Source organism: Rhinopithecus roxellana, chromosome 21 (assembly GCF_007565055.1).
Source record: "Rhinopithecus roxellana isolate Shanxi Qingling chromosome 21, ASM756505v1, whole genome shotgun sequence".
Taxonomy (NCBI): domain Eukaryota; kingdom Metazoa; phylum Chordata; class Mammalia; order Primates; family Cercopithecidae; genus Rhinopithecus; species Rhinopithecus roxellana.
In genome coordinates, this window is record NC_044569.1 from 64988610 (window position 1) to 65276967 (window position 288358).

Consider the following 288358-nt stretch of genomic DNA (forward strand, 5'->3'; position numbering starts at 1 on the left):
GATCCACTGACAGCTTGCACCATGTGCCTGGAAAAGCCACAGACACTCAAGGGCAGCCTGTGAAAGCAGCTAGGAGGGGGCCTGTACCCTGCAAAGCCACAGGGGTGGAGTTGCCCAAGACCATGGGAGCTCACCTCTTGCATTAGAGTGCTTTAGATGTGAGACATGGAGTCAAAGGAAATCATTTTGGAGCTTTAAGATTTAATGACTACCCCATTGGATTTCAGACATGCAAGGAGCTTGTAGCCCCTTAGTATTGAGCAATTTCTCCCATTTGGAATGGGAGCATTTATCCAATGCCTGTACCCCCATTATATCTTGGAAGTAACTAACTTGCTTTTGATTTTACAGACTCCTAGGTGGATTGGACTTGCCATGTCTCAGATGAGACTTTGTTTGAACTGGGACTTCTGGGTTAATGCTGAAATGAGTTAAGGCTTTGGGTGACTGTTGGGAAGGCATGATTGGTTTTGAAACGTGAGGACATGAGATTTGGGAGGGATCAGAGGTGGAATAATATGGTTGGGCTTTGTGTTCCCACCAACTCTCATCTTGAATTGTAATCCCCATAATCTCGCATTCCAAGGGAAAGACCTAGTGGGAGGTGATTGGATCACGGAGGTGGTGTCCCCCATGCTGCTCTTACGATAATGAGTGAGTTCTTATAAGATCTGATGGTTTTATAAGTGTCTGACAGTTCCTCCTTCACACACTCACTCTCTCTTACCTACTGCCATGCAAGATGTGTTTCTTCCCCTTCTGTCATGATTGTAAGTTTCCTGAGGCCTACCCAGCCATGGGGAAATGTGAGTCAATTAAAATTCTTTTCTTTACAAGTTACCCAGTCTTGAGCAATTCTTTACAGCAGTGTGAGAACAGACTAATACAACCAGCATTGGTATATTAAATTATTTTCTAAAGCAGGAGAAAGAAAATGCAAAATGATTTCAGCCTTACTATTGAAAAAAGATCCTTCCATATGCCTCTTCCCTGAATAAACCAATCATTAGTTCATTTTTCCAGGGATGCCATCCGTTTCCTCTGTCCCAGACTATATCTGAAACCATTTCAGTTTTTAGTCACTAATAGCCTCTACTATTATTGCAGGAGTATAGCTTATCCAACCCAGATAACCGGATATGTTCATGTAACAATTCTAACTTTAGTGCAATTTCCAAAGTAAGAACTGAAGGTTGAGAGAAAAACTGGTTCTGCTCTTGAATTTTTGAATATCTGGTTTAGAAGGCACCATGATTCTCTGGAATTGGTCTATACCTGGGCAAATTTCAATAGATTAAGGTTTCACTGTTAGGCTTCTATTAAACTAATAACAATCTCTCTATTAATTCCCACTGCTTATAGGTGGTGAGTTTGTTTAAAAAAAATCTAGGGTCTTGAGTAACCAAAATAGATAAAGGAGGCAACCAATATATTTCCTTATCATTAATCAATTTTCTCATTTACTAATGAAGGAGCTTCTAAGATAAAATCTAGTCCTTTATTGTTCCCGCCTTCCACCATCCACAGGATTCTGATGGTCAGACTCTGACAAACAGGTATTTAATTCTAAATACAGTGAATTCTGTGAACTTGCTTCTTTGCACTTTTTCTGTATCTTAAAGCAAAGACTCACATTTTATACTAAAAATAGAAAAGGAGTTACCAGAGAGAAAAATAATATTGGTACAATTGCATACATCCATGTTTGATACTTCACAGAATTAAAATGCTCAATGAAGATTACAAGAGAGGTCAGATAGTTTAGCTTTGATACAAGAAACCATTTTAAAATTCTAATTAGATGAAAAAAGAATATAGTTTTATAAATTAAATTCTGTAATCACTTCAGTTTAAATTTCCCTTCTGTTAATTTTTTTAAAGCAAGAAAACCATATGCAGTATGTTAATACTGATACTGTACTTTTTTATCTACTAAGTTCCAAACAACTGCTGATTAAAAGAATAAAATCTCATCATAAGAGGGAAATTTAATGAGTTCTCATGAACAATTAAAAAGATTATTTGCATATTTTTAGCCTATTGGAGGAAAAAATACCAAGCAGGAAAGGTTTAGCAATAATCACATGCTGAGAAGGAGTGGAGAGGGAAACATTAAATGGTTTTCTTATTCCTCCTGAAGCCATGGATAGCATTTCAGGAGGCTTATTAACATGCACATTTCAGTGACCTGGTTTACCAGTTCTCTGCACTTAGACAGGTGTTTATTACAGGTGTTCTATCTTTGGTATTTTTATCCCTCCAAGAAAAATTAGGAATCCAGAGAAGACTCATGCCTGATTATGTTCACAGCAGTAGATATTACAACTAAGGGCAGAGGCAAATTCAACCCAAAGCAAGGCTTGAAAAACATTTGATAAGCTCTCTTTGAGAGCCTATTCTATGACATTTACTCTGTCATTCAGCCTATCATACACTGGAATTATGAAAACATCTGTCTGTGAAGTCAAGGTAGCAAAAGTTAGGATCTAAAAAGAATATATATAGGCTTTAGATTCAGAACTGATGAGCCACTTATTACCAAATGATCTCAAACAAGCAACTTTTCTCTATATCTCCATAAGTTATACATGTGTAAACATTGTAATAACATCTATCTCTTAGAGTTGTTATATTGATCAGGGAGAATGTCTTTTTCCAGTTTCCTGTATATAGAAGACACTCGTTGCTTGGCAGCTAGGGACATAAAACGTTTAAATAATAATAAACATCCATTAGCAGCAGTCTAGCAGCACATGATTAATGGAGGGAATACTCAAGATAATATATAAAGTACAAAAATAATATAGTCAATGGAGTCATCTTTGGTTGATACTAAAGACGAGTGACAATTTATGTTACAGTGTATCTTTTGTCTATGCCTTTAATGAACCCTGACACTGGAATATACTTCTTTCAATATGGAACAGACAAACTGAAAACACTGGCACATTCCTTTAATATTTATTTTACTCTTGTTGCCCCACATCTCATCCTCTCATTTTCATTTCAGTCTTAGCTCTGGTGAGCTGTGGTGACTCATGCTGACACTGCTTCACCCAAAGGCATGCCACGCTATCTGTTTTTCTGCCTCAAAGCTGTTTGAGGAGCCACAGCATCCCTCTTAGATTACATAAGCACAACCTATAAATGCAAGATGATAGGGGTTGGAGGGTAAAGTTACTGAATCAGGTGACTTTCAGTTGATGGTAACAGAAGGCAGGGGATAAATTTGATAGTCCCCTCTACTTTGTAAGGAAAATTCTAGAAAATTCCTCATGTTTCTCAGAGATCCTATCTAAATTGAGCCCATTGCATGCAGCAAGGAACTTGATAATTATAAGTGACTTCTCCTCTTTTTTTTTTTTTTTTTGTCTTAGTCCATTTTCTAATGCTATAACAGAATAACTGAGACTGGGTAATATATTTTTAAAAACAGATGTTCTTTTTTTTTAGCTCACAATTCTGGAGACTGGGAAGTTCAAACTCAAGCAGTTACATCTGATGGGGGCCTCATGCTGCTTTATAGCATGGTGGACAAGCAGAAGGCAGGAAAGGGGCATTCACAAGAAAGAAAAGAGGGCCAGATTCTCAAGATAGCTAACCCATTCCTGCAAAAAAGACATTAATCCCTCTTAATTACTTAATCACTTCTTAAAGATTCCACCTTCTAACACTGCTGCAATAACAATCAAATTTCAACATGAATTTTGGAAAAGTAAAACGATATTCAAACCAGAGCTCTCCCTCCCTGACTCCATTTTTACCTGGCTGGGATCATCTACCAAAGAAACTGTTTCAGGCTCTATTTTGGAGGGTGCTCCGACTAAGACACTTACCAAAAATTGGATGGATACCCATTGAAACTAGTCCTAGACTACTCAAAATGTACAAACCTTATAACTTGGTATATTGTAATTTGAATAAATAGTAATAGTCTTCATAATTTTCTCATACATATGGAAAATTGATATACAATAGGAGAGGTGACAGCTTATTTGTTAGGGGGAAAACATTTTGGAAGTAACAATACATAACTCAATTATGTAGTACCTCATATTCATTTTACTTGGTCTTATGTAAATAAAGATAATAAACTCTTAAAATATCTGAGAGATTAAAATGTGGAAGCCAATCTTGGTTGAAGCTAGTTTTTATTTTTTTCATGTAATACACTCAAGGATGAATTTTATTTCAGCATGGTAAGTGTGATTGGCTAACACCTACACCATTGAAACCAGACTTTTAAACTTTTGTTATGACAAATTTCTGAGATATACAGAATATAAAGAATAATATAATAAGTCCCCATGTAACCACCACCCAATTTCAACTATTATCAACATTTTACCATTCTTGTTTTATTTATTCCCCTACATTTTTCTTGAGTATTTTAAAGCACTGCTAAGGCATAATTTTATCTATAAACGGTTCGGTATGCATCTCTACCAAATAAAGATATTATTTTTAACATAATCATGATACTATTATCATACCTGAAAAATTAACATGAATAATGTTATCTAAGATCCAGTCATTTTTAAATGTTATCCAACTATCTTAAATTTTTATTTTTATTTAATGAATTTGGATCAAGGCCTCTTAAATCATTTGTGATTTATTATAGCTCTTTCACTTTAAAAATTTATTGATGTTTAATTGATACAATAAAACACACAGATTATCAATTGTAGAGTCCCATGAGTTTTATAAGTGTACATCTCAATATAACCACTACCTCAAACAATGTGCAGAATATTTTTATAACCTTATAATGTTCTCTAATGTTTTGTTGTAGGCCATCCCATCCCACCACAACTAACAAGACAACCATTGTTAAAATTATTAACATCATAGCTTAGTTCCACTATTTCAGAACTACATATAAATAAAATAACAAGATGTATACATTTTTGTGACTGGATATTTTCTTTAAACATAATGTTACTGAGATTTGTTCATGTTGTTGTTTGTATTAGTATTGCTACTGGAGAATAGTATGCTATTAAATAAATATGTCACTGTTTGTTTTACTATTCATCTCTTGATAAGTAGCTTCCACTTTTCTTTGGTGAAATAAAGCTACATTTGATCATTCTTGTACAGGTATTTTTGTGGACTTTGGATCATGTTTTTTCAATTTCCCCTGAACAATACCTAGCAGAAAGGTTTCTGGGTCATGTGGTAAATATAGGTCTTAATTTTATTTAGAAAAAAACACAAAACTATTTTTGTGAGGTAAATGTATGCTTTCGAACTTATACTACCAATGCCTAAGAGTTCCTGCTGTATACTCTCATCAAATTTGGTGTTTCATCTTTTAAAAATTTTGGCCATTCTAATGGGAGTCTAGTGGCATTACATATATTTTTAAATAGTTATTTCTGTGGTTACTAGTGATGTTGAGTGTCTTTTTATGTATTTATTAATCATTTTTGTTTTTTCTAAATTATCTATTGAATTTTTTTGTCCATTTTTATTGTATCTGTCTTATTAATTTGGTATAGAAGTTGTTTATATATATTTGATATAAGCCCTTACTGAGATATTTGTTTTGCAAAAATTGCCACCCAGTTTGTGGCTTGCCTATTCATTTTCTTAATTTTTGAGAGTCAATAGTTAAACTGTGATGAAATACAATTTATGAATGTTTTCTTTATTAATTATAGTGCTTTATGCCTTGCTTTAAAAATAATTGCCAATTTTCAGTCACAAACACAGTCTTCTATATCTTCATATAAATTTTGTAATTTCAGCTTTTATATTCAGATCTGTAGTCTGTCTGAAATTAAATTTCAGTATATAGTGTAAGATAAAAATTGAAGTTTTTTTTTTTTTTTTAATAGCCAGTTTCTTCAGAACCGTTGGTCGAAAAGACTATCTTCTTTCCCACTGAATTATCTTTCTGTCACTGTAAAAATCAATTGAATGGATATATGTGGGTTTTTTTCTGAACTCTCATTTCTGTTGCATTGATCTATTTATTTCCATGAATACTAGTACTTAAATTGCTTTAATCACTGTTAATGTATATTAATTTTTGAAATGGGGTTGTTCAATTTCTCAGTTTTTAATGTCAACATTTTTTTGACTATTTAAGTTCTTTTTAAAATTTTCTTTTGACTGTTTTTTTATTTTTTGGCTATTTACATGTCCATATTAATATGAAATCAGCTTGTTAATTTCTACCAAAAAATACCTACCAAAAATTTTATTGGGGTTTTAGTGAATATAAACAGATCAATTTAGGTAGAATTGATATCTGAATGTTAATATTTAATCTGTTTGTCCATGAACATGGTATATCAGTTTATTCAGGTCTTTTAAATTTTATTTTAGCCATGTTTTGTAGTTTCCAGTATTTGTGTGTCTTGCACACATTTTATTAACTTTACTTAAAAGTATTTAACGTTTTGCTATTTATAAATTATGTGTTATTGTATTTTTCAATTAATTGTTGATTGTATATTATACAGTTGTTTTTTGTACATTAGGCTAGTGTACTGCAACCTTGCCAAATTCACTCATTTATTCTAGTGTGGTTTTATTTGTTTTTGTAAATTTGTTTTGGATTTCCCAACATACCCAAAAAATGCATATGCAATTTTCATTGTTCTCAGATGTTATTAATATAAATGAACAAAGAACGGAGAAATCACATTGTTGATTTATTATTATTAAATGATTAAATAATGTAGAGCATATTTTTCCCAAGGCATTTTCTTTTATAACACTACACAGATATGCCAGATTTTAAATATACATTCAAACGAGCATGGTGTAGTGGCGAGCATGGTGTAGTGCCGAGCATGGTGTAGTGCTATTTGACTCAAACTTAATTGCCTTGGATGGTATTTTAATTATTTGTATTTTCTATTTATTCCCAAGTGAGTAATAGTAATGTTACTTCATTGCCAGTCATAAAATATGTGATAAGGACTAGACAATGACTTATATAAAAAAGAGGATATTCTCCACCCAGACTCACATTGACAGAATGTTGAAGCACACATCATGCATTATTTCAGTTGTCAATAATTTCTACAGAGCTGCTTCTGTGTCAGAAATAAAGTATCTGATTTGAAAGATTTAACAACTACCAGAGGAAGTTTCTCATTAGTTGTCGATTCAGATAAATATTGGAAAATAAAAAATTGGTCCTGTAGAGATTATGTAATTTCCTTCTTGAAAGATGTTAGATGACATTCATATGAATTGCTTTGAGCTTGTCATAAATCCTAGCTATCAAGCCTTTAAGTCAATGAAATACACATTCCCTGTCATTACATGGGCCAAGTTGCTCCTTTTAAAAAGTACATCTCCAGATAAATCTTGCTAGTGTCAAGTTTTGTCCTGATTACCAAATAAACCAAGTCACAGTGTGTCCTCTATGACCAATGTCCCAGCAAGAAGTGTATGTGATGTTCACTATTAATCTCTCTGTTATTTGAAAGAATGACATTGATGTAACATTGAGAATTATTGGCTTCAGAAAGGAAAACATGTACAATATTTCAAACATTTTTTAGTGCTCTGAATTTTATTCATTCTGTGGTGGTATTATTTGAAACGATTCCCAGTTTGAGGGTACTCACAAGGGAGAGACACAACCAAAGATGTAAATTTTCCTACGTTAAATTATGAAAGGTATGCACACTATCTGCTGCCCGCTTGATTTGGAAAGATATGTGGGCAATTAATTTGTAGAAGTGTGAAAAAAAATCATCCTATTCCAGTACTGTAGAAAGTAAAACAGGACAGAAATTTTGTATATTATTTTTTAAACAATGTTAACAATTAGCATCATCTACAATGGTAAAGCAAACAAAGGGATAGTAAATTGTTTTCTCTCTTTCTCTCCCAGGAGCAACACCATTTTAGTAGTGCTTGATACATGAAATAAACAGCAGATGTATCATGAATGGAAAAATGATTAATAGCTGGATTAATACACAAGACACCTAAAGTCTGACCTAGTATTTTTTTTCTTATATTTAAGAGATGAGGTTTATCTAAACTATGAAGACTAACAATAGAATAAACTAAACACTCCTCAGCTTAACAAATACAACATTATTAATAATTTATGAGCTCCTAGTGAGCCTTTTGCGATTCAAGACCTAGCCTCCCTTCCTGAATTTCAGGTTCATACTTCTCTTGCTGTATACATATTTATCTATTCCTAAAAATGTATTATTCAATCATGAAGTGTTTTGAACTTCATATAAATGTTATACTTGCTGTGAATCATTCTGCATAATTTTCAAAGATTTTGTGAGATTTATTTGTCTCAATACATGCAGCTGTATTTGATCTGTTGTCACTGTTGCATAGTATTCTAAAACTTGAATCTGGCCAGGCGTGGTGGCTCACATCTGTAATGCCAGCACTTTGGGAGATCGAGGCGGTGGTTCACCTGAGGTCAGGAGTTTGAGACAAGCCTGGCCAAAATGGGAAAACCTCGTCTCTACTAAAAATACAAAAATTAGCTGAGCTTGGTGGTGCACGCTTGTAGTCCGAGCTACTCAGGAGGCTGAGGCAGAAGAATTGCTCGAACCCAGGAGGTGGAAGTTGCAGTGAGCCGAGATCCCACCACTGCACTCCAGCCTAGGTGACAGAGCGAGACTCCATCTCAAAAATAAATAAATAAACTAGAATCCATAACAATGTCTTCATCTCCCCTTCTTCAGTGGGCATTTTACTTGTTTCTCATTTTCTTGCTACTACAAAGCAAGCTATACACACTTCATTACATTTCTCCTGTAGAACATGCACAAAAATTGCATTTGGGTATAAAATTTTTGGTCATTGTAAACTTCAGTGCCTCACATTAATTAGTTTCCAAAATGGGGGTGAAGACTATGAACGGACAATTCTCAAAAGAAGACATTCATGCAGCCAACAAACATATGAAGAAAAAGCTCATCCTCACCGTTCATTAGAGAAATACAAATCAAAACCACAGTGAGATACCATCTCATGCCAGTTAGAATGGCGATCATTAAAAAGTAAGGAAACAACAGATGCTGGAGAGGATGTAGAGAAATAAGAATGCTTTTACGCTGCTGGTGGGAGTGCAAATTAGTTCAACCATTGTGGAAGACAGTGTGCTGATCCCTCAAGGATCTAGAACCAGAATTACCATTTGCCCCAGCAATCCCATTACTGGGTATATACCCAAAGACTTATAAATCATTCTACTATAAAGACACATGCACACATATGCTTATTGCAGCACTGTTCACAATAGCAAAGACTTCGAACCAACGTAAATGCCTATCAATGTTAGACTGGATAAAGAAAATGTGGCACATACACACTGTGGAATACTATGCAGCCATAAAAATGATGAGTTCATGTCCTTTGCAGAAAAATGGATGAAGCTGGAAACCATCATTATTAGCAAACTAACACAGGAACAGAAAACCAAATACCACATGTTCTCACTCATAAGTGGGAGTTGAAAAATGAGAAGACATGGATACAGGGAGGGGAACATCACACACTGGGGCCTGTCGGTGGGTGGGGGCCTAGGGGAGGGATAGCATTAGCAGAATACCCAATGTAGATGACGGGTAGATGGGTGTAGCAAACCACATGGCATGTATATACCTATGTAGCAAACCTGCATGTTCTGCACATGTATCCCAGAACTTAAAGTATAATTTTAAAAAATGACATTCTTATGGTTTATTAATCCAATAACTATATTTCATAAATATATAAAGAAAAAGCGAGCTTGACATAAAAAAATTTCTAGAGCTACTAATAAACTTACATTTATGAAATAATTAATAAAATATTCCTCTGGGTTGTACAAGGATGGGGACAGGGACCAGGGACAAGACATGGTATTTGGTATTAATGAGACTTGACTTCTTTCTCTCTCATTTCATCAAATGCTGGACTCTCCTCGGTTTTCAAATCACCATTTTCTGCAGGTAGATCTTCTTTAGTTTCTTGGTGAGCCATGTCACCCTGTTTTCCCTTTGAACCGTTTTTTTCCCCTTTTCTTTGTACTTTTTTGTCTAAAGATTTATTCTCTCCTGTTTTCTTTTTTGGCTTCATTTCTACTTTCGCAGCAGCAGGTTTAACAGACAACTGGGCTGATGTCCTCTTGGGCTCATCCTTCACCGCCTCTTCTGCTGAGCTGACCATCCTCTTGGGCACCTTAGTGGCAGGGAGTGCGTTTGCTGGGTGCCTGCAAGACCTGAGATGCTGAGAGCCTCTGTGAAGCTGGGCTGCCTGGCCACTGCTGCTCCTCCCACTGCCTGAGGTGCTGAGCAAATTTTTTGTAGAAATGGAGTCTCTGCCACTTTGCCCAGGCTGGTCTCAAACTCCTAGCCTTAAGCATTTCTCCGACTTTGACCTTCCAAAGTGTTTGGATTACAGGCATAAGCCAGGCACTCTGACACATTTATTGATTGATTGATTTTTATCCTTAGAAGTTGTCACATTTTACTGATCTTTTGTAAGTGTACTGTGTCAACTCTGTGGCGTGGATTTTGCTAGAGAATATTGAAACTTCTATTTTACTAGATAATCTGTCCAGTTAGGTACAGATCATGACTTTTTTCTTTCTTTCTTTTTCTGCTGTGGTTTAAAGCTCAATTCAGTTCACCAGTCTTTCTTCTACTGGTTTGGAGAGGCCTCCTTTATATGTAGATTGGTTATGAGACTGAGCCTTCTGTAGGTTCATACACAAGATTAGAGCAAATGGCTTGCTCTCATTTGGGCTTGCCCCATATTCCATCTAATCCAACTCTGTCAGGTACCTCTGTCCAAAATGACAATCTTTTCACAGATATTTAGCCAGATCTTTCATCACGATTGCCTGCTTCCCATGACAAGAGCTCACACTGCAGGCAAAATTGTATTATGAATCAACAACAGGAGCAACCTAAGTGCCCAGTGAGAAATAAATGGACAAAGAAAATGTGATATATATATGAATCAGAAAAAAATAAGGAAATGCTGTCATTTGTGACAAAATGGATGAAACTAGAGAACATGTTAAGTGAAATAAGCTAGGCACAGAAAGACAAATATGTAATCACACTTATATCTAGAATCTTAAAAAGTCAAACTTACAGAAGCAGAGAATAGAATCGTGGCTGACATGGGTTACAGGTTGAGGGAAATGAAGAGATGTTGCTCAAACGGAACAAAGTTTCAGTTTTGCAGGATTAATACATTCTGGAGCTCTAATATACAGCATGTTGACTACAGTTAATAGTACTGTATTGTACACTTGAAACTAGCTAAAGGGTAGATCTTAAATTTTCTTACTACACACACACACACACGAAGTGTAACTATATGAGATGTAAGTATGAAATTTTTATCTGTCAATTATACTTCAACAAAGCTAGAAAAAATATGCAAGAAATACTATAAGACATTCTAATGAAAAATTTAAAAGACATAAGTAATGAGCTATACTATGATCAAAAAATGTGAGACACAATATTGTTAAGAAGACAATTTGCCCAAATGATTTATAGATTCAATGCAATTCCAGTAAAATTTTCTGCATGCCTTTTTTTGTAAAAATTGGCAAGCTGATTCTCAATTTGTATTAAATAAAAATAAAGTATATTATTCAAAGTAACTTTGAGAAAGAATAAAAGAATTGGAATATATCAGTTATCTGATTTCAAGGCTTACTGTTAAGTTACCTAATCAAGACCATGTGGAATTAGCAAAAATACACATATATAGATTAATAAAACAGAATAGAATGTTCAGAAATAGAATGATGTATTTATGAACAGATTTTTTTTACAAAATTGCCATGGCACTGAATGTGAAGAAAAACTCTTTCCCACTAATAATACTGTAACAAATACATTTCTATATGCATCAACTTTTATACAATATCTAAAATGTAACTGGAAATATATCATAAATGTAAACATAAATGCTAATAGTATAAATATTCCTGAAGAAACCACAGGGGAAATTTTTTTAACATTGGATTAGTAATATTTTCTTAGGTCACAAAAGGCATGAACTATGAAAAACTTAATAAAAATTGGACTTTAAAAATTATAGTATTTTTATCTTCAAAAGACAACATTAAAAAATCAAAATGGCCAGTCTCAGGAGGGGAAAATATTCAATGTATTTTTTTCTTATGATAAATCTGAATCTAAAAAATACAAATAATTCTTACAACTCAATATTAAGAAAAACATTTAATAAATAATAGGGAAAAGATTCAAACATATATTTCACAAGGTATAAAAATGGCTAACAAGCACATGAAAAAATGTTCAAAATTATTAGTCAAAAAGGAAATGCAAACAAAAGTCATAATGAAATACCACTTCCTGCTCCCCAGAAAGGCTAAAACTTATTTTGAAAGACTAAAACATTCGATTGTTGTTCTGCATGTAGAGCCACTGGAATTCTTATACACTGCAGGTGGAAATGTAAAATGGTACTACTACTTTAGAAAATCATTTGCCAGATTCTTAAAAATTTAAGCTCACATTTACCATGTACTACTCTCTAAATCCTTATGTGGAGTGAAGGAAGCTAGATACATAAAAATGTGCATACTTTACAATTCTGTTAATACAAAATTCTAGAAAAGAAAAAATAGTCTATAATGACAAATGTGGATCAGTTGTTATGTGGGGCTGTGTTTTATGATGGATATATTCACTATTTTGATTGTGTAGTGGTTTCATAGATGTGTACACCTATCAAAGTTCATTATATTGTATACTTTTAATGGATGTGGTTTAAATAAATTTATTTCTCAATAAATTAATAACATAATATGTATGTCAGTTCAAGACAACTTTATAAGTTAATCTTTCAAAGTGCAAATCTCATAGTTCAGTAACATTTGGCAGGATTAATTCTTAAAATGTAGAGTCATTAGGCAGGATTGGCCCTTATCAATTTACCAGACTCTGTCTTAATTTGTTTTCACCTCCATAGGGCATCACATACACATGTATGCTTCACTAATCTTTAATCTATTGCCTTCACCTGGAATCTTCTTCCTTTCTCTGTATGTCCTTAGAATTGCCACTCATTCTTTAAGAACTGGCTATAGGGCATCCTTTTTCTAATCTTTTCCTTTATACTACTTGAATGCTAATAGCTCCTGCCTATAAAATCTTTGATTCTTTGTGTGTCCCTCTCTCACTGCATTTTTTCTTTGCATGTATTCTAGAGGTCATTGTGTGAATGTCTGTCTTCCTCACTAGACTCTAAGCTTATCGAAATCTAATTCCCTTAGGCCTTGAAACAAGGCCTATAACCTAACAGGCAGCTGTTAAAAGTACATTAGAATGGAATTAAACTTAATCAAGTAAAAATTTAGCTAATTTTTAAACTGGCCAATTTTTTTTTCCCCGTTATAAGCCCCTCTCTATTTTCTTCATGGGGAAACCATGGACAGCAGTGTAAGCTGTTAAGGCTAAAGAGAAATATCCGTGGAGAAGGAGATTTCAGAGAGAAAGTTCACATACAATTTACATGACATAAGACATTTTTTTTCTTCCCTCAATTAAGAGGAACTATTCTTAGTTTCAGCCTAATTTAATTCAGTTCTGAATAAGAGGGGCTTACCAAAAAATTAAACTATTTGCTCATTAATTAGTGTAGAGACATTCAGTCTTCTTAGAATTTCTGCAATTTTTTTAAATTTCAGAAGTGCTTTATAAACATTTTGGTTTTGCTAATGTGTGGATATTAGTCAATGAAAAATTTCACCACAGTTAAACATGAAAGGAAGACTTTATACAAGGCTATCACAATAGAGGGGAGAAACCAGAATCCGGTCTGAGCTTTTAGGAGTTAAAGAAAATCTTATGACAGCTGTTTGCTAATTGGCCTTACCCAAATGAAAGTAAAGCATTCCTATATACAAATAATAGAGAAGCAGAAAGCCAAATCATGAGTGAACTCCCATTCACAATTGCTACAAAGAGAATAAAATACCTAGGAATACAACTTACAAGGGACGGGAAGGACCTCTTCAAGAAGAACTACAAACCACTGCTTAGGGAAATAAGAGAGGAGACAAACAAATGGAAAAAAAAAAAATTCCATGCTCATGGATAGGAAGAATCAATACCATGAAAATGGCCAAAGTAATTTATAGATTCAATGCTATTCCCATCAAGCTACCATTGACTTTTCTTCACAGAATTAGAAAAAAAAAAAAAAACTACTTTAAATTTCATATGGAACCAAAAAAGAGCCTATATAGCCAAGACAATAATAAGCAAAAAGGACAAAGCTGAAGGCATCATGCTACCTGACTTGAAACTATGCTACAAGGCTACAGTAACCAAAACAGCATGGTACTGGTACCAAAACAGAGATACAGACCAATGGAACAGAAAAGGGCCTTAGAAATAATACCACACATCTACAACCATCTGATCTTTGACAAACCTGACAAAAACAAGCAATGGAGAAAGGATTCCCTATTTAATAAATGGTGCTGGGAAAACTGGCTAGCCATACGCAGAAAACAGAAACTGAACTCCTTCCTTACACCTTATACAAAAATTAGCTCAAGATGGATTAAAGACTTAAATGTAAAACTTAAAACCATATAAACCCTAGAAGAAAACCTAGGAAATACCATTCAGGACATAGGCAGGGGCAAAGACTTCATGACTAAAATGCCAAAAGCAATGGCAACAAAAGCCAGAATTGACAAATAGGATCTAATTAAACTAAAGAGCTTCTGCACAGCAAAAGAAACTATCATCAGAGTGAACAGGCAACCTACAGAACAGGAGAAAATTTTTGCAATCTACCCATCTGACAAAGGTCTAACATCCAGAATCTACAAGGAACTTAAACAAATTTACAAGAAAAAAAAATCCCATCAAAAACTAAGTGAAGGATATGAACAGACAATTCTCAAAAGAAGACATTTATGTGCCCAACAAACATATGAAAAAAAGCTCATCATCACTGGTCATCAGAGAAATGCAAATGAAAACCACAATGAGACACATCTCACACCATTTAGAATCGTGATCATTAAAAAGTCAGGAAACAACAGATGCTGGCGAGGCTGTGGAAAAATAGGAATGCTTTTACACTCTTGGTGGGAGTGTAAATTAGTTCAACCATTGTGGAAGACAGTGTGCTGATCCCTCAAGGATCTAGAACCAGAATTACCATTTGACCTAGCAATCCCATTACTGGATATATACCCAAAGAATTATAACATTCTACTATAAAGACACACGCACACGTATGTTTATTGTGGCACTATTCACAACAGCAAAGACTTGGAACCAACCCAAATGTCCATCAATGATAGACTGGATAAAGAAAATGTGGCACATATACACCATGGAATACGATGCAGCCATTAAAAAGAATGAGTTCACGTCCATTGCAGGGACATAGAGGAAGCTGGAAACCATCATTGTTAGCAAACTAACACAGGAACAGAAAACCAAATACCACATGTTCTTACTCATAAGCGGAAGTTGAACAATGAGAACACATGGACACAGGGAGGGGAACGTCACACCATGTAGCCTGTCAGGGGGTGGGGGCAAGGGGAGGGAGAGCATTAGGACAAATACCTAATGCATGCGGGGCTTAAAACCTAGATGACAGGTTGACAGGTGCAGCAAACCACCATGGCACATGCATACCTATGTAACAAACCTGCACGATCTGCATATGTATCCCAGAACTAAAGTAAAACAAGAAAAAAAAAAGTAAACTTTCTTTGTATCTTCATGGCAGGAGAAGTTTTACACCTAGGGCAAAGGGCCCACCAGAAAGAAGTTAGGACCCTATTCTGCCAGGGACACTAGAAAATAGGAGTGCTATTTCCCTTAATGATTACACTTCAAAAGGATAGATCTCAGGTCCTTGTAAAAACTGTCAACAGCCTTTTAAAAGGATTTACATCCTGAAAGGGGAAAAGAAAGATTTTACAATTACAACTTTTTTAACGTAAATGATCTAAGAAAAGAGAGTAAAGCGACCCTGTGGTTAGGCCATCTGGATTCTGTAAGGGCCTGCATGAGAAGCAGTTCGGGGACTTAGAGGCAGGAAGCAGCCTGTGTATAGTCTACCTGAGGGAAATGTTAAGACTTTCTTGGGTTTTTTTTGTCACTACCTTCTTTTGCTAATTATTTCATGTTTCTAACATTCCGCCTTTAGCCTTGGCTTTGCCGCAACACCATGGAAATTGTCCGTAAGCAGACAACTGGTCTCTTGATTTGCAAATACAGGGGGTTTCATGATATATCATTTTGTACTCTGCCAAGCTGAATGTGAATGACAATATATGGTTTTCTTCCAATGCTTCAAGGCCAGAGCAAGGATAAAACAACTTCAAGTGGCCCTGCTATAGCTGTACAATAGTACTTTAATAGGCATACTTTTTTTTCTAATTGATCAAGGAAATGCATCTTTCCTCTAATAGGAATGAAAATAGAATTGATAATGCTTGCTGTACTCTAACTTAGATCTTTACCATACTGTTTGTCCAAAACCATGCGGCACACATATTATTTTGGGAGCAGAGAGGTTGAATTTAATCAGTGCCTTTTGTTTTCTTGCTACTTGCTTTGATTGCAGCAGTTTAGCTGTTTTGCTCTGTTTAGTCATTATCTGTTCCTCCCCCTCCTTCCTTCCTTCTCTGTTTCATTAGCATCTTCATTGTATAATTTCTTTATTGTTTGAGCTGTGGTTCTCAGTGTTTAAATGACTGTTTTGTTTCTAAATTCCTTTTTTTCATCAGAAACTTACTTTAAACAAAAGTAGTTTGAACAAATCTGGCATAAGCCCTTGAATTATATTTATTTATATATCTGTGAGAAAATTCGTATCATACTTTTGGATTACTTGGATACATATGCAAGTTAGCATAGTGCCGTTTAGGTAGACTGTACTACATTGATCGTACCAGTTAATGGCTTCACTGTCTCCTTGAGCCTTGTAATGGGACTGCTGCTTCTCTTATCAAGAGGTATAGTCTATTTTTCCACTTTTGAATTTGGGCTGGGCTGTGACTTGTTATGGTCAATAGAATGAAGCAGAGGAGGCTTTTGCTAGTTCCAAGCCTAGAAATTTTAGTGGATGACTGCACATTACGGAGAATAAGCCTGGACTAACCGATGGGAAGATTAGAGAACACGCTGAAAAGATGTAAGTTCTCAGTTGAGGATATCCTATATCAGCCAGATCTCAGCTAACCCACAAACTGACTACAAGTGCATGATCACATCTAGTCAAGATCAACCACATCTTTTAATATTAGCAGAACATCTTCATTGAGCCATAGACTGAAAGCAAAACTAGATTTATATATTTCCACAATACCAGTAAGGTATTGCCATTGTTATGTTACAAAACACTATTTGGGTATTAAGTATATACTTTTCCCCATCATGTACTTTTCCCCATCATATATACTTTTCTCCATCATACACTTTTCCCCACCATATATATAAGTATATACTTTTAAAGTATATAATTTTCCCCATCATGTACTCTTCCCTAACAAATCATATTTTAAACATCTGTTGAGTACCATAATATATACCAAGATACTGAGGTAAGTACTAGTGGCATAGAAACAAATGTCAACAACAACTCTCTCAGTTGACATGCTCACGTGGAAGACAGAAAAATCAGTCTATATTACAATATAGTATGATATATCAGATTTTTTAAAAGCAATTGAAGTCAACTGACAAAGCTTTCCTAAAAATAGGATCCCAGAATATCATGGCTTCCAGTGGAACCAAGATATTGCAATCGTTCATGTTTTACATTCTGCAATAGTGTCTGCCTACTGAATTTGTGACACGGGGATATAAAAGCAAAGAAAATGAAGCAGGATGGAAAGAAAATGATGACTTTATGCTTAACTAAACTAGGTGGGGATAAAATTGATAACCTTTATGGTTTGAATTCATAAGCCCATTTTACCCTCAATTTAGTTTTATGTCTTCAAAAGCTCCTGTCCAATTTTACAGATTTCATAAAAGAAATTATTTTATCTTGAAATTTCAGAATTGCTTTTTGGTTCAATTAAACCTTGATGCCAGGGCAACTGAAGCTGTTACCAGTTGACTGTCCTGCATATCTTGGCCAAGTGAATACATTCTGCATTTTTCCTTTATCTCCCTTGGATGAATTATTCATTGATTGAACTCACATTTCTAGGAACACAGATGGAAAATAGTTTTAAAAATGTACCCTTTAATAGAGTGCTCTATTTTCTTTTCTCATTAAATGTCTTTGTATAGTCAACTATTGCTTCCAACCAACCACAGCTATGCCCTTGTGGCTCCTTGTCAATCTAGGTTCTTTTACTCTCCCACAATATTCTTTTCTCTGTACCTGAGTTTGCTATTTCAGAAATACCTCTGCCATCCTCATAGTTGGAATAATATATTTATGCTCTTTCCTCTGCCAAATGAAAAATATAAAATGCAATACATGTCATTGAGTGAAATGCTGAATTTCCTTTCTACCCTCCCTTCTTTGTTTCCTGCCTTCTTTCCTTCCTTCGCTGTCCACTTTTCTCCTTTTTGTTCCCTTCCTTCATTTTTTTCACAATACAGTTATTATTTATACATTGTTTATCAGCATGACTTTGTAAAGGATTTATTCTTGAACTTCCTTTATCTTTTGAGTCCATAGAGCTTATATATATTTGACTTAAAGTTTGCTAAGTAAAAAGAGAAGCAATTTGAAGTCATTCATTTGTATTTTTAATCCAGGCTGCATCACGTTCTTGCTAAGAAATGAGTCAAATAACCTGAATGATTCTTACTACATTGTGTATAAAATAAGGTAAATAATCTTACATTAGAAGAGTGATGCAAAAGTCAATCTAATTGTGTACATGTTAAAATAAAACCTTTCTGAATAGGTGACACTCTAAAAATCATCGTAGAATTGTTTGGGGATGCTGACACAGCAAAAAGTATAGTAAGTTTCTAAAATGTATTGAAGTAGAGAACAGCTTTTCTTGGACTTAGAATTTTAAATGACCCTTGAAGTGTCATAAAAATTGTTAATTTTAAGGAGGAAGAGCTTTTCCAGGAAGAAATTTTCCAAATATCTGGGTTCCTAATGACTACTTCTTAAGTCTTGTGAATACTCAAAATAGAAACTTTTGCATTTTTATGATTAATCTATCTCTTATGTTCTAAGCCTGAGATCATATCTATCTATCTATCGTTTATCTATCTCACTACACACACACACACACACACACACACACACACACTTCAGTAGGTAGCAGCAAAGGCTTTCTCTTTCATTGTGGTATTTTAACTTTCATAAGAGAACAGTTGTCTTACTATAGAAAGAATATATTTTCCATTCCATGTTCACAGTTTTTCTTTAATTATCATATTTTTTAACCACATTTTTCACTTCATAAACTTGGCATACATGTTATTTAAGAAAGTTTAAAGTATGATCGGAAGTGCAAAGTAATATATATTTCAAAAAGATATTAAGTAGGCACAAAGATTAATTTGCTTTCTGTTCATCTCATCCTCTATTTTTCCCTTCATTAACACTTATTTCTCTGCTCTTTGGTAACTGGGAAAGACATAGTGAGTAAATTTTAAGGGGAAAAAACCTCATTACTTCATGAAAACATGCACCATAAGGTCAAATTAAGAAACCAGCATAACCCTTCCCTGTTAGTTGTGCTACTTATGTGTTAGTTATTGCAAAAGTAAAAGATATAGTTTATTTTCCAACTTGTAGCGTTAAACATTTTAAATACTAAAGATGATAGAAAAACTAGGTTTGCATTGTCCTTTTGTGGACTCCAGAGGGCAGCATGCATTCTTTCAATGTCATAAAAGGTTAATAGCTATCCATCTGTCTCTTTGTCGTCTCTCTCTCTCTCTCTCTCTCTCTCTCTCTCTCTTCCATTGACTTTATATCTGTATTACTGGGTAGAGACAAGTAGACCTCAATAAAAAGAAGAGCTGAGAGAAAAACAGAAATATATATATATATATATATATATATATATATATATATATATTCTTAATTATTAGATACTTTCTTTGCATTTCCAAATGAAAAAACACAATGTGGTTAACTAAGCAGAATAAATCTTTCTGGACCTTTCAATAATGGTAAATATAAACTAAACATTATTTTACTTTCATTTTAAAAACTATTTAATTTTATAAAAATTCAGCTTTTGAATAGATGCTGAAAATTACTCCATTCCTTACATAACCAACAAAACAAGCCTAGAAAAGTAAAACTGACTTTCACCAGGACAAATAATGACTTTTCCTAAGAATAAAGGATGATATAGTAGCACATTCTGGACAACTTTTAGATCTCTGGATATACAGCAAGGAAAACTTAGATACTCCCTGTGTAAAGGGCTATCTTGTGCATTTACTTACCTAGACTTTTAATAGGTCAAGACCATTCAGTGACCATTTATAAGGTGCTGGCATTATTCTAATTATAGAAGAAGTGTGTAATATATAACTCTAGGGGGTGTGGAAAGACAAGTCAGTGTTTTCAACTAATGATGCTTTTAATGACCTCTCCTCACAAGCTACTCAATGAACAATTTAGAAGAAGGTAAAGAGAGCTTTATTCTAATTAATTCTCTCTTAATTTCATATTTTGGCTTGTTTTAATCAAGAAAAAAATGGGACAAAATAATCATTTCACAGATAAAACTTTAGTTAATTACATAGAGGAAAGAATATCAATCTTGAATTGAGCATTGAACATTTGAAGCACCTGGGGGAGATTCTGCTTACAGAGAGAATGGGGACAATAAACGAAGACCATGGAAAAGGTAAAAGTGGCATTTTACTAATAATTATACATAAAATTATGGCGATTACATTTATTTTCCACAAAATTAAAACAAAACAAAGTTGCAACTAATGTTTAATAATGCAAGAAATGGAAAATGCATTACTTTGATATGAGATACATGCCTGCTTAGATTTGTCTCTGGTTGTTTGCAGGACCTGGTCACATAAACTTTCACAATGGTATTTTTTGTTTTTTGTTTTTTTAATGGAAGGGAAGCCCAAGTTCCTTATTTCTACTTGCAAGAAAATTAACACTTGGGAGAAAGTGCACAATGATTGAAAGATGATCCTAACAAATCATTACATTTTTCTTTTCAGCCTTAACAAGTAGAAATAAAGCTACATCTATGGGATTCTTTAACATGAGCACTGTAATTTACATGCAAAATAAATTCAGGTGGAGCTATTCCGGGAGACTAGGTATAGCAGGATCACCATTTGTCAGAGATTATTACTCTAGAAGGCTCCCTAGGAGAGGCATAAATTTGTCCTGAAATAACACGTTGCATAATAACAGCAAGGAACTTGTCTCTGCACTTCTCACAGGCTGCACACCTGTTCAGAGAGACCTTCCCACTGAGCCTATCAAGCCAACCTGCTCATTCATGTGGCAATCCCAGCCCTTAGTTAGGAACTACTAAAGCAATCACAGAACCATCAATGTAGCCACTAACACGTTGTTTTTGAAACATAACGGGGAAAGATCTATTTCATTTGAAATCCTAAATGTTTTAAGAAAGACTGGATTAGTAGGAAGATACCAAACATTGGATTTAAGTAATTCTAAGTAAAAAAAGAAAAAAAAACCTCAATAGTTTGGCTCATTCATTAACTATGAAGATCAGTGTCCTCATATCTAAACTGAGAATAATAAAGTCCTCATCAGAGGATTATTGTGGTGATGATAATTGCTTTAGGCAAAGTGTCTAGCGCAGTGCCTAGAATAATTGAGCATCTCTGCTTGTGTTGGAATCAGGGGGCCTATAATATTACAAATTCAGATCTTGTCCTTCATGAAAGATGACAGCATCCACAGCACAACCCCATGCTCTGAACACTAGCATTGACCCATTTGTGTTATGTGTCCCTACCCACAATTAACTTATGGATTCTGGTCATCCAAGACTGGGTGAAATATAGAGTGGTTCTGGATACTCTAGCCACGAGACTGTAAAGAGCTAAGTGGCCATACATGGAGTCACGCTTTGCGCTCATTCAGCACTGAGTTCCAAATAGCACCTTTCTATCTAACTAGTCCTTCAGCCACTTGTAAGGAAACTTTAATGCAAACATATCCTTTTGAAAGTGGGAGCAAATCTTCTTAGTATTGAGTACTTATTTAGTTAATTGAATGATTAAGCCTTTGGAACTTCATCCATTTATAGTTCCACTGTCATTTTGTTGTTTTGGAAGAGTGATATGAGGGAGTATACTCATTTACCAAGCCTACACTAATAGTTGGTAAAGGTGGTTGTGCTTAAACTTAAACGAAAAGCTAAATTCAGCAATTTAATTCAAATAACGAGCTACCAATTATTTTCAGGATCTTAGAGCTCCTTTTGGTTATAAATTGCTGTTTGCAGATAGCAACTAGTCAATCATTTCACCACAAAGCCTCTTATTAAGTAAAATGATTTTAATCGTTAAAAGTGTTTGGAGTTTTAGAAAGTCAGACAGCACAAAAATACGTAATAATACACTCTAAGCCTCCTACAATGAATTTCAACTTTATCTGGCTCCAAAGAGAAAACTGACTAAAATATTTTTGGTGGATGAGTATCAGTGGATTTCCACTGCATGTGTTATTTCAAACAGGGATAAGTGTATGATTAAGCAGAAAAAGAACTAACTGATTTGATTAAAAGTATTTTTAATAGAAAACCTTAAATAGACATCCCATAGAGAAACATGGTAAGACTCTCCAACATACCATAATCTATAAGGCATATATGAATATATACATAGCTATATACTTATAGCTATACATGCATGGAGCTAACATAATAGGCGTCTCATAGAGAAATAACACCGTAAAATATGATTTTGACCCTCATTAGAGCATCTTCCTTAAATAAATAAGAGCTGTTTTCTTTATAAAATATCATTTTTATTATCCACCTAAAATATCCCACCAATCAGCAGTGGGATTTGGTTCATCACAAACAAACTTGAAAATAATTTTTTAAAAAACATAAATTACTTAGAGATGATGCCCTAATCCCAAAAAATAATCAGTAGGCACATTTTCTAGAACTAGTTTTGGCTAATGTAAAAATTCACCAGTTCAAGACAAGAGAGAGTTTTAAGGCTATTTAGTGTATGTTCACATTCTATGCCTTCAGCCATCCTGGGGTCAAGATTGCCAACATGCATAACACCAGAATGTCATAGTTCATCCTATTAAACTAAAAGCCTATAAAAGACACAATTTGCTCACAAAAACAGGCTGAAGTTAAGTCGATTATGAAACAACAAGGAGCTCATCTTCTTCAAGAGATGGGAAAAGCTCAAATATAAAGCATAAAAATTTCAAGGGAATGTTAGGATCGACCTATGTAACTAATTCTTATTCTAGCTAGATGCCAAGCTCTTTATGAGGAGCCAGTAAGTCATTGCATTGTTCAAAACATGTTTTTTAAAAGATTTCTTATTTTTATTTATTTATGCAAAGACAGTATCAGCAATAGGTAGTGAAGACATATTCTTAAGTTTAAAATTAATTTCCCATTTTGAAAGGTTCAGGTCTGTCTCTTCTTTCTACCTTACTCTTTTAAGTACTTCACCCCAACAAAGTAGCAAAGAAAGTTTATTCCTTTAGTTTTTCTTAATGCTATATTGGGATACTTACAATTGGCTCTTTAAAATTTAGGTACCATTTATAGTTAAGCTAGATACTTAATTACAGAGTGATACATACAAGAATGTTATAGCACCACAAAAACCACAAAGAATTTTTAAAAGTAAAATTTCAGGGCAATTCTGAGGTGTATTAAAGTCCTCCTGGGGATTCTTAAGTTGAAAGACTCTTCTTTTCACATTCAGAATAAAAATTACTAGGAATTTTACAGCACGATGCACACTGGTAATATGGCCCATAGTAGTTACATTAGGTGAATATGGAATCTCCATGTTTTAGGAACAATGTAATTGGAAGAAAGGCCAGGAAGCCTCTGTAAACTCATATCTATGGCTGGTCAAATGATACTGACACAACTGTTTCCCTTAAAAAGGTATTATCCCTTTGCTTCCTTTCCAGGGATTAGCCCTTGGAGTTCTTATACAGCTACTTCCCTTCTTTACATCACCAGTTCTAGGAGCAAACCTCCTGAAAGCATGGTAATATCGACTGGAAAATCAAGACTGTGGGTGCAGCAAACAGGCCCTGATGCTCTAGTTGTTTGTCATTTACAATGTACAATGAAGAGAGCAGCTAATCTAGAAACACTGTTAACTCTGTCTCTAGCACATTCTTGGGATACATGTAGTAAGCAATTTTTGTGGTTTAGAAATACCTAAACTACCTATGTTGATTCTTCTGGACATAGAGCCAACTAGCAGACACTCTCTAGGTGCTGAAACTATAACACTGAACAAAAGTCAATGTTTACATGAAATTATTCTAATGATGAAAATAGACAATGGACACAGAACGAATTATGTCATATAATACCACATGGTGTTAAGTGCTATGAGAAAAACATAAAGCAGCATAAGGGTAAAGAGAGTGGTGAGATTGCTCTTTCAGACAAAGTGGGCAGGGAAAGCCTCTCTAAGAAGGTGAATTTTGACTACTAAATTAAAGAAAGTGAGGGAAACCGTTGGGCGCGGTAGCTCACGCCTGTAATACCGGAACTTTGGGAGGCCGAGGCGGGTGGATCACGAGGTCAGGAGATCGAGACCATCCTGGCCAACACAGTGAAACCCCGTTTCTACTAAACACACAAAAAATTAGCCGGGCCTGGTGGCGGGCGCCTGTAGTCCCAGCTACTCGGGAGGCTGAGGCTGGAGAATGGCGGGAACCTGAGAGGCGGAGCTTGCAGTGAGCCGAGATCTGGCCACAGCACTCCAGCCTGGGCGACAGAGCGGGACTCCATCTCAAAAAAAAAAGAAAAAAGAAAAAGAGGAAAGAAAGAAAAAAGAAAGTGAAGGAAACCATCTAGCTAATATTTAGGGGAGGGGCACTCCAAGTCTGTATACAATGGCAAGTACAACGGTACCAATGTGGAAATATAGTTGGCATTGTCACAGAACCTGAAGACCAGTGTGGGTAGGCACAGCGGAATTAAAGGAAAGTGCAGTAGAAATGAAATACATGAGCAATAAATGTGCCAGGCTGTATAAGGACTTGGATTTTATTTTGTGAGGTGAAAGCATTTGTGGATTTATCCAGAAGAGAAAGATGATCTGACAGGTTGTTAAAGGATCAGTATGACTGTTGTGGTTTAAATTTATAGAAAGATCAGTCAGCAATGTTTGTCACTTTTCTGCAGCCAAGTTCAACTACAAAGATTTATGGAATTATTTTGATTTTTATACATTATTATAATTTTACCAGGCAAGAGAGTTGATGATCAGGGTACATTTTAAAAATTGTAATTGTAGAGTAATTGTAATTGTAGAGTTTAATGTCATTAAACTTAATGTCATTAAGAACACACTGTTGTACAACGATCACCACTATCCATCTCCAGAGCTTTTCCCCTTCCCAAACTAAAACTCTACCCATTAAATTAAAACTTCCCACTCTTCCCTCCCCCAACCCCTGTCTACCACCATTCTACTTTCCATCTCTGTGAATTTGACTAGTCTAGATACCTCATATAAGTAGAATAACACAATATTTTTCATTTTCATTTGGCTTATTTCAGTTAGCACAATGTCTTCAAGCTTTATCTATGGTGTGCATGTGCCAGAATTTTATTCCTTTTTAAGGCTGAATAATATTCCATTGTGTGTATATACCACATTTTATTCATCCATTCATCCACTAATGAACAGTGGGTTGTTTCTATTTTTTTTGGCTATTGTCAACAATGCTCCTATGAATATGAGTGTACAAATACCTGTTTAAGTCTCTGCTTTCACTTCTTTTGAGCATATACCCAGAAGTGTATTTGCTGGATCATATGGTAATTCTATGTTTAATTTTGGAAGAATAGCCATCTTTTCCCACAAGAACTGCACCATTTTACATTTTCTACCACTGGTGCACAAGGGTTCTAATTTCTCCACATTATTGCCAATACGTGTCATTTCCTGTTTTATATTTTAAAATAGCAATTCTAAAGGGTATGAAGTAGTATTTCTTAGTGCTTTGATTTGCATTTCCTTGATGATTAGTTATACTGAGCATTATTTCATATGTTTATTGGACATTTATATACCTCTTTTGGAGAAATGTCTATTTAAATCTTTTGGCCATAAGACACAACAACAACAACAACAAAAAGAAAACTATAAGGCAATATCTCTGATGAATATAGATGCAAAAATCCTCAACAGAATACTAGCAAATCAAATCCAGTAGCACATCAAAAAGCAAATCCATCATGATCAAGTAGGCTTTATTCTTGGAATTCAAGGTTGTTTCAATATAAACAAATTAATAAATTTGATTCACCATATAAAATAATCAAAAACAAAAAATACACAATCATCTCAATTAATGTGAAAAAAATGCATTTGATGAAAAGCTTTTCATAATAAAAACCCTCAACAAATTAGGCATTGAAGGAACATACCTCAAAATAGCAAGAACCATCAATGACAAACATACAGCCATAATATTGAATGGGCAAAAGCAGGAAGCGTTACCCTTAAGAAACTGAACAAGGCAAGGATGCCTACCCTTGTGACTTCAAAATGGTACTGGAAATTCTAGCCAAGAGAAATAAATAAAAGGCATACAAATAGTAAAAGAAATCAAACTATTTCTCTTCACTGATAATATGATTCTGTACCTAGAAAACCCTAAAGACTCCACCAAAAGTCTCCTAGAATTGATAAATGACCTCAGTTAAGTTTCAGAATACAAAATCAGTGTAGAAAAACCAGTCACATTTCCATACACCAACAACGTTCAAGCAGAGAGCCAAATTGAGAATTCAGTATTGTTTATGATAGTCAGAAATAATAAACTAAAACACCTAGAAATACAGCTAATCAAGAATGTAAATGATCTCTACAAGGAGAACTTCAAAACACTGCTGCAAGAAATCATAGATAACCAAAACAAATAGAAAACGATTTCATGCTCATGGAATGGAAGAATCAGTATCTATAAAATGGTCATACTGCCCAAAGCAATCTATAAATTCAACGCTGTCACTATCAAACTTCCAACATCATCTTTCACAGAATTAGAAAAATATGTTCTAGAATTTATAGAGATCTGAAAAAGAGCCTGAATAGCCAAAGCAATCCTAAGCAGAAATAACAAAGCTGGAGGCATCACATTACCTGACGTCAAACTATACTATAAGGCTACAGTAACCAAAACAGCATAGTAAGGGTAAAAAAAAAAATACATACAGACCAGAGGAACAGGTTACAGAATGCAGAACTAAAGCCAGCCACATACAGCCATCTGACCTTTGACAAAGTTGACAAAAATAAGTGATGGGGAAAGGACTCCCTATTCAACAAATGGTGCTGTCATTACTGGCTAGCCCTATGCAGAACAAAACTGGACCCTTACCTTTCACTATATACAAAAATTAAATCAAGATGGATTAAATATTTAAAAGTATACTTCAAACTATAAGAATCCTAGAAGAAAATGGACAAAAATACCCTTGTGGACATTGGCTTTAGGAATTTTGTCAAACGCTCTTTCGGAATCAATTGAGATGATTATGTAATTTTTGTTCTTCATTCAGTTAATGTGGGGCATCACATCTATGGATTTCTGTGTATTAAATCATCTTTGTATTTATATACTAAGTGAGAATAAATCCCACTTAGCCATTGATCCTTTTAATGTGCTGCTGAATTCTGTTTGCTAGTATTTTGCTGGAGACTTTTGCATCAAAATTCATAAAAGACATTGGTCTGTAGTTTTATTTTCTTTTAGTGTTTTTGTGCCCTTTAGTATCAGCATGATGCTGTCTTCGTATAATGCATCAGGCAGTATTACCTTCTCTTTCATTTTTTGGAAGAGTTTGAGAGAGATTGGTATTATTATTTAAAGGATTGTTAAAACTGAGCAGTGAAGCCCATCTAGTCCCGGGCTTGTCTTTGCTAGGAGGTTTATAATTACTGACTCAATACCTTTATTTCTTATAATTCTGTTCGGGTTTTCTATTTCTTTTTGAGTCAGTTTTATAGGATGTGTTTTTAGTATTTTATTTCATCTGTGTAACCCACATGAAATGAACAAATTTGTTCATTTATTTGCATAATTTGTTGGCATACAATTGTTTATAATACTCTCTTATAGTCCTTTCTACTTTTGTAAAATTTTTGGCAATATGCTCAATTTAATTTATTATTTTAGTTATTTGAGTTTTCTCTTTTTTCTTAGATAATCCAGCTAAATTTTGTCAATTTTATTGATTTTGTGAAGAACCAGCTGTTGGTTTCATTAATTTTATCCATTATTTTTCTATTTATCTCTTCTAATTTTTATCATTTCCCTTTTTCCTCTTTCTATCCTCTTAAGGCTTAAAGTTAGATTGTTTATTTGAGAGCTTTTTTCTTTTTAATTAAGCGTTTATAGCTGTGAATGTTCCTTTTAACACTGCTTTTGCTATATCCCATAAGTTTTGTTATCTTGTGTTTCCACAATATTTATCTCAAGCTATTTTCTAATTTCTTGTGAAATTTATTCTTTAGTTTATTGTTTGTTTAAGGATGTGTCATTTAATTTCCACTTTTTTAAATTTTCCAGTTTTCCTTCTGCTATTTATTTTTAGTTTCATTTCATTGTGACTGAAAAATATAATTTATATAATTTCAATACTTTAAAAAAATTTTAAGTCACACCAGTTAGAATGGCAATCATTAAGAAGTCAGGAAACAACAGGTGTTGGAGAGGATGTGGAGAAATAGGAACACTTTTACACTGTTGGTGGGACTGTAAACTAGTTCAACCATTATGGAAAACAGTATGGCAATTCCTCAAGGATCTAGAACTAGATGTACCATATGACCCAGCCATCCCACTACTGGGTATATACCCAAAGGATTATAAATTATTCTACTACAAAGACACATGTACACGTATGTTTATTGCGGCACTATTCACAATAGCAAAGACTTGGAATCAACCCAAATGTCCATCTGTGACAGACTGGATTAAGAAAATGTGGCACATATACACCATGGAATACTATGCAGCCATAAAAAAGGATGAGTTTGAGTCCTTTGTAGGGACATGGATGCAGCTGGAAACCATCATTCTTAGCAAACTATCACAAGAACAGAAAACCAAACACCGCATGTTCTCATAGGTGGGAACTGAACAATGAGATCACTTGGACTCGGGAAGGGGAACATCACGCACTGGGGCCTATCATGGGGAGGGGGAGGGGGGAGGAGGGAGGGATTGCATTGGGGAGTTATACATGATATAAATGATGAATTGATGGGTGCTGACGAATTGATGGGTGCAGCACACCAACATGGCATAAGTATACATATGTAACAAACCTGCACGGTATGCACATGTACCCTAGAACTTAAAGTATAATAATAAAAAAAAAAAAAATTTAAGTCATTTTATAGCCCAACATATGAATTATCCTGGGAAATATTTCACACACCTGAGAAAACTGTATATTAGGTTGTTAGATGCAGTGTCCTTAAACGTCTCTTAGATCCAATTAGTCTATAGTGTTATTCGAGTCCTCTATTGTGTTATTAATCTACTGATTGTTCTAGGAGAGCTTTTAATCATGAGCCATAAAATATATGTTGCATAAGAAGGGACATAAAGATATGAAAGAGATAAAAAATATTATTCTGGAATGATGGAACAATTGTTAGAATCCAGTTACGAGAGATAAAAAATGGAAAGAGACTTTGGGCTGAGACGATGATTAATTCAAGATGGATTAGAGACTTAAATGTTAGACCTAATACCATAAAAACCCTAGAAGAAAATCTAGGTAGTACCATTCAGGACATAGGCATGGCCAAGGACTTCATGTCTAAAACACCAAAAGCAACGGCAGCAAAAGCCAAAATTGACAAATGGGATCTAATTAAACTAAAGAGCTTTTGCACAGCAAAAGAAACTACCATCAGAGTGAACAGGCAACCTACAGAATGGGAGAAAATTTTTGCAATCTACTCATCTGACAAAGGGCTAATATCCAGAATCTACAAAGAACTCAAACAAATATACAAGAAAAAAACAAACAACCCCATCAAAAAGTGGGGAAAGGATATGAACAGATATTTCTCAAAAGAAGACATTCATACAGCCAACAGACACATGAAAAAATGCTCATCATCACTCGCCATCAGAGAAATGCAAATCAAAACCACAATGAGATACCATCTCACACCAGTTAGAATGGCAATCATTAAAAAATCAGGAAACAACAGGTGTTGGAGAGGATGTGGAGAAATAGGAACACTTTTACACTGTTGGTGGGATTGTAAACTAGTTCAACCATTATGGAAAACAGTATGGCAATTCCTCAAGGATCTAGAACTAGATGTACCATAGGACCCAGCCATCCCACTACTGGGTATATACCCAAAGGATTATAAATTATTCTACTACAAAGACACATGCACACGTATGTTTATTGCGGCACTATTCACAATAGCAAAGACTTGGAATCAACCCGAATGTCCATCTGTGACAGACTGGATTAAGAAAATGTGGCACATATACACCATGGAATACTATGCAGCCATAAAAAAGGATGAGTTTGAGTCCTTTGTAGGGACATGGATGCAGCTGGAAACCATCATTCTTAGCAAACTATCACAAGAACAGAAAACCAAACACCGCATGTTCTCACTCATAGGTGGGAAGTGAACAATGAGATCACTTGGACTCGGGAAGGGGAACATCACACACCGGGGCCTATCATGGGGAGCGGGGAGAGGGGAGGGATTGCATTGGGGAGTTATACATGATATAAATGATGAATTGATGGGTGCTGATGAGTTGATGGGTGCAGCACACCAACACGGCACAAATATACATATGTAACAAACCTGCACGTTATGCACATGTACCCTAGAACTTAAAGTATAATAAAAAAAAAAAAAAAAAAAAAAAAAAAGGAAAGAAAGCACACAGTTGTTGAAAGCAGGGTGGCTGAAATATAGCTCATGACAAGTTATCATTACCGGTCGAGTGCAGGGTGTGACCATGTGAGTGGTAAGTTGACATAGGCAGGACAATGTGGAGGAAGTGAGAAGGCTAAGAAAGGCTAAGAAATTGATAATTAGGTTGGATTAATGATCCTAAGGAGTTAATCAGAATGAGGGCTAGAAAATGGTGAGAATAAATGCATTGAACCAAAATGCTAATATCTTCAAGGGGATATGGGGAATGTCAGCAAAGAAAATAGATTACAGCACTCTGAAAAGTACGTGAAGTAGTCTGATTCCATAGGCTTCAAGGGAAATTGCTCTTTATAGGCTGATCTAGAAATGATAATGAGAAGCCTGCATCCAGGACTATTGGTATAAGATGTGTGTGAGAGTAAATTGCCATTATTTGAGAGGACAGCAAGAGCAATTATATCTCTAGAAAATAAATAGATTTCAATTACAGCAATAACTTTTGTCAAAGAGATTGAAAAAATAAAAGATGCTTATGAGTTGATTGTGAGTTGCAAAGTGTCCAGTAGAAGGATTTGCATGTGCCAGTGTGAGAAGGTGAGAAAGGAATACACACGGATGCACAGAGCATGGCTTTGTGGGGTGACAGCAGGAATGGGGAGGACTATCTAGAAGACATGCATTTCTTACTGAGTAGAGGCAAACAGAAAGGTAGAACATGACATAATGAATCTAAGAGTGGAAGCACAAAATCATTTCTCATGTAGCTCACTTCTCTCAGAACAATGGTCTGTATTTTTTTTCTTGTAATGTTTGTCTAGTTTTGTATCAGGGTAAAATAGAACAAAAAGAGTAACAATGGAGCATTTGTACAGGCAAGGGTGGTCTCACCAGAAGCAGGTAAACTTTACAAGCCTACCCTTTTAACTATGTTCTGTGAGAATCACTATAAGACAGATTCCTAAAGGAAAACTTACTGGATAAAAATGTATAAGCATTTTTTAAGATGTGACTATCATTTCTGTAAAACTATGTCTTTTGATAATTACGTAACTTGGATAAAGCAAAAACAGAGAAAAAACGACACAAATCCCACCATTCAGAAAATAAGTTCCTTAAATAATAGATACATTTTTAAAAGATCTATTTACAAGCTGACATAAAAACAGAATGTTTTATAAAATACTGTAATATTTCTTCATAGGTTATATTTTAATTTTTAAAAGCTACATGTTATTTCATCAATTTAAAATAAAAGGATTGTGAAATAAAACAGAGGAAGCTAAAACTTACAATAAATATTTTATATAGAATATAGATTATTTCCTAAAAGATTGCACTAGCTAATAACAATGATTAACACAAACATTATAATGTTGGACTCACTACATTTTAGGTACACGTTTGAATTTTAGACACTGTTTACTTGCTACCAAGAATGATGAAAAATTTAACTTTTCAACAATTTTTTCTTCCTCAGTTACCCCAAATCTCTTCTATTTATTATATTATTTTTCATAGTAAGGTTTATAATATTTGTATGTCCTGTCAACACATTTCAGAGTTTTTTCCTCTTACTTTCATATTCATATAGACAATGTTAATTATTTCTTTTTTTTTTTTAACCAAAGCTTGTCAATTCCTCAGTCATTTGGATTTGTATAATGGATGGCTTGATGTCATCATCAAGTGATATTTTTTAAAAATATTCACAAAAATTAAATTCTCCAAGTCCTTGCATAATTCTGAATATATGCTTTATCTTCACATAGAATAGAATCTTGCCTGGATGTGACATTCTGAAGGACATTTTCTTTTATTCAGTACTTTGTAAGCATTACTCTAACATAGTCTAATACTGAAGGTCCCCACAGAAAAAGATAATGTCAAACATATTTCCCCCGCTCAGGGGCTGACTAGCATTTTCTGCCTAGAATTTTCTTCCATCACTTTAATAGCTTACCTAGGATATGACTTGGTGTCAATTGCTATGTGACATTTTTTCCTCAGGATAAGAGTCGTTTCAAACTGTGGGTTCACAATTTTTTCAATTAGGTGGATTTTTATTACTATCACTTTAAAAAATTATTACAAGTTGAGTGAAAAAATATTTTTCTTTGTTTTCTTCTTTTTAATTTATTTTTTATTTAAATAGGTTTTGGGGGAACAGGTGGTATTTGGTTACATGAATAAGTTCTTTGGCAGTGAATTCTGAGATTTTGTTGCACTCATCACCCAAGCAGTGTACACTGTACCCATATGTATTCTTTTATCCCTCACCCTCTCCCACCCTTTCTCTAGTCCCCAAAGTCTATTGTATCACTCTTATGCCTTTGTGTCCCCTAACTTAGCTCCCACTTGTGAGTAAGAACACATGATGTTCGGTTTTCCATTCCTGAGTTACTTCATTTAGAATAATAGTTTACAATTCCAGCCAGGTTGCTGCGAGCGCCATCATTTCATTCCTTTTTATCGGTGAGTAGTATTCCACGGTGTATATATGTGTGTGTATATATACATACATATATTATATATATTAATTACATTATATATTACATATATATTATATTAATAATTATATTATATATTATATAATATTAACATGTTATTAATTATATATGTACATATATTATATGTACATATGTGTACATATGCATACATATATGTTGTGTGTGTATATATATATATCACATGTTCTTTATCCACTCATTGATTGATGGGCATTTGGACCAGTTTCATATTTTTGTAGTTGAAAATTGTGAACTCCCAGCGCGAGCGACACAGAAGACCGGTGATTTCTGCATTTTCAACTGAGGTACTGGGGTCATCTCACTAGGGAGTGCCGGACAATCGGTGCTGGTCAGCTGCTGCAGCCTGACCAGCGAGAGCTGAAGCAGGGTGAGGCATCGCCTCACCTGGAAGCGCAAGGGGGAAGGGGATCCGTTTTCCTAGCCAGGGGAACTGAGACACACAACACCTGGAAAATCGGGTAACTCCCACCCCAATACTGCGCTGTAAGCATACAGGCACACCAGGAGAATATATCCCACACCTGGCCGGGAGGGTCCCACGCCCACGGAGCCTCCCTCACTGCTAACACAGCAGTCTGCGGTGATCTATCCCCAAGGCAGCAGCGAGGCTGGGGGAGGGGCACCCGCCATTGCTGAGGCTTAAGTAGGTAAACAAAGCCGCTGGGAAGCTCGAACTGGGTGGAGCTCACAGCAGCTCAAGGAAGCCTGCCTGTCTCTGTAGACTCCACCTCTGGGGACAGCGCACAGCTGAAGACCAACAGGGGAAGTAGCGGGAGCCGGTGCAGACGCGAACGACTCCGTCTGACAGCTTTGGGGAGAGCTGTGGATCTCCCAACGCGGAGGTTGAGATCTGAGAACGGACAGACTGCCTGCTCAGGTGTGTCCCTGACCCCTGAGTAGCCTAGCTGGGAGAAATCCCCCACTAGGGGCAGTCTGACACCCCACACCTCACAGGGTGGAGTACACCACTGAGAGGAAACTTCCAAAGGAAGAATCAGACAGGTACACTCGCTGTTCAGCAATATTCTATCTTCGGCAACCTCTGCTGCTGATACCCAGGCAAACAGGGTCTGGAGTGGACCTCAAGCAATCTCCAACAGACCAACAGACAGTCCTTCTGACTGTCAGAAGGAAAACTATCAAACAGGAAGGACACCTATACCAAAACCCCATCAGTACGTCACCACCATCAAAGACCAGAGACAGATAAAACAACAAAGATGGGGAAGAAGCAGGGCAGAAAAGCTGGAAATTCAAAAAATAAGAGCGCATCTCCCCCTGCAAAGGAGCGCAGCCCATCGCCAGCAACGGATCAAAGCTGGTCAGAGAATGACTTGGACAAGAGGAGAGAAGAAGGCTTCAGTCCATCAAACTTCTCAGAGCTAAAGGAGGAATTACGTACCCAGCGCAAAGAAATTAAAAATCTTGAAAAAAGAGTGGAAGAATTGACAGCTAGACTAATTAATGCAGAGAAGATCATAAACGAAATGACAGAGATGAAAACCATGACACGAGAAATACGTGACAAATGCACAAGCTTCAGTAACCGACTCGATCAATTGGAAGAAAGAGTATCAGCGATTGAAGATCAAATGAATGAAATGAAGCGAGAAGAGAAACCAAAAGAAAAAAGAAGAAAAAGAAATGAGCAAAGCCTGCAAGAAGTATGGGATTACGTAAAAAGACCAAATCTACGTCTGATTGGGGTGCCTGAAAGTGAGGGGGAAAATGGAACCAAGTTGGAAAACACTCTTCAGGATATCATCCAGGAGAACTTCCCCAACCTAGTAGGGCAGGCCAACATTCAAATTCAGGAAATACAGAGAACGCCACAAAGATACTCCTCCAGAAGAGCAACTCCAAGACACATAATTGCCAGATTCACCAAAGTTGAAATGAAGGAAAAAATCTTAAGGGCAGCCAGAGAGAAAGGTCGGGTTACACACAAAGGGAAGCCCATCAGACTAACAGCAGATCTCTCGGCAGAAACTCTACAAGCCAGAAGAGAGTGGGGGCCAATATTCAACGTTCTTAAAGAAAAGAATTTTAAACCCAGAATTTCATATCCAGCCAAACTAAGTTTCATAAGTGAAGGAGAAATAAAATCCTTTACAGATAAGCAAATGCTTAGAGATTTTGTCACCACCAGGCCTGCCTTACAAGAGACCCTGAAGGAAGCCCTAAACATGGAAAGGAACAACTGGTACCAGCCATCGCAAAAACATGCCAAAATTTAAAGACCATCGAGGCTAGGAAGAAACTGCATCAACTAACGAGCAAAATAACCAGTTAATATCATAATGGCAGGATCAAGTTCACACATAACAATATTAACCTTAAATGTTAATGGACTAAATGCTCCAATTAAAAGACACAGACTGGCAAACTGGATAAAGAGTCAAGACCCATCAGTCTGCTGTATTCAGGAGACCCATCTCACATGCAGAGACATACATAGGCTCAAAATAAAGGGATGGAGGAAGATCTACCAAGCAAATGGAGAACAAAAAAAAGCAGGGGTTGCAATCCTTGTCTCTGATAAAACAGACTTGAAACCATCAAAGATCAAAAGAGACAAAGAAGGCCATTACATAATGGTAAAGGGATCAATTCAACAGGAAGAGCTAACTCTCCTAAATATATATGCACCCAATACAGGAGCACCCAGATTCATAAAGCAAGTCCTTAGAGACTTACAAAGAGACTTAGACTCCCATACAATAATAATGGGAGACTTCAACACTCCACTGTCAACATTAGACAGATCAACGAGACAGAAAGTTAACAAGGATATCCAGGAATTGAACTCATCTCTGCACCAAGCGGACCTAATAGATATCTATAGAACTCTCCACCCCAAATCAACAGAATATACATTCTTCTCAGCACCACATCGTACTTATTCCAAAATTGACCACATAATTGGAAGTAAAGCACCCCTCAGCAAATGTAAAAGAACAGAAATTATAACAAACTGTCTCTCAGACCACAGTGCAATCAAACTAGAACTCAGGACTAAGAAACTCAATCAAAACCGCTCAACTACATGGAAACTGAACAACCTGCTCCTGAATGACTACTGGGTACATAACGAAATGAAAGCGGAAATAAAGATGATCTTTGAAACCAATGAGAACAAAGATACAACATACCAGAATCTCTGGGACACATTTAAAGCAGTGTGTAGAGGGAAATTTATAGCACTAAATGCCCACAAGAGAAAGCAGGAAAGATCTAAAATGGACACTCTAACATCACAATTAAAAGAACTAGAGAGGCAAGAGCAAACACATTCAAAAGCTAGCAGAAGGCAAGAAATAACTAAGATCAGAGCCGAACTGAAGGAGATAGAGACACAAAAAACCCTCCAAAAAATCAATGAATCTAGGAGTTGGTTTTTTGAAAAGATCAACAAAATTGACAGACCGCTAGCAAGGCTAATAAAGAAGAAAAGAGAGAGGAATCAAATAGATGCAATAAAAAATGATAAAGGGGATATCACCACTGACCCCACAGAAATACAAACTACCATCAGAGAATACTATAAACGCCTCTACGCAAATCAACTAGAAAATCTAGAAGAAATGGATAAATTCCTGGACACTTACACTCTCCCAAGGCTAAACCAGGAAGAAGTTGAATCCCTGAATAGACCAATAGCAGGCTCTGAAATTGAGGCAACAATTAATAGCCTACCCACCAAAAAAAGTCCAGGACCAGATGGATTCACAGCTGAATTCTACCAGAGGTACAAGGAGGAGCTGGTACCATTCCTTCTGAAACTATTCCAATCAATAGAAAAAGAGGGAATCCTCCCTAACTCATTTTATGAGGCCAACATCATCCTGATACCAAAGCCTGGCAGAGACACAACAAAAAAAGAGAATTTTAGACCAATATCCCTGATGAACATTGATGCAAAAATCCTCAATAACACACTGGCAAACCGGATTCAGCAGCACATCAAAAAGCTTATCCACCATGATCAAGTGGGCTTCATCCCTGGGATGCAAGGCTGGTTCAACATTCGCAAATCAATAAACGTAATCCAGCATATAAACAGAACCAAAGACAGGAACCACATGATTGTCTCAATAGATGCAGAAAAGGCTTTTGACAAAATTCAACAGCCCTTCATGCTAAAAACGCTCAATAAATTCGGTATTGATGGAACGTAACTCAAAATAATAAGAGCTATTTATGACAAACCCACAGCTAATATCATACTGAATGGGCAAAAACTGGAAAAATTCCCTTTGAAAACTGGCACAAGACAGGGATGCCCTCTCTCACCACTCCTATTCAACATAGTGTTGGAAGTTCTGGCTAGGGCAATCAGGCAAGAGAAAGAAATCAAGGGTATCCAGTTAGGAAAAGAAGAAGTCAAATTGTCCCTGTTTGCAGATGATATGATTGTATATTTAGAAAACCCCATCGTCTCAGCCTAAAATCTCCTTAAGCTGATAAGCAACTTCAGCAAAGTCTCAGGATACAAAATTAATGTGCAAAAATCACAAGCATTCTTATACACCAGTAACAGACAAGCAGAGAGCCAAATCAGGAATGAACTTCCATTCACAATTGCTTCAAAGAGAATAAAATACCTAGGAATCCAGCTTACAAGGGATGTAAAGCACCTCTTCAAGGAGAACTACAAACCACTGCTCAGTGAAATAAAAGAGGACACAAACAAATGGAAGAACATACCATGCTCATGGATAGGAAGAATCAATATCGTGAAAATGGCCATACTCCCCAAGGTTATTTATAGATTCAATGCCATCCCCATCAAGCTACCAATGAGTTTCTTCACAGAATTGGAAAAAACTGCTTTAAAGTTCATATGGAACCAAAAAAGAGCCCGCATTGCCAAGACAATCCTAAGTCAAAAGGACAAAGCTGGAGGCGTCACGCTTCCTGACTTCAAACTATACTACAAGGCTACAGTAACCAAAACAGCATGGTACTGGTACCAAAACAGAGATATAGACCAATGGAACAGAACAGAGTCCTCAGAAATAATACTGCACATCTACAGCCATCTGATCTTTGACAAACCTGAGAGAAACAAGAAATGGGGAAAGGATTCCCTATTTAATAAATGGTGCTGGGAAAATTGGCTAGCCATAAGTAGAAAGCTGAAACTGGATCCTTTCCTTACCCCTTATACGAAGATTAATTCAAGATGGATTAGAGACTTAAATGTTAGACCTAATACCATAAAAACCCTAGAAGAAAACCTAGGTAGTACCATTCAGGACATAGGCATGGGCAAGGACTTCATGTCTAAAACACCAAAAGCAACGGCAGCAAAAGCAAAAATTGACAAATGGGATCTAATTAAACTAAAGAGCTTTTGCACAGCAAAAGAAACTACCATCAGAGTGAACAGGCAACCTACAGAATGGGAGAAAATTTTTGCAACCTACTCATCTGACAAAGGGCTAATATCCAGAATCTACAAAGAACTCAAACAAATATACGAGAAAAAAACAAACAACCCCATCAAAAAGTGGGGAAAGGATATGAACAGACATTTCTCAAAAGAAGATATTCATACAGCCAACAGACACATGAAAAAATGCTCATCATCACTCGCCATCAGAGAAATGCAAATCAAAACCACAATGAGATACCATCTCACACCAGTTAGAATGACAATCATTAAGAAGTCAGGAAACAACAGGTGTTGGAGAGGATGTGGAGAAATAGGAACACTTTTACACTGTTGGTGGGATTGTAAACTAGTTCAACCATTATGGAAAACAGTATGGCAATTCCTCAAGGATCTAGAACTAGATGTACCATATGACCCAGCCATCCCACTACTGGGTATATACCCAAAGGATTATAAATTATTCTACTACAAAGACACATGTACACGTATGTTTATTGCGGCACTATTCACAATAGCAAAGACTTGGAATCAACCCAAATGTCCATCTGTGACAGACTGGATTAAGAAAATGTGGCACATATACACCATGGAATACTATGCAGCCATAAAAAAGGATGAGTTTGCGTCCTTTGTAGGGACATGGATGCAGCTGGAAACCATCATTCTTAGCAAACTATCACAAGAACAGAAAACCAAACACTGCATGTTCTCACTCATAGGTGGGAACTGAACAATGAGATCACTTGGACTCGGGAAGGGGAACATCACGCACTGGGGCCTATCATGGGGAGGGGGGAGGGGGGAGGTGGGAGGGATTGCATTGGGGAGTTATACATGACATAAATGATGAATTGATGGGTGCTGACGAGTTGATGGGTGCAGCACACCAACATGGCAAAGTATACATATGTAACAAACCTGCACGTTATGCACATGTACCCTAGAACTTAAAGTATAATGAAAAAAAAAAAAAGAAAAAAGAAAAAAAAAAAAAAAGAAAATTGTGCTGCTATAAACATGCATGTGCAAGTGTCTTTTTTATATGACTTCTTTTTCTTTGGATAAATACCCAGTTGTGCGACTGCTAGAATGAATGGTAGTTCTACTTTAGTTTTTTAGTTATTTAAAGAATCTCCATAGTTTTCCATAGTGATTGTACTAGTTTACATTCCCACCAGCAGTGTAAAAGTGTTCCCTTTTCGCTACATCCAGGACAACATCTACTATTTCTTTGTTTTTTGATTATGACCATTCTTGCAGGAATAAGGTGGTATCGCATTTTTGTTTTCATTTGCACTTCCCTGATGATCAGTGGTGTTCAGCATTTTTCTATATGCTTGTTGGCTATCTGTGTATCTTCTTTGGAGAATTGTCTATTCATGTTCTTAGCTGAGTTTTTGATGGGATTGTTTGTATTTTTCTTTTCTGATTTGAGCTTGTTGTAGATTATGGATATTAGTCCTTTGTCAGATGTGTATATTGTGAAGATTTTCTCCCACTCTGTGGGTTGTCTGTTAACTCTGACGATTATCTCTTTTGCTGTGCAGAAGCCTTTTAGTTTAAGTCAGTCCTGTCTACTTCTCTTTGTTTTTGTTGCATTTGCTTTTGGGTTCTTGGTCATGAAGTCGTTGCCGAAGCCTATGTCTAGAAGAGGTTTTCCTAAGTTATCTTTGGAAAGTATTTTTATTGTTTCAGGGCTTAGATTTAAGTCTTTGATCCATCTTGAGTTGATTTTTGTATAAAGTGAGAGATAAGGATCCAGTTTCATTCTCCTACATTTGACTTGCCAATTATCCCAGCACCATTTGTTGAATAGGCTGTTCTTTCCCCACTTCATGTTTTTGTTTGCTTTGTTGAAGATCAGTTGGCTGTATGTATTTGGCTTTATTTCTGGGTTCTCTATTTCATTTCATTGGTCTATTTTTATGCCAGTACCATGTTGTTTTGGTGACTATAACCTTATAGTTTGAAGTTGGGTAATATGCCTCCAGATTTGTTCTTTTTGCTTGGTCCTGCTTTGGTGATGCAGGGTCTTTTATGGTTCCATACGAATTTTAGGATTGTTTTTTCAAGTTCTGTGAAGAATGATGGTCGTATTTTAATGAGAATTTCCTTGAATTTGCCTAATGTTTTTGGCAGTATGGCCATTTTAACAGTATTGACTCTATCTGTCAATGATCATGGGATGTGTTTCCATTTGTTTGCGTCATCTATGATTTCTTTCAGCAGTGTTTTGTAGTTTTCCTGTAGAGGTCTTTCACCTCCTTGGTTAGATATATTCCTAAGTATTTTATTGTTTTTGCAGCTGAAAGATAATACTTTTAAACTGTATGCATGGTACACAGTTTGACACAGATTAAGAATGAAAATGCTTCTATTAGCCGTATATATGTCCTCTGTGTGCCCCTGAGTCTTCCTCCTTTCTCCCTCTTTAGAAATAACCACTGCCACGAATTTCATGTTAGTCATCTTTGGGACTTAAAAAAATACTATTTTCATTCATATTGTTTCCCCTGAACAATAGGATGTTTAGTTTTGCATGTTTTTAAGTTTCTCTAAGTGATTATATCTTATGTTTTTGTCAACTTATATTTTTATGCAATATTATTTTTCAGTGATCCAGTCATGGCACTAAACGTGACTATATTTAATTTCACTATTCTAAAATTAATAATATTTGATTTATTTTCAGTTAGAAGCTATTAGGAGCAATACTGCTGTGGATCATCTGGTACATGGCTTCAGGCACACGAATACAGCTTATCTAAACCCAAGTGTAGAATTGCTGAATCATAGATTTTAGACATCTTCAACTTTACTATCTAATGCCAATTTTTTTCCAAATTGCTTGTAAAAATCCATACTCTCAATAACTTGTATAAGAGTTCAGGTTACTAGACATCATAACTCCCACTCATAATCCTCAAATTTTAACTGTTATCATTTTGTCAGCTGTGAAACCACAGCTGATCACATTTACCATAAGCAATTCCCTGAGCTTGCAGTTGGCATCTGCCCTTTAATGTGTTATTTTCTGTAAAATGCTTTTTTATAATCTGTGCTCATTTTAAATTGAGTTGCTTGTTTTTGGATTATTGAGTTAGAGAAATTCTTTGTATATTTTGGATACAAATTCTTAATCAGATCTATTTTTACATATACTCTCTCCCAGTTCATAAATTATGTGTCTTGTTCTTACACTTTCTCTGTGGGGTCTTTTCATGAACAGATGTCATTCATTTAATGTAGGAAAATTACTGCCTTTTCCTTGATGTTTTGTGAATTTTGTGAGTTTTCTAAATTATAAATAACTTATGCCATAAATCATAAGATTTGTATAGGTTTGTCTCTTACATTTAATCTTTATTCTATTTCAAATATATTGTTTTTGTCCTTTTATTGTGAGTTATGTCAGACACATAAAATGATAGTTCTTAATATCATATTTTAATGCAACTGGGTCTCTAATTTTTCATTTTTGTATATGGGATTTTTTGCCATCCCTCTTATCAGTATATTAAACACCTTGTCTTGAAAAGTATTTCTTACATTGTATTATTTAAAATATTTGATAAACAACTTAAATGAGGAGAGACAGAAGATGGCTAACAAGACACAGCCAGGACACACTGTTCCCCCTGGGAGTGACCAAACTATCGAGTAAACCAACACACTTAGAACACTTAGAACACACTTCAGAGAGGAAACACCAAGTGTCAGTGCAGAGGTGACACAGACACAAAGGCAAAAGAGGGAGGAAGCTGGGAGCCCTGCGAGGGGTTGCTGAATGCTAGGGTTGGTTCCTGGCCCTGAGTGGCTCTGAGGCAAGGGGTAAGGAAAGGAAAGGTAGGGCAGTCCACTCTTGCCACAGACTTCTGGGATTCTACATGCAAGAGATCCCATGTCCCCCATAGACATTTGAACTGTCAGAGAGATCTGCCCAATGAGTAGGCAGAGACAGAGCTCCAGGAGGGACAGAGTTCCAGCCTGCTCAGAACACAGAGACTTTTGTGTGCAGGAAAGCTGCAGCAGAATGTGGCCATAGGTACCTATCCCCAAGGTTCCCCATATTCCTCTGAGATGCTCATACCCCACCTGACCTCAGGGCCAAGAGAGAGCAGCGCTGACTTTCTCAGGGGACTAGGTCATGTCTATTCTGCAGGGCTTCCTGCCTGATAGCCCCTCCCCAAACCCCTGCCTGGCCACTCCCACAGGAGCATGTGCACAGCACCACCTCTGCTGCTCATCCTGGGTGCTTTGCTGGTGGCCACACCTGAGTACTTCCCAGTGGCCTGGGAAAACTTTAGATCTCCCAGCACTGCTGGTGCCTGACCCTGACAGGCCAGATGATGGAGCTATGAGCTGGTCCCAATGCCCTAGGGCTGCTGTGCACAGGTCAGGACTGTCTAGCAGAGATCTGTGGTTGATGCTTAAGCATGAGAGGAGTCTTCACTCTCAGAGCACTGCAAGGGGGAAGAGGCATGGGATTCCGGGTTGATGCAAGAATAGGGTGTGTCTCCTGCCACAGGGTTGGTCCTGGAAGGGTGGCTTTTGCCTGAGGAATTCGTGTGTGTCCATTTTTTCACTGCTATAAAGAAATACCTGAAACTGGGTAATTTGTAAAGGAAAGAGGTTTAATTGACTCACAGTTCTGCATGGCTGGGGAGGCTTTAGGAAACTTACAGTTATGGCAGAAGGCAAAGGGGACGCAGTCACCTTCACAGGGTGTCAGGAGAGAGAAGGATCAAGAAGGGGAAATACCAGACACTTATCAAACAAACAAATCTCATGAGAACTCCCTCACTACCATGAGAACAGCATGAGAGAAACCACCCCCATGATCCAATCACCTCCCACTAGGTCCCTTCCTCGACACGTGGGGATTATAATTCTAAATGAGATTTGGGTGGGGACACAGAGCCAAACTATATCACTGTTGCATGGAACATTTAACAAAGGAAACACAGGTATGGTGCCAGTGATTGGAGGGAGCTTACCCAATGCCCAGGAGTGAATATGATGAGGAGGTCACTTCTTTCCCCATCTCCCACCATTGAGTGCTGCTGCAAATGTGCTGGAATACAAAAGAACTGCATAGCTGAGTAACAGCATATCTGTTGGCCATCACTCTTAAGCATCATCTACTGGTTCACAGCCCAAATTACAACAGCAAAAATATTCTGCCAATAGGTATTACCTGTGAAACCCAGGGAACTAATTCACCCACAAATATAGACTCTGTAGAGAGTCTTGGCCTTCTGAAAACACTGAAAAGTGAAGTCAGTTGACTATACTCAACTTATTCCACAGTTGTCTCAGATGTGAAAGAATTAGTGCAGGAAATGTGGCAATTCAAAAAGCTAGCAGAAGAAAAGAAATAATGAAATCAGAGAATAACTGAATGAAATTGAGATGCAAAAATCTATAAAAAGCAATGAAACCAGTAATTGATTTTTCAAAAGAATAAATAAGATTGATAGACTATTAGCTAGATTAATGGAAATAAATCCAAATAAACACAATCATAAATGACAAATATGATATTACAGTCAATACTACAGAAATACAAGATATTTTCAGAGACTATTATGAACACCTCTGTGCACAAAAGTTAGAAAATCCAGAGGAAATGGATAAATTCCTGGAAATACACAACCCTCCAAGATTAAACCAGGAAGAAAATGAATACTTGAACAGGCCAATGAAAAGTTCCCAAATTGAATCAGTCACAAAAAGCCTACCAACCAAGAAAAAGCCCTGGACCAGATGGATTCATAGCCAAATTCTACCAGATGTATACAGAATGGTTCCATCTTTCTGAAACTATTCAAAAAAATATCAAAAAGTAGGGGCCCCTCTCTAACTCATTCTCTGAAGCCAGCATCAGCTTGATACCAAAAGCTGGTAGAAAAATGACAACAAAAAGGAAAATTCAGGCCAATTTCTCTGATGAACATAAATGCAAAAATCCTCAATAAAATACTGGCAAACCAAATCCAGTGACATATTATAAAGTTAATTTACCATGATTAAGTTGGTTTTATGCCTGGGATGCAAGGTTGGTTCAACATATGCAAATAAATAAATGTGATTCACAACATAAACATAATTAAAAACAAAAACATAATTATCTCAATAGATTCAGAAAAAGCTTTTCATAAAATCCAATATTCCTTCATGATAAAAACCCTCAACAGATTAGGCATCAAATGAATATACCTCAAAATAAAAAGAGCCACCTATGAAAAGCCAACAGCCAAAATCTTATTGTACCCTTCCCCTTAAGGACTGAGAAGGATACCAACTTCTCAGTTGGATAGCAACTCTCACCACTCCTATTCAATGTAGTCCTGGAAGCCCTAGCCAAAGCAATCAAGCACAAGAAAGAAATAAGAGGCACCTAAACAGGAAAAAAGAAGTCAAATTATCTCTTTTAACTGATGATATGATATTATACCTAGAAAATCCTAAAGATTCCACCAAAAGTATCCTACAACTGATATATAATTTCAGTAAGGTTTCAGGATACAAAATCAATGTACAAAAATATCAGTAGCATTTCTAGGCACCAGTAACCACCAAGGTGAGAGCCAAATCAGAAATGCAATCCTATTCACAATAGTCAAAAAAAGAATAAAATACTAGGAATACAGCTAACCAAAAAGGTAAAAGATCTCTACAGAGAATTACAAAATACTGCTGGAAGAAATCAGAGACAACACAGACAAATGGAAAAATATTCTAGGCTAGTGGATAGAAAGAATCAATATTATTATAATAGCCATACAGCCCAAAGCACTTTATAGATTCAATGATATTTCTATCAAATTACCAAAGGCATTATTTACAGGATTAGAAAAACTATTTTAAAATTCATATGGAAACAAGAAGGATCCTGAATGACCAAGACAATCCTAAACAAAAAGAACAAAGCTGGAGGGATTATGTTACCCAACTTCAAACTATATTACAAGGCTACAGTAACCAAAATAGCAAGGTACTGGTAAAAAAGAAACACATAGCCCAGTTGAACAGAATGGAAAGCCCACAATTAATGCTGCACACCTACAGCAACATGATCTTTGACAAAGTCAACTAAAACAAGCAATGTGGGAAAGACCCTTTATTCAATAAATGGTGCCAGAATAACTGGTTAGCCATATGCAGAAGATTGAAACTGGACACCTTCCTTATACCATATATAGAAATCAACTCAAGAGGAATTAAAGACTTAAATGTAAAACCCAAAACTATTAAAAACCCTAGAAGATAAACTAGTAAATACCATTCTGGACATAGAAACGGGCAAAGATCTCATGATGAAGATGCCAAAATCCATTGCAACAAAAACAAAATTGACAAATAGGACCTAATTAAACTAAAGAGCTTCTGCACAGCAAAAGAAATTGTCAACAGAGTAAGCAGACAACCTACAGAATGTGAGAAGACTTTTGCAAACGTTGCATCTGACCAATGTCTAAAATCCAGGATCTATGAGGAACTTAAACAAATTTACAAGCAAAATCAAACAACCCCATTAAAAAGTGGGCAAAGGACATGAACAGATGCTCTTCAAAAAAAGATATACATGCAGCCAATAAAAATTAAAAAGTGCTCAGCATTATGAATCATTAGAGAAATGCAAATCAAAACCACAATGAGATATCATCTCACACTAGCCAGAAAGGCTGTTGTTAAAAACTAAAAAAATAGGTGCTGGTGAGGTTGTAGAGAAAAGGGAATACTTATACATTGCTGAGGGGACTGCAAATTAGTTCAGCCATTGTGGAAAGCAGCATGGTGATTCCTCAAAGAACTTGAAACAGAATTACCATTTGACCCAGAAATCCCATTATTGGATATATGCCCCCAAAATATAAATCATTCTACCATAAAGACATATACACAAGTTACGTTCATTGCAGCACTAATATCATAGCAAAAATATGGAATCAATCTAAATGCCCATCAATGAAAAACTGAATCTCAAAAAGTGGTACATATGCACCATGGAATACTATGCAGCCATAGAAAAGCAATGAGATCATGTTCTCTGCAGGAACATGAATGGAGCTGGAGGCCATTATCCTCAGCAAACTAACACAGTAACAGAAAACCAGCTGATCAGAATATCAGCTTTACTTTTGATAAAGCTGTTTATAGAATACAGGTTTAATAATTAGGAGTGTCCTAGTTTGGGCTTCTATAACAGAATAACAGACTGGGTGGCTTAAATAATAGAAATGTATTTCTCATAGTTCTGGAGACAGGGAAGTCCAAGATTAAGGTTCTGGCAGATTCAGCATCTGGTGAGGGCATGAGTGCCGGTTTCTAGATGATGTTCTTCCTGTATCCTCATGACAGAGAGCAGAAAGAGAGAGAACAAGCTCTCTCATGTCTTTTGTTTTTATTATAACTTTTATTTTAGGTTCAGGGGTACATATGCAGGTTTGTTACATTGGTAAACTGCGTGTCTCAGGGCTTTGGTGTACAGCTTATTTCATCACCCAGGTAATAAGCATAGTACCCAATAGGAATTGTTTCCAATCCTCTCCCTCCTTCCACCCTTCACTCTCAAGTAAATTCCAGTATCTGTTGTTCCCCTCCTTGTCTCCATGTGTTGTCATTGTTTAGCTCCCATTTATAAGTGAGAACATGTGGTATTAATGCATCCAATTCAGTCCTCAGTTTTCCTTTCAGTTGGTTCCATACCCAGGTGTAAAATACAAACTTACTATTTCTTTCCTCCCAAATTAAATCTTTCCAATGCTTCTCTAACATCCCCTTATCCAAATAAAATCTAGTCTTCAACTTCTTTGAGATCGTGGGAACCAGGGTCCAACTGTATTTTCCAACATTACTATTCTTGTCTTCACTATCCTAAACCTCATACCCTGTTTCAATCATTCCCTCACTTGAGACCTAATTTCTGACCCTGCTGTCTTTTCATTATACTAAAGAGCAAATCCTAATCCTGTCTAACTTCTTTCCTCCTATACCTAGATTGCTCAATTTTATGCAACTCAAAAAGGGCACTCGATGTCTTCTAACAATCCATTTATGAATCCATAGTCAGTTCTGTCATTTTATATAATCAAACCTTTACTCTTCTCCTCCTGCATCTCCTCTTCAACCCCCTAATTCCTCCAGTTACATTAGAAGAGGTATCCATCTCACTTCTATTAATTGAATGAATTAATTAGAATCTCTAGCAACATAGGCATTCAGTGGGCAAATAGTAAACATTTGACAGAAATATTCTGAATGAACAATTCTTTCATGTATGCAATTATAGCTTGTCAGATCTTCTAAATTTAAAATAAAAAATCCTAACTTGGAAAAAAAATAAGGAGCTTCTGCACAGTAAAAGAAAATATCAGTGCAGCAAATCGTCAACCTATTAGAAGGGTAGAAAACATTCACAAACTATGCCTCTGACATAGGTCTAATATCCAGAATCTATAAGAAACGTAAATCAGCAAGCAAGAAACAAAGTAATCCCCTTAAAAATGGACAAAGGACAGGAACAAATACTTCTTAGTGGACACACACACGACCAACAAACATACGAAAAAGTGCTCATTATCACTAATCATCAGAGATATGCATATCAAAACCACAGTCAGAATGGTTGTTATTAAAATGTTAAAGAATCACAGATGCTGGCAAGGCTACAGAGAAAAGATAACACTTCTACACTGTTGGTAGAAATGTAAATTCACTCATCCACTATGGAAAGCAGTTTAGAGATTTCTGAAATAACTCAAAACAGAACTATCATTCAATCCAGCAATCAGATCACTGTGTATAAATCCAAAAGAAAATAAATTTGTTCTACCAACAAGACACCTACACTAATACATTTGTCACAGCACTATTCACAATAGCAAAGACATGGAATCAATCTAAATGCCTATCAATGGCAGATTGAAGCAAGAAAATGTGGTACATATATACCATCAAACATTGTGCAATCATAAAAAGGAATGAAATCATGTCCCCCAGCAACACTGATGTAGCTGGGGACTATTATCCTAAACAAGTTAATGCAGAAACAGAAAACCAATTACTGCATCTTCTCACTTAGTGGGAGCTAAACATTGAGTATACCCAGACATAAAGATGGGAACAAGAGATACTGAGGACTATTAGGCAGTGGGGGTGTAGACTAAAAACTACCTATCAGTTACTATGTTCACTACCTGGGTGAAGGGTCACCCATATTCCAAACCTTACCATCACACAATATACCCATGTAAAAACCTACACTTGCACTCCTTGAACCTAAAATAGAATTTGAAATTAAATCAAAGAGAGATAAACAATTATTTTACAGCACTACTGAACCAAATGTGGTGTGATTGGAAATAGGTTTAGGTAGGTAAAAGCAGGTGGAAAATAGTGTACTTCACTGATTTGAAATTATCTCCATGACAGCTTTCTAACACAGGGAATCTGCTTTGGCATGATAGCTCCTTTTACACCAGGCCATCACAGTACTAATCATGGTATTCTGTTTCTGTTGATAATTTAAACTCCTTGAAAGAGATGTTCTTACAAGAGAAGGTGATATACTCTTCATATCTCAACAACTGACACATCTTCTCCCATGTACTAGGCTCTAAATTAATATTTGTTAAATATATTTTTAAAACACAGTAAAAAAATCTTGCTGTAAACACACTCTATATTGTAATTGCTATATACTACTTCTAGGGAATGAGATGTAAAAGCATAAACTTCTCATCCTAAGCATTTGTTAATTTTCATTCATATTTTTAGTAGCATTTTTATATCATAAAAACCAATGAGTACAATTGTGCAACCTTTCTCTCAAGGAGAAAAGGGAATCTTACTAGAATAACAGACAAGTTGAAAATAGTTTAAATCTCATTTGTTGTTGTTTATCAAAGGACCTGAGGGATAAATGGGTCTTCAACAACTTCAACAAAATCCTCGTAAAATGGAAAACGGTAAAAATCTTCAAGCAAACTGCCTAAGAATTCTGTAAGTACCCCAGCCACACTCTTTGCAGCTGAAGAACCTAGTTGAGATTAAGGAATCTCACACAAAATTTATGGAAAAGATCATTTTAGTTATACTTTGAAAGATTAGTAGAAGGTAATTGCATCAGTAATCTATGAAAAGATGGTCCAATAATTCCAAGAATGTGGGATAAAGTGTCATATATTCAAGGATTTTACACTGAAGAAAATGGAGGACCACTGACTAATTTTAAACAGGTATTAAGGAATGTCATGATCAGATTTGTGATTTAAAAGGTATTGCCCTGGAATCAGCATGAAAATATTTAAGAGATAGGTGGAAAATAGAAGGAAGAAAACAATTTAGAAAGCTATTAGAGTAGTTCAGGTGAGAAATAATTCAAAGGGACTCAACTAGAACAATTACAAAGATGAAAGAGAAGAGTACGCATAACTGACAGATTAATAAACTGAAAACGATTTGGTTTATTATTAATTTTTAGGTGAAAGAGAGTCATAAAAGTAAAAAACAACTAATAGGTTTTAGCTATCTATGATTCCTCCCTGAGAAATTTCATTTCTGGCTTCATGGAGAAATTAAATAGAATGATAGATTCCTGATCTACCATGCCTCCTTGAGGAATTTCAGTTTTGGCTTCATGGAGAAATAAATATAAACAACTTTCCATTTTATAATACCTAGGAAGTACACTGATAATGATTTTCACAACAATTTTCACAAGAATTTAATTCACAAGTGAATGAAGTAATTACTTTTGAACAAATGAGGGTGTTTTCCATTTTGAACATATTGAGTTTGAGTTTTTTGTGTAATAGCTACTGAAAGTTTCAGTTGATAAAGAATATAAAACTTAGAAATATGTCATTGTACATGAAAAATAACATATTCCAACCTGCATGAGTTTGTAATATGAAAAATAAATTATAGATTATGTTTATGTATTGGAAGACTGAATATTACACAGTTGCCAATTCTTCCAAAATCAATCTGGACAGCCTATGTAATTTATTGATGTTTCCAAAATGTATATGGAAATACAAAGGGCAAGAAGAGGAAAGACACTCTCAAAGGAGAATAACAAGGTGGAAGGCTTGCTCTATAAGGTGTAAGAAATATTACTTAGCTGGAGTAATTACGAATTTCAAACTGGGTTCAAAGAAAGACAAATAGAAAAACTGATTTATTAGAATGTTGCCACTGAAGATCAGTAGGGAAAGAAAATTTTTAAGTAATTGTGCTAGGTCAACACGTAAACAATAATGCAAATCCTTATATTCGTTTTCTATTGCTGCTGAAGAAATTACCACAAACTTAGAAGCCTAATACAATAGCCATTCATTAGCTCAGAGCTCTGTAAGCCAGAAATCTAGCACAGTGTACCTGGGTCCTCTGCTCAGGGTACCATACAGCTGAAATCAAGTCGTAGATTGGACTGAGTTCTTTTCTGGACCTCTGGAAAAACATATAATTCCAAGTTTATTCTTATTGCTGAGAAAATTCAGTTTTTGCAGCTATAGGACTGAAGTTCTCATTTCCATGCTTTCTGGTCTCAACTCCTAGAAGCCACCCACATTCCATGCCACATGGCCCCCTCTGTCTTCAATGTGAGTAATAGAGAATCCTGCTCAGGATGAATGTCCCTGAATTCCCTGTTACTGATCTATAAATCCAGCACTAAAGGGTTTGTGATTAGGTCAGATTACCTACATAATATCTTTATCTTAAACTCAACTGATTTGGCATCTTAATTATATCTGCCATAACCCTTTATAGCAATACCTACATAATGTTCCACTAAATAACTAGAAGATGTGTATACACTAGGAGCTGAGAACTTAGGGGTCATCTAAGAATCCTGACTACCACAGTCCCAACCCCTGCATATTCAATTATCATTTACAAAAGAATTGTGGAGGCCCACGTAACAGGAAAAATACCGACACTTTTTGCTAAATACACAGATGCATATATTTTATATTTTTGGCATATATAAAAATATAGACTTATTAAATAGGACATAAAGACTTATTAAATAGGACACAAAGCGTTGGCACACTAATGGGAAAACTGATGAATTAGACTACTTTATAAATAAGAATCATTAGGGTAGCAGAGTGGAGAGGGGAATATGTAGGTCAAATGATACAAAGAACCAAATATGTAGGATGAACAAACCTAGAGAGACAATATATAGCATGAGAGGTATAGTTAATAAAATTGTATTGGGGATTTTTGTCAAATAAATAAATTTAAGCTTCTGTTGTTATAAAAAAGTAACTACGTGAGATAACAGATACGTTAATTTGCTTCACCACAGTAACCATTTTACTATCTATATGTATCTCACAACATTGTGTTATAAATCTCAAACATACACAGTAAAATTAATTTTAAAAAAGAACTTCATCGAAGCATGCCATTTAGAGAGTAAAAAGGCAAGCCATGGAGTAGCAGAAGATAGTGGCAAGACATACATCCAACAAAGGATACATATCCAGTATATAAAAATAAGTGCTGAAAATCAATAAGAAAAAGACAATAACCTAAGAGAAAAAGGCAAGTGACTTAAATAGAGACTTCAGAAAGAGGGAATTCAGATGTCTACTCATCATATTAAAAGATACTCAGTTGTTAGTTATCAGGAAAATTTAGACAAAACCCACAATGATATATCATTGCACAACCACAATACTTAAAATTGTACAGATTGACAATGTTGAATTTTAACAAGGATATGGAGTAGCTGGATTGCGTGCACAATGCTGTGTGAGTATAAATTATTACAGCCATGTTAAACTGTTTGGCATTACAGTTGCCTTAGCAGTGCCATTCCTATGCATATAGATAGCAAAACACGTGCACCTAGTAAAAGGTATAAGCATATTCTTAGTAACATTATTCATAACAGCCAAAAATGCAAAAGCCCCAAATGTCCAGCAACAGTAGAACAGACAAATTTCCTTAGCAGAGTCAAACAATGTAGACACTATGCAACAGTGAAAACAGGTGAATCATAGCCACATGCAACAACATGGATGAATTTTATAATCTAATGCAGAATACAATCATCCTGGCAAAAATAGTATTTTACGAGTCTATTTTTATAAACTTTAAAAGGTGCAGCACACCAACATGGCATAAGTATACATATGTAACAAACCTGCACGTTACGCACATGTACCCTAGAACTTAAAATATAATAAAAAAAATAAAAATAAAAAAATAAAAATAAAAAAAAAAGAAAAAAAGAAAAAAAAAGAAAAAAAAAAAAAAAGCAAAAGTAAATGTTGTGTTAGAAGTTAGAATCGCATTTAACTTTGGGGAGGAGAGGTGGTACCACTTGGGCCTCAGAGGATTTCTGTGCTGTGGATAATAGTCTATTTCTTTATCAAAATGGTAGTCAAATAAGTGCTTCCTTTGTGATAATAATTCAATAAGCCATATATTTATATTTTCTACATTTTCTGTTTAATACTGCAATCACAAAAAGGGTAGAAATACCAGGCTCAAATGGTTTTCTAAATGATTTCTAACATACATTTAAGAATACATTTTAAGAAACTCTTATACAGTGCTGAAAATGGAACTATTTCCCTACCATATAAACCTAATTAAGGATCATATAATGTCATAAATACAGGTGGAAAAAATCCTAAATAAAATATTGACAAACAAAATCCCCAAAAAATACGCAAAACATGCTAAGCTGGGTTTATTTTGGGATCACAAAATTGTTTTAACATTAGGAAATCGTTCAATATATTTCATGACATTAACAGATTAAAGACTTAAAACCATATGATTATTTCAGTAGACGTATATGAACAATTTCCTAATGGCATTATCTTAGGAATGATATTTTTATGTTTTGAAACTTGGTTTTCCTTACTGTCAAATGAGAAAAAAAATTTAGAAATGTAAATTATTTTTTAGAAGATAGAAAATAACTATATACAATATATTGGATCCTCACATACTTACTTCTGACATTTATGGGAAACTTAAAGCAACAAATTTACTATGTTTAAGCAAATCCATTTCAATTTCAGTTTTAATCCTAGCTCAGAGAGAATTTTTAAATTATGTATTGAACTTTATTCAATGTTTATTTTTTAATTACAAAACTCATAATTTTTTAAATAATATTTTCTTTTATGACAATAAATATGATATTTTGGGATAAGTCAGGAGACATTTTATGATCGTTCACTGATAATCAGTCACACAGGAGGATTAATTTTTAAAGTCATAACTTTGCTAATGCTGAACTTCGACTTAACAAATGCATTTGTATCTAATCCATATATTTCTATTGAAGTTAATTATTTTTATGTAGATCTAATTGGAAAATTATCAGTCACAATTTAAACTTCTATGAACAGAAAACCCAGTTCATTTTTCCTTAAATGTGCACATGTTTATATAGACAAGATAGCTCATAGGCTTTAGAGAAATCTCATCTTTCAAAAATATCGTGGTAGGCTTTAGTCTATATAAAAAAGGAAACTACAGTATACTACAGATGTTTTTTAGCTACAATTATCAAATATTGTTTTTCACTGAACAAAACTACTTTGTACAAGTCTACTTGTTAATTCCAAAGATGAATAAAAGTGAATAAATAATTTGAATCTTTCAACTGCACTTACTGACATGTCCATCTTCAAATTAGATGATGTTTTATGATTTCTACAACGGCGTCTACAGATGGGGTCAGGAATTGACAGATTTTTTTAAACTGACTTCAGAACATTTTACTTTTTAAAATGTCTGGCACACAAAATATGTCTCTTCTTTCATTTCTAATCAACATTTATTTTTACATTCCATTGGTAAATTTAGCGTATTTCTTATTTTATACCATTTTTAATTTTTATTTTAATTTTTATTTTTTTGAATAATGAATATCAATTTTAATTGACTATTATTATCCTGGTTTCATCACTTATATATCTTTTGAGAGTCCCTAATTTTTTTTAAAAATTTCTTTATTATTATTATTATACTTTAAGTTCTAGGGTACATGTGCATAACATGCAGGTTTGTTACATATGTATACTTGTGCCATGTTGGTGTGCTGCACCCATCAACTCGTCAACACCCATCAATTCCTCATTTACATCAGGTATAACTCCCAATGCAATCCCTCCCCCCTCCCCTACCCCATGATAGGCCCCGGTGTGTGATGTTCCCCTTCCCGAGTCCAAGTGATCTCATTGTTCAGTTCCCAACTATGAGTGAGAACATGCGGTGTCTGGTTTTCTGTTCTTGTGATAGTTTGCTAAGAATGATGGTTTCCAGCTGCATCCATGTCCCTACAAAGGACACAAACTCATCCTTTTTTATGGCTGCATAGTATTCCATGGTGTATATGTGCCACATTTTCTTAATCCAGTCTGTCACAGATGGACATTTGGGTTGATTCCAAGTCTTTGCTATTGTGAATAGTGCCGCAATAAACATACGTGTGCATGTGTCTTTATAGCAGCATGATTTATAATCCTTTGGGTATATACCCAGTAATGGGATGGCTGGGTCCTATGGTACATCTAGTTCTAGATCCTTGAGGAATTGCCATACTGTTTTCCATAATGGTTGAACTAGTTTACAGTCCCACCAACAGTGTAAAAGTGTTCCTATTTCTCCACATCCTCTCCAGCACCTGTTGTTTCCTGACTTTTGAATGATTGCCATTCTAACTGGTGTGAGATGGTATCTCATTGTGGTTTTGATTTGCATTTCTCTGATGGCCAGTGATGACGAGCATTTTTTCATGTGTCTGTTGGCTGTATGAATGTCTTCTTTTGAGAAATGTCTGTTCATATCCTTTGCCCACTTTTGGATGGGGTGTTTGTTTTTTTCTTGCAAATTTGTTTGAGTTCTTTGTAGGTTCTGGATATTAGCCCTTTGTCAGATGAGTAGATTGCCAAAATTTTCTCCCATTCTGTAGGTTGCCTGTTCACTCTGATGTAGTTTCTTTTGCTGTGCAGAAGCTCTTTAGTTTAATGAGATCCCATTTGTCAATTTTGGTTTTTGTTGCCATTGCTTTTGGTGTTTTAGACATGAAGTCCTTGCCCATGCCTATGTCCTGAATGGTACTACCTAGGTATTCTTCTAGGGTTTTTATGATATTAGGTCTAACATTTAAGTCTCTAAGCCATCTTGAATTAATTTTCGTATAAGGAGTAAGAAAGGATCCAGTTTCAGCTTTCTACTTATGGCTAGCCAATTTTCCCAGCACCATTTATTAAATAGGGAATCCTTTCCCCATTTCTTGTTTCCCTCAGGTTTATCAAAGATCAGATGGCTGTAGATGTGTGGTATTATTTCTGAGGACTCTGTTCTGTTCCATTGGTCTATATCTCTGTTTTGGTACCAGTACCACGCTGTTTTGGTTATTGTAGCCTTGTAGTATAGTTTGAAGTCAGGTATCATGATAACTCCAGCTTTGTTCTTTTGACTTAGGATTGTCTTGGCAATGCGGGCTCTTTTTTGATTCCATATGAACTTTAAAGCAGTTTCTTCCAATTCTGTGAAGAAAGTCATTGGTAGCTTAATGGGGATGGCATTGAATCTATAAATAACCTTGGGCAGTATAGAGACTTCTGATTAATGAAAGAGGCCAATAGGTGATGTGATTCTCAACAGTTATACAGCAATGACAGAGCATTGGTTTCCACCCAGAGCCCCTATGATCATCCTAAGCCTTGATTTTATGATGTGTTCTCCACATTCGTTCAGCCTGAATTGGCCCATCTGTAAGATTTTAAGTGACTTACTATTTGCACTGCTGATATGAAAAAAAAAAAAAAAAACTTGGAAAATTAGAATTAATCTTTCTCATGTTATCAGGTTTTCCTATAGCATTATATTCAAGAACCTGAACTCTGGAATATGATGAATCTAAATTCAAATGCTGGTTCTTCTGACAGTCACTTCATCTTTCAAATTTCACCTGTAAAATGATGAAAATAGTAGCCAGTTCATGAGTTCATTATGTGAATTAAATGGGATACTGCATATAGGACACTTAGCCCAGTAACTCACAATTAATATTAGCTGTAAGTATTATCTCAGAGGTGGAAGCAAGCAACACCAAGGGTCCTGGGTGTTTATGTTTTGAGAGCCAAGGCAAAAGTTCACAGACTCAGTAAACAGACAACATGAGTAATAAGGGTAAATCAACTAAGAAAGGAGAAGGTAACAGATGCATACAAAAGTGGATACACAGAGAAAAACATGTAGATGAGCAATTTTAAAAAGCGAGACTTTCTAAAATCTGGTTTTCTGATTTTATATTGAAGAATAATTTGCTTACAGTAAAGTACATAAATCCTAAATGTTGAGTTCAATGAATTTTTATATGTATCTACCTCTATAACTACCATACAAATTAGAATATAAGACATTTATAGCCCCCTAGAAGGCTCTCATAGTTCATCTCAGTCAACAATCACCCTCTGAAGGTAACTACTAGTGTGATCCCTGTCTTGAACTACATACAAATGAAATGATATCATATGCATTCTTTAGTGTCTAACTTCTTTAATTCAACATAATAACTATGAGAAGTATTTATGCTGTCTTTTTTCTGTTATTGTAAGAATGTGCCACAGTTCGTTTATCCTTTTATTGGACTTTTAGACTGCTCCATTTTGGGGCTATTATAAATCAAACTTCTGTAAGTTGTTTTCAAGTTTGTATGCACATCTTTTAATAGAAATAAACACTCATTGGTATTTGATATATACCTAAGAGTGGAATTGCTGAGTTACAAGATTGATAAAAGACATATTCATTTGACTTTAGACATTGCCAGTTAATTTCATATGTTATAGACAGAATTTATTCTCCCACCTGCCAATATCAAATCTCCAGTTGAGCCACACCCTCCCTTGGCAACATTTAATACTGGCCATTGTTTGATTTTTAGCCAATTTGATAGGAGTTTAAATTATATTTATTGTGATTTTAATTAGCATTCCATGGGGGCTAATAAACTTGAGCACCATTTTATACGCACCTGGGCTAGTTGGATATTTTTTTCCCCTGAGGTGACTATTGAAGCATTGTGGCCATTTTTTAAGAAACTGAATTGCATGTTTACTTATGTATGTGTTTGTCTTTCACATTAACAGACCATCATTCGTTTCAAATTTTGCTTATGATATAAGGTCAGAATCAGGGTTCACATTTTAAAAATTCCTACACAAATATCCTTTTTATATGCCACCATTTATTGCATTGCATTGGTGCCTTTGCTATATATCAGGTGTGCAGGTCTGTTTCTGGGCTCTTTATGCTAATCTGTTGAGTGATTTATCTTTTCTTCTACCAATATGCTTATGTGTCTTTATTTTTGTATCTTTACGGTAAAGATATTTGATGATATAAATCCTCCAAACTGTTTTTCTTTCTCAAGAATATCTAGGCAACTCTAGTTCTCTCGGATTTTGACATCGATTTTACACTCAGTCAGGTACATTTTCTAAATCATTCTTTCCCTCTGTAACACTGAGAAAAGAGTAATTATTGAGAGCTGTAATCTATAATGAAAATGTCCTCAGTTATTATTTAAATCCCTTAAAATATGTTTCAAACCTATTATCCAACCTTATTTTCCAACTACTTCTCTGTATTAACCTCTCACTGTCCCCAAGTGTTTATTTAAATTTCCTGCATCTGTCATTTGACAGCTGTTTCCCCAGCTGGAATGGTCCTCCAAGTGCTTTCTGTACATCCACATTTTATTTCTGTTTCTGGAAGTTTCTATTTCCAGATTCAAAACCCACTTTCCCAAAGCAGCTTTCTTCCCTCCCTCTAACTGTCACTGAACTCTGCATCATCTGACCTCCTGCTGTAGTTGTTTCTTGAACTAAAAATATTTTGAACTAATCACGTATAGCCTTCTGTTTTTAGTTATTCTTTCATGGGGCAACTTTTGGCAGAAACCTTAGCTTCAAATATTTTTTTACCCTTCACAACCCTTAACAGGCTGCTTGTATATAGAAGATGCTAAATAAATGACTAAATGACCAACATTATTTGACTGATGAGCTTTTAAAATGACAATACTGGAATCAACACTTGCACCATAGTATAAGAAACCACATTGTGAAGTTAAAATATATTTGACTACTTGGGAAACATATTTGGCTACTTGGGAAATATACAGCCAATATAAGGGGGGAAAAAAACCCTCCATGCCCACCAATGGATGAATGGATAAAGAAAATGTGGCATATATATGTACACACAATGGAATATTATTCCTCCTTAAAAAAGGAGACCCTATCGTTTGCAACAACATGGATAAGCCTAGAGGACATAATGCTAAGTGAAATAAGTCACACATCGATAGAAAAATATTACAGGATCACATTTACATGCGAAATTTTATAAAGAGCTGAAATATACAGAGATAGAGAACGAAAGAATACTGTGCAGTGGGGGAAGAAGGAATAGAAAGACATAGGGCAAAGGACACAAACTAGCAAATATGTAGAATGAGCAAATCTAGAAACCTAAGGTACAACATGAAGACTAAAGTTAGTAAAATTGTATTGAGTTAGGGATTTTTGTTCAAGAGATTTTAGTTGCTCTTGTTAACACAAAAAAGTTACTACTATATGTGAGATGATAGTCATGTTAATGTGCTTTACTAATCATTGCATCATCTATAGGTATATATATCCATATGTGTATATATATATACATATATATCCATATGTATTTCATAATACCATGTTGCAAACTTCAAATATATGCAATAAAATTCATGTTTAAAACTACATTGAAGTGCAGTATAAATATCTTTTTTCTTACTAGTAAGTCTACAGTCCCCATGATTCAAGAGGATAAGTGTTAATTCTAAAAATATACTTTAATTAACAAGGCTCTCTTAAAATTTACTTTCGTTAAAATTAGACCACAGATATCTGAATAGTACTATGCATTAGAACCGAATAATATGGTTTAAAAATAGGCGTCGTCTTCTGTCTTATGAGGAAAATATAAGATTGAGTAAGGATAATCTGCTCATTGTCAAATAACCCAAGTAAATAGCTACATTAAGAATGATTGTAATGTCATGTATCCTCAGGTAAATAAGAGTCGCTTAAGGTCAAAGGATTATATGTGGCACTGTTCTTGTTTTTTGCTTTACTGGAACTTACTGCTAAAAAAATCCCCACCTAGCTCAGTAATAAGTAAAGTTTTATTAAAGTTACTTTAGCACCTGGAAACATATTTCTTAAATATAATTTTTAACAAAGTAATATTTGGCAATTCTTAAAAATTTTATTATAACTTTGCCATAAAAGCTTTTACAATAACAAGACTTAAGAACTGACTTTAAAAGAGGAATCAGGGTGAACAAACCCTGGTCTCAAAGATGAGAGGCTTAGTCATCTGTCAGTAAAGAAAATATTTAACTCAGCGTTTCCCCCCAAAATGTGGGAATTTAAAAACATAAATAAACCAATTTGAGGAAATAACAGACCAAGATTCATAAACAAGAACATGCATGATACACAGAAGTATTATTAAAAATCTTAGTTTGTTGATTAATCCACAAGGTCACACATTTAATACTCAAAAAGTTTGCAAAAATCTTATCTTTTGCTTTCATTGCAATTGTGTCTTTACTATGATCACTCAAGAATATATGATTGTTCTTGCCAGCCTCTTATAAAAACAATTCTTTTCCAATGGAAAAATGTAATTAGATAGTGGAATTGAATCACATCAGTTTTTGTAACCATTCTTCAGGTCAACTGTGGTCTAATATGACAATAGATGCAGTACACTTGAATTGACACACAACTTTTTCTAGCCCTGTATATACATCATCTTATAGACCTGGATTATGTACAAGACATGAAGGATAAACAATTAAATTTACTTACTGAACGCCTATTGGGTTAGATGTTTTAGAGAATAAGGCACAATTAGCCACGTATAAGTTAAGGAAGAGCAAGATGACGAAAAGGAAGATAACAAAAAACTAAAATATACTACCTAGCAGAATGAGATAAATGCCATAATGGAGACAGAAATCAAATTCAAGGAGAGGTATAGGAAGAAAGACAGCATACAGAGAGAAACAGAATGTGTATTTCAAAGTGTCTTGGGGAAACTGATGTAGAAAAAGAGGGTTTGGTTTTGTTTTAATAAGGATAAGATCATGGCAGGATACAGTGAAGGAGAAGAATGTTGCTTCTACAGCTCTGTGTTCATGAGGATTTGATTCTGGTTTATATATAAATATGGTGCATTGCTAGTTATTATTAATTATCAGTAAGAAAACATACAAACTAGGCTGTGGGATGGTTGGCAAGCTGATTAGCAAACTGACTATCTGATATTATTTTATAGCCTAACCATTGATTTTAATGTGATGTTATTTATTGTTCAAAAATATTGTTTCACTGCATAATTTAGACTTTTGTTCACTTGTTGACTTCTGTTGTATATGATACCATTGACCTCTACAAAAGTGGAAATTCCAAAAGCTTTTATTATTTATGTATTTGCTTTTCAAAACAGTGTCTAGGCCAGAGCTAAAACAAACCCCCAAATTATGGAAGTAACATGCCTAGAAAAACATAATGTCAGTGTAGTAAACACCCAAGAGATTCTTAGCCTTATTGAAGTGGGGATGGTTGGGTGGTGCAGTTATTGAAGTGGCATGGGGGTTCATTTCACCTTTCTCATCATTGTGAGTGTTTCTCATCTGTAATTATTGAATATAAGTCAGAGAGTAATGGGGACACTTGTAGAACAGTTGACATAAATAAAACTGCTGAAGTTTGTTTAAGTACAAAATCTACCCCATCAACGCATATAAATAATCAACCCGAGGTTGCAGTGGAGAAAAGGTTAATGATATAAGTTCTTTCTTTGCTTTCCTTTACTATACATTATCTTTCTAAGAAATACTTTTCTTCTTTTGTATAAGAGATGACAACCTTTTTTTTCTATTCCATATGATGAATGAAAGGATTGATGAAACATCTGTTATCAGCAGACATGGTGCTGGGTACTATGGCTAAAAATGTCCTCAAAAAAGTTCATGCCATCATATGGTTCACTTTGGCTGTGATTTTGTTTGATTGGCCTATACAGCCATGATAACTAGAAGAAAAAATGTACTCTGTTAAAATATTCTCCCATATGAAGAGTTCAGAATATGCTTAATAAAACAATGAACTGTAAATATTTCTGAATTATGGCCCGAACACTGTGCTAGATAAATAAGATGGATTGATCTCCTTTCAGGGAGTCCATTATTTATCACCTTGCTATAACCTGGGTCAATTAAAAATGAAACAGAACAACAAAAAGGTCCACTGTATTTCACAATGTATGATTACTGGTGCCCCTTAGGTTTTGGGCAGTACTGACTAAGCTTATGGGTTATTACAACCAAAAGAGAATAGATTTAAGTATTATTTGATGTGGTCAATTTGTAACAGGAAAATCTCTGTTTTGGAAAGTGGCTATAAAAGGACAGTTGCACATAAAATTGTAGGTTTTAGGGATATATATCGGATCTACAGAATGAAAGTCCTAACAGGCTTGCATCTGGGTTGGGAAACAGGATCACACACAGTAATGTCAGGCAAAGGTTGTGCCACTGAGAACCCATAACCAGTGAGTGATTCATCTCCCAAAACAGAGGACCTGACACAATTTGAAGGAAATAGGTTTTCAACATAATTTTTTTCTTCACTATTATTCTAGTCTTCAAGGGAAAGATGACAGCCTACCACTTTCAAAACATTTCTTTTAATGACTACTTATGTGCACAAAATCTTAACATACTGAATTCTATAATTGCTCAACGTCCTCACTAAAATTGCCTAACTTTATTTCTGCACAAATATAATACGCCTGTTGTTTTGAAAAAATGTATGCCACTAATATCACTAATTACATACTTATTACAATATTGTCTGCCAAGATAATGAAGAAAATTGTACATAGAATACTCTTAAATTACATATTAGTGAACAATAATTTTTTTTCTATCAGTCATGATTTTTCCCAATGCACTATGCAATTTGTGGCTCCATTCATTCCTCGGAATTGTTTTTGCTATCACTCATGCATTCAAGTTTGCCAGCAAGTATTACATATACTTTGGTTAGGATGAAAGAACAGCTTTTCACATATTTAATGTGTACTATTGGAAATTACATTGAAAAAGTCATTATTAATTGACTTGTTAAGGCTACTCAAGGGCAGAGAGAAGCCATGCAGTCAGCTAGAAGGACAAGGCATTATTTCAGTTTACATATCAAGATGATTATGAAAGATAGTATGATCATTAAATGAAAAATAAATATAACAGGTAATTCCCATTACGTAGGAATTTTACATAACCCTTTGTCCAGATGAAGTCATCTTCTGGGATTATCTTCTAGAGGCCTGCCATAATTTGCCTGATTCACACTATATACTCCTCTCAAAATAAAATTCGGGCATGCACCCTCTTGAACAGTACAGCTGTCATCAGCTCCACATCCTATGGACAGATTAAATTAGTAATAGGTTTAATAAGGAAAAGGAAAATTAATAGGCTCTTGACATTCTACAACATACATATAAATGATAAGTGGCATACCTCAACGTCCTCCTTTCTCTGCTGTTCATACAATCTCTTGTCCTATTCATATCTTTTAGCCTTTACCTTGATTTCTTTCTTTTTTTTTTTCACCATAAGATCCTGTGGAGTTCTTGAAAGTAGGATGCGCTTTAGTCATCCACATAATCTCTCCAGTGCCCAGACAGGGACAAGCACAGGATGCATGTTGGATAAAAACTTACTGGTTCTCTGCTCACTGGAATTGGGCTGTTTTCTGTTGACACGGCTTTCTCCCAATAGCCTCTATGGCAAGTTTTCTTTCTACATGGCACATATCTTTCAGTCTTAGGGATGTCACATACAAATGGACTTCTGCCTTCAAGCTAGCATCTCTTTTCCCCAAGATTTGCGGTAGTTAAGCACTTGGGATATTTTCCTCCTGTAACAGCAAGCACAGCTCTAGGGTGCCTTTGCTCTTCTCCTCTCTGTTCTGAGGCCTGTGATTTTGCTACTGAGCAGAATTATTGCGTCTTGCACGTTTGGGCCTTTCCATTGGACTTTTAACACTTTTAATGAGTGTTGTAGATATCTATTTGAAAGAATTCAATGGGAAAGAGTAAAGCCTATTGGTATTTCTGAGTTTTCTCTTCTTGTCTCAACTAGCTGATAATTGTGGAGCTATGTAAAACAGTACATAAGAAATAAATTATTTCTAATAATTGGTATGGACCAACATAAAATGAAGCTCTAGAAATCAATAAGAGGTTTAAAGAAGACACTTCACCAGCTTGTTCCCAGGCCCCACCTATTTCAGGAGCCCAGAGAAAACTGGAGGAGACCCTTGACTATACAAGGGAAATAATGGAGGAAAACTGCTGCCTGTATTCATATAGGAAGGCAAGATATTTACTTCTTATTGGACCATGATTTGGCCTGGTTTTCTGGCTTTGTAGTCATCATAGACGACCATATACATTGTTTTTAACTGTCCAGAATATAAAAGTCTTTTCTATATTTGGGGACCCCCTCCCCATATATGTTTTGTTGTGAGGGAGAAAACACCTCCAAGTATAAAAGATGAAAATGCTGGTTTCTTGCCCTCCATATCTCCTTGAGTCTAGAGTACAAATGTATGATCTAGGCCCAGTCGAACGCTTTCTCACCAGATTGGAATCTGCAGGTGGGAATATAAACCACTAAGAATGGTGTTTTACTTATATATCGCCACGTAACAAATTATACCATCACTGTTGCTTAAAGCAACATTTGTTACTGAGCTTTGGAGGGTAATGTATCTGGGCACAGTGTAACTGAATCTTCTGTTTCAGGTTTGTCTCAAGGATGTTGTCAGGTTGTTGGCTGGGGCAACAGCTTGAATCAATGGAAAAGATCTGTTCCATGCTTCCTTATATAGTTGTTGCCAAGATTCAGTTACTCATAGGCAGTTGGACCTTGGGCCTCAGCTCCTTGCGTCCTTTTACCTGAAGGCTGCTCTCAGCTGCTGACTACATGGGCATCTTCATAGCTCAGCTACCACATCAGGATTTGTTTCATCATTGCTAGCAAACAAGAAGAGCCAAATAGAGAATGCAAGCAAGACAGAATACACATCCTTAATAACTTCATTGCAGAAGTAGCATCCCTTAACTTTTGCCATATTCTGTTAGAAGCAAGTCACTAAGTTCAGCTCACACCAGGAAGAAGGGATTACATAAGGATGTGAATACAAAGAGGTAGGGATTATTGGGAACCTTTTAGAACTGTCTGTCATGGAAAGTATGAAATCCACCCTAGAGAAAGTAACAGCAAAAGCAGTAGCTTCATCTAGCATCAAGAGTCCAAAAGTGCAGAATTTCTACCAGCAGTGATAATGGCATTTTTTTTCCTGAGAAATCATTTCTGAGATGTGACTTTGGGTACTGTTCTGAGCTGAACAGCTTTCAACTCTGATTCTTTGGCCATCCCCAAAATTCTACAAGCTACTGGATGCACTTATGTAAATTCCGTTTATTTACTTAGAATAACCCATTTATTTATGTTGCTTATAAGTAAGAAGCTTCACAGAGAGAGTGAAGCAAGGGAAGCACAGAATAAGGATAGAGATTTAGTCCTGTGCACACCTGTACACTTGGTACAGGCCTAGGAAATGGTAGGCACTCAATATATATTTATCAAATCAATGAATAAGAGAAAAACACATAAAATTCAGAGGGAAAATAGATCTGAAATCGATTTGGAGGTCCAAGTGAAAGATTGAATGTGGTTTAGAAATTAGTCAGGGTTTGCTTTATGAATCTGGGTGCTCCTGTATTGGGTGCATATATATTTAGGAGAGTTAGCTCTTCCTGTTGAATTGATCCCTTTACCATTATGTAATGGCCTTGTCTCTTTTGATCTTTGATGGTTTAAAGTCTGTTTTATCAGAGACTAGGATTGCAACCCCTGCTTTTTTTGTTCTCCATTTGCTTGGTAGATCTTCCTCCATCCCTTTATTTTGAGCCTATGTATGTCTCTGCATGTGAGATGGGTCTCCTGAATACAGCAGACTGATGGGTCTTGACTCTTTATCCAATTTGCGAGTCTGTGTCTTTTAATTGGAGCATTTAGTCCATTTACATTTAAGGTTAATATTGTTATGTGTGAACTTGATCCTGCCATTATGATATTAACTGGTGATTTTGCTCGTTAGTTGATGCAGTTTCTTCCTAGCCTCAATGGTCTTTACATTTTGGCATGTTTTTGCAATGGCTGGTACCGGTTGTTCCTTTCCATGTTTAGGGCTTCCTTCAGGGTCTCTTGTAAGGCAGGCCTGGTGGTGACAAAATCTCTAAGCATTTGCTTATCTGTAAAGGATTTTATTTCTCCTTCACTTGTGAAACTTAGTTTGGCTGGATATGAAATTCTGGGCTGAAAATTGTTTTCTTTAAGAATGTTGAATATTGGCCCCCACTCTCTTCTGGCTTGGAGAATTTCTGCTGAGAGATCTGCTGTTAGTCTGATGGGCTTCCCTTTGTGGGATAATCCGACCTTTCTCTCTGGCTGCCCTTAAGATTTTTCCTTCATTTCAACTTTGGTGAATCTGGCAATTATGTGTCCTGGAGTTGCTCTTCTCGAGGAGTATCTTTGTGGTGTTCTCTGTATTTCCTGAATTTGAATGTTGGCCTGCCCTACTAGGTTGGGGAAGTTCTCCTGGATGATACCCTGAAGAGTGTTTTCCAACTTGGTTCCATTTTCTCCCTCACTTTCAGGCACCCCAATCAGACATAGATTTGGTCTTTTGACATAATCCCATACTTCTTGCAGGCTTTGTTCATTTCTTTTTCTTCTTTTTTCTTTAGACTTCTCTTCTCACTTCATTTCATTCATTTGATCCTCAATCGCTGATACTTTTTCTTCCAGTTGATCTAGTCGGTTACTGAAGCTTGTGTATTTGTCACGTATTTCTCGTGTCATGGTTTTCATGTCTGTCAGTTCATTTATGGCCTTCTCTGCATTAATTATTCTGGTTATCAATTCTTCCACTCTTTGACTGGCACAAGACGGGGTGCCCTCTCTCACCACTCCTATTCAATATAGTGTTGGAAGTTCTGGCTAGGGCAATCAGGCAAGAGAAAGAAATCAAGGGTACTCAGTCAGGAAAAGAAGAAGTCAAATTGTCCCTGTTTGCAGATGACATGATTGTATATTTAGAAAACCCCATCGTCTCAGCCCAAAATCTCCTTAAGCTGATAAGCAACTTCAGCAAAGTCTCAGGATACAAAATTAATGTGCAAAAATCACAAGCATTCTTATACACCAGTAACAGACAAACAGAGAGCCAAATCAGGAATGAACTTCCATTCACAATTGCTTCAAAGAGAATAAAATACCTAGGAATCCAACTTACAAGGGATGTAAAGGACCTCTTCAATGAGAACTACAAACCACTGCTCAGTGAAATAAAAGAGGACACAAACAAATGGAAGAACATACCATGCTCATGGATAGGAAGAATCAATATCGTGAAAATGGCCATACTGCCCAAGGTTATTTATAGATTCAATGCCATCCCCATCAAGCTACCAATGAGTTTCTTCACAGAATTGGAAAAACCTGCTTTAAAGTTCATATGGAACCAAAAAAGAGCCCGCATTGCCAAGACAATCCTAAGTCAAAAGAACAAAGCTGGAGTTATCACCATACCTGACTTCAAACTATACTACAAGGCTACAGTAACCAAAACAGCATGGTACTGGTACCAAAAGAGAGATATAGACCAACGGAACAGAACAGAGTCCTCGGAAACAATATCACACATCTACAGCCATCTGATCTTTGATAAACCTGAGAAAAACAAGAAATGGGGAAAGGATTCCCTATTTAATAAATGGTGCTGGGAAAATTGGCTAGCCATAAGTAGAAAGCTGAAACTGGATCCTTTCCTTACTCCTTATACGAAAATTAATTCAAGATGGATTAGAGACTTAAATGTTAGACCTAATACCATAAAAACCCTAGAAGAAAATCTAGGTAATACCACTCAGGACATAGGCATGGGCAAGGACTTCATGTCTAAAACACCAAAAGCAATGGCAGCAAAAGCCAAAATTGACAAATGGGATCTAATTAAACTCAAGAGCTTCTGCACAGCAAAAGAAACCATCATCAGAGTGAACAGGCAACCTACAGAATGGGAGAAAATTTTTGCAATCTACTCATCAGACAAAAGGCTAATATCCAGAACCTACAAAGAACTCAAACAAATTTACAAGAAAAAAACAACCCCATCAAGAAGTGGGCAAAGGATATGAACAGACATTTCTCAAAAGAAGACATTCATACAGCCAATAGACACATGAAAAAATGCTCGTCATCACTGGCCATCAGAGAAATGCAAATCAAAACCACAATGAGATACCATCTCATAGCAGTTAGAATGGCAATCATTCAAAAGTCAGGAAACAACAGGTGCTGGAGAGGATGTGGAGAAATAGGAACACTTTTACACTGTTGGTGGGACTGTAAACTAGTTCAACCATTATGGAAAACAGTATGGCGATTCCTCAAGGATCTAGAAGTAGAAGTACCATATGACCCAGCCATCCCATTACTGGGTATATACCCAAAGGATTACAAATCATGCTGCTATAAAGACACATGCACACGTATGTTTATTGCGGCACTATTCACAATAGCAAAGACTTGGAATCAACCCAAATGTCCATCTGTGACAGACTGGATTAAGAAAATGTGGCACATATACACCATGGAATACTATGCAGCCATAAAAAAGGATGAGTTTGAGTCCTTTGTAGGGACATGGATGCAGCTGGAAACCATCATTCTCAGCATACTATCGCAAGAACAGAAAACCAGACACCGCATGTTCTCACTCATAGTTGGGAACTGAACAACGAGATCACTTGGACTCGGGAAGGGGAACATCACGCCCTGGGGCCTATCATGGGGAGGGGAGAGGGGGGAGGGATTGCATTGGGCGTTATACCTGATGTAAATGACAAGTTGATGGGTGCTGATGAGTTGATGGGTGCAGCACACCAACATGGCTCAAGTATACATATGTAACAAACCTGCATGTCATGCACATGTACCCTAGAACTTAAAGTATAATAAAAAAAAAATAAAAAATAAAAAAATTTGAAAAAAATTAAAAAAAAAAAAGAAAGAAATTAGTCAGGGCAAGGAGTTCAGAGTATATGCCTTAGGAAAAGGGAAGACCAGACGGAGTGGTCCAAGATCATGATACATGATGCTTGGCAGGGCCTCCGTTAAGCACCTGAAGCACTAGACAATTCGCTTGAAAATTGCATGATGCCTGTAGAGGCAAAATTCATTTGAGTGAAAAAGACTTGAGCAGGATATCAGAGATGGCAGGCAGGTTGTAGCAGGGTGCCCATTAAAAAGGAATCTCAGAGATAATCAGATCTTTTCCTAAAACCTGGACACAGACCCCCTTTAACCATTTTAAAAGCTTTACATTTCATTCTTAATAATGATATAACAGTGATAATTTATCTTAGTTGAATTCAAATGCAAGTAGTTTATTTGGGAGATAATCTCTGAAAACAACCCCAGAGGAAGAGTGAGGTGAGACAGGGAAGGAAAAAAGCCAATAAGGGATGCCATATTGTGTCAGTTTCTAGGTGAACAACTGAAAGCTTAATCCCACAAGGGAACTCTGGGGACCAGGGTAGAACACACAGAGTGCTATTCCACTTGCAGGGATGTTTATACACTAAACACTACTGGTGGCTGTTTAATGGTTGCCCCAGAGGACACAAAGCAGGCTCAGGGAGCCAGAGGGTGAGCCATAGGTGATGAGCTACATCGGCACCAACAGTGTCTCATGACTTAAGTGAATATGCAATGCCAAATAAATATCATCTTGCAGCAATCATGAGAATTAAACATTGTCATATTAATTTTGAAGATGAGAAAAACTACAGCTCAAAACAAAGTCTATTGGAGCCAAATTTTCCCTAATTCTAAAGGCTTTATGGAAGTAAGTGGCCCATCTGGATGTAATGGAGACAGACACAGAGAGATAAGATACTGTCATTAGCATGCCATAAATACACAACATTGAGGAAAGAATTTTAAAAGCACTTTAGTGTACCGAGTACACATTTGATCTCTCTGAAAGAAAGTTCAACACTTGGAGCCAAAGTCTTAGTATGGGAAAATCAATCCATGGATTCTCATAGTCTTAATTATTCACATTTCTTCTGTCCACATGTAATATTAATGTTTTCAGAATGAGAAAAAAAAACATATAAAGTTAGCTGTGAGAGATGAATCCAATTGGAGAAAGAGAAAAGTTGAAGTTATTTTGAGGATAATACTGGGTTGAATAGTGTTCCTCTAAAATTCATGTCCACCTGGAACCTGAAAATTTGACCTGATATAAAAACAGGGTATTTGCAGATGTAATTAGTCAAGATGAGGTCAAACTAGATTAAGGTGGGCCCTACATCCAATGCTGGTGTCTTCATAAAAACAAACAAACAAATAAAGACATACAGAAGAGTGCCATGTGAAGACAGAACAGAGACTGGACTGATGCAGCTACCAGCCAAAGAGCCACCAGAAGCTAGGGAGAAACATGGGCTAACTGCCCCAATTAAAAAGCACAGAGTGACAAGCTGGATAAAGAACTAAGTCCCATTTACATACTGTCTTCATGAGACCCATCTTACATGCAAAGACACACATTGGCTCAAAATAAAGGGATAAAGGGAAAATCTACCAAGCAAATAGAAAACAGAAAAAAAAAGCATGGTTTGCAATGCTAGTTTCAGACAAAATCAACTTTAAGCCAACAAAGATAAAAAAAGACAAGGGAATGCATTACATAATGGTAAAGGGTTCAATTCAGCAAGAAGACCAAGAAGGCCTAACTATCCTAAATATATATGCACCTAATACATGAGCACCCATATTCATAAAGCAAGCTCTTAAGACTTTCAAAAAGACTTAGACTCCTATACAATAATAGTGTGAGACTTTAACACCCCACTGAAAATATTAGTCAGATCATTGAGACAGAAAACTAACAAAGATATCCAGGACCTGAGCCCAGTACTAGATTCAATGGACCTGACAGACATCTAGAGAACTCTCCTCCCCAAAACAACCGAATATACATTCTTCTCATAGTCACATGACACATACTCTAAAATTGATCACATAATCAGAAATAAAACACTCCTCAGCAAAGAACTGAAACTAAAAGAACTGAAATTGTGACAAAGGATCGCTCAGATCACAGCACAATCAAAGTAGAAATAAAGATTAGGAAATTCACTCAAAACCTGCAATTACATGGAAATTGAATAACCTACTTCTGAATGAATTTTGGGTAAATAATGAAATTAAGGCAGAAATCAAGAAGTTCTTTGAAACGAATGAGAACAAAGATACAACATATTAGAATATCTGGGACACAGCTAAGGCAGTGTTAAGAGGAAAATTTATAGCACTAAAGGTCCACATCAAAAAGTTAGAACGATCTCAATTGAACAACCTAACCTCACAACTAAGAGAACTAAGAGAAATTCAGTCCCAAAACTAGCAGAAGACAAGAAATAACCAAAATCAGAGTTGAACTGAAGATTGAGACATAAAGAACCATCCAAATGATCAGCAAATACAGGAGCTGTTTTATTTTTTTGGAAAAAATAAAATAAAATGGACTGAAAGATGGACTAATAAATAAGAAAAGAGAGAAGATCCAAATAAACACAATCAGAAACAACAAGGGAGACATTACCACTGACCACACAGAAATACTAATAGCCACCAGAAATATTATGAACAACTCTATACACAGAAACTAGAAAATCAAGAAGAAATGGATAAATTACTGGACATATACACCCTTCCAAAACTGAACCAGGAAGAAATTGAATCCCTGAACAGACCAATAACAAGTTCTGAAATTGAGTCAGTACTAAATAGCCTAACAACCGAAAAAAAAAAAGCACAGGACCAGAGGGATTCACAGCTGAATTCTACTAGATGTACAAAGAGCTGGTACCATTCCTGCTAAGATTATTCCAAAAAAAATTGAGGAGACTCCTTCCTAGCCTAACTCATTCTCTGAGGCCAGGATCATTCTGATACCAAAACCTGGCAGAAACACAATAAAGAACAACAACTTCAGGCCAATATCCTTGATGAACATTGATGAAAAAATTCTCAACAAAATACTGGCAAACCAAATTAAGCAGCAAATAAAAAAGGTAATCCACCATGATGAAGCAGGCTTTATCCCTGGGATGCAAGTTTGGGTCAACATACACAATCAATAAATGTGATTCATCACATAAACTGAACTAAAGACAAAAACCACAATATTATCTCAATAGATGCAGTAAAGGCTTTCAATAAAATTCAAAATCTCTTCTTACTAAAAACTCCCAATAAACTAGTTACTGAAGGAACATACCTCAAAATAGTAAGAGTCATCTATGACAAAACCACAGCCAACATTATACTAACTGGTGAAAAGCTGGAAGTATTCCTTTTGGAAACCAGCACAGGACAAAAATGCACTCTCTAACCCCTCCTATTCCACATAGTACTGGAAGTTCTGGCCAGAGCTATCAGTCAAGAGAAAGAAAGAAAAGGCATTCAAATAGGAAGATAAGAAGTCAAATTATCCCTGTTTGCAGACAACATGATTCTGTATCTAGAAAGCCCCAAAGTCTTTGTCCAAAAGTTAATTCAGCTGATAAACAACTTCAGTAAAGCCTCAGGGTGCAAAATGAATGTGCAAAAATTTACAGCATTCTTATACACCAACAACAGTCAATCTGAGAGCCAAATCAGGAATGCAATCCCATTCACAACTGACACACACACGCCTAGGAATACAGCTAACCAGGGAGGTGAAAGATGTCCACAAGGGGTAAAAAACACAGCTTATATAAATTAGAGATGGCACAAACAAATGGAAAAACATTCTGTGCTCATGCATAGGAAGAATCAATATTGTTAAAATGGCCATACTGCCCAAAGCAATTTAATGTTATTCCTATTAAAAAACAATTACACTTTTCACAGAACTAGAAGAAACTATTTTCAAATTCATATGGAACCGAAAAAGAGCACAAATAGCCAAGATAATCCTAAGCAAAAAGAACAAAGCTGGAGGCATCATGCTACCCAACTTCAAACTATGCTACAGGACTACAATATTCAAAACAGCATGGTACTGGTACAAGAAGAGACCAATAGAACAGAATAGAGAACCCAGAAATAAGGCCACACACTTACAACTATGTGATCTTCAACAAACCTGACTAAAACAAGCAATGGGGAAAGGACTCCATATTCAATAAATGATTCTGGGATAACTTGCTCACCATATGCAGAAGATTGAAACTGGACCCCTTCCTTACACTAGATACAAAAATTAATTCAAGATGAACAAAATACTTAAATGTAAAACCCAAAATGATAAAAGCCCTGGAAAACAACCTAGGCAATATTATTCTGGACATAGAAACAGGCAAAGATTTCATGACGAAGATGACAAAAGCAATCACAACAAAAGCAAAAACTGAAAAATTAGATCCAATTAAAGAGCTGCTGCACAGAAAATGAAACTATCCACATTGTGAACAAACTACATAATGAGGGACAGTATTTGGAAACTATGCATCTGACAAGGGGCTAACACCTAGCATCTATGAGGAACTTAGACAAATGAAAAAAAAAAAAAAAAAAAAAAAAACAACCACATTAAAAAAGTGTGCAGAGGACACAAACAGTCACTTTTAGAAAGAAGACATACATGACTGTTAACAATCATATGAATAAAAGCTCAACATCACAGATCATTAGAGAAATGCAAATCAAAGCCACAATAAGTTACCATTTCACACCAGTCAGAATGACTATTACTAAAAAGTCAAAAAAATTCAGATGCTGGCAAAGTTGTGGAGAAAAAGGAATGCTTATACACTGTTGGTGGGAAATTAAATTAGTTCAACCATTGCGGAATACTGGGTGGCAATTCCTCAATGACCTAAAAACAGAAATACCATTTGATCCAGCAATCCTATTACTGAGTGTATACCCAAAGGAATATAAATTGTTCTGTCATAAAGACCCAGGCACATATATGTTCATTGAAGCACTATTTGCAATAGCAAAGACATGGAAACAAAGTAAATGCCCATCAATGGTAGACTGGCTAAAGAAAATGTGGTACATACATTTACCTTGGAATACTATGCAACCATAAAAAAGAATGAGATCATGTCCTTTGCAGGAATATGGATGGAGCTGGAGTCCATTATCCTTAGCAAACTAACACAGGAACAGTAAACCAAATGCCACATGTTCTCACTTATAAGTGGGAGCTAATTCATGAGAACATATGAACACATAGAGGGGAAAACAACACACTGGGGCCTATTGGACGATGGAGTTTGGGAGGAAGGAGAGATCAGGAAAAATAACTAATGGTTATTAGGCTTAATACCAGGGTGACGAAATAATCTATACACAAACCCCATGACACAAGTTTAGTTATATAACAAACCTGCACATGTACTCCTGACCTTAAAATAAAATTTAAATAAAAAAATAAATTTGGGAGAAGATAGACGTCCAGGGAAAATATTCAGTGTAGGAATAAACAATGAACTTTATAAGTGTATAATATATAAATAAACATTGTAACTTTCATGTACCTGAACCTCACTTATGCAATGTAAGATTTAAGGAAGACTAACCCTCTGAAACTTCTTTCTATAATGCTGATATTTTCAAACCAGACAATCACTGAAACATAAAGATGTTAGGACAGAGATTTTTGTGCAGAACATAAATACTGCAGTGTTTTTTTTTTCTTTTAAAGAAAGGGGATTCCAGTACATAATGGGAAGATATTACTATTAAATAATGGTCAAATTCCCTATATGCTATATTTATTTTCAAAATTAAATGTGTTGAAATGTTTATGTTAAAAAAGCAAAGTCACAACATAATTATTTAGTTTGAATAAAAACGCATCCCTATTTCAGTCACTACATAACATATTCACACTTTAGTATATAATTGAGTTTTTTGTTACACAAGAAAGTTCAAACTGGAGCAGAAAATGACATTTCTGAAATTCTTCTGGATAAGAGATATCTGTTACAGTTCCTTCCAGCTGCATTGAGTGTATTAAGAACAAGAAAATTTCAATTAGAAAACAAGCCCCCAAACATTTTTATTCTTTAAAAAGAAAGGCATTTTTAAAAGAAAAAGAGTTAAATACTTTTCTTACCTCTAGTTATTTGGGCTTTTAAAATTCTTCAGCAGAGTAGCTATTTAATTATTGTATTTCTCCTAGGTAATGGTCCCCGTGTATGAGGATAAAATCAAAGTAAAGGTAATTTATTGTCTACTAAAATGTTCAGCTCTGTCAGCATCCAAAATATGAGATCGTATATACGAGCCCAAATTCAAATTATAAAGATTAATTTTATTAAAATGCAGCAACAAGCAGAAATTTTCCCCAATACTATAAATCTTTCAGATGGATTAGAGACCTTGAATTGCAACCTGTGATGTTATCTTGCCCTCTTAAACATGATTATAAAAGCTATAGTTAATGGACTTGTTCATAGGCATTCCCATTTGTTACTTCCAAAAACGTACCACAAAATATTTTTCTTTAAATCTCAAGAATTAAAGTATGAAATAAACAACTCAAAGAAACTCATAATTAAAAATGATTTGTGTTTATAAGTATATATATATGTGTGTGTGTATATACATGTTTTTACAAATATGTTAACCAAATTATATGTTAGAAATGTTTCTAAGTAAAGCCCTATAAAGAGAACCTCAGTTTTAAACAATTAAGATGGGTGATAAAAATCATGGCCTGCTGAGTGTCTCTATCATCACCAGAAATGCAGCTAGTCTTCAGAGCCCATGGCCAAAATTCTGTCCTCATAGGAGGAGCTAATGCTAGGCCAGCCGCTTCCTGTCTGCATGGACGTTTGTTATTTCCTCAAAGACAAGATCTTGCAAGTGTCTTTTCACTTCATTATACCCAGAGTGTCAAAGCCATCAGGAAATGCTCAGACTCACCAACCACCTGTAATGGAGGCATCTGGACTAAGATCTGGTCCTGTTGGGTTTGTGACCACATACTGATTGCTGTGATTTGAGTTTGCTTTTTAATTATAATTAATGTTAAGAACAAACAGAGGACTTGAGGACTAGAAAGTGGGTTTTCTTGGCTTTCAACACTGCTTCTTACAACTGAGATAAGGCCTTACTTTCTTTTCTCTCCTCTAAAGCAGTATTTCCAATTTCTAAATTTCTGCATTTTTAAGTTGTCTATCCACTGCTTTGTTTCCTCACTGCTTAAGGACCTTTATCTAATGTCCCTCTCAATACATCTTGAGAGAATTTGAGAGTCACCAAACCTATGCCTTTTTGTTACCTATTTGAAACAAGCTGCCGGGGCTTATTGTAAATATTTTTTCCCATGAATAGTCAATATAGGGAAAGCTTTTCTTAACTTTTCTAATAATCAATGCTATACATTTTGGCGATATTATATAGTGGGCTACCTCCAATTGTCTCAAACTTCTCAAATTATTTATGCAATTCTGTCATAGGGCGAACCGCCAAATTGAGTTTCAGCCCAGAATGCCAGTGGGTTCTTGGCTTGCGCAGGAAGGAATTCAAAGAGTGATTCGACAGGCAAAAGTGAAAGCAAGTCTATTAAGAAAGTAAAGGAATAAAAAGATGGCTAGTCCAAAGGCGGAATACCCCTGCGGGTTATTGGTTGTTTTTTTAGTTATTTCTTGATCATATGCTAAACAAGGGGCAGGTTGTTCATGAGTTTTCTGAGAAAGGGGCAGGGGATTCCCAAAACTGAGGATCCCTTCCTTTTCAGACCATACAGGGTAACTTCCAGATCTTGTCATAGCATTTGTAAACTTTCATGGCGCTGGTGGGAGTTTTCTTTACCATGCTAATGTATTATAATTAGTGTATAATGAGCAGTGAGGACAGCTAGAGGTTGCTTTTGTCATCATCTTGGTTTTTGTGGGTTTTGGACAGCTTCTTTACCACATCCTGTTTTATCATATGGGGGTCTTTGTGACCCATTTCTCGAGAAACAAGTACTGTGGAACTCCTATCTCAATTATAATCAAGATAAGTGGAGCTATGTAGGTTTTCATGTGTGGCTGATACTGGGTGTGACTTTAAACCTATTAGGCATATTTTTTAAATCTATAAAATGGGGATTCAAAACTGTAATGCCTTTCATCAACTGGGACAAAGGTGTATAGAATCTGATAGCAGCTAGCACAGGGATACAGTCCTGCCAGGACTGACTGCCTTCCCACAGCTTAGGTCAACCACTCAGGCTCTCCATCTGCTTGTTCTTTCTCCTGCTGGGTTTTGGCACCCTCTTTCCTTCGCAAAACCACTAATTGTTGCCATTTCTTTGTCATTCATTCCTTTCTTCACTTCTTTCTAAAGAGATCCTAAGCACCAAATACAGTACAACAGTGCTAATAACAGTAACTTATTTTCAAGATTTCCCCCTAAATGCCAGCATTTCACTAGGTCCCTTCTCCTAAAGATAAATTATTTGGTAAAAAGTGATATAGAATGGTAACTGAAGTAAAATTATAGATCCACCACATGAGATTGGAGGTATAATTTGGAACAGATTCTTTCTGGATTAGGCATGATTTTATACACTGCAAGACCGAGTCACATTAGATTTTCATTAGGACCATGATATACTTTCTCCTTTGTCTGTGCAAAGCCTATTTTTGTGACTCTTATAGTAATTGCCTCTCTATTCACATATTAATACAAATTTAAATATTTTTTGGAGCTCAAAATGTAAATGAAGCTTGTAGACAAAGGGTCCCCAACCCCCTGTTCATCCATGGGCTGTTAGGAACTGGTTGCACAGCAGGTGAGCAGCAGATGAAGGAGCATTGGCGCCTGAACTCTGCCTCCTGTCAGACCAGTGCAGCATTAGATTCTCATAACATTAGTTTCCTTATGCTAAGGAAAGAGGGTGCCTTTTGTGAACTGCACATTCAAGGGATCTAGGGTGCACGCTCCTTAAGAGAATCTAACTAATATGCCTGATAATCTCAGGTGGAACAGTTTCATCCTGGAAACCATCCCCCCATGAAACTGGTTCCTGGTGCCAAAAATGTTGGGGACCACAACTGTAGACTATACGATAAATTTCTGACCAAGAAGGCCCTAAAGTTCCTGTCAGTTTCACTAAACTTTACATGGGTTTCTTCCAGACTATAGGCACCCTGGCCTTCTTTTTCTTAGAGCATTGACTTTAGACTAAACCTTTTTTTTTTTTTTTTTTTTTTTTTTTTTTTTTGAGATGGAGTCTCTCTCTGTCACCCAGGATGGAGTGTAGTGGCGTGATCTCAGCTTACTGCAACCTCTGCCTCCTGGTTTGAAGTGAGTCTCCTGCCTCAGCCTCCTGAGTAGCTGGGACTACAGGCACGCACCACCACACCTGGCTAATTTTTGTATTTTTAGTAGAGATGGGGTTTCACCATATTGGCCAGGCTGGTCTCGAACTCCTGACCCTATGATTTGCCCGCCTCAGCCTCCCAAAGCACTGGGATTACAGGCATGAGCTGCTGCACCCAACCTAGAAAAAACTTTTTTTTTTTTTTGAGATGGAGTCTTACTCTGTCACCCAGGCTGGAGTGCAGTGGCACGATCTTGGCTCACTGCAGGCTTCGCTTCCCAGGTCCACGCCATTCTCCTGTCTCAGTCTCCCGAGGAGCTGGGACTACAGGTGCCTACCACCACGCTGGCTCATCTTTTTGTCTTTTTAGTAGAGATGGGGTTTCACCATGTTAGCGAGAATGGTCTCAATCTCCTGACCTCGTGATCCGTCCCCCTCGGCCTCCCAAAGTGCTGGGATTGCAGAAGTGAACCACTGCGCCCAGGCAGAATAAACTTTATTTTATTTATTTTTTTTTTTTGAGACGGAGTCTCGCTCTGTCGCCCAGGCTGGAGTGCAGTGGCCAGATCTCAGCTCGCTGCAAGTTCCGCCTCCTGGGTTTACGCCATTCTCCTGCCTCAGCCTCCCGCAGTAGCTGGGACTATAGGCGCCCGCCACCTCGCCCGGCTAGCTTTTTGTATTTTTTTAGTAGAGATGGGGTTTCACCGTGTTAGCCAGGATGGCAGAATAAACTTTTAATAGTAAATTCTCTCTCTGCCTATTTAAGATGTAAATCTTCTACAACCCAAGAGTGTCTTTCTCTTGAACCTAGGAACTAACTCTTTGAAATGTAATCATCAGAAATTATTGGGCCCCTGTCTCTGTGGGAGAATGAGTGCCCAACCTCCCTAAGTGACAATTAGCAAACCAAGGTAGCCTAATCACACTGACCAAACCACCCACTTAGGTGATCTAGTCCTTTCCTACCAGCTCACTCCAGTGCTTACAAGGACTCCTGCCTTTTCTTTTGGTGGAGCTGAGTTCAGCCTCTTTTCCCTGTTAAAACGGTATTGATCCCTCTTGCAATACCCTTGAATAAAGTCTTTTGTGCCTGCTTAATTCCATCTGGTACAATTTTTCCTTAACAGGTGAAGAGGAAATAATATGGAAAAGGTTAGAATATGCTAGAATATAGCATGGCTTTGTTTTCTTTGCTGTAAGTACATTTATAAGCATTCTTGTCATTGAACCAACAAGAGGGATAATGATGGAGATGACTGAATTAGCATTGATTTGGACATCAGGATAGACGAGGCAGACGAGCACTCACAGAACAAATGGTACTTGCATGGTTTGACAAGCTTTTCTACTGGATTAAATATATGACCATTCAGGGAGTTCTTACAGCCATACTGTAAGATTCTGCAGCAAGGTGCTATTCATGGCAAAGAAAATGCAGCTGTAACATGATGAGTGATTACTCTAGTCTTTGGCACAATCCCTTCTTTGAACAAAAGTGTGCTGAAGATTTTGATGAGTAGAAGAAAGGGTAAAGACTGTCTCTATTAGTCAGTTTTCACACAGCTAATAAAGACATATCCAAGACTGGGTAATTTAAAATGGAAAGGGGTTTAATGTACTCACAGTTTTACATGGCTGGGGAGGCCTCACAATCATGGTGGAAGGGCAGTAAGGAGCAGAGTCATGTCTTACATGGTGGCAGGCAAGAGTGTGTGCAGGGGAACTCCCCTATTTAAAACCATCAGATCTCATGAGAATTATCACTATCATGAGAACAGCATGGGAAAGACCCACCCCCATAATTCGATTACCTCCCACCAGGTCCCTCCCATGACACATGGGAATTATAGGAGCTACAATTTGAGATGAGATTTGGGTGGGGACACAGCCAAACCATATCCTTGTCCTGTAATCCTATATCATTTTCTTAATTTTGTATATGATTGGTTGCATACAGCACAGTTTTCACTATCTTTTTATGTGATTTTGTTTTAGCACGTGTTTATTGAAAAATGCTGCAACTTCATGAAAATATGACAAATATTTTTTCATCAATAGATTATTTTGATGTATCAGATTATGGAGGGTTATTTCTGGATTCTTACAAAATTTTATTGTAGTTGCCAAAGATTTTTATTTAGGACTCTTCTGATGTCTTCGGACATTTTAGTCTAAATAAATGATTTATCATCATGCACCAGGTTTGTATACATATGTAACAGGACTACTTTGAAGCGTCCAGAATCCACTTTCAGAAAAAAAAAAAGTTCAAACCATGTATTCACAGGATTGTCAATCCAGAGGTAAGACCTCCCTCCACTCAGAAACACCCAGCTGGTGGTGGCACAAGGAGAGAACAAACACAAGCCCTTAGCTTTCCAAAGATAATAAAAGTGAATATTTTAAAAGGCAAGCTTTAAGCCAAGTGATAACTGATATTATCCAGAATTTCATTAGCCAACTCCTAATTTCATATAACAGTACTTTACAGAAGCTCCTGTTAGGAAAACTGATTATTGTATTTGTTTTTCTTTAAATATGCAGATGCAGTTAAGGGTCATGCATGGAGTTTATTATGCTAAATTTCTACCACTTCTAAGAATCTAAGTTTAGCCATGAGCAGTTCATAATTGGCATTGCCAAAAGACAAAATCTCACTCAGAAAAAGCGAGAAGCCCTTTGTTCCTTAAAAATTAAAGTAATATGAAATGTAAAATATCACAGTACTGTTGAGAAAAAAAATTAGCAAAATTCCTGGAATAGATCAGCCAAACATAATTGAGTTATTAAGAAACCATTTGAGAATGTATAGATGAAAAGCCATATTTTGTTCCATCTACAAAAGCTTTGCAGTGTATCTGAGACATCTAAATTGCTTTTATTAATATATATAAAATGTATTATTTTAGGAAGTATGATGGACTAATTGCCTAACAAAGTAAGTGAGTCCTATGAGCATGCTATGCAAATGATTTTATAAAAGGTCATTTTTATTAGCAACTGTGGTCAAATCAAATATGCAATTTCTGAAATGATGTGGCACATAATGTGCTGATACATTCAAATAATGTGGATATTAAACCCAAGAAAGCCTATTTTAGGAGGCTAAGTATAAATTAAATGAATCTGAGCTATGTGTAATATACTAAGCGTTCACTTCACACATGTTTATTGATTATGTACTGAGTGGTCAGCCTTGGAGAGAGCACAGTCACCTCCCTTGCTTATTCAGGACTTTTAAGCCACAGAGTGCTTTATTTCCAGACCATCCAGTGCCTGCTCAATAAGTAACTGCTACTGTGCCTGAAGGAATATTTGTAGAACATATACTAGGTATAGGACACTGTTCTACAATTTGAGAATACAATGGTGAAAGAAAAAGATAAACAAGTTTTCTACTCTCTGGAAACTATCCTCCAGTAGGAAAGACAAACCATAAATAAACAAAGAAATAAATGGGATCTCCTCAAACAGCTTTGAGCAAGGTAGGAGGGTAGAATGACCTTTATTCCAGTGGAGTTGAGTTCAGTTTCCCTCCCCTGTTGCAATAGTCTTGACCCCATCACAATAACTGTGAAAACATCTTCCTTGTCTCTGTGTGGAAAACATTTAATAGAAGGATTGAGAAAACTTCTTGGAGCTAAAACTAACCAACCAGGAGCCAAACAAAAATTTCATTTCAAACAGAAAGAGCTGATGCAAAAGCCCCTTGCCCTGAAGCCATTTTAATGTAAATATTTTCCATAGATAAATTAAAATGCTGCAGACCTGAGGTGTTTCCTATTGCTTATCAAAAGATGTCCAAACCCAGTGACCAATGGACTAGAGTTGGACAGCAAATATGCTGCGTTTGGCCAGGACAACAGTTGGCTGTTGTTTTGGCTGTTAGTTTTGTTTTATTATTTCAGTCCAACAATCAAAGTTGTGAAATTTCAAACTAAAATCCAGATTTCTGACTTTTCTTTAGAAACCAGAACACCTGGAGTCTTGGGATCAGAATTGCAGCACAGCAGCCATCGGCTGGAGCTGGTGGCCACTGTGCATCTTAGATGAGGTGTGAAGCTTAGGATCACAATGGCGGTTATTTGGTCACTTTCCTCTTTGGCATCAGTGCTGAGGCCAAAGTTTAGTTGCCATTTCTCTTTGTTTTCATGCCATTGGTTTTCCCTGACACTATATTTCCATCAAAGTAAGGAAAGAAAAGTTAGGTTTACAGAATTATGTGTTTCAAGAAAAATGGTAGCAAAATATATAAACCAGTCCTTATGTCAGCTGAATACAATTCAGCCTTTCATTTATATTTTTTCCTGGTACTATTAGGCATATGAGTTTGAGATACTTGAACTAGGGTGTTAAAAATCAAGAGCATAGCATGTTAGTAACCTTGATTGTGGTGATTATCTCACAAGGTCTATCTGTCTATCTATCTGTCTAAAACAATTATGTTGTACACCTTAAAAGCAATTTTAAACAGTCAATTATACCTTCATAAAGTTGGAGAAAAATCGAGATGATTTAAAATTGCTTTTTAGAAAAATAAAATAAAATAATTGCATTTGTTAGGCTGCTACTGTGGGACAAGCATGGGTGTCTGGATGATTTGAACTTGAGTCTCAGTTTCAACATTTAACTAGCATTATCATGAGCCAGTTAAATACTCCTCTCTTCTTCAGTGTCCTCATCTGTAAATAGATTGATTTGGATGTATAATAATCAGCCTTGTCACATTATTCTCAGAATAAATGAGTTAACCTGCAAGTACATAGTACACGAGGCACACTCAATTTATGTAAAATACTCCTAATTACATGTACTAATTTGTGGTCTGGCAGACAAGCAATCAGCAAAATGACTCACCACACCAGAGTTGTATCAGGAGTTCTTATAAGATTGTTAGAAAGGTAAGAGACTGGGGAAAGCATAACATCCTTCAGTGCATAGTGTCTGCTCGCTGTGAGCTGTCTTCTTTACTCTCATTATTATTAGAACAATCTTTTAATGTTGTAGGTTAACCCCGTTTTACAGACAAGAAAGAGGAGGTATAAGAAAGGTAACTTGCCAAGGTCACACAGGAATAAGAGAAAGAAAGATGTACATACGCAAGCCTTTCATAGCCCCTTCCCTTTTTACCACCTCCAGCTAGAATAAACGTAGAGCTAATGTATAACCCCCTTGCACCATAGAAATAAAAGCATTTCTAGATTACTGGCTTTGTCATACTTGGGCATGCATAAGACTCATTCGCAGAGCTCATTAAAAATCTCCTACCGCCAGGGACAGTCATTCAGTGGACGGTCCATCCATTTCATTTTGAGGGGCACCAGTGAATTAATTGTCTTTCTGGTCTCATAAACTAGTATTTAATTGCAAATAGTAGAATACGTTGAAGAATTCCCAATGGTACCTGAAGGTAAGACACTGAATAAGAATGGATAGAACACAAGCTTCTAATGTCCCAGACATTTTAAAATTGTCTCAGGTAGTCTTTTAATTAGGGTAGTTTTCAGAGGACAGACAAGATTTAGAGTGAAATTTAACTAAAATCATTAAATCTCAATGAAAAATCTGGATCATGCTTTGTTCATTGTCTGTAGTAAGACATTTTTAGGTAGTTTGCTTATTCAAGTATAGAATGAGTATGTTTAACTTCATACTAAAATATTAATACTTAGAATATTTCTTAATTACACCTTACATACAAACCATTCACATTTAAATGTGAATAATTTTGACATACTTCAACATGAAGTGAGAGTCTTTCCTGTATCCACTACCAGTTTCATTGTATCCTTCCTGGTGAAAACACTGAGAAGACTCATTATAGAAAACAGAAGACACTACAAGAAATTACTGTGGATACAAGAGAAGTAAAACTGAGTCTCTATCTTCTTCCTTAATTTTTAGATAAAATTAATTGTAGGACCTAAAATGTAAGTGCTGCCATGACATCTTTGAGTTACGTAGCACCAAAGGCCGATTCATGAGCTCCTGGCTCTTGCCAAAGATTCCCATCACTCCTTGGGAAAGACTCCCCACCCAGGTAGTCTCCCTATCAGCCAGACCAGCTGTCCCCGACCTTGTCCTCGACCTTATGGGTTTTACTTCCCTGTCAGCCCACAAAATTATTCAAACAACTGATTTCATTCCCCCATGAGAACCAGAAGACACCCCACCCACCAGTTACTACAAAGCCTGCCTCCCACAGCCCTGTTGTTTCCCTTTGCTTCTGAGTATAAACCCCGTATGGCCCTGTGTGGTGTGAAATGTCCTCCTCCCTGGGGACATTACGAGTATAGCTAATGAATGTAATGCCGCCAACATCATCTGTGCGGTGCTGGGTGTTGCGTGTTTGGTCTTCTTGTATTATTTAGCGCAAGAATCTCTCCCTCACCAGCAGGTTGAATAGGGTAGACAAGACATAGCACACCTAGAAACCTCAAAGTCTTCAAGCATTTACTTGGTGTTTAAGTGTCTTTTCTCTCTGTGAATAGCCTGATGTGAAACTTTATTTTTACCTAGCGTAGAACATAAGAAATAATGATTTCTCTTTGAAGTCAAAACATCTGAATTTGAATTCCGCTTCTGCTATTTCCTTACAGTGCTTGAGAAAAGTTACTAAGCTTTAGATTTCTCATCAATAAAATGTCATTTTTCTGACATAGTGTTGTGAAGAAAGTTATGTATGATACTGTACATTAAATATTTAGTGCACGTCTTTGGTTGGGAGGATTAGATAATAAACATCAAACACTTAGCACAGTTCCTACAACCTAGTAAGAGGTAAAAACCAGTATGTTTCCTTTTTTTTTTTTTTTTTTTTTCTTTTTGAGACAAGGTCTCATTCTGTTGCCCAAGCTGCAGTGCAGTGGCGTGATCATGGTTCACTGCAGCCTTGACCTCCTGGGCTCAAGTGATCCTCCCACCTCAGCCTCCTAAGTAGCGGGCACTATAGGTATGTGCCACCACACTTGGCTAAATTTTTTTGTATTTTTTGTAGAGACAGGGTTTTGCCATGTTGCCAGGCTGGTCTCCAACTCCAGGACTCAAATCTGTCTGCCTCAGCCTCCCAAAGTGCTGGGATTACAGATGTAAGCCATGGCACTGGCCCAAAGCCAGTAATAATCTTTTCAGGACAAACGGGAAAGTGTAACCAAGATGAAAATGAATGCCAGTCATTCTGCATCACTGTCCTGGCTCAGGCAGGTGTGAACATTACTTGGCATCTGGGCTTTCCAAAGCTCGGGACCCATGGGAACTGGAGGAGGAAGTTCCCACCAAGCAAAGTGGTTCAGGCACCTAGGAAGACTTGGGGTTGCCAGGACAAGGAGAGCAGATGGGTAATACTGGTTAAAAAACGAGGGCCCTGGGTCAATTTCAGAAGTTAGATGCCAAGATGTCTAACATGGAGACCATGAAGGTCATGTGCATGGCTATGAGGAGCGGCACCAGGTCGACCGCAGACAATTCATCTGAAAGCTGTTGGCCCAAAAATCTGCCTACCTAATAATAAACCAACCCGTATATTCTTTAATCCATTTCATATTTGATACATTAAATGTTTTTAAGTAGTCTTCCTTGTTATTCTGTCTTTGGCTTTTTTTTATATATAGCCATAAATGAATGTAATATATTGTATCTAAAATAATCCAGAAACCTAGGGGACTATTTTCAAATTTCTACTGTGATGATTAATACTCCAGTGCACAGCTTTGGCTATAAAGGTGCTTTTTTAATTCCTGTATTTAGAATCATTTTTTACTTTCTGAGAAATGGCATTACTAGGTCAATAATTAGGAAGACTTAAATTTTTAAATTTAAGATTGTTTTCCACAGTAGTTCAATGTGTATACCCATTAATAATATATAATATTACTTGCTTAACCAAATTTGAACTGGATTTCTTAATATTGCTTTAAATGTTTTTTGTTCAATTGATTTCCTTTGTCATTAATAAGTGGATGGAGTTTTAAATTTACTTTTATAATAAATGTACTTTCTCATTTATGAATTGGCTGCCCAGGTTGTTCAATTCTTTATTAGCTTAAAGGGTCTTAGTGTTTTGGCATCAATAGGAATAGGCTCTTTTTATAGTGAAAGATACTATATTTGTTGCAAAGAGTTTCTTCAGTCTATAGTTTATCTTTTGTTTTCAATTCTGTATTTTTGTCTTTTTGAAATAAAAATCATACACAAGTTTTAAAGGGTTATGGAGCCAAATAGTCCACTTTTTTCTATGTGTGCTTGCAGTTTCTTTTAAACTAAGAAAGTCTACCATTTGGAGATCTGACAAATACTTGATGTATTATTCAGTTTTTTATGATTTAGTTTTTAAACTTCTTATAATGCATTAGCAATCTATTTTTTCATGTTGTGTGAGGTTCAGGGTTCTAATTTCTGGCTTGGTATTTATCAGATAAAGGATCTTAATTTATAACTCTAAATTCTTTTTATCTTTTTAATCCCTAGAGTCTTCACTTTCCCCATGGCTAAGTAGGAAAAGAGATAAAAGGTTAGAGATATGAATGTGAAAGACTGATTGTTGTTTTCCTAATTAACGTGGACCAGAGTCTGTGAGAGAGAATGACTTTCTTTGAATGTTTTCACAGTCTCCTTAATAACATGACTTTTGGTTGTTTGTATCAAATTAAGGCAGAAATGACTTAGACAGATTGGCCCAAACATACTTAAAGTACTCATAATTAGGCAAAATAGTAAATAATTAAATAAATAAATAAAGGAACATAGAGACTCTCAAGTGTTGCTAGAATCTATCACCTGTGAAAGGTAAATATGAATATATGGCTTTTAGATTATTAGAAAAAAGTAGAAGCACACTTCTTTTTAAGAGAAAATATATATGGAATTTTGGCAGAAAACAGACTTTATCTGGCCAAATGTGGGGCATTTGGCTGTGAGACTGGACAGAAAGTGATCTTAACAAAGGGTTTTGGCATGAATTAAACAGAGCTGGAAAGAATAGGTTTCTGTTGCCATTCTTTGTAAGGTCAAGAGGACTGTAGTTTTAGACAAAACAATCCATCAGAACCAATGAGGGAGGACTCATGCAGAAGCTCGAGTTCAAAGAGGGGTCTCAAATGCCTTCACGGTGTATGGAGAAGATACAGAAGGCCAGGGCCTTGACCATTAACCATACTTGTCCCCCAAGCTCTTTCTCCAGTGGCTTCTGCTTGTATCTTTTGGCAGAAAAGTAAATGAGGGTTGAGAGCAGAGAGGGAGATAGCAGAACTGGGAAGTCAAGACACAAACAGCGTTGCTAAGTGGTATAAAAGGAGCAGAAAGAGGGCAAGAATGAGGCTAGGACACTTAGGGAGACTTGTTTAGCATTTCAAACATGTTTTTGTTCATCTACTTGTTTTCTTGCTTATTTGCTTGTATATTTGTTTATCTGTACCTAGCATTATGTTCAGAACCAAAGATAAATAAGCCTAAATATTCTGAACCTTCATCTATTCACCGAATATTCACTTAGGTTCTATTATGGGCCATCGCCCTTTTTAGGAGTTTGAGATACATGCAGGAACAAAACAGACAAGGTCCTCTCCCTTATAGGAACTCTACTTCTCTCTCTCTCTCAAAATAATTAAAACATAGAAACATAAATGAAAACATATCACATATTCCTGTATTATCTCCAGGTTTCACAAATGTTAAAATTTTGCATATTTGTTTCAAGTTTTATTTTTAAAAGTTAAATCTTTTATTTCATTATAGTTACAGTTAGAGCTGCTTTAACCACTCTCTAATTTCATTTTCCTTCCACTCTTCAGGGAAGTAATTAATTGTCTTGACATTGGCAGTCTTCCAATTTTTAAGTAGTGTATTACTACACACATACTTGTTCATGAAAAACTTGTAGTGCAATTTTATAATTTGAAGATTTTGAAATGATGTTTTAGGTATAAAATGACAACTTGCTTTTTATACTTCACATCAGGATTTCAGATAATTCATACACACTTATTAAATACCCTCTGTGCCACAGGAAATACTCGAAGTGCTAGAAAAAAAGTGAAGAAAACAAACTAAAGTCTTTGCACTCATGAAGCTGATATTCTAATAGGATAACAGACGTTGAACAACAAAATATGACATATTCGATTAAGGCTGCTGTTACAAACTGAATTTTGTACCTCTCAATATACATATGTTGAAGGTCTAACCCTCAAAGTGACAAATATTTAGAGAGATAACTTTTAGGGAGGGAATAAGATTAAGAGAGGTCGTTAGGGTAGGGTTTTGATCCCACAGGACATGTGTGCTTATAAAGAGACACCACCAGATAGTTCTCTGAGACTGAGAGGCCTTGTGAGGACACAGCAAGATGCCACTCATCTGCAAGCCAGGAAGACAGCTCTCACCAGGAATCCAATCTGCCAACACCTTGATAGGGACTTAGAACCTCCGGATGAGTGAGGATGTGTATTTCTGTTGTTCAAGCCACCATCCTGTGGTGTTTTGTTACGACGGCCCAAGCTGACTAATGCAGCTGCTTTATAATTGATAAGTGACAACAAGAAAAATTAAGTTAGGAAAGGGAGAGGAAGTAATAGGGTTCAGATCAGAAGCTGAGATGAAGCATCCAGGGAGGATCCAAGAAGCACCCAAGAAGCTAATCGTGAGGAAAGCTCTGAAGAAAATGAAGGAGCTGGTCATTTGGCTACATGAGCAAACACAGAACTGCAAGTTCAAAGACTGAGGCAGAAGCATCCCCGGTACATTCTAGGAAGAGGAGGAGGTCAGGATGGCTGGAGTAGAGGGAAAGAGGGGCAGGGAGGGAAGAGACGGGGCCCGAGAGTAACAGAAGCCAAATCATGTAGAAACCAAGGGAGAGTATTTAAGCAGAAGAATGACAGCATCCAACATTCATTTGAACAAATTGCTGTGAACAGTCCTGTTGAGAAAAGACAGAAAGAACCAAGGGCAGCAGCAGGGAAACCTCTTGTAAAAACTCATTTCAGTAACAAAAGCAAAAGATAATGGTGGTTTCAATCAGACGTGTGGCAGTGGCAGTGGGGCGATGGGAAGTGATCTATTTGGAGATCAATTTTGAAAGATCTAAGCAACTGTCAGAATCGTCTTGGCAGTAAAAGAAGTGAGGAGGACTGCACGGGGAACAGCTTTGAGGTCCCAGGACCCAAAATCCAAGACTTGCAGATGAGATGCTGACTAGATGGGTTGTGAGACAGAGGGGTCTGGAATTTAGGGGAAAGATCTGGCCTGGAGGTGTAACTTTAAGGTCATTAGCACAAGGTTGACATTTAGAGCCACAAAAATTGATGAGGTTACTTAAAAAGTAAATGCTGCTTGAAAAGAGAAAGTCCAAGCGAAATTTTAGAGATGACCATCAACCAGCAAAGAAGACAGGGACTGGCCAGAAATTCAGGATGAGAACCAGGTGTCACAGCTGGATGTTAAATGAAGAAAAAAGTTTCAAAGGGAAGTCATCAGATGGATAAAATTTATCAGTGTTGATATATGTAGATCAAGGCCATTGTTTTATTTCCCATATATTCTATCATATGAATATAGTCATTTTTATTTATAATATATATTATATAATAATACACACTTCAGTTATTTATGAAGTTTCACTTTTACCCATAATGTAGCAATGACCATCTGTGTTCATGAATGATAGATGCTTTAGGGTATAAGTAGACAAAAAAAATGCTGAGTTGTGGAATATACATCCTCAGCTTTTCTAGCTGTTGTCAAATTGCTTTTCAAAGGGATTGTGCCAATGTAAACAGCTACCCGTAGTGTTTGAGAGCTCACATTCTCTCTCATGCTGTCAATTTATTTTTGACAGATGAATGTGAATTTGTAAAACACCTTTTAACATTTTTAACAGCTTTATTGAGGTACGATTGATATGCAAAGAACTGTCCATATGTAAAATGTACAATTTGATGAGTTTGGACATATGCAAACACTCATGATACTGTCACCACAATCAAGGTAATAAGCATATCCATCAGCTCCCAAAGCTTCCCTGTGTTCCTTTATTTTTGATTTTTGTTTTTAATTTTTCTTTCTGTGGTAAGAACACTTGAAATCTATCCTTAACACATTTTGAAGTACACTAAGCAGTATTGTTGGTGATAGGTGCAACATTGTACAGTAGCTCTCTGGAATATATTCATCTTGCATAATTGAAACTTTATACACACCAAACAATTCCCTATTTTCCTCACCTCTCAGCCGGTGGTAACCACTGCTGCATTCTCTGGTTGAGTTTGAGTACTTTAGACACTTCATATTAGTGGAATCGTGCAGTATTTGTCTTTCCGTGACTGACTTATTTCATTTAGTGTAATATCTGCCAGGCCCATCCATGTTGTCACAAACTGCCTTCATAGCAAAGGAATTAGCAGAATAAAAAGCAACATATGAAAAGGGCAAAAATATTTACAAACCATATACTGCTAAGGAGTTATATTTCCAAAATATATAAGACATTTAAACAACTCAATAGCTGGACAAAATAAAAAATAAAACAAAACAAATAACCCAAATAAAAGTGGGCCAAAGAACTTGAACAGACATTTCTTTAAAGAAGACATATAGAGGGGGGCGGAGCAAGATGGCCGAATAGGAACAGCTCCAGTCTCCAACTCCCAGTGCGAGCGACACAGAAGACCGGTGATTTCTGCATTTTCAACTGAGGTACTGGGGTCATCTCACTAGGGAGTGCCGGACAATCGGTGCTGGTCAGCTGCTGCAGCCTGACCAGCGAGAGCTGAAGCAGGGCGAGGCATCGCCTCACTTGGAAGCGCAAGGGGGAAGGGGATCCGTTTTCCTAGCCAGGGGAACTGAGACACACAACACCTGGAAAATCGGGTAACTCCCACCCCAATACTGCGCTGTAAGCATACAGGCACACCAGGAGAATATATCCCACGCCTGGCCGGGAGGGTCCCACGCCCACGGAGCCTCCCTCACTGCTAACACAGCAGTCTGCCGCGATCTATCGGCAAGGCAGCAGCGAGGCTGGGGGAGGGGCGCCCGCCATTGCTGAGGCTTAAGTAGGTAAACAAAGCCGCTGGGAAGCTCGAACTGGGTGGAGCTCACAGCAGCTCAAGGAAGCCTGCCTGTCTCTGTAGTCTCCACCTCTGGGGACAGCGCACAGCTGAAGACCAACAGGGGAAGTAGCGGGAGCCTGTGCAGACGCGAACGACTCTGTCTGACAGCTTTGGGGAGAGCCGTGGATCTCCCAACGCAGAGGTTGAGATCTGAGAACGGACAGACTGCCTGCTCAGGTGTGTCCCTGACCCCTGAGTAGCCTAGCTGGGAGAAATCCCCCACTAGGGGCAGTCTGACACCCCACACCTCACAGGGTGGAGTACACCCCTGAGAGGAAACTTCCAAAGGAAGAATCAGACAGGTACACTCGCTGTTCAGCAATATTCTATCTTCTGCAACCTCTGCTGCTGATACCCAGGCAAACAGGGTCTGGAGTGGACCTCAAGCAATCTCCAACAGACCAACAGACAGTCCTTCTGACTGTCAGAAGGAAAACTATCAAACAGGAAGGACACCTATACCAAAACCCCATCAGTACGTCACCACCATCAAAGACCAGAGACAGATAAAACCACAAAGATGGGGAAGAAGCAGGGCAGAAAAGCTGGAAATTCAAAAAATAAGAGCGCATCTCCCCCTGCAAAGGAGCACAGCCCATCGCCAGCAACGGATCAAAGCTGGACGGAGAATGACTTGGACGAGAGGAGAGAAGAAGGCTTCAGTCCATCAAACTTCTCAGAGCTAAAGGAGGAATTACGTACCCAGCGCAAAGAAACTAAAAATCTTGAAAAAAGAGTGGAAGAATTGACAGACTAATTAATGCAGAGAAGATCATAAACGAAATGACAGAGATGAAAACCATGACACGAGAAATACGTGACAAATGCACAAGCTTCAGTAACCGACTCGATCAACTGGAAGAAAGAGTATCAGCGATTGAAGATCAAATGAATGAAATGAAGCGAGAAGAGAAACCAAAAGAAAAAAGAAGAAAAAGAAATGAACAAAGCCTGCAAGAAGTATGGGATTACGTAAAAAGACCAAATCTACGTCTGATTGGGGTGCCTGAAAGTGAGGGGGAAAATGGAACCAAGTTGGAAAACACTCTTCAGGATATCATCCAGGAGAACTTCCCCAACCTAGTAGGGCAGGCCAACATTCAAATTCAGGAAATACAGAGAACGCCACAAAGATACTCCTCCAGAAGAGCAACTCCAAGACACATAATTGCCAGATTCACCAAAGTTGAAATGAAGGAAAAAATGTTAAGGGCAGCCAGAGAGAAAGGTCGGGTTACCCACAAAGGGAAGCCCATCAGACTAACAGCAGATCTCTCGGCAGAAACTCTCCAAGCCAGAAGAGAGTGGGGGCCAATATTCAACGTTCTTAAAGAAAAGAATTTTAAACCCAGAATTTCATATCCAGCCAAACTAAGTTTCATAAGTGAAGGAGAAATAAAATCCTTTACAGATAAGCAAATGCTTAGAGATTTTGTCACCACCAGGCCTGCCTTACAAGAGACCCTGAAGGAAGCCCTAAACATGGAAAGGAACAACCGGTACCAGCCATCGCAAAAACATGCCAAAATGTAAAGACCATCGAGGCTAGGAAGAAACTGCATCAACTAACGAGCAAAATAACCAGTTAATATCATAATGGCAGGATCAAGTTCACACATAACAATATTAACCTTAAATGTTAATGGACTAAATGCTCCAATTAAAAGACACAGACTGGCAAACTGGATAAAGAGTCAAGACCCATCAGTCTGCTGTATTCAGGAGACCCATCTCACATGCAGAGACATACATAGGCTCAAAATAAAGGGATGGAGGAAGATCTACCAAGCAAATGGAGAACAAAAAAAAGCAGGGGTTGCAATCCTTGTCTCTGATAAAACAGACTTTAAACCATCAAAGATCAAAAGAGACAAAGAAGGCCATTACATAATGGTAAAGGGATCAATTCAACAGGAAGAGCTAACTCTCCTAAATATATATGCACCCAATACAGGAGCACCCAGATTCATAAAGCAAGTCCTTAGAGACTTACAAAGAGACTTAGACTCCCATACAATAATAATGGGAGACTTCAACACTCCACTGTCAACATTAGACAGATCAATGAGACAGAAAGTTAACAAGGATATCCAGGAATTGAACTCATCTCTGCACCAAGCGGACCTAATAGACATCTATAGAACTCTCCACCCCAAATCAACAGAATATACATTCTTCTCAGCACCACATCGCACTTATTCCAAAATTGACCACATAATTGGAAGTAAAGCACTCCTCAGCAAATGTAAAAGAACCGAAATTATAACAAACTGTCTCTCAGACCACAGTGCAATCAAACTAGAACTCAGGACTAAGAAACTCAATCAAAACCACTCAACTACATGGAAACTGAACAACCTGCTCCTGAATGACTACTGGGTACATAACGAAATGAAAGCAGAAATAAAGATGTTCTTTGAAACCAATGAGAACAAAGATACAACATACCAGAATCTCTGGGACACATTTAAAGCAGTGTGTAGAGGGAAATTTATAGCACTAAATGCCCACAAGAGAAAGCAGGAAAGATCTAAAATGGACATTCTAACATCACAATTAAAAGAACTAGAGAGGCAAGAGCAAACACATTCAAAAGCTAGCAGAAGGCAAGAAATAACTAAGATCAGAGCCGAACTGAAGGAGATAGAGACACAAAAAACCCTCCAAAAAATCAATGAATCCAGGAGTTGGTTTTTTGAAAAAATCAACAAAATTGACAGACCGCTAGCAAGGCTAATAAAGAAGAAAAGAGAGAGGAATCAAATAGATGCAATAAAAAATGATAAAGGGGATATCACCACTGACCCCACAGAAATACAAACTACCATCAGAGAATACTATAAACGCCTCTACGCAAATCAACTAGAAAATCTAGAAGAAATGGATAATTTCCTGGACACTTACACTCTCCCAAGGCTAAACCAGGAAGAAGTTGAATCCCTGAATAGACCAATAGCAGGCTCTGAAATTGAGGCAACAATTAATAGCCTACCCACCAAAAAAAGTCCAGGACCAGATGGATTCACAGCTGAATTCTACCAGAGGTACAAGGAGGAGCTGGTACCATTCCTTCTGAAACTATTCCAATCAATAGAAAAAGAGGGAATCCTCCCTAACTCATTTTATGAGGCCAACATCATCCTGATACCAAAGCCTGGCAGAGACACAACAAAAAAAGAGAATTTTAGACCAATATCCCTGATGAACATTGATGCAAAAATTCTCAATAAAATACTGGCAAACCGGATTCAGCAGCACATCAAAAAGCGTATCCACCATGATCAAGTGGGCTTCATCCCTGGGATGCAAGGCTGGTTCAACATTCGCAAATCAATAAACGTAATCCAGCACATAAACAGAACCAAAGACAAGAACCACATGATTGTCTCAATAGATGCAGAAAAGGCTTTTGACAAAATTCAACAGCCCTTCATGCTAAAAACGCTCAATAAATTCGGTATTGATGGAACGTACCTCAAAATAATAAGAGCTATTTATGACAAACCCACAGCTAATATCATACTGAATGGGCAAAAACTGGAAAAATTCCCTTTGAAAACTGGCACAAGACAGGGATGCCCTCTGTCACCACTCCTATTCAACATAGTGTTGGAAGTTCTGGCTAGGGCAATCAGGAAAGAGAAAGAAATCAAGGGTATCCAGTTAGGAAAAGAAGAAGTCAAATTGTCCCTGTTTGCAGATGACATGATTGTATATTTAGAAAACCCCATCGTCTCAGCCCAAAATCTCCTTAAGCTGATAAGCAACTTCAGCAAAGTCTCAGGATACAAAATTAATGTGCAAAAATCACAAGCATTCTTTTTTTTTTTTTTTTTTTTTTTTTTTTTTTTTTTTTTTTTTTTTTTTTTTTTTTTTTTTGAGACGGAGTCTTGCTCTGCCGCCCAGGCTGGAGTGCAGTGGCCAGCTCTCAGCTCACTGCAAGCTCCGCCTCCCGGGTTCACGCCATTCTCCTGTCTCAGCCTCCCCAGTAGCTGGGACTACAGGCGCCTGCCTCATCGCCCGGCTAGTTTTTTGTATTTTTTAGTAGAGACGGGGTTTCACCATATTAGCCAGGATGGTCTCGATCTCCTGACCTCGTGATCCGCCCGTCTCGGCCTCCCAAAGTGCTGGGATTACAGGCTTGAGCCACCGCGCCCGGCCTAAAATTGCATCCACCAATTGTGGATGGATTTTTTTTTTTTTTTTTTTTTTTTTTTTTTTTTTTTTTTTTTTTTTTTTTGAGACGGAGTCTCGCTCTGTCGCCCAGGCTGGAGTGCAGTGGCCGGATCTCAGCTCACTGCAAGCTCCGCCTCCCGGGTTTACGCCATTCTCCTGCCTCAGCCTCCCAAGTAGCTGGGACTACGGCACCCCCCAGTTTTTGTATTTTAGAGACGGTTTCGCCGTGTAGCCAGGATGGTCTCGATCTCCTGACCGGATCCACCATCTCGGCCCCAAATGCTGGATCAGGGAGCCACCGCGCCGGTCCAGAACAGTAACAACAGCAAGACCAAATCAGAATGAACTTCCAGTCACAATGACTTCAAAGAGAATAAAATACCTAGGATCCAGCTTCAAGGGATTAAGCACCTCTTCAAGGAGAAATATACAAACGACTGCTCAGGAAATTAGAGACACAAACAAATGGAAAGACCTATCATGCCCATGGACTGAGGAAGAATCATAATCGTTAAAATGTCCATACTCCCGCAGGTTATTTATAGATTCAATGCCATCCCCATCAAGCTACCAATGAGTTTCTTCACAGAATTGGAAAAACCTGCTTTTAAAGTTCATATGGAACCAAAAAAGAGCCCGCATTGCCAAGACAATCCTAAGTCAAAAGGACAAAGCTGGAGGCAGTCACGCTACCTGACTTCAAACTATACTACAAGGCTACAGTAACCAAAACAGCATGGTACTGGTACCAAAACAGAGCTATAGACCAATGGAACAGAACAGAGTCCTCAGAAATAATACCGCACATCTACAGCCATCTGATCTTTGACAAACCTGAGAGAAACAAGAAATGGGGAAAGGATTCCCTATTTAATAAATGGTGCTGGGAAAATTGGCTAGCCATAAGTAGAAAGCTGAAACTGGATCCTTTCCTTACCCCTTATACGAAGATTAATTCAAGATGGATTAGAGACTTAAATGTTAGACCTAATACCATAAAAACCCTAGAAGAAAATCTAGGTAGTACCATTCAGGACATAGGCATGGGCAAGGACTTCATGTCTAAAACACCAAAAGCAACGGCAGCAAAAGCAAAAATTGACAAATGGGATCTAATTAAACTAAAGAGCTTTTGCACAGCAAAAGAAACTACCATCAGAGTGAACAGGCAACCTACAGAATGGGAGAAAATTTTTGCAACCTACTCATCTGACAAAGGGCTAATATCCAGAATCTACAAAGAACTCAAACAAATATACGAGAAAAAAACAAACAACCCCATCAAAAAGTGGGGAAAGGATATGAACAGACATTTCTCAAAAGAAGATATTCATACAGCCAACAGACACATGAAAAAATGCTCATCGTCACTCGCCATCAGAGAAATGCAAATCAAAACCACAATGAGATACCATCTCACACCAGTTAGAATGGCAATCATTAAGAAGTCAGGAAACAACAGGTGTTGGAGAGGATGTGGAGAAATAGGAACACTTTTACACTGTTGGTGGGATTGTAAACTAGTTCAACCATTATGGAAAACAGTATGGCAATTCCTCAAGGATCTAGAACTAGATGTACCATATGACCCAGCCATCCCACTACTGGGTATATACCCAAAGGATTATAAATCATGCTACTACAAAGACACATGTACACGTATGTTTATTGCGGCACTATTCACAATAGCAAAGACTTGGAATCAACCCAAATGTCCATCTGTGACAGACTGGATTAAGAAAATGTGGCACATATACACCATGGAATACTATGCAGCCATAAAAAAGGATGAGTTTGCGTCCTTTGTAAGGACATGGATGCAGCTGGAAACCATCATTCTCAGCAAACTATCACAAGAACAGAAAACCAAACACCGCATGTTCTCACTCATAGGTGGGAACTGAACAATGAGATCACTTGGACTCGGGAAGGGGAACATCACGCACTGGGGCCTATCATGGGGAGGGGGGAGGGGGGAGGAGGGAGGGATTGCATTGGGGAGTTATACATGATATAAATGATGAATTGATGGGTGCTGACGAGTTGATGGGTGCAGCACACCAACATGGCATAAGTATACATATGTAACAATCCTGCACGTTATGCACATGTACCCTAGAACTTAAAGTATAATAATAATAAAAAAAAAAAAGAAGACATATAAATGGTCAACAGATATATTTTTAAAATATTAAGCACTGCTAATTACAAGGAAAATGCAAATCAAAACTACAATAAGCTATCATTTCACATCCGTTAGGATTGCTACTATATAAAAGAAAGACAAGCACTGACAAAGATGCGAAACAATTTGAACTCTTGTACACTGTTGGTGGGAATGCAAAATGGTGTGGCAGCTATGGATAACAGTATGGGGATTTCTCAAAAAATTGAAATAGAAATATCATATGACCCCGCAATCCCGCTTCTGGTTACAGATCCAAAAGAACTGAAGTCAGTATGTAAGAGAGATATCTGTATTCCCATGTTCATTGAAGCATTATTCACAGAAAGAAATTAGTTGTATAAGGAGAAGATGGAAGATTCGTAGATAAATTTTAAATTTGAAAAGAAGTAGAGTGAGTTTTCCACTTGTTAAGCCATTGTGTCAAATAATCAATTATTCAGTGCAAATAATCAATCCATGAAAAGAGCATTCTGACCAGCTGTATTTTGACTGTAGAAGGCTAGTGGGTAAAGTCCTTTTGTGGAGAGAGGAAAATAAAAAAACACCCAGTAACTTGAAGGAATTCTGAATACCACTGAGCATGCAGTAGAGGTGGTAGCATATGGCTTTACAGTAGCACTTGTTTGATTTTCCCAAGCTAGTGTCAGCATCCCAAATGAAAGCATGGAAATAGCACACAAAGATTTCCATAGCACTGACGTTTCCTAGGAGGCTCTGAATAGCCGAGGCCCAAAAGAACAAGGAAGTTTACATGGAAGTGGAGAAGGGATATCCTGGAAATAGCACAAACAAGTAAGGGTACTGCTGCCCTACCAGACCGAATTATATCCTCCCAAAATGCCTATGTTGAAGCTCTAGCACCCAGTGTGACTTATTTGAAGATAGGGCCTAAAAGGACGTAATTAATGTTAAATGAGGTCATAGGGTGGTAGGGCCCTGATGTGACAGCGTTCTTAGAAGAAAAAGAAGAGACGCAAGGGAGCACTCCTCCCCAACCTCTAGCCCTGCAACTCAAGAAGACAGCCCTCTCCAGACACAGATCCTGCTGGCACCTTGATCCTGGAATTCCAGTCTCCAGAACTATTAGAAAATAAATGTATGTTATTTAGGCCATGCAGTCTATGGCATTTTTTAAGGCAGCCTGAATGCACCAAGACATGGGGTAAGGGGAAATGAGCCACCTCCATCTGAGAGGCCTCAGCAAGAATTGTATATCAAAGGAACAGTGAGGTTTCTGTAAAGGGAAAGAGAGAGCCAGTTTTCTCTAAGAAGCTGAAGATGTAGGTCAGTTTGCTTCCCAGGAAAATGAAACTGAGATAACATAGTTTTCTTTACAAAATGTCTCACGATTACTGTCAATGTATTTTTATTTTGGAACCCCATGTTATTAAAATATAACTTGTCATATTTATAACAGCAATGCTAAAAGGTTTCCCTGTTTGGAATTTTTGTATTTCTAGTAGTTTTTTGTTTTTCCAGTGGGTTTCTTAAAATGATTTTTTACATTGTATTTTTACATGACAACATGTGAGCATTTCTCGATGTCATTTCTGCTATTTTCAAGTATGTAACATATTGTGGAAATAGATTTTGGGGGCTCCAATAAATGGAAACTCTAATTCAATTAAAAATGTTACCATATTTTGTTTCATTGTCACTAATTTTTGGCAACTTATGTGTTATACAGTAATTTTAATAGAATGAATATCTCTTATAAATCTGGTGATTATTATATCTTGAAGAAAATGTGTAGACTTATTTTAGGCTCTTGTTTCACTTTTATTTCAACATAAATATTCATTTTGCTTTTTAAACCACTTGTGATATATGCATAAAAATAAACATACAATAAAAATCTACATAAAATTCAAAACTATGACAACTACCATATTAGCTATCAGTGTTCCAGAAAGGTTTAACTAAGTTGTATATATGCTGCTGTGATACATGCTAGCTGCCAAGAACGCTAACCTTACATACTCAGTGGTTCTACAGATATGTTTAAAAGAGAAAATAATTGTGTACACTACGTCAACAGAGAAACTGAAACAGATGACATTACTATCTATGCCAAACCAATCTGAGAATAATTCTTCAACTTACAGAGGTCACAAAACAGCCTTATTCACTTATTTAAATTTTCATCAGCATTCCCATTATTTCTGACCTAGACACTTACATCTTGAGATGTTTCTCAAAGTTAGTTTTACTATGTTTTCTTTACTCTCAGCAATGATACTCCTGCAACGCTATTCATCTCTTCATAATAAGATAACTTCTATTACTTTTACCATAATTACAATGTTGTAGTTTCAAAAGAGCAACTAGACTAAGATCTAGAGAAGAAATATGCATACAACCTCTGAGCATGTATCAGTAATATTTCACTTTGCTAGTGGTTTTAGAACAAGAAATCTCAGTGGTACATCATCCTACAATGGCCTCTAATGCGATCCATAGGCTATAAAAGTATAATAAGTTCTAATAGTTTTATGTAGATATGTTTTTCTCATTTAGGAGTTTGGCTTTTACTATCAATCACAATGTAAATACATCCTGTGTGATAAATCTAGTTGCTCTTGAAGAGTTTTAATATTTATCTGCCTGCCTTGTAAATACCTTATTAGAAGCAAGAGCAATAAGATGATCTTGGAAATAAATCTATTTTAATGTGATATTTTTTCATAATATAAAAATTCGAGAACTTTAAACTCCAAATAAGTAAAGACTTAAGAAAAAGTAATTTAGAATAGAGTAATAGCAAACAGGTTACACTAATCATATAAGCAATATTAATTTTAAAAATTTGGGATGTATTTATTTATTCATTTATTTTTTTTTTTTTAATTTTTTTCTGAGACAGGTTCTCTTCTTTCTCCCAGGCTGGAGCACAGTGGTATGATCATGGCTCACTGTAGCCTTTTCCTCGACCTCTGGGGTTCAAGTGATTCTCCCGCCTCACCCTCCTGAGTAACTGGCACCAGAAGTGAAAGCCACTACGCTCGGCTAACTTTTTGTATTTTTTGTAGAGATAGGGTTTTGCCATGTTGCCCAAACTGGTCTGGAACTCCAGGGCTCAACTGATCCTCCCACCTTGCCCTACCAAAGCGTTAGTATTATGGGAGTGAGCCACTATGCCTGGCCAGAATTTCTCTTTATAAGAAAATAAGAGAGTAAAGACTGATTAAACATTAATTGAATTGTATATCCACAAGCATCCCAAACGGAAAACAATTCAAAGTTTTCAGTATTCGTGTTTTTTGTTTTTGTTTTTCTCATATCTTCATTTCAGGCTTTTTCTCTTGTTCTCTTTCAATGAACTAGTAGTGATGTAATTAGTGCTCACAGCTTTTTATCAGCAACAGGAATTCCTTTTCACTCCTTTTTGTTTGTCTTTCATTTTGCAGGTTGCAGCAAGGTTTTCTGGCTCTTTGCAAAGGGCCTGTCAAAAGCCAAGAGAGCAAAAGACAATGTGGAGATTACAGGCAGGAGACAAGGGCCAAATTTGTTAATAGAACATTTGTGTCTTGCTGAGCTGGCTGCCCTTGGAGTGGATGTAGCTAGTGAACCTTGGGTCTACAAAGCAGATGTTCCCTCTCCAGGGAGAAAAGACCACATACCTCCTACTGTTCTGAAAATGAAGATGGGGGATGTCAGAAGACAAGCCCAACAAGCTTTCACATGTTTCCTTTTGCCTTTTCCCACATCTTAAATATCCCAGAGGGCCCAAGGGACATGGCCTTTTATTTCACCACCCCCTACAGAACCGAGATAAATATGGCTACATGAAACTAACTTTAGTGTTAGAGTTCATTTTGTAACATCACTCAGTAATTATAACCTCAAGGGCAGTCCTTCAAGTTAAGAAAGAGCAAATGCTAATCTCAATTTTAAAATTGACAATGATCTTCCCGTTAAGATTATCATCATCCTAAAAAGCATGAGGATATAGCTTTGCGGTACCCAACTAGATTTAAGGTGCTTAAGTAATGAGGATGCTGAAATGATTACGTTTTTAGTACATATAAAAAGTAGTGTTCTCATGGTCAGTGTTAATTTCCTTATTGCTTTGGGACTACCAGTGGGATATTTCCAGAACTTTCCGGTCCAAGCTAAATAACCTGTCATTTTTATGCAATTGAGGAGAATTTTACACTATGTTTTCTATAAATATTTTCCTGAATTTTATTATTCTAAGGTGAAAGTCCAGTATTTTTAATGATTCCAAATGTAATTTAAAAAAATATTTAAAGCACAGTGTTTATCTTAAATTTGTAGTTATCTTACTTTCACTGAGAAGCAACATTTTATTATCCTAAGAAAAGAAATTGTAGGCATTTACTTTTACACAGCTCAAGGCCAGAAAAGAAAGGAAAGTGGTCTGGCTTCCCACACTGTAGGACATAGACCAACAGAGCTACCCATAACCATATTTCCCAAAATATTAGTCAACTCACAAAAATTATTCAACTCATCAACAAAAGTGCTCACCAACTCCAACTGATACATTTGTCATGTGAGAAAAATCACTGGGAGCACCTTTCCTCCTGGTGCATTGTGAGTTTTTCCCTAGGATTTTAGAAAGTACCCTCTTCAAGTACTGATAGAATTATCATACAACAAAAGTAGACATTAAAATCTCATAAATATATTCCATTTTTGGCATTACATTTTTTAACAAAAGATTAATAAAGCTACCCATAAGTATCCAGAAAGACTAGCTGTGTGTTTTCCAAACCTAGCTTATTTTCTTTCTTTTATTTTAATTATATTTTTAAATATGTCATTTACTGACAGTATTCAAGAAAAAGTAGCGACCAGTATGAAAAAAACTTTAACCTGGATCACCATAGCATTTTGTGTATTTTATACTAAATACAAGTATCATCTTTAAAATATGTTATTTGGTAATCATTTGGTAGCTACAGGGTAAAATTAAGTGTAATTTTCCCAGCTCAGCTTTTCACAACTTGCTACTAAGATAAGAGAATTGGCAAAGCATGGAAAGTGATTACCAGCATTTCCATGATTGGCAGGATGTGACAGCTCTGTTCAGTGTTCATCGGGTGACTGGCTTTTGGTTTAACCCAACTGACGGAGTGCTCATGCTCTATTTCCCCACTGTTGCCACCAGGCTTACTCTTCTTTAGGAAGTCAAGTTCTCTGCCAAGCAGAAAATGAGGAATCCATCTTGCTCTGTGTGGGTGCAGCTACTTCTCCACACCCATCAGCACTTTTCCTTTACTCTCAGTTGAAGAGTAAAACTTTCAGAGAGTAAATTTTTATGAAGTAAGCATAGGAGGTAATATTGACTATTGCATTACAATAGTTGTCCTCATAAGTAATGAGCTTTTGGTGGTGACAAGAACAAGAGAAACTGAGAAGAATGCCTGCTTTTTCTTTTATTTTTTTTAATTCCCTGGTTCAGAATAAAAAAGATTTAGAAACTGGGAACTGACTACCTTATCAGAATCCAGTAGAGCTTACACTTGATAAAATCCTAATAATAGACATTAAAATTATGCTAATAACTGTGCATATTAACTGGATGTCTGGCCAAACCTCTGCCAGGGGATTTTTCATTCATCAATGAAATGTCTAGAAAAAGAGATGAAAGCCAAAATAAATACTTTGTCCATTGGCACGTGGAGAGTCTTGACAAAAGCACCCATCTGAAGATGAGAAAACAAAACAACAATAACCACAAAGTAAACAAGAAAGGAACCTGTGTAAGGACACAGGAGAAAAGAAGTGACAATCATCATCCTAAAAGTAGAGAAGATAATACCAAGAACAAGAAATAATAACATTGGCCGGGCGCGGTGGCTCAAACCTGTAATCCCAGCACTTTGGGAGGCCGAGACGGGCGGATCACGAGGTCAGGAGATCGAGACCATCCTGGCTAACACGGTGAAACCCCGTCTCTACTAAAAAAAAAAATACAAAAAAACTAGCCGGGCGAGGTGGCGGGCGCCTGTAGTCCCAGCTACTCGGGAGGCTGAGGCAGGAGAATGGCATGAACCCGGGAGGCGGAGCTTGCAGTGAGCTGAGATCCGGCCACTGCACTCCAGCCTGGGCGACAGAGCGAGACTCCATCTCAAAAAAAAAAAAAAAAAAAAAAAAAGAAATAATAACATTAAAGGGAAAGTACAATCACTTTTGTAGACACATAGGGTGCAAAAACTGCATGAATTCGGAGATGCACATGTGAAAGGAGCATGACAACAGTCTGGTGTGGGTATAAAGCAGGATGAATTGAAATGGGCAACTGCTGAGAAAAGTAGGATTAGCAGAAAACTCAAATGCAATGAAAGTGTTAAATGCATATTAAGAGCAGCAGACAGTAAAATTGATTAAAAAATCAAATCAGTGATGAAACGAAAACTTCAATTATTTTTCCAGAATGCAACAAAAATGACCAAGAGATTTAAGGAAGGGGACAGAAGGAAAAAATAAGATAATAAATGTGGAAGACAAAGTATAGAAGAATAACTTAGGTGTCTTACGGGGGGGAATCAATTTGTACATAAGTAAGATCTGAAACAAACGAGCAAACAAAAATCTGAGTAAGTCAACTGAAAAGTCACAGTACCATGTTACACATTAAATCAACGAAGAGTCCCACACCTAGACACCCTGGGCAAAATTTTTAATTAAATGGTGAAAGAAAATATTAAAAGAACACCCAGAAAAACTGGCTGCCTTCATATTTTTCCTCTGCACTAAAGTGCCAGAAAATGTTGGCATATTATCTAAAATGTGTATCAAGGAAAAGGCTACAACCAAAGAATTTCTTAAGTAGCTGAACTGTCTTTCATTTGTGAAGCTAACAGAAAGACATTATCTGATAGGCAAAATGTGCAAAACATATGAATCACCTGCCCATCTTAGAAACAAATAATGTAAAGATATATTTCAGATCAGACAATAATCAGAATTAGGAATTTAAGAAGGTGTAAATAGCAGTAGATACAGTAGAGATGAATTTGCATTTATTTTCCCTTTCTATGAAAAATGACAAGAGAAACTTATTTGAAATATGGACAAAGATTTAAGCATAAAGAAATGCATTACAGTATAATTATAGCATAACTTAAAATTGCTGAATATTCAGCAATAGAATAATATGCAACAGGGTAAGTTTATGCTTAATTCTAATGGTAGTGTTTAATTTTATGATGAAATATTTAGTAAGAAGCAGAGTATGAAAGAAATAATCCATGAATTAACAGTGTAAAAAAAAAAAAGCCCATGTAACTTTTATCTATAATATTTTATATCTTTAAAAAGAGATCTGAAGTAAATATTAGAAATATTGATTTTTTTGAAATTTGAGAGTAATGGATACATAAGTCTAATTGTTATTTTACTATATGTAGTTTCTCTCATTTGTTTTTCAAAAGAAAAAAGATCATAGGCAATAGATTGTAAGAAAAATTTATGAAACTTGTTACATTTGGATTCTGATAGTATGGTTCTTTTTTTCTCTCACTACTTTATACTTTTCATTAGCTTTTCATACTCCTACAGAAAGAAATACAGTGGCCAAATGAAAGAAAAATCACCCATCATAGTATATTAGAAAAAACATAGGCTTAGAAATAAGAACATTTCAAAACATCCTAATACCCAACAATTATTAGTTAAATGAAACTTAATCTCCTTACCTATCAATCTTTTCATTTACAAAATAAAAGCATTAATTTCTGCTTTCTACAAATATTATGAGGATTAAGTAATAAAATGCTTTGAAGCAATACATCTGTATGAGAAAGATTTCTTTGAATGACTATCTTTTTTTTGGGAGAGAAATTACTTTAACTGTAGATTGGTTTGGTCTGTGGCTCAGAAGCAGAGCAATTGTTCTTTCAGTTATAGTTGTGGTTAAGCCGATGAATGAAGCTCTCCTTAACAGACAGCATTGCCATTTTACTGGGAAGACAGAGTAAAACATCAATTTCATTCTGTGACTTTGGTCATATTAAGGAGAACAATAAGGGCAGAAGCTGAAATTTTGTTGCAGAGGAGGGAGCCCTTGCTTATTCATTAAGGTGGGACAGGGTCAAGAAGAAAGGAAAGGAGAGGAGAGGGGAGGGGAGGGAGGGGAGGGGAGAGAAGGGGAGGGAGGGGAGGGGAGGTGTTCTAACTTGTCCGGGCAGGCAAGTGACCAGATCCAGAGGGGCAGCAAGTAACTATCTAGTCATCCTAAGCGGGTCTTCTTTGTCCCCAAAACACAGCTGGACTACATTTCCCAGCCTTTCTGGCAGTGGGATTTGCCAACTCAGCTCAGTTGGACTGAGCTCTGGCTAATAGAATATACGTAGAATGACGTGCATTTTAAAACGATGTGCCCAACGTATAAAATACCCCCAAGCATGATCCTTTATTATCTTTCCTTTCACTAACTTAATACAGACATCCACGGCAACCTTTGAGGGCAAATGTTGATAAAGGGAGAGCCACAGATGGAAGCAGCCTGGCCCTGATTATTGCAGAAACAAGGCATTTCTACCAAGGAGCAGTCACTTTGGGTTTTCCATGAGCGCAAAATAAACTTTTACATTATGATGTAACGAGTCCAGGTTTCCTCATACCTGAAAGCAGCAAGGTGAGTGTGATATTGTGTGTGTGTGTGTGTCTGTGTGTGTGTTTTCACCCACAATTCTTGGCTTGTAACTCCCATAGACCTTGCTACAGTAAACAGAATGGCTCAGACATTCTCCCACCCTCCTTCACCTGCCCATAACAGGACTCTAATCATAATATGCGTCATACGACCTTTATCAAAGAGAGAGTTCCACCCCATACCCTGGAGGAAAAAAGGCTACACAATGAGACCAAGGAACTAAACAGATAAACCTGGCTGGGTTTAAATCAAACCCTTTTTGTCTAATCACATTTCTACATGGCTATCCATGCTTCAATCATGCCTATCCAATTAAGTCTGCATAAAAAGACCCAAAAAGGCTCAGGAGAGCTGAGCATGTGGGGGTCTCATAGGACACTGAATAGGAACTCATCCACATGTGGGGAGGGTGGCATACCCCGACTCCATGAGGACAGACACTCCTGCGCTTGGAACCCTTCCTGATCTCACCCTATGGATCTCTTCACGTGGCGGTTTATTTGTATCCTTAAAATATCCTTTCTAATAAATCAGTAAAGTATTCCCCTGAGTTCTGTGAGTTCCTCTAGCAAATTAATCAAACCCAAAGAGGGAGTCATGGGAAACTCAATTTGAAGATGGCTGGTCAGAATTTCCAGAGACCTGGAGTTGTGACCAATGTCTAATGATGTCTAAAGGGGTCAGTTTTGGAGACTGAGCCCCGGCCTGTAGGATCTGGCAGTATCCTCAGGTAGATAGTGTTGGAATTGAACTGGGGGACACTCAGCTGGTGTCCACTGCAGAATTGCTCACTTGATAGTGAGGAGAAACTTCCCTCCCAGATTCAGTCACAGAAATCTTGTGTTGACTACCACGCTGAGTGAAATAATAGGGAAAAGCACTTTCGAGTTCATCTGAGTTTCTCCAAACAGCGAGGATACAAGGAATGAGGGCCAGAAACCCGTGAGTACAATTATAGAGATGAAACACAACGGGAGCCCTCACAAAGGGCCTCAGAAACAAATGATTTTGAATCAAGGCAGTAGAATGTGAGCAAGGTATTGGTGCATAGCAGCAGGCATGGAGTGAAGATTTGTTGCTTTGTCTTGCACTGATCTTAAGACAGCATTAGCAGCAAAGACAGAATTGGAAATCAAAATAAGTGTTATGTGATATCTTATTTCATTGGCATAGAAATATGTCCACATGGTCCCCATTATAAGGGAGACAAAATGGAGACGCTACACAACACAGCCTTTCATTCCCTACTTCCCTTACAGTTACCACTCAGTTCCACTGCTCTTCTCTCCAGCCAAACCTCAGGTAGAGGGAATGGTTTACAAATGCCATTTCCCATCATTTCTCCAGGAGTCCTCATCACATGCCGACACAGTATCTGCTATTACTATTCCGCTACAACTTTGCCTGCAAAGGTGACCAATGACCTTTATAAAGGCAAATCCAGGAGAAAACGTCTAGGCCTCACGTTTCTTTCTGTCTCATTTTTTTTTTTTTTTTTTTTTTTTTTTTTTTTTGTAAAATGGAGAAAATTGTAGTGCATTCTTGATAGATTTGTTATAAGGATCAAATGAGATAATGCAGAATTGCTTAGACTGATGCCTGGCACATACTAAAACTCTATTACTATTATTACATTTTCATGCTTTTACCCTTTTTGCTATTTTTGTTTTGTTATTTTTGTGTTATGCTTTTTGTTAAAAGATATTTAACAAAATATCTTTTGGCCACACTGGATTTCTCTCTGCTCCTTGATGGGAAAAGTTTTGTTCATTCCCATTGCCCCCACCTTTACACTGTCTGCATGTTCTTTTTTCAGCTTGAAATGCTTATTCCAGTCTCCCTGAGTGTTTTCTTTTTATCCTTCTCTTTGAAGAAGTTTCTTTTATGACTACCTTATCTAAAGTATATCCTCATTTTAAATTTTTATGGTGTCCCGTTTTTATTTTCCTTCATGGCACATAAAACAATTTGTAATTGTTTTGAAACACACACACTCACATCCTTCTATTTAGTGCTTTTCTCTCTCCTTGAACTATACGCTTTATGAAGTTAAGATCTATGGAGGTTTTGTTCACCTAGGACCTAACACAATGCCAGGAACATATTAGGTTGTTAATAAATATTTATTTATGAAGAATGAATAAATTAAATAATGTAAGTGCTTTTAGTTCTGGGTTACATTTCAAAGACTATATAGTCAGTGGTGTAGAGAGAGAGAAGTAGGCACTAGACAGCACTTCATATGAATGCATTAATAGAATGTAAATAATTAATATTTAGGTACGATACTTTTTGTAGTAGTTAATAGCTAATTCATATTCAGATAATTATGACGTTTTTAATGTAACAAAGTGTATGCATATAATATTAAATTATCCTATAGTCTTCACAGAATCTTGCTCTAGAAATGGTTTCTGCTTAAATGATAAAAAGCTCCTCGAAGCCAAATCTCAAAATGGTGCCTAGGACAAAGAAATGAAAAAGTAGATGTTCCACACACTGATTAATTAATTAATTAATTAGTTAACAGTTTCCTTGAAGTGGTTAGGTAGCCGTAATTGCTACAATTCTAAGTGACTTGCCTCTAATTCCACAGTTTGATGGAAGCAATTCTGCCAAGTGAAATTGGCTGCAGTTTCTGACTAAGCTCAGCTTACTTTGATGTTTTTGGCTTTTCCCCAAAATATTTATAGTTTTCTTTTCACATCCAGTGATTTACTATTCAACCATGGTTCACAGAGGTTAAAAGCACCAACCTTAGTACATATGCAGTGTTGCTGTCACTGTCTTGAACAAAATGTTTTCATTCCATGGGTATGGCAAAGAATTGCCAAGCATCAATTACACACCCTTTCCTACTTTCATTCCAAACCGATTTTTACTGAAAGTATATTACATACCAGACACTAGAGATGACTTTACTAGGGTCATGGAGAGAGGGATAACCAATGCATCTCCATGGCACACAAAGACTTTGCTACTTTTTAAAATGGCTTATACTACAGACACCTCCTGACTGCCTCTTGAGTTGTTGATTCTATGGCATTAAGAGAGAAGAGTCCAGAATGTGTCTGGTATATAACGTGAAAAATTAACTAGTAGTGTGATTACCACTATTGATCAAAATAGGAAATTCTCTCCCAAAGGATATACATCTGTCTTAGGGAGTATAATGGGAATTGTGTGATGAAGGATCACCTTTACCAGAGAAGAGCCTTGAGGTGAGGGATTACATTTCAACTGAACACGGTATCAAGAGGTTTAGGTCTCCTATGGACGTGCACATGTAGTCCCTCAAACAAGGAATTGTAAGAATGATGAAGATTGTCTCTGTATGTGCCCCCTTCCCTTTTGCAATCTTCTCTTAACCCATTTCCTTTGCCCAAGAGATTCCCAGGACCCAGATACGTCTCTCAAAAGCCTGAACAATGTGCCATGCAGACACTTAAACTACATCCTCCCCATTGTCGCCATCTTCTCTCTTGGGATTTTTCCATCCTGTTAAATAGTAAACAGAATGGAAAATGTTAAAAACAACCATTGACTAATCAGTTAACTGGCTTTCTAGGTTGTAAGTCCTAAGTGGAGAGGGAAAAATGAAGATTCTTAATGCCAAATCTTTATTTTATTCTAATTCTTACATTTCTTTTCTATTTTCTATCAGTACTAACAGCCTAAGTTTCTTTTGCTCATTTGTTTCATGTGTCCCACAGTAGCAATCTAGACCTTTTAAAAAATAGATTAGGAATCTATATTTTCCACTAATTTTCTGATGTCATTACCCCTTTCAAACGTATAATCTATTTATTGCTTATCTCTCTTCTCATTTTCATTTATTTTCTAATTAACCACATCTAAGCTCTTCTTATTCAATTGCTGATCCCAAACTACAATTTCCAGTTTCAAATTTTTAAAGATGGTTAAACATCTCCCCTCACTCATTTGTTCACTTAGTAATTCATTCACTTAATATTTTGGGGGCATTGGTGTGCCAGAAACTAGAGTTGGTGCTGGGGATGTCATAACTCCGATCCTATTCTAGTGAGTGAAGGAGTTCATAAAGTGTAGAGTATTAATAATAAAAAAGAGAAAGCAAACACTGACCTGGTTTGAGATTTTTTTTAAAACCAAAAAATAAGTCATTTTAAACTTAAGAATACATTTTAAACTTAAAAGAGGTGCATGGATATTTGAGCAATTGCAATGTCAGTTAATTCATATTGGTGAATTCCTGTGCAATCTGGCTTACATTCAAAGAGAAAGTTTTGTTCTGTTTTGTTTTGTTTCCCTGGTATAAGTATATAAAGGGAAGAAAGAGAAAGCAGCAACTGTAAATTTCCTGTCTCAAAAAAAAAAAAAAAAAAAAATTGCAGTATCCTGCACTAACATGGTTAGATTGTGGACTGAAGTTTAGGATTCCAAACAAAAAATCTCCACCATTGGCAGGGCGTGGTGGCTCATGCCTGTAATCCTAGCACTTTGGGAAGCCGAGGTGGGCGGATCACGAGGTCAGGAGTTCAAGACCGGCCTGGCCAATGTGGTGAAACCCTGTCTCTACTAAAAATGCAAAATTTAGATGGGCATGATGGCATGTGACTGTAATCCCAGCTACTCGGGAGGCTGAGGCAGGAGAATTGCTTGAACTCGGACCCGGGAGGCGGAGGTTGCAATAAGCCAAGATCGCACTACTGCACTCCAGCCTGGGCAAAATAATAATAACATCATCATCATCATCATCATCATCATCATCATCATCTCTACCCTTGATACTTTTATGACTTGGATTGAATTCTGGATGACAGCAAGTTCCCAAGATCCCAGGCAGCATGTGAAATGTCTCCCTAGAGCCCTAGAGTGTAATACAGGACACTGATCTAAAGTCTTAGCCTGTCTTATGCCTGGTCTCCTGCTGACAGTAACAGCATGACTCTGGGAGCCACGGAACTACATCTATAGAAGAAACCAGGGAGTCATTCTGAAGGGCAAGGCCAGCAAACTCACAGAAACTATTGAGGAGCACGGTAGGGAATGATTGCAAGCTGATAGTGAGTGTGCTTTTCCAGGCATGTAGAAAGGTTTTAGTACTGCAGGTGCAATTACCACTTAGCAAAGAAACAGCACCCTCTTACTGAAATTAGAACACAAAATGAGTCAGGCTAGTGGACAAATTGCGGTATATGGCCCCGCTGTGTTAGTGACCTATATTCACTCTTCAAACTTAGTATGAAGCTCTGTTTTCTGGAGGTAGCAATTTAGTGGGAGGTGGCAAGGAAGATAATGCATTCAAGGGAGGAATAGGGAGCATTCAGCTTTATGATATCTCTTCAGATATCAAAAAGCCATTTTGGGATACAGTACAATCAACTTCCATCTTTTAACTTTATATTATAATTGGGAGAGGTCAAGTGTGCAAGGATGTGAGTGAGGAATTGGAGACTCCATTAAGATTACAGGAAAGGCATGGCAAAGCAACACATTTAGAACTTTAAATGCCATTAAAAATGGGTATGAAGAGCATCTAAATGTTCAACACAGAAAATGAAAATGTCTAGTATCAAGAATGCATTTTATGAATAATATGATGTTAAGTTTTTAATGGTTAGACTTACAAAGAGCTTATAAGTCCTGGAAATTTTTACTTAGTCCTTATCTGAATTCCCTTATAAATGGAAATAAGCAGAAAAATTGATTACGAGAGAATTACAAAATGAACTGTAGCTAGGAAAAATGATTAAAATTTGTCAATTGACTTGTTTACTTGTCTAGACCTTACATACATGCTTCTTCTATGTATAACATTTTGATTTTATTCATTTTTATTTTGTGGGGATAGGAGGTGTTATAACTAGTATGAACATAGGTACAAAATAAATGTAAAAAGAAGATAAAGGGTGGGCACGGTTGCTCACGCGTGTAATCCCAGCACTTTAGGAGGTGGAGGCAGGCAGATCGCCTGAGGTCATCAGTTCAAGACCAGCCTGGCCTACATGGTGAAACCCCATCTCTACTGAAACTACAAAAATTAGCCGAGTGTGATAGCAGGTGGCTGTAAGCCCAGTTACTCAGGAGGCTGAGGCCGAATTACTTGAACCTGGGAGGCAGAGATTGCAATGTGTCGAGATCTCACCATTGTATTCCAGGCTGGGCGACAAGAGTGAGACTCCATCTCAAAAAAAAAGAGAAGGTAAAAACACTGAAAAGTAAGGATACTCAAGTTTATGTGTAACTAGAAGTATTTTTGTAAAAATTTTTTTAAAAAAATTTTTTTTAAATAATTTTAAAAAATTATTTACTACTATAGGGAAAAAATAAAGTATAAATTTCACCTAATTAAAAAAAAAACTGGCAGCCTAAGCACCATAGTGAGACAATGAGACCCCGTTTCTTAAAAAAAAAAAAAATATATATATATATATATATATATATCTCACCAGGTGCACACCTGGTAGCAGTCCCAGCTACCCAGGCACCTGAGGTAGGAGAATCGCTTGGGCCCAGGAGTTCAAGGCTGTAGTGAGCTATGACTAAACTACTGCACTCCATCCTAGGTGAGAGAGTGAAACCTTATCTCTTAAAAATTAATAATAATCATAATTGATATTAACAGACTGATGATTTTTTGAAACTAGTCTATTTTTCAGAGCATGGAATAAGATTAAATTCTACCTGTTAAACTCATTCAATTCAATACAATAAATAGTCACTAAGCACCATTAGAAACCATTTTAAAGGCCCTTTAAAAATATTCTAGTCTTTCTGATACTAAAAATTTAAAAACTCTTTTGGGAACAAGGAAATGGTGAGAAATGTGAGCAAGAGGTGTATTCAAGGGGCTATGACAGCAATTAAAAGGGTTCATTTTTATATCACATCTTTAATAATAATGTGCTCAGTTTTCACTTTAGAAATCTAGTCCTTAGGATGTTCACATCCACCAAGAAGTCCAAGTTTCAAGAAGTAAAACATGGCAAACACTGTAAAATCCTCCAGGCTTTAAGGAGCAGGGGCACTAAGAACAAATATATGTGTATATATACACACATGCAATTTGGCTATGTATGAGATATGAGATCAGCTAGAGTTGCAAAATTTGCATCCTAATTTAGGGATCTTAAAGAGGGCAAAATCTGTGAGAAAATTAAAGAAATAACTAGAGTTAGCTCTTTTAGGATCCAAGTCGTGAGAGCTGGAAGAACTAAAAGAGAACAGAAGCTTGAATGGTATGGTATGGGGTGTGTGTGTGTGTGTGTGTGTGTGTGTGTGTGTTGCTCTTTTTGTTGTTTCTTTACATTTGTGGTTGAAGTGTGGGCATGTATATACATAGAGAAGATGGAGATATACATAGAGAAGGAGGAGGAGATACTGAAAATATAAATAAAAATGCAAATAATGAAAGTCATATAATCCTGGAGGGCAAAGATGTAATGCTATCAAGACCAGGAGTTGAAACATTCATGTTGTCTTGAGGGTGGAAAAGTCTGCAGGCAGAGGTTGATCTTTCCTCAGACTAAGGGAGTCATCCTTCCTCCGCTCCTGGGAAGGGGTGGTAAGTGGGTTAAGGCAGTTTGCAGGATGGGGAGGGGCCTGAAAGGAAATAGGCATAAATACAGGGGAAGATTTGGAGTAGAGAGGAATGAGTTGATGGGGTTCATGTGTGATAATCTAAATTCTCTTTTTTCAAGAAGTCAGGGATGTTGAAACTGCCTCTTACTGTGGACTATAATAAAGAATCAATTTCGTTGTTTTCTTTTTGAGATGGAGTCTCACTCTGTCCCCCAGGCTGGAGTGCAGTGGTACGATATCTTGGTTCACTGCAACTTCTACCTCCCAGGTTCAAGTGATTCTTGTGCCTCAGCCTCCCGAGTATCTGGGATTATAGCCGCCTGCCACCCTGCTAGGCTAATTTTTTTAATAGAGAGGGTGTTTCGCCATGTTGGCCAGACTGTTCTCAAACTCCTGTCCTCTAGTGTTCCGCCCACTTTTTCGCCCTCCCAAAGTGTTGGGATTACAGGCATGAGCCACCGTGCCTGGTCTAAAGGATCGATTTTGATCTAACTAACTCATTGGTAATCTAGGAGACTTAAGCGAGAGAGAGAGAGAGAGGCTAGTTAAATAAACTCTAGATTTGTCTTCATTATTATTTATAACACTCCTCTCTTCTTTGGTACATTTCATAAACTACATTGAGTTTTAAAGTCTTCCTCAACCTTCTAATATCTTTCATGTCCCCATAATTTATTTCAGACAATAAATCAGTACTTTAAGTGGAAAAAATATATTTGAGTTAATTTTTCAATGAAACATGTTCAAGATATAGGAGAAAAGAGAAGAAACTAATGTTTATTGCCTCTTTTCAGTAGGAGAGATGAGATTCTGGACTAAATTACAATGACAAAATATGAGGAGAGAAAACATTAACTAGTTGGAGAATGCTTATTTTTAATAGGATATTTTAATAAATTGAAAAATAATTTCTTAAAGATATATTGTTCAACTAACCCAAAAGTCATACGAATATATTTTACTCATAAGAACTTGCTGTCAAGAAGTTTAACTTGTTCAAAAAGTTTAACTTAATAGCTCTCAAAGTTTGTATTGTGTACATACAAGTAACATCATTTGATCAAGTAATTTTTTATGTTTTAGATAAAATTATACATTTGTTTAAAATAATCCCAAATAGAGGTATATCTTCTAAAACCTTCACAGTCAAGCAAAAATTCTGATTTCTTAGAATAGTAAACTTATTTATAAAGTGCCTCAAACAGTTTATAACTGGCTTTAAACAATACAAATGCTCATTCTTAGAAATTTTGAGAAAGAAAATTCTCTGTTATACTTCTGTAATAAATAAAGAGATACTGATAATGGCTAAAAGTAGTTTTCTTAACATTACACAATTACTTAAGAATAAACAAAAATGTGGGCCCTTTTGTTACTTTTTATTTAGTCCTTTATCCATCTATTCATATCATGATTCTTGCTTATGTAATTATTTTGAACCCTAAGTAACCATCTTTTTCTCAAGGAAATGTCTATGTCTTTTGGAGGATTCTGTAATAGTATATAAAACTTCAGTGGCTCACTGGCGAACTGAAATAGATCATTTTACATATGTGGTGTTTTTCTACAATTGTGACTTGGAAACAAGAAGGGCCAGGTGTGGGAATATAAAGGAAGTTAGCAAATCATAATAGCATATGCTCTAAAAATTAATGAGGATCTTTTTTTTTTGGTCTCAGATTTGTACTAAACTTTTAAAACACTTTAAGCAAAATTTGTTGCTTTAAAGATAGTTTTTACAGACTTGTTTAAATAAAAAAAAAAAAAAAAGGCCGAGCGCAGTGGCTCAAGCCTGTAATCCCAGCACTTTGGGAGGCCGAGACGGGTGGATCACAAGGTCAGGAGATCGAGACCATCCTGGCTAACACGATGAAACCCCGTCTCTACTAAAAAATACAAAAAATTAGCCGGGCGTGGTGGCGGCGTCTGTAGTCCCAGCTACTTGGGAGGCTGAGGCAGGAGAATGGCGTGAACCCGGGAGGCAGAGCTTGCAGTGAGCCGAGATCGTGCCACTGCACTCCAGCCTGGGCGACAGAGCGAGACTCCGTCTCAAAAACAAAACAAAACAAAACAAAAAAGCTATGCTTTACCTCAAGAGAAGCAGACCCAGTAGACTTTCAGAGGCCACCAGCTTGTAAGCTGTAACTGGGCCTAAGGCCAATTGACTAGGGGCTTTCATTAGTCCTGTACTGGGAACACCCATGGTTAGACATAGTGGTGTGTAGTCACGAGACCCCTGACTATATACTTGTGTTTTAGTTTCCTAGGGGTCTTGTAACAAAGTACCACAAACTGAGTGACTGACAACAACAGAAATTTATTATCTCATAGTCTTGGAGGCTAAAAGTCTGAGATCAAGGTGCTGGCAGGGTTGCTTCCTTCTGAGGCATCTAGGGGTGAGATCTGTTTTAGGCCTCTGTCCTTGGCTTGTAGATGACCATTTCTCTACATCTGCTCACATCACCTTTCCTTTGTGTGGGTTCCTGTGTCCAGTTCTCCTTTCTATAAAGTTGCCAGTCACACAGGATTAGAGCCCACCCTGATGACCCCTCTTTAATGTTTTCAACCTCAGTTAAAGGCCTTATTTCCAAGTAAGGTTACATTCTAAAGTCAAGGCTTGAACATATTAATTTAGGGTGTGGAAAATGAAATTCAATCCACAACTTGATAATATAAGAAACACTGGCTTATGTCTATTATTCCAAGTGATCAAAGTGGCTTGAGAGAGGAAACAAAAACGCTGACATATAGAAGAGAAAGTGAAAGATTTTGAGATAAATCCATATTTACTGATCTATAAGAAGATACTTGAAGCAGAAGATAAATCAGGACATGACAACACAGGCACCTTATATCCAAATGTAAAGATAGCCAAAAGAAGAGCTACACCTGCACACCATTAAAAGTGGTTGCCTCTGAAGTCCTGGGCCTGAGTTCTTGAGATAAGGGCACATATCAATTATTTTCATTAGAGATCCTGTTGGGTTATTTCACTTTAAAAAATATATATATATATATATATACACACACACACACACACACAGAGAGATAGATAGATAGATGGTAATTTAAAAATTAAACCAAACTTTTCAATCCCTGATGATTTTGAGATCAATTGGCAATATTAAAAGAACAAGAATAGTCTTGGAAGATCGAGTAAGATGACTTCCCCTGATAAAAACTTATATGATGTCCCCAGGCAGGTAGTTGGCAATTGATAGTGAAAGATGGGAAATCAACAGGACCAGGGAATAAAACTGCCTTTTTTTCACTGACAAAAGTAGTTCCTTGGTAGGGAAGTATTGTGAGGTAGAGTATAAAGCTGAAAATCTAGTTTCAGGATTAGAGGATAGAGAATGAGGCTGGGAGTATTCTAGATTTTTTTCTCAGATACATCACTCACTTGTTTTATGATTTTGAACAAAATGCTTAACCTTTACATCTCATTGCAAAAATTTTTCATTGTCTGTATAATGAGAGAAATACTCCTACTTTCTTTGATTTATAATCTGCTTTCTTCTCAACCATTTTATTTTTCAGTGGTCTATATTATATATATATATATATACACATTTGTATATATACATATATGTGTGTATATTTTTATATATGTATACACACATATTTTGCTGTCAGATGTAATAACATTTTATTGCCATACTAAAATAAATTTTCTTTCAAAAGACTTCTAAAGATCAGAAAAACTCACCCTGCTTCTGACTCAACATTGCAAGGTTCCTGTTTTCTGAGTTGTGAATAAAAGGTGAAAACTCATGGCCCACTAGCAGGAATTAAAGAGCAACCTACTGGTTCTGGATATGAAAGTGTGGCTTAGGAAACAATGTGCAATGACTCTAATTCTAAGTGCTAATCAGTTTAACTGAGTTCCATGTTGATGATGAAGAAAAACAAAACAAACAAATAAACAAATGTGCCTGTGCTCAGTGAGATTCTACAAAGCCTATTCCTGCAGAGAATTCAGAAATTGAATTTGGAGAAACTCTTTTCAAGTTTTAATGAGCCACCTGCCTCCAGCTATAAAACCCAAAAAGGAAGGAGACGGAATCTGCTAAACAACAGGCGATTGGTAGCATTGTATACCAGGGTCTTTCTGGTGAGGTTATTTTTTTTATAATGTCACTGGCTTTTCAGGGAACATGAAGTTATGTCTTGAGTTAGTTAATATTTGATCATTGTTTTAAGTGTTATCACTTACTTTTTAATGCATCTTCAACTTAAATATAAAAAATAGAGTGAAACTTATATTTTAATAAAATAGTCATTAAATATTTACTAAATCTTAATCACCATGGTAGGTGTTGTAGACACCCCCCTCAAAAAAAGGCAGTTAAGACACGGTGGAAGGTCTTTTCAGGCAGAGAAAACCATCATTATGAATCATTGAAGAGAAAAAAAACACAAGGCTTAAATACATTATCCACTTTATGAACATACTGATTGCAAATTTTGTTTTGTACTGTTTTGTTTTGCTATATGTAGAAGGAGCATTCTGACCAAACTGCCATGGGCCCTTTGGAAAGGGAAAAAGAGAAAGCAGGATGTCTATTTCCTCGAGTAAAGAGTGAGCTCGTCTTCCCGGATACAGCTATACTAGTCTTTTGCCATCCTGGTATTATTCAGCTTTCTTAATTCTCTCCATTCTCAGCATAACAGTAAGTCAACCTGTCTCTCATTAATAAGAGAAGGCAACTATCAATGTTAAAAAATAGAGATAAACCTCATCAATTTGGGGAAAAATAAAAAAAAGAAAGCTAAGGTGACTTTTTATAAACTCAATTTTTAATGGAGCTTTATGACTTTAAAGTACCTCCCAGTAAAAGTAGCTTATTCTTTGCTTTGGCCTCTAGCTACCACCGATGCTCCTGATAACCTCTTCTCACCAAATTAGGGAGTAAGTTCATCTCAGGAATTTTTCTTTTTGTTATTGTATTGTTTTGTTTGTTTGTTCTGGACAAAAGAGTGACATGGAAAGATGACTCTGGAAAAGATGAGAAGAAACTGATAGCAGTGAAACTCTTAGGTAATTAGATATTTAGGCAATCTGAGCAAGGTAAGTGATTATAGCCTGATCAAATAGGAGCAAATATAGTACACATGATAGGCAAAAATTCATCAGAACCACGTTTGATTTATCCTGTTGCATTTTCTAAAGCACTTAGAAAAGACATGCCCCTGTGTTACTAACACAGGCTGGCTGAGTAAATGAATCCACACCCATGAGAAGAAAAATGCTTGCATACATGACTGAATGCATCAAAATGTATAGGATATGGCGGAGGAGCAGCAGTGAGACAATGATAAAACCAGTTTTAAGTCTGAGTGGCTGTCAGTGTTGGAAGAAGTCATACATCAGGAAACTATACATTCATTATCAAGACCTGTTATCATCAATTTTACAATTTGTTGATCATCCTAGATAAGATATCCAATTCTGGTCACTCAAGACCATAGTATATAAAGTGCCTGCTGCATAGATGAGGTACCTGAAGGATGTATGTAGTTAGATCTGGCAATGTATAGGCACAATCATGAGATTTCCTGGGGAAAGAATGAAGAGAGAAGACAGGAGTAAAAGGAAGGAAACAGAAGTAAGAGGATGGGAAGAAATGGAAAGGGCAGAAACTTGAAGAACAATCTCTGTGATAGGTAAGAGTTATATGACGAGTGACAATGTTGGATATTGTCAAAAAAACTTCTTTTCTAACACATCTTAATTATTTTTAAAAATCCCAGGACTTTGGGAGGCCAAGGCCGGAGGATCACTTAAGCCCAGGAGTTGGAGACCAGCCTGGACAACACAGGAAGGCCCCATCTCTACAACAACAAAAACCTAACCAGGCACAGGTTGTGGTTCCAGCTACTCAGAAGGATTCCGTGAGCCTGGTAGATGGAGGCTGCAGTGAGCCTTGATCGCAACACAGCACTTCAGCCAGGGAGACAGAGCGAGATCTTGACACACACACACACACACACACACACACACACACACACAATTTAATTAATTAATTAATTAATTAATTTTGAGATAGAGTCTCAGTCTGTCGCCCAGGCTGGAGTGCAGTGGCGCCATTTTGGCTCACTACAACCTCTGCCGCCCGGGTTCAAGTGATTCTCCTGCCTCAGCCTCCTGAGCCGCTGGGATTACAGGTGCCCACCACCGCACTCAGCTAATTTTGTATTTTTAGTAGAGAGGGGGTTTCACCATCTTGGCCAGGCTGGTCTGGAACTCCTGACCTCGTGATTCACCCACCTCAGCCTCCCAAAGTGCTGGAATTACAGGCGTGAGCCACCGTGCCCGGCAATAATAAATATTTTAAAAAATAAAAGACTGTTTCTCCCATGTGAAACTACAAAATTGGAATGCTTTCCTTTCCTTTCTCCTAAGAAACCTCTCTCATTCTCTTGCTTTGAATAAATAAAAGGGAAATGTTTGAACTAATGAGAAGATGATTGATCATTTTAAAGGAAAATTAATGAAATTTCAATTATCAGGCAGAATGATTTTTTAAAAGTAACATCGACCAACAATGATCTATTCCTGAAAATTATTGAGCGGTTATCGCATATGCACTTCTTTTACAACAAGATTTTTTAAAATTATTTTTAACTTTTAAGTTCAAGGGTACAAGTGCAGGTTTGTTACATAGGTAAACTTGTGTCATGAGGGTTTGTTGTACACATTATGTTATCGCCCAGGTATTAAGCCTAGTACCCATTAGCTATTGTTCCTGATCCTCTCCCTCCTCCCAATCTCCACCCTCCAAAAGGCTCCAGTGTATGTTGCTACACTCTTTGTGTCCATTTTTTCTCATCAGTTAGCTTCCACTTATAAGTGAGAGCATGTACTATGTGCTTTTCTCTTTCTGTGTTAGTTTGCTAAGGATAATGGCATCCAGCTCCATCCATGTCCCTGCAAAAGACATGCTCTTGTTCTTATTTATGGTTATGTAGTATTCCATGGTGTGTATGTACCCCATTTTCTTTATCCAGTCTATCATCGATGGGCATTTAGGTTGATTCCATGTCTTTGTTATTGTGAATAGTGCTGCAATGAACATACACGTGCATATGTCTTTAAAATAGAATACTTTATATTCCTTTGGGCATATACCCAGTAACGTGATTGCTGGGTCAAATAATATTTCTGTCTTTAGGTCGCTGAGGTATCACCACACTGTCTTGCACAATGGGTAGGCACGGGCAAAGATTTAATGAAGATGCCAAAAGCAATTGCAACAAAAATGGACAAATGGGACCTAATTAAATTAAAGAGCTTCTGTACAGCAGAAGAAACTATCAACAGTGTGAACAGTCAACCTATGGAATAGAAGAAAGGTTTTGCAAACTGTATATCTGATAAAGGTCTAATATTCAAAGTCTGTAAGGAACTTACATTTATAAGAAATAACCCCATTAAATAGTGAGTAAAGGACATGAACAGACACTTTTCAAAAGAAAACATACATGTGGCCAACAATTATATATATATATATATATATATATATATATATATAAAAGCTCAACATCACTGATCATAGAGAAATGCAAATCAAAACCACAATGAGAAACCATCTCATACCAGTCAGAATGGTTATTATCAAAAAGTCAAAAAATTACAGATGTTGGCAAGGTTGTGGAGAAAAGGGAACACTTATACACTGTTGGTGGGAGGATAAATTAGTTCATAACTTACTTTCCTATACATTATATTTGAAACCTAAGCTATTATTTGCCAATACAAATCTTAGATCTCTCTAAAAGTCTAAGCCACCTAATGTTTTTAGCAGAAGGGTAAACTATTATAAATTTATTTTGGTTTAGGAGATTATTGCAGTTAGAGTATTCAAGATTTTATAAATTAAATTATTACATAATGAAGAGAGAATATTTTATAAGATACATGATTTTCATATTATTTTCATATATTACGTATATACATAAAGGTCAGCAGTTAAAAATATTAAGTAAAAAGAATGGGGAGTAGATCTTCAAGGAACTTATATATTAAAAGGTAAAACCATCTGGGAAGTGCTGTGCCCTCGTTAGTAAAGACCAGCCATTATCACATGATAGTGCACACACACATGAAATAATAAATACCTGTGGGAGACCAAATCCTAGTTACCACCAAGGTAGATGATAGGAAACTGCGTTATGTTTTTAAAAGTAGCTCAGACACTGGCTCTTCTGTCTGATCCAATCTCCCCATAATCCTGAGGTCTGCTTGGTCACTACTGCTCTTCTGCCTTTTAGGCTTCCATATCAAAATGTTCATTTTTTATTATAATCAAGGAATTAACTTCACTGATTAGATTGTCTGCAGAGTGTTTAATCCTGGGACATGCATAGTGTGTACATAATTTAAAAGGAAGAAATATAATGTGAAGCTCTGGTGTCTCATTCTTTGAACAAACAAAACAAAGCTACATAAGGATCTTAGAACATTAGAGGAAAAAATTTGAGATATTGGATAACAAATACTTACCTCCCCACCTCTGCCAACATATTTCGTAGCTAAGGTCTCAAAAGGCAAAGAGGCTTGCTAAAGTCACCAAGCTAGACAGCGGCAAAACCAGCTTGGCATGCTTTGTGGGGGGGTGTGTTTTGGGGGACAGGTATATTTTAGGGTTGGTGAAATATATAAGGGAAAGGAATCAAGATGTACAAGCTACAGAGCACAACTTTCAAAGTATAAAGAAAATCCAAATACTCATTTTTCAATGCTTTAAGTCTTTTGATCTTAAGCTCACTACTATTTCAACTCAATTCCAATCCTCACAGTGTAAAAATATAATCAACGAAGTATGAATTTCCGTGAGATTTATAGTCCTGCTCTGCCATTAGAATCCTAAATTGTGTAGAAAAAAGCATAGTGGAATAGCCCATATTTTTTTTTTTTTTTGAAAGAAACAGACCAAAGAAAGGATAAACTCTACACTTTGCTTCTTATTGCACATGTGTTTTATGTTTTTCTTTCTTTCTTTCTTTCTTTTTTTGGTGTGGGAACACTCAGCAGATAGAATCAGTATCCCTGTGACACGTTGTTCATTTGCATATTGAGGAAGGAGATTTGGAACTGGAGACAAGCCGTAGGGGCAAACAAGCCATTAGAGCGCCGGGATCCCATTTTCAGGTAAAGGGCCTTGCTAATGAAGAGAACTACACGGGATGCCAACAACAACTTAAACAGAATCTTCCAAAAATTCACTCTAAATTTAACTTTCTATATAAAGCCTTCTTCAAACTTTTCCATAACCTATTAAAACATCTTAATGAATATCATATTGAGATGGAAGGAGGTCATTACACTGTGAGGGAAATTTGCATTAATAGCGAAAAAGGTATTGGTCTCTTACTCCTTAGTAACTGCGAGTGATTTCTTATAATTTTTTTTCCCAGTTTTAAGGTGACCTTGTTCTTTTTCTTCCTAATTTATAGTCCCAAGAGGAGGATAGTCCAAAAAATGGTTATAAAAAAATGCTGGTTTTATCAATGTGCTTATTGTAGAACTAACATTCAAAAAGAGACAAAGTCGTTTTACTCTGTAGACTGTTCTAAATGGGGTGATATTGACTTTGGGGGATTATTCTGTTTCAACAAAAACTACAACCATCATGTGTGATATTTGGGGAGTGCTTACAGTGTGCCAGGCTCTGTTCTAAGTACTGTGCATAAATTAACCCACTTATAACTTGATCAACTCTGTGAGGTCAATGCTAATATTGTCCCCATGCTACATGTATTGGTCCATTCTCATGATGCTATGAAGAAATACCTGAGACTGGGTAATTTATAAAGAAGAGAGGTTTAATTGACTCACAGGTCAGCATGGCTGGGGAGGCTTTAGGAAACTTACAATCATGGTGGAAGGCACCACGTAACAGGACAGCAGGAGAGAGAGTGAGCGCCAGCAGGGGAAATGCCAGACGCTGATAAAACCATCAGATCTCGTGAGAACTCACTCACTCTCACGAGAACAGCACGGGGAAACCGTCCCCATGATCCAGTTACCTCCCACTAGGTCCCTCCCATGACATGTAGGAATTATGGAGATTATAATTCAGCATGAGATTTAGGTGAGGACACAGCCAAACCATATCACCACACATGAGGAAATTGGGGCAAAGGGAGATCAAATAACTTGCCCATGGTCACATGACTACTGTCTGGTAAAGCAGGATTAAAACTGAGGCAATTTGACTGTTTTCATAAGAACAAGCTAGAATTTAACTTCTCTTACTGAAAAAAATGTAGGTTCCATTGTCCAAGTTGCCATTTGCTCCCAGGTAACCATGAGACATCTGTGAAGAATTTAGCAGCTCAATGGAGTTTATGAATTCTCAAATACTGAATATTAGAGTTTAAATGTACTCTAGGAATAAGTTTGAAGACCTCATTTTGTAGCTGAAGATTCTGAGAACAGTTATGAAGTTAGCATATAAAAGAACTAAAAGTAACATGGAGAACTAGAAGTTGTACTCAGGTCGTCTAAATGCTTTTAGTCATTTTCCTTTGAGCATGCGTTGAAGCTTAGATCACTACAAGAGAAGGCTCGAAGCATTCCTATGTTATCACATGTTTGGAAAACTCACTTTTACTGATACAAATACTTTCAATAAATGTAAAACACTGTACACCAGGCAATAGGTTATGTATTTTTATATACACTGACTTATTATAATTTTTAATCATTTTACAGGTGACATAGCTACAACATAAATATCACAGAATGGTTTCTGATCTCGTTTCATTCAAAGACTGGCTTTTTTACTTCTCGGCAACCTGCTGTAATGGAAGCTGCACTGTCCACTGAGATCCCCCCTTCTGCTTCTAACTTTTCCCTCTGAGAGCTGCCTAAGCTAAATGGAGTTTTTTTTTTTTTTTTTTTTTTTTTTTTTTTGAGACAGAGTCTCGCTCTGTCACCCAGGCTGGAGTACAGTGGCGTGATCTCGGCTCACTGCAAGCTCCGCCTCCCGGGTTCACGCCATTCTCCTGCCTCAGCCTCCGGAGTAGCTGGGACTATAGGTGCCCATCACCATGCGCGGCTAATTTTTTGTTTTTAATAGAGACAGGGTTTCATCGTGTTAGCCAGGATGGTCTCAATCTCCTGACCTCGTGATCCACCTGCCTCAGCCTCTCAAAGTGCTGGGATTACAGGCGTGAGCCACCGTGCCTGGCCCTAAATGGAGCTTTTACATCCAAGGCCATGTCCCCTTCCCAAGGGCAGCTCCTATTCAATGGATATACGGGCCAACTTTCAAGGGTTATCTCAACCTTCAGGTACTCAGTGCGATGGTGGTGTTGGCAAAGGCCAGACAGTGACTACATGACCGTCCAACTTCTTGTTTGCTTATCTTGCTTCTTTTACTTTCCTTCACAGGTGTTAATCCCAGAAGCCTTCCCCAGCAAACATCCTGCAGGCTCATCTCTACCTCAGAGTCTGCTTTCATTGAAACTGGACATGTAGCATTTAACTATGTGTTTCTTGGAATTAAGAAATCCTTACCAAGCTCTAAGGATAGATCTATTTATAGGTGCAGTGAACATAAATACAAATGCATATAAATGTATATTTATAAATACATATCTCTCTCTGCTCATCCATCCCTGGCCCCCAAGGACACATATGCTCATGATCTGAATATCGTTCCTTGGAAGAGATGTACTTGGCAATGGCATTTCATGCTTGTTGTTCTCAGATTGCAATTTGACATTGCTGCCCCCATGTTTTAATACTTCAGCTGTATTTTGAATTGAAGTTGTGAGGGAGCTAGTTCAGTTTGAAAACATCATGTGCACAATGTTAGTTTCCTGGGGCTGCCATAACAATATATCACACATTGTGTGGGTTAAGACAATGGAAGTGTTCTGGAAACCGGAAGCCTAAAATCAAGGTGTTGAGAGGGGCATGTTCCCAGTGAAGACTCTCGGGAAGAATCCTTCCAGCTTTGGTGGCCCCAGGTGTTCCTTGACTTGTGGCAGCAAAATTCCAATATCTGCCTCTATCTTTGCGTCGGCTTCCTTCTACATCTCTGTGTCTTCTTCTCTTCTTAAAAGGATACTAGTCATTGCATTTAGGTCCCAGGCTAAATCAAGAACGGTTTCAACTCAAGATTGTTAACTAATAATGCCCGTAAAGACCCTACTTCCAAATAAGATCACATTCTGAGGTTCTAAGTAGACATGGATTTAGGGGGACACTACTTAATTCACTACACGAACAAATAAGTTATTCACTACAGCGGCCCCTCACTCTTTTCCAGTAATCCCAGCCTCCCGCACTCCCTAACTGTTCCCGTTGAGAGCATGCTCAGTTTTCCACACAGGCTTCTCCTCCAATACTATCAGAATTTGGGATTTACTTCTCATTAATTTTTGTATCCCTAAAACCCAGTTCACAGAGGTGTATTAGCCAGGGCTCTATGTGAGAACCAAACCAATAGAATGATAAAGTAGGACATAAAGAGATTTATTTCAAGAAATTGGCTTACACAACTGTGGTGCCTGGCAAGTCTGAAATTTGCAGGGCAAGTTGGTAGGCTGGAAACTCCCAGGCAGCAAGCAGTTGGCACTGTGGCGCACAGCTGTGAGTTCTTCCTCAGGGAAACCTCAGTTTTACTCTTAAGACCTTGAACTGATTGGATAGGATTCACCCAGATTATTAATCTTTTTTGTTAAAAAAAAAAAAAAAAGTCAACTGATTGTAGATGTTAACCACTTGTACAAAATATCTTCATAGCAACCTCCAGGTTAGTATGTCTGATTAAATAAATGGGTACCATAGTCTGGCCAAGCTGACTCACAAAACTACCTACCACAGGTGGGGTAGTGTGGTATGGTCTTACCTACTCTATCTGACCCAAGGAGGCTTTATTTGGCAGTATTAGAAATTGATCACTTTTCCTTCTAGGCTATCGTGGACATAGTATAAAATTACTTTACTCATTGAAATTTTAAAAAAATAAATATTTTTACTGTTTGAACCCTGAAACTGTGATCTTTTATAGAGCAGATTAACATAAGAATACTCTACAGAGGACAATCCTCAAAACATAAGTTGGGATATACAATATCTTTCTTTATGTTAACCAAAGTTAGGCACATACAAAGAAACCAATTCCTCATTCGACAGCTTACCTGAGGTCCCAAACTGATGAACAGGAGAGCCTGGATTTGAACTCATGCCTACCTAATGGTAGAGCTAGAGCTTACTTTGACTTAAGTTCACTAAGCCATTAAGTAGCCAGGCCAGGGCTGGATTTCAGTGTTCCTGATTGTCCAATGTTACTTCTCGTTTATCACACTAAAGGTGTTTATAATTACAAAATGGAGACAAAAGGGCAGAGTGCCTCCTCTGAAAGAGGATAGACATTATAACCTCCAAGTTATGCTCAGCTTAAAAATGCTATTTTAATTTTAAGCCTTATGTTCTTCAAATACAGCCTATTTAGGTTTATATAGGCTGGTGTGTCTCATGTGATAAATGATAATAGCAGGACAGAAGAATTATGTTCTATGAGAAAATCTAATTACAAGCTTAGTTTAAGTAAACTAAATATCAGTCTTATGATGACTGGTAAATATTTACAGGGATAATTCAATAAGATACTCACTCTTCTTTTCTAATAAAGCTCAATTCCAAGATAATTTTCTTAGAAGATTTTTAGGGTTCTCTAAAGAAACAGAAGTAAGTAGGGTATGTTTCTATATATATGTAACATAGATATGAATATAGTATAAATATATAGATATTGACATATGAGAGAAGATTCATTAAGAGAATTGGCTTCCATGGTTATGGAGACCGGGAAGTCCCACAGTAGCCATCTTTAAGCTGGAGAACCAGAAAAGTGGATAGTGTGGCTCAGTCCAAGTCTGAAGCCCTCAGAACCAGGGAAGCTGACTGTGAAACTCTCAGTCCAAGGCCAAAGACCTGAAAACCTAAGGAGCCACTGGGGCAAGTCCAGGAGTCTGAAGGCTGGAGAACATGGAGTTCTGATATCCAAGGGCAGGAGAAGACAGACTCATCCGCAGAGGAAAGAGATCACATGAGCAAATTCGCCTTTCCCCTGCCTTTTGGTTCTATCCTGGTACTAGGCTGATTGGGTGGTTCATGCCCTCTTTGGGTGAGGACAGAACTTCCTTACGTAGTCCACTCATTCACTCTTCCCTGGAAACACCCTCACAGACCTACCCCAAAACAATGGTATACCAGCTCTCAGGGTATCCTTTAACCCAGTCAAGGTGATACCTAAAATTAACCATCACAGAAGTGAAATAAAACTATGTCTTAGAAACTAAAACACCAGAGCACCATCACTCAGGTCCTAAATATTTATACATGTGAACATATTTTTACTTGGCATAAAATTTAAAAACTTGAAATACTTCAGCAGGCTTGAACAAGAAAAAGTTACTAACAAATCTCAGGCTACTGCAATGTATCTTTCATGGTCAGGCAGCTTTGTGAAGCAAATTGAAGTCAACTCTTGTCAGCTTGGACGTATTTTCATAATTCTTATTTTGTGCCTAATATTCCTTGTTACTCTCCATACTTCTAAAGTTTGACAGCGGTTACCTGAATAATCATATTAATTATTATCACAAAAAATATTGCCTACAATTCAGTGTAATTACTCAGCTCTCTAGTTCTCTGTGAAGCCAATGGGATTTGATTTTATTTTTTAATTATTTATTTATTTTGAGACAGAGACTTACTCTGTTCCCCAGGCTAGAGTGCAGTGGCACAATCATAGCTCATTGTAGTCTCAACTTCCTGGGCTCAAGAAATCCTATCACTTCAGCTTTTCGTGTAGCTAGGACTATAGGTGTGCACCACCATGCCCAGCTAATTTTGTGTGTATGTGTATTTTTTTTATGGAGATCAGGTTTCACCATGTTTCCCAGGCTGGTCTTGAACTCCCGCACTCAAGCAATCCACTCCCCTTGGCCTTTCAGAGTGCTGGGATTATAGGCAGTAGCCACTGTGACTGGCCCAGCAATGGGAATTCCAAGGATCAGCAGGAATAGATTATATCATTCAGAAGTTCTCCCATTCCTTCTGTTCTTCTCTAGTGTACAAGAACTTAACTAATTTTCGTATTTGAAATTGGTCTCCATTGGTGAACAGTCATGTATGTCTGAGAATATTTAATAGCATTTGCTTTCCTGGCACACTTAAGCATTCCACTGAGTCTTATTTTTTTTCCCAGAGGTTAACAGCGCCCCCCGACCCCCCGCCTGCCTTTACAAAATGCTGATTTCTGCTGTGGCAACCTAACAGGATAATTATGAATAGGAATGTATATGCACATTGTAACAGGGTGTGACAAATTCAGAGATAAAGCATAGAGCTTATCTGAGAGAATAGCATCAGCAAGGGTAATGCATATTTTTATGTAAGTTCATTTGAATAATGAGGGATTTGGTGCACTTGTGGATTGAATTGTGTTCTCCGCAAATTAATATGTTGAAACCCTAATCCACAATGTGACTGGATTTGGAGATAGGGCCTTTACAGAAGTAATTAAGATTAAGTGAGGTCAGAAGGGCAGGGCCTTCATCCAATAGGAGTGGTGTCCTTATAAGAAGAGGAAGAGACACCAGGGACCATGGTTGTGCACAGAGGAAAGGGCATGTGAGGACATGGCAAGAAGGCAACTCCCTGTGAGCCAAGGGGCAGGGTCGCAGGAGAAATCAACCCTTCTCACACACTGATTTTGGATTTTCAGTCTCCAGAATTATCAAAAATAAATCCCTATTGTTTAAGCCACACAGCCTGTGATATTTTGCTATGGAAGCCTTGGAAAACAACAGTGTATTGTTATTTCAACAGTTTTATGGGTGCACTCAATTGAGTTTGGGGGTGGGAAGTGTGGGTGATCTAATAATATCACTGTACTATACAACTAAATCATAAAACCCAGCACGAGCCTAAGTCACCTCCTCACATGTGTAACACCCATACCTTGGAAAGTGAGCCAAACAGGTAACACATGTTGAAATTCACTTCCAAGAAACAACTGAATCTTTGTTTCAGTTTTACTTCTGGGAAAGATTTATTGGTACTCCTTCCTGCATAACAGTCCAGATGATACCCAAGAGGAAAGAAGAATATGATTACTAAATAGTGACCTAGGTTAAGGAGCACCTGTCTGTCTCACCAATGCAAAGATACATGATCCAACATAGCTGACTGATGTATGCAAAAGTCAGGGCCATTCCTACAATGGGCAAGTCTGAACAAAACTTGTGAGTGTTCCTTGTCACCTCTAGCATTTTTACACAATTGAAATCCAGCTAAATTTGACAAGATTTTTTTAAATGCACTTTTTAAACTTGAGAATAGTTTTAAATTTACAGAAGCTGCTCTGACCATGTGTGTAGCAGAGTAAGCCCCAGTTGTCCATGTCATAATTTGTTGCATCAGGCATCTTTTATTGGCGTCTTTCCATTCTCTATCTCACTTCCTTATACTCCTCCCAGTATTCCCTGAGATCATCTCTTACATAAACTGCTTGTACTCGAATACTTGTCTCACGGTCATCTGAGGGAAACTAGACTGAGAGAATCACTTAGGGGTGCTGTGAGGATTAAATTAAGTACTACATGAAAAGCATCTGCACCAGTGCTTGATGGTTAATAGTAGCAGCTCAATAAATGTTAATGATCATAATATCATCCACCCCAAACCCTATGGAGCTGATTTAGACTCTTTTTGCTCCTCTAGCCTACATTATATACTAAAATCAGAACTTGCGCATCTCTTTTTCCCTTGCTCATATCTTAATAATAGCCCTCAAGAATTATCCACTGTAACTGGGCCAAGAGCACATAATGATAAACCAAGGAGCAAAAAATGTGTCAAAGGACTCAATGTGTTTCCCCAGAGTTCTGGGACTAAATGCGCATGAGCAGCTCGCACTGCGCTCACTCCTCTGATGTGGCTCCAGTTCATGAAGTTGACAGGGTTCTCCATCAACTTGTGGGGTTGTTTACCCTCCTGAGGAGCTGAAAAGGCAACGTTGTTGAGCTGGGATTTCCAGCATTATAAACTCCGAAAACGCAAGTAAGAAATTATGATTATTCATAATAATTTAACTGTCTAGTCGATTGGTGTGGAAAGAAAGAGCTAAGAGTCCTAGATTTTAGTCTTGGCTCATATTACCGTGTTTATCTTGGGTAAGTCATTGGATTTCCTCTGAGTCTCAGGTTACTCATGTTAAGATAATAGATAATGAATGCATTTAGCTTTTCTCAAAGCTCTGAAAGCCTATGATTTTTAAAAGACAATAAATGCTGGGAAGCTGAGGTGGGCGGATTGCCTGAGCTCAGGAGTTTGAGACCGGCCTAGGCAACACGGTGAAACCCCGCCTCTACTAAAATCCAAAAAAAAAAAAAAAATTAGCTGGGCGTGGCGGTGTGCGTATGTAATCCCAGCTACTCAGGAGGCTGAGGCGCGAGAATTGCTTGAACCCTGGAGGCAGAGGTTCCAGTGAGCCGAGATGGTGCCACTGCACTCCAGCCTGGGCGACAGAGCGAGACGCCATCTCAAAAAAGTCAATAAATGAATTTTCATGATACATTAACCTGCATGTATGGAGAGGTAAGGAAAAAGAGCTGGCCCAGAGTCAAAGCGTGAGATCACTTTGAAAAAACTGAAGTGCTAACTTGCAGATTTGAAGTTTGGATTTTATGGAACTCCCACAACCAGGAACTGCATAGGATTCAATATAAATAAAATTTTCTAGATCATGGTACTTTTCATTTGAAAGGTAATTTTAAAAAGTCTGGTAGTTCAGTTCAGAGGCATAGGCTGAGCCATTGGCCCAAGCAATGAGTCAATTGCAAGGAGTCCCAAGAGCTGCAGAAAGAGGTGCTATATGCAGTGATACAAAATATAATGTTGTATGGGTTATTTGTCCAAAAAATCAATAAATTGCTCTTTTTCATGTTTGTGCATGAAAATACAAAAAGTGAAACTGACTTGAAATCAAAATGAAACACTTGCCTATTTCTGTTGACATAGATAATTAAAGAACAGAATTGACTCGAGCATATAAAATGAGAAGTAAATTGGTTTTTAAAGATTTTTTTCCAACATTTGAAAACACAACATATGACTTTTCATATGCCCTCCCCTCAACTGTGCAAAATTACTAGGTGTCTTTTCTGATCACCTAAGCCTGAAGCCTTAGAGCTAGCTATGCCAACTTCAGGGCCTTCAGAGGACATATGCACTTAAGACTAAGGAAAGAAGTGGGCTTCTTATCAAAGGGAGAGTGCACACACCCTCCCCTAACACGGCCACCAGCAAGCCTGGCACATTTCACCCACATCTGGCATTTTTTTGTTCTCTGCTTTAGACATTCTACTTATTTTTTTCAACTTTTCCTTTCAGATCTATTCAGTCACCAAAGCTTGTAGCTTTTTATTTCCTGTCTCTCTCTTTCATGCTTTCCTTTCTGTTTTATAGCAATCACTGTAATTATGCCCATATCCCTCAGATTTCCACAACATTCATGTATATGGAATTTTGTTTTTACTAATTTTTCTCTTTGATCAATCCAAGAATGTGTCATCAAATTAATGTTGAAATAACCCTTCAACTATAAGCTCCTGCTAAAAAAATGTGCTAAATTTTCCCGTTTCCAACAGGCTGAGCATAGACTTGTTACTGGAGTATTAAGGTTAGTTGTAGCCAGGAAGGAAACTGCCCCCCAACCCCTCCTTACACTGTACCTTCCAACCAATTAAACTAGTCTTTCCTTCAGGAACATTAAGCTTCTCATCATTGTGGTTTGGCTTATGTTATTAGGCTTTATTTATAATGCTCTTATACTTCCTCTATGTCACTTATTGAGCTCTTCCCAGCCTATAAGCTCTCTCATATAAAGTATCTTTTTCCAGTGAATTTTCCCTTTCTAACATGGCTCAAACTGAATGTTCTCTTATATGATATTCTGCATCATATAGAATCTTTAACTCTCATTAGTTATCAACAGTAATAATAATATAAATAGTAAATATTGGCTGCATTTCTTATTTTGTATTGTGAATTATTTTTTGAATATGTCTTATATCCTTGTTTCTACACTTACATTATGGTCTCTGAGACTAGATTCTGTTATATTTTCAGATTAGAGAAAAATTTTAACTCAATTTTTATCAACCCAGCTAATAGGTATACTAACTCTCTTTGCTAGCACTATTAGCAGTCACTAATAGACACAAATTGTTGGAATTTGTGTCCTAGCAGATTGGTTATCTCATAGATATGTGTTAGTGAGATACATATATTTATCAGAAATTTTCAATAAAATATATTCTAAATCACTTTATATATATTTAGAGATTAATAAATTCTACTTATTAAAGGAAATAATATATATACTTATTGAATAATTGCATAGTAAATTTTTGTTATAATAAATAAACCTATTTCCTATTTTGGTAATGGGAATGTTTTAAAATTTACTGTGGCGATGATTGCACAACTCTGTAAATGTACTAAAAATACACACTTACAACCTGGTGAATTTTATGCATCTAAATTATTCCTCAATAAAACTATTAAAAATTATATTGTCATGGACACAATAATTTTGCTTCTTAAAGATATTTGTTTAAATTATTTTCAAAATCCAGCAACCAATATCAACCATCTGAATTCCAGTTTATCATCACCCCCACGAAATGTTTATCTGAATTACAGAATATCATATTCACTGCCAATATTATATTTTCCTTTGCATTTCCACAAGATTAAAGTATGCAAGAAATTTTCTATAGAGTTCACAAATCACCATTTATCATATTCTTTGCCATGGCCATATTGAAAGGAACTGTGAAGAAAATCAGACCAAACTCATGTGTATGTTTACATGTACATACATATATGCACGTAATTCAACGGGTAGGTTCCATTTGCCTAACTAGGCTTTCATGTGAATCTGCTGTGAAAACACCATGGCAATTTCAGACAGAGCAAGGACAAATCTAGGCCAAAGCCTTCCTTTAACAAACAGCTGTATTGCATAGCAGGCTCATTCGGAATGCCATCCAATTAACACTGAATATTTCTCTCAGTCAATACATCGTTAACTTAATTCCTTTCTAATTGAACTTCCTCTGTTCCAATATTGGCACATTAGGAGTTATTATCATTCTGCTTCTGCTGAATGGTTCTGGTGCAGGACTGTTCAGAACACCCCGCTGTTCACCTTCCTATACCCAACGTATAGTGTCACTAACAGTGCCTCCTGCACCTTAGCAAATGTCAATGTATTCTAAAATAGCACACCATAACTCTCCATGGTTTTTATGATAATATGCTGGAAGTAAACCCTTTAATCTAACTAAATAAAACAAATATACTTGTACACACAGTCTGCTTTCATCAATACTCTACATGAACAGAAACTGACTGTTCTAGTCAAGTAGTTTTCTGGGTCTCAGAGTCCTTTTCTATGCCTGTTGGTGCTTACAACTTGCAGTTTTATAATCACATAGTTCATTTAACTCTCCTTTCCCCTTTATAAAATTGTAAGTTTCAGTGCTTGACTGAAGGTGGTGCAATGAAAATGCAAAAGATGAGTTCAAAAGTTAGGTTTTCTTCTCTGATAACACAGACTTGAAACCTCAGGCTCATGACTCTGGATTCTGTTCTCCTTCCCTTTACGATCTGATCAGCAGCCTTTGCTTCCATATTTTCTTCCCAGACTAATTTGACACTGGCTGAGGGTGAATTGGCCTGGAGGGAGTGGCGAAAGAAATAAAGAATAAAATCCAAAAGGAAATGAGGTTTATCTATTCAGTTCTATTTTCACTGATTTTCCTCTCAGTGTCGGACATTTAGATTAGGTCTTCATACCTGGAAGTAGCAGGGGAATAATGATTCTAGTTCAGTTTATGTTTTTTAAATTTTTGATTATTATGGATACATAATAGTAATACATATTTATGGCGTACTTGCGATATTTTGATACAAGCATCCAATCTGCATTGTATTTTGCATTGCATGTGTTTTCAAAATATCACAGTAACAGAGGTATTGGTTACCTCAAACATTTATCATTTCTTTGTGTTAGGAAAATTCAAATTCTACTTATTTCAGTTATTTTCAAATATACAATAATTATTCTGCTTAACAGGCATCTGAAGAATCTCTTACGGCTTACAGTTAGTGTTTCCCAACATTATACCACTAGAACAGAGGTTGACTTAGCCTTCAAAGAACTTGATTGCAAGTGTTTAATTATACCTTAGATAATAAATAATGTTCGATGTTTTAAATTCACAGCCATTGTTAATGAAGTGCTGCCAACATTTCAGCAAAAAAAGTGTGTTTGTAGAAAAATAAGCAACATATGTAAGTTACCAATAATATCCATGACAGCAGCATTATATAATCTAGGTATAAAGAACTTTCAGTATACTACATATCATTTTCCAAATTACAAGATGTAGTAATGAAGCACAACAAAATGATCTTTTGAAATTATTAGATGTACTGAAGATTTTCTGTCAAATTAGAAAACATGTAAAAGAAAATGGATGCTTTCTTTTCTTTAATAAAGAACAAATATTTCATGCTGCTATATTATTTAGATATGTGACATTGTTTTACAAGAAAAAACATTCTACAAATTGCAATGGTGTTCACATAAAAAGAATCAGGGAAAATTGCATAGTTTGATTATCTAACGAAATCAAGTATGAATGACAAAATGAATATACTTATATTTAATTGGGATATTGTAAAGGTTAATGAAATCAAACAACCTTGAAGGGATACAGGTGATGATTAATACACCACACCGAATTTTTGGATTAATGTTAAAAGAACCTGATTCATTTCTGTTTTCTCCAATATTCAAACCAAGTGCAACTGCAGGGAATTATTAGAGAGACAAATTAAAACAACAGATGGACTCGCAGTTGCCAGCATAAGAATGTCTTCACAAAGCCTCCTGACAATTTCAGAGATTCTAAGGTGGTCTATTTACTTTCAAATCAAGAGGGCTGCATTTTCTCCTCTTACCAGGCTGTCAATCTCTGAGTTCCCCTTCCCACAAAATAATTTCAAAACACCATGATAGTATTTTACTGGGACAGAAGAAAAATATGCAGGCGATGACTATCTCACAGAATGTGAATCTTCACTGTGGGTATTATGTAAAAGCAATTATTTTTAAGAAATACAATTTCAACATGGATTTTAAAGAGAGTACAATCAATTTACTACTCTATTCCACATAATTAAAATACTCTGTTCATTTTTTATGTATCACTGAGTTAAATTAGTCAATCAAAGAATAGCTATGTTAACACCTGGCTTTGTATAAGTTTTGTCCCTAGAGTTTCAGGTCTACAGACGGGTAATGTTGTTTTCGATATTATTGAAGATATTTTGGATAAATATTTTGGTCACTCACTAGTCTAATCCTTACAAGAAAATTTATTCTTTTTTTGATAGAAGGTTTATGCAGATATCGAAAATATATAATGGGAACACTTGTGGATAAAAATGTCTAGTTGTATAGCATTTAATTGCACCGATCGTACTGAAGGTCCATGTAGAGAAGACTATATGTTTATAAAATAAATTATCAAATTGGGCTCTAAGGATTTCTGCTTCCAGTAATTGAGGAGGGGCTTTTGCAGATGAACCTTCCTTCTGAGAACAACCAGAAAGGATAGAATTTTTAAAAATGTCTTTGAAAGCATTACAGGGGTAAAAAGAGGCTTAAGGGATAACAATCCCAGAAACAAAACATACACAAAGAACTCAAAATTTATTACTACTTTTCCCTTTGAGGTGTTTGCTGATTCTCAAGAGGCGACAGACTTTGAGAAGCTGAGCAGAGCTTCCGGCAATGCTATGTGTCTGGGAGTACGCAAAATTTTTAGTATGGCCCACAGAGAAGAAGGGACTCTGAAAAAGGGTCTAGACTCTCAATTAGAACTGATGGAGGATGAGATCTTAAGGCATGGGTAAGCAAATGGATCAGCCTGGACAGAGACTAAAATCCAACTTTAAACCACATCACCTCTTGATTGGATTAAGGAGATGTATTCTTAGCCTAAATAGTTACCAGAAGCAAAACAAAATTCCCTCTAGTTAAATCTAACATTATCTCTACATTTTTTATTAGTTATGTGAGGCACTCAATAAAACTTTTAGTGTATTCCATAAGACATGCTAACAGAATGAATAAAAAAGGAAAAACCCAATAGTAAGAATATAGAAAACATCTTTATATTCATGTTGCCAGATATTAATTTTTAAATAGCTATTATTAGTATGCTCAAAATATAGATAACATAATAAAAATGTTATCAGAGAACTGGAAACAATAAACAAATCAAATGGACATTCTACAAGTATAAAATATAACCTAAATGAAAAATTTATATATGGGTTTAACAGCAAATTAGTCAAAAAACCAGAAGAGCGAATTAGTGAACTGGACAATAAGTAAAGAGAAGATAGAAATGAAACACACGGAGAAAAAAAGGATGAGGTGTAAAGGACGCAGTGAAAAGATATAAAATGTGTTTATTTAGAGTCGGGGAAGAGGAGTGAAAGAGAATGGGGAAGATGCAACAGCACAAATTATCTATGATCTTAGAAATCAAGATAAGGATTACTTTGGGAGAATAGGAACTGAAAGAGAGAATGAGAAAGGCTTAGAGTTTGGGCATGTTCTTTTTCTTGATCTGGGTGCTTGATCAACGGTGTGAAAATTAATTGTGCTGCACACTAAAGATATATGTGTTTTTCTCTATGTATTTTTCATTTCAATTTGAAGTAAAAAATGTACAGCAACAACAATGATAGTAAACTCTACAAATTCCCAAGCATAATGAACACAATGAAAATGCCCTTGTGCACAGCACAGTAGAATTCCTGAAAACAAAACTCAGCTATATGATGCTTCAAAGATACACATCTTTAATAAAAGGACAAAGAAAGGTTGATTGTAAAAGGATTGAAAAAAGATAAATCAGGATCACCTTACCAAGAGAATGCTTATATAACTATCCAAATATGTAACGTAGACATCAAGGCATAAAGCAATACTGGATATAAAGAAGGACATTTCATAATGATAAAAGAACCAATCCACCAGAAAGATGTAATACTTTTACATTTGTATGCAATCCAAAAGGTAGCTTTAACATATGGAAAGAGATATTTTAACAATCCCTCTTTATGGCTGATAAAACAAGCAGACCAAAAAATAAGTTAGACTATAGAAAATCTGCACAGCACAAGTAAATATTCAAACTGAATGTCAATTATGACATGCAAAACAAGACAGAAAACACATATTATTTGGAAGTACTGACAAAATACTCACCAAAATTGAACTAGTCAAAATGTACCCAGTCATTTTATAAATGAGAAAGTTGAACTAATTATCTCTGAGAGCAAGTGAAATGAAGCAATTGGCTCAAGGTTATAATGAAAGTGAGTGAGCACAGATCTGAACCAGAGCACAGATCTAGACGCAGGTCCACATTGCTGCAGCCACTTCAACTTAAATAAGTGAGACACAAAGCATATTCTAATAAAGACTTTGCAACTTCATGTCTGGTTGCCTATACAAGAGGCTGCTCTGAAGATTGTGCCACAGATATAAAAAGAAAACTCTACTGACTGTCACTTTCTATTCTAACTAATGGTAAAATAGTGTCAGAATATGGGCAAATTCAGTGCCATAAATACATTGAGGGAAGCTTTCAATTTATATTTGACAACATGATTAGGGTGTAATGATCCCAAACACAGGTTATCATAAGTGATTGTAACTTTCTCAATCCTACTCTAGTCCTCTAGAAATTTGATAGTAACAAGGAGGTCTACAGATATTTTTGCTCTGTGCATATTGGAAAAGAGTGTGACTCTTCCCTAAATTTCTGTAGAAATAGGAACAGGCATAGAAAAAACAGTATATATTTTTGGTTAGTGCTCTCTATATAAAATATTAATATTAGCAGTGGCTGTGAGATTGAACATTCTATGAAATTAGTATATTAGCTAACTTTATTATTATTACTATTTGAGACAAAATCTTGCTCTATCACCCAGGCTAGAGTACAGTGGCACAATTTTGGCTCCCTGCGACCTCTGTCTTCCGGGTTCAAGCAATCCTCGTGCCTTAGCCTCCCAAGTAGTTGGGATTACAGGCACATGCCACCATGCTCGGATAATTTTTGTATTTTTGGTAAAGATGGGATTTCACCATGTTGGACAGACTGGACTTGAACTCCTGACCTCAGGTGATCTGCCCACCTCAGCCTCCCAAAGTGCTTGGATTACAGGCTTGAGCCACCATGCCCAGCCTTAGCCAACATTTTTTTGGACGCTCACTATGTGTCAGGCACTGTGCTATATAATTTACATATATTACATTTAGCCTTCAAAAGAAAATTTTAAGGAGGGTCTCATTCTCCCTTTTTAACTGATGAAAAATCTAGAATTCTGGGGTTAACTTGTCCAAAGTCAACAAACTGAGTTAGTTTCATATAATGCCTATCTATTTCCAATGTCTACTCTCAGTCTATTTCTACACTGAAGCTTAATACAGAAAGTAAATATTCCAGGAAACAGGACTATAAAAATAGGGAATAGTGTGAAATATAGAAGAGCCACAGCAGATGATATGGAACCAGGGTACTGATAGGAGAAACACTAAACAAAACCAGAGCAAGCATGAGTCTGAGAGAAACTGAACATTCCTTAGATAAACACAACCTGCATTATTCACAGTTTAGAATGAATGTGTATGTGTGGTGGGGGGTGGTTGATATGTATATGTATGTGAGAAAGATTATGTATCTTTAAAACTTATCTGTTTAACTGTAACTTATTTCACAGTTTGCTTCTCGTTTTCAATTCATCCTTTTATTATTTAATCCCCCTAGATCAGTGATTCTCAAACTTCAGCATGCATCAAAATCATCCAGCTAGAGGGCTTATTAAACATTAATTCCTGGGTCCCACAATCAGAGATTCTGACCCATTATATTTGGGTGAGATCCAAAATTTTTCATTTCCAACTAGTTTCCAACTGATGTTGATGACTGTAGTCCAGAGCTATGTTTTGAGAACCATCTCTTGAGATATTGCTACAGAATAGATAGAAAATTCCAAGTAGGGATAAACCAGTAAAGCAAGTGGTTAGTAAAAGTAAGACTTAATGTTTACTGAGTCCTTTTTTGGTAAATTTTCAGGCACTTTGTCGATTACTTTCCATTGATGATCTCATTTAACCTTCACAACAATCCCTGAGACAGATAATATTGGTTCCCATTTTACAGATGAGGAAATGGAAGATGAAAACAGGTAACTTGCCCAGGATCACCCTATCAGACCCGTTTGAACTCAACTAGCCCCACCCCAAAAGGAGTCCAAATCTATGCTTTCATGATTCTCACATAGTAGTGTGAGATCATACAAAGGGATCATACAAAAAGTTTTATAAACATTCAGATTTCTGGGTTCCACATTCAGAGATTAAGACTCGGTATCTTTATAATGAAGCTCAGCAATCTGCATTTCTAACTAGCAACACATTTTTAGACATTGAATTAAGCTTTAAATTATTCTGGTTGCAGAGCAGGCAGTACAGGTAAGTAGCAGAATCCATTTCATCATGTTGTAGAACAAAGCCTTATTCTTGTATTTGGTTTTTGTTTGTTTGTTTGTTTTTGAGATGGAGTCTGGCTCTGTCACCCAGGCTGGAGTGCAGTGGTGCGATCTCGGCTCACTGCAAGCCCTGCCCCGCTGGTTCACGCCATTCTCCTGCCTCAGCCTCCTGAGTAGCTGGGCACCCGCCACCACACCCGGCTAATTTTTTGTATTTTTAATAGAGACGTGGTTTCACTGTGGTCTCAATCTCCTGACCTCGTGATCCGCCCATCTCGGCCTCCCAAAGTGCTGGGATTACAGGCGTGAGCCACCACGCCCGGCCGTATTTGGGTATTACGCAGACTTTATAGAACTTTTTCATCAATGTAGAGCATAAAAAACACTAGATTGTTTAGCTTATTATTTGACCACCAATCTAATAATTCCATAAAATTTTTAAATGCATGGACCATTATCTATGATCACTGCATCAGTTCACATTGATTACACACATAGTCAATTGCCCATCTCAGTTTAGCAGTGCTTCCTCAACACTGAAGTATGTCAGAACCCCACAAGAGTGCCGTTGGTGGGTTTTGTTTGCTTGTTTTAATGAACTTTGAAGGTTCTGATTCGGTAGGACTGGGGTGAGGTTCAAATGGCCATATTTGTCAAAATATTTCAGGTGACATATCATAAGCCAGACATGGAAACCACTGTTCCAGATCATTTTCTGATTGGTTATTTCCATCTGTAAAGATCCGAGCTACCGAGAGTGAATTTGATTCTGTTCACTTGTTTTTGAGTATGTATTCTGCTTCAGTTGTTTCACTGTGATGCCTCAGGGAGTCACAGATGGTGGTCCTGCCAGTCATATCAGCACAGCCAAAAATGAGAGTGGGAGGTGGGGGACATGGAGCTGAGTAGCAGAGGGGATCTCAGTCTTCTGACCTGTGATTCTGATACTCAGTTGGAAAAGTCACAAGTCATTACCTCACTGATTTTCTCAGGCAGTCAAATAATTTCACCTAGAAAATCTGTCCAACTGGTTTGTATAAGTAGCAGAAGGAAGAGTGTGAAGACAGTTGATAGAGCTGAGAAAAGACCAACCATTCATTCACCTAATATGTGCTGCACATCTACTCAGTGCTAGACACTGTTCCCAGCACTGATGACCTGCAGGAAACCAGAAGACAAAGCCCCTGCTCTCATAGTTTCAACTAATTAGGGGGTGTTAGAAATAAACAAGTAAGGAAATGAGTGTGCATGAGGGTAATAGTGATAAGCATCAGACAGAAAATAAATCAGAGTAACCTGAAAGTGAATGACTGGGGCCAAGATGAGGCTACTTAAGTAAAGTGGTGACAGAAAAACACTTTCATAAGGTATCATTTGAGCACAATTTTAAATGATAAAAAGTCATTAGCCATGTGAAGAAAAAGGATTACAGATAAAGAAGAGAGCATCTGTAACTTTCTGAAACTGGAACAGCCTGGAGTGCAACAGGAAAGAATGATGAATAGGTCGAAAAGGAAGGCGGGTCAGATGCTGAGAGCTTTGGCAACTGACATGAGGTCATAGACAAAAATGAAGACTTGAATAAAATAAAGGGAAATCATATTCCAAGACAGAACAAAAATCATACAGATGAAAACTTTCTTCCAAGAAGTACAAAGACATGTTTTGTAACTTGGCAAAATAATTCTAAAATTGATAGGGAAAATAAAAGGCAACAAACAAAAAAGAAGATCTACGGTAGGAAACTTGCTCCTCGCTGGACACAGTGGCTTGTGTCTGTAATCCCTGCACTTTGGGAGGTCAAGGAGGGAGCATTGCTTGAGCCCTGGAGCTTGAGACCACCTGGGCAACATGGTGAAAGCCTGTCACTACAAAATATGCAAAAATAAGCCAGGCATGGTGGCGTTTACCTGTAGTCCCAGCTACTTGGGAGGCTGAGGTGGGAGGATTACCTGAGCCCAGGATGTTCAGGACATCCAGGCTGCAGTGAGCTATGATCATGCCACTGCACTTCAGCCTGGGCCGCAGAGTGAGACCCTGTCAAAATGCTGCTGCTGCTGCTGCTGCTGCTGCTGCTGCTGCTACTACTACTACTACTACTACTACTACTAGGAATAATAATAATAATAAAAGAGAGAGAGACAAAGAGAAGAGAAAGAAAACTTGCCCTTCTATATTTTAAAATATAAAGCCTCAATAATTTTAAAAGTATGGTACTGAAACATGAATTATTTGTCATCCGTCATATTGAACTATCAGGGGAGCAGAATCAGAAGTCAAAATTAAAGGCAAATAGATACAGAACTTTAGAATTTGATAAAGATGGCATTTCAAATCAGTAGGGGACAGATGTATATCAATAAATTCTGATGGGACAACTGGAAAACCATCTGGAATACAAAAGTTGGACTCATATCTCATCCATAGGCTGGAGCAAATTAATTTCAAATACAAAATGTGTATATGCTATATGTTAATATGGAAATGCAAAATGGTACAGCTATTTTAGAAAGCAACTTGGCAGTCTCTTACGAAGATAAACATATACTTACCATGTGACCCAGATATTACATTTCTATTCTCTAGAGAAATGAAAACATATGTCCACACAAAAAACATGAATTTCTATATTGGCTTTATTTATATTCACCAAAAACTGGAAGCAACCAAAATGTCTTTCAACTGGTGAGTGGATAAACAAACCGTAATGTGGCCATACTATGTAACACTATACAAAAACAAAAAGAGACCAATTACCGCTACCTGTTTTAATATGGATAAATCTCAAATGCATTATGCTAAGTGAAAAAAAAAAGTCTCCTTATTATATGGTTCATTTTCTATGACATCCCGGAAAAGGCAAAACTACTGAGTATAGAAAACAGATCAGGGATTGCCCAGGGATGGAGGTGGGTAGAAGAAATTCATTACTATTTTTTGCTTGCCAAAAATTATTCATAAATTGCACGCCCAAATAGGGAGAATTTAACTGTATGTAAATTATACCCCAATAAATATGACTTAAAATGTAATATGGTTATTAAGTCACAAAAATATTAGAAGAAAACTTGGAAGAAATGTTTCATGACTTCTGAGTGAAAATACCTTTTTAATAATCCTATAAAACTTAAGAGTTCTAAGACACTGGTATATTGTTTAAAGGTCAAAAGACAACACATGTGAATATATACACACACACACACATATATATATATATATATTTTTTTTTTTTTTTTTTTTTTTTGAGACGGAGTCTCACTCTGTCGCCCAGGCTGGAGTGCAGTGGCGCTGTCTCGGCTCACTGCAAGGTCCGCCTCCCGGGTGCACACCATTCTCCCGCCTCAGCCTCCAGAGTAAATGGGACTACAAGTGCCCGCCACCCCGCCCGGCTAATTTTGTTTTTGTATTTTTAGTAGAGATAGGGTTTCACCGTATTAGCCAGGATGGTCTCGATCTCCTGACCTCATAATCCGCCCGCCTCGACCTCCCAAAGTGCTGGGATTACAGGCGTGAGCCACTGCGCCCAGCCGAAAAGAAAATTTTAACTCCCATCACAGAAAAAAATGTTATTCTTCCTAACACAGAACAAAGTCTACAAATTGTTTTAAAAGCAGTCCACCCAGCTACTCGGGAGGCTGAGGCAGGAGAATGGTGTAAACCCGGGAAGCGGAGCTTGCAGTGAGCTGAGATCCGGCCACTGCACTCCAGCCTGGGTGGCAGAGCAAGACTCCGTCTCAAAAAAAAAAAAAAAAAAAAAAAAAAAAAAAAAAAAAAAAAAGCAGTCCAATAGAAAAGTTGATAAATAATATACACAGATATTTCACAAAAATATGAATTAAAATTATACAATTGAAAAGATAACCTCAGGAAAAATAAGGAGAATGGAAATTAAAACTTCATTCTGATTGAAATTTTCACTTCCAGAAATTGACAAAAAATACAAAATACAGCCTGTGAGTAAGGTTCTGAAGAACTATGAACTCATACATTTCATGTCGGAGAGACAACCAGTACAACACTATGGAGAGTAATTTTTAATATATCAGAATTACAAATCAATACTAATATACACGTGACTAGGCAATCTAACTTACCTTTCAGGAATTTTTAAAACAAATATACATTTGTGAGATGAAGTATGTATGAGGCATTGAGACAATGTTTGTAATGACAGCAACTAATATTTATTTAGTCATTATCATATAATATAGTCCCATCTTAAGTATGACGGCTTTAACTCATTAAGTTCTTGTAACTTCTCTATTGGGTAGGTGCTATTATGGCATTTTACAAATGAGGAAACAGAAAAGTTAATTAACTTGTCCTAGATTTACTTAGTAAATGATTGGTTGGAATTAACAACCAGGTGCTCTAGCTCCCAGGTCCCTTAACACCTACACTTCATTACACAGCAATTGAAAACCACATACATTTCCATCAGTAAAAGGCTAGTTAATTAAATATAGTACATACATACAGTGAAATAGTATACAACTGTAAGAAGGGATGAGGAATACTTTATGTACAAGTATAGAAAGACATTTAAAATATACCTGACAGTGAAAAATGAAAGCGCATAACCATTGGATATATTATGTTACTATCTGCAGAAAAGGAAAGAGAGAGAAGACTGTATCTGCATTTTTTAACATGCATTAAAATATTTCTCAAGGGAATATAATAAACTTATAACAATTGTTACCTTTAGGGAGGAAGTGGAGGGAAGTTGTATAAACAGGCAGGCTTCTGGTGCCTGGCTTATAGGGCAGGAAACCTTTCATTATATACCTTTGCATGTTTTTGAGATTGAGTTAAATAATGTAAATGGTGTGACTATTGTACAATTGAATAAAAGAAATATAAAAAATTAAAATCTATGTATCAAAAGACATTATGAAATTGAATGAAAATTACAACAGAAGATGCATCTCTTATAATCAACAATGGATTACTTTCCAGAATAAAGACATAATCTTTTTTTTTAATTCTAGGAGAAAAAGATCAAATAACATGATGGAAATATGATGAGGCATTTCATAGAAGAAGAAACATAAAGTAATGAAACATTGGAAAAGTGCCTCAGTTTTAGGGAATGCGACTAAAACCAAAATGGCATGCCCTTCTAGTTGCATAAATTTAAAAAGAAACTAAAATAGCAGTCAAAAATGTCAGCGAGAATATAGAGAAACAGGGAATAATACACCCTGTTAGTAGGAATCTAAATCGATACTTTGAAGAGAGATTCCCAAATATATATAATAAGGTTGAAGATGCACTTCCCATGTTGCATATATACCTAGGAATACTCTTACAAACTAAACAAGGAAACATCCAAGAATGGACAGAGTAGGATTGTTTATAACCACAAAAAATCTAAATATCCATCAATAGGGGTGAGAATAAACTGATATATACATATCCAATAGAATATTATATGATTGTGAAAATAACTGATAGCTACAAGTATCAACTGCATAAATGTCACCCATATAATATTTAGCAAAAAAGTTAATTGCAGCAGGATACAAGGAGTATATGATATCTACAAATATTCAGTTATAGATATATACATATGTATAGATATCTAAAGAGATGTATGGGCCCGATAAACATCTAGTTCAGGTTTGTGACCATCTCTGATGTGAAAGGAAAAGAACGGAATTAGGGTGGGGTGTCTGGGAGCTACAACTCTATTAGTAATATTTTTTTAAGTTTGGAAAAATGGACATGGTTTTTTATATTACCCTTTATATATTTTTGCATGTCTGACACAATGTAAAAATAAGATAAAAAATAAAAAATATTTTGTGTTATCCTTCAGAGGGATTGTTGCTTCAAGATGTAAGTTAATTTAATAATCACACCTGCAGTAGGGGTGAATAGTGAGAGTTAAATCCACTAATAAAAAAATCTTAAAGTGAAACTCAGTACATTCTAAATATACAAAGTATACTAGCACTATAAATGCTCAATAAATATGGTCATCATTATCATTATTAATGTATTCAGAATATTATTACCAAAATAGGGTAAACATAAATAAAAAGTCTAATTTTAGCAAATGGATTGCTCTAAGAGCTGAGGATAAAGCAGTTCTGTGTCTTTTAGGAAACTCTGGTTCTCTAAATGTTTCCAAGTAAGCATGTGATTAAGAAAATAGTAATGTGCTATTTGTATTTGTTCTGGCTCGTAATCCAAAACCCTTTGCTCTGTGGAGAGAATTAGTCCCCTGTGATGTGAATCTTGGCTGAGTCTTGTCTCCTTGGAAGCCAAAAATCATCAGAAACTTTCTCTTTCTTCACGTTGGCACTTGTAATGGACACATGATCCAAGTTCAGTCCATTAGAACCTTCCACTCAGGACTCCTAAACTTGGAGTATAGGCACAGTGGCTCACACCTGTAATCCTAGCATTTTGGGAGGCTAAGGCAGGCAGATCACCTGAGGCCAGGTCAGGCTGGCCAACATGGTGAAACCCCATCTCTACTAAAAATACAAAAGTTAGCCAGGCATGGTGACGGGCGCCTGTAATCCCAGCTATTCAGGAGGCCAAAGTAGGAGAATTGCTTGAACCCAGGAGGCGGAGGTTGCAGTGAACTGAGATCGTGCACCACTGCACTCCAGACTGGGTGATGGAGTGAGACTTTGTTGCAAAAATTAAAATTAAAAAAATATATATGCAATAAAATTCATAAAAAAGGTAACATATTTTACACCAATTTCAAACCAAGACCCTATAACTACTATTGTCTATTGGTGGATTCATTGACTTAACTATGTAAATATTAGGAAGCCGAAGATTAATTAGATACTTGTCCTACCATGAAGGAATTAAAAGTCTAATCAGGAATAAGGACATACAAATACAAATAGAGCCATGGTGGCAGCAGTAACCCCCACCACGATTATAGCCCAGTGTGAGAAGGGCTCTAATAGAGGCATATATCGGAGTTGTACAGAAGCATAAAGAAGAAATCAAGTCCGTCTGGCTGCAAGGGAGAGGCAGGAGGTAGAGAAACCTCCAGGAGAGCACTGGACATCGGGTAGGAATTTACTACATAGTCAAAACGAGAAAGTCATTTAGGAAGAGGAATACTAGAAGCAGGCAGCCATGAAAATGTAGCACATTTAAGAAAACATGAGTGGTTTTCCCAGCAGTCAGCACAGTGCTTTTACATGGAAGGTATTCAAATGTGAGGTTGATACAGGACCCAGTGAATAGACACATGAATAGAGCTAAGCTTTGGGCAAATTTTTGGTAATAGTATAAGTCAATAATTTACCACATGATTTGTTAGTCTATGAGGTTGAATCGATCTAATCAACTTACCAGTTTAGTTTTTGAGACAATTCATAACTCATTTGTTTTCAGTTGTCTAAGGAATCTATTAATAACACTCTTACTTATGAACATTTTATTGCCAATTAAAATATAAGTCTGTAACCTTACATTTAAAAAATACTTTTCTTAAAATTAATAGAAAATAAGTAGTTAAAATACCATAAATATTAGATTATTTGGCACTATCATTGTAAAAGCTGAGTAATTATGAATTTAATAAGTATGATATTATATTAAGAGGTAATTAACACTGAAAAACAAAGTAATTATTTTTGGAGAGACTAATGAGAAATAAGATTAGATAAAGTTTTTAGTATTTGACAAATTTGGATAGAAATAAACATGGGAAATGCCTAAACAATTCTTAAATGCTCTCAATAGTTTATCCTTTGTTTTGTTTATAAAATTCTTTTAAAATTAAACACACATAAATTTTATAAAGTAACAAAATTAAAATATGACTTACATTTTTTTCTAGTGTGTCTTAAATGAATTAAAAGTTATAATCAGTTGACTCACTGAATATTTTTATATAGCCAGTTCTTGTAGCACTTCAACTCTCTGGAAACTGCTAAAGTAAACTTTTAAATTCATTAGATTGATCCTTAAATTTAAGCCCAATTACTAAAGTATTTATAGTTTCTTATTTTTCTACTATCGGATTATTGCTACACCTTAGTGAGCATGTATGTGTCCCTATTTTGTTTATAATTTAACATTGGTCTTCATTTCCAAAATCAAGAAGATCCAATGATGTCTCGTGAGTAAACATAGTATAATATGCAGCAAAATAGTTACTCAATATATTCACGTGCATTTGTGTAGTCATCATAATGCAATGAGGTAAACCTTGTCAAACTTCACCCATTATCCTCATATCTGAATTTTCAGACTTCCCCTTACAATTGAAGTCTTTCTTTCAGTTTAAGACACGCTGTTTCTCATCACCTAACTTCTTCAATTTCTTAATGTTTTTAATTAGATTTTAAATCCCATCCCTTATATTTTTGCAAATATGCAACTTCAGGCATCAACTGGATTTCAATGGCAGTCTGCTCTAATGAGACTTGCACTGTCTCATGATGTGGCCTGTGGACCTGGAGGTTGCTCTAATTCATAGGATTGAAAACAAGGGTTGAGCTCTCTCTCTCTCTCTCTCTCTGCTCCAATAGTAGCTATGGTTTATGGGCATGTGTGATTTTACTTGCTCTATAATACTTATGAGCAAACACACTTCCCTACTGATAAAATTCATTTTTCTTTACTACAATGACTTTGTATCTTCCTTACCCTAGTCTTATTTTTCAATACATCTGCCCTTGTTATGCCAAGGGTACTTCTTTTATGTGGTATTTTCAACATACTGATTGAACATTCTCCTGCTTGAGTGAGATTAAAGGTATCACCAAATAATGTTTTCATCTTGATAATGGGGCCTTAGGAGCAGTGGCAGCATAGGGTGGGAGTGCATCGACTTTCAGGCCACCTTGCCTGCTACAGAAACTCACCTGCAGAAGTTACAACAGAAATTACAGTTGTCAAATACCACTGTTCTACTTTTCTCCTATTTTACACTTTTATAACAGTTCACAACATGTCTCCTGCCTCTTATATCTTTGCTCTCTGGAATGCGTTTCCCACCTTTCTTGGTTTGGCCACCTCTTACTCATCTTTCTTAAACAGCTCCAGTTTGGCCTAAGTGGGTCTTTTCTTTTTTTATTTTATTTATTTATTTATTTTTGAGACGGAGTCTCGCTCTGTCGCCCAGGCTGGAGTGCAGTGGCCGGATCTCAGCTCACCGCAAGCTCCGCCTCCCGGGTTCACGCCATTCTCCTGCCTCAGCCTCCCGAGTAGCTGGGACTACAGGAGGCCGCCACCTCGCCCGGCTAGGTTTTTGTATTTTTTTAGTAGAGACGGGGTTTCACTGTGTTAGCCAGGATGGTCTCGGTCTTTTCTTTTACTCTCTACAACTATGTTTCTTAACCTTTACCAACGATCTGTTTTTATCTGTCTCACAAGACAGTAAGCTGGTTGAGAGTAAGATATGGGTCTCCTCTATTCCATGATTATTTTAGGACTTGATACCTAGTAGATGCTCAATAAATGTTTGAAAATAATTTGTTTGCTTAGTTTAACTATCTTTATTTCACTTTGTCTACAGCACTTGACATTGACCACTATGCCTTTTGTTTTAACAAGTCTTTCTCCCGCAGCCTCTTGAACACTCATCTTTGCTTATCCCATTTCTATCTGCCTAAAAACACCGCTGTGACTTCTTAACATCCATCTAATTATCCTCTTTATTTTCTCTCTTTTCCCCTTACTCTCCTCCTTTTCTCCCCTTTGGCCCACTTCCCTTCCTCTTTACCTTTCTCTCACAATAAGTTTTATTCACTTAGCACTTCAACTTTATCTTGTAGGATGTTTGACTCCTTGTCTTTACATCTGCAAATTGAGTTCTGTGCTTCCTTCTCATTGCGAGACCTTCTCACACGCAGAGTCCTCAAGGTCAACAAGACTAAAATGACTCATTAAAACATCTGTAGCGGGTTTTTAGCTGTGGGTGCTATTGAATAATATAATCTCTGTCCATTCACATACTCAATTTACATATCTAAGATTCATCTTTGGATGGGGAATTGAAGACAAGCATACCAGTCCAGTTGATTCTGTCTCACAGACATCACTCAAACTCATTTACTCAATTTCTACGGCCTCTACCTTAGTTCAGGCTTCCACTTGCTTTTGCCCAGATAATGGTAGCAGCTGCTACCTAATCTCTCTGCCTCTAGAATCCTGTTCCATCCCACCTTCTCAGATGAAAACTAGAATTGTCTCTGCTAAGGAATGTTTGATTAATATTTTATGTCCTTTTTTATTAAAGTTATCTGATATCTACTCTGGTGCTATTACCACACTCAACTATTGAAAATTCCTTAGAATTGTGACATTACCTCATGTCACAGTATCTTAGCTCTGTCTGCAATGTCCTTCCAATACACATGTAAAATATATGTAAACAGTGCCTAGCCCACAGTAGTCACTCAGACAGTGTTTAAGAGGATGATGGTAATAATAATAATCATATATTTCCCACAACTATCTCTGACTTCCTAAAGAAGTAATATCCATTCGTCTACATTTTTATAGTGTTTTTAAATAACTGTGTTATATTTGTGAAAGGAAAATAAAAACTTGGGACCACAATTCATTCTGCAAAAAGGAAAAAAAAAAAAAAAAAAGCTGAAGGCTGAAACATGCAAGAAGCTGCCTTTTATTTTATTCCTAAGCAGATAGCTACAGATAAAAGGTTAAATATCTTCACAAGTAGCTACTCTATGTTCACCTTATCTTAAGTAAAGTGCTGATTAAGGAGTGAAAGAAAACATAACTGACTATTCCTCTACCTTCTCTTTCTCTCTTGCAACATCATGTAGATTCAGTAATGTGACCACACCCTCCCTTTTTCCCTTTAAATATTAAAGACTTCAAAGTCATCTTTGGAGAAGGGCACAGATCACAGGCTTTTTCTGTGATTCCATTTTTGTTTTTGTTTTTTCTCCCAGGCATTGTCTTTAACCTTGGCAAAATAAACATCTCAATTGATTGAGACCCGACTCAGATACTTTTTGGTTTACATAGCAGTGATTGCATTATTTTATATTCAATTTTTTTATTTCTTACTTAAATTGTAATATTTCTAGAGAGTTTTTAAATTGTTGGGAATTTTCTGCCTCAGAGCTTGAAGAAATATTTATTAATAAATAAATAATTAATACATGAATCAGTTAACTAACTCAATTTTATAAACAAACAAAAAGCAGCTTTAAATATGTAGTTTCTTCCCAAGGTTGAACAAAAATAGTGGAGTGGAGAACTAAACTGAAGCTCTAAATCTAAGGTTAATGTTCAATGTTTAAGCTATTAATAAGTGTATTATGGTAATCTCCTCAGAAAACAATACAATTGATGATTTCTAGTAGCCATTTAAAAATTATGAAGGTGGAGTATTTTCATGTTTATACCTTTCATCACATTTCAGTTTCATACCTTATCTACCTTTCATAATTTATTCATGCAACCCAAACCAGGTTAGTGAGGACCATAGCAAACACTTGTGTAATACACACAATGTGCCAGGTACAGTTCTAAGTGTTTCACCTACATGAATTCATTTATCCCCATATTTCCTGAAATTGTTATTATCTTCTGGCTTCTACAGTTGCCTTGGAGAAGACTGTTCTCAGTTGATGTTGTCTTTCTATCGTAGATAATCTGGCATTTCTGTCTTGTTTTCTAATCTTCTCTTTGTCTTTGGTGTTCTGCATTTCACCATGATGTGATTAGATACAAATTTATTTGTATTATGTTAGGGATGTTATAATAGCTAAAAAGAAGAATTTACATATTTCATTAAATCTCTATGTTTTGATCATCATGTCTTTGGGTATTAGCCTTCCTGAATTATATTTTTTCTCTGAAATTTCTTTTGGATATAAATTGAACCTTCTTTTTTTTTCTCATTCCTTTTAATGTATTTCCTAACTTTTTATTCTTTATGCTGAATTCTAATTATATAACATCAGTGTTTTGATTCACCATGTCTCTCATCAAATGTGTATATGTTGATGTTCAGTCTGTTCACTAGGTTTTTAATTTCAGTTTTTATATTTTTAATTTTTAGAGGTTCCATTCAGTCCTTTAAAATTGACTTTTATCATTGTGTTTTTCTCACATTTTCAACACATTCTTTCAGATTATTAATATAAAACATACTTATTTTATTTTCTAGCTCATGTTCAGAGCACAGTTCATAAACAGTGGTGGCTCTTCTCCTCAGAGGCTGTTTAGAACTGTGCACTTTTGACTGGCACAGGATCTGGGGGTGAGGGTGGGGTGGGTTGTTATTGGCCTTTAGTGCCAGAGTGGAGCAGGAACACTAAACACTCTGCAACACACAAGTTAATCCTGCACAAAAAAAAAATTTTCCTGCTCCAAATGGAAAGAGTGTTATTAAGAACAACAGATTTAGTCAGAAATTCTAGTTCTTTTATCTGTAGGTCCTCTTGGGTCTCTTAACCCTTGGACAAGGTGAGTCTTTTCTTTATTTTGAAATTTTAATTGTGAGCTCATCTTCAAATATTGAGGCTGAGTCTCTCCAGACCAATTTCATCTTTATTTATGTTAGGTGTCCCAGGATTATTCATAGATTAGGACCATATTTTATATTATTTTGTAAGCCCATGTCACACATGGACCACATAGATTTGAATATAACCCTGTGTGATGGTGGGAAGGTCTGTGGCTATGAGATCTTAAGGGAGACGTTTTTGTTACCCGCTCAGAACAGAAACAAGGATATTTCAGTTCAATTTTGACTGGCCCATCTTTTTACTGATGGTAGCCTTTTAAGGTCCTGATTTTATGTCTGCAGATATCAATTACAACTTACCACCCTGAATGGAACAGAGACCCTATCTGTGCTATTCATATGGGCATGAAGCCCACCCTCCTCAATTATCAAGACTGGCAATCCCTCTCTGTCCCCAAGGGCAGCCACAGTAAACCGTTGTTATAACCCTGAGTTTCAGATGTTCCCTATGTTTTTTACTCCAAATTCAGCAAAGTATTAAGAAAGGAAGATGGTGATATTTTATTCAGCACTTTAAGTTTTTGTTCTCTGTTTTTCCAAAAGGTAACGTCAGGTTATCTAGTTTGCCATGTTGCCCTGTTCTCCACATTCTGAAACATGATCTTTTTCTGTTCTTACATTAGAGCAAAACACACACACACACACACACACACACACACACACACACACACACACACAGAAATGCCGCATATGGTAGTTATGGCATATGCTAGCCATTTCAACATTAAATATTTAAACTTTAATAAAGCTTTGAAGTTCAGATGACATAGCCTAAAGTTGGCTTCATTTACAACAACACTTAATATTTATGGCCATTTTTAATCTAATGGTTAAACTGTGTTACAGTAGATTTCTCAGAGCTTGATAGTAGTACAGCTAATTGAAGTTACAGAGCTAATGCACTGACCCATTCACAGGATGATTACCCAAGATTTATGGCTGTCATAGAGCAGCAAAAACATGCTGATTTACTTAAGAAATGTCTAACACATGGAAATGCGAAATGGTTCAATAGGAAACCATTACTGCTGTCTTCATTTCTTGCCTCTTTGCATGGTAAAACACAAAACTGATCAATGCACATTTTCTCATCTACTTTTAAAAAATAACAGCTTTTCAAATTCTTGTTAACAATGCACTCTCCTTTGCCTTTTCAATTTCTGAATATGCCAAAGAACCATAGAATTTCAGAGGCCAATTGTTATTTATTTTCCAAGTTTGATTTTTTAATTGTCCTACACAGAACGGTCACATTCAAGAGACAGGAAAATAAGCAGACATTGCGGTTTAATTCATTGAGTCTAACATAAGCAGAAGTTACAGGGAGAGAACATCAAGCTGCAAATTAGGACACAGTTTTGGCAATGAATTGTAAACCCACAGTTGAAATGTAAAGCCATTCCTTGATTGTCAACTAAGTTCCACTTTCTCATAAAGCTCTGATAAATATAAGTGCCACAGCATATGTGAAATTCTGTGGATCATTACAGAAAAAGTGACTATTTAAATGGTGATGCTTTTAGTTGTTGCTGACTATTAAACATATTAACAATGCAAAGTGTACAACAGGCTCTTCCATAGCCATGGTTTTGCTTTCCAAGGTTTCGGTTACCTGTAGTCAACCAGGATCAGAAAATAGGTGACTATAGTACAATAAGAATAAAACAGGTGAAAATTGATGAATACAGTACAATAAGAATAAAACAGGTGAAAAACAGTGAATAAAGTACAATAAGATGTTTTGAGAGAGCCCACATTCACATAGCCTTCATTATAATATATTGGTGTAATTGTTATATTTTATTCTTAGTTGCTGTTGCTGATCTCTTACTATGCCTAATTTACAAATTAAATTTTATCACAGGTATGCATGTATAGGAAAACACATAGTATATATGGGGATCGAGACTGAGGATTCAGGCATCCACTGAGGGGTTTGACACATAACTTCCACTAATAAGGGGGAACTACCATATATAATTTGTGTAAGTATATCTTTATTTATTTATTTTTTAAGACAGAGTCTTGCTGTGTCCCCCAGGCTGGAATACAGTGGCAAGATCTCAGCTCACTGTAACCCCCACCTCTCAGGTTCAAGGGATTCTTGTGCCTCAGCCTCCCAAGTAGCTGGGATTACAGGTGTGTGCCACCATGCTTGGCTAATTCTTTTTTTTTTTTTTTTTTTTGTCTTTTTTAGTAGAGAGTGAGTTTCACTGTGTTCACCAACTGGTCTCAAACTCCTGACCTCAGGTGATCTGCCTGCCTCAGCCTCCCAAAGTGCTGGGGTTACCACCGTGAGCCACTGCACCCACCAGATTAAGATGATTGATAGAGAGATAGATAGATAGATAGATAAGCAGACTATATATACATATACATATTTAAATGAGTTTAAAATAAACTGGTTTATTTTATGAATTTAAATAAGTTTAAATAAATGTTTATATGTTTATATATATATATGTGACTTAATCTGATAACATATACTTACACAAATACATATTTGCCACATAATAACCATATTATTGGAGATTAGTAATGTAAGGTAATCTCATAAGAAGAAATCGAGTTGGTGCTGCTGAAGAAGCAGGGGTTTCTGGGTTCCTATCCTGGTCCAGTGGCCGAAAGTACAAGCAACACAAAAGATTCACAGAAGCTGAGAGAATGGCAGCATCTCCCCCTGGCATGGCACAGGCAGTTCTATGACCTGTTGAATACAAAGGTGACTCCAAGGACCCAACTTAACTCCCTGAGTGTCTAGTCAGCATCAGCCAATGCAAGCAAAAATCTAGTGATGGAAATGCAGTTCTTTTATTTCTTTAAAGTAACGACCAAAATTGCATTGCTAAATAAAGCCAAGGAAATCTGTTTTCCAATGCTATATACGTTAAGAATTCTCTGGTTGCTGCCTTTGTAATGAAGTTGGCTTTCATATCAATTACCAATGCTTGGGCTATCAGGCTCAAATATAATTAAAGTTAAAATCAAACTTTGATCCTCCAGCATTTAGTGCAGTTTCCAAGACCTGAATTTCAGGCATTAGTGTGAAACTGAAGTGTAGTGTTAATTACTTGTATATTTCATGGTTAAAAGGGATCAGTGTTGAGTTCTACTTTAATCACTGAGGGCCTATTTGACACTCAGATAAAAGAGAGTTGAGAATTTCCCATGGTGAATTTAAAACTGATTTTATAACCCCACCTGTTTGAATACTTAGTTCACAAGTACTTTCTACTTGGTTGGGTTTTCTGGTCTACTCTCAGTGTCAATTTTCATAAAGAATTGCATGTTGTAATGTTTCAGTTGCTCCAGTTTTTATTGACATCCGCTGAAATAAAAATGATTCCTTTGTTGCAATATCGCAAAACTCAAGAATTATAACTATAATTTTTGTAAAATTTGTGTTTTGAATAATAGTGAGCTCTATGTGGAAGAATTACATAAAACATGCATGCAGTTCTGTAAAGCAGTCCTTAGGGTAGAATTTCAGATCTGTTTGACTGGGATATGGAAAGAAAATGCACTGACCCATCACCAAGCAAAGGACATAGCAAATGTGTGTGTGTGTGCACACTCCTGGTGTACGTACGTGTATGTCATCGTGTGAAAATAAGCTGTTTATTTTTGAAATAATAATCCAAGGCAATATGGGGCCATTTCAATTAGATACAATTATGGCTCTAAATTAGATTGATTAGGGGCATTACTGCAAAGAAGGAGGAATACTTTTGCATCAGTGAGTGTATCTAACCAAAGAACTGTCAGAGAAGGTAGTGACCATCACGAGTGAATAATTAATTAGATTTAATTCAGAAACATGCACTTTAAAAAGAAAGTAGCAACTCTGCATTATTAATATTATAAATATACTCTAAAAGCTATATGATCCATTTTATTTTAATCTTATTTTTATGTGTTTGGTAAAGAAATAAGTCAACTTCTAACTGATTAATAATAAGGCTCCAGAATCTTTCACCATTATCAATTTGTTCAATTTGCCATGCAGCTTATTCTTTTCTGCCTAATCACAGGGACCTTCTATTAACAGAAAGCTGCAAATCCTGAGTGCCAACCTGAATTTATTATGCTACAATTTTAAACATTGCTTCATGGTCATAAAACTGACATTTAAGTATTACTCTTAGGCACCTTCAGTTGCTTACATTTATAATTATCATTAGACTTTCCAGTTATTTAGACCTTAATAATTTTGCAAAAAAGAATTTTAAAAACTACATAAATATATATATTCTCTCTTGCATATTTGAGGGACTGACAACATTTGGATAAAATTCTTAATATGACTTACAATTCCCTGGACCCTACTGGTCCAACCCTCATAGTACCACTCTTCTTGGTACATAATAAGTGTTCAGTAAATATCAGTGAATGATTGATTGACTGCAAGGTATTTTAAAAAGAGAATAGTGTCAAATAGACCTAGTCTTACATATTTTAGCTATATGACTTCAGGCCAATTATTTAACCTCTCTGGGCTTCCAATCCATCCTCTATTAATAATACTTACTTGACAGCACTGCTGTGAAAATAAAATAAGACAACATAAATAAAGCAAATAGAGCATTGCTCAGATATAGTAAGAGTTCAATAAATATTAATTTCTTTCATCAGATAGTTTTGCAGTGTTGCACATGCTGATAAGTGAGCAGCTGCATCTCAGTCAGAATGATATTTCTAGAATGGTTTAGCCTCACTTCATTAATAAATATGTGTGTTATAAAAATAACTATTGTGTGTAACATCACAATAAAAATAGTAGGTTGGTATGTAATGAAAAAATGCATTGAACCATCACTAATATGACTTGCTTGATACAAAATTGAAATGAAAAAAAAGAATGTCTTAGACTTGGATTGTTAGTAATTTTTGCATAAATATTTTGTCTAAAAGAGGGTGACAGCAATTGGTTACAAGCAACAGAACTGATATAAGCTGGCTAAAACAAACAAAAAAGACTTAAGATTACAACACTCTTTTAGGAAACGTGAGCCACTAGAGGCCCTGGATCTTTTAGGAAACAAGCCATTCAAGCCTCCTCTTAGTCTCCTTCAGCCTCCTCTCCCCTCTATGTTCTTTCTCATACTTCACATCCTAGCTTTTCTGCTTTGACTAACTCATTCCTTAGGCATGCCTGCTCCAATCCCAACTGTCTATAACTTCCATTTTCATATATCCAACAGTGGTTGACTAGAAAGGCTATCAGTTACAGATTTTGCAGGGAGCAATTTTTCTGGTTCACTAGACACAAACAAGGCTCTCTCTGCAGCATCTGATCATTCAGGCTCCTAAAAGGATGGCTCTCAGAAAGTTGAAAAGCATGGATTCAAATCAAAGCAGAGGCTGAACATGGCAGACAAGTTTAAAAGTTATACCTTGAGTCAATGATTGTATTAAAACCAGTCTAAAGACAATGATTGTATTAAAACCATAGAGTCTGTATTCTAGATACTATTCTAGAGTATCTAGTGTCTAGTGGTCATTTAATTTTCTCAGTTATGCTGTGAGGAAACTAGTGTTTGAAACCTTTGTTTCAGATGATGGAATTGAAGCAATGAAAGATTAAGCAATGTCCCAAGACCACACAGTCAGGAAGTGGCAGAGCTGGACTCTAACACTAGTCGTCTAGTTGCAGATCCATGCTTTGAACAGCCATGCTATTCTGCGTCTCCATGAAATGGCTTTTACCTCTCAAACAATTTTGATTTTAGCGCTCTGGTCACTACAATAAAACACAAATTTTCTAGGATTTTCTGGCTTAGAAGGAATGCAAGGACAGAACTGTGTTTTCCTGACAGCCCAGATCCCTGTGAGTAACAACTACTAACTCAAAGACAGCTAGTTAGAGTCAAGGAATAATCGCCTGTTCCATGGGTTGTCAACAGAAATGAGGTCCAATCTGTGCATTGCCCATTGTTAGGTATGAAAATGTAGAAGGAATGAATCCTTTTATTCATTCATTCACCAACAAATGTACCTTTAAGAAGGTCATTTTCTCTATGAATCATACATGGAAGAAGCCAGTTATTTTCCCTGCAAAGCTGTAATACAGCCCACAGATTTCCATCCTTCAGAAAGGTGAAAGGAACATTACCTATCAATCTCATCAAAATTATGAGTCAATTACCTAATATTAGCATGAGAATGCAGAGGTATCATGCTTTTGGACATAATTTATCTAGCCAAGATTTATCTAGTAATGAAGACAAAGTCCTTGTGTGAAGCATGTAGTTCTCTTGCCTACTTTATTCAAAATGTATTTATCCCTGATATGACTTAAAATAGTACTTTTAAATAAGAAAAGGTCTTCAGAATATAGCAAACATCAGATCAATTTTAGCATAAAGTTAAAATATAATTTTCAGTGTTTCAGATAATTAAATTGATAGGATATTATTAGAATAAGTCTACTGTGTAAAACAAAGGGGATGTTTATATCTGCTAATGGCTTCTCCATAAGTCATGTGTAACACAATTCCAAATGTATTTGAGCAATCTTTGAGAGGTATATAACAAAACTCCCATCTAACAGATGTGCCTGTGACAGTAAAAGAAAAATAAATGTCCAAATATTCATGGGCATGTTTGCCCATCTTCCAAACCCACTGTGCAATTGCTGTATGCTAGAAAATCAAGCACCTGCAAAGTGGAATAATTGATTGACTGTGACTAAGGGCTGTGCCAAAGTTTCTGAAGCCTTCTTGAGGCCCCATAACAAAACACATATAACAATGGTTGGTCACAAAGCTAACATTGACAATTAAGTTTCATGAACTGACTGAGATTTGCAACCTTCTGGTTTCAATTTTACAGTTCAGATCTGCCAGATGGAGTAGGGAGAAAATAGCATACATAATTAAAATCAATGAAGTTACACCAACCCCAAACACCAAAAAATACAATAAAAGGAAGAAAGCAAGAAAAAAGTATACCAATCATATGTTTTCCCACATCTGTAAGCAAAGTTAAAAATCTACAAGTCAGGACTTGGAAGCCTTTCAGAATAAATCTAAATTGTGATGCAAAAAGCTTCAAATAAATCACTCAAAACAGAATAATACACAAAAATATATGTATAAATCTCTACTGAGGAAAGAGTCATATATAATATGGATGAAGAAGAAAACGCAGTAGTAATGTGGCTGTTTAAAATAATTAATAATAAGTAAAAGTGTGCTACAAGAGCAAGAATGGACATACTGGCCAGTAGAACGAAGAGAAAATGAGTAGCACAGTAGTGGCATATAGTAAGCCTTTAATAATTTTTAGTTATTTGTTGGATTATTGATGCCATAAAAGACCCTACTAGGCCGGGCGCGGTGGCTCACGCCTGTAATCCCAGCACTTTGGGAGGCCCAGACGGGCGGATCACAAGGTCAGGAGATCGAGACCACGGTGAAACCCCGTCTCTACTAAAAATACAAAAGATTAGCCGGGCGCGGTGGCAGGCGCCTGTAGTCCCAGCTACCCGGGAGGCTGAGGCAGGAGAATGGCGTGAACCCAGGAGGCGGAGCTTGCAGTGAGCCGAGATCGCGCCACTGCACTCCAGCCTGGTGGACAGAGCGGGACTCTGTCTCAAAAAAAAAAAAAAAAAAAAAAAAAGACCCTACTTGGCACGAGCATTTAATCCCTGATAAGGCATCACAAATGAGTAGGTAACAGACAACTAGATAGCTGCTGGGGACTAGGGAAAACCAAGTTATCACAATATTTTCTGACACATGTAAGATAATAAATTAAGCTGAGGGTGAAAGAAATAAACATAAAAATGAATACATCTTACCGCTACATGGAATATGACATTATTATTTTTTTCACTTTTAAAGTGAAAAAGGGGAATATACATCTTATTTGGCTTGCTGATTGCATATGCAGTGTTTTTGTCTCCCCCTGATACTCCACTGAAATTACAAAATAATTATATATTTAAAACTCTATCAGGCAAGTATCCATGCTTGATGGCAATTTTAAGGAATTTAGGGAAAATATGGAAGTAAAAAAACAGGTGACATATCAACAACAGAGCTAAGGGAATCACAAACTGACATCCAAAACAAATGATTATGAAAACAGAGACCCAGGAACAATCCCAAGATAAGAGGGCATATGCTACTTTTGTTTGCAAAAATTGCAGAAACCAAACATTGAGAAAAAGATGACACTAGGAGAGAAATTTACAAGCTAAAAAAAGAACAAATGGAATGAAACTAACAAAACAAAACTGAGATGTGAAGCAAATGAAGATGTGTAACATTAGATAATTAATACCTTCAGGGAGAGTCAAGAAACCACACACATACACATTATATATATATATATATATATATATATATATATATATATATATATATATATATAAAACCAACCTATATATACATATCAATATATACTTATAAAACTATTAGCATTTTAAAAATTAAAAACAAAGAAATAATTTGAAAAGTCTTAATTCCTATTTAGAAAACCCAAAACATTTAAGTCTAGTGAAATAAAAATTCTGCCAAACTATTCTTTTAGAACACATTCCCAAAAATATAGATATAGAAATGTCTGTAAGACTTCCAGAAGGAAAGAATAGTAAGGGACAGAACATTCATGGAAATAACAGAAACCTAAGTTTCTGGGCAGATGGAAAGTATGTCTTCAGACACGCCATACCCATTTATTAAGGAAGATAAACAAAAAAGAAAAAGAAAGAAAATTTAGACCTAGACACAATGACACACTTTCTCTCTCTCAAACAAACACACATGCATGTAGGTTAAATTTCACAATTCAAAGGAAGAGAAAAATCGTCACAACCTCAAGATGGTAGAAGAACAAGGGGTTACTTACAAAGCAGTAGGATTCAGATTGGTTTGATGCCTCAGCAATTTCAAAGGTAAATGTCAATTGATAGATATCAATAAGGTTAGGCTAGGTTGTGTAGCATGAACAAGGGTAAAATAAATTAGTAGCTTAACAGTTTGCTTTTGCTCATACTACATATGCAAAAGAGGTCGGTGCTTGGGGATGGTGTTCCAACACCATGGAACTCGGTGCCTCAGGCTAACAGCCACTGCACCTTGGTGCATGCATGAACATCCACTGCAGAAGTTGCAAGACATTGTAGCAGGAAGCACTGATGCTTTCAGCTTCCACCTGAAAATGATGTACATCACCTTTGCTCACATTTGCTGGCTAAAGCAAATCACACTGCCATATCTAGCTTTAAAGAGGGTGGGAAGGTGCAGTCTTACCATGTGTCTACAATGCAGAAAGCTGAATATATTTGATTAGCCAAGCATCTGGTGAACATATGCTTTTGTCACTTTCACTCTAGCACCTTCTCAATAAGGAAGACAACCAAAAAGTCACATCCTGTCAAGGTATCAAGCCAAAGTCTAGAATCTCTAGGTAATAACTAGTAGATTCTTCACTGAGAATGATAATAATTTCCATGTCTATTGGCATACCTAATGTATTTAACACAAGGTAGATCTTTAAAAACAAACAAACAAACAAACAAACAAACAAAACAAAACAAAAAAACTCCCGGCCGGGTGCGGGAGCTCATGCCTGTAATCCCAGAACTTTGGGAGGCCAAGGCGGGTGGATCATGAGGTCAGGAGATTGAGACCATCCTGGCTAACAAGTTGAAACCACATCTCTATTAAAACTACAACGAAAAATTAGTAGAGCATGGTGGCAGGCGCCTGTAGTCCCAGCTACTCAGGAGGCTGCGGCAGGAGAATGGCGCAAACCCGGGAGGCAGAGCTTGCAGTGAGCCGAGATCCCACTGCTGCACTCCAGCCTGGGTGACAGAGTGAGACTCCGTCTCAAAAAAAAAGGGAAGGGGGAAGGATGGGGGGGGGCGCGCCCCAGATGGCCAAATAGGAACAGCTCCAGCCTCCAGCTCCCAGCATGAGTGACACAGAAGACGGGTGACTTCTGCATTTTCAACTGAGTTAGTACCGGGTTCATCTCACTGGTGCATGTCAGTCAGTGCTGGTCAGTGGGTGCAGCTCAAACACCAAGAGCTGAAGCAGGGTGAGGTATAGTCTCACCTGGGAAGAGCAAGGGGGAAGGGAATTCCTTTTCCTAGCCAAGGGAAACTGAGACACACAACACCTGGAAAATCTGGTAACTCCCACCCTAATACTGTGGTGGAAGTTCTGGCTAGGGCAATCAGGCAAGAGAAAGAAATAAAGGGTATTCAGTTAGGAAAAGAAGAAGGCAAATTGTTCCCGTTTGTAGATGACATGATTGTATATTTAGAAAATCCCATTGTCTCAGCCCCAAATCTCCTTAAGCTGATAAGCAACTTCAGCCAAGTCTCAGGATACAAAATCAGTGTGCAAAAATCACAAGCATTCTTATACACCAGTAACAGACAGAGAGCCAAATCATGAATGAACTCCCATTCACAATAGCTTCAAAGAGAATAAAATACCTAGGAATCCAACTTACAAGGGATATAAAGGACCTCTTCAATGAGAAATACAAACCACTGCTTAGTGAAATAAAAGAGGACACAAACAAATGGAAGAACATACCATGCTCATGGATAGGAAGAATAAATATCATGAAAATGGCCATACTATCCAAGGTAATTTATAGATTCAATGCCATCCCCATTAAGCTACCAATGACTTTCTTCACAGAATTGGAGAAAACTGCTTTAAAGTTCATATGGAACCAAGAAAGAGCCCGCATTGCCAAGACAATCCTAAGCCAAAAGAACAAAGCTGGAGGCATCACACTACCTGACTTCAAACTATACTACAAGGCTACAGTAACCAAAACAGCATGGTACTGGTACCAAAACAGAGATATAGACCAACGGAACAGAACAGAGCCCTCAGAAATAATACCACACATCTACAGCCATCTGGTCTTTGACAAACCTAACAAAAACAAGAAATGGTTAAAAAATCAGGAAACAACAGGTGCTGGAGAGGATGTGGAGAAATAGGAACACTTTTACACTGTGGGTGGGACTGTAAACTAGTTCAACCATTGTGGAAAACAGTATGGCGATTCCTCAAGGATCTAGAACTAGAAATACCATTTGACCCAGCCATCCCATTACTGGGGATATACCCGAAGGATTATAAGTCATGCTGCTATAAAGACACATGCACACGTATGTTTATTGTGGCACTATTCAAAATAGCAAAGACTTGGAATCAACCCAAATGTCCATCAGTGACAGACTGGATTAAGAAAATGTGGCACATATACACCATGGAATACTATGCTGCCATAAAAAAGGATGAGTTCATGTCCTTTGTAGGGACATGGATGCAGCTAGAAACCATCATTCTCAGCAAACTATCGCAAGAACAGAAAACCAAACACCGCATGTTCTCACTCATAGGTGGGAATTGAACAATGACATCACTTGGACACAGGAAGGGGAGCATCACACACCGGTTCCTATTGTGGGGAGGGGGTAAGGGGGAGGGGTAGCATTAGGAGATATACCTAATGTAAATGACGAGTTAATGGGTGCAGCACACCAACAAGGCACATGTATACATATGTAACAAATCTGCTCGTTGTGCACATGTACCCTAGAACTTAAAGTATAATAAAAATAAAAATAAATAAATAATAAATAAACAAATACAACTCCAAGTGGTCACACAGTATGACAGAATTAAAGTAAAGCCACATCGTTTCAGTCTCTATAATCGCCATTCTGTGAGTTTATCTCGCATCTACTGTTGAAATGCAGGATAGTGTAGTACCACGGACGGTAGAAACAGAAATTGCACACAAGATAGCATGAAGAAATCCAAACTGTTACAAACTCATTCTTGAAAGAGATCCAAGCAGGGGAGTCCATGTATATAGGGGCAAACTAGTACCTCTGGGGAATTTTCCCACTTGACTTACATGTAGAATACAATGTCTATTAAAGAATAAGTAACAAAATTGTGCTAATTTGAAGCTTAGAAATATATTAAAACTCAACAGTAATTGTTGTAATTGTTTAGAAATAAGATCAACACAATACTTTTGGGGAGAAGAGTATTTTATCACTGACATTGTCATCAGCTTATAGTGGTAATTTTTAAAAAATTTTATGAGCAGAGTGTGTAAGAAATGGTATAACAAGGTTTGCGCTTTTTAAATGATCTCTTTGTCTATATATTGGAGTACAGCAAGGGAGAATGAGGCAGACAGACCAATGGAACAGAAAACTCAGAAATAAAACCACAAACCTTCAACCATCTGCTCTCCAACAAGACCAATGAAAACAAGCAATGAGGAAAGGACTCCCTATTCAATGAATGGTGCTGGGATAACTGGCCATTCATATGCAGAAGAATGAGACTGACTCCTACATTTTGCCATATACAAAAATTAACTCAAGATGGATTAAAGATTTAAATGTAAGACCTCAAACTATAAAAATCTGAAAAGAAAACCTAGGAAACCTGGGAAATTTGACATCAGTCTTGGCAAATAATATTTAAGTCCCCAAAAACAACTGCAACAAAAACAATACTTGACAAGTGGTGTCTAGTTAAACTAAAAAGCTTCTACACAGCAAAAGAAACTATCAACAAACCGAAAACCACAGAATGGGAGAAAACATTCACAAATTATGCATCTGACAAAGGTCTAATATCCAGAATCTGTAAAGAACTTAAACAAATCAACAAGCTAAAATCAAATAATTCCACTGAAAAAAAAAATGGGCAAAGGACATAAACAGACAATTCTCAAAAGACATGAAGGCTGGCAACACACATGAAAAATGCACATCATCACTAATCATCAGAGAAATGCAAATCAAAACCACAATGAGACACAATCTCATATCAGTCAGAATGGCCATGATTGAAATGTCAATAAAACAACAGAGGCTGACAAGGCTTGGGAGAGAAAAAAATGCTTATACACTGTTGGTGGGAATGTAAATTAGTTTAGCCACGTGGAAAGCAGTTTTGAGATTTCTCAAAAACACAGCTATCATTCGACCCAGGAATCCCAATCCTTGGCATATAACCAAAGGAAAACAGATAATTATAACAAAAATGCACTTATATTTTCATCGCCACACTATTCACAATAGCAAACACATAGAATTGACCTAAATGGCCATCAACAGTGGACTAGATAAAGAAAATGTGGTACATATACACCATGAAACAGTATGCAGCCATAAAAAAGAATGAAATCATATCCTTTGCAGTGAAATAAATAAAGCTGGAGGCCATAATCCTAAGCAAATTAACAGAGGAACAGACAACGAAATACTGCATATTCTCACTTAAAAGTAGGAGCTAATCATTGAGCACACATGGACACAAACCTAAACCACTTTATGTAATTGTCTTTCCCTCAGGTGCGAAAAACTATTCAAAAGCCGAGAAAAAATATTTAAATGACGCAGGTGTGTAAAAATAATTGCCATGAGAAGGCAAGAAAAGTAATAACTTGAAACATTAAAAAATTTCAGAAGCCTCCTTTATTAAAGGAAATTGGACAAAGATTCAAATTATAAACCAAGTAAAAATTCAAATAAAGTTTAGGGAACTTTCAAACAGTATTTTGGAATAGACCAAGAGCTAAAATAAAGGGACACTAACTCTTTATAAATGGGCTCAAATTTGAATTAAGAGACAGTTAAAAATTGAAATGTGCAATTACCAATCAGAAAATATCTGATAGGTGGTAGATGTTTCCTGAGGGCCTTAAAAAGTTAACAGACTAGAAATCAATACAAACTAAGTCCTTTTTGATCAAAGAACCAAAAGCTTCCCTCCATAAAGTACCTGTGTACATATTGCAAACAGAAGAGCCAGTGGAAGAATCAAAGTTCAATTCTGGGTAAAAAGCAAAAGGACAACCTGACAAAGTCTGCCAAAGTTGTCACCAGGAGGAAGGCATTAGTCTTCCACTACATCCTATTCTTTCTTTACTCCCAATAATAAAGTATAAATGGACATTACAGATTTATTAACTGCATGACTGAAAATATCTACCATTAAGCCCACTAGGACTCCCCATCAGAGCAAAGTTTTAAAGATACCTGAAAAATAAGAAGGAAGACTAATTGACTTGTAATTAAAGCATAAAAAGAGAGAGAAGGTGAAAGAGAGAAACTGTGTCCTGAAGTAAAAATGACTGGCTATGGCACATTGTGTGTGTGTGTGTTGGGTGGCAGGAGCGGTGGTGGGGGGGCACTAAGAAAAAGTTGAGCTTGATGGTAAATTATCAGCTTTAAAACGCTTGAGGTCAAATGGACTTTATTTGCTTTATTTACTAAAGCTACTCAAGTAATAGAAATTTCTACCAATTGTTAAGTTCTTTTCCAAATCTCAATCTGTAACTTTTTTCAGGATCCTTTTTAGACAAATACTTATTTCTCTACCAAGACATAATTTCTATAGATTTAATAGATAGAAGCTACATTACAAATGGAACTTTCAGATAAAGCAAACTGCAGAGAGATTATTTTAGAAGCTCTTATAAATTATCTCACACATATCTAAAGTAAAACTAGACTTCTAAATGCCTACACTATTTACGAATCAAGAAATTATCAAAGAATAAGCTATGGTCCCAGTACCTCTATGGACAAAAGAATTTGTAAACATAGGTAGTTTAATTATAGCGGGGTCATTGATAGTTCATGGTGGTCATTGTTGTAGGTTGAATAGTGTCCCTCCAAAATTCATGTCCACCCAGAACTTCAGGATGTCACCTTATTTGGAAATAGGGTCATTGCATATGTAATTAGTTAAGTTGAGGTTATACTGGATTTGGGTGCACCCTAAATCTGATAACTGACTCCTTATAAAAAGAGGAGAGGATATGCAGTGATGCAGAGAAGGGAACGCCATGTGCAAATGAGGGAGGAGATTGCAGTGATGCAGCTATAAGCCAAGGCATGCCAAGGACTGAAAGAACCACCGAAAGCCAGGTGACAGGTGTGGCATACGCAGTCAGAGCCACTGGAAAGAACCAGCTTGGCTAACACGATTTTGGACTTCTAGACCCTAGAACCATGAGAGAATAAATGTCTTTGTCTTAAGCCTCTGTTTGTGGTAGTTTGTTGCCACAGCCCTAGGAAACTAATACAATCATACATCTTTCTTTCCGTATGTGTATAAACATGTAGGCTACGTTCAACAGCAGGCCAAGGCAGAGACTCAGCCTCAGAGCAATTATAGACCTCAAATAAATTAGTCACACCACCTTCAGATCTTGTGTAAGGATCATTAAATCTCATGTTACTACATAGAGTGAATATCTATTGCTAAAGGAAAACACCAACAGTTTTCTACTAGTTGATTAACTTCTTATGAATTGGTGTTGCATTCTTCTTCTCATAAGACCATCCAGTTGTATAACACCCTTAAAGGAGCAAATTCATAACATTTACCCAGTATAGGAGAATACTGGTTTTTAGTTCATGTGTGTTCTGGGAATGGCAATGGACTGTTTTTTGGGATGTTCTTACACCATATCCTGCCTGGATGTTTTTTGTTCATGGGTCTAAGCTTAAAAATAAAAAAGGATACGAGGATGGTATGCAATATCTAGTCTCTCGTAAGTTCCAAAAAACAAAAACGAAAACCAAAAACAAAAACGGAAGCCAAAAAGGTTCAAATGGCAAATGTGGCCCATTCTAGGGCATGTCAGATTACTAACAGGGTAAATATATATAGTAACGACAATACATTTTTAGAATAATGCATTATTTGAGATAGCATAGAAATAAAGAGGTCTTTTAACCTTCTCAGATACTCTTTAAAAATGAAAAACAAATGTGAAGTATTTTATTCTATCTTCAGTAATTGCTGTTGTTAAATTAAGACTCACAATAAAAGGTACAATACAAGGTAGCATACTGCAGAGCAGATACTATGAAAATATTATTAAAACACATTATGTATACCTTAGAAAGACTATAGAGATGTTACAGTAGTTTGCTACACTAAACAGTCTGCTTTGACTTTTTACAGACCAATAATAACAAAAAATTTATCAACATTTCCATGGAGAAATTAACATCTTCTGTTTGGGGCATAAAAACGTGGCTTTGTGAATTCTTAGGAAAAGCCCTGGAATAATTGAGCTATAAGATCCATGAAGACAAGACTTGGCACCAACCATAATGGTTATTAGGTAGCACCAGAAAAAAAGAAACGAAAAACCTCTCAAATTTACTAGCCAAAATCCTCCATGAAGGAAACCATCACAGTAGTGGTAAATTGGCTGTAATATTAAATAAACATGGGTGGGAAAACATTTTTTGAATAGCAGAGGATGGGTAATTCTTGCCTTCTCTGTAGCTAATATAATTTTTTTTTTTTTTTTTGAAAGGGAGTCTTGCTCTGTCGCCCAGGCTGGAGTGGAGTGCAGCGATGTGATCTCTGCTCACTGCAACCTCTGCCTCCCGGGTTCAAGCAATTCTCCTGGCTCAGCCTCCTGAGCAGCTGGGATTACAGGTGCGCACCACCATGCCCAGCTAATTTTTGTGCTTTTAGTGGAGGCAGGTTTTTATCATATTGACCAGGCTGGTCTTGAAATCCTGACCTCAAATGATCCACCCACCTCGGCCTCCCAAAGTGCTGGGATTACAGGTGAGAGCCACAGCGCCCAGCCCTGTAACTAATACACTTATGGGAAAATAATAAAAGTGAGATGAACAGGAACCCTGCCCTTAAGGAATCTCTGAGCATCTATCTCCAAATAGATTTCATACAATTGGTTCTTTTTGTGGACTATAAATATGTACTAAAAATAGTATGCATATTTTGTGGATGGTTTGAATCACTTTTCTTTCAAAAAAGTCACAGCATCCACAGAGCTATAAATAAATACATATATATACACACACACACACACACACACAGACACATACACACACACACACACACACATACACATAGATACATGAAGTTTTGTCTTTCCTGCCTGGGACATTGCAACTTTTCTATCCAGTCAAATGGGAACATAGTTAACTGGAATAGGTATTATGATTATGATTATTATTTTGAGATGAAGTCTCGCTCTTGTCCCCCAGGCTAGAGTGCAATGGCATGATCTTGGCTCACTGCAACCTCTGCCTCCCAGGTTCAAGCTATTCTTCTGCCTCGGCCTCCCGAGTAGCTAGGATTACAAGCACCTGCCACCCCGCCCTGCTAATTTTTGTATTTTTAGTAGAGATGGGGGTTCACCATGTTGGCCAGGCTGGTCTTGAACTCCTGACCTCAGGTGATCCGCCTGCCTTGGCACCCCAAAGTGCTGGGATTATAGGCATGAGCCATTGCTCCCTGCCGGAATAGTTATTCTTGAATTATTCAAGGGTTTGCTGTTCTTCAGAAACTTCACTCACCTAGTCACTCCGAACTTTTGAACAAATAGAAGGAATCTTAGCAGTACTAGAAAGCTCTATTTTAACAAAGATCTTTAACTGAAGTTGTACAGGTAAGTAAGATGATCCAGTAAATCTGCTAGGAAATACCAAGATCTTCAAACAGGCCAATGGCAGTATGAAGTAGGTAACTTCTGCTCAAAACCTTTAGAATAAGAGTATCTATGAGTTTCATGCTAGTGTTTATGACCTTTTTACCAGACTTTTCCTCTTTACCGATTAAGCATTTGCACTTCTGACTTAGCCTACTAATCCAATGACTTGAGTTTTATCAGAGACAATCATCACCTTAACTCTACACTTCAGTTCTCCCAGCCAGTTTTAGTGCAACCAATTAAAACAATTAATATAAAATATGGCACACCTATCTCATCAATAATGATACACTTTTAGACAATACACAAATGAAAGAATAACGACACAATTTTAGACAATACATAAATGAAAGAAAGATTTTTGTTTTCCCTTGCACTGGAAAAAATACAAACTGCAAAAATAATTATCACAATATACCTGAAGTGCCCGAGGTTTCTTCCCTTCCCCTATGTGGGCTCATGCTTTTCAGTGCCAAACCAGATGGAAGGCTAATTATTCTACAGGGCGACTGGTTAGATTTTCCTACAACTTAAGACCCTCTAATGCCCTCAGTGAATATCGTCTTCATTCGAAATGTCCAAAGGAATAAAACCCTTGACGAGTTAAACAAACAAACAAACAAACAAACAAAAACCCTCATATCTGATGAAACAAGACTCGTAGGGAAATCAATCCCAGTAAGAAATTTGAAGAAATGGAGGTGGTCTTCAAAAACTGTAACACTGAATTGTGATGCTGTGGTTAATAATACAGCACAAGCCCCATGGGCACAATAAACTAGTTAAATATTCTTAGTTCAAGAAGTATGGGTAATAGAAAAGTATTGCATTATCTTTGGGCCAATGAGTATGTACTTCATCATTTCTAAACTTTATGTTAATCTGTATTAACATCATAAAGGGGATAAAATGGTGTTTGTGTTTGTGAGGCAGGGGTATACTCAGTGGAAACTACAAAGCTTAAGAGACATTTGCTAGAAATTTACAAAGATTAAAAAATGAATACATTTAGAGAACAACACAAGAAGCCAGAACAAGAACCAAAAAATATATTAAGAAAATAAAAACAAAAGGAAAATCAAGAAAATGTGCTTTCACTTATTTTTTATATACTTTGTATAACAATAAGAGTGATGGATTCAAGTACCTAATTAAAATTGGTTTTGTTTATATCAATTTCTGTCAAATACTTTTGCTCATTGAATTGTTTTAATTTCTACATGGGTTCTTTTGTGTGGTTAAGAGATCAAACTTTATTAGATTTTGAACAAGAATTAAAGGGAGCAGATAAACAAGAAGCATATTAAAGAAGAGAAATGACATAACACTATAAAAATAAGAAACACACATATAGTTTTTTGATGCTTTGTTGATTCTTAATGCCTATGGTCCTGGAGGTAAGTTTTGCTTTTAGGAGAGCATTACTCCAAAGGTTGGTTCAAGTAAGAGAAGCTGACAATGTAACTAACCTTAGAGCTACAGGGGAGAACAACAATGCCAACTGCAGCATGCGATTTAAAATCCTAGTTGTTCTTATTTCGACAATTGAATCCTCAGAATATATTTCACCAAGATAAGATGATGCTGCATTTAAAAATCACTTTAAATGACAAGAAAATTTTACCTGATTTTAAACTGGTGAGATAAGCATTAAAAAAGTGAACAATTTCTTAGGAAAATATGCTTTGCTATTAAACTCTCCCCAGATTTATCTGTAGGCTACTTACATCATCTGTTGATGCCAAATACACTGGGTCTTATCAACTTCCTCAGAAACCCATGCCTTAAAATTTAACCCACAGTCCTAGAAACGGTTGAATCCTAATTCTACCTTTGAAAATAAACATATGCATAAAATTTTTTTTTTTTTTTTTTTTAGTGAGCCGAGTCGGCGCCACTGCACTCCAGCCTGGGGGCAGAGCGAGACTCCGTCTCAAAAAAAAAAAAAAAAAAAAAAAAAAGAAAAGAAAAGAAACATATGCATAAAATTTCATTCATTTTTTTTCTCTCTCTCTCCTTGGAGTATTTGAAACTGTCTATGCCATTCAGGGTGTTTAGAAGACAATGTCCCATACTGGTCATGATCAATATTCAAAATGTCCCTTTTGCTCTCAGAAAAGCTCTGGAGGGAAACCAAGGGTCTTTCAAAGTCTAATGTTCTCTTGTAGAGTTTATCACCCACAAAGCAGACTATGAAGTAACAACTTGCTAATGGGAAGATAAATTTTAGCTGAAGGAGAAATTGAAGTGCAGAACAAAGGACCCAAATCTATCACAGGGAAACATATTAGGGACATGAAGAAAACCCCGGACAACTGGTTTTGGAAAATGTTCAGGGAATGTCATTAGAAAACATTTTCAACAAACTAAGGTTAGAAAGGATGGCGGAGAGCCATTACTTCAACTCACTTGGCAAACTAATGAACTTTGGAAAATGCAGTTCTTTAATTTTGAAACAACTGTAGTAAAGAACTCGATCCAAATTGACATATTGATCAATCTATTCCAGAACTGATGCTTCAGGAAGATGCCCTGAATGTCACTGGTGTGAATCACAATGAGGTATTTAAAACGCAGCAGTTCATTGGGATTTATTTTACAAAAATAGCATTGAAGATGAGTAAGAATTACTGTTTCAATTTGAAAAATAAACCCCTGTCAACCAAAGCATGGCAACAGTATGTTTTTTTTTTTTTTTAAAATCCATCTTGACTATGTAATTTTCCACCCAAAATATGACAGATGGCTTTACTTAAATAAATGACTGCACTACGTAAGATCATAGTTGGAATTCTATTTCTCCTGGTGCAGCTACACAGTTCTGCAGCTCTACATATCAAAGGATTTCACCTTCAGAGGACATGAGAATGAATTGACTAATAGTCATTACGTTTTCAAGATATACACAATACTGCTGAGGACTTTATACGGATGAATAAAACCGTTAAGGTGAAGGTTTATGGTAGCCACAGACTGAGGCATTTCTAAGTCAGGCTCAAATTTCCATTGTCGAACCTTACCATGTTCAGGGTGAAGCTGCAAGAAATAAGATACACATAGAGAAAAAAGGCCAAGTCAGAGATTTTAGTCTATTCCTTTCTCTCTCTCTCTCTCCCCCTCACTTTCTTTCTTTTTTTTTTTTCCTTTGAGTTTGGTTCCTTATCAGCTTGTGAAAAGCTGCTGGAAAGTAAGAGAGATTTTGCTGCCAGGTCTGAACTGCAGGGGTGGAATTGGCAGTAGTAAAACCAAAAAGATTGAGCAAATAAAAGATAATATAGATTGTTTCCTGTTGTGTCTGTTTTCAAATTACTGTGTTTAAATGAACTTCTTTTTTAGCAAACTGTTTTTAGTCTCTCTCTTTCTGGCCTCCAGTGACCTTTTACTGATTCTTTTCCTCTTGTGTCTGGAAGCATCTGAAACTTTGGTCTTTGTCTCAAAGAATTCATGAGAATAAATACAACAACAGTCTGGATAAGCAGTTTGATCAGGATTTATGAAATATTTGGCCAACAAAAGTTAATCTTATATTTTGTACCGATTTAATGCGTTTATAAAAATTTTTTTAAAATTAAGAGGGCCGGGTGCGGTGGCTCACGCCTGCAATCCCAGCACTTTGGGGGGGCCGAGGCAGGTGGATCACTTGAGGTTAGGAGTTCGAGACCAGCCTGGCCAACATGGCAAACCCTGTCTCCACTAAAAATACAAAAATTAGCCAGGCATGGTAGCGCATGCCTGTAATCCCAGCTACTCTGGAGGCTGAGGCTGGAGAATCGCTTGAACCAGAGCAGCAGAGGTTGCAGTGAGCCAAGATTGTGCCACTGCACTCCAGCCTGGGTGGACACAGTGAGATTCTGTCTCAAAAAAAAAAAAAAAAAAAAAAAAAAAAAAAATTAAGAAATAAGGGTTTGAAAGGCAAACTGTAAATCTAGTGCATTTCATCTATAAAGAGATTTGATAATACTAGAATAAGCTTGGATTTTCATGTTGTCCATAATATAAATTTCAGCTTGTTAGAGTCACTTCTAAGTTTAATAGGACTTCCCCCCACATTTGTCTGATACAGAACAATGCACTTTCAAATGAAGAGGAAACCAACTTTCAGGAAGGAGGAAACACTCAACCACAGCAATCCTTCTACTAAGTCAAACAGTGTGGACTGCCAATTATTTTATCATTTTGATAAGCTAAAAACTGTAATTTCAACCTAATAGGTGCCTATGAGATAATAAGCAGGCAAACATAACAAATCTATTACACAATCTGACTTTGGTAGGTGCTATTTTCTAACTTTGATTCAGTCTGCTCTTTAACTGGATTGTCAATAAAAAATACAAATAAATCATAAAGTATTGCAGTTGAATAATTACGATAACATTTGTTCTCTCACATCGCTATAAAGAAATACCTGAGACTGGGTAATTTATATAGAAAAGAGGTTTACTTGGCTCACGTTTCTGCAGGCTGTTAAGGAAGCATAGCAGCTTCTGCTTCTGGGGAGGTACTCAGGAGACTTATACCCATGGTGGAAGGTGAAACGGAAGCAGGCACATCTTATGTGGCTGGAGCAGGAGGAAGAGGCAGGGGACAGTGCTATACACTTTTAAACAACCAGATCTTGTGATAACTCACTCACTCGCTATAAGAACAGGACTGAGGGGATGGTGCCAAACCATTCATGAAGGATGCGTCTCCATGATCCAATCATCTCTCACCAGGCCCTACCTCCAACACTGAAGATTACCACCTGAGATTTGGGTGGGGACACAAATCCAAACCATATCAAGGCCCCTGTAAGAAACTTTTGTTTAGGCCTATATTCCCTATTTCATAAACAATTCTGTGTATGAAACACTTCAAACAGAGAAAATGGAGACCACTATTATTCAGTTATTAATGCCAATAATTTGTCACTTTTTATCTGATTTTAAGATATTAAAATATTACAAATAAATTTGAAGCCTTCTTCATATATCTTTCACCACTCTCCTTTCTTACCTTCATTCTAAGTAGTAAACACTAATATGAAGTTGATTTACATTTTTTCCTACCATTATCTTATAATGTTATGCATTTATATACTATTTTGTTTTTTAATATTACAGGCAAATGGTATCCTGAATGTACCATACTATGATTAACTGATGATTTTAAGAAACGTTCATGTTGAAATGAGACTGTGTAACTCTTCTGCTCTCAATGCAATCACTGCAGAAACCAGAGTCCCTCCAGAACATGCAAGGCCCCAGGGTGATTTTTTTAACCCATTCTTTAGTCCCCTTCCCCTTCATTTTCCCTCATCCTCACTGAGCTTTAGCCATGCTAGCCTATTGGTATTTTTTGGTTGTTCGCCTTCCTGAAATTCATTTCTTTAAAAATAAATTTTAACATATGCTTTTAAGGTATCAAACATGACATCATGGTATACATGAGAGAAAGTAAAAGGTTCAATACAGTGAAGCAAATGAACATATCTATCATCCCACAATTACCATATTTTTTTGGTGGAAAGAGCAGCTAAAATCTACCAGAATGCTTTTTAAACAGATTCATAACACTTTCCAGTACCTGTCATACGTTTGCTTGATTGATTGCATCCTCAAAAGAATATAAATCTCAAGAAAACGGAACATTTTGGGGGAAAGTGGAAGCACTCTTCTATATATGATGTCTATAGCAATAATTGGCTCAATAAGATTAAGTAAATAAATTAATTTTATCAGTATTGGATAGTTTTGTTGAATATAAAGTTTGGGGTTAACTATTTTTGCTTTCAGCATTTGAGAATGTCATTCCATTGCCTTCTGCCATTCGTTTTTTCAAAAGCAAAGTCATCAAAATTTTATAAATTCATTAAATATACACAATAAAATTTAAAACAATTTAATGTACTCTTCTATCTCATGAGTTTCTCTTGTTGCTTTCAAGATTATCTGTTTGTCTTTGGCTTTCATGGATTCAGTTATGATGTACCTAGGTGCACATCTTTTGTGTTTATTATACGTAAAGTTTGTTGAGCTCCTAGATCTCCAGATTAACTTTCTTTTTATCAATTTCAGGAAAGTCTTGATCATTATTTATTCCATTTTCTTCTCCCTTTGTCTCCCTCATGTCTTTTTGCGACCATGATTACACATAAATTGGTATGCCTGGCATTGTGCTACAAGTCTCTGAAGCTCAGCTAACTTTAATTTTGTTTCCTGTATATTCTTCAAATTGCATAATTGCTATTACTTATCTTCAAATTAACCAATTAATTTTTCTGCAATCTCAAATCCGCTGTCAGGCACATCTAGTGAATTTTTCATTTTGATTGTTCTTTTGAATTATAGTTCCTTTTGATTTTTTTTCTTTATAGTTTCCATTTCTCTGTTGAGAGTCAGTATTTGCAAACCATTGACATCTTCTTTCTCTCCCTTGCATATAGTTTTTAAAAATTTCTTGTAGATATTTAAAACAGATATTTAAGTACAAGCCCAATATTAGAAACACACCTTAAACTAATGAAATAGTAATGGTGAGTCAATGCAGTAGATGAAGAGTAAACAAAAATCTCACCTCTTACTGTGCCAGTTTGATTGGTCGGACCTAACAACAAGTGTAGAACCTTGCGTAGCAAAAGGTTTGCAATCTCTCCTTTTCATTGTCATTTATATGTATTTAATTCAATGTATGTGTTTAAATATACATAAGGACATTACTTCACTGTGCTTTTTCTACCTACTTAAATCTGCAGAAAATCAGAGTCATAAGTATATCAAAAACGAATGCTCCATGAGGAAAAATTCATACTAAATCAGGAGAAAAGAACACAACACTGTTAGATCCCATGGCTTCATTGGTAATTACTAAATATGAATACAAACTTCCCAATAGATTCCAGGGTTTAGCCAAAATGGACAGATAAATAGAGCCATACTCTCTGCTAGCCACTGTGTTATTCATATGATCAGAAGTGTAGAGAATGAAACTAACTTTCTGCTTTGATAAAACTTGGTCTACCAAAAGTACTGGAAATATAGAACGGTGGACTTGTCAATTATTGTTACATTATCTAACATCATTTTGTGTAGTAAATGTAATCTTTTGGCTAATAGTTCAGCCATCTTCATTTTTAGAAAGAATTAAACAAATAACATTTAGAAATAATTATAAGTTCTGTAAAGAAGTTAAAAAGCCAGAGATCACATATTTATTCCTGCTGTTTCGTATTTTTCTTATCTACTTGATAGAAAAGATCTTAATACTTCAAGGTTATGTGATATATAAATAGTAAATAACATAAAAATGTACACTCAATATTAAGTATAAATACATGCACAAATGGGGCCGGGCACGAGGGCTCATACCTGTAATCCCAGCACTTTGGGAGACCGAGGCAGATGGAACACTTGAGGTCAGGAGTTTGAGACCAGCCTGGCCAACGTGGTGAAACCCCTTCTCGACTAAAAATAGAAAAATAGCTGAGCATGCTGGCTCACGCCTGTAATCCCAGCTACTCAGGAGGCTGAGGCATGGGAATCACTTGAACCCAGGAGGCAGAGGCTGCAGTAAGCGGAGATTGCGTCAGTGCACTCCAGCCAGGGCAACAGAGCAAGACTCTGTCTCAAATATAAATAAATAAATAAATAAATAAATAAATAAATAAATAGGCAAACAAACAAATAAATAAAAATACTTGCACAATTACCTGTTACTCGAACATAAAATCATTCAACAGGAAGGAGAGAGAGAGAAAATTTATGTAAATATGTGTTTCTTAATTCGGGGTATGAATTCTATCAATAACATGCTGAACTAAACATTTATGTTTACTTTTGGAACTCTTTGCAAACCACTCTTGCTCTAGTGAACTGTCACTCTCAGGATTTTTCTTAAGTACCTATTGAGACAACAACTAAGAAATTAGGCAATGTGAATCTTTAGACTTGCCAGTCATGTTGCAGGGGAAATGCTTTACTCACCTTTAATATACAAGATGAAAAGCATCCAGAACAAGAGTGGCAGACAGGCTTGTACATCAGGAGAGAAGAAAGAGATGATTTGGCAAAAGTTCAGTCTCTTGGCTCATCTCTGGACTCGAAGCAATAATTGACAAGTCCACCGTTCTATATTTCCAGTACTTTTGGTAGACCAAGTTTTATCAAAGCAGAAAGTTAGTTTCATTCTCTACACTTCTGATCATATGAATAACACAGTGGCTAGCAGAGAGTATGGCTCTATTTATCTGTCCATTTTGGCTAAACCCTGGAATCTATTGGGAAGTTTGTATTCATATTTAGTAATTGAGTAGAAATGAGTAAAAACCCTGCACATATTTAATGTATACCTTTTGACAGGTTTGGACATATGTATACACCCAAGAGTCCATAATCATAATTAAGGTCATTGACATATCCAACATCTGCAGAAGTTTACTTGTGTCCCTTTTGTGTGTGCGCATGGTAAGAACACCTAACAAGAGCTCTACATTTTGAACAAATGTATAAGTGCAAATGACGGTGTTGTTACACATAAGGTACCGCGCTGTTCAGCAGACCTCATATTGTATAACTGAAACTGTCCCACTTGAGCAACATCCCATTTTCCCCTCTCCTCAGACACTGGCAACAACTGTTCTATTCAAACCAGAGGTAGGTTCAATTGCTGTTGTTGCAAATGTGACAAAGTTGAAAATTATAAAGCCATGTTGGATTCCAAGACATTTGAGGACCATCTATAACATACTGTGCTGATACAGAAATAGATGAAGTATAGTCCATTGTGCCAGACACACACCACACTCCATACTTGTAAGCTGCTATTCTTACCACCAATAAACCATTTTTAGGCTTCAGATTTTCTTCAAGTACTGCCCACAGTACATCTTGTACTTCTAAACAAAAAGGTATTATTGTGCTCTGACTGCTCCACATCGCTGATCTCTAATAGAATGTTTTCAGGTAAACACTGTGGGTGCTGCCTCACACAGAATGCACAGTAAAGAAACTCATGTTCCTTTATTCATGTCCACAGCAGTTACTCTGAGCTTGAGACTACCATTACTTTTCAGCCTTTTTTTTTTAACTACAGCGCAACTGACACAAAATTTTCTTAAATACTGAAATTAGTTTGTAAGTTATGCGCTATTAGTAGCATGAGTTGTGTCTCTCATTTGCATTTACGTTTTTTAAAATTATTCATCAATAAAACCTTGACTTATCAGAATAATGTCATAATTACTTGGAGTATATTCACCAAATGTGTGTTTATACATATATAATGTGATAGGTATATAATTTAATTAATAACATATGAGGTAGATAAGGAAATTTGGGCTTTTCCAGCTTTTACTGAATATAATAACATTAATTATGTGCTTTGAGTATACAGAATGAGTTTTGTTATTTTTATTTTCATTTTTTATCTTGGAGAAACTAGCAGAGTACTTGCACAAAGCAGATCCCCCCAGAAATACTGGTTCACATAATAATGAATTAGTACATGAATATATACATATTCACTATTGATAAAGATGTAAAGTAGATTTTACCATGAACTTAGACATTTGAAAACACATATTTTAATGGAGAAAAGAATTCAAAGCTAACAACACACGCGCACACACACACACACACACACACATATATATATATATATTTTTTTTTTTTTAAAGTCTAGGTGACAAGTGAGGCATAGTGGCTCACATCTGTAATCCTAGCACTTTGGGAGACTGAGGTGGGTGGATCACCTGAGGTCAGGAGTTCAAAACCAGCCTGGCCAAAATGGTGAAACCCTGTCTCTGCTAAGAACACAAAAGTCAGCCAGGCATTGTGGCGCATGCCTGTAATCCCTGCTATTCAGGAGGCTGAGGCAGGGGGATCACTTGAATTCAGGAGGCAGAATTTGCAGTGACCCAAGATTGCCCCATCTTAAAAAAAAAAAAAAAAAAAAGTCTAGGTGACAGCAGAAATACCTGATGAAATTATTCAAAACAATCCACTATCATGTACTCAAATTTACTTTGAAATTATCCTTAGGTAAGTAACAGATTATTTCATGTTTATTCATGGATTAGATAAAAAATGTGAATCTGTGAGCTAAAAACAGAAATAGACTTTCTTTGATAACTATCTTGATGTAAAAGATTTTTGACCAGGTTAAAAAAGTAGCTTGCCAATATCCCTTAGCTATAGTTAGAGTTAGAAACCCTCCACAGGGCATGAAATTAATTCTTATCATGTCAATACTCTAATAAGAGGGTTAGCATAACCACTTATTGCTCTTCCTTCCCTCTTTCATCCACTGAATCTTTAATTTCTTCCCTTAGACATTCGTTTGTTTAATAATTAATTTATTTAACAAATATTTATCGGGTATTTATCACAGGCACTAAAGATTCAGAAGGGAATAAGATAGAGTTCCTGCCCTCAAGAGGCCTACAGTGAGGAGAAATATATGTATAAACATCAATTGCAACTCAAAATAGAAATGCAACTATAATATACATAACATATGTTCAAAGCCCAAAAGAAAATGAAACTAGCTTTGGGGAAAAGTGTAAGAGAGGAGAATGGGTGGTAGGTGAAACCTTCCTTGAGGTTATTCAACTCTATTAAAAAGTCACAATCCCTTTCCAAAGGGTCCTCAAGAGGAGGGTATAACTAACCTGGTGAACTTGAAGAGATCACTAATCTTCTCCACACTCCAGTTTCTGCATCAGTAAAGTATCCAAGTCAGACACGAACTCCAAGTTTGCTGCTACTGCAACGTCCTATCATTCTAGAACAGCAGGGAGCCAGGACACATCACCCTTCCACTCCTGACAGTCTCCAAGCCGTCACACACACAGTTTTGCAGCCACAGGTGGCTGGAGAAGCCTTCTCTGAAAGCTTGAGTTCCCAAGGGATTTAGAAAATTTTAAAGAGGTAGCACACTGTTTGTACATACACTTGTGAAATAAGTATAACAACAAGCACAGCCGAAATCAAATGAGAGAGATGGGGAGATAATCAAAATGTGCACAGAGATAAAACTTGCACAGAGGGAAGAGGCTATTCTGTCAGCAAGTGCATCTCTGGTGGTGCAGCTGAAAGAACTGAGCTGACAATCTACAGGTGCACACCGTGGGAGTCATTGGGGGTGAAACCAGGAGGGGGTGTAATCACAGCTCGGAATCCACGTGAGGTCCATCCTCCAGCACACTTACCCATCTGCTAGGCTGTGGCGTATCTATTTCATTAGTGCTTTCTAAGAGCACAGGCTTTTCTCCTTTCTCCAAGAGCCACTGGAAGAGAACCAATGATGAAAAGAAAACAAAGACACGAAGAAGTTAACAAGGCATATGTACGTTGAATTGGAAACTCAGTCCTTTTCTCTTATTGACAACATTGATTCAATGTTTGTGTAAGGAGTTAAATGTATGTGTGTGTCTGATCTATCAATCATCTATCCCCTTATAAAAATGGAAATTAAGCAAACTTTCAAGATCAGGTTAATTTTGTTACCTTCCCTATTACCAATGGTGCTTTTAAAAAAACATTCATGTACCCTTTACTAAAAAAACTTGGCTCCAAATCCGGTGGCAAAATTGCCCCACTTAATAATTTTAAGCTAATTTTAGTTCACCATGAATCAGCGTGATGTTGCATAGCTTATTTCAATAAAACAACTGAGGGCAAACTAAGCTACAGGGAATCAAAGAACTTTGTGTCTTAGTTCATCAATATTTGCACTTTCTGGAATTCTAAGGATAGCTACCAGAAATATGTGTGCATTAGAATTACAATATTTTAAGAAGGGCTGGAGAGAGAGTAGAGCACAGCTGGCTGAGCTATCATGGCAGAAGTTATTTACTACCTATAAGCCCCATGTAGGTGATGGTGACTGTGCAACCTGTTTCTAAAAAAAAAAAAAGGCAAAATAGAAGACACATTAAAAGATCAAATGCAATGTTATTTTTAGCATTTGTGTTAAAGACACTGATACCCATTAGTAGAAATCTTGTTTGTCTTCTGTGGTGGTAATGACAAAATCTTTTTAAAAAATATATTCATTCATTCATTTGATTATAATTTACCAATTGATTATTGAGGGCCTACTATGTTTCAGGCATGACCTGAATCATTGATCACTTGAATGTAAAGACGAAGTTCTTTGCTTCAAGGATTTTATTTTATTATTATTTTTTTCTTTCAATTTTTTTTTTTTATTATACTATCCTTTGGATATATACACAGTAATGGGATGGCTGGGACAAATGGTATTTCTAGTTCCAGATCTTTGAGGAATCACCACACTGTCTTCCACAATGGTTGAACTAGTTTATAGTCCCACCAACAGTGTAAAAGTGTTCCTATTTCTCCACATCCTCTCCAGCACCTGTTGTTTCCTGAATTTTTAATGATTGCCATTCTAACTGGTGTGAGATGGCATCTCATTGTGGTTTTGATTTGCATTTCTCTGATGACCAGTGATGATGAGCATTTTTTCATGTGTCTGTTGCCTGCATAAATGTCTTCTTTTAAGAAGTGTCTGTTCATATCCTTTGCCCACTGTTTGATGGGGTTGTTTGTTTTTTTTCTTGCAAATTTGAGTTCTTTGTAGATTCTGCATATTAGCCCTTTGTCAGATGAGTAGATTGCAAAAATTTTCTCCCATTCTGTAGGTTGCCTGTTCACTCTGATGGTAGTTTCTTTTGCTGTGCAGAAGCTCTTTAGTTTAATTAGATCCCATTTGTCAATTTTGACTTTTGTTGCCATTGCTTTTGGTGTTTTAGACATGAAGTCCTTGCCCATGCCTATGTCCTGAATGGTATTGCCTAGGTTTTCTTCTAGGGTTTTTATGGTTTTAGGTCTAACATCTAAGTCTTTAATCTATCTTGAAGTAATTTTTGTATAAGGTATAAGGACAGAATCCAGTTTCAGCTTTCTACATTTCTCAGCACCATTTAGTAAACAGGAAATCCTTACCCCGTTTCATGTTTTTGTCAGGTTTGTCAAAGATCAGATGATTGTAGATGTGTGCTATTATTTCTTTTCTTTATTTTTTTATTTTTTTATTATACTTTAGGTTCTAGGGTACATGTGCATAATGTGCAGGTTTGTTACATATGCATACTTGTGCCATGTTGGTGTGCTGCACCCATCAACTCGTCAGCACCCATCAATTCGTCATTTATATCAGGTATAACTCCCAATGCAATCCCTCCCTCCTTCTCCCTCCCCATGATAGGCCCCAGTGTGTGATGTTCCCCTTCCCGAGTCCAAGTGATCTCATTGTTCAGTTGCCAACTATGAGTGAGAACATGCGGTGTTTGGTTTTTTTTCTTGTGATAGTTTGCTAAGAATGATGGTTTCCAGCTGCATCCATGTCCCTACAAAGGATGCAAACTCATCCTTTTTTATGGCTGCATAATATTCCATGGTGTATATGTGCCACATTTTCTTAATCCAGTCTGTCACAGATGGACATTTGGGTTGATTCCAAGTCGTTGCTATTGTGAATAGTGCCGCAATAAACATACGTGTGCATGAGTCTTTATAGCAGCATGATTTATAATCCTTTGGGTATATACCCAGTAGTGGGATGGCTGGGTCATATGGTACATCTAGTTCTAGATCCTTGAGGAATCGCCATACTGTTTTCCATAATGGTTGAACTAGTTTACAATCCCACCAACAGTGTAAAAGTGTTCCTATTTCTCCACATCCTCTCCAGCACCTGTTGTTTCCTGACTTTTGAATGATTGCCATTCTAACTGCTATGAGATGGTATCTCATCATGGTTTTGATTTGCATTTCTCTGATGGCCAGTGATGATGAGCATTTTTTCACGTGTCTGTTAGCTGTATGAATGTCTTCTTTTGAGAAATGTCTGTTCATATCCTTTGCCCACTTTTTGATGGGATTTTTTGTTTTTTTCTTGTAAATTTATTTGAGTTCTTTGTAGGTTCTGGATATTAGCCCTTTGTCAGATGAGTAGATTGCAAAAATTTTCTCCCATTCTGGAGGTTGCCTGTTCACTCTGATGGTAGTTTCTTTTGCTGTGCAGAAACTCTTTAGTTTAATTAGATCCCATTTGTCAATTTTGGCTTTTGCTGCCGTTGCTTTTGGTGTTTTAGACATGAAGTCCTTGCCCAAGCCTATGTCCTGAATGGTACTACCTAGGTTTTCTTCTAGGGTTTTTATGGTATTAGGTCTAACATTCAAGTCTCTAATCCATCTTGAATTAATCTTCGTATAAGGAGTAAGGAAAGGATCCAGTTTCAGCTTTCTACTTATGGCTAGCCAATTTTCCCAGCACCATTTATTAAATAGGGAATCCTTTCCCCATTTCTTGTTTTTCTCAGGTTTGTCAAAGATCAGATGGCTGTAGATGTGTGGTATTATTTATGAGGACTCTGTTCTGTTCCATTGGTCTATATCTCTGTTTTGGTGCCAGTACCATGCTGTTTTGGTTACTGTAGCCTTGTAGTATAGTTTGAAGTCAGGTAGCGTGACGCCTCCAGCTTTGTCCTTTTGGCTTAGGATTGTCTTGGCAGTGGGGGCTTTTTTTGGTTCCATATGAACTTTAAAGCAGTTTTTTCCAATTCTGTGAAGAAACTCATTGGTAGTTTGGTGGGGATGGCATTGAATCTATAAATTACCTTGGGCAGTATGGCCATTTTCACGATATTGATTCTTCCTATCCATGAGCATGGTATGTTCTTCCATTTGTTTGTGTCCTCTTTGATTTCACTGAGCAGTGGTTTGTAGTTCTCCTTGAAGAGGTCCTTGACATCCCTTGTAAGTTGGATTCCTAGGTATTTTATTCTCTTTGAAGCAATTGTGAATGGAAGTTCATTCCTGATTTGGCTCTCTGTTTGTCTGTTACTGGTGTATAAGAATGCTTGTGATTTTTGCACAATAATCTTGTATCCTGAGACTTTGCTGAAGTTGCTTATCCGCTTAAGGAGATTTTGGGCTGAGACAATGGGGTTTTCTAAATATACAATCATGTCATCTGCAAACAGGGACAATTTGATTTCTTTTCCTAACTGAATACTCTTTATTTCTTTCTCTTGCCTGATTGCCCTAGCCAGAACTTCCAACACTATGTTGAATAGGAGTGGTAAGGGAGGGCATTCCTGTCTTATGCCAATTTTCAAAGGGAATTTTTCCAATTTTTGCCCATTCAGTATGATATTAGCTGTGGGTTTGTCATAAATAGCTCTTATTATTTTGAGTTACGTTGCATCAATACCGAATTTATTGAGCGTTTTTAGCATGAAGGGCTGTTGAATTTTGTCAAAAGCCTTTTCTGCATCTATTGAGATAATCATGTGGTTCTTGTCTTTGGTCCTGTTCATATGCTGAATTATGTTTATTGATTTGTGAATGTTGAACCAGCCTTGAATCCCAGGGATGAAGCCCACTTGATCATGGTGGATAAGCTTTTGGATATGCTGCTGAATCCGATTTGCCAGTATTTTATTGAGGATTTTTGCATCGATGTTCATCAGGGATATTGGTCTAAAATTCTCTTTTTTTGTTGTGTCTCTGCCAGGCTTTGGTATCAGGATGATGTTGGCCTCATAAAATGAGTTCGGGAGGATTCCCTCTTTTTCTATTGATTGGAATAGTTTCAGAAGGAATGGTACCAGCTCCTCCTTGTACCTCTGGTAGAATTCAGCTGTGAATCCATCTGGTCCTGGACTTTTTTTGGTGGGTAGGCTATTAATTGTTGCCTCAATTTCAGAGCCTGCTATTGGTCTATTCAGGGATTCAACTTCTTCCTGGTTTAGCCTTGGGAGAGTGTAAGTGTCCAGGAAATTATCCATTTCTTCTAGATTTTCCAGTTGACTTGCGTAGAGGTGTTTATAGTATTCTCTGATGGTAGTTTGTATTTCTGTGGGGTCGGTGGTGATATCCCCTTTATCATTTTTTATTGCATCTATTTGATTCCTCTCTCTTTTCTTCTTTATTAGTCTTGCTAGCGGTCTGTCAATTTTGTTGATTTTTTCAAAAAACCAACTCCTGGATTCATTGATTTTTTGGAGGGTTTTTTGTGTCTCTATCTCCTTCAGTTCTGCTCTGATCCTAGTTATTTCTTGCCTTCTGCTAGCTTTTGAATGTGTTTGCTCTTGCCTCTCTAGTTCTCTTAATTGTGATGTTAGAGTGTCCATTTTAGATCTTTCCTGCTTTCTCTTGTGGGCATTTAGTGCTATAAATTTCCCTCTACACACTGCTTTAAATGTGTCCCAGAGATTCTGGTATGTTGTATCTTTGTTCTCATTGGTTTCAAAGAACATCTTTATTTCTGCTTTCATTTCGTTATGTACCCAGTAGTCATTCAGGAGCAGGTTGTTCAGTTTCCATGTAGTTGAGCGGTTTTGATTGAGTTTCTTAGTCCTGAGTTCTAGTTTGATTGCACTGTGGTCTGAGAGACAGTTTGTTATAATTTCTGTTCTTTTACATTTGCTGAGGAGTGCTTTACTTCCAATTATGTGGTCAATTTTGGAATAAGTGCGATGTGGTGCTGAGAAGAATGTATATTCTGTTGATTTGGGGTGGAGAGTTCTATAGATGTCTATTAGATCCGCTTGGTGCAGAGATGAGTTCAATTCCTGGATATCCTTGTTAACTTTCTGTCTCGTTGATCTGTCTAATGTTGACAGTGGAGTGTTGAAGTCTCCCATTATTATTGTATGGGAGTCTAAGTCTCTTTGTAAGTCTCTAAGGACTTGCTTTATGAATCTGGGTGCTCCTGTATTGGGTGCATATATATTTAGGATAGTTAGCTCTTCCTGTTGAATTGATCCCTTTACCATTATGTAATGGCCTTTTTTGGCTCTTTTGATCTTTGATGGTTTAAAGTCTGTTTTATCAGAGACTAGGATTGCAACCCCTGCTTTTTTTTGTTCTCCGTTTGCTTGGTAGATCTTCCTCCATCCCTTTATTTTGAGCCTATGTATGTCTCTGCATGTGAGATGGGTCTCCTGAATACAGCAGACTGATGGGTCTTGACTCTTTATCCAGTTTGCCAGTCTGTGTCTCTTAATTGGAGCATTTAGTCCATTTACATTTAAGGTTAATATTGTTATGTGTGAACTTGATCCTGCCATTATGATATTAACTGGTTATTTTGCTCGTTAGTTGATGCAGTTTCTTCCTAGCCTCGATGGTCTTTACATTTGGCATGTTTTTGCAATGGCTGGTACCGGTTGTTCCTTTCCATGTTTAGGGCTTCCTTCAGGGTCTCTTGTAAGGCAGGCCTGGTGGTGACAAAATCTCTACGCATTTGCTTATCTGTAAAGGATTTTATTTCTCCTTCACTTATGAAACTTAGTTTGGCTGGATATGAAATTCTGGGTTGAAAATTGTTTTCTTTAAGAATGTTGAATATTGGCCCCCACTCTCTTCTGGCTTGGAGAGTTTCTTCTGAGACATCTGCTGTTAGTCTGATGGGCTTCCCTTTGTGGTTGACCCGACCTTTCTCTCTGGCTGCCCTTAACATTTTTTCCTTCATTTCAACTTTGGTGAATCTGGCAATTATGTGTCTTGGAGTTGCTCTTCTGGAGGAGTATCTTTGTGGCGTTCTCTGTATTTCCTGAATTTGAATGTTGGCTTGCCCTACTAGGTTGGGGAAGTTCTCCTGGATGATACCCTGAAGAGTGTTTTCCAACTTGGTTCCATTTTCCCCCTCACTTTCAGGTACCTGAATCAGATGTAGATTTGGTATTTTTACATAATCCCATACTTCTTGCAGGCTTTGTTCATTTCTTTTTCTTCTTTTTTCTTTTGGTTTCTCTTCTTGCTTCGTTTCATTCATTTGATCCTCAATCGCTGATACTCTTTCTTCCAGTTGATCGAGTCAGTTACTGAAGCTTGTGCATTTGTCACGTATTTCTCGTGTCATGGTTTTTTTTTTTTTTTTTTTTTTTTTTTTTTTTTTTTTTTTTTTGAGGTGGAGTCTCGCTCTGTCGCCCGGACTGGAGTGCAGTGGCCAGATCTCAGCTCACTCCAAGCTCCGCCTCCTGGGTTTATGCCATTCTCCTGCCTCAGCCTCCTGAGTAGCTGGGACTACAGGCGCCCGCCACCTCGCCCGGCTAGTTTTTGTATTTTTGGTAGAGATGGGGTTTCACCGTGTTAGCCAGGATGGTCTCGATCTCCTGACCTCGTGATCCGCCCGTCTCGGCCTCCCAAAGTGCTGGGATTACAGGCTTGAGCCACTGCGCCCGGCCCTATGGTTTTCATCTCTGTCATTTTGTTTATGACCTTCTCTGCATTAATTAGTCTAGCTGTCAATTCTTCCACTCTTTTTTCAAGATTTTTAGTTTCTTTGTGCTGGGTACGTAATTCCTCCTTTAGCTCTGAGAAGTTTGATGGACTGAAGCCTTCTTCTCTCATCTCGTCAAAGTCATTCTCTGACCAGCTTTGATCCATTGCTGGCGATGGGCTGCACTCCTTTGCAGGGGGAGATGCGCTCTTATTTTTTGAATTTCCAGCTTTTCTGCCCTGCTTCTTCCCCATCTTTGTGGTTTTATCTGCCTCTGGTCTTTGATGATGGTGATGTACTGATGGGGTTTTGGTATAGGTGTTCTTCCTGTTTGATAGTTTTCCTTCTGACAGTCAGCACCCTCAGCTGTCGGTCTGTTGGAGATTGCTTGAGGTCCACTCCAGACCCTGTTTGCCTGGGTATCAGCAGCAGAGGTTGCAGAAGATAGAATATTGCTGAACAGCGAGTGTACCTGTCTGATTCTTACTTTGGAAGCTTCCTCTCAGGGGTGTACTCCACCCTGTGAGGTGTGGGGTGTCAGACTGCCCCTAGTGGGGGATGTCTCCCAGTTAGGCTACTCAGGGGTCAGGGACCCACTTGAGCAGGCAGTCTGTCCGTTCTCAGATCTCAACCTCGGTGTTGGGAGATCCACTGCTCTCTTCAAAGCTGTCAGACAGAGTCGTTTGCGTCTGCAGAGGTTCTGCTGCTTTTTTGTTATTGTTTTTTAGCTGTGCCCTGTCCCCAGAGGTGGAGTCTACAGAGACAGGCAGGTTTCCTTGAGCTGCTGTGAGCTCCACCCAGTTTGAGCTTCCCAGCGGCTTTGTTTACCTACTTAAGCCTCAGCAATGGCGGGCGCCCCTCCCCCAGCCTCGCTGCTGCCTTGTGGTTAGATCGCAGACTGCTGTGTTAGCAATGAGGGAGGCTTCATGGGCGTGGGACCCTCCCGGCCAGGTGTGGGATATATTCTCCTGGTGTGCCCGTTTGCTTAAAGCGCAGTATTGGGGTGGGAGTCACCCGATTTTCCAGGTGTTGTGTGTCTCAGTTCCCCTGGCTAGGAAAAGGGATTCCCTTCCCCCTTGGGCTTCCCAGGTGAGGCGATGCCTCGTCCTGCTTCAGCTCTCGCTGGTTGGGCTGCAGCAGCTGACCAGCACCGATTGTCCGGCACTCCCTAGTGAGATGACCCCAGTACCTCAGTTGAAAATGCAGAAATTGGCCGGGCGCAGTGTCTCAAGCTTGTAATCCCAGCACTTTGGGAGGCCGAGACGGGCGGATCACGAGGTCAGGAGATCAAGACCATCCTGGCTAACATGGTGAAACCCCGTCTCTACTAAAAAATACAAAAAACTAGCTGGGCGAGGTGGCAGGCGCCTGTAGTCCCAGCTACTCGGGAGGCTGAGGCAGGAGAATGGCGTAAACCCGGTAGGCGGAGCTTGCAGTGAGCTGAGATCTGGCCACTGCACTCCAGCCTGGGCTACAGAGCAAGACTCTGTCTCAAAAAAAAAAAAAAAAAAAAAAGAAAAAAAAAAAAAAAGAAAATGCAGAAATCACCGGTCTTCTGTGTCGCTCACGCTGGGAGTTGGAGACTGGAGCTGTTCGTATTCGGCCATCTTCCTCCGCCCCTCCTCAGGATTTTATTATCTAATGGGGAAAATAAACACATTTTTCAGACCATTACATCATAATCTAATAAGTGCTAAAATGAAGAGGTGTATACGTTGGAGTAAAAGGGAAAGAAGAGAGAGTACTTGGGACTGTGCTGAGGTTGGAGGAGGTCAAGGAAAACTTGAATCCAATGTCACTTGGATTAATACTTCAAAGTGAGTGTTTCTAGGTGCTTGCATTCAGAAGTGGAGCTCACATGTCTGATAGAGGGATCACCATGTGCAAAGAAATGGCAGGGTGAGAACGGGTCAAAATCACAGAATTTCAAATGGTTTGATATAAACAAGAGAGAGAAGAGAGGGGACTGATACAATAGGTAGGACACAAAAATTGAAGGAACTAGAATATCTTTCTAGAGAGTTCATATTTATATTATAGACTGTAGGAGGCTCTTGGATAATTCTGAGAAAAGAAATGAGTTTTAGAAAGACTGCAATATTAGTTTTCCAGTGTTATTGTAACAAAATACCCCAAATGCAGTGGCTTAAAATAACAGATATTTATTATTTCACAATTAGGCGGACAGAACTCTGAAATCAAGGTGTCAGGGTTGCTTCCTTCTAGGAGGTTCAGGAGGCAAATGCCTCTCCCCTAGCTTCTTGTGGTTGCCAGAAACCCTTGAAGTTCCTTGACTTGTGCAAGCATAACTACAGACTCTACCTCTCCCATCACATGGCATTCTCCCTGTGTGTCTCTGGCTCTATGTCCAAATTTCCCTCTTCTCGCAAGGACACCAGTCACATTGGAATAGGGCCTGCCTCAATCCATTATTACCCAATTTAACTTGATTACATCTGCAAAGACTCCATTTTCAAATACGGTCATGTTCACAAGTAATGGGGATTGCATCTTTTTTTAACTCACAACCACCTCTGTTGAGGCAGGCGAATAGGATCTGGAGGCAGGGAACCTAAGGCCTATTCATGCTGATTTCCTAGAACTGAATCAAGAGGAAAACCCCACCTCTCCACACCCAAGTAACAAAAAGATCAGAAGCTACTCCCTTTGCACTGTGGTTGCAGATGAAACATGGAAAGCACCTCTGATTGGTTCCCTCCAACCCATCAGACTAGGTGCTGGCCAAGTATTTATGTGTAATTTTGTAACTTCACTTCAGTCTATGATTGGCCACCTCCTGGTTGCCACTCCTTTATTTACACAGGGTATAACCAAGTAACCAATGGGAAACATCTAGAGGGTACTAAAACCCGAGAAAATGCTGTAACCAGTGCTCTTGAACCACTCCCTTGAGCCACTCTCACTCTGTGGAGCATACTTTGATTTCAATAAATCTGTGCTTTCCTTATACAACAAACTACTGGATAAATGAAGGGAAGGAAAGACTAGAGTCAGGTATACCAGTAAGGAAGCTATTGTAGTTGTCTGGATAAGAATTTCCAGAGAAACTGAGAGTTTCAACTAAAACAAGAACCATAGGAATATAAATATAGATATTTGGAGTTACAATCAAGAAGTCTTGATAATTAATTTAACGTGCAGAATAAGTAGAACAGTTATTGCTTCTGGGTATACTGGAGCCAAAAATAAATATTTGCCTTATCAAGACCCATTTTTTAAAATCCTCTATATTTACCACCCTGTTATAATCGGGGTTTTCTATTAAAATCGCCACTAATTGTATGATTCTCACATCCCTTTATGTCACCTTTCTTAAAAGGCACCTTCTCACTTGAGTTATCTTTCACCTTCCCTTTCATCCCTACAGTTTTTCACCCTGAATTAGTTCTCCTAAAACAGTGAAGTGCATAAAATCATCTGGGAAATTTGTTAAAATACACATTTTTGTCCCAACTCCAAATATCCTAAATAATTAAATCTAGAGTAGCAAACAGGAATTGGTCTTATAATCAAAATGCATATGGTCCCTAGTGACACTTGGAAAAACAGTCACATCATTTCAGTATTAGAGTGTGGATCTCTCTGATTTTTCAAATGCATGTATTATTTTTTCAGTCAACACGAGGACACTGGGTAATGTCATTCATTATAAGGAATTCAGTCAGTATTAATTCTGAGATATCATTCAGTTCTGCTGAACTCTTAGCTACTACAATGCCCAGCCTTACTTCCCAAATTTAATAGGTATTAAGTCCAACACCCTCAACTTCCTCTTACCCCATCTTATTTAGTCTATATCATACACTTCAGGCTGTTTCAAGTAATGTTCAGCAATTTAGGAGATGTTGGCAATTTCAGGTCTTGTCATCATAGTTTCCCCCAGTGACTTTCCTCAAACATCATCATTGTCCTGAAACATATTTAACACATTGTTCTCCTTCCATGTTTAACATCTACTGGGAACTGAATGATTTCTCCCGTCCTCACCCCCCATTACCCCACTGATATGTTGAAGCCCCAACCCCACTGTGATTATATACATAGGGCTTTATAAAAAGATAATTAAGGATATTGAGGACACAAGGGTGGAACTGTAGTCTGATAGGATTGGTGTCCTTACAAGAAGAGAAACCAGAGCACCAATTCCCTTCTCTTCTCTTCTCTTCTCTTCTCTTTTCTCTCTCTCTCTCTCTCTCTCAGAGAAACCAGAGCACTATTTCCCTCTCCTCCCCTTCCTTCCCCTCCCCTCCCCTTCCTTCCCCTCCCCTCCCCTTCCTTCCCCTCCCCTCCCCTTCCTTCCCCTCCCCTCCCCTTCCTTCCCCTCCCCTCCCCTTCCTTCCCCTCCCCTCCCCTTCCTTCCCTTCCCCTCCCCTTCCTTCCCCTCCCCTCCCCTCCTCTCTCTCCATACATGCCCAGGAAAGGCCAGGTGAGGACCTAGCAATCCAGACTGTAAGACTGTTGTATTTTGTTTTGGGTGGTCTAAGCTTACTAATACAGCATCGGATTTTCATTATCCTCATGGCTTTTGTAAGCTTTCCCAGAATTATCCCACGGCCAGACCTGCTTTTTTTTTTTTTTTTTTTTTTTTTTTTTTTTCCTTGTCACCCAGGCTGGAGTGCAGTGGCATGATCTCGGCTCACTGCAACCTCTACCTCCTGGGTTCAAGTGATTCTCCTCCCTCAGCCTCCCCAGTAGCTGGAATTACAGGTGCGAGCCATCACGCCGAGCTAATTTTTGTATTTTTAGTAGAGATGGGGTTTCACCATGTTGGCCAGGATGGTCTTGATCTTTTGGCCTCGTAATCCGCCCACCTCAGCCTCCCAAAGTGCTGAGATTACAGGGGTGAGGCACCACGCCCAGCCCAGACCTGCTATTAACCTGCTTCTATCTAAATCTATAGTGTCATTGATAACCTTTGTTAAGCGCTTCTAGAAGACACTACATTTTCCATGTATATGCCTACAATCTAAATGTATATATAAACCTGTATATAAAATGTGTATATAGGCTGGACACAGCAAATCATGCCTGTAATCCCAGCACCTTGGGAGGCCGAGGCACGTTGATCACTTGTGGTCAGGAGTTTGAGACCAGCCTGACCAACATAGTGAAACCCCGTCTCTACTAAAAATACGAAAATCAGCCAGGCATGCAGTCCCAGCTACTCGGGAGGCTTGAGGCAGGAGAATTGCTTGAACCTGGGAGGTGGAGGTTGCAGTGAGCCGAGATTGTGCCACTGCACCCCAGGCTGGATGACAGAGCAAGACTTTGTCTCAAATGTGTGTGTGTGTGTGTGTGTGTGTGTGTGTGTGTGTGTGTGTGTGTGTATAATGATTTGATAATTGTATATTATTATATGCACCATCTCAGTCTGTCAGGGCTGCTATAACTTAGACTTGGTAATTTATAAACAACAGAGCTTCTCAGAGTTCTGGAGACTTGCAAGTCCAAAATCTAGGTGCCAGCAGATTCAGTGTCTGCTGAGGGCCTCTCCCTCATAGGTGGCACCTTCTATGTGTCCTCACATGGGAGAGGTGAACAAGCTCCCTTGGGCCTCTTATGTAAGGCCACTACTCACATTTATGAGGTCAGAGCCCTACGACCTCATCACTTCCCAAAGCACACCTCTTCATACTACCACACTGGGGATTAAACTTCAACAAATGAATTTTGTGAGGATACAAATTCAGATCATAGTACGTACCCACTGTCATATAAAACTGATGAATTACTAAACATCAACAATAAAAGCAACTGTTGCTCTTACTAGATATTAGATAACTTGCATGTTTTATCTCTTTTTTTCTTCACAACAAACATGCAGGTAGATTTCATTATATTACAGACATGAAAACTGATACTCATACCTTCCCCGGGTTGAAATTCCTGCTAGAGTCAGTACCTGAAAACACAGCTCTGTCTGCTTCTAACATTATTTTTTTTATCCAGCAGATTATTTATCTTCCACAGTTAAAAATTATAATCATCTAAATCCCAGTGTTCATTCTTTAGCATGAGTGCCATGCAAACACGATTTCTTATTTATTCTGGGATGAAAAAGATTATTGCCAATAACATACTGATTGGCGAACAATAGTTTCTGAAAATTTAATTGCAAAAACAAAACAATGGAACATTCATATTACTCAGTTGTATATTTACAAAATCCCCAAGTCTCCTATAGCTATACCAATATATAAATGTAACAACTTTATTGTTACCAATAAAAATATCAAGACGTTTCATGTTTTACAACAATATATGTTTTGATATGCGAATGTTGAATTCCATTTTGCTATTTGACAATGACCTTAAAATTGACTGATAGCTGGCTTCAAGCATTACATGGACCTGTTAAAACTGGCATTTAAAGAACAGATTTATTGTTTACTGATGAGATATTTCCTTTCATGTGAGTGCGGTACCTAGTTGTTCATTTTTGACTTTTTGTCTAAGGTCAAATGCAGGATCAATTTAAAATTTTATAAGACCTTGTCTAAAACTCTTTCCTTCTGTAACCATGATGATCTACAAGGCTGCTTCCATCTCTCATTTCAATATGTGAAAGTTCTATTAGAATTTGAAGTGACAAATTGCTTGCAGCATGAAGCTGAAAAAAACAAATTAGAGAACTCTGTAGCAATGTTGTTAGGGCATTCTGCCTACCTATCAAATGGCAGAGTTTAAAATCAATTGGATTATATAAAATGCATTTTTCAGCTCCAGTTCATGTTTCTCCTTTTTATGAAAAATAAGAAAACTGAATGCAGTATGGGTATGAAACAAGGCTAAAAATCAAAAATTGTTAAAGTATGAAGAACTGAAGACTTCATCTTTAAGATCAAACATGTCAGAAATTTCTTAGTGCCATAGGTTCTGTGGCGGTTAACATGTATGGGAAATGCCTCCCTTTTACAAATGGGATGAAAATTTATGAAAAAAAAAATGAGTCATATTTGCCAGTACACAAAGTAGGTACTATTATAACTAATGTACTTTTCACAGCAGCATTAACTCTTTGTAAGTAAAAGGTTTCCCTTTTCTGTTTCTTTCACTCTCTTACTTTCTAAAGTTCTAAAGTGGTTAGAACATTCAGTAGAGCATTAGCCAACCTCTCTTCATTCCTGATTTTCTACTCTTCTTGCTCTTCATACTCACTCACCTCACCCTGTTGTTGCCCTCGATCGCTCGCAAAGCTTCAGCTCTAAAATCCTTATAGATTATCCACACAACTCCAACTCTAACTATCCACTTTATTATTAGTCTCACTTCTCTTATTACCTGCTGCTCAGGATTTCCTGGACTCCCTATGTTACGTGAAATTCAATATATCTAAAACCAACATTATTATGTTTTACAAGATTAGTAGTTCTTCCAAGAGATCAAATGTTAGTCCTTTGTACCATTATGCTTCCAGTCTTCCAGTAATACCTGGGAGTCATACTTGACTCTTAAATTAAAAATAATTGGTAAATATTGTCCATATTTATGGGGTACATGTGATATTTTGTTGCATGCATAGAATGTGTAATAATCAAGTCAGTGTATTTAGGGCATCCATCATCTCGAGCATTTATCATTTCTATGTGTGGGGAATACTTCAAGTTCTCTCTTCTCCTTAATTTGAAATATACAATACATTGTTGTTAACTGTAGTCCTTCTATTCTACTATCAAACATTACAATGTATGCCTTCTATCTAAATGTATGATGGTTAATGTTCTATCTAACTGTATGTTATCTAACTGTATGAAGAGTGGTTAGAACACTCAGTTAGAGCATTAGCCAACCTCTCTTCATTCCCCTCTCCCAACACATCCATATCCTTTCAAGCCTCTGCTATCATTCTACTCTCTACCCCCATGAGATCAACTTTTTAAAAATCCTCCTTCTACATCAGTTATTTACTAAACTTCGTTGATTTTTTTAGTGTAAAGTCCTTCTCTCTTTCTTTCATTTTCAATATCACTAGCACATTCCAAAGTTTTAACATCTCTTATGCAGATTATTGTTATCATTTTTTCTTTTATACTTTGGTTTTATCACTCCAACCCATTCTACATATTAATTATATCTTTATCTTGCTGGAAAATATTACCTTGTTCCAATTGCTCTCTTGCTGCAAAGTCATTAATGTCACTCTACTTCCTGATGATAAAGCTTACACTAACTATTAATACTTGGCCTACAAGTCTGTTAAAACTTCATTTCCTAGTCTTCTTTCCAACCTTGTGTTTCACTACTTCCCTACATAATTCTGTTAGTTGATTCATTATTTTCTGGACATGTTATAAAGCAAAGACTTCATTTGTGTTATTTCCACTTCCTTGAAATATTTTTTCTTGTTTTCATACGGCCCCAGCTCCTGTAATTCTCCATAATGACCTATCTCCAGCCCCTCTGTGAATGATTCCTTATTTTTAACTTCTAAACCACTTACCATCTGTCATATGTCTTCAGCATATGAAGATCAATAACAATTTATATAAGCTTCTGTCTGTCCGTGTGTGTTGTAATGTTCTTGAGAAAATGCGTTTCCCCCCCCAATTATCTAACACAGTGTTCCATATTCTACATATAGAAATCATAATAAATATTTCCTTGCTATTATTAAAGGTGATGATAAAGATGGTGTTGACTAAGCACATGGTCATTATTAGAAACAATTTTATGGTACACGGTCTTGGGTCCCTTCCCTGCTCATCCCTCACATTTGGCCCCAACCTGAGTAGAACCTGGGATCACTTAAGATTTTAATAATCAGAAGAAAGAAGGGAGATATTCTTAGAAAATAAACCAGCATATGAAAAGGGAAGGGGGTACAGACAGTGATCAGTGAATAGAGAATCAGCATGTTGTAAGTGGAGAATATGGTTCACTTAGAAGTCTGGCCAGATTGGAATTGAGTAATGAATATACTAAATGTAATGGCTCAAGACTGGAAACAACCCAAATGTCCATCAGGTAGATAAAATAATTATATACTCATGCAATGGAACACTTCATAGCCATATAAAAGAGTAAACCTAACAATAAACACAACATAAATAAATATTATAGACAAAATTAATACACATTGTGTGGTTCCATTTCTGTTAAATTCAAAAACAGGCAAGATTAGGCCAGATGCAGTGGCTCACGTCTGTAATTCCAGCACTTTGGGAGGCTGAGGTGGAGGATCATCTGAGGTCAGGAGTTCGAGACCAGCCTGGCCAACAGGGTGAAACCCTGTCTCTACTAAAAAATATCTAACAAATTAGCCAGGCATCATGGAGGGCTCCTTTAGTCCCAGTTACTCAGGAGGCTGAGGCAGGAGAATCCCTTGAACCAGGAGGTGGAGATTGCAGTGAGCTGAGATGGCGCCACTGCACCGCAGCCTGGTCGACAGAGCAAGACTCCGTCTCAAATAAATAAATAAATAAATAGGCAAAATTAATCTATCACTGGAAGCAAAAAGGCATTGTTACCTTTAGGGACATTGACTGGGAGAAGGCATGAAAAAAAAATTTTTTTTTTTTTTTGAGACGGAGTCTCGCTCTGTCGCCCGGGTTGGAGTGCAACGGCAGGATCTCGGCTCACTGCAAGCTCCGCCTCCCGGGTTCATGTCATTCTCCTGCCTCAGCCTCCTGAGCAGCTGGGACCACAGGCGCTCACCACTATGCCAGCCCGCCCAGCTAATTATTATTATTATTATTATTATTATTATTTTTTAGTAGAGACGGGGTTTCATCGTGTTAGCCAGGATGGTCTCAATCTCCTGACCTCATGATCTGCCCGCTCGGCCTCCCAAACTGCTGGGATTACAGGCGTGAGCCACCGCGCCCGGTCGAATAAACGTTCTTATATGCTGAAAATGTCCTATATTTTGATCTACATCATACACAAATGTAGAAACATTGAGCTATACACTTAATATTGTTTCTTTTAACTGTTGATTTTATCTTAATAAAGAAGCAAAACAGAGAATGCAGTAAGAGATTACATTATATACCAGTAAAATATTATTGTCATTTCTCACTATTTTAAACAGAATTCAAACATTATCAGCAAAACCATAACTTAAAGTATAGCCATTTTGTAGACTACATATACTCAGGTGAAGTAGGAATGAATACACCATTGTACGGCTAGAGTTCAAGATGGACTTGTCTTTCCCTAAGTTTTCTACCACGAGCACATAAAACAATGAGAACCATACACACATGCCTTAGGAAATTTAATTATTCTATAGATATGGGAAAGTAGGATCACTAATGTTCCAGGGAATTAAATCTTTGATGATACAGAAGGACTTTTTATATCAGTATCATCATAATAAGCACTCAATAAATGGGAGCTATTTTCTGCCAAGTACTGTGAAACACACATTCTGAATACATTATCTCTTTTACCAATCACTAATGTTCTAAGTTTGGTACTACTGTCTGCATTTTAAACGTAAGGTAAGTGAATTTGGGAAGTCAAGAAAATTCTCCATTAACACCAATGGTAAGTGCTAGAGCCAATATTCAAAACAGGTCTGTCTGAGGGCAAAACCTGTGTCCTGTTCATTACTGTACTTCACTGTTTCAAGACACTTGGAAATTAAATGTAAATATGGATGAAAGTACTTTGGGAATAAATGTTGAAATAATAGTAATTTACATTTCTTTCCTACCTCTGCCCTTTTCACACAATAAAGAATAAAATATAGAATGAAAAGTCAGTTATATTTAGGATGAAAAGGACACACACAGTTAATGCATAACAGTTAAAAATTAGAGACAGTATTAAAGGGTGAACTTCAGTAAATTAGACACTGAAGGAAATTTTTTAAAGTGAACTTTGCCTGGGAGTGGTGGCTCACACCTGTAATCCTAGCACGTTGGGAGGCCAAGGCAGGAGGATCACTGGAGCTCAGGTGCTTGACATCAGCCTGGGCAGCATAGTAAGACCTGGTCTCTGTTAAAAAAAAAAAATATATATATATATATATATGGAATATATATATATATATATGGAATATATATAATATGATATATATTTATATAAAATATAATACATAAATAAATAATGTATATTCCATATATATATGAAAGAAGATACAGCCCCCAAGAGGATGGTCTGAGAAACAAACAAAAAAGATGAAGAAATGTTTAAAATGTGGTGAATACTTTCCAAGTATTTCTCAGAGCAAATAATCATTATGTTGAATTTGATAGTGAAACTATAAGATAAAATAAAGATTCTAGATAACGATCACTTATAATATGGGGATAACTAGATTTAAAACTTTCTATGATCATAAAATTGTTTGGGAGAAGAGTAAAAATGTTTAATACAATTAGATATATAAAGTATTAATATAAGGTGATAAACTAAAATAATAGGAGTACCTAATTTCCAAAGTAATGAGAAAAAATAAACACAAGAATAAAAAAACATAAAAATAAAATAAATAAAATGCAAAATGTCAGGAGAGAAATGAAGCCAAATACACCAATAACCATAATAAATACATATGGATTAAAATTGTAAATTAAAAGAACAATATTATCACTATGGAAGAGACTGTTAAATACTCACCAAGATCTGTTTCTGTTTCTTCTTGGGCCTGAAATGACTCCGCATCTCGTACTTCCTTAGGTATCTGTTATTGATTATGTTTTAGCCAATGAACTGTGAGAATAAGTACCTCTTCCAAGTCTTCTCCATCAAAACTTCCCACATGGGTGCTTCCACACTCTTTTACCTTCTACTATCTGTTACAAAAGACAAGAAAGCCCCTATGAAATGGCACTGTGGAGGACAGCCAGGACTCATGTATGAGGAATACAAAAGATTCTATCACATCCATTATTATATTCATATAATATATAATTATGTGATATATTATATTTATTATATATAATATACATTATATATTTGTGTGTACATGTACATAAAAATATATAAATATTCACCAAATTAAAATTATCCTAAGAATGAAGGAGGGATTTCAAAGTAGAAAACCTACTGAAAGTCTATTAAGATAATTTCTCACATTAAGAGATTAAGAGAAAAATAGAAAAAAAATGAGATTACCTAAAACCAAACAGCGTCTACACAGCAAATGAACAATCAACAGCCTGCCGAATGGAAGAGAATATTTGCAAACATCTTGTAAGGGGTGAATATCCAAAGTATATAAGGAACCCATACAAGTCAATAGCGAGAAAACAAATAACCTGATTTTAAAATGGGCAAAGCATCTCAGTAGATAATTCTCAAAAGAAGAAATAAAAATCATCAACAAGTACACTATAAAAGCCCCAAATCATGAATCATCAGGGAAATGCAAATTAAAATCACAATTAGATATCATCTCATACCCATTAAAATGGCTACTATCTCAAAATCAAGAGGTATGTGTTGGAAAGGACATAGAGGAAAAGGAAGCCTTGTACACTATTGGTGAGAATGTAAATTAGTAGAGAAATTATAGAAAAAGTATGGAAATTCCTCAAAAAGTCAGTAAGAGAACTACTGTACAGTCCAGCAACCCCTCATCTGGTTATATGTCCAAAGGAAATAAAATCAGTATGTTGAAGAGACAGCAATGCTCCCATGTTAGTTACAACACTATTCACAATAGCCGAGATACAGAATCAACGTTAAGTATCCATCAACAGATAAATGGATAGAGAGAGTGTTGTATATATACACAATGAAATACCATTTGGCCTTAGAAAGGAAAGAAATCCTGTCATCTGAGACAACATGAATGAACTTGTAAGACATTTTTCTAAGCAAAATAAGCCAGGCACAGAAAGACAAACACTACATGATCTCACTTTTACTGATGCTCCCCGACTTAAGGTGGTATTATGTCCTGATAAACCCTGTGTTAAGTTGAACATATCATGAGTCAAAAAAACATTTAATACACCTAACTTGCCAAACATTATAGTTTGGCCTAGCCTACCTTAAATGTTACATTAGCCTACATTTGGGAAAAATCATCTAACGAAGCCTATTTTATAAGAAAGTATTGAATATCACATGTAATTTATTGAATACTATACTGAAAGTGAAACAAGAAATGGTTGTATGGGTACTTAAAGTACAATAGGACTCTAACTGAATGTGTATCCTTTTTGCAGCACCATCTTAAAGTCAAAAAACAGTAACTCAACCTGTTGTAAACCAGGGTATGTCTGTATGTGGAATCTAAATAGTTGAACACTTAGAAGCAAAGACTAGAGTGATGGTGACCGGGTCTGGGGCTGTTGGAGGGAAGATATTAGTTAAAGAATACAAAATTTCAGCTAGATAGGAGTAGTAAGCTTAAGAGTCCTATTGTACAAGACGGTCACTATAGTTCATAACAATGTATTGTATTTCTGAAAATTACCACGGGAATAGATTTTAAGTGTTCTCACTACAAAAAATGATAAGTGTGTTAGGTAAAGCATGTGTTACTTAGTTTGATTTATCCATCCCAGGATGTAGATATATTTCAAAATACCATGCTACACACAATAACTATATATACAATAAATATATTTGTCATACATAGAAACTGATGAATTTTTGCAATTAAATAATTTTTCAAAGATTACAGGAAAATAACAAAACAAAGATGATATCATGCAATTCATGATAGTTTAATACCTGTTCTCCACAATATAGAAAAAAGTAGTAAACCACAAATCTGAAAATGGCATATTCCACATAGTAAAGCAAACTTCAATTAAACCTTTGAAACACTTATTTTAAAATCTGAATTTCAGCAGCAAGTTTCCTGTCTGTTTATATAAATCCCCAAACTGAAGGTCTTACCCAGTGAATTAAAATAATAATAAAAAAACATTATAAACATTAGAAAACATTAAAGTAACTTTCATAAGAGGTAGTGTTATTGTCTCAGGAAGGGAATCTAGAAATAAAGTGTTATAATTAATAATAGAATTAAGCAGATATACTACATATTAGATCCACACTCAAAAATCAGATGCATTTTATACACTAGAAATTGACAGCTAAAAGTATATTATTTAGAAAATATAGAATTTGCAATAGCAAAAACAATTTTTTAATATGTCCAAATATATATGTCTTAAAAGTCTAAGTCATAGCACCAAAGAGTGCCAGCAAAGAAGGGGTAAATCTACTATGACATGTTTCTCTTGCTAATTACAACTAAAAATTCTGGACAAAATACAAAAGAAAAAAAAAGCAATCATCTGGGAACTCTGAAATAGTAACAGTAACAGAATAGGAAAAGGAGCCAAACATGAGGAATGACCCCTAACAGGGGTGAGTTTCTCAGATTTTATTACCACAAAAGTGACCTTTGCTCCACTGCAGCAGATACCCGCAGTCAGATCTCCAAGAACCATTTAATTCCGGCCAGAGGAAGCGAAAAAAAGGACCCTGGTAGTTGGAGTGTATAGATAGGACAGCCTAGTTCTCTTTTTAATTTTTTTTCTTTTCTTTTGTCTCCTCAGGCCTGCCCTGGGAGTTGTCCCAATAAGGAATCTGTACTGTAGTGGAAGTGAGGTGGAGGTATAGTAATGGCACTTAAAACCTGAGAGAAAACCCCTCTCTTTAGACAAACATAAGAAAAAAGGCAATCCTATAGTTGAAAGACTATGAGGAATATCCACATTGTTTTTTTCTTTCTCTTTTCTCTCATCATTTTTCCTTGAGTGTGACCTGAGTTATGTGGAACCGCAGAGCAGTGTGAGCAGATACAACTATAAGAAAAACTTCAAATTTCTCTAGCCTCTGGGAACTGAATAGTGAATGCAAAATCCCATAGAATTGAGAACTGGAGGAGACTCTTTAATTCTACACATAGAAACAAATAAAAACTTCAGCCCCAAGCTGGGCGTGCACAAAACAGATCAAAAGCAGTGTATTATAGCTACGAGACTGGCATTACAACATAAGACAGTGATCAAATCCCAGATTAATCTATAAGCATCTATGTATGGGACAGGAAACGAAATTGGACTTCCGGTTCAGTGTTGAATGGAGTGGCGGAAGTGGGTATCCTAGTCTTGTTCCTGATCTTAGGATGGAAATATACGGACTTTCACCATTGAGTATAATGTTAGCTGTGAGTTTCTCATTCACGGCTTTTATCAGTTTGAGGAAATTACCTCCTATTTTTTGTTTGTGTTGTGAAGTGTTTTTTATAGTGAAAAGGTGTTGAATTTTGTCAAAAGCTTTCACATCTATTGAACTGAGCATGCTTTTCCCCTTCATTTGATTAACATAATGTATTATATTGATTAATGTCTTGCATTCTTATGATAAATCCCATGGGTCATGGTGTATAAATCTTTCAAGATGCTGTTTGATTCAGTCTGATAGTATGTTGTGAGGATTTTTTGCACCTATATTTATAAACAGATTGTTTACAGTTGTGTTTTATTGGGGTCCCTTTGTCCGGTTTTGGTATCAGAGTAATGCTGGCTTCATAGAATGAGTTAAAGAGTTTTACCTCTGCTTCCATTTGTTTTTTTTAAGAGTTTAAGGATTGGTGTTAATTATTTAAATAATTGGCAGAACTGGCCATTGAAGCCATCTGGTCTTTGGGTTCTCTTTATTGGGAAGTTTATGGGTACTAATTCAATATCTATACTTTTTATATGTCTGTTCAGATTTTCTATCTTTTCTTGAGTCAGTTTTGTAGTTTGTGTGCCTTTAGGGTTTTGTCCACTTCATCTGGTTCACCAAACTTGTTATGATAATACTGTTCATACTAGTTTCAGTCCTTTATTTCTGTAAAATTATTAGCAATATCCCCACTTCAACCTCTGATTTTAGATATTTGATTCTTCTCTCTTTTCTCTTAATCTACCTAAAGGTTTGCCAATTTTATTGATCTTTCTGAAGAACCAAGTTTTGGTTTCATTGATTTTTCTCTATTGTTTTTCTATTTTGTTTATCTTAACTGTCATCTTCATTATTTCCTTCCTTTTGATGGCTTTGGGTTTAGTTTGTGCTTTTGAATAAAAAAGGAAGTAGAATAATACTTCCTTAATGTAAAAAAAAATACATGTTCTCAACTGAAGATTTTTATTTTTATTGTAGGCTTTTAAAACTACAATGTATTTTAAGCACAGTTTTGCTTTTGTGTTTTCATTTTTATTCATCTCAAAGTATTTTCTAATTTCCCTTGATGTTTCTCCTTTGATCCATTAGTTATGTTGCTTAATTTTTATATATTTGCGAATTTTCTAGTTTTCCTTTAGTTCTTGATTTCTAGTTTCATTCTGTTATGGTTGAAAAATATTATTTGATTTCAATCTTTTAAAATTTGCTGACTTGTTTTGTGGCCTAATGTGTAGTCTATACTGAAGTATATGAACACTTGAGAAAGCTATTTGCACTTGAGAAATCCGTGTACACTATAGTGAGTCTCTTGTAGACAACATGTAGTTGAGTCATTATTTTATTGATTCTGCCAATCTCTGTTTTACAATTGGAGAGTTGAATTGTCAAAATGTATACTATGCTGTTTTGGAGTGGCATGTTCTATGTATTCCTATTATGTATAAGAGGAAATTAGTTGTTTTGTTACAAAATGTGAAGCAGTCTAGTATATGGGAGATAACAGAGATGAAAAACAAGCAAAAACCTGCCTTCTAGTTGATGCTCATAGTTTAATCATCTGTGTGACTCTAACTTAGTCTTCTGTTTCTTAGATTCTTCATCTGTAAAAATAAAATTATTGGATTAGTTGATCAAAGACATGCTTATTAGCTCTGAATTTCCATGATGAGTGTCAGAGGGGGAGTGTAATTCATAGTTTTTAGCTGAATATGGTATATACAACGTATGACTTTTTAAAGTGAAGCTTGGGCATTGTTACATCCATATACAACGCAGCAATCTGGAGAGAGAGGTTTCCTCAACCTGCTTCAGAAACCAGTTGAATGCTTCACATTGCCTTGAGTCCATTTGACATATTTTCTCAGAGTTGAAAATGAGTATTTAATTTGAAAAATGTCAATATTAATTGAAACAGGCCAAAGTTTGCATTTCCAAGTATAAACAATATATAAATAGCAAGTTTTGAAAGATTTAAATAGGACAGTGATTGTTTTTAATAGAGACAGCATTGAATTACTTGTAAAAGTGGCTTAATTAAAATGTATTGATATACAATTGAAAAAACATCAAATGCCTAATGACTTCCAAAATTCTTTCTACTTAAAATTGAACATTTTATTCAGTTTCAAGAAGACCAAACTGATGCCTCTCAGACTTGTGCAGATCCGTAAAACTCCGTATGTTTTTCTTTGGTACTAATACTTTATCAAAGAAACATGTATCCATCTAGAAACAGCTCTGATTTCACCATACTCCACAAAGAAATGAGAGCTACAAGCTTGACAACAATCTGCCAAGTAATGTGGAAGTTATAGAATTTCATGATTAAAATGTTTATTTTCAGCATAGCTTCTGAAAGTACTTGGCTCTTATATAGGTAAGTTTATATCTAAAGAGACCTTCTTAATGAAAATGAAGAATTAAGAACTTGGAGTCCACATCAATTTTTCTCACAATTGATATTAAAAATCATATAGCACTAAAATGTGTCCATCTGTTACTACTCCAATATAAAATAAAAACTTGACTAATCACTGCAAAATGTAGCCAAATGTAAGAATTTTTGAAAGCACTAAGTGGCTTATACTTTATTCAAATAATACGATTATCCGTGGAAGGTAATGATAGAGCAACCAGGGTTTTAGAATATCTACTATTGAAGGGCTTTGTAGTAAGTTCTTTGGACACTTTTAAAATCATAGCTGATAGCAATCACGCAAAGCAAGTAGTATCGTTATCATGTTACAAATGAAGAAACTAACATTTAATGAGGCACGTTACATTGTATGAGCGTTAGCGTACAGTCTGATAGGAATCACAATAACAAAATGCAAGAAGAACCAGTTTGTGATCCAGATTACCCCAGGTGCTTCGCTTTTACAAAGTTACTATTGAAAAAAAAAAAAAAATTGTCTGGGCTTGGTGGCTCACGCCTGTAATCCCAGCGCTTTGGGAGGCAAGGCGGGTAGATGACCTGAGGGTAGGGTGTTCACGACCAGCCTGACCAACATGGAGAAACCTTGTCTCTACTAAAAATAAAAAATTGGCCGGGTGCGGTGGCTCACGCCTATAATCCCAGCACTTTGGGAGGCCGAGACAGGCGGATCACCTGAGGTCAGGATTTCGAGACCAGCCTGGACAACATTGTATAACCTCATCTCTACTAAAATACAAAAAATTAACTGGGCATGATGGCACATGCCTGTAATCCCAGCTACTCAGGAGGCTGAGGCAGGAGAATTGCTTGAACCTGGGAGGCAGAGGTTGCAGTGAGTCGAGATTGCGCCATTGCACTCCAGCCTGGACGACAAGAGCAAAACTCTGTTTCAAAAAAAAAAAAAAAAAAAAAAAAAAAAAAAAAATTAGCCGGGTGTGGTGGCACATGCCTGTAATCCTAGTTACTCAGGAAGCTGAGGCAGGAGAATCCCTTGAATCCTGGAGGCGGAGGTTGCGGTGAGCCGAGATCGCGCCATGGCACTCCAGCCTGGACAAGAGCAAAACTCTGTCTCAAAAAAAAAAAAAAAAAAAAAAAAATTCTTGAGGATCAGTTTATTTCCCCCATCTGTAAAATGTGAGCGTCAACAGCATTTTCATTGTTGAATTGTTTCAAAAACCAGCTAAACTTTTAATGAGTTATCTCACTTGTAAGGGGTAATCAGTAGGTGATCATAATTATTACTGCAGTAGCAGAGAGATCATTTAATACCAGGTCTAGTTTCCCCAAAAGCACTTCTCATTATACCATTTTGCTTTTTCAGTTATAAACAAAACAAATAAACAGAAATTCCTGCTTTGCTGCACCATTATAAGGTGAGCCAGGTGGTAGAAAGATCACTAGATGTGTCATTGGGAGATATGTACTATTTTCTTAGCTGGGTCCTAAAGGACAAAAAAAAAAAAAAAAAAATCGTGTATACTTGAATAACTCATTTAAATTTTTCAAAATTCCAAACCCTACAAAATCCTGTAGACTCCAGTTCAACAGAAAAAAATAAAGCCATAATACAATTTTCCTTGCCCACCTAACAAGGTTATTGTAAGTGTAAAATAAATTTCAGAAATCTTACAGTATAAGGTATATTATAAAATTATAGTGTATAGTATATAAAATCATATTATAAAATTATACTAATTATATTATTATGTTTCCAATTTGTAAAAAGTTCACATTTTCACTTAAACACTGACTGGCTTAATATTAACTAACTAAATAAGAGAACCAAAATGACAAGTATTTATTTCACTAAAGTGACCATTTTTAAGTGTGTCAAACTAATAACTGCTTACTTGTGCAGGCACTATTTCAAATTTTTTACACGTGTTTGTTCATTTGATTCTATGCATGTAATCCTTCTAAACATTTATGTTCAGTTTTCTCTTATAAAATATTAATGAAGCTTGGTAGGAGTTGTGTATTGCAGCATGCATTGCCCCGGTGAAGTTAGGTAGGCAATTCGAAGAACCAAAAAGTTGGGTCTGATTTACTAGCTGTATTGAGGTTACCCTACAATTTGACTTCAAAGGGGCACCTTTCTTTACATGAGCCAAGATTCTTTTCACTCTCATTCTCATCTGTCAAGATAGATGCTTATAGGTCAACAGAGGTTTTCCAAACATGTGAACCATCCATTTGATACCTCTGCCAACATCTCCATTCTCAATTTATTTTAGTGGCAACCTTTTGGCTGAGAGACAATGAATGCCCAATCACAGCTATATTTGTCTTCAGGGTAACAACCACATGCTTACAATTTTGAGTCACTTTAGTTCCTCCAATTTGACTGAAACTTAGATTATTAGAGCTAGGGTATTAACATTGGCTATGAAATAGGATGTTTAAATGTTATAAGGCAGTTTCAGAAAATGCTCTACATTTACTTATACTGTAATAGAGGACAGACCTACTTATTCATATTTATACAGCTTATTGAGGAGCGTATCAGTTATCTTGCCAATTCTATGAGAATAAGGCCTGTCTTTTAAAAACTGCTGCCTGGAAAATGAAAACCAGGATTTATTCTGCCATAGTCCTAGAACAGGGTATGAGTTAGTAAGTTTTTATTGGGGGGAAAACATGATGGGTCATCTTTTCTAATTGTGCTGATTAAGGCTATACTGTCTTCATTTTGCCTTATTAATTTGCTCTTATTCCCATTTTTTCCATTCACTCATTCATTGCTTCATTTATGCTTTGGATTTCTATTATGTGCAAGATACATACAAAGATCTAAATGCTGAGGGGTTTAAGCAAGGAAAAATTCAATGCCCTGCCTCTTAAAGATCTGGTGAGACATGGAAACAATCAGCTATAATATTAATGACATGATTTTTCATTTCTTCAATATAAGTTCAGTGTTCAGAATTCTAGTCTCCTAGGAAGCATAGTACATTAATATTAAATCATTTTGTCTAATTAATAAAATATATCAGTACTTCTCTTATGGCTCCTAACATTTTCTCACATCTTTAATATTTTCTTATTTACATATATTAGTTCATGTATTAGACTGCAAGTATATGCTGATTCCTTTTTGTGTCTCCTAAAACAATTATCCACGTGTGCATTGGCGATGCTAAGAGATCATTTGCTCAATGAAAGAAAGAACAAAGAAAACAACTGAATTTCAGGTTAAATTTGTTGCTAGTGCTAGAATATTTCTTATGCCTTCCATTTACTTCTTCAGAGCTCATTCATTTTTCAAAAGACACTGTTAGATCCACACCACTGCGGATGAGAGAAGGATGGGCATAGCACTTGCTGCATGTGTTATGTCGATGCCATGGCAAATGTGGTGGGCACTAAGACGAGGTCTCATGAGGAGTGATTCCCAGGATCTTGAGTTCTCAGCTTTGTAGATTCAGGAACAAAAGAAGCCAAATGATAAAGCATTCCTCTGGGTGACTGAGGAACTTATTTTATTTAATTCTTCCCAAGAAACCTGTAAAGGAGATGTTATCTCTGTTTGTACAGATTAAGAACCTGAGATTCCTGCAATTTGCCCACTGCCCAGAGCCAGCCAAGCAGTTAGGGAAGTGGAAGATTTAGGATACAAACTTGGATTTATCTGACACTAAAGCCACTGCTTTTTCAAAAAGCTGTACATATGTGATTTTTCTGGGGTTTATTGGGCGCCAGGGGACTGATGTCTTTGACCCAGCAAGAGGAAAAAAAAGAAGTAAGAGAAGGCAAGCAAGCACCATTCTAGGTAACTGTGGACGCCTCCTCAATCTGAGTTCTGTATCTAATATTCACTCAGTTTATCTGTACGATGCAGTTCTTTCCCGGTGCTCGTCCCTGTTTAACTAACATCGGGACTTCATATCCGGCTCCCTCCGATTCTACCAGGTATCATGAGTCTAGGGTTCCTAATTCCATGCACATGGATCAGCTAACCTTTCTGATTGGAATTTTAAAACACATACAAACAAGGTTCACTTTTACTTCTTAATTTTTAAAATCTGAGAGAGTTTATTTAACCTTTCTCTCCACTGACATTCGGAGAACTTCACAAATGCAATCAGAGGAGCTTCCTTGGATGTTCCCAAGATCAAAATTACTTCTATAAAATCGGCCAAAACTTAATCTACAGCAATTTCTCAGCAATTTCAAGGAGAGTTTCCTGATTTAAATGGCAAGAATAATTGGGTTGCAGAGAATTATGGTCTACCGCATCTTGTCAATGTTTTGACAGGCATTTATTTTTCAGCCAGTACAGAGCTTTGGCATCTAAAGAATGAAATTGAGATTTTGAAAAGCACTGTGATGCCCAGCATAGATAGAACTAAAATAAAAATTAGTTGAAAGATTTTTAGCATATTATACTGCATCTCAACCCCAAAAGGAAAAAAAAGAAATATGGTCATCGTAACTGCATGTATGGGTGCACACTAAATCCACCAATAGGGACAGAAAGGGAGAGTAACGATTGAAGTGGACTGAAGAAATACAAAGATGCATTATGAAATTAACACTCACCTACTACGTTTTGCCTTACTCTACTAAGTCTAATCTCTGCCGCCTAAAGCAATGTGTATTGTTGGCTTCCCACTTCTTTAAATACCACTTGCAGTGAGTGATAATATAACAACACAGGGCACGGTGTGAACAGCCAAAAAGAGAATCATTTAAACAAATGGATTTGTAAAACATGATTGTTTTAAGCCTGTCCATGTCAGGACTGCAATTTGAATTAAACATAAGGTGACTTCTTTCACTGAATCAATGAGTGCAAATAACATCGCTCGCAACCATGTTTCATTTCACAGACAAAAATGGTTCTTAACAGCTTTCTGAAGGCTATGCTTCAGCCACCTGCTGTTAAAGTTGTTTGCTTTTTCTTACAAAAATTGTTCTTTTGCAACATTAAAACAGACAAGCTTGCAGTCAGTTCACTTGAGGCTAGAGTCTAGAGAGATTTGAAAGGCACTTTTCTTAATGAACACCATAACTTCCTGCACCCTTCCTACTGGCAAGTCAGGACATTAGAAAGATCAGAGGGGTTTGCCTGAAGCCAGTTACTTCTAAAAGTCTTACTAGCATTAGCTGACTTGAATCAGGGGCAATTTCAACCACTTTGGCAAAGCGAGACTTCTAGTGGTCCACCTGAGTTTCTGACTTCTAAAAACATTGGTTTTACTGGCAAATATTAGATTCTATTGCAATTCTAGCTGGTGATAAATTAAGAACCTGGATAGCATATATTCTGTTCTTGTCTCTTGCTTCCATTCTTAAAATATGATAAAGAACATTATAAAAGTTTTTATTCATGCATTTATTAGGTGTCGAAAAACACAAGTAGTAATTCAGCTTATAATGTTGATTTATCCTTGAAGCACAATATGGGAAAGGGAAGGCAAACTTATCAAAAAAGTAGTTTATCATCTTTCCTCTGCTTGTCAAAGTTCATACAAATATTTCTGATTTTCATATCTTATCCTAATTGTCTATTCCCATTTCTCAAAATTTCAAAATAAGTATATAAAAGAATAGTCAATGACCCGGTAGAGTCACAGGTAAAAACAAATAAACCAAAATCAAACAACAGAAAAACCCAACATACTTAGATAAACTATTTTTTAGAAATTAATGCATAGACCAGGTGTGGTGGCTCATGCCTGTAATCCCAACACTTTGCAAGGCCAAGGTGGTAGGATCGCTTGAGCCCAGGAGTTCAAGACCAGCCTGGGCAACATAGGGAGACCTCATCTTGACAACAACCAAGAAAATCTAGGTGGGTATGGTGGTATGCACATGTGGTTCCAGCTACTCAAGAGGTTGAGGTAAGATACCTGTTTGAGACTGGCAGGTTGAGGCTGCAATGAGTTGTGATCATACCACTGCACTCCAGCCTGGTGACAGAGTGAGATATGGAAAGAAAGAAAGGAAAAGAAAGAAAGAGGAAAAAAAGAAGGAAGGAAGGAAGGAAGGAGGGAAGGAGGGAGGGAGGGAGGGAGGGAGGGAGGGAGGGAGGCAAATCTGCAATGGATCATTCTTTTAGTGCTGTGTTTTTATGCTCTGGAAAATAATGTGTGTTTTGAGGAGCATGGAGACAGTGTACTTGGAATTTAGCCTGAAAAAATAAGTTAGATGATGAAACCATAAGAGTACTAAAGAAATAAAACTAGAATAGTTCGTAACTATTTAATGGAAGTTGATGAGTATATTTTCAATAAAATGTTTTATTTTAGAAAGCTGAGTGAAGTTTTGAAAAGTATACATAATTATTAACTTTTGCTATGAAAAATAAGCTGATCTCCTCTTAAAATATTTTCCACTATTTAACTTAAAATTAAATTTTAATTTTAGATATATGAAATAATACATATATTTTAAGATACATCTGGGGACGATTGTGGGTTGATGTGGTAGGATGAAGTCCCCTACTATTTCTCTCTCTGGTATTTACGTCTTAAAAAATGCCCTCCTTTAAGTGGAGATAGGAACTGTGAATTCCTTCTGGCCAATAGGAGATGGCAAAGATAAAGAGATTTTAAAGACAGATGAAGTCCACAAATCAGTTTATTTGCGATTAATCAAAAGGGACATTTTTTCTGGATGAGCCTTATTAGATGAAGGTCCTTGAGAAAAGATTTGGCCTCCCTCGAAGGCAGAGATTCATCTTGTAGCCTTAATGAAGTAGGCAGCCACACTTCCCATATCAAGAAACCATGGGAGGCCTCTAGGACCTGAGTTTGGCATAAAGATAACAACCACTAAAGAGCTGGTGCCCTCACACAGTCACAAGACAATGAATTCTTCCAACAATTTGAATCAGCTTAGAAGCAACTCTTCCCCAGTCAAGCTACTAGATGAGAATGCAGCCTAATAAAAATCTTGATTACAGGTTTACAGGACACAAAGCAGCTAAGAGGACCCAGCCAAGCTGTGCCCAGATTTGCAACTTATGGAAACTCTAAAATAATAAATGTGTTGCTCTAAGCCACTAAAATAATGTTGATTTGTTATGCTGCAATAGAAAACTAATACAAACTTTTATACAAATGCCTAACTATCCTTATATTGTTTTCTCTACCACCCTCCATCCCTCTACACATACACACATTCATACAACAGAATTCAACTTAAACATCTAAATGATATTGCTGTGAACTTTGGAAGATACCATCCAGAAAACATAAAATTCAAGAATAAACATTACACAAGCTTTAAGAGTTCTTCCGACAATTATAGAAAACACTAAAAGACAATTTTTTGCTCTTCCTCCTTTGAAGGAAGTACAATGACACTGGAAATGAAGAAAGTAAATTTTAACACAGTTCTTAATTTGAATGACCAAGTGAAGGAAGAATATGGGGTGAGGGTTGAGGAGATTGCTTTGCCGCAATAGCAGTTAGTGGCCACTCCAAACCTGGGAATAATAGGGTTGTCCTGGGACACAGCTTATCCCTCATGCTACTGAAGATATTTACTAAGGCAGACAACAAGAACTGGAAAGAGAAACATCTCACCATGCAACCTAATTCCTGGCGGGACCCAAATGGAAAGTTGGTCCTTGGTACAGTGCGTCCATAAAAACAGTGAAGAAACTGCCATGTAGAGGTAAACACTTGGGTTGATTCATGGTTCTAGCTCCTATCACATTCCTTTTAGTCTGATGATTTATCAGTGCTCCAGCTTAAGATTTAAGAGAGAATTCCAGTAGCATTTTGATAATTTTTGAGGGAACACAAGGAGAATTCATACACACTATTTTAGAGTGAATATCACATCTCATTTACCTTTCAAGAGTGAGTGACAGGTAGGGACAGAGAGAGATAGCTAGATGGCTAGATAGCTACATTCTTACTGTGCTTTAGAAAGCCCTACACAGTCAGCATCTCTGTTACTCTTTATTCTCATATTACTCTTATCTTTGGTCTTCCTGTTCCAGAATCCCTGGCCTTCCTTGCTATCACTGGAACAAGTTAGACACCATCCCATCTTCAAACATTTTTCTTTGTTCCTCTATCTGCAATGCTCTTTATTTAGATATTGTTATCACACTGTTTGCTCAACTCCTTCAAGTTTTTGCTCAAAATTTACCTTTGGGATGAGGCCAATCTCCAGTCATAACACTCCCCAGCTTTCTTACCTACTTTTTTCTCTCCTAAATACTACCGTCTGATATAGTACACATTTATGTTTCTTTTAATCTCTCTCTAGCCATAGAATATAAGTTCCCTCAGTGCAAGGATGTTTGACCATTTTGTTAACTGGTGTTCCTAGGGCAATAGAATGCACTCAAACATTTGTTGAAGAAAAAAAAAATAGTTTGAGATTAAAAAGAAAAACAACTAGACAATACTAGTCCTTAACAAGAAATAGCAGAAAAAATAAAACCATGTTATGGATGAAATGCTTGAAAAAAATCCTGCAGAATATAGATTATGAAGAACAAATCACACAAATAATAAAGGCTATAATAGATAAGGTGGATAGCCCAACCAAAAACATACAGATGGATCCTTGGTGTTCCTCGGGCAAAACCACTTTTTTAAAAAAAGACAATAATAAAATATAATAGAAGAAAATATTCCTATGTGGGGGCCTAAATTAATACAAGCTAAGAGGGTTTATTATGCTCTAGAGACTTTCACTGGTACATACACCAAGTGTTAAAATCAGTTTATTCACAAAAGAAGACACTTTGACCTCTTATCAGACTTTTTCCCATAATGTAAGATCCCAGTAATGGTTCAAAGTCTATAGAACTTCAGTGAGAAAAAGTTATTGCCAGAAATTATATGCTGAGCTAATTTGTGGTTCATGCGACTTGGCACCTGAAGAAAAAATTATCACATAAGAAAGTCTTCATTACTATTTACCAACTATGTATTAGTAAAGTACTCAAAATATATTACAGAAATGAGATTTATTGAATAAAAATAAAATGTAATGGGTTACTGCAACATAAAGCAACTGAAAGAAAGCATTAAAATCATTGAAATATAGATTTAATCATCAGGAAATGTAGTTAATGTGGGCCAGGTGTGGTGGCTCATGCCTTTAATCCCAGCACTTTGGGAGGCCTAGGTGGGCAGATCACTTGAGATCAGGCATTTGAGACCAGCCTGGCCAACATGATGAAACCCTGTCTCTACTAAAATTCAAAATTAGCCCGGTATGGTGTCGCATGCTTGTAATCTCAGCTACTCGGGAGGCTGAGGCAGGAGAATGGCTTGAACCCTTGATCAAATGACTTGATCAAAAGGTTGTAGTGAGCCGAGATCCACCACTGCACTCCAGCCTGGGCAACAGAGCAAGACTCCATCTCAAGAAAAAATCCAAGTGTTGTAAGTATTTCTTTAAAGAAATAAGACAGAAAGTATAATTTAACAATAATTACACAAAAAATTAAAATTATATCATAAAACAAGAAGGTAATAAGCAGTTAAACTATGCTACTGTTATGACTCTGAGAATTAAATATTACACCTAATTAGTTGTAGCAATATTTAATGAACAAAGATAGTGAGATAATTAAAAATGTGATGGAAATTCCAAATAATTAGATACAACCAAGGGAAAGAAAACTGTTTACATAGCATAACACACAAATCTAAGGAATCAATTGCAGATACATATTAAAGTTTAAAAAGTGACAAAATAAGACTATATAATTAGTTATGACAGCAAATTTGAATAGCTCAACAATTTAGCTTATTCGGTAAAATAGGAAGATAATGAGATTAAGATAGAAACCAATCAGTCAAAACCAATTGCATAGGATCTAAAAAGGAATAAGTGAAAGAAGAAATGATCCAGAGAGTTTGAAAATAAAAAAGCAAGCTTAGGTATTAGAGAATAATCAAATAATAACAAAGTAGAAGTTGCTACGTTACTTCCAACAAAGAAAAATTCAAACCTAGATTGTCTCACTAGTGTGTACTGCCAAACGTTTAAGGAACAAATACTCCAATTCTACACAAACTCTTCCAGAAAGTGTGAGAAGGGAGAATGCTTACCAACTCTTGTTATGAGACCAAAATTACCCAGAAAGCAAAAGAGCCATTGAAAACAATAAAACTGTAGATGAATACCCCTCAGGAACCTCAACATAAAATTCCCACAAAATATCAGCAAATTAAATCCAGCAATATAAAACCTTGGGATGAAGAAAGAAAAACTTAAAAAATGCAAAAAACAAAACAAAACAAAAAACGAGAAAATATAAATTCAGAAAAGTAAAATTAAAATATTAAAACCTAAAACTAAAAGGTTGGTGTTTGTGAATATAACCAAAAGGTTATTATTTGGGGGATAAACAAGACAAGAGAACAAATCAGGCAAAAATAGAAAAATCTTAATTTAAAAATTAATGTTAATGGGGGAAATAAACATACATTTGTAGAAGTAACTTATGACTTCATACTAATATATGTGACTATATCGATGAAATTCATAATATACAACTAAAATTAAATTAAGAGTAATTAGAAACATGAATAGGAAAATAAATGTTAGATAATGAAAAAATTAGTGTTCAAAGAATATATCTAAAATAAATGTCAATATCAATTTAAAAATAAATTCTTGCATTACTCATGTCCATTTATAATACCCATGGTATATAATGATTCATAAGGCGTAAATACTGGGAGTTTCAAATCATATTTATAATCGATTGCAACCAGTATATCAGAAATTTATAGCACCAAAACATAGAAAACTGTGAACAATCTAATGTGAATAAATGTAAAATACTATTAGAGTTTACCAACAATATTACTACCTGGACCCATGATCAAAAAAGCATATTTATAGTAATGCAAAGATAATGTATTACAATAAATCCAAAACTATAATTTATTACACCATTAGGTAAAGAGTAAATTATTTTTTAGACTATACACATAATTCTTGAATAACTAGAGAAAAAAATTACTATGAGTTACAGGAAATTTTCCAATATAATCTGAGTTTATTTTTAAAAATAAATGTACAAGTTTAGCTAAAACAAACAAACAAACAAAAAAAATGTATTGGGAAGATGAGGCCAGCAGATCAGGAGGTCAAGAGATGAAGACCATCCTGGCCAACATGGTGAAACCCCGTCTCTACTGAAAATATAAAAATTAGCCAGATGTGGTCGTGCGTGCCTGTAGTCCCAGCTACTTGGGAGGCTGATGCAGGAGACTTGTTTAAACCCGGGAGGTGGAGGTTGCAGTGAGCTAAGATTGTGCCACTGCACACCAGCCTGGGTGACAGAGCAAGACTCTGTCTTAAAAAAAAGAGTGGGGATTATTTTACATAGAATATATATGCACTATATATATATAATATATATAGCAGGACTATTTACTATTCAAGAAGTCAATAAATATACAAATATACAAATAAAATAATAAGCTTATGTCTCCTGGTGAACAATTGGGAAAAAAGATAAAATCATTTCTGCACAGTAAATGTTAAATGTAAAATACAAAACCCTAAAAGAAATAGAAGAACGCATAGATGACTCTTTAACAAATTTAAAGCCAGAAATCATAATTAGTAACATAAAATAACCTTACATTTTAGAGCTTCCTTACTTTTATTTACTCAAGTGGGTTAAATATGTAAAGAAACCAAAAAGCAAATTATAATTTGATATAAAGATTTACAACCTGTGACAGAAATGGCAAAGTAGAGCTTTGTCAAATGAAAAGAAACAAGACATGAATCCCAATAGTGGGAAAACATTTGACAAAATGTATTGACAGAAAATTCACAAAAGAAGAAATACAAATTATAAATTACTATTTGAAGAACATTTTTACTCATTAAAAGCAAAATGAGCATTTAAAGTGACTCAAGATCAGACAGCTTCTCGTATATTTATAAAAATAATAAATCTCCATATTTCCTCCATCCTATAAAATATTATTATTAGCCTGGGGTCAAATGTTTAACATATTTAGAAAGGATTTTGCACATGGCTTTTTGCAAATCAAAACCTTACATATACTGTGCCTTCCTTTATAAATGCATTTTCCCCTCAAAAACAACAGTGCCAGTAACAATTACCTGTTGTGGGGATTATTTTACATGAAATATATATGCATAATACATATATAATATGTATAGCAGGACTATTTACTATTCAATAAATCAATAAATACACAAATATACAAATAGAATAATAAGCTTATGTTTAAAACAGAGAACAATGTGACATAGAATTTTACACTGGAATGCAATTTTGTGTACTTTTCTATGACCGTTGTGTGAGATCTAGTATAGAGATAGATAGGTAGGTAGATCTTGAAATGTGCTTTAATCTATGTTCTTTTACCCTTTTGTGAAAATGTATATTAAAGTCTGATTTCAACTTAATCAGGGCCACATGATGAATGATAAATGACATGAGCACACAGGGCAAACAGAAATATTTTTGCTATGACCAATCACTTAAAAAGCTCAATTAGCAGGGCATGGTGGCAGGTGCCTGTAATCCTAGCTACCTGGGAGGGTCAGGTGGAAGGATCACTTGAGCCTGTTAATTCAGCTCTAGCCTGGGCAACACAGTGAAACCCCAACTCTTATTTTTTTTTTTCTTAAAGGGTCTATTAGGTACCCGTTCAAACGATTAATTTTCTCTGCGATAAACATATGTTTCCATGTAAATTTAATTTCACATGTCAATTTAAAAATTAAGGCAGCATTTGTCCCCATTGAACAAGGCAGAATAAAAAATATTCCCTAAATAGAACTATTACTTCTCATCTTCAGGTGAAACAGACACTGCATCTACTTATTACACATTTGTGTCAAACAATTTGCTGAACCTCCTCATGCTCTTACGCTTGATCTGAGGCCATCAGCCAGCATGGTGAGGTTTTCTGTACCCAGTCATTAGGAAACAGCTGCTTGAGTATCAGCATCAGGAAGAAGTGGACTAATTCAAGAGCAAAATTAAAATATCGTTTTCAAAGAACATTCCTGAATCTGGAGATATTTTCCATGTCCACCACTCTGAAGTAACCCACCAGAAACATAATTTGTATTCATAACTTTGTAAAATTTTTATATTTTCCTATTTATTGTCTATTTATTGGAGCATATGAGCTCCAAGAAGGGAGCATAAACTGTCCTGTTTATTACTGACAGTGCTTAAGACGTTGCAGGAGCTCAATTAATATTTAACTGAATAAATGAATTTTCAGTTATAGTGTGGAATGAAAATTCACTTATGGATGATGTCCCACAGTTGGTCAGAAGCATTTGAAAAAATTGAGCCATCATGATACCGGCTATAAATTGGAATTTAATAGATTGCTAGACTAGATCCAGTTCAGATTGCTGACTAAGTTGTTTCACTCTCTTTCCATGTAATTTGATGGGCAATATTTAGCCAACTATTGATACACTTGATATGGAAATACTGGCACTGCCAGAACACTAGATCCAAAGTTTGTCAATTAAGTTCACAGCTTGGGAAAGGTCTCTTCGCTTCCCAGTTTCTATTGCCTCATTAAAAACTTCCAGTGAAATCCAGTCACTTCACTTGAGATGTCCCACAAAACAACTTTTCATGACAAAATTAGTTTGGGAAACTTATATTAAAAAGCTACATCTTAAAGATACTCAATTCATGCTAACATATTAAAGACCTTTAGAAACTCAGAAAAAAATGATTTTTAATTTTTGTTAACCTCAAATCATTCAAAAATTATTTGAACACCAATCCTTTTTCTTTCAAAACCTCTGAAAATCTTTAGAGTGCTGACAAGTATTCTTCAGTGGTCCTGGACTGCGCAGTCTTTCGATTCTTCCAAAGAGTTTCCATATACCTTGAGAATATACCACAGGCAGGTCAAAAGTACTTGAAAATTTTGACAAAATGAGGTAGTTTTATTTATATTAATAAATAATAAGTAGAACAAAATAACACATTTAATAAAGAAGATATTTGCCTTTTATGAAAGTTATTAAAACATTTTCTAAATTAGGCAATATAACAAAACTTACAATAAATTCAAATAAGTCCTAGTGAAACAGTCCATAATTTATAATAATATGAAACAACACTACAAATTCATGACAGAAATTGAGAGGAAAACACTTTAACCTGAAACTTGGAAATATGCGTGGAGAATCATCGACAGATGGGGAAAAATAAAAGACTGCGAGGCGGTTTCTCCCAACTCTGCTTCCCTGGTGGCCCCACTCACCCATGCCTCTTTCACATGGGGCAGACCGCCTGCCTGAAGAGCCATCGTCCCCACCCTGGGCTCAGCTAGGACCCCTCCCTTTATCCCCAGTGGGCCTGTGAGGCTGCAGATGACCTACTGTAAAGAGAGGGCCATGCTGGCCAATTTGAACCATCAGAATATCAGCAATATTGATGAGAATGAACCAATGCTTTTATAACAGCAAAAAATAAACATAAATAAAAAATTTTGAATAACAGTATAAAAATTACACAATATGGAAAATGGCTACAACTATGCTCACCAAAGAATCTGGAGGCTTAAAAAGGATTTTTTTTTTTTTAAAAAAAGGAAATAAGTACTCCACATAAGAAGTCTGAAAACACATACGCAAAATCAACCAAAATATACTGGCAGGAGAGAAATAACAAATATACAAGCAGAAATTAATAAAACAAAACAATAACTTTTATAAATATATGCAGAATTTTGTTGTTTGAAAAAATAAACATATGAACTTAAAAATACAGGGAAAAGCACAAAATCACAAAATTATAATTGGTAATGAGAATGAATCACAGCAAGGAAATGAAAATAATCTGTCTCAACTCTATGGAAATGGATTTTAAAACCTGAAGTGCATGATGGTCCAGGAAAACAGAAGCTATCAGAAAAGGGAAAGGATGATTATATTAAAACAATTGATGTCTTTTTTTAGATATTCTAAGTTTATAGGCATACTATAGATTTCTTGATATAGTTTGGGTGATTTTCAAAGTTTAAAAAATTTGGAAAGTCACAGAAAATAAACTATAGTATCAACAATGTTTCTTCAACTGGTAAACGAATACAATCACATCAGAATGCATTTTAAAGCCATGGCTTAACTCCTAGCCAATATGTTAGCCTACAAAAGCAATTGACAGACATAACATAGAAATAATTTGAAAGTAATGATATGGTGAAATTAGTGTTGCCTTAATTAAAAGCCCAAATGCCAGCCCGAAGTTTCCTTCCTGTGGCATTATTTCCTGATTCACTGGGCTATTACTCTTACTCTTCAGTGTTCTACAGTCAGCATCTATTTTAACACCGATCACTCTACACTGCAATTATGCATTTATATGTGTGTCTTAATCACTTTCCCTTGATGTTGGTGACTGTCTTCTTTAATTCTACATTCCAGGGACCTGCCACAAAATCTGACTCATTATAATCAATGGCTACTGAATTCATTAATTCATTTATTCATTCAACCAATATCTTTTTAAAAATATTTAACAGCTTATTGGGGTACAAATAATGCACAAAGAACTTCATGTATTTAATGTGTATAATTTGATGAGTTTGGACATATGGCAATTCCTATGATGTCATCACTGCAATCAAGGTAATAGACATATCTGACACCTCCAAAAGTTTCTGTTCATTTGTATTTGTTTTTCTTTTATTTTGTGGTAAGAACACTTAACATGAGATCTACCCTCTTAACACACTCTTTGAAGTACACAATACCATGATGTTAACTATAGGCACTATTTTGCACAGCAGATACTTTGAACGTATTCATCTAGAACAACTGAAACTTTATACCTATTGACCAACTCCCTATTTTCCCCACCCCCAATCCCTGGCAACTTCAATGTGTCTGACTATTTTAGATATCTCATGTAAGTGGAATCACATAGTATTTGTCCTTCTGTGACCGGGTTTTATTTCACTTTTCATAATGTGCTCCAGGTTTCCCCATGCCATCTGTGACAACAAACCCCTTTTGAATTTCAACTTTGGCTAATGAAAAAACCACTAGCCAAAGCTTGATTTCCAGTTAACACATGTCTGGGCAGTTCTCCTGGTCACCTGGCAAATAGAGCTCAGACTTATTTGGGGAAAGGTGTTCACCAGAACTCCAGAAAGATTAGAAGATTATCACATCTATCATGACGTTTTGGTTACACAAAAGGGAAAGGAATGTGGTCTAGTCTCTTGTCAAGACCACCTCCAAGGAATGGCCAACATCTGAAGGTGATAGAGCGGCCTCCGAAGAAATCTCCTCAAGATCGTCAATGCTTATTTCTCCACAGGAGTTTTGCCCTTTTGCATAATAACGAATATCTTTTTTAAAAACAAAATGCCATTTTCAATATGGCTCACTTAGTCTGTCAAGAAGCGGGATGAACCCAAAAGTCCAATTTGCTTTTTCAGGGGAGGATTTTACAGGGAAATGAGCAGTTCAATGGCAATGTAACTCCCTTAGCCCTCCAGTTACTATTTCCTACAGCCCCAGGATTAGAAATAATTTTTAAAAATGTATCACCTAGATTGTGCACAGATTGAATACGTGTCTACAAGTCTACAGCCTCACTTACAAGGAATGTCTCTGATTCCTCAGACTCCTTTATCCAACTGGTCCACTATCCTTCCTAATTGGGAGCCCTCTAACCATAAGAGAGTTCCATGTGATTCATTAGCAAAACGACAAAACCCTACAAGAAATGTTCTTTCCAAAGTTCTGCTTAAAGCTGGAGCTGAGCCCAATGACTCACTGTTATTCTAAGTGAAAGGAACACAAGGAAGCCATCAATCTTGAGATTGCAGAGCTATTTGAGCTACCCAGGAAGCTGATGCCAGCTAAACAAAATGGCATTTCCACGAAGATCTAGTCAATGCCCCTTACCATTGCTTACATTCTTCCTTTTATTCTTCAATTCCTGCCATCTCCTGGGTTTATCAGAAAGTTCCTCATGCAAAAAAAAAAAAAAAAAAAAAATTAAATGTATAATACTTTTCCTATTTTATTCATTTCATCCTAAAATACTTCCTGAGATATAAGTTTAATTTTAAAAAAGGAAAAGTAACCCTAATATAGAAATATATTATATCTTGAACAATCACAGTTCTGGAAAAAAAGTACTCACTAAATATTTGTTGGGCAAATGTATATTAATTTTTTTGTGAATTCATCTGAGGCCTTTCTTCAGCCTTAAATAAGTAAACAAAAACACGTTTCTCTAAACTTGCCTGATATTTAAATGCTATATTTATTTGTTTGAATGAAAAAAAGAAGATAATGAGTATGACACTTGGAATCACCAACTAAGCTAGATTTATAGGGCATATTGCCAGAGACGACTTTATTTCACTTTGGGAATTAACCCCAGCTCAGCTGCTACCAGGAGGCATCATTGAGGGTAGCATAAAACTGTAACAGAACCTTTCTCTATGAAGGTTAACTGAGAAAACTATGAAAATATACTATTAATCTGAGTCATCCTTGCATCCATTAATCTGATACCAACCGAATTTACACAATAAATCTACAAAAGACTGAATTGAAAGAAAAGAAAGCACCAAATGTAAGATTGGTAATTATTTCTTCCAGGCACCTGTTTTTACTGTAACTGAACAGCAGGATACTACACGACTCAAAAGAATGTCTAAAAGGAGGAATAAAGCAATTTTCACAGAAAAAAAAAAAAAAAAAGAAAGAAAATATACTATCCAGCTGTGGGGCTTGAATTTTTTCAGAAAAATAAACTCTCTAATTACTAAATTATGTAATATATATAAAAATTCAGTATATACATTTACACCTATTATTCAAAAAATGCCATTTGAAGCAAAATAACAAGAAAAGCCATTATCAAAGTTGAAAACTGTCATTTTGAAATTTGTACTATGGGTAAAACTATCTAGAGTATGTTTTAAAGAGATCACTGTGGGCTCCTGGGAACTCCAGGATTGTTCCCTTTGTCAAATTTTTTCTTTCCACCCACTGGAGAAAACTCCTGTCTCTGCCTAGACCCACACTGCATACTGGTTTCTGGCTCTCTTTTTAGAACTTGTCCCAGGGTATATGAGGTGTGTGGAGGTTTATTGGTTCAGCCCACTCCAAATTTCTACAAATCCAGGATTCTGTTCACCAATCAGACACCACTGAGGACTTTGCTTGGCAGCTCATCTAATTACAATGCAGGCTTTATCTATTGCAGAGCTCTACATTTGATCCTGAGCTGGTAAAGATGCCTGGATATATAGAGAATAAAATATCCTAAGTTGAGTTTTACCTCACAAAAACTAAGTAAAGGATCTATGAAGACCATAACACTAAATGCCGTTTATTCTTCTGGGACTTCCTTTTTCTTAATAAGGGCTTCATAGACTGGATACAGCCAGCCCTCCTGTCATTTGTAAGCAACCTTGAACCCCTATACTCTTTATTAACCTCTGCAGCCTGATCAGGCAATAACTTCATTATTTGACAAGCATTCAGAAAACATCAAAAGGCCCTTGCTTTTTAACACTAGAACTTTTAAGTGTTTGGTCATTTGTACATTTTTAACACAAAAACACAGTTTTATGCAAATGATTTTCTTACAGTGTGAGGGAGCTTATCTGATAGACAAGTAAAAAAGCTCATCCCCAAAGAACATCCTTGTGTTCTGTTTTAGTACGTTTTTTGTTGTTATAACAGAATGGCTGAGGTTGAGTAATTTATTAAAAAGGGCAATTTATTTATCACGGTTCTGGAGGCTGAGAAGTCCAAAACCAAGGGGCCAGCCTTTGGTGAGGGCCTTCTTTTTATGTCATCCCATAATGGAAATTGAGTGTGAGTGTGTGTATCTGTGTGACAGAGAGAGAAAGAAGGGGGCTGAACTCCACTTTTACAAGGAAACCTCTCCCACAAAAACAGCATTAATCAACTCAATGGGGGATCACCTCTATGACCCAAACACCTGCCATTCGTCTCCATCACCTGAACATTTCCACACTGGGGATCAAGTTTCTAACACATGAACTTTAGGAGACACATTTAAGCCCTAGTATGCTCCATAACAGTGAGCAACTGTAGCTTAGAGAGACTCACTTTGCAGTTCAAAAACTTTTCAAATTTCACTGTTTTGTCTCAAATCATGTATTGTTTGCTCCCTTTGTAGTTTTGTGACTTTTTCCATTACACAAGGCTTAAGGGGTTAACATCTCCATAATTTGTTTCTTGACAGAGTCTCACTTTGTGACCCAGGGTGGGGTACAGTAATGCGAACACGGCTCATCACAGCCTCAACCTCCCTCACTCAAGCGATCCTCCTGCCTCAGCCCTTAAGTAGCTAGCATAATAGACGCATGCCACCACACCTGGCTAATTTTTGTATTTTTTGTAGAGATGGGGTTTCAGCATGTTGCCTAGGTTGGTCTCAAATTCCTGAGCTCAAGCAATCCACTTGCCTCAGCTTCCCAAAGTGTTGGGATTACAGGCATGAGCCACTGCATTCTGCCTTCATAGTTTCTCTATTAGTGTATTTTGCTTAAAGAAAAATAAGTGCCTAAACTATATGGTATAAAATTTGTCTGTCTTGCAATTGCAATTGTCTTTTTAGGATAGCAAATTATAAAAGCATGTGTAAGAGGTAAAACATTTGCTAGCCAAGTTCTAAGAGATGGGGCTCTAGTCCTGATTTTCTCGTGCCTTAATTTTTGGTATTACTCCAACCATTTACTTGCTAATTTTTGTCCCATTTTTCTTATGTAATGTTAGACTAGGTTATCGCCAAAAAAATCCTTAATCATAATAGTCTATGAAACTCTAATATTTAGCAAATACCTTTATAGTAAAAGAAAATTATTTGTTAAGTTATATTAACTTTTTCACACTACTATTTAATATAGTGGTGTTGAGAGGTGAAGTCAGCTGGGCTTCTGGGTTGGGTGGGGACTTGGAGAACTTTTCTGTCTAGCTAAAGGCTTGTAAACACACCAGTCAGCACTCTGTGTCTAGCTAAACGTTTGTAAACGCACCAATCAGCCCTCTGTAAAAACGCACCAATCAGCGCTGTCTAGCTAAAGGTTTGTAAATGCACCAATCAGCACTCTGTAAAAAGGCACCAATCAGCACTGTCTCTAGCTAAAAGTTTATAAAAGCACCAATCAGCACTCTGTAAAATGGACCAATCAGTGCTCTGTAAAATGGACCAATCAGCAGGATGTGGGTGGGGCCAAATAAGGGAATAAAAGCTGGCCACTTAAGCCAGCAGTGGTAACCCACTCCTGATGTTCCCTGCTGTGGAAGGTTTGTTCTTTCACTCTTCGCAATAAATCTTGCTGCTTACTCTTTGCGTCCGCACTACCTTTATGAGCTGTAATACTCATGGAGAAGGTCTGCAGCTTCACTCCTGAAGCCAACAAGACCACGAACCCACTGGGAGGAACGAACAACTCCAGAGGTGCCACCTTTAAGAGCTGTAACACTCACTGTGAAAGTCTGCGGCTTCACTCCTGAAGTCAGCGAGACCACGAACCCACCAGAGGGAAGAAACTCGGCACATCTGAACATCTGAAGGAACAAACTCTGGACACACCATCTTTAAGAACTGTGACACCCACCACAAAGGTCGGCAGCTTCATTCTTAAAGTCAGCGAGACCAAGAACCCAGCGCAAGGAACCAATTCCAGACACAGTGTGATGGGCTTATTCTTTGCTGTTACACTGAAAACTTTGGCTTCTCTTGGTCCACTACGGAATGCATGTGTTAGACACTCAATAACTAAATGTTGATGAAAGAGAAGAAGAGAGAGAAAAAGAAGAATGCAAGAAAGTATGTAAACCAGCAGGCTTTCTCTCCAAAGTTGCCAGCATCTCCTAACTCATTAAACTGCAAGGCACAGACTAAATTACGTTCTGCCCCAGGAAACTCATAACTTTACAACTTGTTTTCATTGGCGCAGAATAGCCCCCACACTCTTCATCCTAGTATTTCTTTTCTCTCTTAAAATTACGGGAGTAATGTTTTCCTTCCAATACGGGTTCTCCTCTGTGCTCTTAAGCCTTGCAGTTATTCAGTATAATTGACTGCATGACAACTTGAGATAGAAGTAATGTGAGGTCAGCAATCTGAGTCACATATCAAACTAAGAAGGTATTATGGGACAAATCACATTTTAATCAGTTGGAGCTTAGATAAATGCAGGAATATTGATAGCATTTATGGTCGGTATAACAGCCTGTGGTGTGACAGAGCAATAGCACTTTGAAATATAGGCAGTGGATGTTAATTAATGGTAAATCATAATGGAACTCCTGTGGTATTACATGATGTCCATGTGAAATCTCTAATAATTTATAACGCTTGATGTGATCCCACAACATGTGACAAGAAGTGTGATTATTTGTAGCTCTGCTTGATCTGTAGCATAAAATTGACTTTAGAAGCAATGGACAATGTTGCTAATATACACCCCTTCTTGCTAATACAGGCGTGTTCCTTCAAAGATGCATTTCAGCTCTTCCAGAATCAAGATATGGCTTCAAGTGCTTAAATGAAACATAATTCTACAGTGAATAAATGCTATCTCACAGAAAGTACATAAATACTTTTTTTTTTTCCAGGAAACAGTAAATGGAAAGTAGTTTCTTAATTACTAGTTCATAGTTGTGTGGTCTCAGATGCTACGATCTTGAGTCCCTAATGTGCTAATTTTAGACTAATTGCATCCTTGACATCTAATTGTTCTGTTCCAAACCTGACAACCATACTGTTCTTTCAGATGCTTCCTGGGGAAGTATGAGAAGAAAGACATAAAAAGAGACTTTTACTAGCAAACTAAACAATTTAAGGATACTTAGCTCCACTCTCAAAATTTATCAAAGCCTTTAAATTTCAAGAGTAGAAGCAGCGTGCCACACATTAATGATACATTTCCTCTGCATTATTAAAGTGTTTCCACCAGTGTTATGTTAGGTGAGTGACAAATGAGTCAAAAAATGCTAATTGGATTCAACTGGTCTTGTTTTTCCCGCTAATTTGTACCCACAAATCAGCTCTTGATAATCTACTTGTAAATATCAGTTGCAAAAATATGAGAAGTAAATGAACAGCCCTCAAGCAAATGATGCATGCTTTTTCCAGAACCATCTCTCCATTTCCTGGCCCACTTATCCTTCTGCTGAAATAGGAGCCTGAGAATGAGGGACAGAGAATTTCAGCTGGAGTGAAGGGCTTCATTTGTCTCTTTCTATGCAAAACCAACAGACCCTTAGACCATGAAGCCAAATACAAATTTCTTTCTTTTGAAAATATCACAGGAACAGCTGTTCCTCAGCTATTTTGAGTGGATTTTCTGAGAACAGCTTGTAGCTGCAATATTGTATATGGTAGATGGTTGGCAAGAACCTGGCTGTGGGAGGGGAGTAAGTAAAACCTAACAACCAGTGTAAGCTACAGGAACTAACAAATGAGGGCCAGGGATGGGGGTAAGGGACATGCCCCCAAAGGGAAAGAGATGGATAAGGAGGTGCAATTACCCCAATGACAAAAAAAGGGTAGCATTATTTTATTTATCTAATTTGAGCCTAATCTTCCTAATTTTTTAGCACGGTTTTAAGGGACAAAAGGAAGAGATTGGAGGTAAGGACAAAAGAAAGAATCACAAAGAGTAAAGGAAGAGAAATAACTTCAGATGTAAGTGAAAATTCAGGCTGCAGTGAGGCAGCAGGTAACAGCCTCTTTGCCTTCCCACTGGGTTTGATGACAGCTCAGCAGAGCAGGAGTCTGCTTATTGGTTCCACGCTGGCTTGCACATCATATCTCTGGCTGAGAGCTAATGTGTTTTGGGGCCCCTGATCTGGGTCACAGAATATCATTCCTGTGTGCAATAAAGAAGCATGGTCAGCCTGTGGATTCTGAGGGAGTAGCCAGAGTGTCATCAGAACAGCATCAGCATCTGAAGTCAAGCTGAGACAACAGAGATTCTAGAACTAAAGAGGTTCCCAGCAGAAGCTATTTGACACATCCCAAAAGATCCTTGATGTATCACACACTGGAGTAGCCAAGACCTCCCCACTCAGTCCAGTCATTCCTACATTGTCAAAGTCCTGGACCTTGGGCTACTAGAAAACGTGTTCATGACAACCTTATGTGTTAGTCCCCAAATCCTGTGTTTTCATTCAAATACCCACTCTCCAGATCTCAGACACTTGTCACCTCAACATCTCAAATCTAGCTTTGACCCGGATCTTCTTATAAAGAGGGCTTGGTGCTTATAATTGTTTCACTTCCTTTCATCTAAAAAATTTAGACATAAATAACTCTCTGGCTCATGACTGTATTTGCTTCTTATTAACTCCTCACTCCTATCCTTATCTGTGTCTTTGGCCACATGTAGAAATTAAATTTTAAAAAATAATTTGATAAGTTTCATAGCACAAATAAGAGTACTCCAGTTTTCTAAAAATTTTGAAACAGTTATGTATAGCTTACACCAAATTAATGCATTTCAACAATGCATAGAAAACTTGTTCCTAGTGACCTCTTAGTGACTTCTCATGCTTTGGAAATTTGAAGGTGAGAGGGTGTTTTGGTTATCATAATGGTTATGGCCACTCCGATAATTTAATTTAAGAGTCATGGATACTCGATGTCCTGAAATGAACTTGCAGTCCTGCCCAACTGAAGCACTGCCCCTAACTCTTCAAGATATCCAGATATTTTATAGGACATTCTTAGTGATGAAATGCTTGTTTATAATTTACTAAAACTATAATGTGACTGTTTTAAGTGCAAGCACAAGATTTTCTTGTGTGGGTTTAACACAAATTGGCTACTCTAGGAATGCAACATTTGTGTAAATAGAGAAAAGATTGTGCTTTCTCTGGACATTTACCAGGAGTTGATTACCATTTTGTAAAACCACAACATCCCTGGAAATGCCACTCATAAAATCTGAGTTGCAATACAGTGCATCTATACCCAACTGCATCTGTCGCAATCACATTCATGGTAAACACTTCACCGCTTCCTCGGCTCTCTCAGTGTAGTCATGTCCATGCATTTGCACCTTTGAAACATATGTGATGCTATTACAAATTACTTTGATTTCTATTTTAAATAGAATTCCAATTAAAATTTAAAATAAAATATTATGGAGATCAACTGTATAGTTAGGTTATGCTATCTATGAATTGCATATCAGGATTAAAGAAGACATATTAAAATAATAAATTTTTATTTTTTTACAAAAGAGAGGAATTAGGTGTGGCAATGTTGAGAAGCACCAGAACAATCTCTGAACAAATTAAGGAGTCAAGTATATTGTTACAAGTTTGCTGTTTCAGATCTAATCTTTTCTCTGCAATCTATATGTAGATATTCTACCTGTTGCATCACTAAATTTGTTGACTTCCAGTCTACTTCCCCTGACACACTTTCCAGGTGACAGGAAGTTAAAGGAGGGCACTCCAGAAAGAAGGCCATGTAAGCTGCTCTAAACAGGAAAGTGGGTATTCATTCACCTTTCTCAGTCCTAAGTTCCCGATTTTAGGATTTTTTTTCTCCGCAAACTGCAAGGGCTAATGAAAGGACTAGAAGGCAATTTGAATCTATGGCTCCATCATTCATTAATATAGATGGGACCAGATTAGAGCTTGGACTTGAATCAGTTGGCAAATCAGCAGATAAGCAGTGCCACAAGGATCTCCCCTTCTTTAACTCCCGAGTGCACAGATTCCTGCCAACACTTTCATACCTGAGACTTATTCTTCCTCCTGTGACTTGATTCTTGGTCTGCAACACAAATATTTCATACCTCCTGCCTCTTTCGATTCTTCCCTAAAAGGAATCCCACTAGACCAATTACAGATTTATTATTAGTTGTTCTCTACTTCATCTGCATGAAGTTTTTCTTATTATTATGTGATTATCACAAGGCAGAGAGCCTATTTCTTGGACCTCCATGGTGAGGTATGCGCCATGTGACTCTGATCAGAATCTTTTATTTAGTTCGATGCCTACTGATCTCTTTGCCACTGACCTATACTCAGGTTCCAACACTTTGCTCTTGTGCTTTACTTCTGCCTCCCCAAGGTCTGACTGATCTGAGAAACCTTTCTGGAATATAATAATTTAACTTCTAGGGCTACTATTTAAAATTGACGCTTTGCCCCCTCCTCCAAAAAAGTCCCCTTCCCAGCTAGCAGATAATTCTTGCTGTTAGATGATAAAATTACCTAAATCAAAATAGCATGCTCTCCTTTTCCTTTAATAGGGTGGACATATTGACACAAACACTCAACGGTGTGATCCTTATAGTAAATAAGTTCCTATAGTGAAATGCATGCACTAGACATGTAGCAATTAAAACCAGTTATAAATCTTCCCATAGTCTGACTCAATTAGTTCTAAGTAACGTGTTGTATTTGGTTTCCTATATATAATTTTTTACAGAAGTAAAACTGAATTGATAAATTGGTTTTCTTGTACTCTTTGCATTTATATTAATCATTACAAATCAATATATTGACATTTCTATTTCTAAGTAAATCTTTTGTAAGTTTAGCTGCCTTATTCCATTCCTTAGGTCCAATTAATTCTGGATACACTAGCAAAATAAAATGTATGGATAAGCAAAATTGGGAATCAGACCATAGATCTATAGATCAAGGTTCTCACCTTCAAAACTATGTAAACAACTAACTTCCAGGCCACCAAAGTGCCCAGGAACAGTATGCTGTAATAGAGGAAACTTAAAACATAGTCTTCCAATACTTGGAATCAAATTCATTCCTTGATATTTATTGCTATATGACACTGAAGAACTAAGTGTTACTGAAATAGGCTAGGACTTACTTTAAATGCTTAACAGCCATATACATGCTCACATACATTTTAACTTAGAATTTACTATTTTAAATTCTTGGAAGGCACATGCACCCTACGGTTTGCACTAATATGAATGGGCTTTGTTACCAAAGCCCCAGCTTTTAAAACTAAGGAAATGTATAAGTAAAAGATACATAACAAGGGTTTATTCTTTGGATTATATTCCACTAACTCCTATGCCACCCTGGGATGCCAACTGCTATTACAATGGAAAAAAGCAATCCTAGATATTTCCTTTATGTCTGTGGTACAGCAAATGGCTAACTTCATTACCATGCCCTCCTTCTTACTTCCTATGAATTAGAATAGTGATTGCATGATACCCTAGGTCTTGCCCATGAACATAAGGCCTACAGGCCATTTTTTTGGGTAGCAGCTGCTATACTCCCTCACTTCAGCAGAAACTATAAAAGCGACCTATATGGAAACATCTACCCTAACTACTAGGGGCACTAGCACCAGAGATTCGTGCTCTATACTTTAGTTGACTTCCAATGCACCAGAGTCTTTTTTATTATTTTTATGGTGGGCACTACAGAGGCCTGATGCTGGCCCATGGAGCGCCATGACAAGAAGAGAGGGATGCCAGGTGGCACTCAGAGTCTACCAAGCCACCACAAGCTATGCTAGATTTCTGCTTGAAACATGTGTAAAACTTTTAGTTAAAAGTAACAAACCTTTTGTATTGTTCAAGTAACAGAGAGTTGGTATTATTATGTTTGCTTTTGGCAAATCCCTAGATCTTGGGATAGAAGGAATTGATCAAATACTGCTGACACTTTTAGATCTTCATTTTTGCAGAAATACCCCTAAGACTCCTCAGTTAAAACAGGTATAAGATTCTCAATCTTATAAGGTTGCTGTGAAAGTGAAACATAACTTATATAAAGGAATTTTTACCTAATAGAAATTCAAGACATGATAGTTTTTAAACACATTACAAATCCGAACTAGCCAGGACTTAGTGAGGGGAAATCTATGATTCATTCCAACAGCCACATACTTGTGAATAATATTCATTTGTTGCCAAGTTTGCATTATGGGGACTTTTCAAAGACTATTAAGATAAGACAAATTATAAGTTTCTTATGAATCATAATTTTCTACATTCACAAATCTAGCATATTTTGCTAGATTGAAGAAAACTTCCAAAAAAATTGATGATACATGAGAGTTTATATTCCAAATTGGGTTAGAATAAATGGAATTCGTGATATTCCGTGGTAATAAAATTGCTATACTATTGAGTTAATATATATTTGGGCCATCTTTTAACAGGTTTAATAGACTATCAGGATGCAGGAGGGAATATACTTTGAACTACGTGGCTTTAACAATTGTGTACAATAGGAGGCATTCACAAAAGAGTGTCTAGGTAAATGTTGAACTTCTCTCTACTAGTTCATCATGTTTACTGACCTTTAGCATGTAAAAAAAAAAAGAAAGAAAGAAAGAAAGAAAAAACTTGAGTAAGCAAATCCTGTGCATATACATACCAAACCCATGCAAAGAAATAGTTGTTGGTTACTTTGCTGTGATTGTTTTAAGACAGCTTTCATTAGAAATACAGGGGAAAATCCTGCAGTGGGCAATCCCTAAGGAAACAGCATTAAACTCCAGCCAGAACTGTAATATGATGTCCATCAATCTGTGAAACCTTTATGTTGTGCTATATTTAAAGGTGAGAACCTTTTAAAAAATGTCCTTGAAGAAGGATTTTAGGATAAGACACCTTCTTTGGGAGAAGATTAAATACAAAAGAACTCATCTCAGATCTTACACATTGCTTATTTTTTAAAAAGAGAAATTATTAGAACTAAACTAGACTCTTCACCTACCACATCAACTCTTAAAGAGGATCCTCATTTTCAGTAATGTTAGAAATCTGACAGCCTGACATGCATAATGAAAGACAGAACAAACTATGAAGAGATACAATAGATGAATATTAAGAGACTGTGAAGGAACCCATTTATTTTACACAGAATTAAGTGCAATGTCAGAACAAGAGCTATTCGAATGGATAAACATTGTGAGATAAAAATCTAATGAGATTCAGATATGAGGAATTAAGTAAGGAAATACATTTGGAGATGCATAGTTCTTTGTAATTATAAAACGTGAAATTTATTTGAGCTGTGCCTTCAGATATATTACATGAAATAATTGTAATATGCTAGGGCCATGAAATAAGCTAATGACTTGTTACATTTTTAAAAATGTGAGTAGAGGTAGGGGAGGGCAATAATCACTACTAAAAGGGATGCAAAGAGTAGGTCTGCAGGACTTGGACATAAGTGAAACTCCTAATCGATGGAATTAGCCGTCTGTATGAAAGAATATAAGATATTTTGTAAATACATGTTGTAGAAAAGTCTATGAAAACACAAAATCAAACAAGATAATAAAAGGAGCATAATGGGTTCCAGCTAAGGGAACTGGAAAAATTTCCCAAATTCCTCTACTTTTTAAATACAGTTTCTTTCTTACACAAAGTTTGGGATAAATGCCGGATGAAATCCAGAAAAAAGATGGTGCCACAGAATAAGGATTGATCAGTCTGTCTCTGATACACATTCGGAGAGGAGGCAGGAACTGGGAGACTCGAGCATTTGATGAGTCACCACAAGTAACAAAGCCATTATTATCTTCTGAATAACGTTTTGCTTTGCCTTGAGGTTTAGCATTACACTTTCGGCTATAATTGCCCTCTTGTACAGACAGAGAGACAATACCTAACCAATGTACACACATTTCCAGCCCACTGGCATTTATTTTTCTCATTATTTATAAGCTATATGGATTCTGGTTAAAAGGGAAACAAGCTTGTCCACTCAAGTTCTAAGTCAACATTGTCTGTAGTCATAATAACATTAGAATTTATTGATACGTTTGAAAACATTTTAAATTAAAGATCATAAGTTCATTTTAAAAATCTGTCTTTAATAATGTAGTGTTAGCCTCTCTAGTTTTTGTCTGAAATTTTTGTTTTAGCCCAAAACCTATCTACAATAAAGGAAGCCCTTAAACTGTACATCATCTATTACAAAGCAATCACCATAAGGGATATGAAATCAAACAGGGCATTTTTGATACCCAGAAACTTACAGCTACATGAAAAGTTAAAAGAAACATCTATTTTATAAGAATTTGGGCCGGCTGCAGTAGCTAACTCCTGTAATCCCAGCACTTTGGGAGGCCGAGGCAGGCGGATCACCTGAGGTCAGGAGTTTAAGAACAGCCTGGCCAACATGATGAAACCCTGCCTTTAAAAAAAACACAAAAACTAAGCTGGGTGTGGTTGTGGGTGCCTGTAATACTAGTTACTCAGGAGGCTGAGGCATGAGAATTGCTTGAACCTGGGAGGTGAAGGTTGCAGTGAACTGAGATCACACCATTGCACTGTAGCCTGGGCAACAGAGTGAGACTCCATCTCAAAAAATAAAATAAAATTGAATAATAAATCATAAATCAATAAATAAAACTTTAAAGACAAACAAAAATAGTGCAAGAAGTGCATGATTAAAAGACAAACTAATTGTAAGTGGTATGAAGCTGGAAGTAAGATTTAAAATCTTCAGTATGAACTTTGAAAGTTTGAGAGGATATAATTTACAGTTGAATTTCTCATTGGGATACACAAAAGGTAAATTATGGAATGCAGGAGAGTATATAGTTACATGGACATATTGCATAGTGGTGGAATCTGGGCTTTAGTGTAACCATCAGGCAGATACCGTACATTGCATTTAGTAAGTCATTTCTTATCTCTCATCCCCCTCACATTCTCCCACCCTTCCGAATCGCCAATGTCTATTATTCCACACACTATGTGCACTTGTACACATTATTAACTCCCAGTTACAAGTGAGAACTTGTGATATTTGACTTTCTGTTTGAGTTATTTCTCTTAAGATAATGGCCTCCAGTTCCATCCATGTTGCTACAGAAGCTATGATTTCATTCTTTTTCATAGCTGAGTTTTATTTCATTGTATGTACATACTTATCCACATTTTCTTTATCCAATCATCTGTTAATGAACACTCACGTTGATTCCATATCTTTGCTATTGTGAATAGTGCTACAGTGAAAATACTAGTGCAGGTATCTTTCTGAGACCCAGTAGTGGGATTGTTGGATTGAATGGGAGATCTTTTTGAGAAAGCTTCATACTGTTTTTCATAGAGGTTTTACTAACTTACTTTCCCATCAACATTGTATAAGCATTTCTTTGCCTCTGCATCCTCGCCAACCTCTGTTGTTTTTTGAATTTTTAATAATAACCACTTTGACTGGTGGGAGATGATATCTCATTGCAGTTTTAATTGCATTTCTCTGATGATTAATGATGTTGAGCGTTTTTCCATATGCTTTTTGGCCATTTATATGTCTTCTTTTGAAAAATGTCTGTTTTGTTAGTGTTCTTTTCTTTTTTTTTTTTAAACGGGTTAATTTGGTGGTTGTGGTGGTGGTGGTGGTTGTTGAGTTGTCTGAGATTTTTGTAGATTCTGGATATTAATCCCTTGTCAGATGTATAGTTTGAAATATTTTCTCCCATTCTGCAGGTTGTCTGTTCACTTTGTTATTTCTTTTGCTGTGCAGAAGCTTTTTTAGTTTAATTAAGTCCCATTTGTCTATTTTTGTTTTTGTTGTTTTTTGTTTGTGCTTTTGAAGTCTTAATCATGAATTCTTTGCACAGACCAATGTCCAGAAGAGTTTTCTCTAAGTTTTCTTCTAGTATTTTTATATTTTTCAGGTCTTATATTTAAGTCTTTAATCTATCTTGAGTTGAGTTTTTTAATCTTTTAAATAAAATTTAAAACTAGATAACAGTATTTTATATTTATGTACACAGTTACTATTTCCAAAACTCTTCATGTATAAATCCACATTTCCATCTGATATTACTTTCAGTCTGGATTTTTTTTCTATATTTATTTTAAAACAAGTCTGCTTGCCACCAATTCAGTCAACTTTTGTTAGTCTGAAAAAGTCTTTATTTCACCCTCGTTTTAAAAATATATTTTTCCCAAGTTTATAATTCTAGACTGACAATTTGTTTTCTGTTAGCACTTTGTGGATGTCATTCCACTCAATTCTGGTTTGCACAGTTTCTGTTTGAAATCAACCCAGCAGTGCCATAGACAGCTGTTTTTGGATATACAGAAATTACCCTTCCTGGTCATAAACTTAAAACATACATATATATGTAATATATTATATATATATATATATATATATATATATATATATATATATTTTTTTTTTTTTTTTTTTTTTTTTTTTTTGAGACAGAGTCTTACTCTTGTCGCCCAGGCTGGAGTGCAGTGGCACAATCTTAGCTCACCACAATGGCCGCTTCCCGGGTTCAAGCTATTCTCCTGCCTCAGCCTCCTGAGTAGCCAGGATTATAGGCACCCACCACTATGCCTGGCTAATTTTTGTACTTTTAAGAGACAGGGTTTCACCATGTTGGCCAGGCTGGTCTCGAACTCCTGACCCAGGTGATCCACCTGCCTCAGCCTCCCAAAGTGTTGAGATTATAGGCGTGAGCCACTGCACCAGGCCAATTTATATTTGTTTTACCTTAGTTCCTTCCTCAGGAAAGAATCCCTTAGGCCTCTCAAAAAGTATCAAGTAATCAAAAAGTATCAAATAACTGAAACTCACCAGGTCACCACATCCAGACAATGAGATGCAGAAAGCATCATTCATCATGATTGCTTCCTTGTCTCTCCCTAGTTCCTGTTTTCTTATACATTGTTGCATTTCTTCCCTGCTATATAAACCCTTAGTTTTAGTGGGTCAGGGAGATGGACTTGAGACTGATCTTCCATCTCCTTTGCTGCAGCACTTGATTAAAGCCTTCTTCCTTGACATTACTCGTTGTCTCAGTCATTGGCTTTTTGTGTGGTAAGGATGAGGACCCAGACTGAACCCCTGGTGTCTTGGTAACATGTTGAGAAATCTGTGGAATCTATTCTTCTTATGTATTGTGTCTTATTTTGTTTGGCTGTTTTTTTAAGATTGTTTATCATTGGTTTTCATTAATTTGATTATTATATGCCTTAATGCATCTGTCTTTGTGTTTTTCCTACTTGATTTGTTAAACTTCCTGAATCAGTGGCTTTATATATTTCAGTAAATTTTTTAAAAATTGATAATTATTTCTTAAAATATTTTTTCCTGTTTCAGTGAGGTGCGGTTTCCCTATCTTCTTTTCCTTCTGGAACTACAATTAATAAGTATGTTAGACAACTTAGCATTGTTCCTCAGATTATTGTCTCTGATTATTTTCAGCTTTTTTTCCTCTGTGCATCAGGTCTTAAAGTTTCTATGTCTTCAAGTCCATTAATACCTTTTCCAGCAATATCTAATGTCTTAACCTAATCCATAAATTTTCTTTTTTCAATTTTATGTATTCAGTTCATTCTCCTTTATATAACTTTAGTATCTCTCCCACTATGTTCATAATTTCCTTTATATCCTTGAGCATATTTAAAGTAGATGTAATAGTCCTTGCTTGCTTATTCCAGTCATCTCTTGTCATTTCTGGATCTGTTTCTACTGAATTTTTTTTTTTCTGATTATTGGTCACATTTTGCTTCTTTGAATATCTAGTTTTTATTTGATATTAGACTTTTTTGATTTTACATTGTCAAGAGTCTAGATCTTTTGATTTTCATCTGAAGATTATTGGACTTTGTTTAGCATGAAGTTAAGTTACTTGTAGAACAGCCTAATCTTTTTTGAGATTTTTTTTTTTTTATATTTGTTAGGGTTCATTTAACTAGCCTTTGCTCTAGGGCAGGGGTTGGCAAACATTTTCCATAAAGGCAAGATAGTAAATACTTTAGGCCTTGTTGGTCATACTGTTTCTGTTGCAACTACTTACTTCTGCCATTGTAGCTTGAAAACAGCAACAGATAACATAAAAAAAATGACAGCAGCTGTGTTCCATTAAAATTCTAAGAAAAACAGGTGAAAGACCACATTGGACCTACAGACTGTAGTTTGCAACTCCTGGCCTAAGGTTAATTTAGCCCTACTATTATAGATGGACTATTCTGAGGTTCCTACTAAATACAGTGGTTGTTTAACATGATTTTTTAACTGTACCTGCTCAAAACTCCAGTATTCCCTGCGTTTTTGAGATAGCTGAGAATTTTTCAACTTAGGGTTTCTCAGTTTTTCTTCCTCTAGACGTCTACATGTGCTCAGAGTCAGCAGAAGTGTCTCTGACAGACCCTTGTTTAAATACCTCAACTAAGAAAATCCTCTTTTTGATTAACTTAAAGACAACTGACTTGGGATCTTCATCACATCTGCAAAATGTCTTTACCTTTGCCATATAGTGTAGCCTAATCAGAGTGATATCATCATATTCATCTCCCTTCTTTCCTCGTATGAGATGAAAATTCTTTGCTCTAGTTGTAGAATCAGCCGTATTTTCAAAGACCTTAGGCTTCTTCTAGTGAGGAATTATATTTAGAATCCAAGATATGAGTGCCAGGCATACTGGTCATTGCTGAGGCATCAGTGTTTGTAGGACACAACAGGTCAAGGTTTGATGGGAGGAGGAGGTGGTGAAATCTGAATCCAAGGTTATTGTAAAAGTTGGCTGGTCAGGCAGAGTCACAAAGGGAAGGAGTCTCAGAATACAGGTAACATCATATTCTAGGCATCTTGATACCAACATAGAATAACGAAGTATAACAAAGATATGTATCTTCCATTTCACCAGTTTTTATTCAATTGAGAAGACAGCTTTAGATGTATGCTTTCATACTGTCTGAATCTGAAAAAAACACAAACTCAAAAACAACCAATTTCAGAAAAAAAATTATTTTTCTGACAGGAGAATTTATTATGTAGACAGAATAAATCCTTTACACGAAGCAAAAGTTTATATTTGGGATATTTTCTGTCTCTTACAATTAGCTATTATATTAAGAAATCACATATTTCATTAAAAGGAGACACAAAATCTTTAATATAGGAGAAGACAAAATTGCAGAAAACTAGGAGAATAAAGTCTAGAACATACAATAAAGAGTCAACTATGGTAGCAAAACTTCTCTCACCATTACTTTGAAGTTACTGCCACCAATCAATGTCAGCTATAAATGGTAATAGGACGTTTCAAAATGTACATAAAGGAAGTCATAAAAGAAATGGAAAGATTGTTGTTTTAGGTTCAATCATAATTTTGAGTCTGTTTTGCCACTTACATTTTTTAGAGACTTTTGCTAAGTGATTTAGCCTCTTTGAGTCACAACATTATTACATTGAACATACACACTTGATATAAGCATTAAAGTTGATTGTGGGCCAGACACGGTGGCTTACACCCGTAATCCCAGCACTCTGGGAGGCCAAAGTGGGCAGATTACCTGAGGTCAGGAGTTTGAGACCAGCCTGACCAACATGGTGAAAACTGTCTCTACTAAAAATATAAAAATTATCTGAGTGTGGTGGCAGACACCTGTAATTCCAGCTGCTCGGGAGGCTGAGGCAGGAGAATCACTTTAACCTGGGAGGCAGAGGTTACAATGAGCCGAGATCGCGCCACTGCATTCCAGCCTGGGTGACAAGTGTGAAACTCCGTCTCAAGAAATAAAATAATTTTTTTTAAAAAAAAGGTGATTATGAATCTTAATGGCCTGCAAACAGGGGTGGTCAGTGAATGGTGTTACTGTTGATATCAGATATGCCTACTTAGGAAATGTTATGTTGTAGCTTTAATTTTTAAAATAGTAGAAAAGCGATTGACAAGATTTGAGACAAATATGAAATCTCTAGGTATGATGTCACTGATAAAGTTAATTCATTATCAATCCCAGTCAAGGCTTCTAATACATAGACAAAACTGGTATTTGTAGACTAATGTCAAGAAGTATGACTGAATCAGGGAATGAACAGCTAATCCTACAGCAAGCACTAATATGTTAAATAATGGAAAAATATGTCCATGTTCTCATAAAATACTATTTCAACGAAAAAATTGTGGGAAATAGTCAACAATAAGGCACAAAAAGAAGCTAATGAATTTGCATTATTATTTATGAAAGAATTGAAAAGTTATGTGACAATATGATAATGTCAAGTGGTGAATGGACTGTTTATTTGGACTTAACAAATGTTAGTATAAAAAAATAAAGGAGTTACTACAAAGAAGGAATAGCTGTGAACGTCAGAATGGCTGCCACACCATTTCTCACCGTGAAGTAATCTCACGTACAGATCTCAGATACAAAGAGGCAATTTTGCAAAAAGTAAAATCTGTTCCAATGCTAATTAAGACACCATCGTGTTAAGGAAATGATTATGATTTTGATTGAGGTCTCACTACTACTTCATGTCACTTTCATCAATATAAAAATACAATTTCGCCCAGTATTGTAGCAAGCTAATGAAAACATTTAATTTCCAGTCAAAATTTGTTTAAACCTGATGGCTCTAAAAGTACAATTATATTCAAGTCTTACTGAAATACAGGTGTTGTTGTAAAATGCCTTGCCAACTGGATATCAATTGTACTGACCTAGCCAATAAGCACATCAGCATACAGGAAAATTGTATGAGTTATGGCATAAGTTTAAAAACAGTATTTTCAAAGTTTCCTAATTCCTGCCTTAACAATATTATCAATGAATTAAATTAGGAGATAACTGTGAGACTTGTTTGGAGGGAGGCCTGAAGATTTACCCAGGGAAAAATGGTTCACAAGGGCAGCTCAGGCACACTTAAATTTGCAATGACTTATCCAAAAAAAATATTTATAGATCTTCTAAAATGTTCAATCTCCAGTTCAAAAAATACATTGGGCACAATTATAGGATAAATTAAGGTATCTTACAAAGGGTGTATGATGCAATGGGGGAGATAGATACTTTTTATCTAAATGAATATTCATTTCTCTGAGATTTTTAAAGCTCTGAACTAAAATTTAGCTAGTTTCTCCAAAATTTAGCTTTGGTTCGAAGTAATGAGAAATGAAATCAGGCTGACTCATCTTTCATCATGCTTCTCCATCTGTCCATTTCCTTCAGACCCAACTGTCTATAGTTTGGGCTCATACCTGGACGCCTGCAATCCTGAGAGAGAAAATTCCCAGGAGTTCTTAGCACATGGTTTTTGAAGACAAAGACACAGATGAGTCATTTAAGGTGGAAGTATGTGACGAGAGAAGCCGACCCAGAAATAAGCCTCAAAGATGGCCAACATTTCTGTTATAGAAGACGATTTTAGCAAAGGAATCTATGAAGAAGCAACTTTAAAGGCAGGCAGAAAGAGGAAATATGTGGAAAATTGACTGAAACACCAAAGACAATTGAGAAATATCCACAGGGTTTGATACCATGAAATTTTTTTGTGACATTTGCAAGAACAGTTTTGGTGAGGTGTTGGAGACAGAAACCAAACAGAAATCTTTGAAAAGTGAAATGCTGCTGAGAAAATGAGGAATGTGTATGTGTACAACTCTTTTCAGGGACTATGATGGAAAGAGAGGCCCAAGGGAGTGGATGTAAGATGTCAAAGATATTAAAGCGTGCTTAAATGACCAGGGAAAGCTGAAGTGCAGAGGAGGGTGAAGGTTTTGTATTAGGGAGAAGATAACACACAGAGAGCACACCTAAGAAGGCTGGATCAGGTGAGATCTTAAGCATGCATGAAAGGATTTCCTTTTGACAGGAGGCACATGACATCAATTAGAACAGCAAGAGAGAAAGAGGCAGATGCAGGTGAGTATGTAGGTTTAAGAAAGGTTTTCCAGTTAAAAAATCTCCTTGCTCTATCAATACCCTTTAATTAGTTACTTCAGTCTTCAGTCACTCAAAGACTCCAAATACGGGTTAATTTTTTAAAAAGCATATATTGTATTTTCACGTAAATATACTAATCTAGCTGGAAAAAAGTACCAACTGTAATTTTCTTCTTCCCATTTATTTTCCATGTCACCTTCTAGCTGAATTTAATCCATTCTAAAGGCACAAGTCAAACACTTCTCCATCAGTGGGCTCCTTTACCTGTAGAGAAATCTTTGTAAAGCACTTACTGTGTTGAGAAGTGGTTATATGCTATAGGTCATTGTGAGCAGAATTCCACTTTTTTGTTGTTATTGCTGTTTTTTTGTTTTGTTTTTTGTTGTTTTGAGATGGAGTCTCGCTCTGTCACCCAGGCTGGAGTGCAGTGGCACAATCTTGGCTCACTGCAGCCTCTGCCTCCCGGGTTTCAGCGATTCTCCTGCCTCAGCCTCCCAGGTAGCTGGAATCACAGGCACACACCACCACACCTGGCTCATTTTTCTATTTTTAATAGAGACAGTGTTTCACCATGTTGCCCAGGCTTGTCTCGAACTCCTGACCTCAGGTGATCTGCCTGCTTTTGCCTCCCAAAGTGTTGGGATTACAGGCGTGAGGCACCACACCCAGCCCACTATTTGTTTTAGAGCATGGATAGGTAGGAAGCCAGAAACACCAGTCCCTTGAAGAGCTAGTGATCACCTGGAATCCGTTGCAGTGTTCCAGACAGGGGGAAAAACCTGCTTCAACTAAGGAAAGGAGAATAGTAGAAGTGACTGGACTTTAGATGCATTCAGAAATTGTATTCAACATGGTGATATTTGTTAAGAATTGATTGCAGGGCATGTGAGAGAAAGAGTAAAGATTACACACCAGGGCCTGTCAGGGGATGGGGGACTAGGGGAGGGATAGCATTGGGAGGAATACCTAATGTAGATGATGGGTTGATGGGGGAAGCAAACCACCGTAGCATGTGTATACCTCTGTAACAAACCTGCACATTCTACACATGTATCCCAGAACTTAAAGTATAATAAAAACAAACAAACAAAAAATAAACAAAAGATCAGGCACAGGTTTCTGACTTGCAGTTTGGAAAGCTAGTGTTACCCATCAATATGTACTATGTGAAGATGTGAAGAAGAGCTAGGGAAGATAATGAATTCAGTTTGGGCCATGGCGTCTTGTGGTTCCTGTGATGTATGCCCAGGAAGGGCCTGGCAACAGAGTTGAGAAATCCAGGGGCAGGACGGATTGGGAATTAACACCATCTACTGCTTAATGAATTCACATCTGTAGATTTGAACATGTTCACCCAAAAACAGAATGTAAAGTGAGTAGAGAGCTGAGGAGGAGTTAAAGACGTAGAAGAATTAAAAAGATCCCTAGAAGGAAAATATGAATAATCACTCAGACATGGGAGGAGAATGAGGAATAATGTCAGAAAATCATGGGATATAATAAAAGGATAGCCTAATTTGGAGTTAGAATATATGTCAGTTATTTTATCGCCTCTCAGATCCAAATATACCTTTTAATATATGCTCTGTGATAAACAACATAATTCCTTTAATTGTGTCTCCTTTCAAGTGAGCGTGATGTTTTGCTTTTCAGTAAAGTGCACTGGAGAAACACTGCAAAATGAAAGGGCTCTCCCATCCTCTTTCTCTGGGAGCCAGAAGTGGGCTATGTGCACCTGAAGGCATCCAGTGAAGCCTACCCAACCACAGGCCCCAACTGTGGTCCCTATGAGACTTCGCAGCTTCAGCCTAGAGGTAACCTTTCTGTTGCCCCCTCCACCTAGAAACCAGAGTCCTCTTCTCCGAGCATCTCCCAGCATCACCAGCTCCAGAACTCGCACAGCACACTTTGCCACCAGTTGCCAGTCCGCTACCTGCTCCCTCCTGTACTCTGAGGAGTGGATGTATTTGTTTTCTATTCCAACTGTAACAAATTACCACAAACTTAGTGGTCTGAAACACAAATTTACTATCCTAAATTTCTGCAAGTTGAAATCCAACATGTCTCACTAGACAGAAATCAAGATGGCAACAGGGCTGATTTCCCTGTCTGCAATCTGTAGGTAGAATCCCTTTTCTTGCCTTTTCTAGCTTCTGGAGCCTTCCCACATTCCTTGGCTCCTGGCTCCTTTCTCTTCAAAAGCAGCAAGGTTGCATCTCTCTGACAATTCTCCTATAGTCAGCTCTCTCTAGCTACAGGTGAGAAAGTGGCACTACTTAAGAATCTGTTATTATAATGGATCCATCCAGAAAAATCCAGATAATTTCTCCATCTCATGGTTCTTAATTTCATCACATCTGCAAGTGCTTTTTGCCATGTATGTTAACAAATTCACAGGTTATGAGAATTAAGATGTGGACATCTTCAGGGGGCCTTTATTCTTCCTACCACAGTGGGTAATTGCTCACCCAGTAACTCCAGACTAGCTCTGACTAAAGAAGCAAACTTCTTTGCTATCTGATGGAATAAACTATATTTCTTCTAGAGAAATCTGAACTTCTTCCAAATGGTCCTTATGTTGCTTTTGTTGTTGGTGGTGTTTTTGTTTGTTTTTGTTGTTTTGAGACGGAGTCTCACTCTGTCACCCAGGCTGGAGTGCAATGGCACAATTTCGGCTCACTGCAACCTCTGTCTCCTGGGTTCAAGCGATTCTCCTGCCTCAGCCTCCTGAGTAACTGGGATTACAGGCATGCACCACCATGCCCGGCTAATTTTTATATTTTTAGTAGAGACAGCATTTCATCATGTTGGTCAGACTAGTCTAAAACTCCTGACTTTGTGATCCACCCGCCTTGGCCTCACAAAGTGCTGGGATTACAGACATGAGCCACTGCACCCAGCCCCAAATTGTCCTTTTTAAGGCACTTTCTCTCAGGATATCATATAGAGTTTTGTTCTTTTATTTTACTCTTTTATCATAGTCAGTAGTTCTTTGTATTAAATTCCTCCTGTTTAACCTACTGTGTGGTTTTTATCTCCTGATTGGACCTGGACTTGCGGTAGCTTATCTGAATGCATTTTCCAAAAGTAATCTGTGAAAGGAAAACAGGTACTAAAACTATAACATGAGAGATGAGAGAAGAATCAAGCGTTTTCGTTTGGATTGTTTGGGCTTGGGGAAAAATTAGCAATTGAGTAAGCTGAAGGAAAGAATCAGTACAGAAGTAGGATGAAGGGACTAGGAAAAGAAATACTGTCTTCAAGATGGGAGAGGCTAGAATCTATTCTAGAGACTGAAAATGCTGGTTATCAATCATGAGAGGCTTCTTTACAATTCTAATTTCCAAGGCCTATGCTCAGATATTCTAATTAAATTTTTCTTGGGTAAAGCTCAAACATCAGTTTCTTTGACGGCTAGCAGTAGGGAGGCAAGAACAGGAGTAAGCAGATGTGTAGATACAGGAAGATAACATGTTAATAAGATCCCCTATGATTAATGCAAAATTTTGTTTCTGAGAAACTTAAGGCAATATTATATGTTAACAATAATAACATGGATTGTGAAAGGGCTTTGGACATTTAATGACACCCAATATGACACATGTGTACAACTCATTGTATAATAATGTGGGTTCAAAGAATCATAAAACATGTTTTCTGGCCTCTCAAGAAACTTGCTCTTTAGTTGGGAGACTGGACAAAATAATAAAAATATGAATAATACCATGGGTAATACATTTAAATTCCTAGGAAATTGTAAAGGCAATGAAAACAGTTGGAGTTTAAAAGAAACAACATTGGTTTGAGTGATGAACAAAGATTTCAAGATATGGAATTTAATCTAATCTGAAAAGATGTATCACAAAAAATGGAGGCAAATATTCTTGATGATGAAATGGACATGCACCTCATTTAAGAGTTTCACAACAGATTTGCCTAGCTATAGTAGAAGGCTTTAAAGAAACAAATGAGAGAGGTTGAATATATGGTTTATGTCAGATTTAGTTTTTATAGAAGAGCCAAATGAAATATATTAAGGGAGAATGTGGGTACCACAGTAAGGAATTTGGACTTTACTCTGTGGCTGATAGAAAGCTACTTAAGTGTATATATTTGGCATCTTCTTACCTGCTTTCTGCTACTCTAGTCAGTGCACTGAAAATTGCCCAGGCAGCCTCACTGTGGGGTCCTAGTGACAGGAAGCATGGCTATGAGTACATAATTAAGCAGAACATGTTCCTGAATACAAAATATACACTCATGATCTCATAGGTCAAAATTCAGTGGAAACACTTTAGTATAATTAAAGCTTATAGTAATATGGAGAGTGTTTTGGAATATCACATAACTTTCTCATCTTTCTTGGTATAGTGTAGGTTTTGTTATTTGGTTTTGTGTGTGATTTTCTATTCTTCCTTCAGGTATTTCACACAAATAAAATAATATATCCATGAAGCTTATACTAACACTGCCAAAAAGGAAGATGGGTACAACCACAGCAGTGAGGTTAGTCCAGCCTTTTCCAGACTTTCAGGAAACCATAGATTTTTACTCCCAGTCTTTTAAGAGAAGACTCTTAATTTTCATATTAAGAACAAATATTGGCAGGTTACCCAAAGAATCAACCTTGAAATAGAAGAAAAAGACACAGGGTATTTCTGTTAAAGAGAAAAGTCCAATCCACAGGCTATGAACTGAATGCTTGTGTCCACTCAAAATTTGTATGTGGAAACCCTATTCCTAATGTGATGCTTCTGTTTGGAAATGAGTCCTTTGGAAGGTAATTAGATGATGAGGGTAAAACCCTTATGATGAGATTAGTGCCTTCATGCAAAGAGACACGAGAGAGCTAGTTTCCTCTTTTTCTGCTCTCTGTCACCTGAGGACACAGCAAGAAGAAGGCCATCTACAAAACAGGAAGAGGATTGTATTAGGGTTCTCTAGAGGGACAGAACTAATGGAATAGATACATATATACATATACATATAAAGGGGAGTTTATTAAGTATTAACTCACATGATCACAAGGTCCCACAATGGGCCGTCTGCAAGCTGAGGAGCAAAGAGAGCCAGTCCGAGTCCCAAAACTGAAGAATTTGGAGTCCGACATTTGAGGGCAGGAAACATCCAGCATGGGAGAAGATGTAGGCTGGGAGGCTAGGACAGTCTCTCTCTTCACATTTTTCTGCCTGCTTATATGCTAACCGTACTGGCAGCTGATTAGATTGTGCCCACCCAGATTAAGTGTAGGTCTGCCTTTCCCAGTCCACTGATTGAAATATTAATCTCCTTTGGCAACACTCTCACAGACACACCCAGGATCAATACTTCGTATCCTTCAATCCAATCAAGTTGACACCCAGTATAAACCATGACAAGGACTCTTACCATAATCACACTATTCATTGATCTTGGACTGCAGAACTGTGAGAAATAAATTTCCATTGTTTAAGTTACCCAGTCTATGGTAATTTGTTACAGCAGCCTGAACTAAGACATCTCAGAGAAAAACAGACAAAACAACTCTTCTGGGTCTGGGGTGGGGAGATAGAGTGGAGAGAAAGGACAGGAGATTTCAAGTGGAAAGATCATGACTACAACCAATGATTAATTCCTAATTGGAATAGAATGAAAATTGCCCGACAAGTTTAAGTGAATCTAAGTACATCAGCCTGATATCGCTTTTTCTCAGTCATAGCCCGGTAGGAGTGAAAACTTGCCAGAGGAGACCTAAATTCCCAGCATTGCATCCAACTGCTGTGGAAATGGAAGGGGACAAATGGTTGACTTGGGGTCTGGGTGAGTGAACCCGGAACCAGCTTCGCCTCTCTGGCTCTGTGTAAGAGCAGTAAACCAAACACCAGGGTGTGCTTTCCCCTAAGAGAACATATTTGTTTTCCAAGGTTAGCAATATTTGAAGGTTTATTTTAAGTGAAATTAATTTCCAGATGTTCAACTTCCAGATGTACTCCTTCCAAAATTTGATTTGCCTGAGGACTCACTCCCTCTCTTTAGACAATAGTCCTCCCATTTTACAAAATAAGAACATATTCTTTGGTGCATTGCCCTGGATGTAAAAAGTATGGGACACAAAATAAAGAGACAATTGTGATTCTTGGTCTATCTGTTGAGAGAGTGAATATCTCTACCTAACTGGATTTAAATATTTATCTTGTAAACCAGATGATTATCTAGTCTTTAGGTTTCGGTAATAATTCAAGTATGGTCTATGGTGCTGTAAACTACTCAACCATTAAAAATACCTTTGGTTATAGATCATTGTGTTAAATTTGGTGTATAATCAAGGAAGACAAAACAAATGAATGACATTGTTATAAAACAACTTCCATTCTCATAAACTTATGTATGTGGACAAGATTTTTGGACATTTATATCTGTAAGCATTTTTAAATGAATAAATTTGATCATTAGCTTTTTTTCATTCAGTAGTATGTAATATTCAACTATGAATTCTTGAAATAATTGAAAAAAATTCCTCATCTCTCTCATAATGGGATGGTTTTTCAGTAAAGTTTTACCTTTTTATTTAATGAATATGCATCCAATTTTAAAATATATTTGAATTATCTGGATTAACTGAATACTAATAATAGAACTGATAAACATAAAGACATGTTTTAAATTTTAAACATTTTTAACATTAAAAATTTTAAGCATATTTACAACATGCTTACAGAAAAAAATCTTTATAGAAAAGCATGGTAGAGAAAATCAGATTTTACATACAAGCATGCTTTACATAAAAACAGTATCATAAAGCAGTAAGGATCTATTTGCTCATCTGGAGCAGCTGGAGGTTGGCTTGGTGATTCTGCTCGTGTTGGCTGGTCTTGCTCATCCATCTGTGATGCCTGGATATTGACTGATCTAGGCTCAGACAGCTGGGGACACTCAGCTCTGCTTCAGGTGTCTTTTATTCTTTAAGAGACTAACTCTGGCAGAAGCATAATACAGAGGGCAAGTCCAATCATTCAAGAGCTTCCTAAGCCTCTGCTCATCTCACGTTTGCCAACATGACATTGGCACAAGCAAGTCACAGATTAATCTCAGAGTCAAAATGGGAAGGTAGCCAAAGTTACATGGCAATGGATGGGGAAAGCCTTAGAGCCACTTTTGTACTCTACCACAGGGCAGTAACTAAAAGGCTTTAAAGCACTGAAATATATAAGAACAAATTCTATAGGAAAAATAAAGGGAAAATATGAACTCAGGAGAAAAGGAACAAAAATATAATTTATGACTTTCAGTGAAGAGCTTGTTCAATGTTTCTAATATAGATGACAGTGGGTATCCAATTATTATGCATTTAAATTGCATTGGATATATTTTAAAAAGTGATATAGCAGTTCTATTTTAAAATGTCAATATTTACAACATGTTAAAATCATATCCCTTGCAACTATTAAAACTTATGAGGAAACTAAACTAAAAATGTGTGAGTAGTGACTAGATCTCCAAAATTATTTCAGGAGATATGTGAGCAAAATAATTTGAATGCCACTGATACTGAATTTTCAGAACTCAGAGAAAGGAGGGAATTGTGGAATTTCTAAAAAACTTGTGAATTGGAAGAAGGCTGGTTCAGGTCAAAGCTCATCACATTTGGGAACCTCAAAACAAGGGGCAATGCTGTCAGCAAAGCCAATTTGGGACTTATGATAAGACATAGCCCAGTTTTTGGTGACAACTTGGATATAAGACTTCTGTGTCCTGTGGAGAATTCCTACATTAAGTAAAAACATTCTAGGCCTGGCCAGGCACGGTGGCTCATGCCTGTAATCCCAGTACTTTGGGAGCCCAAGGCAGGCAGATCACAAGGTCAAGAAATTGAGACCATCCTGGCTAGCATGGTGAAACCACGTCTCTACTAAAAATACAAAAATTAGCTGGGCATGGTGGCACATGCCTGTAGTCCCAGCTACTTGGGAGGCTGAGACAGGAGAGTCATTTGAACCTGGCAGGTAGAGGTTGCAGTGAGCTGAGATTGTGCCCCTGCATTCTCCAGCCTGGCAACAGAGCAAAATTCCATCTAAAAAAAAAAAAAAAAAAAAAAAAATTCTAGGTCTGTGGGACAGCTGGCTAGAAATCCAACACCAAAACTTCCTGAATTAGACCACAGATCTGAGGAGTTAACTCATGGGTGACTATAGAATTAAAGACTGAGATAAAGAGTATATGACACAACCTCACAGATTGGGAGCAGAGAAAAGTCAAATATAAGAAAGTCTTATCAAGAAGCCATGTCCTCCTAAGATTAAGAATTATCAGAAGTATTATTTGCCAAATCTTATGCCAAATTTCAGATCATTTCACTTCAGTCATAACAGGGCAGGGCACACAGTGAGAAAACAAGCCAGGCCATAGTAGACACAATGAGGACTGAGGCTAATGGCCATAAACCAGCAGGAATAGCAACCAGATGTTAGTGCTAGAACCAGATACGCAACCACCCGTGAGGTTTTTCTAGATTCCCTCTGTGTTATTTTATCTCAAAAAAAATCAAAATTAAATAATATAGGGACATCAAATTAATATATCTTAGGATAATATATATCTTGGGATAATAGTCATATACCCACATGAGAAATTTCTTAAGTTATTATCATCTATAATGTCTAGATCATGGAATTCACTCATCTACTCATTTTTTGAATGCCTAGTGTCTAGCTTTGATGGAAAAACTAAATTATGCAAGTATCAAGATTTAGTACCGCCTGAAGCAAACAAATTAAATGATTTCTCAATTTTCCTTCCAAGTCTTATGATTTAATGAGGTTGTGCAAAAGATGACTAAATCCAAAATGTGTGGAAATGTTGTCAACATGGAGTGTTTTCCTTTAGAGGTGTGGGTGGCTTCAGAGCCTTGATAGCAAGGCAAGTGTGACCTTTTCTGTCGAAAGACTGAAACTCACTGCATGCATTCATGAGGCATTTACCAAAATCCTTTAGAACAATAGCTGAGGTGCCTTTGTTGTGAGGTCAGAAAAACAGAATGGAAAATGGTTTGAAGTATTTTCTAGAACCAGCTTGAAGAAACACCCTAGGAATGGCTGTGCCAGGATAAATGAGTAATGGTCTGTGTCATTCACAGTCTACTCAGGAGACAGAAATCACAGCAGCTCTTTTAACAGAGAGAATCTAATATGCAGAAGTAAGTAGGTATCAATAATATTAACTAGAAAGGTAAAACGAAGATGAAAATGCCAAGACATGTTGGTGGGAGCACCTGCAGGAAGCAGCTGCCACATCTAGGGCTGAACCTGCTGCTCCCTGGCTCCAAGGAGCTGGACATGAGACCTCTCAGGAGAGGGCACTGGTAAACCGGGCCTGGTGTCTCAGAGGCTGGTTCAGCCAGTGTGATACACATTCCAAATGGGAGTTACCGCTGCTTCTTCAAATAACTACTCCTGTCAAGGTGAAGTTGTAAGACTGTAGTAACATAACACTGATAGGAGCAGGAAACAAACAGGAAAGAACTCAGTTTGCAGGCTCCTCCAGCTTCATGGTCTCCCTCTTGCACCTTTCACTGGCGAAGTCCTGCAAAGCAGAAATGTAGTAGGCAGAGTCTCAACCTCAGCAATGCCAAGCCAAGCATAGATGGATGAGTTCAAAGCAAAAAATCAATAGCGCAGGCTGGGCGCGGTGGCTCACACCTATAATCCCATCACTTTGGGAGGTCGAGGTGGGCAGATCATGAGGTCAGGAGTTAGAGACCAGCCTGGCCAATATGGAGAAACCCTGTCTCTACTAAAAATACAAAAATTAGCTGGGTGTGGTGGTGGGCGCCTGTAATCCCAGCTACTCAGGCGGCTGAGGCAGGAGAATAGCTTGAACCCGGGAGGCAGGGGTTGCAGTGAGCCAAGACCATGCCACTGCACTCCAGCCTGGGCAAGAGCGAGACTCCATCTCAAAAAACAAAAAGAAGGAAGGAAGGAAGAGGGGAGAGAGAGAGAGAGGAAGGAAGGAAGGAGGGAGGGAGGGAGGGAGGGAGGGAGGGAGGGAAGGAAGGAAGGAAGGAAGGAAGGAAGGAAGGAAGGAAGGAAGGAAGGAAGGAAGGAAGGAAGGAAGGAAGGAAGGAAGGAAAATAGTGTAATAATTGGAATAGGGCAAAAAAAAGTAAGGGAGGACAGCAATTTGCAAATTTATAGAAGGCAAAGCTATGGAAGTATGCATCCAAATGATAAATACAAAAATATCAGAATGTGATTGAAATTGTAATTCTCTAACAGTTACATGAAAGTATCTTTGTAAAGAACACATAACTGTGGCCTATAAAAACTACAAGCTGCTGGTGATCAAATATACTCTTTATATTTAATCAGAAAAATATATTGATGCTGAGCAGTGAAATTGTAGAAGATATGAATTCAAAATGTACTTGGGACTCACACTCACACTTTTGGAAGGAAGATGTAAGGGGAATGCTGAATACCCACTTAGCCCTGGCTCTCTGAGCCTGCCTAGCTCAGGAGATATTTGTCTGTCGCTGAACAGCAGTAGGAAACTGAGACTCATTCTGATTGTTCAGGCAAGTCCTTATGAACAAAACTAGCAACACTGAGCCTTTCAGAAGTTGACAGTCCAGCCCCAAAACTTAATGTAAGTCATACACATGACTCCGGGAGAGAGCTGTGTTATGAGCACATCTGCTCCCTTTAGAAGGGAACTGTTACCTGTCTAGAAACCATGAGAAGGAGCATACGCTGGATTTTGTGCTGTGTCTGCTTTTCTTTTCCACCCAGCTGAAGACTCTCTTTCACGTTTCTCTATTGTTCACACCACAACCATATGCCAAGTAAGATTATAATCAAAATGAAAACTCAATAATGAATAAGAAAGGGTATTCTAAGAAGATTCATAGACATTCTTTCTAGACTTATGAAGACATTAAATGTTAAAGATTTAAGGATCTTTCTCAGAATTATAGACATGTGACAAAATTATGGGAATCAAATTTACCGACCCTTAATCCATAGTAATTTTCACTACTTAATGTCACTCTCCCTAATATCAATATAAACAATTGTAACAGTACCATAAGCATGATGCATATCAATTACAATTTTTTTTTTTTAAATAAGATGTCAGCTAAATGGATGTTACTATGACATAGGCCTATTTCCATTTGGCCGCATACCCATGGTTCAAAGAAAGCCGGCTAATGGTAATAGGCTAACAGGCTACATCTTCTGTTGCCATCCCCAGAATCACTCTGATTCAGTTAATAAAAATTGACTTAAAGAATATATATTATCAAGTGCAGTTTTAGGGTACAGAGGGAGTAGGAGAACTTTTAATTGATTTTAAAAACTCAAGGTTCTAGAGTGCTGGGCGTATGGCAGCTGCTCAGTTAATTAGATTACAAGGGCATCGTCCCTATTACCAAGGAATCCACACGCTAATTGAGTCAACATCCTGTTGGATAAAGGTGGTCTGTAAAATTTCAAACTGTTAAATCAAGAGGTAAAAAATAATGACCTAAAATGGAGGAGGAGCACACAAGAGATTTCTATGTCACTTACACAGGAACCAACTTATCTACTCTTTTTTTTTTTCAATTGTAATATACAAAAGCATTCATACTTACTTGTATAATTAGACACCATAAAACACCTCCCCAAATTATTAGGAACATGTTTATTTAGTTTGGTGACAGCTAATGGGACTCGCAAGACAAGCAGCCAACTTTCACATAGACTGAGGTTCACACACAAATCCTGGAATTAGTCTGATAGCGGGGCACCCACTTACAATAGAGATGGCCTCCGTTCGCATTCCCATTCCCTGAAGTATTTAGTGGAACAAAATATACTGCAGCCAGGTCAGTGTTTTTTCATGAGACAAGAATCAATATAGGTTTCTAAGGCCCTGGCAAAATGCAGTGACATGATAGGTTATAAGAGAAAACAGGCTCAGACAAAGAAAGGAAGGAAGAAAATGGGAGCAAGTGACCAGTCACAGAAACCCATTTTATCTTATGTAGTATTGGGTTTTAGGGGTATTGTTATAGAAATTAATCATTATATATTAGGTAAATACGCCACATCAAATAGATATTCTCAGTATAAAATAAAACTTGCAATCATCTTTATTGCTTTTAGCACTCTCTCTTATATTTATTGCTTTTAGCTCTTTCTCTAGTAGGTTAGTGTTTCCCTGAAAATGCACAGCAGCCTGAAAAAAGAAAATTTTGCATTTTAAAATACCAGAGTGACATTGGGATTAAAGCTATGCCCATTTATGCCAGCATATCAGATTTGAGCTTGTGTTCTCCAAGAATCAGAACACCTGGGTTTTATCAAAGAGACATCAACGGATTCTGAAGAGGAGTAGCAATTCAAGAATAATTTAAGATTTGATGGCAAGTCAACCTACACAGATTCTCTATCACATAAAAATTTCATGACTGTCTCTAACAAGGGGCCTTGACACTCCTGCTAATCTAGGGATATTCACAAATACACTGGGTTGAATCCTTGGCAATCGCTGTCCTGATTCCTGCTTTCAATAAGCTCTTAAATAATTCGTTTATCACTTGAGCCGTTTGGTGATAAATGGAGTTCATTCAGTACGTCCTCTAATTAATTAGTTTGCTTTCTGTGCTATTAACGGAGGCAGAAGTATATCCATTAGCCATTTGGGAGTTCGCGTGCATGCAGCCTTTGAAAAACGCGTGCTTCATATCTGTGGAAGGTGCTGGCTCCTAGTAAAGCTGTTTGGGCTTCAATAGGAAGAGAAAGGTCTTTCCAGGCAATCAGATTTTCCTTTAGTCCAAAAGGGAAAATAAATATCCCCCCGGATTGCGCTTTTCTTAAAGTGCCTATAGTTTCATTGCAATTTCCATCCAAGGCAACATGCATTTTGTCAGGCTGCGGTTCAGCCATTAGGTTGCTAATTAAGTTAACAAGTGCTGTGTGCAGCTTAATTTGGCAACAAGCTATCTTGTAGAGTGTTCATAAGAAAAGCAGCATTTCTGTAATGATTCTGTTTTTAAGCTTGGAATTAAGCTAAAAACCATAATGGTCCTCATGATGGGATGTCTGATGCATGTGTTCAAAATGCAGAAAGTGAGGATATACGATTTTGCACATTGGAAACTCACACCTTTTATTTACAGATTTACTTCGCAGTGTAGCTGAAATGGGGCTAATTACCTGTGTACATTTTAAATTCATCACAATTCAAATGAAATGTGTTTCTCTAACTTTCTTCTTGCAGCTGTCATTTTGCCCAACTGCAAATTGACTTTTAGTAATGAATTTCCATTGCAGTTGGCTAATTGTGAGTGTGATTTATCCTCTCGTTGTCCTCCGTGGATCTCTCTTCTAGATTCTAAAGGCTAAAAATGAAATGCATTGCTTTATCTATTCAATAAATATTTATTGAACACCTACGATGTGGCAGACTCTGCATTAGGCTCTAGGGACTCATAAAAAACGTACACTGAGTGAGCTCTCAATGGAGGTTCCAAAAGAATAATTGTGTTTTTATTCCATCAAAGAAAACGTAGTGTGGGGAGGAATATACCTGGACTAAGACCCTGGAGACTGATACCTAGGTGTATGATGTATAAATATACTCAAGTCTTGCCACAGAAAGAAAATTAAATATGCAAGCTGTCTCATTTATCTGGCCCTCAATCACTCATTTGTAAAATGGAAAGCTTGGCCTATTTGTTAAACTCCCTTTCAGCAGACTTCTTGAAAACTCCAAATTGCATCATGACCGACCCTCAACCAAATGCTATTTCCCCAACCTGGAGTTTCTGTCTCCTCCCTTCCTCATTTCTATACATTAAAAGACCACTCAATAGGGTATGGAGTCTAGTTAATTGTATTATACCAATGTCCATTTCCTGGTACCACTGGGGGAAGCTAGATAATGATTGCAGGGGACCTCTCCATGCTATTTTTGCAACTTCTTGTGAATTTATTATTTTAAAATAAAAAGCTTTCTTAAAATGACCAAAATTCACACCTAACTAAAAAACAAAATCAAAACTGTAATCAATCTCTTCTTCTCTTCCCTCTATTGTAACGTTCTGACTACATTAGAGTAGTTGCAAATACACCAGCCTGTCTTGATTTTAAACTTTGAGAGCTGGAACTGAATCCTATTTATCTCTGTATCCTCCACAGACTTTAGAATATTTGCTTTTCTAACCCAGGTTCATTTAATTAAATTCAACAAACTAGGTTCAAAACACTGGTTAAAACAGTTCTTTGCATCTCTTATCTCATCAGGGAAGCTCTGCTTTACATCCTGCTTTTCTTTTTGTGGCATTCAACAGAATCTGTATGCAGAATGTGTGTAGGCATACTGCTTACATACTCATTTTCTCAAGGCACCTACCAGTAAAATGTGACTGGTAGTAACACCTGGTTACCAAGGACAAAGAGATTTACTTAACCAGTTATGGCAGAATATAGTATATAAATAATGGAGCATGAGAAAAATAGGGGTTACGTTGTATAAATATTCAGGTCCCGCAAAATCTTTTTCTGGATTTGGTTTTCAAATGGAAGAAAATTAAAATAAAGTGCATTTCTATTTGTTTCTGATGATGCTTTCTGACACCATGAGCTCCTAACATTAAAACATACATACATAATGTAGATATATGGAGATTAACAAGACAAGAAGGCACTCCAAAAGGTCATTTCTAACCACCTATGTCTTGTATGTGTTGGTAGCAATTGGTAGCAGTTGGAATCAGCCATCTGTAGCTGCTAAGATAAAGACTGCTATGCCTATATATTTTACTACCTGTTAAATATAGGCAATTGCAAATTATTAATGTGTAGTTTCAGTAAAATCTATTGAAATGCCCCCAAAAAACAAACAAACAACTTTAATTCAGCAGCTACTACTGTTTGAGAATATAGGTAAATTACTGAAATAAAAAAAACAATAATAACATCCAGGACAAAAAACTGCAAAAGCTAATAAAAAAATTTAATTGTTTGTAATGTATGATTAAAAATGGCATTTGCACTTGATTTTTTCCTCTAGGAATAATTGATAACTATCTTGAAATATTCTAATCGTGTATAAATGGTGAGAATGTAATTACTAATGGTTATTCATTTTCCCAAAACTTGATGAGTATAAATATAAATTCCACTTTATCAAAAATGTAAATAAAACTATAAAAATATTTTACTATTTGTCTACCTAACTTGAATGTCAGTAAAATTTTAGGCTTGTTTTGTATTAGCATTCTTTTCTGTATTCACCCTTGATCTCGAACCTACGGTAGGGAAACGTAGGCATCTATTATATATAAAAGTTGCTCATCTGACAAGTAGGACGGTTACAACAAATGTGGCCAAGAGAATTAATATAACTGCACCCACCAATCTGTTTACTTTTTTGAATTATTTTGAAGGACTTGATAAAATGAAGAAGCTACCATGCTGGATGTGTTAAAACACAATATGGATTTTAGTTTTGTGAATTAAGACTGATATGAACTCATACTAGAAAGCTAAATAATTAAAATTGAATGTCCATCTACATGCAATATTAATAGACAACAGAAGGCATAGTGTGAGTCCTAGCATTGCAAGTGGTTATTTATATGAGTCATTAGTTGTCTGAAGAGCTGTCGCAGAAGTCACAAACTATGTTATTGTTGTAGTAGGCAGAATATATCCCTAACAAGATGTCCATGCCTCAGCGGGTGCAGGGGCTCACACCTATTATCCCAGCACTTTGAAAGCCCGAGGCGGGCGGATCACCTGAGGTCAGGAATTCAAGACCAGCCTGGCCAATATGGTGAAACTCCGTCTCTACTAAAGAAATACAAAAATTAGACAGGCATGGTGGCATGCCCCTGTAATTCCAGCAACTCGGTAGGCTGAGGCTGGAGAACTGCTTGAACCCTGGAGGCAGAGGTTACCGTGAGCCGAGATCATGCCGCTGAATTCCAGCCTGGGAGATGACAGAGTGAGACTCCGTCTCAACAACAACAACAACAATGTCCATGCCTCAATCTGCAGAACCTGTGAATGAATATATTATGTTATATGTAAGGAGGAATTAAAATTTTCATTTTCTAATCAGCTGATTGCAAAATAAGGAGAATCATCAGCTGAACTGATCATATGGTTTTTGTCCTTCATCCTGTTGATATGATGTATCACACTGATTGATTTGCATATGTTGAACCATCCTTGCATCCCTGGGATAAATCCCACTTTGTAATGATGAATGATCTTTTTAACGTGTTGTTAAATTTGGTTTGCCTTCATTTTGTTGAGGATTTTTACATCAATATCCATCAGAAATACTGGCCTGTAGTTTTCTTTAAGTTTTTTTTTTTGTCTGGGTTTGGTATTGGCAATATTGGCCTTGCAGGATGAGTTTGGGAGTGTTCCCTCCTCCTCTATACTTTGGAATAGTTTGAGTAGTTTTGGTATTGGTTGTGTAAACGTTTGGTAGAAGTCAGCAGTGAGGCCATTAGGTCCCTAGCTTTCCTTTTATGGCTTTCATCTCATTACCTGTCTGGTCTGTGCAGGTTTGGGATTTCTTTATGGTTCAATCTTTGAAGTTTTATGTGTCTAGAAATTTACTCACTTCCTCTATACTTTCCAGTTGGTTGGGATACAGTTACTCATAGCCACTAATGATCCTTTAGGTTTTGCAGTATCAGTTGTCATCTCTCCTTTTTCATTTCTGATTTTTATTTGGATTTCTCCCCTTCTTACTCAGCCTGGCTAAAGGTTGTCAATTTTACTTATCTTTTCCAAAAAAAAAACTCTTCATTTGACTGATCTTTTGTATAGTTTTCGTCATTTCAAATTATTTTATTTCTGCTCTGACCATTATTATTTATTTTCTTCTACTGATTTGGGGTTTGGTTTGCTCTTGCTTTTCTAGATCTTTAAGATGCATCATTAGGTTATTTATTTGTTTTTTTATTTTATTAGCTTCTTAATAAATCTTGGTCACTGTTATAAGTTCCTACTTTTCTTCAGAAACAGTGTAGTTTTGGCCCTTTGCTCTTCTATATAAATTTTATTTTTAAAACATTTTAATAAAGTTTGTTGTATGTATTTAAGATATACAATATGACATTATGGAATTTATATAGATTGCAAAACGTTTACTACAGTGAAGCAAATTAATATATTCATTATCTCACAGTCATCCATTGTATATGTAAGGTAAGAGCGGCTAAAATCTGCTCATTTAGCAAAATGTTGGGCACCGTTTTTATACATATTTGACCATTTTTATGTATTCTTTTGAGAAATGTATATTCAGGTCCTCTGCCCATTTCTTAATTTGGTTGTTTAATTTTTTTTTTTTTTTTTTTTTTTGAGACGGAGTCTCGCTCTGTCGCCCAGGCTGGAGTGCAGTGGCGCGATCTCGGCTCACTGCAACCTCCGCTTCCCGGGTTTACGCCATTCTCCTGCCTCAGCCTCCCGAGTAGCTGGGACTACAGGCGCCCGCCACCACGCCTGGCTAGTTTTCTTGGTACTTTTTTAGTAGAGACGGGGTTTCACCGTGTAGACCAGGATGGTCTCGATCTCCTGACCTCGTAATCCACCCGTCTCGGCCTCCCAAAGTGCTGGGATTACAGGCTTGAGCCACCGCGCCCGGCCTGGTTGTTTAATTTTTAACTTTCTGCTGTTTAATTGTGTAAGTTATTTGTAAATTTTGGATATTACCCATTTATCAGGTATATGGTTTGCAAATATTTTTTCCCAATCTGTAGATTGCCTTTTCATTTTGTTGATTGTTTCTTTTGCTGTGCAGAAGCTATTTCATATGATGTAGTTTCACTAATTTATTTAACTTTTGTGGCCTGAGCTTTTGGTGTGATACCCAAAGCAACATTGCCAAGGCCAATGTCAAAGCCTTTCCCCTATGTCTTCTGGAAGTTTTATAATTTCAGGTCTTATGTTTAGGTTCCCCCCGACCAGAAGGAGTCTCGCTCTGTCACCCAGGCTGGAGTGCAGGGGGGCAATCTCGGCTCACTACAAGCTCCGCCTCCTAGGTTCACCCCATTCTCCTGTCTCAGCCCCACGAGTAGCTGGGACTACAGGTGCGTGCCACCATGCCAGGCTAATTTCTTTGTATTTTTAGTAGAGATGGAGTTTCACCGTGTCAGCCAGAATGGTCTTGATCTCCTGACCTCGTGATTCGCCCGCCTCAGCCTCCCAAAGTGCTGGAATTACAGGCGTGAGCCAATACGCCCGGCCTATGTTTAGGTTTTTAATTTATTTTGAGTTGATCTTAGTGTATGGTGTAGTATAAAAATTCAATTTCAATAACATGTTATTAAGTCAAAAAACTGTTTAGATTTTAATTGTAAATTTATTGACCCTATAGATCAATTCAGTAAGAATTCGTATGTTCACATATTCAGTGCTCCTGTGCATGATCATAATAGCCCTTGAAGAATTTTTGTGTTTAAAGTATTTTTTTTCATTTCCCCAGAAATTTCTTACATTTCCTTTGTTTACTTATCCCTAATTGTATTTAATAATCTCTGATAATATTATATCTGTTATCTTCTCTTTAATTGTCAAGTACTTTATTGCTGTGTATAGAAGTCCAACTGATTTTTAAATTTAATTTTATATCTAACTGTCTTGGGGAAAATATTTTTGTAATTTCTAATGATTTGTTTGTAGAATATTTTGGATCAAAAAAAATTCTATCATCTAGAAATAATAACACAGTTATACCTCAGTATACAGGAGAGGATTTTTCTAGGACCCCCGTGATACTAAAATCCATGCATACTCAAGTCTCCCAGTTGGCCCTGCAGAATCCACAAATGAAAAAGCCGGCGGTAGATTGGGGCGGAGCAAGATGGCCGAATAGGAACAACTCCAGTCTCCAACTCCCAGCGCGAGCGACACAGAAGACCGGTGATTTCTGCATTTTCAACTGAGGTACTGGGGTCATCTCACTAGGGAGTGCCGGACAATCGGTGCTGGTCAGCTGCTGCAGCCTGACCAGCGAGAGCTGAAGCAGGGCGAGGCATCGCCTCACCTGGAAGCGCAAGGGGGAAGGGGATCCGTTTTCCTAGCCAGGGGAACTGAGACACACAACACCTGGAAAATCGGGTAACTCCCACCCCAATACTGCGCTGTAAGCATACAGGCATTCCAGGAGAATATATCCCACACCTGGCCGGGAGGGTCCCACGCCCACGAAGCCTCCCTCACTGCTAACACAGCAGTCTGCCGCGATCTATCCGCAAGGCAGCAGCGAGGCTGGGGGAGGGGCGCCCGCCATTGCTGAGGCTTAAGTAGGTAAACAAAGCCGCTGGGAAGCTCGAACTGGGTGGAGCTCACAGCAGCTCAAGGAAGCCTGCCTGTCTCTGTAGTCTCCACCTCTGGGGACAGCGCACAGCTGAAGACCAACAGGGGAAGTAGCGGGAGCCGGTGCAGACGCGAACGACTCTGTCTGACAGCTTTGGGGAGAGCCGCGGATCTCCCAACGCGGAGGTTGAGATCTGAGAACGGACAGACTGCCTGCTCAGGTGTGTCCCTGACCCCTGAGTAGCCTAGCTGGGAGAAATCCCCCACTAGGGGCAGTCTGACACCCCACACCTCACAGGGTGGAGTACACCCCTGAGAGGACACTTCCAAAGGAAGAATCAGACAGGTACACTCGCTGTTCAGCAATATTCTATCTTCGGCAACCTCTGCTGCTGATACCCAGGCAAACAGGGTCTGGAGTGGACCTCAAGCAATCTCCAACAGACCAACAGACAGTCCTTCTGACTGTCAGAAGGAAAACTATCAAACAGGAAGGACACCTATACCAAAACCCCATCAGTTCGTCACCACCATCAAAGACCAGAGACAGATAAAACCACAAAGATGGGGAAGAAGCAGGGCAGAAAAGCTGGAAATTCAAAAAATAAGAGCGCATCTCCCCCTGCAAAGGAGCGCAGCCCATCACCAGCAACGGATCAAAGCTGGTCAGAGAATGACTTGGACGAGAGGAGAGAAGAAGGCTTCAGTCCATCAAACTTATCAGAGCTAAAGGAGGAATTACGTACCCAGCGCAAAGAAACTAAAAATCTTGAAAAAAGAGTGGAAGAATTGACAGCTAGACTCATTAATGCAGAGAAGATCATAAACGAAATGACAGAGATGAAAACCATGACACGAGAAATACGTGACAAATGCACAAGCTTCAGTAACCGACTCGATCAACTGGAAGAAAGAGTATCAGCGATTGAAGATCAAATGAATGAAATGAAGCGAGAAGAGAAACCAAAAGAAAAAAGAAGAAAAAGAAATGAGCAAAGCCTGCAAGAAGTATGGGATTACGTAAAAAGACCAAATCTACGTCTGATTGGGGTGCCTGAAAGTGAGGGGGAAAATGGAACCAAGTTGGAAAACACTCTTCAGGATATCATCCAGGAGAACTTCCCCAACCTAGTAGGGCAGGCCAACATTCAAATTCAGGAAATACAGAGAACGCCACAAAGATACTCCTCCAGAAGAGCAACTCCAAGACACATAATTGCCAGATTCACCAAAGTTGAAATGAAGGAAAAAATCTTAAGGGCAGCCAGAGAGAAAGGTCGGGTCACCCACAAAGGGAAGCCCATCAGACTAACAGCAGATCTCTCGGCAGAAACTCTACAAGCCAGAAGAGAGTGGGGGCCAATATTCAACATTCTTAAAGAAAAGAATTTTAAACCCAGAATTTCATATCCAGCCAAACTAAGTTTCATAAGTGAAGGAGAAATAAAATCCTTTACAGATAAGCAAATGCTTAGAGATTTTGTCACCACCAGGCCTGCCTTACAAGAGACCCTGAAGGAAGCCCTAAACATGGAAAGGAACAACCGGTACCAGCCATCGCAAAAACTTGGCAAAATGTAAAGACCATCGAGGCTAGGAAGAAACTGCATCAACTAACGAGCAAAATAACCAGTTAATATCATAATGGCAGGATCAAGTTCACACATAACAATATTAACCTTAAATGTTAATGGACTAAATGCTCCAATTAAAAGACACAGACTGGCAAACTGGATAAAGAGTCAAGACCCATCAGTCTGCTGTATTCAGGAGACCCATCTCACATGCAGAGACATACATAGGCTCAAAATAAAGGGATGGAGGAAGATCTACCAAGCAAATGGAGAACAAAAAAAAGCAGGGGTTGCAATCCTAGTCTCTGATAAAACAGACTTTAAACCATCAAAGATCAAAAGAGACAAAGAAGGCCATTACATAATGGTAAAGGGATCAATTCAACAGGAAGAGCTAACTCTCCTAAATATATATGCACCCAATACAGGAGCACCCAGATTCATAAAGCAAGTCCTTAGAGACTTACAAAGAGACTTAGACTCCCATACAATAATAATGGGGGACTTCAACACTCCGCTGTCAACATTAGACAGATCAACGAGACAGAAAGTTAACAAGGATATCCAGGAATTGAACTCATCTCTGCACCAAGCGGACCTAATAGACATCTATAGAACTCTCCACCCCAAATCAACAGAATATACATTCTTCTCAGCACCACATCGCACTTATTCCAAAATTGACCACATAATTGGAAGTAAAGTACTCCTCAGCAAATGTAAAAGAACAGAAATTATAACAAACTGTCTCTCAGACCACAGTGCAATCAAACTAGAACTCAGGACTAAGAAACTCAATCAAAACCGCTCAACTACATGGAAACTGAACAACCTGCTCCTGAATGACTACTGGGTACATAACGAAATGAAAGCGGAAATAAAGATGTTCTTTGAAACCAATGAGAACAAAGATACAACATACCAGAATCTCTGGGACACATTTAAAGCAGTGTGTAGAGGGAAATTTATAGCACTAAATGCCCACAAGAGAAAGCAGGAAAGATCTAAAATTGACACTCTAACATCACAATTAAAAGAACTAGAGAGGCAAGAGCAATCACATTCAAAAGCTAGCAGAAGGCAAGAAATAACTAAGATCAGAGCAGAACTGAAGGAGATAGAGACACAAAAAACCCTCCAAAAAATCAATGAATCCAGGAGTTGGTTTTTTGAAAAGATCAACAAAATTGACAGACCGCTAGCAAGGCTAATAAAGAAAAAAAGAGAGAGGAATCAAATAGATGCAATAAAAAATGATAAAGGGGATATCACCACTGACCCCACAGAAATACAAACTACCATCAGAGAATACTATAAACGCCTCTACGCAAATCAACTAGAAAATCTAGAAGAAATGGATAATTTCCTGGACACTTACACTCTCCCAAGGCTAAACCAGGAAGAAGTTGAATCCCTGAATAGACCAATAGCAGGCTCTGAAATTGAGGCAACAATTAATAGCCTACCCACCAAAAAAAGTCCAGGACCAGATGGATTCACAGCTGAATTCTACCAGAGGTACAAGGAGGAGCTGGTACCATTCCTTCTGAAACTATTCCAATCAATAGAAAAAGAGGGAATCCTCCCTAACTCATTTTATGAGGCCAACATCATCCTGATACCAAAGCCTGGCAGAGACACAACAAAAAAAGAGAATTTTAGACCAATATCCCTGATGAACATTGATGCAAAAATCCTCAATAAAATACTGGCAAACCGGATTCAGCAGCACATCAAAAAGCTTATCCACCATGATCAAGTGGGCTTCATCCCTGGGATGCAAGGCTGGTTCAACATTCGCAAATCAATAAACGTAATCCAGCATATAAACAGAACCAAAGACAAGAACCACATGATTGTCTCAATAGATGCAGAAAAGGCTTTTGACAAAATTCAACAGCCCTTCATGCTAAAAACGCTCAATAAATTCGGTATTGATGGAACGTACCTCAAAATAATAAGAGCTATTTATGACAAACCCACAGCTAATATCATACTGAATGGGCAAAAACTGGAAAAATTCCCTTTGAAAACTGGCACAAGACAGGGATGCCCTCTCTCACCACTCCTATTCAACATAGTGTTGGAAGTTCTGGCTAGGGCAATCAGGCAAGAGAAAGAAATCAAGGGTATCCAGTTAGGAAAAGAAGAAGTCAAATTGTCCCTGTTTGCAGATGACATGATTGTATATTTAGAAAACCCCATCGTCTCAGCCCAAAATCTCCTTAAGCTGATAAGCAACTTCAGCAAAGTCTCAGGATACAAAATTAATGTGCAAAAATCACAAGCATTCTTATACACCAGCAACAGACAAGCAGAGAGCCAAATCAGGAATGAACTTCCATTCACAATTGCTTCAAAGAGAATAAAATACCTAGGAATCCAGCTTACAAGGGATGTAAAGGACCTCTTCAAGGAGAACTACAAACCACTGCTCAGTGAAATCAAAGAGGACACAAACAAATGGAAGAACATACCATGCTCATGGATAGGAAGAATCAATATCGTGAAAATGGCCATACTCCCCAAGGTTATTTATAGATTCAATGCCATCCCCATCAAGCTACCAATGACTTTCTTCACGGAATTGGAAAAAAACTGCTTTAAAGTTCATATGGAACCAAAAAAGAGCCCGCATTGCCAAGACAATCCTAAGTCAAAAGGACAAAGCTGGAGGCGTCACGCTACCTGACTTCAAACTATACTACAAGGCTACAGTAACCAAAACAGCATGGTACTGGTACCAAAACAGAGATATAGACCAATGGAACAGAACAGAGTCCTCAGAAATAATACCGCACATCTACAGCCATCTGATCTTTGACAAACCTGAGAGAAACAAGAAATGGGGAAAGGATTCCCTATTTAATAAATGGTGCTGGGAAAATTGGCTAGCCATAAGTAGAAAGCTGAAACTGGATCCTTTCCTTACCCCTTATACGAAGATTAATTCAAGATGGATTAGAGACTTAAATGTTAGACCTAATACCATAAAAACCCTAGAAGAAAATCTAGGTAGTACCATTCAGGACATAGGCATGGGCAAGGACTTCATGTCTAAAACACCAAAAGCAACGGCAGCAAAAGCCATAATTGACAAATGGGATCTAATTAAACTAAAGAGCTTTTGCACAGCAAAAGAAACTACCATCAGAGTGAACAGGCAACCTACAGAATGGGAGAAAATTTTTGCAACCTACTCATCTGACAAAGGGCTAATATCCAGAATCTACAAAGAACTCAAACAAATATACGAGAAAAAAACAAACAACCCCATCAAAAAGTGGGGAAAGGATATGAACAGACATTTCTCAAAAGAAGATATTCATACAGCCAACAGACACATGAAAAAATGCTCATCATCACTGGCCATCAGAGAAATGCAAATCAAAACCACAATGAGATACCATCTCACACCAGTTAGAATGGCAATCATTAAGAAGTCAGGAAACAACAGGTGTTGGAGAGGATGTGGAGAAATAGGAACACTTTTACACTGTTGGTGGGATTGTAAACTAGTTCAACCATTATGGAAAACAGTATGGCAATTCCTCAAGGATCTAGAACTAGATGTACCATATGACCCAGCCATCCCACTACTGGGTATATACCCAAAGGATTATAAATTAGTCTACTACAAAGACACATGTACACGTATGTTTATTGCGGCACTATTCACAATAGCAAAGACTTGGAATCAACCCAAATGTCCATCTGTGACAGACTGGATTAAGAAAATGTGGCACATATACACCATGGAATACTATGCAGCCATAAAAAAGGATGAGTTTGCGTCCTTTGTAGGGACATGAATGCAGCTGGAAACCATCATTCTTAGCAAACTATCACAAGAAGAGAAAACCAAACACCGCATGTTCTCACTCATAGGTGGGAACTGAACAATGAGATCACTTGGACTCGGGAAGGGGAACATCACACACTGGGGTCTATCATGGGGAGGGGGGAGGGGGGAGGAGGGAGGGATTGCATTGGGGAGTTATACATGATATAAATGATGAATTGATGGGTGCTGACGAGTTGATGGGTGCAGCACACCAACATGGCATAAGTATACATATGTAACAAACCTGCACGTTATGCACATGTACCCTAGAACTTAAAGTATAATAAAAAAAAAAAAAAAAAAAAAAAAAAAGAAAAAGCCGGCTTTCAGTATTAAGTTTTGCATCCTGAAATATTATATTTTTGGCCCATGTTTGATTGAAAAACATCCCTGTGTAAGTGGATGCACACAGGTCAAACTGATGTTGCTCAAGGGCCAATTGGATTTGAATTTCCTCCATTTCACGCCTTACTCCTCTAATGCCTTTTTCTTGTCTCATTACACTATTTGGGGTTGCCATTAGAAGTAAAGAGTGGGCATCTTGTGTCATTCCTTCTTTCAAAGAATATGTTTTAATATTTCTTCATTTAGGGTGATATTTGCTCAGATTTGTTATAAATGATAGGCTTATCGGACTAGGGAAGATCCCTGTTTTCAATTTACTGAAAGTTTTGTGTTAAAGAGTAATTTTATCAGATGGCTTTTCTATCTAATAAGATGATTATTTGTTTTCTCTTTTGATTTATTAATGTGATGAACAACATTCATGGATTTTCTGATGGAAACTATTCTTGTGTACCTGGGATAAATCCACTTATATATTATCTCTTTAAATATACATTTGCATTCCAATTGCAACTTTGCTCAAGATTTTTAGCACCTATGTAATAATCAGTAAAATGGGCCTGAGCTTTGTCTTTTTTATAACCTCTTTTTTCTGTTTTGTGATGAGAATCGTACTAGCCTCCTTAAATGAGTTGGGAAATGCTTCTTCATTTTCCTTCATAAATATTTGGAGGAACAAAAATATACGTCAATGTATACCTTTTTGCTGGAATTTCACAGCAAATCTATTACAGTGGTCACCTTAGGGAGGAGGGATAAAGTCTTAAAGGACAGGGAGTGATGAAGAGGGAGAGGGAGGCCTGTGTTTTCATTATAGTCTCCTCAGGCTGTTTGCTTTATTCATCATGTTCCTATATTACATTATTTCTTATGGAAAATGTTTGAAGAATAAAGTCTTCCATTCACCACAAATACAAAGTAAACTCTTCCCATTACCCTCTTTATAACAATATTACAGGTAGCCTTCAGGGCATACTCACAGAGCTCGAGTGAACCCCCTAGTGCTGACTTGCAATTCAGATTTTTACTCTATCCCTTCTGCGTTTATTTCTCTATAGGGGTGTTTTGCTGCCCAGCATCCAGAGGTTCACCGTCCTAGGAACTAACCCAGCTTTCCATCTACAGGAACCCATACTCCTCCACTCTTAGTGCTCATGGCCAGGCAAAGCCCTCTCTAGCTTTAAGGATGGTTCACTTTGCCTGATTTAGGCCAACGGATAGCACACTTTTGTAATTCATATAGTTAGACAGTTAGGAGATGTGCAGAAAGTAGGTGCTGGGGCTCTGGTGACATTCCTGAGTCTCCGAATCAAACTGGTTTTGAAGCTGTAGACATACCCAGTGACTTTTCCATTACCTGAACAAACAAGCCTATTTTCTGTATGCGTCCATGTGAATTGGCTCTTATTTTACTTGTTATACAAAGTTTCTTAAATGGCAGCAGAGAAATTTGCCAAGTAATTTCCATCTCTGAAGAAAGAAAGATACAAGAAAAGCAGTGACTACAATCTCAGTAAAACATGTTTAAGACAAATTCACAGTCCGTATTGCAGAAAATGTTCCTTTTTCAAATTGGTTGCATTGCTTTAATAACCAGATTTAGACTATAAACTCCTGAGACGACGGTCTCCTAAGCAGAGGTAGTAAAGCTAGGTGAAAAGTTCATGGTCCCTGCTGTAATCTTGACACCTCCATTGCTGACACTGAAGATTAATTTTGTGTTTTTGGAGCTCATTTTATCTCATGCAACTCTTACAAAAACCCTGCTAGGAAACATTATTATGCTCATTGTGGAGCTGGGCATAATAATGTTTCCTAGCACGGTTTTTGTAAGCGTCACACGAGATAAAATATGTTTGACATAGAGTAAGTGTTCAATAAGTCACAGCACATTGTGATATTAGACTTATTAACAGAAGTATTGTATGTTATGTGAACTGAAATGGCCCAGGGCTTTACTACACTGCGGTGTCTGAAGTTACAAGCCAGGCCTGATTTTTTTTTCAGTTTGATAGATATATTTCTTTTCAATATTTCCTTCCTCATCCAGCATGGAAAAAACCCAAAGATTGTGCCCAGTGTACAGTCATCAGCCCTCTTCCTCTAATGGCTGTGACCCACACTTTCAGCCTGAACAGCTCCTCACTCTTGTCCTTGTTTGCACAACTGTCAGTAGTGGAGCTGGTAACCATGCTGTTTCTTCCTCTGGGGTCACTACTGCTGTCCCATGGCTCACACTGTTCATCTACTGGACCCCGTTGCTGTTGGTGCCACTGGGATCGTTGCCTTTGCCGCTTCCCACAGCAGTTTCCAGCTGCTCTGCCTTGCTTCCATGGCCAGCTGCTCTGGGCTGCTTCTTCCTCCTACCCCATGCTGATGAATTCTACTCCACAGCACTGGATGCAACCTGCAGTGCCATTTTCTCTAAACCACAACTCCAACTTTCAATTCATGCAATACCAATGTGTAATTTTAACAAAAGGCTTACCTTACTCTCAGTCACTAAAACAGCTCTAGGAAATATTTTTCTATTTGTGTATTTCCATTATGGATTACAGCTTTCTCCTCTAATATAGCATGTGGCTATAAAGTAGTGGGTATAAATGTGGTCCAATTTATTTTTCATGCAATAAATATGAATTTAATGTTTTATTATAAATTGCTGCTAGTGTAAAACTTTACTTCTTATAATAGCATACTTTATTATTTTTGAAGTTGCCAAGGTGATTTTTTTTTTATTTTATATAGTTGGTAACTTTATTTTGCAATTGACAGATATAATTTCAAACTAGGATATGCCATCTCCAGAAAGCAAATAAATAGTATTTTCATGTCAGTAAGGAGAAAGAACAGGCCTCAAATAAAAGTGGAATGATATAAAGGATCATGTTTCAATTTTATAGTCTTTCTGTCTATGATACAACATTTGACTTGTAACCTTGCTTTTACACTCACCATCTGCATATCGCTATGATACAGGAAATGTGAGATGAGTCCAGGTCACTTGGATCTATAATATTAAGTAAGAACTTAACATCTAAATAGAATGAGCCTGGTCTGGAGCAGTGGACTAGAAGTCATATAATTTCTATCTCCCAGTCACCAGTCATTTGTTATGTCCTTGAGCAAATCATTTAACCTTTCTATGCCTCAGACTTTTAAATGAAATAGGATAATACCCATTTTGACCACAGATATTCACAGACAATAAATAAATGAAAAGGAAAAGTGTATGGCATTTTACAAAAATGAGTGTTAGAAAAAAATAATTCCTGGACGGTAATTTGCAAACAAGCCAGATCTACATCTGCCACCACCTTTCTATGTGCGGATTCTTTGTTAACCTCAAGGGAGGGAGACAGACACATAACTCTAGCTAAGAGCCCAGACTAATAGAATACTAACAACATCTATCAGGCACTTACTACATGCCAGGCACTGCTCTAAGTGCTTTACATATATTACTTCTATTAATCCTCACACTGACTCTACAAGGCAGGCACTCTTGTTAGCCCGTTTAGCAGTTGGGGAAAAGTAGGCACCAGGAGATTAAGTGGAATGCCCAAGGTTATATGGAGCTATGTCTAATGCTAACGGTTTATCTAGAATCCGGACATTTAGCCACCCCCTGACAGGCACAGCCATCCATCCCACTCTTCTACAATGCCTGCCAGGGTCAGAATGGGCCTGTCCTCACCTGGGACTAATATCTAGATGAGCTTTCTTTTCTGAAACACTGAGAGTCATCCTAGGAAAACTCACCCAAGTGGAAGAGATGGGTAAGAAACATAGATCTGGATCAAAACAGTTAATGTTGGAACAAATGGATAATTTGTTTTTTAACAGTCTGATGCTTGTAACTTGCAGTGCTCTCTGGACAGGACAGCCACTCAATAAGTCAACGGATAATTATTGAGTTCCTACTAAGTTCCATGTCCTGTTGTTGCCACTGGAGATTCATCAGGGACCAAGAATGAGTCCCAGTCTTCCAAACAATTCCTTCTTAATGGGGCAGTAGGGGGTGGGGGCAGGGGAGATTTGGGGAAGGAGAGTGGGGAATGTGAGAAGAGAATACACAAATAAAAAGCAAGCAGTAAGTAGCATCCTTTTAGATACTAAAAATTATTAGGACAAAGTCAGAGAAAAGGCTTGTTTGTGAATCATAGAGAGGAGAAGAGAACTAAAGGAGGTGTTTCTTGAAAGGCCATCAATCATCCTTAGAAGCAGTTTATAGTTTTCCCAATAGTGGTAAGGTTGCTGGAGGGCTTAAGTGGGTCTCTGGATGCTGGTGAGACCCTACCTAGCCCAGCTGGTGTCTGGGTTATTGACACGGCAGCAAGAAAGAATTCAGGAATGGGTCAGAAAGAAGTGAAAGGCAAGGAACTTTCCCTGCAAAGTGGAAGTGCACATTCAAGAGTGGGCGTGCAGGCACAGTGGGGAGAGTGAGTTGCACACATGGAGTTTGGGTTTCTAATTGTACGGGCTCTTCCAATTAAAGGGTGGAATAATCATGAGGTTTTCTAGGGAAAAGGCAGAGATTTCTGAGAATTGAGGTGCCTCCCATTTTTATACTAAATATGGGCATTCTTGTATCTGCCATTGCACTGGTGGGTGAGTGATTTAGTATGGCAACGAGCATATATTTAGGCCCGGGGTGGGTGTGGGTCAAATCCAATGCTATGTTGGACTTAGGTGCTTTCAAGCAGCTGGAGCCCCTGCCCCAGCTGTTGGTCTTACCAGCCCAGGCTCATCCTTCTCTTTGTAGCTAATTTTAACATCTCCTTTCTTGCTGCTGTGTGAAATTGCTGCTTGATATTTTCTGATTCTCCTGTGAACACCCAGTATTTCTATTTTATGGGTCTTTCTTTAATAAGGGGATGGAATAATTATTAGGTATTCTGGAACAAGAGGGGATTTCCGAGGCCTCCCAGTTACCACCCCATTTCTCCCTTATTTGGGTTTGTTTGAAAGAGTCATGGACATGTCACCCTGACTGGGGTTTTGGCTATTTCCTCTTCCTTATTTTGGGTTTTCTGTTATTCTGTAGTTTCTTTGCCTGGTTTTTGTTTTAGCTGTTGTTTCAGTTTTTCCATCTTCCTGTGACCACCCAGTGCTATTTCTATTCCAAACCAATATGAATGGGAGGATATTTTCCCCACCTGAGTTGCTATGAGAAGCCACAGGAACACAGTAGCCTGAGCTACGAGCTGGATGGATCTTCATATTTTCATCTGTAGCAGGGGTTCCTGACTCCTGGGCTGTGGACCAGTTCCTGCTGGTGGCCTGTTAGGAACCAGACAGCACAGCAGGAGGCAAACAGTAGGCGAGCAAGCATTACTACCTGAGCTCTTCCTCCTGTCAGATCCACAGCAGCATTACAGTCTCATAGGAGCACGAACTCTACTGTGAACTGTGCATGGGAGGGATCTAGGTTGTACACACCTTATGAGAATCTTATGCCTGATGATCTGAGGTGAAACAGTTTCATCCTGAAACCATCCACCACTCTTCCTTTCATCCATGGAAAAACTGTCTTCCATGAAACTGGTCCCTGGTGCCAAAAAGGTTCGGGACTGCTGATCTATAGTAAAAAATAGACATTGCTCTTTATCCCAACTGAAAGATAGGAAAATATTGAGAATAGAGGATTCACCAAATAAATTAAATATAATAATAAACATGAAAAAATACATATGAAAGTAGGTTGATCTTGTAATTTTAAAGAAATGAAAATGAAATTGCAGTGAGGTTTTTTCTTTAAGTTGGCATGAATTTTTGAAAATATAATAGCTAATGTTGGGAACAGACATAAAAAACATTCTATTCAACAATAAATTATTGAGTGTTTACTGTGTCTTAGGTATTTTGCTAAGCACTAGGGATACTAAATAAAATAAAAAATTATTTTATTCAGTATCTACTTACAATACATCTACCACGTAGAAACTGGTTTGCTGAGGACTGGGATTTCCTGGTGGACAGGAAAGATTGCTTCCTGCCCTCATGGAGCTTACATGCTAGCAAACGAGACAGACATTTAAAAAATAATCACACACCAAAATACACGTTTCAATAGTGAAAAGTGCTATAAATGAGATATTATGGCCCCTGCAGGAGTTAATAATATCAGAACTAAATTAATCAGGGCAAGAGAAGTTTCCTTTGAAAAATTAACATTTGATCTGAATTCTAATAGATGAGTCGAAATTAGCAGGGCAAAGAGGAGGACAAAGTGCTTTCCAAGAAAAAATCATCATGTGAACAAAAACATGAGGTGAGAAAGAGCAAATATATGTGAGAAACTAAAAGAGAAATCAGTGTGGGGAATGCAGGAAGCAAGAGGCAAACAACACCAATGAGGCGAGGAGATGAGGAGGGAACAGATTGTAGAAAGCAATCAGAAGCCACCGAAGGGATTTAAGTAGACACGTGACATGACCAAAAATAGTGGTGGAAATGCAGATAAGGCTGTGTCCTTGAAGAGTCAACATTCTAGTGGGGAAACAGGTATTTTCAGATGTAACTGGGACAGTACAAGTTGGCGTAAAAATTCTGTTGGCCAATTAGGCAGTAACTCTAAATTTAAAATGCATTTGCATCCACCAACCCTTTGTATTTCATAGAAATGATTGCATATGTACAAGGAAGTTAGTATTATTGAAAATTCTGAACCAATCTAATGTCTTTCAACTGGTTTCAAATTAATACAACGTGATATGGCCATATAATGAAATACTATGCAGCTATTAAAACAGAGTGAGATAAATCTGCATATATCACCTTGATGTTTTAAAAATAAAGAACAAAGTTCGAGATTGTAGGTACAGCTCTGACCCAATTTTCTTAAGACAAACCAACATATGTGTATGGATATACATATGGCAGAGGGCTTTATACTTTAAACACTTACTATTTTGCTAGATTTTATTATAAAAATATTCATTGAAATGTAGTGTTTATCAGTAAAGATACTGAAATACATAATAAACATATAGAAGATAATTTAAAGCAGATTATATACATTTTCATAATAAAAGAAAAGGAAACCATGGAGAACAAGACAGACTAACAGGCCAACCAAAGTCAGATGCTCACCATTTCTGGACAGCACACTCCTCCATTAAAAATTAATGGCAACTAGTAGACAACATAAACAATTCAAGCTTACAAAGGCAGAGAACAAATTCTATTTCCAACATTTTACATAATTTGTTATTGTTTCATTTACTGGTGTTTGTTTATTACCAATATAGTATATATATAACATTTCCATTTGTCTAATACACCCTAGGTTTTAGAACAACGGTGCCTCCTTGTAAACATCCAATAAACAATTGTTGAGTCATAGGACTATCGTAAAAACTGATTACTGATACCTTAATCTCAGGGAATCAGCCCAGAAGACTGAAAAATGCCCAAGGCCATTGTGAGACAGGCAATCTCATATCCAAGAACCCCAGATATGACATTGAAAGAGAACATTCTAATGACTGCTAACGAATATGATCCTAGCTGCAATTCAGTCTGATCTCTGAAACGGTATTTCTCCAGATAGCACAGACTTCCTTTAAGGGTAATGTCACGGCCAACTAAGATCTCATCGAGGATGTCTAATGTCCATCGAAATCATTTTAATGCTCTTGGCTGAAGCCAGCAAGCTGTCATTTAATTATGCAGGATTTCTAATTGGTCGTCATCATCCCTGTTTTCATTCAGCTCTTGACCCTTGTGTGTCTCCTCTACGGAGAGCTTCCTTCATTCATCTGACTAGCAGCTTTAGTCAAGGAAGATGCTGAGTGATTATGAGAAGAAGATGATCTTCAGAATATGAAAAAAAATTAGACTGTGGACAGAGCTCTTTTATCCTGAAATTCTCATACATTGACTCCCTTATCAACTTGCTTATGTGATAGTAGCCATTTTACAATTTTCACATCTCCCCCTTTTCTCAACTGATGACTAATGCTAATATAATTCAGATGAACGAGACTTATAAAATAGTTATATGTTTTCAGATTAAAAGGTAATGTCCCATTGACCACTGACTAAATGGGATTTAGAGACACATTGAAAAACAATTGAACAGTCTTCCTTGCATAGAATAGAATGAGAAGTCATTTTATCAAATTTGCATAGAAAATGTATCTTACGTTTTGACATGAAAGATAGCAACTTCATTGTAGAACAATAACACAACTTATTCTTTGGGAATAACCTTGAATTACGTAATTTAAGAATTCTCTAACAATGCCAAGTGAAATCTGTTAAATCAATACTCATCTACTCTGGCTTCAGTATTTCAGGTTCTGTGAGATTTCCAAATTTCAGCATATTAAGTGTAAATCATTCATAAAAACAGAAAACATACATACAAGTTATTTCTTTAAAAAGCCATCTCTCAAAAGAATAATTGTTCTCTAAACTGGAAAATGATGCACATAAATCTTCATTTTAATTTTTTGATTTCTGTGATATATGTTTCCCCCCACCCCATAAAACACTTCAGGATGACTATTTACAAGCCAAATGAGATAATGTTTCAAGGAAACTGCATTAATTCTGTTTTCAGAAAAGGTTCATTGGAAGTCCACTGACAACTGATATTTGACAACCTGAAAGCATTTCCAGATTTGGAGCAGGTGCAGGTTCCAATAGGCATATTCCACAGACAAAGCAACAAAGTCTTTCTTGATGTGATTACGCTTATTATTCTGTGATTGCTACATCCTGATCAGAGATATACTCAGTCATTAAAACAAAAGTGCTGTAGAATTACCCATAGATTATGTATGAAACTGTTGGGAAAGGGGAAGAGCACAAGAGAAGGCTCTGAAGTATTTTCAGTTGATGCAGAGTGAATGACAGCTCCAGGTGGAATTCTGTGAAACAGGAGACCATGATTAATACATTGTTTGTTTAAAAGAAAATGGGGACATGAAGTATAGCAAAGTATTTCTGAAGACGTTGTTTGAGGAAAGGATAAATTGGTATAATATATGAGAGTTTCATTATTTGAATACACTTCATTTAAGAGATTTAATAAGGAAGGTTTTTGGCATTTGGGGGTGTGTGTGTGTGTGTGTGTGTGTGTGTGTGTGTGGTGTGTGTAGCCAAAATCTCAGCACCTTGTGGGAACTCAAGGCAGGAGGATCACTTGTGCCCAGGAGTTTGAGACCCACCTGGATAATACAGCAAGACCCTGTCTCTACAAAAAATAGTAAAAACTATTAGCTGTGCATGGTACCAAGCATCTGCGGTCCCAGCTACTTGAGAGGCGCACGCACATATGAAGTTCATCTCTTTAACACACATTGCTTTTGTCCACCTAGTATGCATCCTATCTCAGTCATATAGAAAAGTAGATTCACCTTCTGCTTTCAGTGCCAAATCAAAATGAAGGGGTAGAAATGCCAGAAAGTAGGCGGGAATTGAAGTATCTATTAACAGAACGTGAAAGATGAGCAAAACAAATATCTACTTTAGAAGAAAAATGGAAATATTTGACCATCATCAGTTCCCTGGATAACTGAATAAAATACACAACATTTGACAGTGTGAAAAGCCACGATGAGACATAGAGTGGGCACAAAAGCCTAGGTGAGGATGCTCTAAATCTAGAACAATTCTCATGGACAAAGGCGGTTCTCTATGGATTTCTGTACAAAACTCCTTCATCTACACCTACTGGGAAACTTCATTTTAATGAAAGAAACAGCTTTCTAAGCCCAACATTTACATCACTAGTTTTACTTCTTATTTAAAATTATTTTTATTTTATTTTTCTTTTTTTTGAGATAGAATCTCACTCTGTCACACCGGACTGCAGTGGCATTACTGTCTCACTGCAGCCTCAGCCTCTTCAGCTTGGGCAGTCTTCTCACCAGAGCCTCTCAAATAGCTGGGACCACAGATGTAGGCCACCATGCCCACTCAACAGTTTTTACTATTTTTTTTTTTTATTTTTTTTTTGTAGAGACAGGGTCTTTCTATGTTATCCAGGTGGGATTCAAACTCCCGAGCTCAAGTAATCCTCCTGCCTCTACCTCTGAAAGTACTGAGATTACAGGTGTAAGCCACTGTGCTTGGCTACATTAGGAGTTTTCAAACTTGGTTGCACATTACCAGCCATTCTGATGCCCAGGCCTTATTCCTGAAACTTCAGATTCAATTGGCTAAGAGGTAGGACTCAAGCATCAGATTTTGGAAAACGCTGTTGGTGGCCAGGACTGAAAGAAAATCACTTACAGTCTGGTAGTAAGTACTCTGGGGTAAATCATACACACACACACACACACACACACACACACACACACACACGCACACACACACAGAGAGAGAGCATGTATATATGTATATATAGAGACACATACATATGTATATTTATATACACACTCTGTGTATATTTAATATATGATGTTACATATTATATAACTTCTACAACAATTTTAAAAATGTGAAAAGATACAAACATAAAATTGAAAGTTACAAAGTATGCCAATTAAACCAAGAGCTCTAGTTGTTTTGAAACAGTTGAAAACAACAAGGAAAACATAGATAATGTATGCGGAAATACAATGGATAGTGACAGCTATGGAAGTTAAAGTTCTCATAGATAATTGGATTGTAACAACGCTGCAAGGATTAGAAAAGGGGACAATAACAAAACCAGAGAGAAACAATAGACATCAAAGTTTTTTTTAGCTTTGATCCTATTTCTGGAATTAACTTATGACATCATCTTCATGTGATTCAGGATCTCTGTGAGGAAGGGTGTGTTTCAGATGCCCGAGTTGCATAGTCTCTAGTACTAAATGCAAGTTTTCTTTTAAATAACTACATTGAATATGTTTCTCTGGTGTCTAGACTAAACTTTAAAAATAAAGGTGAAAATGTTCCACTTTTGGGAGGCTGTGTTTGTGTGGGGGCAGTAAGTATATGGAAACTCTGTACTTTCTACTCAATTTTGCTGTGAATCTAAGACTGCTCTAAGAATCAAGTCTTTTAAAAAAAAATAATAAGCAATCAAGGTGGTGCAAAAAATATCAAAAGGTTAATTTATAAAACAAGATAGACCAGGCAGGGTGGCTCACATCTGGAATCCAAGCACTATGGAAGGCTGAATGGGTGGATTGCTTGATCCCAGGGTTTCAAGACCAGTCTGGGTAATATGGTGAAACCCTGTCTCTACAAAAAATACAAAAAATTAACCTGGAAGAGTGGCACATGACTGTAGCCCCAGCTTCTGGGGAGGCTGAGATGGGAGAATTGCTGGAGCCCAGAGGCTGAGGCTGTAGTGAGCTGAGCCATGATTGCAACACAGCACTGCAGGCCTGGGTGATGGAGTGAGATGCTGTCTCAAAAATTAAAAAATCGAAATTACAAAAGAAGATGTAGCATATGACTTTACTGTAAATACACACACACACACACACACTCAGTAATTACAGACACCAAAATAGAATATAGAGAATATGCAAGATTCTCAATAAATTTTGTTCTTTTCTAATTTTCTGCAATAGATTCATGAAGTCTTTAAAATAGAAAATTTATCCAATAAAGTACATTTCCTCTGAACCTATAATTAATGCCTACACCTTTATTGAATAGTGAGAGCTGTGAAATGTGCAATGTTTATGTATTATTTTGCCTGGTTCTCCTTTTTTGCTTCCCACTGCTTCTTTAATGTGATTAGGAACCAAGATAGTAAAACATTTAAATGTTTATAGAGCCACTTAATAGTTTCCGGTTTCCAAACTCAAACAAAAACAGAAAAACCCAAGGAAACTTCTAGATTTATCGGGGGTGGGGGTATAAGAATTGTGAACTCACTAAGTAAAAGTAGTTTATTTTCTTTTATTTTATTCATGCAGCTTTGCCTGAAACAGAAATTTACTTCTGCATGGGTCAGTTAAATGAATGTCATAATTTACCAGATGATGTCACACAATGACATGGAGAACTATATGTTGTTAGCCACAGCCCTGTAACAAACATTGGGTCTGCATTATCCTTTTCCTCTTCAACCAGTGGCATACTTATAACATCTTATTTTTGCAAATGGTTTCCCTCTTTGATGTGGTTCGAACTGTGTCCCCACCCAAATTTCATGTTCAACTGTAATTATCAGTGTTGGATGTGGGGTCTGCTGGGAGGTGATTGGATATTGGGGGTAGATTCTTCATGAATGGTTTAATGCCATCCCCTCAGTGCTGCTCTCATGATAGTGAGTGAGTTCTCATGAAATCTGGTTGTTTAAAACTGTGTGACACATTTCCCTTCTCTCTCTTCCTCTTGCTCCTGCCATGAAAGACATGCCTCACCTCCTCCCCTTCAACTTTCACCATGATTGTAAGTTTCCTGAGGCCTCCCCAGCCATGCTTCCTGTACAGCCTGCAGAACCATGAGCTAGTTACACCTCTTTTCTTTACAAATTACCCAGTCTCAGGTATTTCTTTATAGTAATGCAAGAACAAATTAATATATACATACTTTCTCATTTATAAGCACAACACAAGTCTATATATATTATGGTTCTTTGAAGACAACACAGTAGGTATTTGTCCTTAAAATTCTCCTGTCTCTTTGACAAATACAGGGAGAGTTGAATGTAACTAGTTTATCTAGTGCATCAAGCATTTTTGTTTTATTTAAATTTTTATTTCATACTAAATAATATCAAATTATCTGAATTAATAACTGTATTTTCCATGTAGAACACCTTTCCCTGATAATCAGAGTGCCTTCATGCCTGCCGTAGGAATGATCAACCAGTAAACCTGAATCAAAGTTATCAAATAGAACTGACAGCTTTAAAAGTCAATACCTGTAAAGATTCCTGACTATACTCTTCTCCATTTCCAAAGTGTAGAAAATGTATTACTAAGTTAACATTCCCTGTTCTTATACCATGAAAGACTATCTTATAGGCAAGATACACCTAATACTTTTGAAAAGACAAGGGATCGTTATTTCCTCAAAGCCTTAAGATTTCTGTCATAGTCTCTATTCTATTTCTGCCAACAGAAGTCCACACTTAACCTTCTTCATGTTCAAATTCCTTCTCCCTTCTTGGAGTTACTTAGCTACTTTCCACCCAAATATCCCACTGTACCACAATTAGACATTTACTCTCTTGAATGGAACACCGCCTACTTAGTCATTAATGTGACATTCACATTCTATCTTGTGCCTTTACTCATGGATAGGTCTCCTCTTGAATGTCTCTTGGCTCTTTTTGCCCATTGTTAAGTGAAGTCTTCCTATGGGGATGGAAATAACCTCAGCCTTGATCCCACCTCCTGAGTAATGTCACACTTCACTTCCCAAAGCCCAACACATTGCCAAGGTCAAAGACCAAATTATGCCAGAGGAATTCTGGCAATAGAGTTTTCACATTTTTAGAAATATGAGAAAATAAGCAAATTTAATATAACATCTTTGAAAAAGATGGAATAGTGAGTTATAGATTATAAACTACTTTTCTGTCTCTGATGTTACCACTTTCAAGTATTTAAATCCCCTAAATTGATCTTAGAGACTAAATGTATGCCTCACTTTATTTTCAAGAAAAAATTTGTGGACCAAGAGATTACATTTGGTATAGTTGGACAGACATTTAATAGGATGCAGAACCAGAAGGCAGTATCCAGACCTCTACTCTAAAGAGGGAACCCATTAAATAAACATAGTGAGTCTGCATTATTCTCCAGTCAATTGAAGGGTTAAAGTCTAATCAAGTCCCCATTTTCCTGGAGTATCAGTTTGATAAGACTTTGTAATGGAGTTAACCAAACTGAGGAACCCAAATGAAATTAGTGGTTATTATATTAGATTAGTAAACCCACTTCAAGTACTATTACTTAAGTATAATGAAGTGGACTCTGTAACTCAAGACTTTCTATGAAAAAAAAAAAAAAAACCAAAAGTCCTTAATGGTACAACCATTAAGGACTGGTACATTTATTCTTTTAAAAATTTTTATGGGTACTTACTAGTTGTGCATATTGTACATATTGAACTGTAGGTGTTCACGCAGAAACACACACCACAAAAATACAGATATTTATCATTAATATAACAGGTTTCGTGTCAGCTTACAACCTTTCCTACTTGGGTGTTTGCAATACATCCAGGTGAGGCCAGGGTAGATTTCAGTTTGTTCTTTCCCAGTTCTACACTAATAACGATAATTCATTTGGAGCACATGCTACATGCTAGGCACTATTTTAAGTTTTAAGTATTCTATATTTTTCTACTCATTTAATTCCCGTATCAGTTCTCCATTTTACAGATGAAGAAACTGAGGCATTTTCTTCAAATCATTCTCAGTGACTAGAAGCTCTCAGACGTTCTCTGGTGCACACAGAAAATTTATGGGGGACTCCCACAGGATTACTTAAAACTAAGCAATACCTGTGGTCTTTACTTCCAGCTGTCTGCCTATGCCAGTGGATAGGAATTCTAACAAGGACGTGCTACAACTTCTGGTTTTCTTCCAGGAAAAATGCACACAAATCTGACTAACCCACCCCACCCCCACCTACCATCAGCCTTCACCTTCAAGATTGCACTTTAGAGAAATGAGGGGTCGAAGTGTTGAGGAAACCCAAGGGACTTAATGTATTTTAAATACTTTCAAATTACTGCCATCTCTAGCCAGGCAACTCTCAACCATAGTGTCTATGCTGTCTGCATGGGTGTTTGCATTTTTCCAAAAATCTGTTGCTTATGGTATTTTTGGCTTAGGGTATAAAATGCCAAGAATATTACAACACAAACAAAATAATTTTGTCTGAAAGCAACTCTCTCTTCCCTGGATTCAGACATCTCTTTTGAAACTCAAGAAAGAACATTGAAACTACATTCACTTTGCAATTAAAGAAACAAACAAACAAAAAAAACAAATGCCTTGAGACACTGTACATGAAAGAACTCTTGGTATCTAACAATAGGAAAAGGTCAGGAGTAAAGTAATTTCATGGAGAAAACAGGCTGATCTCAGACTGTTACTCCGAATCATTCTCTTGTGTCCTGGATTCATATCTCGAATTATAAAAAGAGAATTGTACCCAAATGTCTTGCAAGCACCACAAAGTCAAAATACTCAAATAAATATTTACCTCCAACTTTGATTGTTAATGCCTTAGATTCCCAACATAAGCTAAGGTAGCTCTATGACGTATCCAGGTGTCCAAGCAGGAGATGGCAGGATCTCAATTTTTCTTTCTCTTTCCATCCTCACTTCTGACCCAAGCCCTGTGGATTCTACTATAAGAGTAACTCTCACCTTTCCTCCACCTCCATCTCCATCTCCATCTCCATCACCACTATCTTAGGTCAAGTCCTCCTATCATGTTCTACAGATATTTGGATGGGGTGCCTTTCTGAACACAGAGAAAAAGAAAGCATGGCAATTTTAACTGTATTTAAACATTTTCTCTAACCTTTTGAGTTTCTTTTTATTGACACATACTTCAAATACCACAAAATTCACCCTTTCCAAGTAGGCAATTCAATGATTTTTAGTATATTTGCAAAAATCACACAATCATCATCACTATATAAATCTGGAAAATTTTCATCACCCCCCCAAAAGAAAACTCCTTGTAAGCAGGTACTCCCAATTGTGTCTCCCCCCATTCTCTGACAATCACTAATCTACTTTCTGCCTTTATGGATTTGCCTATTCCAGATTTTAAATAAATGTGTAGTCATACAATACGTGGCCTGTGATGTCTGGCTTAATTTTTTTTAGCATGTTTTCAAGGTTCTTCCATGTTGGAGGATGCTTCAGTTCTTCACCACTTTGTGTGGCCAAATAACACTTCATTATACAGATACATCTTTTTTAATATTCATTCATCAGTTAATGAAACTTGGGTGCTTGTATTTTTTGCTATATGAGAAATAATGCCATGAACATTTATATACAAGTTTTTGTGTGGACTTGCATTTTTAATTCTCTTGGGTAAATAACTAGGAGTGCAGTTACTGGGTCATATGTTAATTCTAGGTTTAACCTTTTGAGAAACTGCCAAACTGTTTTCGAAAGTGGCTGCACTATTTTACATTTCTACCAGTGATATTCCAGGGTTTCAACTTCTCCATATCCTTGTGAACCCATGTTATCGTCTGCCTCTTTCATTACAGCCATTTTATTAGGTACAAAGTAGAACCTCATTGGGATTTTGTGTTGCATTATCTCAGTTACTAATGATTCCAAGCATCTTTTCATGTGTATTCTAGCCATTTGTACATCTTCTTGGATAAATGTCTATTCATATCCTTTACCTATTTTTCTTGTTGGGTCATTTGTCTTTTTATGATTAATGCCATAGTGCTTTTTTAAATCCTCTTTTAGCCAGCTACCTACTACGCTTGAATACACATAAAGTTACACACTGTTTAGTATATTTTCTCATCTGTCAGGACAATCATTACTTTTGTGCTTCTACATTTCTTTTACCAGTTGTTATGGTTTTGCAATTAAGTATAGTGGCAGCTTGGTGGCTGGTATAAATTTGAGGGCTACAAATTCCATCTCCATCTCTTGCTAGCCATATGATTTCAGTCTAGTCATTTAATCTCTCCAAGTATTAATTTCCTCATCTGTAAAATTGGCTTATTGGAGACTTGGCATACAGGTTTGCTCTGAGGAAAGGACATGTGGTAATGTATTTAGTTCGTTCTTGCCACAAAGTGAGCCTTCAATACATATGGTTCATTAGTTCAGGTCCTCCAAGATGCAGACAACAAGATGAGATGAGATGTACTTGAGATTTATTGAAGAAAAGTCTGTAAAATACAAAGGAGGGGAAGCAAGAGAGGGTAGGGAGGTTCTTCTAAGGGAGCAGCAAGTGTGGCACCCGTAAAGGACAAGGGAAAAAAGATCATGGAGGAAAAGTCTCAGACTGCACCCCAGGTCCAAAAAATGTTGAGTCAGGCCAAGGGAGAATCTTTGATCCAACATTACCTGTGGGAGAAGTCTTATGTCTGGCTAGATTGGGCCTGTCTTATTATGCCTGCAGTGCTCAGTCACTGGCTGAGAGCAGCCAGAAGTGGTGTCTGGGCACAAGTCAGTGGTAGACACAGAGGGACAGCAGCTGGGGCCATCAATCAACTATGCTTTCAACAGCAAAACTGCATTACAAAAAATATGCATAATAATATTTTTACTATTGCTTTAATTATCCAATGTTGCAAACACATTTTTTAATTCCTGTCTCTAATACCAGATAGAACTCCCCAAGAATGGAAAGTGTGTCTTCTCATCCTCATATTTAAGGTATCCAGAAAAAGCGTAATATATACTAATTACTTTAAAAATGCAGTAAATGACCCTGTCTGACAGCTTTGAAGAGAGCAGTGGGTCTCCCAGCAAGGAGGCTGAGATCTGAGAATGGACAGACTGGATGCTCAAGTGGGTCCCTGACCCTTGAGTAACCTAACTGGGAGACATATCCCACTAGGTGCAGACCGACATCTCACACTTCACACGGCTCGGCACACCTCTGAAACCAAGTTTCCAGAGCAAGAATTAGACAGCAACACTTGCTGTTCAGCAATATTCTATCTTCTGCAGCCTCCACTGCTGATACCCAGGCAAACAGGATCTGGAGTGGACCTCAAGCAAACTCCAACAGACCTGCAGCTGAGGGTCCTGACTGTTAGAAGGAAAACAAACAGAAAGGACACCCACACCAAAACCCTATCAGTACGTCACCATCATCAAAGACCAAAGGCAGATAAAAACACAAAGATGGGGAAAAAGCAGGTCAGAAAAGCTGGAAATTCAAAAAATCAGAGCGCATCTCCCCCTACAAAGGAACAGAGCTCATCGCCAGCAATGGATCAAAGCTGGATGGAGAATGACTTTGATGAGTTGAGAGAAGAAGGCTTCAGTCCATCAAACTTCTCAGAGCTAAGGGAGGAATTACGTACCCAGCACAAAGAAACTAAAAATCTTGAAAAAAGAACGGAAGAATGGATAACTAGAATAATCAATGCAGAGAAGGCCATAAACGAACTGATAGAGATAAAAACCATGACACAAGAATTACTTGACAAATACACAAGCTTCAGTAACCAACTCGATCAACTGGAAGAAAGAGTATCAATGATTGAAGATCAAATGAATGAAATGAAGCAAGAAGAGAAGTCTAGAGAGAAAAGAGGAAAAAGAAATGAACAAAGCCTCTAAGAAATATGTGATTATGTGAAAAGACCAGATCTACGTCTGATTGGTGTGCCTGAGAGTGAGGGGGAAAAGGGAACCAAGTTGGAAAACACTTCAGGATATCATCCAGGAGAACTTCCCCAATCTAGTAAGGCATGCCAATATTCAAATTCAGGAAATACAGAGAATGCCACAAAGATACTCCTTGAGACGAGCAACTCCAAGACAGATAATTGTCAGATTCACCAAAGTTGAAATGAAGGAAAAAATGTCAAGGGCAGCCAGAGAGAAAGGTCGCCTTACCCACAAAGGGAAGCCCATCAGACTAACAGCAGATCCTCGGCAGAAACTACAAGGCAGAAGAGAGTGGGAGCCAATATTCAACATTCTTAAAGAAAAGAATTTTCAATCCAGAATTTCATATCCAGCCAAACAAAGTTTCATAAGTGAAGGAGAAATAAAATCCTTTACAGATAAGCAAATGCTTAGACATTTTGTCACCACCAGGCCTGCCCTACAAGAGACCCTGAAGGAAGCCCTAAACATGGAAAGGAACAACCGGTACCAGCCATTGCAAAAATATGCCAAAATGTAAAGACCATCGATGCTAGGAAGAAACTGCATCAACTAACGAGCAAAATAACCAGCTAATATCACAATGACAGGATCAAGTTCACACATAACAATATTAACCTTAAATGTAAATGGACTAAATGGTCCAATTAAAAGACACAGACTGGTAAATTGGATAAAGAGTCAAGACCCATCAGTCTGCTGTATTCAGGAGACCCATCTCACATGCAGAGAAACACATAGGCTCAAAACAAAGGGATGGAGGAAGATCTACCAAACAAATGGAAAACAAAAAAAAGCAGGGGTTAAAATCCTAGTCTCTGATAAAACAGACCTTAAACCATCAAAGATCAAAAGAGACAAAGAAGGCCATTACATAATGGTAAAGGGATCAATTCAACAAGAAGAGCTAACTATCCTAAATATATATGTGACCAATACAGGAGCACCCAGATTCATAAAGCAAGTCCTTAGAGACTTACAAAGAGACTTAGACTCCCATACAATAATAATGGGAGACTTCAACAACCCACTGTCAACATTAGACAGATCAATGAGACAGAAAGTTAACAAGGATATCCAGGAATTGAACTCAACTCTGCACCAGGTGGACCTAATAGACATCTATAGAACTCTCCACCCCAAATCAACAGAATATACATTCTTCTCAGCACCACATCACACTTATTCCAAAATTGACCACATAATTGGAGTAAAGCACTCCTCAGCATATGTAAAAGAACAGAAATTATAACAAACTGTCTCTCAGACCACAGTGCAATCAAACTAGAATTCAGGACTAAGAAACTCAACCAAAACCACTCAACTACATGGAAACTGAACAATCTGCTCCTGAATGACTACTGAGTACATAACAAAATGAAGGCAGAAAAAAAGATGGTCTTTGAAACCAATGAGAACAAAGATACAACATACCAGAATCTCTGGGACACATTTAAAGCAGTGTGTAGAGGGACATTTATAGCACTAAATGCCCACAAGAGAAAGCAGGAAAGATCTAAAATTTACACCCTAGCATCACAATTAAAAGAACTAGAGAAGCAAGAGCAAACACATTCAAAAGCTAGCAGAAGGCAAGAAATAACTAAGATCAGAGCAGAACTGAAGGAGACAGAGACACAAAAACCCTCCAAAAAAATCAATGAATCCAGGAGCTGGTTTTTTGAAAAGATCAACAAAATTAATAGACCACTAGCAAGACTAATAAAGAAGAAAAGAGACAAGAATCAAATAGAC

At 37.0% G+C, this 288358-nt stretch overlaps 1 pseudogene; it reads right to left on the bottom strand.

The window, feature by feature from the left end:
- Positions 1-9858: 9858 nt before the first annotated feature.
- Positions 9859-179811, bottom strand: LOC104654077 (annotated as a pseudogene).
- Positions 179812-288358: the final 108547 nt, after the last annotated feature.